The 288,358-nt window shown below is 44.6% G+C and overlaps 1 protein-coding gene, 1 long non-coding RNA gene and 1 pseudogene across 3 annotated transcripts; 2 read left to right on the top strand and 1 right to left on the bottom strand.

Annotated features, from left to right (window-relative positions):
* Positions 1-12,332: 12,332 nt before the first annotated feature.
* On the bottom strand, positions 12,333-12,744 carry LOC142848946 (small ribosomal subunit protein eS26 pseudogene; annotated as a pseudogene).
* Positions 12,745-75,651: 62,907 nt separating this feature from the next.
* Pip4k2a (phosphatidylinositol-5-phosphate 4-kinase type 2 alpha) lies at positions 75,652-236,492 on the top strand. 2 transcript variants are annotated; one of them, XM_075970594.1, is made up of 10 exons: positions 75,652-75,931; positions 168,383-168,480; positions 170,296-170,392; positions 189,355-189,507; positions 207,870-208,016; positions 213,030-213,068; positions 225,023-225,136; positions 230,955-231,198; positions 232,826-232,929; positions 234,303-236,492. In XM_075970594.1, the coding sequence occupies exons 1-10, from the start codon at positions 75,788-75,790 to the stop codon at positions 234,381-234,383; spliced, it is 1,221 nt and encodes a 406-aa protein (XP_075826709.1). In that variant the 5' UTR covers positions 75,652-75,787; the 3' UTR covers positions 234,384-236,492. The 2 variants fall into 2 exon arrangements, with proteins under 2 accessions (XP_075826709.1, XP_075826711.1); XM_075970596.1 differs by lacking the exon at positions 170,296-170,392 and having other exon boundaries at positions 75,673-75,931.
* A 14,464-nt stretch (positions 236,493-250,956) lies between these two features.
* LOC142848945 (uncharacterized) lies at positions 250,957-255,426 on the top strand. The gene is made up of 3 exons (XR_012910497.1): positions 250,957-251,123; positions 251,382-252,940; positions 255,179-255,426. It is a non-coding gene; the product is annotated as an uncharacterized LOC142848945 (long non-coding RNA).
* Positions 255,427-288,358: the final 32,932 nt, after the last annotated feature.

Raw genomic sequence — 288,358 nt, 5'->3', positions numbered from 1 at the left:
CATCATGGCCTGACAGGTCTAAGAAGCAATCAGACAGTTCATGTCCGTGTGGTAGAGTTTAAATTGGCATAACCACATTGGAAAACTGTTTGGCAGAATCTACTAAGGCTCTGTGTACAGCTACCCGGCCTCCTTTACACAAACATCAATAGCAAATATGTTTCCAAATGTGCTTAGCACCACAGATCATAATAGCCCCAGGCAGGAAACTACCCAGATGCCCATTAAGAGCAAAATGGATATATACTGTGGTATCTGTATGAAGCGTAGACTGTGTGCAAGAATAAGGACATACAAACCACAGCGCACAGAACACCACCAGGAAATCTCACAAGCTGAAACCACACTGAGGATGTCCAGAACATGTGGTTCTCTTCATGCAGAACACAAAGTTGTCCAAACTAATCTTGGTGGGATTGAACAGTTTGGAAGAGGGCATGTTTACATCTTGAAGTCTTTTTTAAAAGAGAAAGGAAACACTCAAGATCTAAGAAGATGTGAAACTTAGAATCAGTTCCCAATAAGGGCTTTGCATCTAGCACAAGAAAGGAGAATGCTAATATTAATATTAACTAATTAATACTAGTAGGTTCATTAATAGAACTAATGGCTTAATTAATGGACTTAGAATACAATTGGTACGTTAGAGTGCTGTCACAAACACCAAAGCCATAGATTCATCCTGGATGCACAGTGACAGGTGAGCATATGAAGAAGACACAGCATACAAAGAAGTTTTATTCAGCATTTCCTAAAGAAAAACAGAACTATGTCATTTGCAGGGAAGTGGACGGAATTGGAAGCCATCATGCTAAGTGAAACCATCCAGACTCAGAAAGGTGAGTGTCGTATGTTTTCTGTCACACGCAGGATCTATATTTTAAAATATGTAAGTCATGAAAGGGACTGGGAGTGGAGCAAAGAGGTCAGTGGGTGGAAACAGGCAAAGCACATGATCTGCATATCTGAAATATTATAGTGAAACCATTACTTCATATGCCAATAAGAAAATATAAAATACTGGTTCAATATATTTTCAGTAATTTAGAAGAAGCAGATAAATTTCTAAACATGTACAAACTGCCAAGACTAAATCACTAAGAAATACAAAATCTAAACAAATCAGCAATAAGCATGAAGTTGAGTTAATAAGAAAAATATCTTTCATAAAAAGTCCAGGGCCTGATGTCTCCAAGACTGACTTCTGCAAACATTTAAGGGAGAATTAACCCAAATCCTTCTAAAATTTTACCAAAAAAATTAGAGGACAGAAAACATCCAAACTGATTTTCAAAGTTGGCATTACACTGATACCAAACCCAGACAAGAAAATAAGATTATAAACTAATACCTCTGATCAATACAGATTTAAAAATCTTCAACAAAATATTGTTGAGCCAAATTCAATAGTATATTAAAATGAATCTTCACTTTGATCATGGGGGATTTTATTCTTGGACCCAGGATGGTTAAACATATACAAACCGATAAATGTTATATATCATACCAACAGAAACCATATGATCACATAAATAAATGTAGAAAAATGGCACTGGACAAAATTAAAACTCTTTCATGATAAAACATTTTTCTTCAAAAATCACTTGTAGAAAGGATTCACCTTAGCAGTGAAAGGGAAGCCACGTAAGCCATGCGTGATAAGCCCACCTAATACCACTTGAGTGAAGGGCTGGGCCACCTCCAACATAAACAGTAAGGCAAAATAACAGTCTCACCAAATCATGGACATCTTAGCCAGAAAATTATACAAGGAAAGAAGTAAAAAGCATCTAATTTGGAAAGAAAAAAAATCTAATTGATTCTGCAAATGGCATGGTCTTAAACAAACAAACAAAATACAAAACAAAACTTAGAGATTCCACCAAAAGCTGAATAAATGCAACAAAGTTACATGATTCAAAAAACAGTGTAAGAAGTTAATACTTTTTATTCATTGAAAATAAACTATCCAGAAACAAGATCAGTAAAAAAATTTACAATAGAAACAAAATCAACCAAGGAAGTTAAAGATTTATACATTAAAAATCATAACATATTGGTTAAAAAGAAGTTGAAGAAGACACAGACAAGTGGAAAATATTTTGTGTTCATAAACTGTCAGAATAAACACTGTCAACCTGTCTTTTTTTTTTTTAAGCAACGTTATTTATTGTTTTTGTTTGTTTCTTTGTTTCCCAGACAGGGTTTCTCTGTGTAGCTTTGGCTGTCCTGCAACTTGCTCTGTAGACCAGGCTGGCCTCGAACTCAAGGATCCACCTGCCTCTGCTTCCTGAGTACTGAAGTTGAAGATGTTCACACCCCCCACACACCCGGAACCTCCCAACAGTGGCTAGAAAACAAACTCTATTAAACAAATATCTACCATAAATGCTGAAGCAGCATAAGAATACTGCTTGATAGCGTTTATCATCTGGGTCAGTGACATAATTCCTTGTAACACTCTTAAAGACTTCTGTGAAGTGGCCTTCATTCCTTTCCTATGTGATGTTGTCTGTGCTGGCCAACAAAAGAGGGAGTAAAGCCCTTCATTAGCAACAAACACACATGGGCACACAGACACAAGGACAGACCCCTAAGGTAGCACATAGGTAAACACAGATTCATATTCACATGACAGATAAAGTGTTTTTGTTTCGGAGTGTTTTGTTTTATCTATCTATCTATCTATCTATCTATCTATCTATCTATCTATTTTTTTATTTATTCAAGACAGGGATTCTCTATGTAGCCTTGGCTGTTACAAAACTCGCTCTGTAGGCGAGGATGGCCTCAAACTCACACAGATCCGCCAGCCTCTGCAGGGATTAAAGGTGTACACCACCACTGCCGGCTGTCATAAGGTGTTTTGTCGTCATGGGTGTTCACTGTTGCATGGTAAACCTGGACCTTGTGTCTGCTCTGCCACCCTTGCTACCATGGGGAGCACATCAATGTGGGGAGGAGAGAAAAGGTGGAGGTAGAGAGAGGCTCACTAAGGCCTGGGGTCAGGGCCTGTGTGAGTCTGAGAGCCTGGTGCCCTGACTGCTGGGGACCACTGAGGTCTGGGGGAAAACAGGCTCTCCAAGGTCCCCCTGGGTGAGGGTGAGAGTTTGGGGTCCAGGTTGCTGGGGATCACTGAGGTCTTGGGGAGAAGAGGCTCTCCCTGGATCCTGCCATGTTTGAGTTCCTCTCTTGACATCTTTCAGTGATACACAGTGAAAGCCAAATAAACCCTTTCCTTCCCAACTTGTTTTTTGGTCATGGTGTTTTATCGAAGCAATATGAACCCAAAGCAATCTATGGATTTTATGCAATCCCTATCAAAAGTTCAGTAACATCTTTCATAGAAATAGGACAAATCTTAAATGCATACAGAACTGCAAAACACCAAATATTCAAAGTCATCTTAAGCAAAAAGAACAAAGCCAAAGGTACCATACTACCTGATTTCAAAATCTAGTGCAAAACAATGATACCGTGAGTCACACGGCACCAGAATAGCAAAACACATAAGCCAAAGAACCAAAACCAAGTCCAGAAACAAGCACCAGAATTACCCTCAATTGATCTTTAACAAAGACACTAGGAGCAGGCAGCAATGCAAGGATACTCTGTTCTGGAAAAACTAACCACATTTAGAACTAACTCAGATCTTCATTCCACACATAAAAGTCATCTCAAAATGAATTAAAGATTTAACTTTAAGTTCTGAAGCTATAAAACTACTGGAAGAAAATATAGCGGGGAGTTCCATGACCTTGTCCTAGACAATAATTTGGGAGGTTTTGACTCCAAAACACAGGTTACAAATGAAAAAAAATACTGTGTCAAACAAAAAAGCTTTGGCACAGCAAAGGGAATAAAGAGGGAGGAGCTACTTGCAAGCCATAAATCTGATAAATGAGAAGAATCCAGCACCAGGGAGACGAAGACAGGAGGATCTCAGTGAGGTCAAGGCCAGCCTGGTCTACAAAGCAAAAAGAGAAGAAAAGAAAAGACGAAAAAGAAAAGAAAAAAAGGATTTACATAGAACTAAAAAATGAGAAAATGTCATAATTAAAAACAAACAACACTTGAACAGATTTTTTTCAATAGGAGAAATGTAAGCAGACAACAGGAACAGGAAGAATGCTTAGCACCACTAATCTTCAGGGGCCATAGCTCAGTACTCCAATGAGATGTCATACGCACTGGGTTAGCATGGTCGCTATCGAAAAGATGGAGAGCAGGTGCTGGAAGGCGTGGCCATCACGGCAGCATGCCCAAGCGACAGCTGCACCACTGTGTTCATCTCAGACTCTTGGTAACCAAGATACAGAAACAATCTAAGTGCCTGCTGACAGGCCTATGTATAAAGCAAAGAGAGAGGGGGAGATAGGAGGACAGTGTTGTGAATTCCTGCCAGTGTTATGAACACGGATGAACCCAGAGAACATTACGTTAAGTGAAATAAGCCAGTAACCAGTCAAAAAACTCCAGACAAAATATAAACCTTACAATACAGACACAAAATTCTCTAACGAAATTTCAGCAAGCCCAATCAGGCTACCTATCTAAAAATTCATCATTACTAAATTTCAGTTATCCTAAAACTATAAAATTGATTCAGTATGCAAATAAATAAAGAAAATGTACGTGTTAACAGATTGAAAAGGGCGAGGTAAATGAATGATCCTCTTTATAGGTACAGAAAAACTCTGAATATTTCAGTATCCATTCATGTTCTTTAAGACAAACTCCTCCCAAACCAGGAAGAACAGAAACCCTTTTCAATCTGATAAAGAAAATCCACCAGAAACCTGGCTAACACTGTAACTTGCTCCTGACCTGTTTTCCTCTAAGACTGTGAGGGCGAAAAAAAGAAAAGAAAAGAAAGAAAAGGATGTCTTCTCTTGCTGTTTTCCATGGGAGCGCCCAGTTAATGTGATAAGACAAGAAGGCAAAATCCAAGCCATGACATTTGGAAAGGGCCATCTAAACTCTGCACCCTGGCAGTGCGCCCATCCCTGTGGAAAATCCGGTGGAGCCTTCCAAAATGCCACAGCTACAAATAAACTTAACAAGGCCGTCGAGCGTAATGTCGAGCAACAAAACCCAACTGTGTTTCTACATGCTAGCAGCAAACAGCTGGGGATGGAAGGGTTCATAACAAGTGTGTCATGAAATATGAATTATATGGGACTCCATTTAACACTGTGCTGAAGGAAGAAAAGCGTGGCTGACTCAGAAATTCAGAGATAGGCCCACACCTACATGGTCAATTGGGTTTCAACAAAAGTTACAGAAATTACTAGGGAAAAAAGTTGCTCTTTTGGAATCATGGGCAAATCACTTTGGAAAAAAACTTTTCCATAAATGGGAAAACGAAAAGAAGGATAAGGAAGAGAGAGCTACCTCTGCCACCTCAACACTCAGATCATCATCCAAATGCCCTCAAAACCCATTCTAGACCAAAATAGAAAAGCAAAGACTACAAAACTTCAGCAACCAAAAAGGAAGAACCATTCTGATTTGGGTGTGGCGAAGATGTCTTAGAACACAAAGTACACCGTAAACTTTTGAAGGGTAGATATCAGAATTTAGAAGTTTTGTTCCTGAGAAAACAGTTATGAAAGCAAAAAGGGAAGACACGGTTGGGATAAAAGATTTCCAATTGCCTCATGTATCTAAAAGAGAGCAGGTACGAGAGGGTGCCTCGTCAGAAATACATCAACGGCCACAGAGCACGTTTAAATATTCAGGATTGTCAGCGAATAGGCTAACATAAATAAAACCAGGAAGGGCTCCACTATCACCTCCCAGATGGCCAAAATATAACTAGCGGCCCCGGGTGTTGAAGAGACCCGTACACGACACACGCCTCTGGCAGGAAAGAGAACAACACACTCGTGTGGGGCACAGTTTACTGGTTTCTTAGTAGAGCTGAATGTGCACTTACCAGAGGACCAGAAACTCCATTTCTAGTTATCAATCCCAAATAAATAAAAAGGAATGCCTACCCAAATGCATAAATCCTCACTTTCCTGGTTAGTCTTTTTGTCACTTTGACACCAGCTAGAGCCACCAAGTAAGAGGGATGGACCATCAGCTGAGGAGTTGCTCCCCTCAGGTCAGTCTGTAGACAAGCCTGTGGAGCAGTTTTCCTATTGGTGATTGATGGTGGAAGCACCCAGACCTCCATGGGTGGTGCCCACTTGGGCAGGTGGATGTGGGGTGTGGATGAAAGCAGACTGAGTTAGCCACGACGAGCTGGCTAGGAAGCAGTGTTCCTCCGTGGTCTCTGTATCAGCTCCTGGTGTTTTATCACAGCAACAGAAACCTAACCTAGACACCCACCACAGGATTTGATTTAATTATTCTTGCATGTGATAAATGTTCATTCATAATAATAACCAGACACTGGATAGACATTCTCAAGATACTCTTAGCTTCATGTAGTATTACCATAGTGTATAATATGGTATGTTTTTTTCTGCCACAGAACGATATATTTCTACTCTCCAGCACTTCTCATGGGCTACCGGGAGCATTCAGCTATTATCTCTCTATCATCACAGCTTTCTTCACAATGTTCCCAAACTGTACACGCAATATATATGTGTCATCAGCAGGTTAGTGGAAAACGAATGTGTGCTTCTGCCTTGACAACACAGAACAAATTGGCACGTGCAACAACCTACGTACTGCAGTTATATCCTGCATGATTCTTCCTGAGCTCCCCACCTGTGACACCCACCTCTGCCATTGCTGAGGCCCCTTCCTCTCTTCTCTCCTAGTCCCTACTCTCTAGCCCAGGGTCTGACACAAAGTAGGTGGCCAATTAATAACATGATGAATCAGAGACTTGTGTTGTTTCCTGATGTTCATAAAGTTCTCATTTTTGCCTACCATATTCATCCCCCTGGTTCTTTCTCGTGAACTCTGTTTTGAACTCTTTCTCCAAAGAGGTCTTCACTCTGGCTCTGGTAGACTGCTTGGCTGAGTTACAAGAACGTTAAAGAAAGCTCCTGGATTTGGTTATACTCCTTTAGTCCTTCCTCTTGATCTCTGAGAGGTTTGAGCTGAGGCCTCTCACAGCCATCCTGTAGGTTCAGGCTCAGTGCCAGCCCCAGAATCCAGTTCACTTGCCAAGCCGTAGGCACCAACGTGCAATTTGGCTTTTGCAGTAAGTCCTGAATCTTTCATACAGTTTTGGCTCATTAATATTCAAAAGCCCATGAAGAGGAGGCTGTTGTCATTCCTGGGCAGCTGGCAGGCTTTTCTCCAGTCCCATGATATGTTAGCACTGATCAGACACTATTGCCACTGACACCAGGCCTAATGGTTGCTATACAGTCCAGCTTGGTCTCAAACTCACAAACCTCTTGCACCAACCAGCCCTGAGAGCTGGGATTAAGGTGTACACCACATTGCTGTGCTCTGAGGTTCTTGAGCTGTTCCTAGCTTTCGTCTGCATGAGCACACGTTTCATCCTTGGGTGTGGGCATTTGATCTCTGGAGGTGAACACCTAGAACCCATGCCACCTGGAAGGCAGGAAATTTTCAGTAGGACCATTATGTAACTTTCATTTGGTTAAAGGCTTGTTCCCAGTTTGAACAGCCCACAGCAGTTAGGAAGGAGGGCAAATCATAGAGTAATGTCCTTGTGGCAGAGGGTGTTGTGGTTCAGTGGGTCAGGAGCCAAGTGGATTGCTGCTTCTTGGGAAAGATTGCTATTTCTGCTTGCGTGCTTTTTGTTTTCTTTTTTTCCGTTTAAGTCAGAGACTCAAAATATAAACAAGCCTTTGTTCTTCCTAATTCAGTTCATCCATTTTTCAGGATAAGCACTCTAGCTTTTTGTTGATCTTCGAGATGACATTAACTGGTGCGTGTGCATGTATGCAGTATGTGTGTGTGTATGCACGTGTGTGCACATAAGCAAAGGATGGTGGGTAATCTCTATGGGACACACATTTAAGGGGTTCCAATATCAGAGGTTCTTAGGCTAGATACAGTGAAATTCTAAAACAAGAACGTTCTAAATTAATCCAAAATAGCTCACATTTTTAGTGTACCTTATATGACAGGTAATGTATTAAATATTTTCCAAGGTTTATCTCCCTGAATATTACAATACCCATGTGAGGCTGGCTAACATGAACCCCAAAACACAGAAGAATGAGCTGAGATTTACCAAGGTGGAGGGACTAGTTCTAAATCACACCTCTGGGAATGGCAGAGCTCTCTTCTGACCTCAGAAATCTGCTACCAGAAGCAGCTTTTTCTCCCTGTGTGCTGGGAGTAGTGGTGTAGTCCTCTGGTTGAGACTGTCAGATGGAGAGTGGCAATGGGGACCTCTGTTTCATACTGGTGACTATGGACCAAATCTACACTCTGACTTAAGGCGCCGGCTGTTTCTAGAAGCACCTGTTTTGTCTTTTTCCAAACATCCCCTAACATGGACTCACAAGAACTTGACTGAGGATCCTATAGGGTGAGAAGGATGTTGGTGACTCTTTAAGAGCCTATGAAGAATGGTAACTCTGGCGGGAACAGAGCCTGCTGCCATTTCTGATAAAGCAAGAGCCATTCCTTCAGAACACCGAAGCAGCTCTGAATTGCAGTTAGAGAGATAGCAACAGACTCTACCTCGTGAAAGAAAAGGGAGATTATTAAGTCAGCAACCACAGCAAGGCGTGGTGGGAGGGAGGCACCCGGGAATGCTGGGCACCACAGGAACAACGCTGCATCCCAGGCGGACACTATGGGCTAGATAAAGTGACATTGGGGTAGGAAGTCATAGAGAGAGGTCCAGAATCAAACACCAGGCTCAGTACCAACCACAAAAAGAGGCTGAGAAAGACTCAGCGTGCTGAGGAGGGCACCACCGTACCAAGACCACAGAAGCCCTCTGGACACTGCCAGAGGAAAACACAGGGTGGACAGCCAGGATTCTGCATTCCTCTGGTAGACAGGCAGAGCCAAAACATTTGCTATTCTCATTGCGGATGTCAACCATCCCCTCCTGCTAGCTGGTCTGTTGGAGTGAGTGCGTGCAACCACCCCATTATTTATAAAAAGGGAGCCCTTCCCTTCTCTTATATGGGCCCTGCTGTCTTGCTAGGGAGGGGAGTTCATTTCCAAAGTTGATTTTTCTAAGAAGTAAACACTTGCTTTGAAATGCTGCTGCACAGTGACTTGGCAAATCAGGAAAATACTGATAATTAAAACAAGCCACTCAGGGCTGTCCAACTTCTGCTCCAGCACTCCAACAACAGAACGGGGCAAACCCATGCCCTCACAGACTGAGAGATTAGTCCAAGTGCTCACAGATTGCTCTGTAATGTCTCTTTCCAAAGCACTGAATGAATTGGGCATTGAGGGTATAATCTTTCAGGGACTATTTTAATATGAAAACAGAACGCTGCATCCAACCTTAAAGCGATCACTGATTGAGGAAAGAGAGCAGGCTGTATACAGCAGAGTGAGAGTGTCCTTCCTCACCAACACACACTGCCTCTAAAAATAGACGTAAAACACCATGGTGGACTCGAAATTCACAGTAAAACCTGACAATATTCCACACAACACTTTACGAAAATCCCCCTCCTGCTTGGCATATTGATACCAAAACTAAACCAAAAACTTGGTATGCATCCTAGCTCTCTTTGGATCATTATCTTTGTTTTCTTGTTTCTTCTCATAATTCACTAATTAGAGGCAGTAAGATTCGTCACACGAGGATGTTATGAGAGCTGCAGTGAACGTAGGCGCTTTCTCGGGGGTGCATTGCGGGGCAGCTTAGATAAACGGCAAAGCAACATGGTCAGTCTCTGAATCCAGACAGAGGCTTCCATCGAGATTTCTGCAAGTAAGGTCTGAGGGTGTCGCTGATAAGGATATAGCTCAACAGTAGAGCACTGGCCTCGCATGCAGAAAGGGCTGGGCTCAAACCTCAGCACTTCAAAGGCAAAATCAAAACACTTACATTTAAAGTAAGGGATTAGAGGACGGGATTTCATCTTGTGTTTTCACCTCACAGTGATGTTCGGAAACCATTAATGGGGGATCGCAGTTCCCAGGTCTGTGTACGAGAGTGGGCATGTGTCATGGAGTGTGTGTGGAGGCCAGAGGACAACCTCAAGTATCAACCCTCATCCTGCACCTTGTTTGAGACACAGTCTCTTTGTTGTTTACCCACGCATACATCAATCATGCTGCAAGCTTTTCGATGCTCTCCTGTCTGGCCCCCATCTCACCTAAGAGTACTGGGATTACAGACATGAATTACCACACCTGGCTTTATGTGACTTCTGAGAATTTGAACTTACACCCTCACATTTGCGCAGCAAAAGGCTTTCCATACTGAACCATCTCCTCACTCCTTAGAAAATAATTAATTCTTGCTACTCTGTGTTCTTTTGAAATAAAAGTTGCAATAATGGCCCTGACTTGCATGGAAAGTGGGATTTAAAAAAAAATTAACAACAACCAAAACCTTTTAAACTACAATGTTGTGCAACCCTTGACCATGTTCTTCTAGGTCCATTTGAGAAAGCTGATGAATGCTGTTTCAATAGACAAGAACTCCTCATCTCTGGGAACATGTAAGAGACAAGATGACACAGAAGCCAGGGAGCTGATCAACTGGAGAACGCCTGGGTCTGCACAACTGCTCCTCGCTGAGTATGGCATGTCTGTAACTCTACCCAGCTAGCCCAGTGTCAGAACAACCACATTGGACATAGATAGAAGACTCCCTGAGCTGCTTCTTTTGATTTTTTTAACTTATTGAGCAGAATGACAGAAGGAAAGGAGAATATAGTGTTGTACCTCAACTCCATAGCTTTTCTTTTTATTACAATGTGGAATTCTATATCAACAAATAAAATATGAATGGAGGCTAGCTTTAATAGCTGCTATTAAAGTACATAAATATTTATTCTATTTTTAAAGCACAATAAGAGCTAAAAAAACTAGACAATACAAAAATTGAACACATTATGAATATAAATGAATAAAATTAAAAGTTAAATTTTGTATTATAAATCAAAACTTGCCAATTCTTTTCTTATAGAAGAAAAAAGGATTAAATATTTGGTTATAAGTTAAGAGTAGTATAACCATTATATGCTAACTTGAACTATTTTAAATAAAGAAACATCCCAGAGTGCTTATTAGGTAGTATTGATGAAAATAAAACTCTTATTAACAGCGAATGGTTCCCGTTTCAGGCCTTGATAAAGAGCATAGATTGCTGTAGTAGCCTGACGGGTTATTTCACTTCTTTGACAGCATTGCTAGATTTGAATGCTGCAGCAAACACTAGGCTGGATACACAGGGTGACGTTTCCTGGTGCTCACTGGATTCTCATCTGTTATGTGCTAGCTGTGTTTGTGCCGTACAAAAATCACCCATGTGTTCCCTAATGCAGTTTGTTCATTTGCTGCTTTTATAATGGCCCCTGAACCCTGCGAGTGGAGTCTCACAAATTGAATCTTTTAATATTAGATTGTATTTTCATATTTTTCATATATTTCATATATTCATGAACTATGTGGGGGAAAGACCAGAGGAAGACTTTGATTCCAGACTGTCACATGAAATTAAATCTGTGTCCTTAAAAATGAAACGGTGGGCTGTAGGCTTGCCTGTGTTCTTGTGAAATTAGATCTAACGGGGTCTCTGTTGTTGTTGTTTTTCATGTAGATAAGAACTACTTTTTGTTGCCCGGAAAATTCCTTTCTGAAATTTTCTCTGCACTGTTTGATTTAAATGGCAAGACAATCTTCCCCACCTTGCTAGCACGTCTAGAACTGCTCTGTAAATAGGCAGACTTAGGGGAGAAGACGAGTGTCTCTGTGCAGCAGCAGAGGCAGATGAGAAAGCACCAGGCGTCTGCTCAGCCCTCTACTCCGGGTGCCAATTCCAGATCTGCTTTTGCCCGATGAGAGCTCCTCACATCTGAAAATAGATTTCCTGAAATTGGCTCCTCATCATGAATATTAAGGTGTTTGAATTTCAAATAAGTCTGCAAAAAACAGCTATTAAACTCCATTGTCTTGTTTTTTGTTTGCTTTTTTTATTTGTTTTATCTTGCTTTGATTTACTTGGTTTTTATTTTTTGCTTTGGTTTCTTTTCAAGACAAGCTCTTACTATATACCCAGGCTGGCCTTGAGTTATCTATGTAAATCAGGCTGGCCTCACGCTTCCTGCCTATGCCTTCTGAGTGTTGAAAACAGTGTATAACACCATACCCATCGACTATTTTAATTTCATAAGAATTAAAATCAGGTTTCTTTCACAAATGTGTTTTTTTTTAAGTTTAAGTTCCATTTTATTTTTCCAAGGTGTTTTCTTCTTTTTATGAAGCCACTTTACATGGGCTTTGGTGGAGGTCGTGGTGCAGCACCAGCAGGTCTAAATCGTGGTGGGGGTGTTCGGTCCTTCCGAGCTTCCCGGGATCGATTTCTGACTACCTTGCTATGAATAGCACAGCTCACACAGTAATGCAGCTTGACATAGAGTTTGGGGAGCACATAGGAGTCGAAGACACTTGCTTCGGATATATCCCTGACGGCAGCCGCCTCTACGATGTTCCGAATGACGAACTTCTTAATGGCCTTGTCCTTGGGCACACAGCGGGCGCAGTTAATGCAGCGAATTGGCTGCACATGGCCGCGGCCCTTTTTGGCACGACCGTTATTTCTCCTTTTTTTGGTCATCTTGCAGCCAAGTCCCGAAAGAGGCCACAAATGTGTTTTATATTGTATTTCCTACTATGAAGATAAAAATATTGGTTTCCAAAGCGGCGTCTCCACCCGCTCTCTAAGTGCCAGACCACCGACTCGAGCTTTATTCCAGCTCATTCCTTTAATCCTTATAAAACTCTATGAGCCAGCATTTATCATAACCACTCTGCAAGTGAGAAAATCAAGGCTCAGCACTATTAAGAAGTTAGTCACCTTTCATTCCTGTAACAAATACCTAGACAAGCCAATGGATTTTGACTCATGGTTGCTTAGCCCTGTTGCCTTTAGCTCTGTGGCAAGGTGGCATGGCACAGCATGGCCGCCATGGCAGAGGAAGTCCATGGCATCCAGGAATCAAAGAAAGGGAGGAGAACACCAGTCTCCACACCCCCTTCAAGGTCACACCCTTGATGATGCAATAGTCTTCCTACCTTCTGGAGATTCTACTGCCTGCAACCCTATAAAGGCCTATCAAGCTCTTAGGACATGGGACATCGTGGGACTCTCCAGCTCCAAATTATCACACATAGGCACAGGTGTGCAAAGCCAGTCTGGAAGGAAACCCTGAGATCCCAGGTCTCCTGTCCCTGTGTTGTCTGTCTACAAACCCTGAGATCCCAGGTCTCCTGTCCCGGTGTTGTCTGTCTACAAACCCTGAGATCCCCGGTCTCCTGTCCCTGTGTTGTCTGTCCACAAACCCTGAGATCCCAGGTCTCCTGTCCCTGTGTTGTCTGTCCACAAACCCTGAGACCCCAGGTCTCCTGTCCCTGTGTTGTCTGTCCACAAACACTGAGATCCCAGGTCTCCTGTCCCTGTGTTGTCTGTCCACAAACCCTGAGACCCCAGGTCTCCTGTCCCTGTGTTCTCTGTCCACAAACCCTGAGATCCCAGGTCTCCTGTCCCTGTGTTGTCTGTCTACAAACCCTGAGATCCCAGGTCTCCTGTCCCTGTGTTGTCTGTCCACAAACCCTGAGATCCCAGGTCTCCTGTCCCTGTGTTGTCTGTCTACAAACCCTGAGATGCCAGGTCTCCTGTCCCTGTGTTGTCTGTCCACAAACCCTGAGATCCCAGGTCTCCTGTCCCTGTGTTGTCTGTCCACAAACACTGAGATCCCAGGTCTCCTGTCCATGTGTTGTCTGTCTACAAACCCTGAGATCCCAGGTCTCCTGTCCCTGTGTTGTCTGTCCACAAACCCTGAGATCCCAGGTCTCCTGTCCCTGTGTTGTCTGTCCACAAACCCTGAGATCCCAGGTCTCCTGTCCCTGTGTTGTCTGTCTACAAACCCTGAGATCCCAGGTCTCCTGTCCCTGTGTTTTCTGTCCACAAACCCTGAGATCCCAGGTCTCCTGTCCCTGTGTTGTCTGTCCACAAACCCTGAGATCCCAGGTCTCCTGTCCCTATGCCACCTGTGTACACCAAAATATATTAAGGGGCCATGAGATGTCTCAGTCAGGGAAAGTACTTTCCGTGCTAGTGTGACAACCTGAGTTTGAATCCTCAGAATCTACATAAAAGCTGGCATGGAGCATGGAGCATGTAACATGTAACATGTAGCAGTAACACCAGTGTCATAAGGCAAGTGAGAAGTGGAGAAGGAAGACTCCCAGATCAACTCTGGCCAGTGAGTCTGACGTGTTCAGTTACTAGCAACAAAGAGAACCTCCCTCAAACAGGATGGCAGGAGAGGACAGGCTGGTGGACTATGGTACATGTACACCTCTCTCTCTCTCTCTCTCTCTCTCTCTCTCTCTCTCTCTCTCTCTCTCACACACACACACACACACACACACACACACACCACATCCTACACACACATACACATAAACACATTTTTAAAAAAGGAATTGAAGGTGGCTTGGAAATGCATGTTATAAATTAGAGGAGCGTGAGTTACGGATGCATAAGAAAAGCTATAGGGAATGGGAGTTTAAATAGGGCCTGGAATTGCTCCTCTACCTGAAATGCATGTGCCTGCTTAGGTTGAGCTCTGAATTTATTCTAAGCTTTCCAGCAATCATTTCAAGGACCCAGCGAGAATACGGTGCCTATATTATAAAATAAAGCCATTTGGCCAGGCAAAGTGCAATATTCTTCATATAAATTAACACTATGAAGACAGCCTCATAAAGATCTTCATAAACAGAACATGGTGCCGTATAATGAAGGCCATTTCCCACAGCATCCTTACAGTAAATGGATGATGAATTACTCCAGGCCATTTCTTACTGATCCGCTGACATGGGCAAATGGTCCAATTTAGTTAAGTCACAATGTAGTTAAAGCAATTGTCCAGGAGGCCACAATGACATGCCAGATATACAAGGGCCATAAGGAAGAATGAAGGTGTTAGTGAAGCCCAGCAAATTGCTTAGGAAATAGGAAGCTAAGCCAAAAACACATCATAAATACACCATCATGTTTCCTCCCACTGAAGATAATAACTGACTTTTGTCTGCAGTTATGACCTAGGTCACAATATTTTTCAAGAAGCAAAAGTAATGAAGTGCAGACTTGCACCCAAAAAGTCTGGGTATTAGTGCAGTCTTTTCAAATGTCCAGCAGGCGTTAACCAAACTCACTCTCTGACTTCACATTTATTTCTCTTTGTGTGATTTGTGCTCACTTTTCAATAAGATTTTCTTTCTTTCTTTTTTCTCTCCTTCTCTTTACCTGTTTTGATCCAGTTCCACAAACCCTGCACCAAGTGCTAAGTCCTACTCACCACACAGAAAGGGTCAAGTCTTGTACTGTTTCCATGGCACTTGGAAACCGAGTGACACAGGTTAGTACACTTCGAACATATATGAAACGAGAGCACTTACGCTTTATTCTTTATGATTTCTAAGCAAAGAAGATACTTCTAGTAGTTTATAAATGAAGGGATTAGGATACTCAAGGTAAAATAATGTGTCCAAAATCACACACAGCAAGTGATAGACAGGCAACCTGGCTCCAGTGCCCCCAGAGGTGTGCTTGTGCTCGCAACAGTATACGCCACTGGTTGACATGTGGCACGGGGTACTTGGCTGTTTACATTATCTCTCCCCTTCTCCACAAGCAGAGTCACCTTCTGCTAGCCTTGCGGTGTCATCACCACCTACTCATTTATCGTGGTGGTTTGATTGAGAAATGTCACCCACAGGCTCATATATTTGAGCACTTAGTCCCCAGTTGGGGACAATATGGAACCTTTAGGGGGTGGAGCCTTGCTGGAGGAAGTACACTACAGGGGAGGGGGGTGAGCTGTGAGGGTTTATAGGCTTGCCTTACTTCCTGTTCTCTTCTCTGCTTCCTGTGTGTGATGAAAATGTGATCAGCCAACTTCCTGTGTCTGCTGCCGTGTGGTGTCTTTCCTGCCAAGGAAAACTCTAACTCTTTGGAACCTTAAGCCAAACTGAACTTTTCCTTAAGATGCTTTTGGCAATGGTATTTTATCACACTAACAGAAATGTAGCAAATACAGGTGTCTTCCCCCTAGAACCAGCTTCTGCGCCCATAGCAACCTCAGAAGCACTGTCATAATGATCACCATGACCTCAAAGTGGCCTGACTCCTCTCTCCCTGTGCCAATATCCCTGCCCTGGTTCTTGACAACTTCCAATTTCTGTTTCTCTTTCTCCACCACAGTCGATTGTTTCTCGGTTTCCTTGGTTCTTTTCTTTATGCCCAACTTAAATTGTGACTCTGTCCCTCTTCCTTTTGCAGTCCATGGGCCAGCAGGCTTTCTCTTCCCTCTGTGCGCTTTCCCTGGAACACTCCTGCAGCCCACGCCACTTCTCTTCAGCCCAGATCTTCTCCAGAGTACAGCACCTGTGTGTCAGGTGTCCCCTGGTTTCCCAGGATCACTTTCATCCTATATAACACATCTGTAGATGGAGGCTGCTCATTGGTTTCCCGGCCACCCAAACCCGAAATAATCACACAGAAACTATATTAATTACAATACCGCCTGGCAAATCACTAAGGTGTATTGTTAGCTAGCTCGTATATCTTAAATTAACCAGTTTCCATTTGTATTTTACCACAAGGCTCATGGTTTACCAGTAAGATTCCAGCATCTGTCTCCTTTGGAAGTTACATAGCATCTCTCTGATTCTGCCTACTCTCTCTCTCTACATCTCTGTTCAGATTTCCTGACTGGCTTTACTCTGTTAAGCCAAGACTGAAAGCAGCTTCTTTATTAACCAATAGCAATAAAACATATTCACAGCATACAGAGGGAATCTCACATCACACATCTCCATTTTTCTCCTTAGCACCTGGTGCAAAGGTAGACACAAAATAAATACTTCAAAAAAATGATTAAGAGTAAGCCAGTTGAGGATATTAGGGTCAGTCAGGACAAGCAGATACTGTGAGAGAGAAAAGTTTCCAAAGACTATGTTGGCATTGGGGACTAATTAAACACGTGACAGAGAATAAGTCAAATGTCATTCACAGGCATCTGGGTGCAATGTCTGGTCAAAGACCACTGAGTATTGAATAAAAAAAAATGAGGGCATTGTAGTAATAAGGGGCGGCGGCGGGGCTGCGTCCCCAAACACCCCAGCCGCCTGCCCTGCCCAGCTAGCTTATGCCCCGAAATAATTACACACAAACTGTATTCATTTAAACACTGCTGGGCCCTTAGCTCTAGCCCTTGCTGGCTAATTCTGATATCCCTATCAACCCATCTCTAACAATCTGTGAGCACCGGTCTTACCGGGAAGATTCTAGCCCAAGTCCATCCTGGGTCTGAGCTTCATAGCGTGCGTCTTCCCTGGAGCAGGTAGCATGGCGTCTCTCTTGCATCTGCTCCGGAGAGGAGAGCTGTCGAGTCTGACCTCACTTCCTCTTCCTCCCGGCATTCTGTTCTGTTTACTCCACCCACCTAAGGGTGGGCCTATCCAATGGGCCTAGCAGTTTCTTTATTGCTTAGCCAATGAAATCAACAGATTGATATATGACACTCCCACATCACTTCCCCTTTTTCTGTTTAAACAAAAAAAGGAAGGCTTTAACCTTAACATAGCAAAATTACATATCTGAGAACTCAAGAACAATGGCAATGGGTTTCTGATCCTACTGCACGCACTGGCTTTGTGGGAGCCTAGGCAGGTTGGATGCTCAACTTACTAGACCTGGATGGAGGTGGGGGTTCCTTGGACTTCCCACAGGGCAGGGAACCCTGATTGCTTTTCGGGCTGGGGGGAGACTTAATTGGGGGAGGGGGAGGGAAATGGGAGGCGGTGGCGGGGAAGAGACAGAAATCTTTAATAAATAAATAAGTTAAAAAAAAAAGATATCTAGAAAAAAAACAGTTATCAAGTAAAAATTACATCAGAAACATTTATACATGTAACAAAATTGACCGTAAATCTCTATCAATACAAATTATTCATACCTATATCATTTCCCCCTTTAAATGTAAAAGAACATTTATAAATAATATTTTGGGAACATGGGCGCAGTTTTTTCTCTCCAAACTGCTTCCTGCTGAATGGGGGCGTCGTTAATTAGGACTTTCATGGTATAACCTGTGTGCCAGGGTCATCTCAGTTGGCAGTTGAGCGAAGCAATTTTCTGAAGATGTTCACAGCAACCCTTCAGGAGGACGTGGTCCATCATACCAAATCGGAATTGAAGAAATGAACAGGGTCTCATCCTCTGTGAAAACAAAATAAGAAACTCCTTTCCAAAGCATCATATCCTTAGACCCAAATTCTGAAGTCATACCCTCATGATATCCGTTCTGGTTCCACTTCGCAGCCCATATAATGAAATGTCTCTCTGTACTTAGCTCCTTCACAGTCAAAAATTTTAAAGAAAACACAATGTACATAATCCAGACTCTCTGTGAATTTTCCATCTTTACGCGGCTTATTTTTATTTATATCTATAACTATCTGTACTCTGTCTCTTTAAAGACTTTACTTTTACTTTTTTCTTTTTAAACCATTAACTTTATTCTCTATATTCTTTTTCTTCTCTCTCCCAAGCCTACGTACATTCATCCAACAGTGTGACTCATTTAGTGGTCTGAATCTGTCCTATTGTGAATCTGCAATTTTTTACTATCCAGGAGCACTTTTGATTTGCGCCTTTAAATCACTAGGCACTTAAGAATCTAAGCTGTGACATTCCTACGTTAACTTTTTGCTTTTTGAGCAAATATCTGTAGACCAGGCTGTCTTTGAACTCTCAGAGATCCGCCTGTCTCTGCCTCCCAGGCATTGGGATTAAAGGCGTGTGCTACCACACCTTGAACTCACAGAGATCTGTTCGTCTCTGCCTTCTAAGCACTGGGATTAAAGGCGTGTGCTACCACACCTTGAAGTCACAGAGGTCTATCTCCCTCTGCCTCCCAAGTGTTGGGATTAAACACACACAACAACTCTCTTCCTTTTTTTTTGTTTTTTGCTTTAAGAACTTCAACTTTCAGCTTGCATATATTTTTAACACACTTTAAACCATTCAGAAATTTTCTGTCTTTGAATCTCTCTTTACTGTATATCTCTCTTTTTCTGACCACATGAGTCTTTAATTTACCAAGCAATCTCAGTAGGACTAAAGGCGTGGCTTTGCCAGCTAGATCCAGTCCATTCCTTAACTTTTCAGCCTCATGGCAGATATACAGGCTGCAGCCATGTTTATAGCATTTCAAGGTCCCTGCCAGCCAGCGAACTACAACAGACAACACTCAAGTCCTCTCTCTGTAGCCGGCCCTCCTGCCTCAAACAGTCAGAGTTTGCCCTGGCAGGATGGCCCAGAAAGCCGGCATTTTTAAATGGCGCAGCTTTTTTCCTGCTACTGCTGAAAACCGAAAAGCATGTGTTCAGCTTTTCATCAACACCGTTTAAATGTTTCGTGGCAGGACCTCTTAATGAGCTGCAGGCTTTGCAGCTGAAGCTGAGTCAGGAAGCCTCTCTTAGATGAGGCGCTTGCTTGCCTCTAGCAAGCAAAGTAGACCAGAGAAATTGTCACAATCAAGAAAACATGCTTTACTCTTTCCCAAGCTTTCTCAGGCTTTCAGTGGGTTCAGTTAGCCACACGTCTGGGCGTCATTTGTAGTAATATGGGGCAGCGGCAGTGGGGCTGCGTCCCCCAACACCCCAGCCGCCTGCCCGGCTCGGCTAGCTTATGCCCCGAAATAATTACACACAAACTGTATTCATTTAAACACTGCTGGGCCCTTAGCTCTAGCCCTTGCTGGCTAATTCTGATATCCCTATCAACCCATCTCTAACAATCTGTGAGCACCGGTCTTACCGGGAAGATTCTAGCCTAAGTCCATCCTGGGTCTGAGCTTCATAGCGTGCGTCTTCCCTGGAGCAGGTAGCATGGCGTCTCTCTTGCATCTGCTCCGGAGAGGAGAGCTGTCGAGTCTGACCTCACTTCCTCTTCCTCCCGGCATTCTGTTCTGTTTACTCCACCTACCTAAGGGTGGGCCTATCCAATGGGCCTAGCAGTTTCTTTATTGCTTAGCCAATGAAATCAACAGATTGATATATGACACTCCCACATCAGGGCATGACTGCCCCAAGGTATGGGTTGTGGAGAAAATTTATTGTAGATATGAGGGAGAAAACAGCCAGAGACATCTGGAAGCTCTACACTGAACCAAGCAGTGAAGGGGGCAGAGAGCAATAGAGGAAGAGGATGGGAGAGAGGGAAGGAGAGGGGACCAGGAGCCAAGAGATCTGGAGAGAGCCAGGAGATCAAAAGACCCCTGTAGCCAAAATGGCTGGGTTATATAGGAGTCAGGGGAGCAGAGGGAAGGGAAGGGAAGCAGGGGTAGGGTGGAGAGGGGCGGGTCAGGGTAGGGGGCAGGTGAAAAGTACTGAGATGATCATGATTGTAACAGGTTTGACAATGCTGAGTGAGACCAGTGGCCACTTTGAAATGTTAAATAGGCCCCTCAGTTAGCCATTTGTCCCATGTCTCCTTGAAACCTAGCAGGTATAATCTGTGCAAGAAAAGAGATGGTATTTTCTGTTGATCAATTTGTTAGGTATCTATAGTAGGTCAGTGTATCTGTTTTGTGTGCATATAGACAGTCCTCTGTGTCAGATGGACACCAAGGAAGAAAATATTCCTCCTAAGCCAAGTTAACTGTGACCATACCGTGAGCCTACATGCTCTAGACATTGCTTTGTTCCAGACAGATCCCGGAAAGGATGAGATTCTTCCTAAGCTGTAGGAGCCCACTCCAGATGGAAACTGAGTCACACATGGGCTCCCACACTCAGCCATGAGCCAACCATGCCACTCCCATTGTGAGTACCAAGGTCCTGCTTGCTGTAGCTAGGATATCCTAGGCACACAGTGGGACAGCATACACAGATTGCTATCATAGGCACACAGTGGGACAGCACACACAGACCGCTAACATAGACACACAGTGGGACAGCATACACAGACCACTAACATAGACACACAGTGGGACAGCATACACAGACTGCTAACACAGGCACACAGTGGGACAGCATACACAGACCACTATCATAGGCACACAGTGGGACAGCATACACAGATTGCCTTTCATTGAGTGCTGCCTACTGTACTGTGTATTTGGTACATACTTTTTTCACGTAACCTTTGTCCCCAAATGATACCTGTTCCAGAGCCACAAAAGTAGCTAAGGCAAAAACTTAAACCTAAATTAGTGTGCTCGCAAAGGCTACCCTTTAATAAGAAAGATGCTGTATGGATTTCTAACAAACACTTAGGTTTTTCCAGGAAAATAAGAGGATATTAGGTAAATGAGGTGGTGGAATGAGAAGACTTCAGTCTATTCCTTCAAGGAATCTAGCCTCAGGGTTTGAAGACTTATTTTTCTTTATGAAATCTTATATACGACCACTCAAAACAGTAAAGTTTTCGTGTCTGATTTCAGTGCTTGGACCAAGTTTTAGGATGCTGTTTGACATTGAAAACCCATGGACGGAGTCGATTCTTCACGATACTGCCTGTGTGGCTGCTTTCATTGCTGTTCTCCGTTTCCTCCTAGGGGAAAGCATTTGTCTGCTTTGACCAAAACCACCACTTTCGCCTTGGGGCAAGTCTCCAAGCCCTAATGCAGGAGCCTGGGCATGGGGAGGGCTTGGGGGGGGGGGCTTTCTGCAGACACAGGAGAGAGGAAGACAACAGGCAGGAGGAGATTCGGAAATGCCCCTCAAGAGACTGGGGAAATTAGAAGCAAGAGCAGTAATCAATCTGTGATCTGAATTCTGATGCAGTAAGAGATCGGAACACTGACGTCAAAAGCAGACGAGACAAGGTGGGGCTGCAAAGCTGAGCCGCATTCTTGTCAAACCCTAAACTGGAGAGCATCTGCCCAGCTGTGTGAAGCCCTGGGTTCAGCCCCCAGCACTAAAAAGCAAAAGCAGAAGGGTGTGAGGAGGCCTCTGAGGAGGAGGTGCCGTTGAGGCTGACTGTGTGAAGGGAGATGAGAAATTACATCCTGCCAGCACGTTCCTTCTCAGTCAAGAGCAGAGCCCGCTTCACGCCAACCAGCCAGTGCCCTACAGGACCCACAGACCCAACCACACCCTGCCTAGTGCGCTCCTGCGGGGAACCTCAACCCCCAGTCTCCTGTGGGCCCCAGACACCAGCCAAAAAGCGAATGGGAAGATACAGCGGCTTCCTGTTGCTGCCTGCTGTTTCTTACAGATCCCGGTGATAAAAGTGAAACGAGGCAGTTCGGTCTAAGAATGAAGAGCGACAGGAGAGAGTTTTAGCCTGGACAGATGAACTAGAGGGCAGCCCGAGCTGCTGCTTTGTTAAATGGCTTCCTTTCTTCGGAGAGAGGAGGAAGGGGGGGACAGAGGGAGACAGGGACAGTGAGACAGACAGACAGAGACAGAGAGACAGAGACGGAGAATGTTCAATGTCTCTGTAAGTGTCTTGAAATAAGCTGTTTGTTCCTTTGTCTAAGCATAAAGCCAAAAATAGGAATGGTTTGCCTTTCTCTTCCACAGCAAATCTGGGTAAGCCTTGCATGAGAAAATCCCCCTTGGTTATTCATTAAGAAAGCCTGAAAGGAGGAATTCTGGGATTGGGAGGTGCATGTATACAGTGTCTAAATGCGGAACAGAACTTGACCTGGGTTTTTTTGTTGTTGTTTGTTTGTTTCCCAGCACCAGACACACCCCCACACCTTTCAATAAAGCATTTCTCATACCGGTAATCCCAGCCCTTGTGGGGCTGAGACAGGAGGAGCAAGAGTCTGAGGCCAGTCTGTCCCAGAACAGATGACTGAGAGAAACCAGCTTGTGGGATTCACATTGTTCCCCGCTCCTAGGTGCTCTGGCAACTTGACTCACTGAAAAAGAGCATTCCGAGGTTTAGGACTGAAGTGATTACAGGTGTTCTGCCCTTGGTTAAAGTAAAAGCATCTTTCTTATCAAAAGTGCAACCGAAGTAACCCAGCTGATTTAGGCTGTAGCTCAGCGACAGAGCTAAGCACACACACGGCCTTGGCATTGATTCCCAGGACTGCAAATAATATGAAAAAAAAAGAGAGAGAGGTAGAGGAAGAGATGATGATGGAGATGGTGATGACGGAGATGCTAAATTGTGTTGTCTGCTCTCCCCGGGATTGGCATGCTTCCTGAATGCCCTGTATGTTCTCACTGAAACTTCACAGCGATTCTACAGGGAACTACTAGGAGGGCCCACATTCTACAGATGGTTAGGCAGAGCCTTGGAGACAGTGATGTTGTGGCTGTGTAGTTAGCAGAGGAAAGAAAGTTCAGTGTTAGCCTAGGTGCTGGGACGACAGTTAATGCTCCGAGTTCACACGCAGAGCAGGAGTCTACAGATGTACGACACAGGTGCAATCAGTGAAACAGCGGAGGGGACACGGCAGATGATACCAGAGAAGAGGGCCAGCATCCCGGGAGGACCACCAAGCAGACTAAGCCACAGCTCCCAAGCACTTTGAAGCCAGCTGTCTGAGCATGGGAATGATCCCTGAAGACCGGCACAGGAAAGCCCTGAGTCAGGTGGTTATAATCATAAATCCTTATTTGGTGTTCCCTGGAGCCATTATCCACCAAGGTCACTGGCTGTCTGGGCTGCCCATTTCTAATGAAGACATCCCAGAATAAACATGACTGTTCACATGCCCTAATCTTGAACAGGAAAGAAAAATAAGTCTTCCCCCACCCCCAATACACCTTCACTAAATATGACCAAACTCTGCAGGTTTTGGCAGACATTTCAGGAAGTACTAAGTTAGACTAAAAATTTAGATGTCCCAGTAACATTCTGGACTAATTTCAAACAGCCAGCCTACTACAGATACAACCAGAGCCTAATTTAAACATTGATGATTCTTATTTTAGAAGACAACAGCTGCTTAAAATATGGATTGAGAACAATAAATAACTAAGCAAACAGGCAAATTTTCACAGGAGCTTAAAGAAAAAATATCTTGTGACAGACATTGATATATGCATGCTGGTGTATATATATATGTTGCTACAAAGTACCTTGCCCCCCTCTATTCCTGATTTCAAAGGAGAATAAAAATCCTGAAATGTGTTGTGTCCTCTTCCTGACTTCCCACATTGAAGGAGAGACTCAAATCCAGCACCACTGGCCAGTGCAAAGGAAATGCTTACCATCAGCCGCATGAGGTACACTTAGCCTGCTTCAGAGGATAGATTTGGAACAAAAGAAAAGGAAGTGGACGGAGACAACTTTATCTTCAGATGTAGGCACAAAGAACACACCACTGAAATGGAACCTGAGGAGTTCTAGTACTGGACACAGAATAATACACTTTGGTTGACTGGGTTGTTGTTGTTTTTTGTTTAATCCCTCCTTACCTTTGTGCAAATATACTGTGACATCAGATGGTCAGATTGGCAGACATTTTAAAATAGGGAATTCTCTCATGCCTGCATTCATATCCATGCAAACCATTTATTTCTCTTGATCTCTCCACTGAGTACAGGTGGTGGTTTGAATGAAAATGACCCCCACAGGCTCATAGGGTGTGGCATTATTTGAAAGGATTAGGATGTGTGGCCTTGTTGGAGTGGGAGTGGCCTTGTTGGAAGAATCCTGTCATTGTGGGTGGGCTTTGAGGTTTCAGAAGTTCAAGCCAGGCTCAGTGACACACTCTCTCTGCCTGCTGCCTGCCAATCCGGATGCAGAACTCTCAGCTCCTCCAGCATCATATCTGCCTGAGGGCTGCCATGCTTCCTGCCACGACACTAATGGATGAAACTTCTGATCCTGCAAACCAGCCCCTACTAAATATTTTCCTTTACATGAGTTGCCATGGGCATGTGGTCTCTTCACAGCAACAGAAGCCCTAAGATGGTGAATTTTATAAGTCACTAGGTGGCAAACATGCTCACTAAAGCTACACGGAAGCACTTTTTAAAGGAACCCCAAATACACGCACATTATTTCCAGAAAGTATTTACAGCACGATTGGAAACTCATTACTCTTGTCATTGCTCCTGTGAGTTAGAAAGCAAGCACCATTATCTATACTATTGCTCTAGAGACACTAGGAATTTGGGTCTGGAAGAAGCTTATGTTTAAGACATTCTGTGTAACATCAGATATGACCTATTTTAGCATCATGCTTGTTTGGTTAACTTTTGATAGTGATCCTAATTCTGTTTCACTACTTAAACCGGGCTGGCCTCCAACTCATAATCCTCCTGCTTCAACCTCACAAGTGCTGGGACTATAGATATGTGCCACCAAGCCTGCTTTCTAGTTATTTCTTCTATAGAGTGCTGTAGAGGAAATGAATCATGTTCTTATTGATTGGTACTATCAAAGTATTTGGTGCTTTAAAGTGAGAGCAAGACAGTTTCTAGAAAAGGCTAAATGAGATTTCCCATCTGCACTAAAGTGAGCTAGCAGAAAAAGAGACCCCAGAAAAAAAGCTATCCTGGACATGTTCCCTTCTGGTAAAAAGTCTTAGACTTGCCCTTCTATGTAGAATAGAAGGAAAATATGTTAAAGTTGACACATACACACACATACCACAGAGACAAAGATTCTTGGGTATCAAAAAGCCCCCAGAAACATGTGTACCAGCTTCAAGCACCAACTGATACAGTTTTGTTTGTAGTAGTTAATTTCAAGTAGAGATATTCTTTCTCTGTGCAAGTGTATGTGTGCATGTGTGAGTGTGTGTGCATGTGTGAGTGTGTGTGCATGTGTGTGTAGTGGGAGACTGCCTGTTTGTTCCCAGATGCCAAGGTCCAAATAATAACACAGAAACTATATTAATTATAACACTGCTTGGCTTATTAGCTCAGGCTTCTTATTAACTAACTCATATCATAAAATAACCCATTTCTATTAATCTGTGTATTGGCACGAGGCTGTGGCTTACTGGTAAGGGTCTGGCATCTGTCTCCTTTGGTAGCTACATGGTGTCTATCTGACTCCATCTTCTTTTCTCCTCTAGCTCTGCTTGGAATTCCCACCTTGTTCTATTCTGCCCTGTCATAGGCCCAAGCAATTTCTTTATTCTTTAACTGATAAAAGCAACGCATACAGAAGGACTTCCCACATCATTTCCCCTTTCTGTCCAAATAAAAAGAAAGGTTTTAACTTTAACATAGTAAAATTACATATAACAGTTATCAAGCAAGAATTATAGTTACAATATTTAGTCCATTTATATTTGGCAAATCAAGGAAAACACTCTATCATCTATCCTATCTTTATGAGTCTAAAGTTTTATATCTAATTTGTCTTTTATAATTATAACTATCTTTCTTCAACTCCATAAAAGACTCCAGAGGATATAATATTACCTAAGTACATTGGAAGTGCATTGTAAGCAACTTCAAAACTCTAGATACATCTCACTGCCTGGACAGTCATCCAAAGTTATTTTGTAACTTTTGTTGGGCATCCATCTTCAGCCTACAGGCCCCTGCTATCTGGTAGACTTTTCCATAAAGCAGAAAATTTGAAAGGATGTTATGCCTATGTTGGCAGTTTGTCAATCACTTTCTTCTGTGTCTTGCTGAATATTTGGCAAACTCTTTCATGAAACAGGAACCCTGAAGGATTGTCTCACTTTCTTTAGGCAACTTTAGCAGTCATTTTTCTGTGGGTCCTTCATGTCCAGTTTATATAACATACCATCAAGCAGTCCAGGAAAGAGCAGTTTCTTGCCCAAATGGCTAGTAAACTCTATAAGGAGCCTCTTTGATGCCCATCATCTTCTTGAAGTAATTGGTTCTGCCAGAAGTAAATATGTCTCACTGTTGAGAACAGTCTAAGTACTTAAAACATTTTAAATGCTATATTCTGTACATCTTTGAAAGGTTTGAAGAATAACTATCCATCTGAAATATATCTCCGTACCTTTAGATAACATAATGAACATGAGTACAAGCTTGACTATTATAATTGACTATTAACCTGTATTTCTTAATTATACATTACATTTTTAAATAAGCTACACAAACACAATACCTTAATCAAGAACAGAAATATACAGATAACAAAATTAACCTTAAATTTGTATCAATAAGCCAAGATCCATAACAATGCAAAGTATTCATCTCTATAGCATATCCCCCTTTAAATGTAAACAAACATTTATAAACAATCATTTGGGGAATTTGGGTGTTGTTCTCTAGACTACTTCCTGTGATTGGGGATGCTGTTAGTCAGGTCTTTCATGGGATATCCTGTGTGGTAGGTCCATCTCAACCAGAAGTCCTGAAACTGTCATGAATGTTGGATCATCTGGGCCATTGCTTCAGGGGGTCTTTTTGATCAGACCATATTAGCCAGTAAGAAATCCATAGCTTTTTATCCTCTGTGGAAACAAAAGCAGAACCTCCTTTCCAAAGCAACATATTCTTAGACCTAAATTTTGAAGTCAAGAGTCCCTTAAAATATATATGTTGGTTTAGCTTAGCAGCCTGTACAATGAAATGTCTCTTTGTACTTAACTTATTCACAGTCAAAAAATTCAAAGAAAACACAATAGTATACATAATCCAGACTCTGTGTGTATATTCCATCTTTATGTGACTTATTTTTTTAGTCTATTACTCTTTAATGTTTATTTTATTATCTTTACTCTTTTTAATCTATGGCTGTCTGTACTCTGTCTCTTTAAAGACTTTGTTTTATTTTTAAAAACTATTTTTTATAACTGTTTATAGTCTTTTTCTTCACTCTCCCAACCCTATGTACATTTATCTAACACTATGATCCATTCAGAGGTCTTTTTCATGTGAATCTGTCTTTATTGTGTATCTGTAATCATTTTCTGACTAGTTGTACTTTTTTAAAAAATGATAATCAGGCATGGCTAGGACTAAGACTGCTTTCCTTTTGGCTCTGCCCAGTCCAATATGGCTGAGGTATGTTTACCTCCAGCTCTATGAGCCATGTTCTCTGTCCCAGCTCCAGGGATGCAGCAGGTCCACTTTGCCATCAATCAACCTGTTGCACTCTGCTCACAAACCCCATTCAAATACTTGGCCTCCTGAAAGAGCCAGAGCTGTTCCTGCAACTAGCATGAACCAAGAAACCTTCTTAAAGGAGCCATGCAGTTTTTGCTGCTACCACTGAGTCAGGAAGACTTCTCTTAAAGGAATCGTGCCTTTGCTTGCTTCTAGTGAGCAGAACCTACCCGAGAAAATGCTGCTACCAAAAAGCCATGCTTAACACTGTTCTTTTGTGTCTAGCATTTCTTCCCAAGCTCTCTCAGGTTTTATGTGGATGTAGTTGTCTCATGTTGGCATGACATTTTGTAGTGGGAGGTTGTTTGTTCGTTACCGGCCACCCAGACCCAAATAATAACACAGAAACTATATTAATTATAACACTGCTTGGCCTATTAGCTCAGGCTTCTTCTTAACTAACTCTTACATCTTAAATTAACTCATTTCTATTCATCTGTATATTGACAGGAGGCTGTGACTTAATGGTAAGGGTCTGGCATCTGTCTCCTTTGGCAGCTACATGGCATCTCTCTGACTCCACCAAAATCCTCTATCTGCTTTGGAATTCCTGCCTTCGTCTATTCTGTCCTATCATAGGCCCATGCAACTTCTTTATTCATTAACCAATAAAAGCAATATATATATATAGAAGGACTTTCCCCACCATGTGTGTTTGTGTGCATGCATATATATTATTTTATTTGATTCTTTCTTCACAGAACCAGATTCTTAGGTTACTGCCTGTCATAGTTTGCTTTCTATCTCTGATAAAGACCACAACTGAAAGAAACTTGGGGGAAGATTGGGATTTATTTGACTTACATGTCCCAATCACAGCCCATCGTGAAGGGTAGTCAACTCAAAGGCAGGAACTCAAAGTAGGAACCCCGAGGCAGAAATTAAAACAGAAAAATGCTGCTTGTTAGCTTGTTCTCTATGACTTGCTCAACCTACTTGTTTATACCACCCAGAACTACCTGCCCAGTGGCATCACTACCCACAGATGGCTTAGTCCTCCCACATCAATCATTAATCAAGAAAATGCCAAACAGACAATTTGTTGAAGGCATTTTCTCAGTTGGGGTTCCCTCTTCCCAGATGACCCTATCTTGTAACAAGCTGACAATAAATAAATATAAATAAAAAAAAATAAATCACTAATCAGTACAATGACTAAGCACATCTCCTTTTACTTCTTTAGAACAAAACTGCTTGTATTACTATTTTGGCTTACTAAGGTTTTGTTTTGCCTCCCACCCCATTGGACCTCCCTGACATACAGCCCCAGAGCAGCATATATATGGAGCAATGGAAAGTTGGTCACACTAACTCACAATAGTGCATAGGAGGTGTCACTGTGGAGACATGCCATCCCCACTCCAGATGAAGGCAAAGATTTCAAAGAACAGGGACTTTTGACTAAAATTCTAATGTCAAAAATACTCCTTCTACTCAAATAAATGATAAGCACGAGACTCACAGCATCTTTCCAGTATGTCCTGTCTGTCTTTTCGCTCCCCTGCTCCTCTCTCTTCCAAATGACCACAAAATAAGAATGTGTGGAAAAAGTTTTATTACCCCATCTTCAAACAAAAGCCCAGATTTATGTGTATGACCCAGCCACATTCACGGCTTTATATGGTCAAAATGAGTCTCCTCGCAGCCCCAAATAAACAAGCAGTTGACGTCCACAGCACCCATCAGACTGAAAGGCACCGGGGGAGCCGTGCTTGAAGTGAGGAGACACCATGAAGGAATGTGGATTTGGAGGAACAGCCGCTGTTATGTTCTTATCTTGCCCTCAAAGGACTTGGCTTCAGCTCATTCTCCTCCGGTTCTCATCTTCTCTCTCCATTTACACCAAAACAGTGAGGAGCTGGGAAGAGAAAATCGAGAGGTACAGTCAACTTGGGGTAGGCAGAAGGGTAGAGCAGCCCTCAGCTGTGCATTTCTGGCTCAGGGATGAAGGTGAATGGAAGGTCATGTGACTGCCCCTAGGTGTTGGGAAAGGCTTCTCTTTTCCTGATGTCACTCCATTCCAGTCCAGAGTCATTCTTTAAATGTGAGGGTTCCTCTTCTAGTATCTTTTCTAAAGAACCAATTTACCATTGTTAATGTGACGCTTAAGGAAAGAGAAAATGGTAGGCATATGAGACATACGAAAAAGATCTTACTTCTCATTTTTCTTTTTAAAAGTCTCAGATGAATCAGGCATAGGGGTCCATAGTCCCAGCCACTGAGGAAGTTAAGTAAGGTGGAAGTTTAGGACTGGCCTGAGTGATATAGTTAGATTCTCAAATTAAACAGCATAAAGATGAAGCACCCACCTCTACACCTGAGGTTCGGGGAACATCTCAAAAGTAGGGGTGGAAAGATTGAAAAAGACAGAGGACCAAGAAATCTGCCATGAAATAATGTTTCTAGATGTGACAGGGAGCTACACACATGAAATCTCAACGATATGGCTTGTGGAGACAAGGCCTGAATAATGGTAACAACAGTTAGCATGCCAGCATGAATGGGGGATTCTCACATGACCCCACTCCTAGATGAAGAGCATTATGAAGAATGTTGAAACAGGGAAAACTGTCTTCCCCAAGGATGAGCCCCCTACATGGTTACTTAATACCATGTGGTCAACCCGAAAAACATATGCCAGCAACAATAGTGGGCTCAGCACATAGCATTTATGTATCTATTCACAAATATGTACAACAATAATTAAAGAAAAAGAGGGCATAAATTTAAAAGGGAGGGGAGAATGGTAGAAGCTGTGGGGGAAAAGATAGAGAAGGGGAAGATGATGCAATAACATTTTAATTAAGTAAAACAACTATAGGCCAAAAAATGAGGTGCGAGAAAGACATGCAAATGATAAACACCTCTGTAATCACAGAAAAGCTAGCAATGCAGCACACATATACAGATACACACACTCATGCATACACACACACACACACACACACACACACACACACTGGAGCAAGCTGCCCAACATCGATCTTTGTACTTCCTTCACTCTTGGCAGTTTTGTGATTCTAGGAGTTTCTGTGCCTTGAGTTCCTCATCTTTAAAATGAAGGTAAAGTCAACCAATCTCTCAGAACTACTTCAAAGGGTCGTGTCATTTATGATCAACCATTCAGAAGATTAAATCTCAGTAATTTAGCTATTCCTGTGTTGTGCAAGTTACTTACTGCATGCCTTAATTTCTTAATCTATAGAAATGAGAAAGTCTGATTGTCTACATAGTTTTTAGAAAAGAGAAGTCATGACGGGAAAGTTTAGAAAATAAATTTGACAGGGCAGGATGAGAAAGTTGGTTTCGAAGAACTGTTTAGTAAAATACACCATGTAAGCATCAAACAAATATGACATCACCTTGTCCATACATCTTTCAAATGTACCTCTCTATAGGTATCATCAGCTCGAACTGCTCTTCACATTGGCAGGTTGAGAAAAGACAGAAAGATCATTTCCCCACAACCTTCCAAATTTCCATGAAAGCCAAGTTCAGGAAAGAGACTGGGTTTATTAGCGTTATTTTGATTAACTGTCTGGAAAAACTTAAAGTTAGCAATTAATTCAATAATTTTAAATGCTTACTCTATACCAAGTTATGTGCTGATATTTCCATACGCTTGACGGGATCATTGAGAACAGGGCTACTTTCCAGTTTCACAAAGGAAGCAAAAACCGGAAAGGGTAGAGGACGTGGCCAGGCCTATCTGACCCTAGATTTTGTTGGTTCAACAACTGCAATGTGCGCCTGTTTCCATTCTAGGAACACTGATGGTGTCTGTCACTATGCAGCCACAAAAACATTTAATGCAAATTTGAAAGGAGTTTTTGGTTGTTAAATATGTATTATAAGATGGTACTACCTAGCCTTTCCTGGGAAAAGTTACCATTGTAAAATGACAGTTTCTCAAGTTTGGGTAAGAAAATGGCCTAAAAAACAAAAGCACATAATACTAGTAGATGGTACCTATTTGTTCATTTCAAGCATAAAAAAATCTCTGATGGATCTTGCCAGCTTTCCTTTGAACCGATGGCTTCTAGAGTCCAAGCATGTGCGGACATCACTGTGCCTTCATCTCTGCTAGAGAACTGAAGTTCTCATCTACACCGTGGCTTCAGCTCCTGGTGTCGTAAGTTCATTTTATCAAATAAAAAGAAAAAATCTAAAGCATTGGAGTAAGAATTGAGTCCTATGATGTCAAGGAATTATCATTATCTTATTAAGCGTGAGAACAGCATTATTATTTAACGTAAGGTCCATCTGTTTCAGTGACGGATGCTAGCTTGAGTAGGATTTAAATGATATATCTCACATTTGATCTCAAGAGAAGTAAATGTCAAAAGCCGGAAGATGAAAATGGGATGTAAAGACTACTTGGATTTTTAAATCTGGGTGATGGAGAGAAATACATGTGCTTAGAGTTCATGGTAATGAAGGCATGCGAATGTAATATTAATTTCCTGCAACCACATTCTGGAGTGTTTCCTCCCTGCTCACTGTGGGAGTGCGAACATTTGCTCTCCTGTAAGATGAGACAAGAACATCTAATTTGTGGGATATTTTTTGTCTGGGGTTGGTTGTTTTGGGCTTGCTTAGCCCTAAAGAGGTCTCCAGTCAATGTCAGTGACTTTTTCCCTCCAGTTTTCCTCCTTTTTTATGTGTCATATGGTAAGATGACATTTAGGTGGTAGCTAGTCACTTTCTGCTAAATGCACCTTGATGGCACCTTAAAAGATACAAATTTCTGTAGTGCAATTGTATGACTCCATTTATAGTAATGAAACATACAGAAATGTGTTCAGAGACCTTAGTTTCATGGAGTAAGATGCAACTGGAATAGGAAGTGATGGTCATTTGAAAGTGGTTCTTAAAATGCTGAACAATTTTTACTGCATCTAATAATGTTTTATTAGACCATTTTGACTGTAAGTATAATTCATTAATTAATATATTTGTATCAACACAATACATGTTGTGCAACACTTGAAATACCTCAACCTTCATCATAGATAGGTTGCTGAAATTTCTGCTTAATACAATTTTATGGAAATCTTTTAAAATCAGAACTGATGCTGAAAAAAATAAAAACTTCAGCCACTTTGTAACCACACTGTATTTCCCCGTTACTATACAATATAATAACGATGTCCATAGGTAGACACACTTTTTTTACTTGTACAGCGCTGAGGGTTATTAATGAAATAGCAAAGAGTTATGTCTAAACGAGGCAGTCTTTGAAGTCTGATGAGTCTCAGCTGCGAGAGATACTTTAAGAAGAAAAATGGCCCAGAGGCATCGCTCTCCTCACTTGCCTCTCAGGTCACCCTGCTATCGCCTACGGATACTAAAAGTGCTGCTTTCAAAGGCGTTTATTGTTGAGACTTTTACAAAGGAACAAATTCTGCGCCACATGGACAGTTTAAATTTTCAATTAAGAACACACATTCATCATTTTCACTAGCACAAACCTGTGCCCAGACTCTTCTAAAGGGCAGTGGAACAATTTAATACATTAAATCCTGTCAAAAATAACCTGTCAAGGGATGGCAAAAGGAACTCCAACTTTGAAGCTTGTAGGAAAAAAGATGTATTTCTCTGTGAAAAATCATCCATCTTTAGGATCTGTTTCATGTTTCTTCAAACATCCCTTGTCAACCCTTCCCCCAAAGCAAGGTTTGAAATGGAGTTATGTAACTCATTGTCATGCCTTAAGCATATTATACTTCTCTTTGATAGTTTTGGACCGTTTTCTCTTCATAGGTCTCTGGGAACAGTGAGATGAGTCTGGACTGACTTTTGCTGTGGAGAATGGAAGAGTGCAGGATTTATAGAGACAAGAGGCTTCTGGGAATAATGGAGTGTGGGTGGGAACGTTGTAGAAAGAGCATTTGCTAGTCTGAAAGCTGCAACCTAAAGGATTTGTGTTCTGAGCACAGAAACAGGATGGGCACTCATGGCCAAGTACAGTACCAGTAGGGGCATGAACTGTGTGTCTCATACAGCTTCACTCAGTCCAACAGAGGCAAGCAAGAAGGAAAGTTGTTATCTATTGGGTATTTCCTTGGTGGCATGATTATGGCAGGCGGATCCTTTGCACTTGTCATCTTACGTCATATGATACATGAGACAGCTGCTCTTTCCCAATGCATAGGTCAGGAAGTAGGACCTCAAAGGAATTGAGGAATCCATCTTCAGTGGCCTCTCAGGTAGAGCCGAGCCCCGGTGTGTTCATTCAAAGCCTGGGATTTTTCTCACAGCAGAAGCTAATTCACTGCAACAGCAAGGTTCTATATTCTCCATGGCTCGCAGTTGATCAAAGGCAGATAGATAAAGGACTTGTGGGATGATCCTGTCAGTGCAAGACTTTTAAGCCATAAATTAATGAAAAGCAATGAGGAAATGTATCTAAATGACACAGACGCGGAAGCTAGGAACTGAGTGAGACAGCTTCAGCCATACATCTATCACCTGACTCCACTGTTCTTCATCTCTGTGTGGCTCATGGCTTCCTTTGAGACTTTGACAACAGCTAGGAAGTTGAATATTTACAAAAACCTACAGGGAGATAAAAGATCTCACACACATTGCTGGTTTGGGGGTTTTTAAGCCCTTCATCTTATTCAGTATAAAATTCATATAGACATGAAAATATCCGTGCGTGCTGGTGAAGAGCTCTTTGGATGCCCTTAGGAACTTGGTGAACACAAATTTCCTCAATCTTGACTACTGAGGCAGCACAACTTTTGAATGAATCCATCAATGGCAAAAATTACCTAGGGCCTTGGACAATGAAGTCACTTATCTCAAGCAAATCCATCAGAAGGGAACCATACAAGAAAAACATGTTGCCACGTAAAACCTGTGACATTATCCCGCCCCTTGGAGCTCTGAATAATGCATGAGAAGTTTGTTTTCACCCATCAGATGAAATTATGCCCTAATCATTGCATTAAATCGGTGCCAGACCATATCGATCAGGCTATGGGACTCAAAACATGACAGAACTGAACCCTTCATTCACAAGTCACCCTCCTACAAAAAGGAAGGAAGTTGTAAGAGGAATCATAACCTCACTGCCCACCACCAACTCTCTTTCCCTGAAAATGAGAAGCTTCAAGAAAAACCCAGGAGAAAAATGAAACAATAGATGATACAAGGTAGCCAGCACAAGAATTTAAAGGGGGGCCTTGTGTGTGGAAGGGGTGCCTCTGCTCAAGGAAGGCGCTTTAGCCAGCTAAGCAGGGATTATATAAATCGGAGGTTAGGAAGGAAGGAGGAAGGAGGGAGGGAGGGAGTGAGGGAGAGAGGGAGGGAGGAAGGGAGGGAGACATGGAGGGAGGTACGGAGAGAGGAATGGAGGGAGAGATGGAGGGAGAGAGAGGGAGGGAAGGAGAGAAAGAAAGAAAGAAAGAAAGAAAGGAAGGAAGGAAGGAAGGAAGGAAGGAAGGAAGGAAGGAAGGAAGGAAGGAAGGAAGAAGGAAGGAAGGAAAGAAGAAAGAGAGGAAAAGACAGAGAGAAGAAACTTGGCACAGACAGGACATTTTAGGACACTGGCATCATGATAAATTAGTTTACTCTGCCCATGGTTATTACTTCCTTTCTATATTTTGATATGTTTATTAGTTAATATTACAGACTCAGCAAGGTAATTTCTGGCTTGGGATCTGCCACCAATTAGCTCTGAAATTCAAGAATGTCTCTCTGGGACTTAATGAGACATCATCAGTTTTTCTAACCGTCTGGAAGACTGTAAGGCACAGCAGACATGCATGAAAAATCATTCAGCGGTACAACAGAATTAGGAAGAGGAAACTTTGGCACCAAATCCAGTGGGATCACGCTCTGCTTCTTCTAGGATAAAGGAGAGAGTTGAAAACCCGAATGGATCTAATTCGTTTTTTCCTTCTATACTAAGACTGAGAGCCGGAAGATACAGCCAGACAGGGACCAATCAACAAAGGGAGCCATTTATTCCCAGTACCACCCAGTCTGTTTCAGCCTTGCCGCCTCGGATGGGATGCCATGCCGTGTTCCTTCTCCCATCCTCTCCGCCACCTACAACAACTTGGCTGTTGTTCTGTAGGCCCATCTTCTGAATTGCACTCACCTCAGAATGAGTCAGTGACTGCCCTGGGGGGTGAAAGGAGGCTCAGTTACCTCATCAGAGAATTAGCAGGGGTAAGGGAAGCAGGAAAACAATACACATACATTGTTCCACAGCTACCTTAGACTTAGGCCTCCACTTCTAGGTACTTTTAAGGAAAGTAACCCTATTGAGCCAATTTACACTAAACTGTGAGTGACCCATAATTCTTTCACATCCTAAAGTCATTTGCATTTTAAATAGCATCTTGGGGGAGGGGGAGAAGGATATCATCACTTTTGATGACCAGGTAGAAAGGGAAAAGCAAGTGCACCAAAATCAGTTTCCTTAAGCAAGCTTTTGGCATGAGGGGTATCTGAGTACAGGCAGGTCAGATTGTGAAGTTAGAGATACGCACCTATCATGGGGAACCTCCTTACCCCCTTTTACGCGTTTAGCTACACACTTATTTTACACAATTCCTTCCATTCCTTCTGTTTTGAATCCAGAGAGAAACTTGGAACATTCTTGCTGGCCCTCCCCTCTGGCCAGCAGATTCCCAGGCTGAGATAGGCTGAGATTCTGGCAGTGGGGAGAGGGATAAACATTTGTAACTGTCTGTTATTTATAAGTCGGAAGCTGTTTATGTTAGTAAGATTTCTAAAATTCCACCACCACGTTTGTGGCAGTAACACAAACACCAAGTTAATGCCTAAAATCAAATCGAGAAATGGAACACATCCTTTCCTGAGGCATTTTATTCGCTGCTCGTTTGCACTGTTCAGAAGACACGAAGGAAGGGGTAGGATAGAAAGCTGTGTGGTTTTGGTGGTCCTGAGGAAGGCACTCGGCATTTGGGCAGGCTGGGTTAGCACTGTGTCACTGAGCTGCATCACCAGTTCTGAAAGGCGTTATTTCATTTACTTCCTTATTTTCATTTTCTTTGTTTAGACAGGACTCACCGCGTAGCCCTGTTGGCCTGCAGCTCCTTGTTGTAGACAAACTGTCAGACATCCGTCTGCTTCTGCCTCTTCCGTGCTACGGTTAAAAGCTTGTACCGCTATGCCCAGCCATGCCCGGCCTGGAAGAGATTCCTAGTGATTGCTCTCTTAAAGGTTTACAAACACATGGGTTTGGGAGGTCACAAATGCTGTAATATCTCTATATCTGTTGAGATTTATAAAAGTGAATTGGGAATAATTAAAGCAAGGTCCACAACCATTTAGTATCTCAGAAGTTTGTGCACACACATATGTGAACAAGCAGATGTATGAACATGTGACTGAAAACAAACTACATATGTATCTAGGCATGTACATAGATAAATATACACATATTTACATAGTTGGATTTTGTTCTAAATCTATATACTTTGCCATTCAGTTAGCACACTTGAGTTAAAATTTTAAAATTTGTATTACCTTTTAGTGTGTGTGTATGTGTGTGTGTGTGTGTGTGTGTGTATAAATGCCAGTGTTCAATGTAGAGGTCAGAGGACAACTTGTGGGAATCATTTCTTTCCTTCCACCACGTGGGTTCCAGGAGCCACACATCAAGTTATCAGGGTTGGCAGTAAGTGTCTTTTCCCACTGAGCCATCTCACTGGCCCAAGAAGATCATTTTTGACTTTCCCACATTAGAATATTAACAACTTGCCACTGGTCAGAGGTGATGAAATTAGCTAATAGAGTTAGCACCACAGAAACAGAAAGCGAGAGGATTCACTCTGGGGCCTGCAGCTCTAGGAACCTACTACCTTGACAGGTTTATGTTCCCAAAGAACACATTCAGTTACTACTTCTCATGGCCTCATTTCAGAGCTACGTCAACTCGTGGCTTGACAAAGCCTGTTTTGACTACAGGCATAAGAGCAATAACTAGATGGATAACTCACATTATTCCGAATATCTAAAAATCATCCTAATCTATACTGTGAAAGATCCCGGGGTAGGAAGAAGGTAACTTTCTAGACCAGAGGTAGAGCGATAGCATCACAAGTTTGAAAACTGTATAGTCTTTTTCCTGCTAGTATTTCTTTTCTCTTTCTTTCTTTCTTTCTTCCTTCCTTCCTTCCTTCCTTCCTTCCTTCCTTTCTTTTTTTTTTTTTTTTTGGTTTTTCAAGACAGGGTGTCTTTGTAGCTTTGGTGCCTGTCCTGGAACTAGCTCTTATAGACTAGGCTGGCCTCGAACTCAGAGATCTGCCTGCCTCTGCTTCCCAAATGCTGGGATAAAAGGCGTGTGCCACCACCACCCAGCTCCTGCTAGTATTTCTTTGGTGACAGAGTCTCATCATAAGTGATGGAAGCTACATTAAGGAGTTTTGGACAAGGCCTGGTAGAGAAAAATGTATACAAAAGAAAGGGGAAATGGAAGACATGCCCTGTAAGACCCAAGCACAGACTGAACCAATGGAAAAACAGTCTAGAGTAGTGTTTCTCAACATGTGGGTCATGACCTCAGAACAGTCACATATTAGATATTCACATTACGATTCATAAAAATAGCAAAATTACAGTTACAAAGTAGCAACGAAACATTTTTATAGTTGGGGGTCAGCAAAACATGAGGAACTGTATTAAAAGGTCACAGTGTTGGAAGGTTGAAGCCCTAGAGTCAATACTACTGAATCAGTTCTGTATTTGCCACCCACTAGCTGTATGACCAAGGGCTTGGTTCTGACCTTTTCTCATCTACATAATGAGTGTAGCAGAACCCACCCCTAGGTGGTCTGTGAACCATGTGTATGCCATGTCTCTGATACAGCAGCAACAGTAGCTGGAGATCTTACTAGATGGCCAAGGTATAAAAGAATAACTCTGATCCACCCTGACCTATCTTCTCTAGTTTATATGAACTTTGAACTCTTTATATTTGGGATTGTTCTGGGCAAACTGTCATAGGATGGAATCAGCACCATTCTCATCATAGATAGACAAGTACGATTCTGAATAGATATGGGTTCCTCTTGGGTTATAGTTCCAACCCCTGTGTACATGTGGCTTAGTCCTACCCAATACATACATATGTACATATTCCTGTGTGTATATGTATTAGTAGTATGTATTATTATCTATGTGTGTGTATGTATTAATTTGGTGATGGAGAATGAAGCTTGAATGTTTACCTAATATGTTAACATTTATAATGTGAGCAAAACAACTTGGCAAGGAAGATGGAATCTGGTTCCTCTTAATTGCCCCACTGGGAAGAAGCAAGTTTAAGTTTAGTTTAGTTCCTCCAGTGACTAGATCAGTGGCCAAAACCTGTGTTGAAGCTTGTCGTGACACAAGCAGCAGGGCCTTCAAGAGCTGAGTCACAGGGCTTCTTGAGTGGTTGATGTCGTCTTCATGATGGTGGACTGGTCATCACAGGACTGATTACACTGTGCACTGCCTTCTTGAGTGGTTGATGTCATCTTCATGATGGTGGACTGGTCATCACAGGACTGATTACACTGTGCTCATGCGCCCTCCTCCCTAGCCTTCCGTTCCTATTCTTTCTTCCTTCTCTTTCCCTCCTTCCCTCCTCAAAATGCCTTGCCACAGGGCACAAGGCCCCCACTAGATTCCAGCACCTTGATATTGGACTCCCATACTCTGATGCTGTCAGAAATAAACAACTTCTCTTCTCTTCGTAAATTCCCCAGCCTATGGCATTCTACAGCAATATAGAATAAACTAGACTTAAAAACAAATTCGCTTACATTTTGAAACCTCTATTCTATAGTCTATGGAATAAACTAGACTTAAAAACAAATTCGCTTACATTTTGAAACCTCCATTCTCTTTATACATTAATGTCATGCTCATCTTTCATAGCTATCTTGAACATCAACATAAGATAATGTATATAAAAGAGCTTTGCAAGTTGTACATTCTAGATAAATATGACTCTATCTGTTACAAAAATTAGAGTTGTTCAACAATGATGCTCAAACCTTGCTGTAAAATTGCTTCCCTGTCATCAAATTTAATGCAAAGCAGATCTTTCTCAGAGCTCATCGAGGCTCATTTACATAATGAAATATCTCTGTAATATCATTTTAGGGGATGTAGTATGTGGATCAGGCCCATTATCTGGGGGGAGGGGCGGGGTGGCTCCCATTCTCAGATTTGCCATGCCATACAGAAAGCTTTTTTATATTTACACTTTACTGAATCCAACAATCTCACCAAGGAACTCCCAGGATTGTTGAGATGGTTGCCCTTTAACAATGTGTTTCTTTTCTTATTTCAAAACACATACAGGTTGTATCAACTTTGCTGCTCAGTGGTAACCGCTATCACTAGTTTAGGTCACAAAGTCCTGCTTTTTAAAAGGATGACAGGTGAGGCTGAGGAGATGGCTCCGCAGACAAAGTGCCTGTCCTGGAAACACAGATGCCAGAACTGAACTCACCAACATAGTGGTGTGTGTCTCTGACCCTAACACTAGGCAGGCAGGGACAGGCAGTTCCCTGAACATGCTGGCCAAGCAGCCAAGTCAAGTGCTCTCCATTCAGTGAGAGACCCTGCCTCAAAAAGTCAGGTAGCAAGTGATGAAGGAAGGTGCCTAACATTGCCTCTGGCATCTACATGCACATATGAACACAAACCCACACTCACACATACAACACACATAGCAATAATAGCTAGAAGTAAAACCATGTCAATATGTACCTAGAAGCACAGAGACATAGATACGAACTATAGAATTAAAGACGCTCTCTGGACTATGGGTTCATTGTCCGTCTTTTTGCTCAATAACATATCTCAGATGCCTTCATGCCATTGCGACAGCAGTAATTTAATGACTGTAATATTACATTGAACACACCTCCTGCTATTTATTCATCCAGCCTGGGCTTTGACCTATGTTGTCTGTCCTCTTTCTTTCTACTGTGAACAACGTTAAGAGCATTCTTGTTGCTACATCACTGGCTCAGAACAAATTGCCCGTCACTCAAGGGCTATGGGAAGTAACAAAACTGGTGGTAATGATTGCTGAATTTCCTCTCAGACAACATGCCAGCTGGCGCATATTAGAGGGGCAATTTCCTGCTGTTGTTTATACTTATACTACATGCTTTTATTATCACATATTTGCTAAAGAACGCTTTAAGGGCTGGAAAAAAAGGCTCAACAGTTAAGAGCACTGGCTGCTCTTCCCAGGAGTCCCAGGTTTAATTCCCACACCGGGGCTCACAACCCCCTGATACTAGAGTTTCAGGGAATCTGATGCCCGTGCCTGGCTTCTGAGAGGGCACCAGGCATCCGTGCGGCACACAGACATACATGCAGAGTAAACACCCACACCCATAAAATCATTTTAGAAGAGTGCTTTAAAACATACACAGCCCCCAAAAGTCAAATTTGGTTACTCCTCTACCTGACTGATCAGTTTCATCATCGACACTCTGCCGTGCATCTCTGTGGCATTTGTAAGAATTTATATTGTGTTTTATTGCACATTTTCATGGACGTACTTTGGTGTATCTATCTTATCAATGTCTAAAAAGTTATTTTCTGAAATACACACTGAAAATATTTTCTTCTGTTTATTTCTGTGCTTTGGGTGCTGGGAACCAAACCCAACCCACCTACATGTTCATTCTCTGAATCTCATGCAGACTGAATTCTGAGGTGGGGCTCATTCTCATCTCCATTGCGCAGACTTCTGCTCCTCCCGCTTCTGTGTTGGTTGAGCAGGGCTCCCCACTCACTCTTTACCAGCTCTTCCTTCCAGCTGGAATCAACTTGGTGTCTAGTGCATGGCCGGCAATCTTATTTTTCCCCTTAAACAGCTAACCAATTTTCATAAGACATTGATATTTTTTGAAAAAAATATCAGCGTTTTATGCTTGATGGAAAAGCCTCTGTGCCCCTGGGCTTGTGCAGTTCTGTCTGCCTTGTTTAGCTCTCTGGCTCCCAGTGCTCTGTGCTACACTCAGCAATCACCTCCATTTCATTAGAAACGTTTTTCTACTCAAGATTGAGAAATTTTATTTGTTTTTTTAAAAAACTACTAAAATCACCAAAACAACAACTGTGTTGGCCGTTTGGTTTTGCTTTTTTAAAAGAAAAAAATATCATGACAATATACTTAAAGTTTGATTGGCCTCAATGTATACAAGTGTGAGCACACACACGCACACACACTCAAACATAGATAGAAACACACATACACACTCAAACACAGATAAAAACACAATACACACTCAAACATAGACAAAAACACACATACACACTCAAACTTAGAATTGGGTGTGTATGGGAACAGGGCACGAGACACTCCATCTTCCCTAAAGTAAAAATTCTGCACCAGTCAGATGCAAAAGGAATTTCCACTTGCAGACAAAACTGCTGTTTGTGGAAAATGCGGCAAGTTCCTAAAGTTTCTAGGCTTATCGACACCATTCATTTTCATACTGTTCCTCCATTGCAGCAGAACTGGGGATGGCATGGAGATCTTGTTCATCCTGCCCAGGGTTGTCTTATTGAAATGAAAGTTAACCCTGATGATTTGCGCTGTCGTGTAGGGCTTGGTGTTGACTGGTTTGCGGCCTTCTTAATATTCTCTGGTTATTTTGATTTCTAGTAACTTTAATTTTTAGTCAGCACTACATTGTCATTCTAGCCATTCCTAATAATTTATATTCTACATTTTTTTTCTGTTTCCTCGGCCCATTGCTTGTCATCCAGTTTTTAATTTTTTCTTTGCCATGATAAAACACCCTATCAAAAGCAACACAAGGGACAAAGACCATTCTGCCCCACAGTTCGAGGGTACAGTCGGCCACAACAGGAAAGTTTAAGCATCAGAAGCTTGAAGCAGCTGTCATATTGGATCTGAAATCAGGAAGCGGAGAGAGTTGAATACACGCGGCTGCTCAGTTCCCTTTCTCCATTTCTGCGACCCAGGGTCCCCTCCAGGAAATGCTGCCACTCCTCAATTCAATCAAGACAGTTCCCCACTGGCATGCCCAGAGGCCCATTTCTCAGGTGACTCTAGTCCCCGTCAAGGTGACAAGTAAGACTAACTATCACAAGTCCCCAAAAGAAACAGCAGAAAACAGCCAGCATTACATTAAGTGATTCTAATTATGCGATTTAAGTGTATGTCCTAGCCATGGTTTGAAATCCTCTTGAACAAGTGAAATCATATTGAACACAAATCACCTTCAGGTGCAAAGGGGTTTCAATGATTTAAAAAGTTTTATAAAGCCGGGTGGTGGTGGCGCACGCCTTTAATCCCAGCACTTGGGAGGCAGAGGCAGGCGGATCTCTGTGAGTTCGAGACCAGCCTGGTCTACAAGAGCTAGTTCCAGGACAGGCTCCAAAACCACAGAGAAACCCTGTCTCGAAAAACCAAAAAAAAAAAAAAAAGTTTTATAAAACTTCTGTATTTTGATTTCTATGTTTAAAACACAATATTATACACGAAGCCAATGTTAGATAGTCTTTGTCATGTGCCAGAACTCTTGTCAGGACTTCTCAAGCTTAATCTTCAAGGAGAATGCGAATGAACGAATCCTATGATATATTAGTATATTGTTTCTGGCTTGATAAATCAGAAAATGGAAGCACAGAGAAGCTAAGCCATCTGTCTGGAGGCACACAGCCATGAAGCACAGAGCTAGGCAATCAGAGTTTACCATCGAGGCAGGCACCATTACACTGAACACGGAAGGTGGTCTCAGTCTCAGAAACCACGAAAGTGAGCAATTTTGTTTCAGAGTATTGACACATAGGCTTCCAGGTCAGTCAGCAATGAAACATGACTGATACATTTGAAGCTGAAGTGCCTGAAGCTCAGAACTGGACACATTTACAACTGCTTTTAAGAGATATGAGTTGTCTATTCAGAGCTTCTACAGCAAAACACCAGAGGCGGGGGATTTACAAAGAGAAAACCTTCAGTAGCATGTTTGGTTGTCTGGTGAGGGCTACTCTTTGCTCCCAAGATAGTTGTAATGTTAGTAAACTTCACATCCCAATAACTATCTGAAATTAATCAGTTTATGAAGAGAAAATGCTTACTTTGTCCCCCGTCCCCATTTTGGAGGCTGAGGCAGCTCAGCATGGCAGAAGCATGGAGCTAGGCAGAGCTCAGCTGCTCAACACTAGAAAACAAAAAGAAAGAAGGCAGTGACAAGATCCCACAATCCCATTCGAGGGCACACACCCACTGATCGAAACACCTTTTATTAGGCCCAGACTCTTAACGTGCTCTGCCGGGAGGGCAGGTCTTTATCACAAGGGTTTCAGGTGTTATTCAACATCTTAACCATACCATGCACCTGTTTCCACACCTGCAGGAGGAGCCGACAGGCTAGAAGAAGGTAGAATAGTATTACCAAATACCATCAGAAGCTCCTTTATCATACAAAGAACTCATTGACATAGAGAGGGACCCTCACAACCTAAGCACTTCAAGGCCCCACCTCTTAATGCTGTCACTCTGGCCATTAAGTTTTAACAACTGAAGTTTGGAGGAGACACAGTTAAACCATAGAGCTATGGATAAAAGTACAGATTTATAAAAAACCAAGTAATGTCAGGGGTGAACTGATGCTCCTCAAGTTATGCTGGTGGCACAGCCTTAGTGTTAGCTTTGCTCTGAAGAGACACCACAAAGGTGGCTATTACAAGAGAAATAACTGAATCAGACAGCTGCTTACAGTCTCAGAGGGTCAGTCCACTTTCATCATAGTGGGGACATGGTGACATGTAGTAAGCACAGGAGCAGTAAATGAAGACCTTATCCTGATCTATAGGCAGAGAGAAAGACTCTGGGCTTGGCATGGGCTTTTAAAACCTCAATGCTTACCTCCAGTGACACACCTCCTCCAACAAGGCCACACCTCCCAATTCTTCTAATCCTTTCAAATAGAGCCACTCACTGGTTACTTGGTATTCAAATATATGAGCCTATGCATGCTATTCTTATTCAAACTACTACACCCATCATTGACTGAAAGTCTCATAAGGTGAAAATGCATTTAAACCACTTATTCTATAGAGTATTATAGCTTAACCTAGTTCATCTCCAGGCTGCTCAGGACATACTAACCTATAGTTGGGAATATTTATGAAGTAAAACTTAACTTTAAAAAACATTTTGTCTGTATGATCGTAAAACCTGTTCATGAAAGTGCTAGCGGCAAACTGTACCACAGAAAGAGTTGTTTCTGTGTAAAACTGCACAGCTCATGGGAGGCTGTGGCTCATACCACAGCCAACATCACAAAATAGGGTTATATGCCTAACCCTACCCTCAGCATTACAAAATAGCGTTATATGCCTAACCCTACCCTCAGCATTACAAAATAGCGTTATATGCCTATCCCTACCCTCAACATCACAAAATAGGGTTATATGCCTAACCCTACCCTCGACACCACAAAATAGGGTTATATGCCTATCCTCAAAGCTCAAAATTCACAGTATACACATCACTCTCACATCTGAAAGCTCAACAATCATAGGACAAAGCTTTAGAAGTCAAGGGCTGTCTGAGCCTACATGTGTGTGAAAACGGAGCAGGTGAAGACTCAGTAGATGCTTGCTGCCAAGCCTGATGAACTGAGATCAATCTCTGGACCCACATGGTAGCGGAAAAGACAAGTTATTCCTGCAAGATGTCCTCTGACCATCCACACTGGTGCTGTGGCATGTCCACACACTCATACAAACACACAAATATGAATAAAATATAATTTTTAAAGTACAAAGTTTTGAAATAATACATTATGATTAATAAAGACAGAAACATCACACGGCAATATCAATGAACTTGATGCCCCAGCCAAGCTTATCCAAAGACACAAGATGAGACAATGTTAGAAGAGTGGAGAAGCAGTTGTTGGTCAATATTGCACATGCCTAGAACATTCCAAGCTACTGATAATGAAGTGGAATTATTAGGCTCATCATAGTGCAGCTGGCTTACGAGGCTTTCAGCCTTCTGCAGCAAACGGGATGAGATGTGAATCACAGCAGATGGCTGCTAATGAATGTAACAGCAATGGAGGGAAGAGTCCAAGAGTTAAGTGTAAGGAAGAAGAGCCAAGGCTTTAAATAAACATTGTCAAGCACATACTTGGTATCTCATCATGCCAAGGGCTCGTAAGGGTATTTTAAAAACGTTCTTCATGCTACCAGTTCCATATAAACAATACTGACCCATCTGCAAAGACATGGCTGAGTTTTTAAAATAAATGTGAAATGCAGATATAAAAAATTGAGCACACTTCAGTGAAATCACATTGGGCACTATGCTGTTATGTCTTATCAGCGGTGGCTAACATTTCTGGAGATTATTGACAACCTGAGACCAGGAGCTGGGGAGATGTCTCGGTGTACAAAGTGACCATGTAAGCATTAAGACCTAAGTTCACATTCTTAGCACCCACTCACATAAAAAGCTGGGCATGGCTTAGTTTTTTTTTAAATAAGTAATTAATGATTTTTCATTTTACATTCCAACCACAGTTCTCCTTCCCATCCCTCGTCCTGCTCCTCCCCTCCGCTTCCCCCCAGCCCATTTTCCATTCACTCCTTCCAATGGGTAAGGGCTCTGATGGGGAGTCAAAGAAGTCTAGCATGTTAAGTTGGAACAGGGTTAAGCTCCTCCCCTCTGTGTTAAGTCTGAGCATGGCATCCCACTCTAGGGAATGACTCCATCCAATAAGCTAGCTCACGCATCGGGGATAGATCCTGGTCCTACTGCCAAAGACCCCTCAGATAGTCCAATACTCACAACTGTCTCTCACATAGTTCGGCCCCATGGAGGTTCCACAGCTGTCAGTCTAGAGTTCATGAATTTTTTTTTCCACAAGTTTGGTTCAGCTGTCTCTGTAGATTTCTCCAACACGATCTTGACCTCCCTTGCTCATACATTCCCTCCTCCCCTTCTTTAACTGGATTCCCGGATCTCTGCATCTGGTTCCATCAGTTACTGGTATTCACCAGTTCCATCAGTTGAGGTATTCACCAATCTGATTACAGAGCAAGGCCAGTTCAGGCACCCTCTCCACTCTTGCTAGGAGTCTTAGCTGGGGTCATCCTTGTGGATTCCTAGGAATTTCCCTAACCCCAGGTTTTTTCTTACTTGCACCTGTAATCTCAGAACTGTGAGGTAGACTGGAGGATCTCTGGGGCTAGGTGTAGGGCTAATCTAACCAATCGACTGAACCCCAGGTTTAGCAAAATACCCTGTTTCAAAAAAAAAGTCAGGGGAGAAACTGGGGGCAGGGGTAAGAGCACTTGATGTGCAAGCATGAGTTCAAGTCCCCAGAGCACAGTTTTAAATGTCAGTATCTGTAATACAAGCACTCTTACAGAGAGGAAGGTAGAGACGGGAGAATCCCTGGAAGCTTGAGCGACAGCTAGCCTGGCATATACAATCTGGAACACAGCAAAAAGACCTCGGCTCCAACAGAGTGGACAGACAGCAAGGACTGGCTCCCGTGGCTGTCCTCTGCTTTCTCATACTTGGAGCAAGCTCCACATTCACACACACGGCCTCTCTCTCTCTCTCTCTCTCTCTCTCTCTCTCTCTCTCTCTCTCTCTCTCTCTCTCTCTTACACACACACACACACAAATAAAAAAACAAATATTAAAAATAAAGCTCTGAGAACGGTATCAGATCATTTCCTGAGAACTCCTTTTAAAATATGGTATGATTCTTTGTTTCTAATTTTTTTTGTTTTTTGAATTTTCGAGACAGGGTTTCTCCATAGCCTTTGGTTCCTGTCCTGGAACTAGTTCTTGTAGACCAGGCTGGTCTCGAACTCACAGAGATCTGCCTGCCTCTACCTCCCGAGTGCTGGGATTAAAGGCGTGCGCCACCACCGCCCGGCTTGTTTCTAGATTTTTATTATGTGTTCAGTATTATAGAGATTCTTTCTAAAGATCTTCAAAGTAAATTAAAGATATTTCCTTATGTTTTAAAACTAAAGCAGTATTTTGTGATTTACTATGCAAAAAATAATTACTTTTAAACCTTAATAATAATAAATAATCTTGAAATTTTTCAAAGTAAAAATAAATGTTTTCTCCCAGAGAGAAATAACTATTGTTTATTTTAAAAATAGATAATGGCCATTCTTGTAAATATGTTCTCTACTTCCTGAGATGAATGGGATAATATTTCTGGTAACAACCAAGTACTGAGTGTCATAGTGTGGAAGCTAACATAGAGTACAATTAGAGCACCATGAAATAAATTCTAGGTTATGATTTCTTGTAGCCTAATATTTAAAAAAAAATTCTCCTAAGACTCTTGAATTGTAGGTTTGGCTTCCAACGCCTTGGTCTCCAGTGTTCAGAGGTGTTACTGGGGCATCACGAGGCCTCTAACATCATCAGTGGATTAGCGCATTGATTGACACATTTAGGTGGCTATCCAGAGGGAGCAGAAACCTGAGGAGGCAAGACTAATAAAGAGAAGCGGATCACTGAGGACTGAAGGGATCTCTCTCTCTCCCTCTCTCTCTCCCTCTCTCCCTCTCTCCCTCTCGCTCCCTCTCTCTCTCTCTCCCTCTCTCTCTCCATCTCCTCCTCCTCTCCCCCACAATCTCTCTTTCCCTCCACATACAAAGTGAGCTTCACCACAATGTTTTGCCTTACCTCAGGTCCCTGTGCCTGATGTCGTGATGCCAAGGAACAAGGCTGAAACCTTGCACCAAAGTATTTCCTTCATCAGGTTTTATCTCTTCATGTCTTTTGTTACAGTAACAGAAATGTGACTTCCACACTAAATGGGACAGGCCATTCAATGCAGCAGCAATTGAATGTACTAATTTTATAAGCACAAGGTAGAAGCGGTCATGGAACTAACTTTCCGGCTACAGAAAACAGTTCATCTACTATCGGTTTCATCCACTGCCGTGAGCCCCTGCGGCACTGGCCATTACTGAACAGGACCTTCCCAGCGAGGCTTTTATGCTTGCTCAAAGCCATGAGGAGTTGCTTTGATTTATCCCATCACGGAAGCAAGCACAGCTGTCGGGATAGTTTTCTGACTTAAAAACTTGTTTGAAGGCATCTTGGTGTCAAGGAACTAAAAACACCTCTCTAAGGTAGGAGTGGGTATAAAATACCTTTTGTATTTTGTACTCTACAGTCGTGGGTCAGAGAGTTTGGAAGCTGTCTCCAAGAGTTCCATTTCCTCACAAGACCTCTTCAGGTCAGCTGACGTTTTAGAAGAAATACTGCAGCGGTTGTCTAGTGACCTGATGGGGAGAAAATGAGGAGGCGAAGGAAGAAACTAGAATCAGACTATGGGAAACACAAGAGAAGGGGCTCTGTTTCTAAAAGCTTAGATGCTGGGCTGTGATTCGAGCTAAAAGCAAAAGATGATTCTTGACTGTTGCTGGTATCCTAGTAAGGCGAAGTACAAGAAGTGTGGTTTGAATGACCCTAAAATATTATGCCAATAGAACTCTGTCACGTAAAAAGAAAAAGATAAAACCATGTTTGTTCAGCTCAATGCCCCATTTTATAATTGGATTGATTAGCCTTTTACGGTCTAGTTTCTTGATTTCTTTATATATTTTGGAGATCAGACCCTTGTCAGTTGCGGGGTTGGTGAAAATCTTCTCCCAGTAAGTGGGTTGCCTTTTTGTCTTAGTGACAGTGTCCTTTGCTTTACAGAAGCTTCTCAGCCTCAGGAAGTCCCATTTATTCAATGATGCCCTTAGTGTCTGTGCTGCTGGGGTTATACGTAGGAAGTGGTCTCCTGTGCCCATGTGCTGTAGAGTACTTCCCACTTCCTCTTCTATCCGGTTCAGTGTGTTCGGAATGATATTGAGGTCTTTAATCCATTTGGACTTGAGTTTTGTGCATGGTGATAGATATGGATCTATTTTCATTCTTTTACAGATTGACATCCAGTTTTGCCAGCACAATTTGTTGAAAATGCTGTCTTTTTTTCCATTGTATACTTTTAGCTCCTTTATCAAAAATCAGGTGCTCATAGGTTTGTGGGTTAAAGTCAGGGTCTTCTATTCGATTCCATTGGTCGACTTCTCTGTTTTTATGCCAATACCAGGCTGTTTTCAATACTGTAGCTCTATAATAGAGTTTGAAGTCAGGGATGGTAATGCCTCCAGACAATCCTTTATTGTATAAGATTGTTCTGGCTATCCTGGTGTTTCTCAGGAAATTCGGAATCAACCTACCCCTGGATCCAGCAATACCACTCTTGGGAATATACCCAAGAGAGGCCCTATCATACAACAAAAGTATATGTTCAACTATGTTCATGGCAGCATTGTTTGTAATAGCCAGAACCTGGAAACAACCTAGATGCCCTTCAACGGAAGAATGGATGAAGAAAGTATGGAATATATACATATTAGAGTATTACTCAGCAGTAAAAAACAAGGACTTCTTGAATTTTGCATACAAATGGATGGAAATAGAAAACACTATCCTGAGTGAGGTAAGCCAGACCCAAAAAGAGGAACATGGGATGTACTCACTCATATTTGGTTTCTAGCCATAAATAAAGGACAATGAGTTTATAATGCATGTTCCTAGAGAAGCTAAGTAAGAAGGTGAACCCAAAGACAAACACATAGTCATCCTCATGAATATTAACCTTCATGAGGTGATGAAAGGAGACAGAGACAGAGGAGCACGGGACAGAAATCTCAAGGTCCAAATCAGGAGCAGAAGAAGACGGAGCACGAGCAAGGACCTCAGGACCGCGAGGGGTGCACCCACACACTGAGACAATGGGGATGTTCTATCGGGAACTCACCAAGGCCAGCTGGCCTGGGTCTGAAAAAGCATGGGAAAAATCCGGACTAGCTGAACATAGAGGACAATGAGGAATACTGAGAACTCAGGAACAATCGCAGTGGGTTTTTGATCCTACTGCACATACTGGCTTTGGGGGAGCCTAGGCAGTTTGGATGCTCACCTTTGGAGACCTGGATAGAGGTGGGCGGTCCTTGGGCTTCCCACAGGTCAGGGAACCCAGATTGCTCTTCGAGCAGATGAGGGAGGGTGACTTGATCGGGGGAGGGGGAGGGAAATGGGAGGCGGTGGCGGGGAGGAGGCAGAAATCCTTAATAAATAAATAAATAAATACGAAAGAAAAAAAACAAAAAACAAAAAAAACCACCATGTTTGTTTATGTGGTTCTGGGTTTGGGAGTTTTTGAGCTAGGGTCTCACCATGAAGCCCAGGCTGGCTTTACGTCAAGATTCCCGTCTCCCTCTCCCCAGGGCTGAGATTACAGACATAAGCCACCCATCCCACAGAACACCTTTATTTGTTATTTCGTCACACGAGAATGCTTTGCAAAGAGAAGGGAAACCTATATCCCCCTATTGTGGAAAGGAAGGGGTAGTATGTGAGCCTCACATTTGGAGAGAGTTGGTGGGAACCAGTCCCAGGAGCTCTCTAACCATCTCTGGAAGAGCCTGGAACTCAAAATGATCAACCTAAAGCCCAGTGAGACCTTCCTAGGGACACTGTTTCCCCATAGTCACAGATGACTAGCTTCTCCTCAGCCTTCCTCAAAACTCCACTGCACCCAACTGCTACAAGAACATCTTGAGAATATCAAAGACGACACAGAGGTAGCATACCTAAGTCCGAACTTTTGCTTTCTTCCCCCTCACCCCTCCCACCTCCATCCCCCTCAACTGCTAATTTGACTTTTCCCATTACTTTCCAGTTCAGAGATTGGTGTCATCCACCAAGACAGCAAACTAGCTAGCAACAACCTTCGCCATTATCCTTGATGATAGTCATTCCCAGTGTCCTATTAATCACTGATATCTGTCATCTTCCTCTCTTTCAAATCTACCAAATCTTTCAATTCCCAATATCTGACATCCGTACCGGGCAGCTCTGGGGTTTCCTCCATCGTTAGCCTCCTGGAGTTGTACAAGCTGTGATCTTCCTGTCACTGAGTCTACAGTCTTCCTGACTATGGAAACCTTTCCCCAACGGTTTCTTCTTCTCCTCTGGCCACACTGCTTTGTATCTCCAAAAATTCTAATAGTCTAAGTCTAATTCTGCATCCTTTCCTTGTGTGGACTCTCACTGTTCTTAAAATAAAGGCTCGAGTCTGGGCTAGTATTCATGGCTCAGGAATAGATACTTGTCTAGAATGGATGAGGTCCTAGCTTTAGTTCTCAGACCACAAGAGTAAAATGTAAGACTTGTCTTTAACATGTTCTAGGTCTGGGAATAGAGAGTATAAAACCTTAAGTGAAATTCTCAGCACCACACCTAGAAAGAAAAAAAATGCCCTGCACTGTCCGACACACTCTGCTTCCAGAGCCCTCCCCCCCCAAGGTGTTTCAGGACGCGTCCACATAGGTCTTCTGAGGACTCACCATGCCCTCCTCCTGACCCATGGCTCTGCACACGCCTAGTTAATCCCTTCTCATTTGTTATCAGCCAACCAACTGCAAAACTCTGTCTCTTACAATCAATAGACATTGATCACAGCTTAGAGACCTATGGTCAGCGAGGTGGCTCAGCTGTTCTTGTCCAGGCTGTGCTGCCGTGGTGCTGGGCTTGTTCATTTAGCAGAGCAGCTGTGGCCTGGCTGGTGTCCGGTGGTTCCATGGCTGTTAGCTAAGGTGTCGACATGGGGGCAAGCACCTGTGTGTCTCATCTTTCTTTGGCCCAGCCAAGCTCATTTATATAACAGAGTCAATTGTCAGGGAGTGACTCATCAAAGCTTATCAAAGCCTTCCTTCAGCATTGATTCAGTTGCTTCTTCTACAATCTATTGACTAAAGTAAGTCCTGGAGTCAGCTCAGAGGGAGAGGGGCATAAAATGGACACTTCCGAGGGGAGGAGCTGCCGCAAGACCTCATAAAAACGTGGAAATAACTGGAGCAATTTTTGCTGTCCGGCTACCACATCATCTTTCGGTTTTGGCTGGAGAGAAGATTTTTCAGGAGAGTCTTCACAAGTCTCCTACCTGGAGAAGATCATGCTGTGACAGGCTCACCCTGTGAACACATTCCTAGCATGTGTCACTGTTGGAATTGCCCATGTATTTGTGTGATCGTTTGCCTATGGTCTGTTTCTCCCCCACCATACACTGACTGCTCCAAGAATAGAACGGGAGGGAAACCCACCCTCTCTTTGTACTCACCGTGGTATTTCTAGCTTCTGGCACAAAGCAGCTCCTCGGTAAATATTTATTTGATGAGTGATGGCACTTCCCATTTTGTTATTTTCAGAAGACACTCTGTCTCCCTAATAAAATGGTTTTGTTTTAAAAAATCAAGATCTCCTGAGTAAATTGGAAATGTGGAGGGCAGGGGGGAGGCTGGAAGGGTAGTGGGGAGGAAGAAAGGGGAGTAGGGAAAAATGTAGAGCTCAATTAAAAACAGTAAGTAAAGTTTTAAAAAAAATCATCTTTGGGGACAGGGATATAGCTCCGTGGTCCAGCATTTTGCTGGTATGTACAAAGCCCAGGTTACGTTCATGCTGCCCTCCCCCAAGCGACTTAAAGGGGAAACTATAAGAGGATATTGCACCCCATGCAGAGCAGAGAACCCAGGTGATACAGTGACAGTTAATGCCTTTTGCCATCTGGAAGAGAGAAAGGACAGTAATTTGATATTTAAAATAGAGTCTCCAACGATTTTTAGCCAGGCATGGTGGTGCACACCTTTAATCCCAGAACTTGGGAGGCAGAGGCAGGTTGATCTCTGAGTTTGAGACTGGCCTACTCTACAGAGTGAGTTCCAGGACAGCCAGGGCTACACAGAGAAACCGTGTCTCAAAACAAGATAAAATAGTCTCATGTTGTGCTTATCAACTGAGACCAAGCGCAATGGATGAACTTGGTTTTCATGTTGACACAGCTAGGAAGAGCGAACCTCCCTTGAGGAACTGCACCTCCGTGGAGCCTTTTCTTCATTGCTATTTGGTGCAGAAGGGCCCCACTCTCTGTGAATGACAGCACCCTTAAGCAGGTGGGCCTGGGCTTCAGGAGAAAGGTAGCTGAAAGTGAGCCTAAAGGCAGCCAGCCAGCAGCGCTCCTCTGTGGTTTCTGCTTAGAGCACCTTCCTGAGTCCCTGCCTTAGCTTCCCTCAGGGACTGTAACCCATAAGCCAAATGAACCCTTTCCTCCTCAAGTTGCTTTTGGTCATGGTGTTATACCATAGCAACAGAAAAGCCAAAAGAAAAGTGATATTTAAGAATAAGTGAAGGTGAGACTCCAGAAAATGATCCAAGAAATGGGAACAGCAGTCAGAAAAAGCCAACGTTGGAAGCAAGAAGTAATTTCAAGAAGGAGGAAATGGCCAATGACACCCTGATCAGCTGGGGGTCAGGGAGATAGGGACAAAACTCAAAATGACCTGTGCTGTAGAGAGGGGAGGAGGCACTGAGGGAAGTCCTGAGAGAATGTGTGTGTGACGCGGGCACAGCCGTGTAAGGACCTCAGAGCCTCAGATCCACAGAAGGATGGCAAAGACTTTGCCCCGTGAGGCTCAGAAGCAAATGGCAAAGCCTTCCCTTCTGGTCCGCCTGTGGATGCTGACATGTGTGTAGAAAATGTCCAGCATAGCTTTCTCCCTCCAGATATTCATAGCCTGAAGACTGTTCCCCACAGATTGCACCTGTTGAGATCAGCTAGACTTGCCTTCTTATCCAACTGTGCACCATAAACCCTGCCTGCTAGTTTATCTCTTCCTATTCAACTCTATATAGTAGACACACAGAAAGGAAGTTGGGGGAGGTTGTGGTCTCTCCAGCAAAAAGGTCTGTCTACTGGACCTCAGCTTTCTGTCTGTCTGTCTATCTGTCTGTCTGTGTTTTCTTCTTTCCCAGGCCACTCAGTTATATCTGTCCCTGAAGCCATGCTGGATGAAGCACTATGCTATCTATATTATGAATTCTTTCTCTCAAAGTGTCAGTATGTAAGTTGAAAACTCCTTAGATGCAGATGGTAATGTGGAAGTACTGCCATCTATACCATGTTACTCTGGAGATGAACTTCCAGCTCAAATGATTAAGGAAGACCTAGTCAGAGTCCGGTTCCCCTCCCAACGTGCGGGTACGAGGCCAGCCTGGTGTACATAGTGAGTTTCAAGACAGCCAGGTCTGTGTCCAGAAACCCCATGAGAAGAGAGAGAGCGCTAGGTTGGCTTGGCAGTTGGTGTCTAATGGAAAGCCTTAAGTTTTAAACAGAACTGAATGGCATCAATGTAGGACCTGTCATGAAAGAGAAGCAGCTGACTTCTGCCCATGGCCAGTTACATAATGGGTTTTCCTAATAATTGAGATTCTATCTAAAAATTTGGTATTTCCATTCTTTATATTTGCATTTTTTGGTCATAGATGCATTCCTGTAAAAAGAATGCATAATTTTACTACTAAAATACAACACAAAGGGTTTTTTGCAACATTATCTATAGTACAAAAAAAACTCCGGAATATTCAAAATTTGCCTAAAATTTTTTGCCTAAAATTTTCCTAAAACTACTAAGCATACTCTTAAATTTCCCTATTTCCTTACCTCTCCATTTGCACATGTATAGTAATATAAAATGAAGTTTAAAGATTGAATGATTTTTAATCAACAATATCTTATCACTAAGAGAAGCACCATTTTTACAAAGAAAAGTCCGTACTAAAATTTAAACTTTTTTGTGATTTTGACTCTGTTAAGCTGTTTAAGTTAGCATAGCAATAGAAGGTCATGTTGAATTTATGTTCAGAGGGGCTTGCTGGAAGACAGCTCAGAATTTGTATTCAGCCAGAGACACTGCCAGCACAATTTTAAAACAAACAAACAACAAAAATAAAACCAACATGGCTGGGAGTTTGGTGGTGCCCTGTGGGAACAGTCCATTCATCTTGGTGCAAAGAAAATCTTACTAAAAACATCTAAATTACATATTGTTTATTTATTCTGTGTGCACGTGTTTATGTGTTTGTGTGTGTGTGCTTCTGGGTGTATGTGGAGGTCAGAGGACAACATGCAGGAAGGAGTTGGTTCTCTCCTTCTGTCATGTGGGTTTCAGAGATGGAACTCAGGTTGCTGGGCTTGTGGCAAATGCCCTTACCCTCTGAGTCATCTCACCGTGAGATGTTAATCTTTCAGGGAATTGATAGATGGCAAGGATGGTCATGAACTCTCCCCCCCCACCCCCACCCCCCGCATCTTGTAAAATGTCTTACAGCTTTATCCTAGGAAGATAGACTTGTGTCTTCACCCAGAGCCCTCTAACTTGACTTTGCAAAAAGGATGTTAACAAACATCACTCAAGTAGAGCCTTAGAAGCCATTTGTAAATAAATACTTGGGCTTTTGAGCTCCTGCAAACGCCCTCACCCAGTGGGAGAGTCTAGGATTGTCTCCTAGAAGTTGAAAGACTAGGAAGCTGAGGAATGAGCTATTCCAATGGAACCTCCAACACCTATAAACTTTCATTTTGTCTAAAAGTTAGCACAGACCCGTGCGTGGACCCAACCCCCACCGGTAGAACTACCCAGCTGAGATCAGCTCCAAGGGCTGTTCACAAGCTCATGCACTATAGAAATGCTTGGTGTTTGAGGACACTAAACTGGAAGATGGTTTGTTACACAGCAAAAGCTAACTGACACAGGAAGAAAGAACTAAAGCCTCTCAGAGATATAGTACTAGTGTTTGTTTTTTTAAAGGCTAAATTGAAAATGCAAGAATATTACTTGCGCTGGTCTAATATACGAAGCTAAAGCATGGCTAAAAGTCTCATAGTTTTGTTAAAAGTCACATGCTCAGTGAGGATCTTGAATAAAAACAATCTAAACAACTAAGGTAGAATCTATGTTGTGATTACTACCTTGCAATGGCCCTAGACAACCTGAAGTGCTGTTTGTCTAACAGGGTATTACAACCTAATTCGGACTGTAGTGCACTAATTCCTAGTATAACTACAGATTCTAACTAATCTAGGCTACAACTGGTTGGTCTGTGAGCCAGTTAAAAGGAGTGCTTCCTTAGCTGAGAAAGGGTATGTTTCTACATTTAGAACGTTAAGTGTTCATTTTTTTATTGTTCTAAATTGTGGGAAATATGGAAGTTTTTCCTTGCTGATGTTGAGTGGTCTAGAATCTTGATTTAGTTTTCCTGGACTTTCAACAGTTAGACTCTTGGGTTTTTTTATTTGTTTCTGTTTTACATTACAACATTACAAAGATGCTATACTTTCAATAGAAGTCATTATTCCAGGTGTGCATTTCGAGACGCTCGCGTCACTGGAGGTGGGGGCACTGCAGTCACTACCCATGCAAACCACTAGATGAAGCAAGCCGTCTCTTCTGTGTACTCTTCACTAAATTAGGATTCACTGAATGCATTTTCTTATATCAGTTTTCGACTGGTGATGGGGTTATCTTCTTAGAGGTTTGCCAGTCTAGAAGTCACTGATTCTCACTTGCTTCAAAAGAGTAAACATCAGCAAGACAACGAACAATGGGAACTGGCAAGACTGAATCTGTAGCAATCAGCCTTCTGTTTGGAATGATTTGCATATTTAACCCTCATCCTCTGCTTGTCACAGAGGGCCACAAGCCTGTTGTGAAATAAAGCCAGATCCCTGGCTATCTCTGCCATTTAGCTGGACAATTGTCTAACTCTTTTCCTTTCTTTCTTTGTTCCTTCTTTTCTTTCTTCTTCCTTTCTTCTTTTCTTTCTTTTCTTATTTTTAAAAGACTTCTCTGGGGTGGGAGGATTGCCACAGTGCATTTATGTAGATCAGAGGACAGCTTAGAGGAGTCAATTCTTTTCTTCTACCATGTGAGTCCCAAGAATCAAACTGAGCCTACCAGACCTGGTAGCAAATGTCTTCATTCCCTGAATCAGCCCCAATAGTCTAATTTTTTACCAAGAATCATCATTTAACTGAAGCAAGCAGTTTTCATGGTAATATAATCCTCAAGTTGATAAAAAATAATCCACATTTGTAATAATTTAAAGTGTGGCAATCTTACACAGTTTCTAAAATATCCAACTTGCCACATATAAAGCCTACCAACATCATTAATTGGACAAAATTTTAGACAAACACCAAGTGGTGAATGTGGCTTTGAGATTGGGTTGATTCTCCTCCACATGATCCCAGGTTACCAGGACAGGAACAATGTGGTGCCTACCAGATGAGAAGTCAGACCTAAGGACGTGAGGAGACACATTGTGTGTGCAGGGCTTGGTTCCAGAGTGCCACAAGCCTAGTGGGAGTGAATACGGAGTGTGTATGTAGCAGTGGACAGTGCTTGCTTAGTATATATGAAACCCTGGGTTCAAACCCCAGTACCAGCAATTAAAAAAAAATAATAAAAGCAATAAGTTCTCCTTCTAGACCAGTGATTCTCCACCTTCCTAATGCTGTGACCCTTAATTCAGTTCCTCATGTTGTGCTGACCCCCAATCATAAAATTATTTTCATTGCTACTTCATAACTGTAATGTTGCTACTGTTACGAATTGTTATGTAAACTTCTGTGTTTCCCAGTGATCTTAGGTGACCCCTGTGAAAGTGTCCTTGGACGCCCCCAAAGGAGTTGAGACCCACATGCTGATCTAGACCTTTCTACTCCCAACCAAAACCTTGCTATTGAATAAACTCAATTTGAAGAGATTATATCTGAATCAATTCTCTATTAAATGAAGGGAAATTCATTACATAGTCTTCTTGAGCTTCTTATATTATTTCCAGCATAAGTCTGGAGTATGATCTATAGCCTGTACCTGCCACTGAGAGCTGAAGGTTAACTGCTCTGCACTTGTGTTTAAATCATTTCCTTTTAAATGATGAAAGGCAACACCATATTAACCATTCTTATCTCATTTACTTGTGCCTTCTGGAGAGCACAGCCGTTCTTATTAAAACAGCAAATTAGGCTGGGGGTGTGGCCTAGTGGTAGAGCACCTACCTACCTACCATGGAGGGCCCTGGATTCAATCCTCAGCACTACACATACACATGTGCACACACACAGAAAACTTATACCCTGTTTTAACACCTTTATTGCATATGTTTGCTTCTATAAGCAATGGGTGTGTGTATATACATTAGATATACATTATAGGGGAGAAAATGCTTTCCCTCTGTTGACATGATCAACACATACCCAGAGGAGAAACTCAAAGACAGGTAATCCAAGGAACTGTTCCGGACTTGGGACTCACGTAGCCTCTTTGGTAAGATTCAATTTATGCAGAGGCAGCAGAAGAAGGGACTGGATGGGGTTTAGGATTTTTGAGGTGGCAAGCTAGTTACATAGTAAAGGGGAATCTAGGGTAAGTAAGACGAAGTACTAGTTTCTTTCCTTTTTCCTTTCCTTTTCTTTTTGTTTTGTTTGTTTGTTTTTCCAAGACAGAGTTTCTATGTGCAATAGCCCTGGAACTCACTCTGTAGACCAGGCTGTTCTCAAACTCACAGAGATCTACCTGCTTCTGCCTCCTGAGTGCTGGGACTTAAGGCATGTGCTACCAATGGCTGTAAATACTGATTTCTAAGGCTTGTTCTGCAGGCTCCTCTCTGGGCTAGGAAACACAGTACCTAATGAGAATTGACAGCCTATGTTTAGACAGAGGTAAGGAAAACAATCATTTACTGCCTTCGGCTCAAATTAGTCCTATCCCAACACACAGTATTTGGGGTTACATAATGTGATCCTCTATAACAGAAAAATATAAAATTGACACAAATCATCCTGCAAGGTTTTAATGCAAATTTTAAGAGCCACACCATGTCCATTTAAATATGTGAACTCAAACACACTCATTTTAGCAACTTCTGAGTGTTTGATTTAGTAATCCATTCTCCTACTGTTGACCGAAGTGACATTTAAATTTTTTGGCTATTGTGATAATTCTGCCTTTTTCATACTTTAATGAATGGATGTTAAGGTGTTTCCCAGGAAAGTAGGATGCAGGATAGGTCACACATATTTTCACTTGCACTAGATAGTGCCGCTGCAGGAAATTGTACTGAGTCCCGCTTCTCCATCAGGGGCAGAGAGTTTGTACTGTTAGATTTTGAAGATATGTGCCAGTTGCCTAGGAGTACCATGCATATTTACTCAGAGCATTATCCTAAGAGACAGTAGCCCCTCTCCAATAAACTGGCAATTTCGTTTTGCAAATAAGAAATCTACTATCAGTTTAACTGCTATCTTTTCTAGTGACATATCTTTTTTTTAAATTGTTTTTCTTGCCAGGCAGTTGTGGTGCATGCCTCTAATCCTAATACTCAGGGAGCAGAGGGTAGGTGAACCTCTGAGTTTGAGGCCAACTTGGTCTACAGAACAAGTTCCAGGACAGCCAGGCTACACAGAGAAATCCTGTCTTGAAAAAAAAACAAAAACAAAAAAAACCCCCACTCGCTATGGGTGTTGTAGGAGCTGTGGGCTGCTTTCTACAGCCTGGCTCCTGGCCGCCTGCTAGCTTATGCTCCGAAATAATTACACGGACACTGTATTCTTTTAAACACTGCTTGGCCCATTATATCTAGTTTCTTCTCAGCTAACTCTCTCACCTGGACTATCCCATTTCTAATAATGTGTGTAGCACCCCTAGGTGCACTTACTGGGAAGATTCTAGCCTACGTCCATCCTGGGTCGAAGCTTCATCGATGGCGTCTGCCCGGGAGAGGGGAGCATGGCCTCTGAGCTCACTTCCTCTTCCTCCCAGCATTCTGTTCTGTTTACTCCACCCACCTATGTTCTAACCAATAAAATGGGCCAAGGCAGTTTCTTTATTAGCCAATGACCTTCCTCCATCATTTCCCCTTTTTCTGTTTAAACAACAAAAAAAGGAAGGCTTTAACATAGCAAAATTACATATAACAAAATAGTTATCAAGTAAAAATTACAATATTTATATCTATTTTATCTTTATCATAACTAAGGAAAACTATAACTATCTATTTTTCAACTCCATCAAAGACTCCAGAAAGATACAATATTACCTAAGCAAACAAGAAATAAGCAACTTCCAAACTCTAGAAATGACAGAGACATTTTGCTGCCTGGACAGTCACCCAACGTTCCTCTGTACTGTTGGGGCATCCATCTTTGGCCTACAGGCCCATAGTTTCCAGCAGATATTTCCATGAAGCAGGAAATTTCAAAGGCAGTCACTATCTGCTTGTCCTGAAGAATGTCTTGTAGACTCTTTCATGAATCAGGAACCCCGAAAGATCATCTCACCTTTAGGCAAGTTCAGTAGTCCTCTCTCTGAGGGTTCTCTGTGTCAAGTTTATGCAATAGTCCAGGCAAGAGCAGTTTTTTTTTGCCCAAATATCTATCAAACTCCATAAGGATCCTCTTCGATGCCCATCTTCTTCTTGAAGTAGATTGGTGCTGCCAGGAGCAGAGTGTCTCATTGTCATGAAAAAACCCTAAGTTATTAAAACATTTAAAAATGCCATATTATGTAATCTTTGAAAAATATGAAGAATACCTATCTAAAATATACCTATGTACATCTAGAAAATCTAAAAGCTTGACTATTATTGATTATCCATTAACAACCTATATACATTACATTTTTAAGTGAACTACACAATCACGATACCTTAATCAAGATCAGAAACACATATACATATAACAAAATTGACCTTAAATCTCTATCAATAAAGAAAAATCTATACTAATGCAAATTATTTATACCTATATCATATGGGTAAGTAAGATACTAAGTTATACGCGATGTTGGCAGCTGTTGCCACTTTCATTTTCAAAGTTTCAATTCTCTCTGTTTAGAGATGGATAATGTGTTTCTTCTATTATTATTATTAAAGGGCATGTTTAATGCTTGGGAGTGAAGCTGTGTTCTTACTCTTGCCCAGGAAGAGGTCTACCATTGTGTTTTATCCCAGACTTCTTAAATGTGCTTATATACTAAAATTGGATGCATCCTTAGGCATAGTGACCTTTGCACAGGGGTCACCTAAGACAATTAGAAAACACGGATATTACATTATGATTCATAACAGTAGCAAAATTGCAGTTATGAGGTAGCAATGACAATAATTTTATGGTTGGTGGTCAACATGACCTGAGGCACTGTATTAAAGGGTCACAGTATTAGGAAGGTTGGGAACCAGTAATCTGGAGAGAAAACATCAATCAGTTGGTCTTGATAGCAATGCCTGTAATCCTTGTCCTCAGGAAGCTGAGGCAGGAGGATTGTGAGCTTGCAAGCAGCTTGGAATATACAGTTCCAGGCCAGTGTGGGATGGAGCAGGCAGGAATGAACCTCATTCCATCACTGACAACAGCCTGGATGAACCTGGTGGACATCTATGTGAAAACCAGGACAGGACAACAAACAGCTCACAACCTCGTTTACATTAGAAAACTAAGGAAGTCAGCTCCCAGAGAAGAGACTGACTGTTCCTGAAGGTCAGGAAAGGGGTGACACTGGTCAGCAGTGCAGAGTTCCTATTACACAGGATGGAGGCACACTGGAGAGCTGCTGCACAGCAGGGCAATGCAGGGCAGCCACGTTGAGTGCTGTGTGCCCAACACCGAAGCAGCAACAGTAGCACCCTATGGCAGACTTGGAATCTGCTGGGAGGATAGACCACTAATGCTCACACACAGTAGGTCCTCCGTGAGGTGAGGGTAAACCTCTAATGCTCACACACAGTAGGTCCTCCATGAGGTGAGGGTAAACCTCTAATGCTCACACACAGTAGGTCCTCCATGAGGTGAGGGTAGACCTCTAATGCTCACACACAGTAGGTCCTCCATGAGGTGAGGGTAGACCTCTAATACTCACACACAGTAGGTCCTCCATGAGGTGGGGGTAAACCTCTAAGGCTCACACACAGTAGGTCCTCCATGAGGTGAGGGTAGACCGTTAATACTCACACACAGTAGGTCCTCTGTGAGGTGAGGGTAGACCTCTAATGCTCACACACAGTAGGTCCTTCGTGAGGTGAGGGTAGACCTCTAAGGCTCATACAGTAGGTCCTCCATGAGCTAATAGATACGCTAATTAACTTATTGTAACCATTTCACAATGCATACATGTATCAAAACATCACATATAATTTAAAACAAGTACATATAAAATTTTTGTCAATTTTATTTCAATGAGAATGGAAAAAAATGAATAACAAAAGTAAAAACTAACAAAATTTAAAAGGCTAAGTTTGTCAAAGTGAATTCTTCTTAAAAGGTCATATTTTACCCTACCTATGGTTTAAATATAATGATATACATAATTTAAAAGCAAAGCAATACAGAAAGACATTTTGCTACTCTTAAGCAAAAGAATATTGAAATAGTTTCATTAATCTCAGACAACGCAGACTAGAACATGAAGAACCTGCCAGGTAAATTAAATAAATTCATATATTCTTGTTAGGTACTTAGTATTAAAGTAATCAGTAACAAATAGCCTATCATAAAAGAAAGCACCAGGCTAGTGTGGGTTCACTGATAAACTCCACCCACATTTAAGAAAGGAATGGTATTCGTTTTCAACAAATATTTTCCAGATTGACACAGATGAAGCAGCGCCTAACTCATTCTGTGAGGCCAGCATGACTCTGTCAGCAAGATTACACAGCAATATGACACATACAGAAAATACTAGACTAGTGCTCCTCATTAGAAAATCAAGTCTAACATGTAAGAGGAACCATATACCATATGAAAGTGAAGCTCCCCTCCCTCTCAAATAAAGGCTGGTTCTACATTCAAAAATAAGGCAACATCATCTTCCATGTTAACAGGCCTAAAATTGATGAAGAAAAAGCATCTGGCACAAATCAAACTTTTCTTTTCCTGATTAAAAAGTCTTAGCATACTAGGGAAAAAGGAGAAATTTTTTTCAATTTGCTGGAGGAAATTTACCAAAAAACTTGTCATCATGTAAAGCAAGGAAGTTTCCTCTTATTACACCAGTCCATCATTGTACCAGAAGTCCTGCTGGAACAATTTAAAATAAAAATAAGTAAAGAGTACATGCAGAAGAAGGAGGTGGAAATGACTTTGTTGATGGGGGTATCTGTCTATGTAGAAAATTCCACTGAATAAAAATGAAATAGCTGGGTTTGGTGGTGCACACCTTTAATCTCAGCATTTAGGAGACAAAGGTAGGTGGATCTCTGTGAGTTCAAGGGCAGCCTGATCTACATAGTGAGTTCTAGGACAGCCAGGACAATATAAAGAAACACTGTCTCAAAATAAACAAAAAAAAAAAGGAAACTAACACCTGGAATATAGGCTATGAGGATAAGATACAAGCTCATGAGATGCAAGATTAATATGCAATAGTAAGTACAATGCACAGCTGCTTTTCCATACAGGAGTGATGAATAACTAAGTTTGAAGCTAGAATACAATATGGTTCACAAACAGCTTATCCCCAAATGAAATACTTAAAAGTTAAGGGAATAGACTACATGCCTGATCTATGTTGAAAAAACTGCAAATTTTTGACAAAATATCTATTTAAATCTCCAAACAAACATATTTCATATGAAAATATGGATTGGAAAACTCCACATTAAGATATCAGTTCTTCCCTACTGAATTCATAGATTCTACAAAATTCCAACCCAAGCCCCAAAGCTATTTCACAGATATTGGCATAACTATTTCTAAAATTGATACAGCAAGGCGAAGGACCCAGAATAGCCACCAAAAATGCTGAAGAACAAAATTCAAGAATTAAAGCTATCACCTCAAAACTTACTATAAAATCTATAGTGACCGAGACAAGGCATTGTTGGCAATTTTATATGCATACAGATCAAGAAAATAAAATACTGAGTCCAGAAAAAGAATCCTGATCTTTGACAAAGGAGCAGTGGTGGTGCAATGGACAAAGGACAGTCTTCAATAAAAGGTGCTGTCACAACCTGTATACAGAAAAGAGTAGAGAACACAGACACAGCGGGGCAGTGGTGGTGCACACCTTTAATCTCAGCATTCAGGAGGCAGAGGCAGGCAGAGTTCGAGGCCAGCTTGCTCTACAGAGTGAGTTTCAGGACAACCAGGGTTACACAGAGAAACCCTATCATGAAGAAAGAAAAATAGAAAGATAGAAAGAAAGAAAGAAAGAAAGAAAGAAAGAAAGAAAGAAAGAAAGAAAGAGGACACTTTACACCTTTCACAGAAATGAACTCAACAATAGCACAGACCGCACACACAACAGAAAACTCTTAAGAGTTTTTCTAGGAGAAAGCATATAGCCCTTGGTTTGGGTGGTAAGGTTTTAGATATAAACACAAAACATAGATGCATAAGGCGTCATCAAAATGTAAAACATCCACTGGTAGAGACCCTGCTAAGAGGATAAAAGGATTCACCAAAGACAAGAAACAACAAGAAAAAACGGCAGAAGATATCTTTAGCAAGAGATTGTTCTAAAATAAACAAAGAACCTTAAAATTGAGATGTTCATTTTCTTATGAACATATTGGGATGGCCATTTTCTTTAAAATTGTCAAAAATCTGAGAAAGAGCTTTGCAGATATGACTAGTGTCAGGATTTTTTTTTTCTCTTGGATGTTTAGGATCCTGAGGTAAAGCCTATTTTGTCCATGTGACCCATTTTATCTCTGGTAACTTTATGAAGGAGGGAAGCCACCATCAGAGACGGTCCTGCGACAGCTGGGGCAGAAAGATAAGGCCCTGAAGATGAAACTACGATCAGAATCAGAGAGACTCCAAACCGCTGAGCTGCTGGCTGTGAACGTGAAGGGTGGAGTCAAGAAACAGCCTTTATTGGCTGGGGGAGACAAGGAAATGCGTTTCCTTCAGAGCCCCTGGAGTACGACCCTGCTAGACTTTGAATTTAACCCCTGAAAGCCATCTCAGACTGCCGACTTCCTGAGCTAGGAAAGAATCAACTTGGAATGATTTAAACTAAGTTAAAATAATTTGTTGCTCCCCTCAAATCCTATGCCAAGGTCTCTAGCAGGGCCCCGTCCCTTGGTCGGTTCGGAGAAAGTGGCATGCCACACTGCTAACTTTACTGCAGTTGAGATCAGTGGAGAGATGAAGGCCTTAGAGAGTCTGCGGAAAGCAGTCTACCTGTGTGGATGGCGAGTTCCTTGTACCAGGCAGCTGGGCACTGTTCTTTTCTATTGCCCTTCTGTGGGCAAGGCAGGGTTTAAGCTCACTCACTGCTCAGCTCCCGCTCTCAAGGCTGTGACTCCTGGGAAAGACATCCCAGAAGTTTTTCCTTAGCCAACCATCCCTCCAGCTCTGGTCCTGCCAGCTCTCCCCTTAGCCAAGCATGGTATCTTCTCCCCTCCTTTTTACCCCTTTGGCTTTTAGAAGTTCTTTTTTTATTTTAGCTGAATCATTTATTGACAATATTTTATATTTCTCCTTCATTTCCAAGCAATTGTTAGGGTAAATAGATTTACAATGACATGACAACCTTATTTGTAAAGGGCAAAAATGAAACACAAGATGAGATGCAGGCGAAGCTGAACTTTAGTAAACATTTATAGACTGAAAGGCATTTATTATAAAGGAATAAAGATTAAAAAGAATTAAATACACAAACACCAAATTATTCAAGAAAGTGGAAAAAGATTAAAGAAATCTAAAAAATGAAGAGACTTTAAAACTAAAATTGGAGCCAGATGTGGTGGTGTACACCTTTAACCTCAACTCTCAAAAGGCGAGGGCAGAAGCAGGCGGATCTCTGTGAGTTTGGGGCTAGCCTGGTATACATAGGGAGTTCCTGGCCAGCTGGGGTTATTCATCTCAAATAAAAAGCAGAAGGGAAGGAGGGAAAGGGGTTCAATGAAACCAATGAGAATGCCAGCAGCCAGCAATGACACTTACCAAACTGTTGAACATGTAATGTCTGATGTTGGCAGAAGAAAACAAAAAGATTCCCTTGACAAAATTGTCAGGAGAACAAAATACTTAGGGACAAGCCTAACAGGAAACATGTAAGATCTATGTGAAGGAAATTATCAGCTTTACCGAAGACAAAAAAGAAAGCTTTGTAGCAAATAAAGTGGACGTCCACAGTACATCCTTAGGTAAGAAGCCCCGATGCTATATGTCTAAGCTCAATTTTGTCGGAAAACTTAAAGCGATTCCAATAAGAGAAGTTCATTCTCAAGTTCATAAAAGAAACAAGCTTATATACAATCAAACTTTTTAGAAATAAGAATATGATAATGGAAGATTTGACCAACCAGCAAGTTGCCAAAATATGAAAATACTGTGGATTTTAAAATGAATGATTATGGGAAAATAGATGATAGACTATTGAAATAGTCATCACACATTTTCATCTAAATATAAACTTACTTAGAAAGTGGTATTTTACATCAATCTGCAGGGAAGACCCTAATAATAAACTATACTGGGATATTACCACATACCATGAGTGAAAAACTCCAGAGGAATTGAATAAAAAGGCATTATTAAAAGCATAAAAGTATTCAAAGAACACGTAAAATATTTGTGTGATATTAGAGAAGGGAGGTACATAAATTTGACTATCTTGAAATGTAAAATAACTTTAAAATAAATAATACTTTATTTATTTATTTTTTCAGAGACAAGGTTTCACTATAGCTTTGGAGCCTGGCCGGGAACTCACGCTGAAGACCAGGCTGGCCTCGAGCTCACAAAGATTCACCTGCCCCTGCCTCTCGAATACTGGGATTAAAGGCATGCACAACCCAACCACTGCCCTGTGATTTAGTTAATTTAATAACACTTCCAATATATATACCACACAGACAATTGGTGTCCAGGACAAAGCTCCTCTGCTAAAAAAAAAAAAATAAGGAAGTGGAAAGACTGAACAAACCACAAATTAACAAGCAGGGTGCAAGGCACGAGCTGTGATGCTAGACTGAGGTATTTACTTCTTCTGCTGATTTATTCCCATGTCAGCCCTCTTCAGGCATTTCCCTCTGTGGAAAAGACTCTTCACCAAGGGGGTATGCAGTCTCGGCTTGTCGTAAAACTGACGGAGGAACACGGAGCACAGAAGGTCAGAGCTGAGAGATCGGTAAGTCAGGGACACCCAGGGGCCATTGTCCCCGCACACAAAGAGAACATATCTGTAGACAAACCCAACACACACAAATACTGGGTTTGGGTGGGGCCACCCAGCTCTTTATATATTGAGCAAAGATTAAACATACATACCTGAACCCCCCCAAAAAAATAAATAATGGAAACAAAGTCTGCCAATTAACCAATGAGCAAGTGACCAAACAGTTCTCAAAAGAAGAAATAAAAAGAGCCAATAAATATATTTTAAAGTGTTCAACATTCCTAACCATTGGAGAAATGCAAACTAAGGTGACATTAAAATTCCATCTCAGCCCAGCCAGAATGGCTATCGTGAAGAGGATACACACTGGTGAGGACGGGCAAGGAAGAGAAGCAAGCCCTCATCTCTTGTGGGTGGGATGGTGAACTAGTGTGGCCACTATAGCAATCACTGTGGAAACTCCTCAGAAAAAGTAAAAAGAGAGCTGTCATGTGACTCCACGCTGTCACTCCTGGGCAGATAACTCAAGACCTCCACCTAGAGACACTCGCACAGCTGTGCTCATTGCTGCTCTTTTTACAACAGCCAGGAAATAGAACCGGCTTAGGTAACCATCCGTGGATAAATGAATAATGAAAAGGTGGTGGATTGTGTTTGGCTGTAATGAAAAACGAAATTATGAAACTTGCAGGAAAATGGATGGAACTAGGAGATGTTCTATTAAACAAGGTAACCCAGGCTGAGAATGACAAACAGTGTGTTTTCTCTAGACACAGAGCCTAGCTGCTAATTGCTGAGTATGTATTAGGGGGAAGGAAATGTGAGCAAAAGCCACAAAACTAGAAAAAGGCCCATGAGACAGAAAAAGTGACTTTCATAAAGGGAGGGAAGGAGGGAGGGAGGGAGGGAGGGAGGGAGGGAGGGAGGGAGGGAGAAAGGCAACAGAGCACATGGGATACAAAAGCAAAGGGGAATACTTCGGGCAGAGAGCACATCAGGAAAAGTGGAACCAGAGGGAGGAGTGGTTAGAAACTAATCCAAAGGTAATATGAATTAAAATACCACAAGGAAACCTGTTGTCTTGTAAGGTAATTTAAATGAATGAAGAGAAACAATTTTTTAAAGGAAAATTCATTTTTAAGTGCGGGCATGCTAATTTTTCCTCCAGGCAAAGATAAAATAAAAAAAAAATCAAAACTTTCTCTAGAAGAGAAGAGAAAAATTGACTTCTTGTGTCTTCTGTAAGTTTTGCTATTTGCTTTTTACTCTATTTAAGGAATTACACATTATAATGTTTTTCAATCCATTTTATTGCAGTACTAAGATTGAGACAACATTCCAGAATTAATCAAGATTTATGAAACTCAAAAGGAACAACAACCAAAAGCATGCTAAGTGTTCTTGTGTAGCTCAAGGTTAGAGTGTTGTTTCATGTGCAGGAGGACCTAGATTCTATCCCTAGCACTACAAAAACAACACCCACCCTCCCCCAAACGCCTACACTTTTCCACCGCAAGATTATTAGCGATGTGTTGAACACTAGAAGAGGGCCTAACTAAATACTAGTGCCCTGTGCACCAGAAGTCAGCAGACTTTTGAAGGGAAAGGCTGCACAGGTCACCTGCCCTGTGCCCCAGCTGTGTAGCTGGACTGCAGGGGTGGCCTCCCAACAGCTGTATACAAATCCTAAACAGATGGGTGTGGCTAGTTCTACTTAATTTACAAAATTGGGCATAGGCTGTTCCAGGGACCCAGGAAGCGGTTAAAAAGTGAAGTTCAGGGCTGGGGAAATAGTAAGGAGCAGGAGACCTGGCCTGAAGGCTAGAGGGCAGGAAGGTGCTTGCAGGACCAGATTTGCAACAATGCTCCCTGATAGGCTAAGGGAGTAGGGGTAGGGCGTGGCACAGCCCTGTTCACAGGATGCTCTTCTGTAGCCAGGGATGAGAGAAGGAAAAATTCTCTCTGAAGGGAGCTATAATCCAGATAAATTTCCAGAGCCCTGGGCCTGAGTGGCGGAGATGGAGGTCATTTAAGTAGATGGCAGAAGCTGAGCTAACAGCTGTCTGTGGTCTCCATTCCAAAGCCAGAGACATAAGCCTTTGTCCCCTTTGTCACTCCTAGCAGAAGGGAATTGAGTTTGCACTGAGCAGTCCCTAATGGAGACAGACAATGCCAATTTAATCTTAAAAAGCCCCCATCAAGTTCTCTGCTGCTGAGTAAACAGCTGCATGAACTTGAAGGTGAATAAAGGAAATTACAAGAACTTTGTATACATGACATTTGTGATAATGAGATCAGTCACTGTTCCTCCCATGTGCAAAATGCTCTAAGCATAGTGTTACGGAGAGAGGAAGCAGTATGTTCCGTGTGTGCAGTATGTTTCTGTCTACATAAAAGCAACGCATATGAGAGCCTGGTAATGGCTGTGCATAGAAATGAGGTCAGAGGCGTGTGCTGGGATGCTGAGCAAAGGGCAGGGGAGTAAAGGGGAAATGGGAGGGCAGAGGAGCGGGAAGCAGGGGAAAGGGTCTTCCCCTGTTTAGTCCATTCGCTTTCTGCCCCTTTCTCTCTTTATAGGAATGGATTTGATCAATTTAGTACAAAGGCAATGGCGGAAAAGCCAAATCTGGCACACCGCAAGTGCCATCACCTCAGGGCTCCCTCTGGACCCCATGGTCCTTCCTTCATCTGCCCACGGTGCTTCCTCCTTCCTTTCTCTGCATTCAGAGTGCCACCCCTAGAATTCCACTATGGCACGCCCCAAATAGCACAAAACCCAGTTAACTTTGGGTTTATCTTCTCCACCAAGAAGAGCCAGGAATGTGTCTTATTCATCTTTACTCTGAGGATCTTCTCAACTCTTAGTGCATAGGCAATGAACAATGACTAAAAGAGATAGCAAGCCTATTTCTGTCTTCAGATAAGTCTCTCTGAGTTCTATTTTACCAAGGTTCTAAAATACCAGTTCAATGACCTACTTAAATTTTGATTTTGAAAGCTAAAACAGAAAAAGCTTCAATGAAGAGAGGGGAAAAAAAAGCCTTCATTGAGGATTAATTTTGACAAACACCAACTCACCGAGGAAGAATCGTGCCATGATTAAGACGATGCAGGCAGGACAGAAATAATACCAATAGCCAACGATCCCTAGTCCTTAAAGTCCAAACCTAACGTTTATGTAACAGTGACGTGTTTGGCACCTTCTGTGCAATACAGGCTGCTAGCTGGCCCTGAAAATGTTTTAAAAATTAAAAGGTGTTTTTTCTGAGTATGTAAAACCTATGAAGCTTAACTTTGCCAAATTTTACAAGACTTGCAAAGCGACTAGGGCATGTCTGAGACACCAGGTTATTAACAGAAAGTCACTAGCCCGTGACACCTAAATCCCAAATGGAAAACGCTCAGAAGCAGAATTGTGAGGGCCTTGTACAGGGACAGAGAAATCTTGGCGAGTTCTTAGTCTATGATACGCTTATTGGGAACGAAGCTGCTCTGGGCTCAAGGTTTGGGAGCGTGGGAGGACCTGGGCTGCTGTGACAGCATGTGTCCCTTGACTGATGGCTCTGGAGCTACTTCTGCTTCTGCAGGAGGCCTCAACAGCTTTCAGGAACTGAGAATGGGTGAAGAGGAAGTGGAAACCACCAGGGGAGCAGTGGAGACCACTTTGGTACCCCTAGTTCCTCCTAGTGGCTGGGAACTGCCTGACATTAACTCAGACCCTTGGTCTGAACAGGACAGAAGGAAGACCACTGTTCTTTGCTTTTGCTCTTCCCTTCAGTTCCCAGAGGCATGCAGAGCATGGGGAGCTCTCTCTGATGCACCCAGCACCTTGAAGACAGCCTTGAGCTGTCCTGGTGACCTCATGTCTCATTGCATGAGGTTTATTCCAAATCTATGCACCAATTTCCTGCCTTCCTTGTCTTCTTTCCTGTCCCCTTTCCCATGTCCTTCCTTTCAATATAAGTCTATACTGGTTTCAAACTCAGAATCTTCTTGTCCCAATCTCCCAAGTGCTGGCTTGCAGGTGTGTGTCACTTTACTGGGGGCCTGGATTTTCTTCAGTGAAGAATCAATGTGACATATACTCCTCCTCAGAAATAAAGAATAAGAAAACAAACAAACAAAAACCCAACCCAGCCGGGCAATCCTAGCACTCAGGAGGCAGAGGCAGTCGGATCTCTATGAGTTTGAGGCCAGCCTGGTCTACAAGAGCTAGTAGTTTCAAGCCAGCTCCAAAAAAACTACAGAGAAACCCTGTCTCGAAAAACCAAACCAAACCAAACAAAAAAACCAAAAACAAAAACAACCCAACTCTATTAAGGAGACTTTTAACTGCTTTGTTAAACTACCTCCCAGCAGGGAGCTCAGGTTTGTAGCTGCACCCCGCCCCGCCCAACCCCCACTTTACAGCACTCTGCTCCCTCCCATTAGCATCACTGCCAAGCTTCCAGATTTCTGTAACAGTCTCCTCATTTGATTCCTTTATTTGACATTTAGGTCTCTTTCATCTCTTTGCCACCCTAGAGCCACTGGGATCGTTTAATAAACAAACCCTCTAATTCCCAAGCTCCGCTGCATTCATTCTTTGCTAGGTCTTGGTCACTGGCCTGGATAGCTCCCCTGGCTCTGTGCTCTGACTGCCTCCTTTCTGCTGTGCCATGGCAGAAGCCCTCTTGATGGCCGGCCTACTCTCCCTAGCTGACTCCTTTTCTTCCAGACTTGCATACTTTTTCCCTTGGAGAGGTTTTTCTGAGTCTCCCCTTCCCCCACTCGTATCTTGTTATATATTTCAAGCTGACTTTAAACTTGAGGTCCTCCTGCCCCCACCTCCTGATTGCAGGATTACAGCATGCACAACCCCTGGGCTGGGCTTATTTTCTGCCTGGTATCTGGTGAGGGCCTCACGCTATCCAATAGGATGAAGGGCATCAATGGTGATATAGGCAAACATGCTGGAGAAACGGCATTTTTATAAGCCGGTCCTCACTTACAAATGGACTGATGTGTTCTTGACGGTTCTTACAATCCAATCACCTTTCCAAAGTACTACCTTTCAGATTCGACACATATTTCATTTCTGGTTGAACGCCTTAGTCATCATGACACCTTTATCTTTGTTGCTTTGATAGAGGGATTCATTACTGTTTTATGTGTGTGAATCAAGTTGGTTACAGCAAAAGACAGAATAAACAAAGCAACTGCTGCAAGAAGCTGTAACAACTCAACACCAGGAACTTTCAATACCATACATTTCCCTGTCTTAGTACTTGGCTTCAGGAACATTCCTGGCAGAGAGGATGACCTTGACCTCAGAACAAACAGCAGGACAGTCCAAATGCAAATAGACGTGGCTCCCTTGACAGTGGAGGCAGCCTGCTCAGGTGCTGAATCAGGATTCAGCAGGATGTATCAAGGTTTCATGATTCTACCTGCACTTTCCTGTCCTTGTCTATGCTCCTCTCAGGAAAAATGACCTCTGCCCCATCTGTGTTCATTCTTCTCTCTGAAGGATCGCCTGACAATGTCCAAGGGTGTCCATTTCCTCTTCTTGTAGGCTCAACTAGCTCTTTGACCTCACTGAATTCGGTTTTTCAGCGAGCCCATTGTCTTGCATTATTAATATACAATTAAGTACATTACAGCCATTGTGAACAAATACAGAGCTTCAGAGGCACTGAAGTGGAAGGATTCATTTCAACTGGAGGCAAGAGGTCATTGTTTCCCAGGGCCAGGGCTGCTACAGGTTTATGTGGGGTGGCAATGAAGAGCAATAATCGATGATGAGAAGCTCTTGAGTCTGGGTCAATGAAAATTTGTTAAATAAATAAACTCCTAACTGGATTAACACCACTATGACTGTTACTTCCAATAGAGCATGAGAAACAACTTGTGAGCTGTGTAGGATGTTGGATTTGGCTGTGGATATGTGTGTAAGGGTGCTTGTGGACAGGATATGTACACTGGTTTAGACCAGCTCTTTTCTGAGGTCAGGGGAGAGTTTATGGGTTAGCAGCAAGCAGCAAGGTAAGGACTGTACACTTCTTTTTTGAGGCAAGGTCTCTCTCTTGTATATCAAGCTGGCCTCGACTGAACTATCTGAGGATAAACTTGAACTTCTGATCCTCTTGCCTCGTCTCCCGAGTGTCAGGAATACGGATCTGCAACGTTATGATCTACTGCTGATTTTTAGTCTAACAAACATTCTGTAGACTAGTCCGTAAAGTGGTATATGTCAGATTATACCTATTAACACGAATAACTCGTCTCTGTTTAAACAGTTTGACTAGCTAGAACTATAGGTCAAGCCCACGACTTCTAAGCACCAATTTGTATCGTTTTTGGTACCATCCTCTTCTTAGCTATTAAAAGAAGCAAGGTATCATTCAGAGTATGATCAAGCTAGAACGGCCAAGAGGATGTAGGGGGAGACCTCAGAGTCGGAAGGCCAAATGAAAAAGAGCAAAGGAAGGCCACCACAGGATCTGCCACCTCCCTTGGTTCTCTATCTCTTATTCTTTGTCTTCTTGAAAGACCAAAGTAGGACATTAGACTTACTTGGCATGGTAAATGTCGGGATGAGGGTTAAATTTCAGTGTGGGAGTGGTGGTGGCGGAAGATGAAAACATTTTCAAATTAGGTGAGTTCCTGATTAAGAGAAGGAAGGTGTAGCACGCAAAGTGGTTGATGGATTCCAAGCAAACTGTACAGTTTGGGACAGAGCGCTTCTATCCAAAGCATGACTTTCAGGGAGGAATCCTAGGGTTGGCTGGGACTGACAGTCTAGTGTTGCAGCAGCAAGGGAAGGCCCAACCAGAAACCAAAAGGCATAAGGTTAGAAGTTCAAAGCAGGGACTCTCTGGCAGACAGCTGACAAAGAGGAGTAGGCCAAGGTCCTTTCCCTCGAAGCTGGGAAAGCCCGGGTCCCAGTAAAATGCTCCCGGTCCCATGAACTCTCCTGGCCCTTGTCAAGGGAAGAGATGGTTCCAGGATACTCCTGCCTGCCCCTGGCCCACGCATCTGAGGGTTCCCTCCTCGGGGTTCCCTCCACTCCGTATCCTTTCCTCGCTCCTCCTAGGACCAAGGGAGGGATGCTTGCGTGAGTGCCCGCACTCCCTAGCAATCTCCGCTGAGGGTCAGTCGTGGCCGTCCAGGGAAACTCGCCTGGCGCCGGTGTGGTAGAGCAGAGAACAGCCTAACGGTCCGGCATCCGCATCCGCACCCGCCCCGCCCGTCGGCGCCGCTGCCCCGCCCGCCTCTGCGTCATGACGCCGGCGCCCAACGCGGAAGCCGCCGGCCCGCCTGGACCAGCCGCGGGCTGTGCGCGGAGCCGCGGCGGGCGGGAGCCGGGCGGGGGCGCGAGGCGAGCGCAGCTGCAGCTTAGGCGGCTGAGCGCGCGGAGCGGGCGGAGCGAGCGCCCAGGACCGAGCGCGGGCGGAGCGGGGCTGGAGCAGTGGCGCAGCGGCGGCTGCCCCGGGGGATGCGGCTGCCTCCCCGGGCCGGCGTGTAGGGAGGGCGGGTCCCCGGCCTTGGCGGCGAGGCAGTGGAGGGGACCGAGACTGCGGCCATGGCGACCCCCGGCAACCTGGGGTCCTCCGTCCTGGCGAGCAAGACCAAGACCAAGAAGAAGCACTTTGTGGCTCAGAAAGTGAAGCTGTTCCGGGCCAGCGACCCGCTGCTCAGTGTGCTCATGTGGGGGGTCAACCACTCGGTAAGTCTGCTCTGCGGCGCGCTCCTCTTGCTCCTCGGGCTCAGCCTTCCCAGCTCGGCTTCTCTTGCAGCTACAGTGGTGGCAGGGCGGGGACCTCTGGCCGGTTGGCTCGGCCGGTCCCGGGCCCTCTGGCTGCTCGCCTCTCCGGGTGCCCCTAACCCCACGACATGCGTCCACTCCCTGGGTTCCTCCGGTGCGGCTTGCGCCACCTTTGAAACCCAGGATGGGTGCGGGATGAGAAGCGTTCCATGTGCTTCCGAACCTCTCCGCGCCTGTGCTGCCCCGCATCCGTCCTCCCGCTGGTCGGTGCCCGCTGCCTGGGAAGTGGGAAGTTTGTGCGGGGACCGACTCCGCCTCAGCTGTCAGCCCCGGCGGGAGAATGCTCAGGGCCCAGTTCGAGCTATCGCTCCCCTCTCCGGACCGATAGGCCCGCGTGTCCTGGGCCAGCGGGCAGGTGTACCTGTCCCTCCCTGTCAGGGAGCGTCCGGAGCTGCCCGCGGGAGGACTGGAGTGAACCAGAAGATTTTGGGCGGCAGCTTGAGAGCGTAGCTTTCTTTTTTCATTTAATGGCAGTATTATCGGACTCAATGAGGAATTTTATTTTTTATTTTTTTGCAATGGAAAAAGGCAACGTAAATATGGCCCTGATGCTGAGCATCTTCGTCCTTTTCCCGCATCGCCCGGCCGCTGTGCCCGCTCCAAATCTCCTGGCGGGGAGTCCCTCCCCCCCCTCCGGGAGCCAGGCAGAAGTCACCGACTGCGGAAGGGCAGCCAGGGTGGTGACAGACGGAGGGGTACCCGGCGGGCGCGGGTTGGAGGGGGTCTAGAGTTAATTACATCCGTTTGAAGGGTTGTTTAAAAGGCTGGAGGGAAGCGCGTTGGGAAGGTTAGCCTAGCGCACAGCCAGGGGTGGAGGAAGGCGCGCGGCTGGCTGCGGACTCTGCAGACTGCGGTGTGAGGGGCTGAAATAGCCTCCTGCTGATCTGACAGCGACACTACTCCAGCAGCTTTAATCTACTTAGATGGGATCAAGAAACATGATAGGCGCTGTTGGCTGAGCCGTGAAGTTTCAATGAGCTTGTGAATTTTGACCGTGACCTTACCCACTGCAGTCAGCCAGCTTGGGAGGCAGAGCTTGAGCCTGCTGCCCTGCTTTTGATTTCGGTGGATGCCCAGGTGTCCTTTTCAGTGTAATGGAAATGACAGAAAGCCAGCGTGGGTTCTTACACTCTCAAATTAACGGAGTTGTTTAAAATGGCTCCATATCTTTTATTTGTACTTTCTTTCCCAAGCGGAGCTGGAGAGAGGTGAAACGGTATAAAGATGATTGTGTTTGCCTGGAATGATTTAAAAAGTTGAGAAATGGTTATTTCCTACCAGTTTACTGCCTGGTCTACTGAAGTTCTCTTTAACTTTCTGACTTCTTTAGCTGTTAGGAATGTCAACAGCAGACACCAATGCACCCCCCCCCCCCCCACACCACCCAGTTTTATTACAGATAATGAAGTTACAGTTTTCCGTTGTAATAAGCCTATAATTTACTTATGTTTGCTTTTGTAAAGTTATTTTTCTATTTCCTTTGCTATTTGCAGCTCCCAAATTACTGCAATGGGGCCCTATAAATACAAGTAGGTAGCTGGTTGTGGACCCATGTTTATGGGTTCGTTCCTTTCTTTCTTTCTTCCTTCCTTCCTTCCTTCCTTCCTTCCTTCCTTCCTTCCTTCCTTCCTTCCTTCCTTTCTTTCCTTTAGGAGTTCTGGTGTTTTGGTAAGGTGTGTGTGTGTGTGATCAAGTTTAATATAGTAAAGTAGTCTCAACATTATGCTGCTGGGGGAAAAGAGTAGCTATTTGGGAATTAGTCAGAATTCCAGTCCACTTAAAAAAAGTTGTCTTTGGGCATGCTTCACTGTAACAGTTGGGTTGCTACCTTGTGTTTATTTTGAGTTGCTACATTTGTTTTCCAGTTGTTCTACTTAGAAAATACTGAGGGAATGATGGCAGGACATGTAGACTTACTTTCTGCTGCTCTCAAGAACAGTTTCTAATTAATTCTAAGAATATGCACCAGCAGAATAGTGTATCATGTAAGCATGTTATTAATGCAACACATACCAGCGCATGCAGAGCCTGCCACAGTGGAGAGAGTTGCTAAAATGCCTCTCTCATCAATGCCCATGTGTCTTTTTTTTTTTTTTTGGAGCATGGGTTGACAAGAAAGTTTTGTTTCTTCATCTTCTAGCAATGTATTATTTAAAAAATAATAAAACTTGCATACTTGGAAGGCATGTATTTTTGGTTGGTTTTATTTTAGCAAATGATTATTGGTGCCAGAAAGATGTTTTATCATGCTTTGCTGTGCACCAAAGTTTATAGTATAATATTAGAATAAGTAAGTCCACATTATCAATAATGAACATGTATATAAATGGGGACATTTGAGAAAGCGTGGCAGAGAGGCTGGTAATTCAAATCAGAGCCTTTCCCTTGTGGTTCTAGGATTAGCGGGGGCAATTTTATAATGTAATTTGTTTTTAAAATTTCATCAGACTTTTAATTGGATATTTAAAGTAACCATAAATTTGGAGCACTGAAGGGAAACCATACATTTTTATCACATGAACATTTTGTGGTAGGATTGGGCCTCTTCTGTATGCTATAGCAAAAAGCTCGTTGAGTCTGTTTGAATTCTATTCATTTATTTGGCTTCTCAAGACAGGGTTTCTGAGTAGCCCACACTGTTCTGGAACTCGCACTGTTGACTAGGCTGGTCTTGAACTCCGAACTCAGAGATTTGCCTCGCTCTGCCTCTGAGTGCAGGGATTAAAGATGTGCCATCACTACCTGGCTGAATTCTGTCTTTAACTGTGACTATTCACCTTGGCATATTAGCCAGTTTTGGGGATCAATGTTTATACCTGGGAAATGGGATGCAAATTTTTGTTTTTGTTTTTTAAGTTGACAGTTTAACTGTTTTTCCAGGTAATGGTCGAATAGCATCATATTAGGAGTCCCAGAATGTGCAGCAGGCTTTTGGGGATGTTTCAAAGCCTGAATGGAGACAAGTCTGTGGTGGTTTTAGAAGGCTGCATGGAGTGTGCCAGGTTGATTGTAGCTGAGTTCATTGCCATCTCTTGAGTCAAAGTCTATTTGATTGAAATGTAGAAACTTGCAATTGAGGCCAAAACCTTCAAGTCCATTGTAGTGGAAATGAAAATCTTGATTTGGACGATGCGCAGTGTGGAGAATAAACCTGCCATTGTACGCTTAATTTAATATGTAAGTGCTTTCTAACCTAAAATCTCCATCAGGGAGTGGATCCGTGCCAACTTTTATTTTAAGCAGAGAATATAATTGAATACATAAAGAAAAAGATGACTTAGGAAGGCAGTTTTATCTTGTTATGTTTGAAATTAAACTAAAAATGATCAGGCAGTTAGCTTCTTAAAATGGGATTTTAATAGTGTAGGGAGTATGTTGAATGCTATGCGCCAAGACTTGTTTTAAATAGATATTCTAAAAGATTTTTATACACTGTGAAATGTGAGCTATTTGGATTAGTATTTCCAACCCTATTTAGATATAAGAAGGAAGACACAGTCTTATCTGTATAGAGAAACATGTAAAACAAATATTGTTTTTAGAAATAGCCACTTTGTTGATATTAAAGTTTTGTGGCTTCAAGCCATAGAAACGCCATAGGTTACAGGAGAAGGCTTAAGTGTGATGGTAACTTTGGAGATAGTCACAGTGGAGGGGAGGGTGGGAACCAGAACATGGGAAGAACCAGGTACTTTGCTACCGTCTGACTTTGCCATCTGACTTACTTACCTTTCCCTGTTCATAGCTGCTGAGGAACTCCATGGGTGTGGGAACTGAAGAGTTCCTAATTTCAGCTTGTCATTTCTGCTCCCCACAAGGGGGGGGGGGTCAGTGTGAGGCAGACATCTTCCCTGGTATTATAAAGTTAGCGTTGATCTTGATGGCTGTCGGAATCTATATGTGCCAATCTTAGGACAGCATGCCTTGTCATGTATGATTTGGAGAGTCTGAAACATGCACTGTCTTCGCAGTAAGGTAGGGCCTGGAGATAGATAATATTGTATTCCAGAAATGTAATTTCTTCTGGGTTTATGTTTGGATATAGACAAAAGAAGGAGGAGTCTAGGTGTAAAAGTGATTTGGATTACTTTTTTTTTAATGATAATGACTGAAAATAACATAATGAGGCAATTAAAATCTAAAGTAGCTAGATATCAAATGGACTCACCGAGTGGACCCCGGCTAGCCACGCATTCCGGAACTAGCCCCACACTGGTTCTTTTCCCCTTTATGTCATCCTGGAGTTTTCTACTGAGGCGGTGGTCTACTGCTCCATTCTCCATTAATCAAACACCTTAGCACCTCTTTAGTATGCAAAATGCTGCCCCAAGGCAGAATGAGCTGCTGTGCCTTAGAAAGACTGCCAGCAAGAACTGCAATAACCAACAAAATCTCTGTTAAGTTGACAGAGCATGCGGCAGTCGTGAGAAGTTAATTCTGCCAGCATGCACTTGAAAAACATAAATTCACATTGACATGAGTTGGTGCAGTTTGGCCATCATGATTTGTGGTCAAGTTGAGCAGGTTCAATTCCTGCTTCATTGTTTGTTCATGGGTCTTTGAGCAGTTAGTTTATCCACCTGAGCCTCAGTTTGTGCGTTCTTAACATGGAGATAATGATGACTGCCTCAAGGTGCTATTTTGAAGGTGAAATGAAACAATCTATTAGAGACCTAGTGGTGTGTAACAAGGAGTCAGTACCAAATTTGGATGCAGTCAAGTTGGTAACATATTACTAAGCACTAGATCAACTGTTTTCCAAATTTATTGTGCCTATAAATCCCAAGCTCACTTGTGGCTTTTCAGCTACTGATTCAGCAGGTCTGGTGAGGATGACAGCTGAGTCTTTCACCTTTGGTATGATCTGAGGTGATGCTAATGGTTTGAGTCTCTGGGCCGTACTTTGTGAAGCAAGGCAGCAGAAGGAAGGACATTAAACATAGAAATGTCTTCACAGCAATAGAAAAGTGACTAAGACAGCCGGCAAGGATTGTATTATTTACTGTTCTCATTGATGTGATAAAATTCGTGACAAAAGCGATTTAAGGGATTGCATGTTTGGCTCACAGTTTGAGGCAACACCATAGCATGGCAGGGCAGCCATGGTAGTGGGAACAAGAGGGAGAGATCAAATCTGCAGTCAAGGCTTAAGAGAAATTGATGTTGATGTTCAGCTAGCTCTTTCTCCATTTTGATTGAATCTGGGACCCCCAACTCATGGTATAGTGCTGTCTACATTCAGGGTAGATGTTCTCTGCTCAGTTAAACCTTCCTGGAAATACTCTCGTAGACACAACCCAAAATATGTTTCCATTGTGATTCAAAATCTTGTCTTGTTGACAATGAAGATTAACTACCAAAAGGTAAATTAGATCTCAAAAGGGGAAGGAGAATGGTGGGGCTTGGCTTTGAGAGCAGGATAGAGGAAGAAAAAAGAGGAAATAAGAAACAACTGAGGGAGGCTGTTCCAGATAATACAGGGTTGTGGATGTGCATTTTGAGGGTTATTGCTTCAGGGATGGAGGAAGAAAGAGAGATAGAAAGATTAAGTATCAAAGTTGTGGATGAGTAAAGAATTTTATTTTAGGAAGATTAGGAGTGGAAGGTGAGAAATGCTATCCAATTTAGAAATGTATTTTCTTTGGCTACATCTCGTTCTTTTTTTTTTTTTTTTGAGACAGGGTTTCGCTGTAGTTTTAGAATGAACCTGTCTTGGAACTAGCTCTTGTAGACCAGGCTGACCTCGAACTCACCTCAAACTCTGATCTGCCTGCCTCTGCCTCTGTTTCCCAAGTGCTGGGATTAAAGGCGTGTGCTACCACCACCCGGCTTTACATCTCATGCTTCTGTTTTTTATTTCTTGTTCATCTTTGTTGACTTTATTTTCCTTTTTCCTAGATTATTATTAAAGCCTATTAGCTAAGGTCTCTATGTGTGCTTTTATTACCATTTCTTTCCTTTATTGCTCCATGGGGTCCCATGGTAGTGAGATAGAAGAAGCCCAGCTCCTACTCTTAAAATAATACTCCTAAATGAATCCTGTCGGGTTCATAGTTCCTGCATTCTGTCCATGGACCATGCAGGGATTCAGGGAGCCTAGCGGAGAACATGGTGGTATAAGTGAAGCTGTGCAGTTAGCAGTGGGCCGGATGCTGAGCCAGAGAACTCAAATAGGTTGAATCCATGAACTGCATGGTTGAGTGCCTGGTATGTGTGGGATTTTGCCCTGTACCTTAACCACAAGCCCAGGAGTCTGTTATCATTTCTTCTAGATCTTTTCTATACAGTTCTTAGTGTTAAAAGCTGTTCTTGGGTAGACAAATCGTGAGCTATTGATACTGGGTAAAACTGTTTAAAATCATTTTTTTTCCACGACAGAGAAAGTCATTTTTGTGGAAAGCATGTAGGCAGAAAATAAATGTATAATCTATTCATGTAAGACATTGTTGAAGAGTTTTAGAATAGTAACTTACTGTGTTGGTCAGAATTCTTGTCACTTTGATAAGCAACACCCTAAACAGAGAGAAACAACTTACAAACAAGAAAAGTTTATTTTTGGGTCATGTTGCTTTGGGCCTGAGAGGAGGCAGTGCTGGGAGCAGGGGACTGATGCTGCTCAGCTTATGGCCTTCTGGAAGCAGAGTGGGAGGACGGGAATGTGTCGCAGGCAAAATTACTCCCTTCAATGGTGTGGCTCCAGTTCCCCACTTCTTAAAATGAGGCCCTACCTTCCACAGATACCATCTCCCAAGAGTCTTTTAAGACTTGAATCTCAGCCGGGCGGGCGATTGTGGCGCACGCCTTTAATCCCAGCACTCAGGAGGCAGAGGCAGGCGGATCTCTGGGAGTTCGAGACCAGCCTGGTCTACAAAGCTAGTTCCAGGACAGGCTCCAAAGCCACAGTGAAACCCTGTCTCAAAAAACCAAAAAAAAAAAAAAAAAAGACTTGAATCTCTCAAGGGTTAAACTGTTGGATATGTCAGAGCGTTTATGCTTTAATCCTCTCTAGAAATGTTTTCATAGTCTCACTCATCTGACAATCAAAATTAACCCCACACTTACCTAAAGATGAATTTGTCTGTCTCTTTCTTCTTTTAATTTTTAAAGGTTTGTCCTGCCTCACAGTTTCAGAGGGTTTTTGGGTAAATGTATGTATTTATTACTTGTGTTCTGTGGCTTGTGTGGAGAGCAGAGGATGAGCTTGGGGAGTTGTTGTTCTCTTTCCACCTTTACATGGCCTCAGGGGATTGATCTCAGGTGTCAGACTTGCTTGGCAAGTGATTTTTATTTGTTGAGCTATTATTCCAGCCCCATGTTAAGTGTTTCGAGTGTAAGTCTTAATAGTTTTTCAAATGGAAGTAGTTAGGAGCTAGGTTGTGGCCTGGAGCCTCTTGTGATAACACTTACTCTAGAGATTGTGATGTGGAATGTTAGGATAGGTATTCTTGACCTGGCAGTAGGATTATGTCCTGATAACCCTAGCATAATTGAAAATATCCTGGATGCTTTTACTACTCTAACTTTCAGGACATCTAGCTCAGCCTAACCTATTTGAAGTGTGTTCAGAACACTGGCACTGGCCTACATTTAGGCAAGGTTATTTTTCCTGTTGCTATGGTAAAATACCCTGGCAAATATTTATTTCGGCTCACTATTCCAGGTTGTAGTCCATCACAACAGGAAGTTGTGGAGGCAGATGCTTAAGGTTGTTCGTCACATGGTATCCATTGTTTCCATCCATTACATTGTATCCATTGTATCAATTCATCACATTGTATCCATTGAATCATCACATCATTGTATCCCTTTATCATATTGTATTCATTGTATCCATCAATCGTTGTATCCATCCATCACATTGTATGGGTTCAGAAACAGAAAGGGATGAATGCTTCTCTCTAGATCACTTCTTTATACAGTCTAAGATTGCAACCTAGGGAATGAGGCCACTCACAGTGGATATGTCTTCTTGCCTCAGTCTAATCAAGATAAATCCCATACAAGCATGCCCAGAGACCTTTCACAGAAGTGTTTCTGGATCTCATCAAGTTAATACCAAGATCAAACATCACATGATGTAAGACAAAGTCTATATTGTTGAAATAAAGTGTTGACTGTCAAGTAATTTATTTAATATTACCTGAAAGTGAGAACTGAAATGGGTATATGATTATGCCTTATACCATTGGAGGTTGAAAAATTGCATCATCACCAGTGTTTTGGACTGTACTTGTAAAATGCCTAAGTAGTTGCTGGCACATATTAAGTTCTTATTAAATTTCCATTATTATTTTAAAAATACCCTAAGTGTTAAGATATGGTAAGTTATTAGGTTATAAGTTAAATTAATTGTTACTTCATCCTGGCTCATAGTATCAGATTATTATTATATCTGGTATTATGTATCTGTGAGTTATGAATTATTATCTTAGAATTTTCCACTTGCCCTAACTTTGCTTTATCTCTTTGTTATCATGTTCATTTTTGTATCTTTAATGCCTTCGCTAGTGACTGGGTGGTTAAAGGTGTCAAAATTTAATTCACATTCATTATTATAAATTATATGAGCTTGAATTGATATCTCACCTTTTTCAAAAGAATATGAGATGCTTTAAGGCACTTTAGCTTCAAATTGAACACGTTATGGGCTTTACCTTCAAACTGCTCATAACCTCAGGGAAAATAGACACAGGACAGACACATGCACACACATCTGGAGTATTGGAGATTCTGGGGCATAGGCTGTTGAGCAGTGTGGGCAGGCATAAGCGTTGTTAAGAAGATCACACTGAGCACAATCGCAAAGAAGGTGAAGAGCTTGGGCATGAAAATGGAGGAAGACCACTCCAGCCAGAGGAATCAGCTGCTGCAAAGGCCTAGAAGCTCACAAGGAAGGCTGTATGGCAGTAGCAGAGCAAAGCGGGGTGGTAGGAAATGGGGGCTGAACAACCAAGAGCTGGATCATGACTGCTTCTGTTTGGGGACTTGAAGAAGTCTTCAGAAGAGGTGACATTGAGGGGGAAGTTACAAAAGATGAAACGTGGTCTGTGAGGCCAAGGGGCCAACAGCTGGCAAAGATAACAGGAATGAAGTAAGTAGTTGGCTCTGGCTGTAGGGCCCGAGGCCTTGCCTCCTACTCTGGGGCTCATGGAACGGTGATACTGGACATCACCCCAGAAACTGCTGGGTTGTGGGCCTCCTGGAGCACAATGGGCATTTTAACCAGCAGGCACTTTGTGAATAGTCTGGAAAAGCACCAGCTAGAGCACTCTGCTTTCAAGTCCTCAGGGCTCTTTGGTGTGCCCCAGAGGCCGACGGGAAGGACAGATTGCCTGTGGAAATTAGCCCCACCCTACCCTATCCTCACCCAGAGGTTGCTGGTTTCTTTCCTTCCTTTCTTTGAGGCACTGGATATAAAATATTCAGGCAATCTTCTGCCAAGAGAATTGAAAACCAAGGGGTGGGTTGTGGGAAGCCTCAGAAGGCTGGAAAAACAGTTTGGGCTCCAGTTTGAAGAGCTGAGAAGCTGATTTTAGAGAAAGTCACAGTACTGACAGGGTCACTTGCTAGTTTTTGTGAGTCTCCAGTGGCACCCACCCTCCATTGTGCATTTTGCACTGAGATAATTCCCCTATTTCCTCAGCATAGACTTAAAGTCGTGTCTCTTTTTTCTCTCGCAGTGGCTAATCCTTCACTGGACATACAAAAACCGCTAAGCATTGGTCTTTCCACTGTCCAGTCTAGTCTGCAAATATGCTCGCAGATATGCTGGGAGCTGCCTACTTTGGTAGGTACTGATCACACATTGCTGCTGATTTCAGTTAATAAACCTTAAATTCAATTTCTTGGTAGCCCTTTGTAGTTAGTGGCTACTGATTGGACATCGTAGCTGAGGCGTATCCCCGTCAGCCATTGGGTGATGCTTACTACTCTAGAAATTTTCATTTGAGGCAATAGCAGAAGCACACTTCTGCTGTGGTGTCTCCCACTTTAATCTGTACTCTGCATCTTGTCCATTTTCACATTCAAAATTGAAAAACCATGACTGAAGCTGTTGCCTTTGTCCCTTGTGGCTGCAGTGCCCCACCCGTTCACTAGCTTTGTCCTGAACTTGCTTCAGCCCATCCATCACAAGCCCCTTCTTTTCTACCATGATGGTTTATCTCAGTTGTTACCTGGTGAGATCCAGAATCACCTGGAGACACAGGTCCAGGCACACCTGGTTAGCCTTTGGGCGAGCCTGTGGTGCTTTATCTCTTCCAGGTTTATTGCTGGGAGAAGACCTGCCCGGTGTGTGTGTGTGTGTGTGTGTGTGTGTGTGTGTGTGTGTAGTGGCCAGGATACTGGACAGTACAAATGGAGAAAGGGAGCTGAGCAGCAGCCCTCTCTGTCTTGAACTCTCTGCTCAGTTCCTGACTGGTTGTCTTCATGTGAATCCCTGACAGGCATCCCCATCCTTCACTCCTCCACTCTAGTCTTTAGACTGTGTCTTCACCTCTGTAAACAGACCGCTACCCATTCAGGTGTTCAAGCCAATGCCTCAGCATTAAGCTCCAGGGTCCTTTTCTTCACGGTTCTGTGCTCAGGCTCCTCTGAGTGCAGAGCCTGCATGCTGCTCTTGTTAGTGCCGTCCTGCACAGCCTTCTGTATTCTCACATATGAATCCAGATTCTCTAGATATGTGGCAAAAACTCCTGACGTGTACGAGATCGCTTGTCACTTCCTCAGTCAAACCCTGCAGAGGTGTCCTGCAACACTCAGAACAAAACCTGGACTCTGTCTTTGGCTGCTTTATTACTTTTCTCATTGTTGTGACCAAAATAAACAAACAAACAAACTGATGACAAGCAATTTAAGGGAAGGATTGATGTTGGTTCAGAGTTTGCCAGAGAAGACACAGAAGACACACAGACATGGCTGTGGTGGCAGGGAGGCTACCTGCACACATCTTGGATAGATAATCACTCACAGGTGTACCTGGAGCTGTGTCTCCAGGTGATGAGAGGGAGGAGAGAGGGGAGGCAGGTTGGGGACACACACTTAGACCAGAAATGGGGCTTGGCCCCTGGCGATGCACTTTCTGCAATTGGGACCTATCTGCTAAAGGCTCCACAACTTCCCAACAGCAGGCACCACCAGCTGGGGATCGAATTTTCAAACACTTGAGCGTGTGGGGACATTTTGTATCGCAGCCATATCGTCTCTTAAGGCCTTGCTGGCCTGGCCCCACTTCCCTCCTTGTCACCATCGGTTCCCTCCCTTGGTTTTTTTTTTTTTTTTTTGCTCTGCAGTCACATGAGAACACCCACACTGGCGTTTTTCTGGTCCTTAGACAACTGCTCAGAGCAAGCATAGCACTTCTGTGTTCATTTCCTCTTGGTCCATTTACAGTGTTCTCCTCTCAGATTCTCGAATGGTTTCTGTGCAGCTGGCCTCTCTAATCTAATCTAAAGCAGCCCCTCCAATATCATATGCTCTTTCATTGTCTCTTTGACAGACACTGTTGTGTACGTTGGTTTCATTCTCCCCTCTTTAATAAAGTGCTAATTTGCGGAACAACTGATATCTTGTCATGTCTACTTAGCTATGCTCTCTGCACTGACAAGGCACTTGTACACAGAGTTGGCATTTGAAGAACACTGTTGTTGGCTGAGGGCACAGCAGGCCGTCCATGCCCTTCCACTCGGCCCTCGTCGCATGTGAAGATTGTTTGGTGTGACTGAGCACGGTATTAGAACATGCTGCCGAGCTGGTTGTGCAATGTCCTGAGAGTGGGGGAACTTGCTGCAGGGTGGAGATAAGAGGTGTGGGGAACCACAGGACTGTACCCAAACAAGACCTGTGTTCTCAGAGCAGGCAGGAACTTTGCCTCGTGCACAGAGCAGTGTTCAGAGAAGCAACTTCCTCAAAGGCTGATGAAGCGAAGGTTCACGCAGTGAATCCTGTGAAGACTGAGCTGTTTCTAAGTATGTGATGTTATTATGTAGCAGAGTCTCCCTGCAGTGCGGTCACAGCTTAGTCCATGTGGCTTACCTCTCTGGAGGCCTTCAGACACGCCTCTAAGATGTCCAGTCCCCAGAAGTGTGCCGTAAGCTAGAGTCCATCAGCGTGTTAGGCACGGTGGCAGCCCCACTGTCCCAGGTGCTGGTGGGTATTCTCTACCGTGTATTGTTTCTGCTGAGTCTTCCCGGGGCTCCTTATTGCCACGCCCACTTGATCGTCTTGACTGTGATCCGTCCATTTCCCTCGGACAGTGATTGAGGGAGGATTTCTTGAATCTTAGGATGGAAGATTGTTTTTGTCCAGTGCCTCTGGGAACTCTGGACTTTGGACACACCAACATAAACTCACAACTTGTCCTATTTAGACTTCTTGGTAATTTGAATTTGGGCTGCTTCCTATGGGGGAGGAGTGGATTTAGTCTCCTGACCTGGAGGCTGTCAGTCTTTAACATGTGGGAAGGGGGATCCTGATGGACTCCTTGTTCAGACTCTGTCCCCTGTGTCCATCCACACAGTCGGGGATAGTCACTAACTTGCTTGTACATTTGACCATGGCTTTGGCAGGCAGCTCCCCCTGTTGTTGTTTGTTTGTTTGTAATGCCTTTAGGAAGGTAATTTGAGAACATTTTATTCATGGTGCCTGCTTGTTTTTAGTAGCGGAGCTGATTGGAACAACTCTATTGGCAGAATTAAAAAAAATGAAGCCTTAACGACCTTCCTTTCCTTTCTTCCCCTCCCCTCTCTCCAGCTCTACTCTCTCCCCTCCCATTCCTTTCCCTGTAGTTGGAGTTTACAAGCTTGGACTACCATCCTGGTGTCTTGTTTGCTTTCTGTTTCTGTGATCAAGCAACTTGGAGAGGAAAGTGTTTATTTTAGCTTGTTGTTTACCGTCCATCAGTGAGGGGAGTCAGGCAGGAACCTGGAGACAGGAACGGAAGCAGAGGCCATGGAGGAAGGCCACTTACTGGCTTGTTCCTCACGGCTCACTCAGTTTGCATTCTTATGTAGGCACCTCATTGACTGGGCTCCAGCCCCTCCCCCATTGTTTAGTGACCTGTTAAGACATCCGTAGAGGCCCCTTCTTAACGTCAACATTCTGGGGCGAAAATTCATCTTGGTTTCTTTTTTTTTAATTGATATTTATTGAGTTCTACATTTTTCTCTGCTCCCCTCCCCGCTTCAACCCTTCCCCAAGGTCCGCATGCTCCCAATTTACTCAGGAGATCTCCATCTTGGTTTCTTTAAGTGTGCATGTATTTTAGTTTATTTCAGTGCAGAATACTTTCCTTGTTTTCAGTCCAAGCCAACTGACTGCCTTGTGAGTGGGTTACTAAACAGGGAACTCCAGGAGAGTGGTTGGTTAAGTCCAGGCCCAGAATTGGACAGGGAGACGAGGAGGCTCTTAGAACTAACCCAAGGATTCCTACTGATTATATGGAGAGAGGAATTTTTATTACCTTTTCAAGAAATAGCATTGGTTTTGGGATGCCTGAATCACATACTTACTGAAAACAACTGCATAAGAGTTCAGAGGATTCGATACAAAGTTGCTTGGCCTCTGTGCCTGAGCCAGACATCATAGTAGTGCAAGTGTGTAGCAGAGGGCAGCTGTTTGCCTCAAGCACACAGGAAGGAGAGCAGCAGGAAGTAGCTGGGAACAGCGCACCTTCTCTAGTTAGGCCCCATCTTTAGAGCCTGGGAAATCTCCTAAAATAGCCGCCAGCTGGAGACCAAGTGTTCAAAACATTGTCTATGGGGAAGTTTCAGATTCAAATCATAACAAATAGTCTCCCCCCCCCCCCCCAATAAAAGGGAGAAATTTTCAGTGGATTTTTTTTCACATAATATATACTGATAATGATTTTCCCTCCCTCTACTCCCAGGTCTTTCCTACCTCCCCTCCCATCCTGTCCCATCCCCTTTCTGTCTGTCATTAGAAAGCTAGCTGGCTTCTGAGAGATGGCAATAAAATATAATATGATAAAACACAAACTAACGACTCAGAAGGCAAAGAGCCCAGGAAAAGGCACAAGAAAGAGGTATGGGGCAGAGATCTACTCACTGCCTGTTCAGGAATTCTGTAAAAACACTGAACTGGAAGGCATAGACTATACACAAAGAACCTGTAGAAGAGAGAGGAAGTGAGAAAGCAGAGTGCTCATATGAGAGAGTGTATGGAAATAAAATAAAGTAAAAATAAAATATAACATTAGGAAAAAAACCCTGATACAGTATGAGACAGACACCCCCAAAGATGCTATTGAGTTTGTTTCCTGGTCACCGTCTACTCTGGACGTTAGCCTACCCTTAAGATCAGTTTGTTTCTCCGGTGAGAGTCTTTTGGAGAAAACAAAATTTTCATTTGCAAGTGGTTATCGATTGGAGATAGCTTCTGGATTAGGGGTGGGGCATGTGTACACCTCTGTCAGCTCTAGGACCTCCATCTCTTGCAAACCTGTGCAGGCGCTGTACATGCTGCCTCGGTCTCTGAGTTCATAGGCGCATTGATTTTTCACTGAGGGGGCAGGCTCTATGTGGACACTAGCTCCACTCTTTCCGTGTTCAATGAGTCATAACAAATATTCTCAACCAGATTCTTAAGAACAATGTCTTTTTATTTATTCCACACAAATTTATTAGCCATTTATTAAATATTAGATGCTGATCAAGGCCTTAAGAAAAGGTGAATGGCAAAGTCTTTGCTTTTAATGAACAAGCCCACATTCTGACTGGGAAAACAGACAGGGGATTGTAAGGCAGGAATTTGGTGGGGGTCACTGAAGTGTCTCTTTGTGTATTTGGTGACATGTAACAGTTACTAATCAGAGTAGCTAAAGGAAAGTGGGGGGTACAGTTAGTTGGTGAGTAACCCATGATGCTAAGGGCCAGGAGCCTGACCAGCACCCCGCCCCAAATCAGGACTCAAAGCATGTTACTTTCTCTTGGGGTGCTGCAATCTACAGTCTCTAATCTTTGCACACAGTTTTTACGGTGTGTGTGGGGGGTGGCATGTACGTGCCTAAGCATAGAGGCCAGAGGAGGAGGTTGAGAGTCTTCCTCTGTTGCTCTCCACTGTGTTGAGATGAGAAGGGGTCTCTCTTGAACATGAAACAGCATCCCGACTAGACTGCCTGGGATACCAGGAACGTGTGGCCGTGCCTGGTTATATGTGGGCATGGGGAAATGGTGGATTTGGCTCAAGTTCTCTGATCTTCCCAGCCAGCATTCCTCCCTAGCCAGAGCTCGAGCTTCTCTGAACCCTTTCTCCAAGTGTGTTCATTTTCCTGGTGTTTGTAGACGAGAACCCATACAGTGTCAGGTTTATCCTCCCGGGTTTGGGCACATTTAGATTATAATCAGTCACGCTGAATCCTAGTTTCATGTTTATTAAAAATGAGACTAAGCCTTGGTGCACACCCAGAGACAACCCGCTGTGGCTTTTAGAGCTGGGTAGCTGTGCACTACCCGAGTGGGTGTGGCCGTTCTCAAGTCTTAGAGTCATCCTGAGAGGGGCACTCCCAGTCACCCAGACACCTCAATGCACAGGTGTCCAGAGCAGCAGAGGGTTCATACACTGTCTGGGGAGACTTGTGGTATTTGAGTGGGATCTTGAAATTCCTCGGGAATTGGGTTGGAACTCACATGGTGAGGAAGCTAGAGAAAATGGGGCGTAGGCACGGCAATCAGCAAATGCAGAAGCGAGGAGAAGCATGACAGGCTCGGGGACTGCTGAGCCTTTCTTCAGGTGCAAATCAGCTTCTCTGTAATTTGAAGGTTTCTCTCCCACAAGCCAGTTCCCAAATAACCATTTAGAGACTTAATATTACTTATAAATGCTTGACCGATGGCTCGGGCTTATTATTAACTAGCTCTTACATTTAAATTAAAACCTTTTTTTAATCTATGTTTTGCCACGTGGTTCTTGACTTTTACCTTATTTTTTACATGTCTTGCTTCTTCATTGGCTGGCTGGGATCTCCCAGACTCCGCCCTTCTTCTCCTGTATCTCTGCTTGTATTTCTCACCTGGTTCTATCTTGCCTTGCCATAGGCCAAAGCAGTTGTATTTGTCAACTAGTGAGAGCAACACATATTCACAGTGTACAGAAAGACATCCCACAGCATTTCTTCTACTTAAGAAAACTGCTTTCTGTGTGTGATACAGTACTTTGCCTGCATGTATGTATGTGCGCTGCATGAAAGCCAGAGAGATTGCCAGTTTCCCTGGATACAGACTCTGAGCCACCACGTGAGTGCTGGAAAATCAAATCCCAGTCTCCTTCAAGAGCAGCAAGTCCACTCAACCACTAAGCTATCTCCCAGCCCCTCCTCTTCCGTGTTCATAGGTTTAGTCATTTCCATTTTTTAAGGACATACCACTGTTTAAATAGCTTTTGTTTGCATTTGTTTCCATAGGCTTGGTCATTTATGACTTGAATCCCGTCTGGAAATGGCCAAACGCTTCTACTTTCAGGTTGTTTGTAATTATTCAGAATATCATTTGTAATAAGCTTGCTTGAGGGTCGTTTGTTTTGAAGGTGCCCAGCCCAGTGAACTCTCCGGGTGAGTTCCCCAGGGTGCCACATAAAGGCCCTGGCTGTGGGAATCGGTGGGAGCTGGTTTGAGCATTGCTTCGTGCACAGTGTGTCCAGAGCTGCCTTAGCCAGCCAGGCCCTCTCTCTTACCTGCTTACAGGAACCCAGCAGGCTTTCTGCTGTGCCTAGAGGCACTGCCAGCACCCCACTTCACCCTGTCTTCCTTGAGTCCAGCATTCTTCAATCATATTCTCAGATGTAATCATTTTTGTTACTCTGACAAAATACCCAACCAAAGCACCTGAAGGACGGAGGGCTTTATTTTGGCTCATAGTTTTGGGGTACTTTCCGTCATGGCAGGGAAGTGGAAGTGATGTGAGGCTATGTAATGCTGATCATGTTACATCTGCTCTCAGGAGACAGAGAGAATGCCAGGGCTCAGCTCACTTCCTCCTTTTTATGCATCCAGGCCCCCAGCCCACGGACAGAGCTGTTGAACCAGGTGCCCTGCTGGCGCTTAGGGTGGGATGGGTCTTTCCACTCCACTTAGTCCAGAGACGTCTCTTTGGCAAGTCTAGATGTTGTCAAGCTGACACTACCAACCCTCACACCAGTATCTGTATCTCTGAGGAAGCTCTCAAGAGGCGCCTTTGCTGGAAAGAAGGGAAAAAGACGTGCAGTGTTCTCTTGGCAGATTTGATTCTGTTTCAGAAAATGCAGGAATATGCGATCTTCTCTGCCCCGTGCTTGTTAGACATTCAAATTCATGTATAGAGGATAGGGGAGCTGAGAATGGAGCCTGGGATGCAGGAATCCTTCCTTCCATGGTTTCCCTTGGGCCCATCACTGTTTAGTGCCCTCGAGTAGTTGTAGCTGGATGCAAAGCACATCAACAGAGAGGGAGCTTGGTAGACCAGATGGAGCACCTTGCTCAGCTGGCAGTGGCTTTCCCCTGCACATGGCCCAGACACTCCGTCTTGGACTATGTTTTTAGAGTTGTTTTTGTTTTGTATTTTTCATTCTAGTGATAGAGTTCTATAGATTTTAATAAAGGTCTCCCTAAAATCCCCCCCCCCCCCGTGTGTAGAATATAAAGCTTTTGGGGAACACACACATTACATCACAGCAGAAGGATTTGCATTTACAAGTTATTGTGGTCAGCTGTGTGCCCAGTCCAGCATCCTTCCAAACAAATAGTCATGGTTGGTTAGATGATTGGTTCCATGGACTGGAGGCCTTGCTGTCTAAATGATCCCTTGCCTAGAAAGTGTGGAGACACACTCTAAACATAAATCAGTAACAAGTGCAGAGACTTTCACATAGTAAACGTGAATTTTTTTTAAAGAGATTAACCCTGAGGCTGAGACCACAGCCGTGTGTGTGCTTCACAGGTGCTCTACAGCAAGCTTCACCTCTAGCCTGAGAACGATTTCATTGTGGTGGGCACCTTGGATTTCCCTAGGAATCTTCCCTTCTGCCCAGTCTGTTGTCCCAGCATCTCACACTGCAGAGACTATTCAGATCTCTCATGGACATGCTCTTACCCTTACATTCCTGTGCCCCAGAATGACCCTCTGTGCTGGTAAGCCACTGCCTTCTTCAAAATCCACCCTTGCAGCCAGCTTGCAAGTGTACACTTGGAACAGAACCCAGTTATAAATTAGGTCCTTCCTGCACCGAGGCAACAAGTCCAAGTGCTTTGGCATAGAAAGGTCTCTTCAGCAATGATTATGATAAATCAGCGAGGCACACCTCCCTGCCCCACCCTGAGCCAAAGCAGGAAGAGAGCCATAAACTTAAGTGACATTTTAAAAAGAAAAAAATAGATTAGAGGAGCTAATGCATCCCTTTGTCTTGTTTTTTTTTCTTTAGATTTAAAAGATGCTATGACTATTTGATCTAGTCCCTAGCCAATGGGAATGTTGTTTAGTGTTGCAGACGTATCCTTAAGTGTCTTTAAGTGGAGTGTTCACATAGTTTGAATAGACTCTAAGTTTGACAAGGTACTGCTATGTGGGATATTTTCTGAGAACTTGGAAGTTCATCTAGCTGTAACTACAGAGAACAGTAACTGTAACTATCCTACATGCAGCAGCCAGGATTGCTGTTCCGCTTTCTTCCCAGCATCTTTGTTCTTCAGTTTTTGAAATTATATGGTCTTTATTTTCCCATCTTTTGTATATTTTTCACAATGAAATTTTAACTGTTTTTCTTTTTAGATAAAATTTCATGATGTAGCTGTGGCGAGCCTAGAACTCGCTTTTTAGACAAGGTTGGCTCACAGAGATCCACCCCCCTCTCTTCCAAACTTGCATGCCACCACACCCTGCAAATTTTAACATTTAGTGCATAGCTTTATGCCAAAAAGTTTTCCTATTCTGTCCAGTGGTTCTAGTCTTTGCTGTTGCAGATCTTGCTGTTGTCTGGGTAACATTTATTCTTGTTTTCTCTGATTCCCTGGAACAGTCTCCTGGGGAATTACTTGGTTGAAGTGTGAGAATATCACAGGGTCTTGACATGTGCTGCCAAATTCTAAAAAAGTTTCTCCAGTTTTAATGAGAGTAAAATGGGGCTAACTCCTTCATCCTGTGTCTTGCTTTAAGTATTTCAAAGTTGAACAGCTATACTCTTATCTATTGTGACCTCTGACACCTAGTGTTACCAGCTATTGCCCTGTGTGGATGGTGCCTGGTATAAGGAAGTGTGGCCAATGGGAGACATGCCCTAGAAGGAGAGTTTGTGGCCCCGGATTCTTCTCTCTTAACTTCTCCTCTTTAGCTCCCTCTTTTCCCCATGCAGGAAATAGGTTTTCTCCACCAGATTCCAGGTAGAGATGATCCCTCACAATTGATGGTGCTGCTGTAGACCCAGAGTAGCAGGCCAAATAACCAGGAACCAGGAAACCTTTCTTCTTTTGAAGTTGATTATTTCGCATATTTTGTCACGGTGATGGAAGGCAGACTTGTATACACTGAGATGTCTATTTATAGGAATTTTCTCCAGCTCCACAAAATTGGAATATGTGTGTGCTATGGGAGTGTCAGGGCTGGAGGTGTGGGCTCTTCTTCCAGAAAACCGCCTGGCCTGGAGGCTTCCTGGAGGGTAGCTGTACAGTTTTCTTGGGCTCTCCTGTAGATGCTCAAGCTCTCTAAAACAGAAAGCACGTTCTTGTGGTTGTTGTGGCTGTTTACACCTCCACGTGTAAACAGCATGACTGAGCATAAGCCTTCCTGGAAGCCCAGGGCCTGGCAGTTGGCTGGAGGTGAAGCAGGATGGTGGTGCTGGTGGGACAGCATGAGTTGATAGCTTGCCGGGCAGATGGTGCCCAGACTCCAGAAGGATGTTGGCTTATGTCAAATGGTCTAAGCCTATGTGATGTTTATTGTACTCGGGCCAGAGCATTCGATGGCAGAAGTTTGTAGGTGGTAATTCAGCCCGACCATTCACCGTTACACCTGACCTTCAGATGATTCAGGTGAAAGTGTTGAGAAAATTTAACATGACATCCCTTTGGGTCCATAATTAGAGTGTGCATGTTTGCTTTCAGAGCTTGGATGCTGTCGCCGTCTGTGGTCCTGTCAGCCTTGGCTGTTTGATTTGGTGTGTGCCTGCTGTGTTGGCTGCATCATCCGGTGTTAACAAGTTAGTCACCTGACACCGCAACCCTTCCAAAGCCTGACATCCAGCTAGCGGAAGGAAGCAGTGAGAAAGTGATGCTTGTATTCTAAAGTTCCTCTGCCACTTACGCCTCCACTGTTAGGACGCCATGCTACGACCTGGTGACTGTCATTGCCACTTCAGGAACTGAATACAGGATGTAAATATAGCCCTTGGAAAACAATTTCTTTAAATCTGAACCTTAATTGATTCTGTTTTTTATTTTTATTTTTTTAATTTTTTTTTTGAGACAGGGTTTCTCCGTAGCTTTTTTGGTTCCTGTCCTGGAACTAGCTCTTGTAGACCAGGCTGGCCTCGAACTCACAGAGATCCGCCTGCCTCTGCCTTCCGAGTGCTGGGATTAAAGGCATGCGCCACCACCGCCCAGCCCTGTTTTTTATTTTTATGTCTGCGTGAGTGTCTATGTGTGCCAGGGGTCTGTGGAGGTCGGAATAGGACATATGATGTTCCGGAACTGGAGCAGTAGATGACTGTGAGCTGCCATGTGGGTCCTGGCAATCCAACCTGGGTCCTCTTAACTACTGAACCATCTCTTCAACCCCCTGATTCTTATTTTTAAAGTTTAAAATTAAATTAAAGGGCCTTTTGTAAAGATGATAGTATATATTTTACTTGGATGCTTCTAATGACAAATTATGCCTTATTCTATTATCACTTAAAACTATAAATGCTGGCGCAGAATGAACCATTCAGCATCGGCTTCGGGAAGCATGGGGCTTCCCAGTGGGAAACAGAATCTTTAAAATTTATGGGTATGAATCTCTTGTACCCTTTCTATTTTTAAGAAATAAACAAGAATGTAGCTTGTTTCCTCCTGCAAGAGCTTTATGGGTTTTCAGAGGAATGTTGTGAATGGATTATTTTCCCTTTAGCTGGAATTACCAAATACTACTTTAAAATAAATATAGTTCCATTTTTGGAACTTAAAAACAAGATGCCACTGAAGAACACACTTGGTTGGACCTTTTATATGAAGAAGAGACCCCTGTGGTGGTGTGTCGAGTTCATTAGAAAGCTTTGCTGAGACATTCAGGTGCACCGAATGAGAGGAGGTACATAAGGGCTGCCATGACCCTGCAAGGTGACACCAGCAGCTACTGACATGGAAGTGGGGACGCTCAGGAGACCTCAGCCCTAGGCAGAGAACTGCAGGCAACTAAGGGAGTTGTGAGCGGGACAAACAGTCTTCCCTGGAAAAAAGCACAGCGATTGGTTATTCCAGATCCATGGTCAGCCCTGTGGGGGAACAGATTGCAGTCAAACTGTAACAGATTCTTACCAAAGTGCACCAAAGAGGTGGCCGAGGGGCCACTGACCGTGCCCAGTTCTGCCACGTATAGCCTAAATGTGGGCTGCTGGCGTGTTGTAAATTCTGTTTCTTGCCCTTTTTAGTACATTTGTTTATTGAGTATGTGCATGGGGAGACACATGTGCAGCACCCTTACCAATTGAGCTGTCTCCCTGACTCATTTTTTATCTTTTAAGGTAAAATTAGCTACAAGTAGGTGTTCTGATACCTTCTTCTCATGTAACAAGTCTTTCTCTGTTCTGACAACCAGCTCCCAAATAATGACATGGAGGCTATTCTTATTAATGTCCAGCCTTAGCTTGAATTATTTTTAGCCAACTTTCTTAAATTTATCCCATCTACCTTTTGCCTCTGTGTATCTTTTCATTGCTTCTTGCTCCGTGTCTGGCCGTGTGACTGTGTGGCTGGTCCTTGGCATCCTCCTTTTCTCTCTCCCTGTTTCTTCTTCTCCTGTTGTTCTCTCTGTCTGCCAGACCCGCCTATTTCTCTCTCCTGCCTAACTAGTGGCCGACAGCTCTTTATTAAATTACTCAGGTGTTTTAGACCAGCAAAGTAACACAGCTTCTCAGAGTTAAACAAACGCAACATAAGTTAATGGAACACATCTTTGTATTATTAAACAAATATTCCACAGCATAAACAAATGTACCACACATCTTCAATTAATATTCCACAATACTTGACCTTAGCTTAGACTTGTTCTTAACTAACTTTTTCAACTTAAATTAATCCATTTATATTAATCTATGTTCTGCCACATGGTGTTACCTCTCTTCCGTCTTGCACCTCCTATTTCCTTTCCATGTCTGACTGGTGACTCTGCCTTTGTTCCTCCAGAAGGTCTGCCTATACTTCCTGCCTATCTTTTGGCCATTTAGCTTTTCATTAAGCCAAATCACAGTGGCATATCTTTACAAAGTATAATCAAATATCTTACAACATTCTTGCACCTAATAGATTGTCTTGCTTGCTCCTTTCCTTAAAACACCCCTTCAGAGACTTTTCCATTCAGTGTGTAAATGAAGAAGCTACTCCACATTGTGCGTCTTTCACCAGGTTCTGGATTTATTTCAAAAGTCTTAAAATGCTAGAACAAGATGGCGTTTGTGGACTACTTCTCCCATCCCTTATTTTCTACTTGAGAACAGACAGGAGCCCTGGAACAGCACCTCCCTGCTCTGGACCATGTGCACTGAGTGCATCTGCGAGTAGTGTGGCTGCCTGGTGGCTCTCCTGCTAACCCGTGGCTCTGCTGGAGTCAGACTTCGTGACAACTGGTTTCCTTCTCACGATTCCTGGCTCAGTATCTTTGCATCCAAGCATATGGCCTTGACATCATCTACTTGGTTCTCTTTTTGCTTCCTTCGTGTCAGAACATAATGCTTCATCTAGCGAGGACTGGAATGTGGAAGTGTTCTCATAGATTGGCCCTCATTTCCTGAGATGTAGGGACCAACATGCACTTGTGGAATCCGTAATCAGCCTTAGAAAGAGGTGATGGTGAAACCCTTATTCTTCAAAACCCTTTGCAGTATTTAACAATAAAAATGTAAGTTTATTTTTTTTAAAGGCACTGAGCATTCAGTAAAAATACCAAAGTAGACAGAGAGGGAAGAGGATACATTTCCTACATAGCAGTAGCAGAGCTCTGGAGAGAGAGGCTGACCTTTGTACTGCACACCTAGCAGTCAGCTTCTCAGCTGGATCAAAGTTGTAGACCAGCTTTCTGGAGACTGCCAGTTGTTTTATTTCCAGGTTTTGAGAGAAATTTGCTATAAGGGCATAAGCAACAAAATAAATGGCACCAGTAGATTAAAAAGGTTAGTCCTTTTAAGAGTATTGGGATTGCAGAACTATTACTAAGTTCTGTGAAAGCAGAGGCAAAATGCAACCTGGGTATTATGTGGCTGCTAGTGTGACTCTCTGCTAGTGTGGTCATCTGCTAGTGTGACTCTCTGCTAGTGTGACTCTCTGCTAGTGTGACTCTCTGCTAGTGTGGTCATCTGCTAGTGTGGCTCTCTGCTAGTGTGACTCTCTGCTAGTGTGACTCTCTGCTAGTGTGGTCATCTGCTAGTGTGGCTCTCTGCTAGTGTGGCTCTCTGCTAGTGTGACTCTCTGCTAGTGTGACTCTCTGCTAGTGTGGTCATCTGCTAGTGTGACTCTCTGCTAGTGTGGCTCTCTGCTAGTGTGACTCTCTGCTAGTGTGGTCATCTGCTAGTGTGACTCTCTGCTAGTGTGACTCTCTGCTAGTGTGGTCATCTGCTAGTGTGGCTCTCTGCTAGTGTGGCTCTCTGCTAGTGTGACTCTCTGCTAGTGTGGTCATCTGCTAGTGTGACTCTCTGCTAGTGTGACTCTCTGCTAGTGTGGTCATCTGCTAGTGTGGCTCTCTGCTAGTGTGACTCTCTGCTAGTGTGGTCATCTGCTAGTGTGGTCATCTGCTAGTGTGACTCTCTGCTAGTGTGGTCATCTGCTAGTGTGACTCTCTGCTAGTGTGGTCATCTGCTAGTGTGACTCTCTGCTAGTGTGGTCATCTGCTAGTGTGACTCTCTGTTAGTGTGACTCTGCTAGTGTGGTCATCTGCTAGTGTGACTCTCTGTTAGTGTGGCTCTGCTAGTGTGGTCATCTGCTAGTGTGACTCTCTGCTAGTGTGGTCATCTGCTAGTGTGGTCATCTGCTAGTGTGACTCTCTGCTAGTGTGGTCATCTGCTAGTGTGACTCTCTGCTAGTGTGGTCATCTGCTAGTGTGACTCTCTGCTAGTGTGGTCATCTGCTAGTGTGACTCTCTGCTAGTGTGGTCATCTGCTAGTGTGACTCTCTGTTAGTGTGACTCTGCTAGTGTGGTCATCTGCTAGTGTGACTCTCTGCTAGTGTGGTCATCTGCTGGCATGGCTCTCTGCTAGTGTGACTCTCTGCTAGTGTGGCTCTCTGCTAGTGTGACTCTCTGTTAGTGTGACTCTCTGCTAGTGTGGTCATCTGCTAGTGTGGTCATCTGCTAGTGTGACTCTCTGCTGGTGTGGTCATCTGCTAGTGTGGCTCTCTGCTAGTGTGACTCCTCTAGTGTGACTCTCTGCTGGTGTGGTCATCTGCTAGTGTGACTCTCTGCTAGTGTGACTCTCTGCTGGTGTGGTCATCTGCTAGTGTGACTCTCTGCTAGTGTGACTCTCTGCTAGTGTGGTCATCTGCTAGTGTGACTCTCTGCTAGTGTGGTCATCTGCTAGTGTGGTCATCTGCTAGTGTGACTCTCTGCTAGTGCGGCTCTCTGCTAGTGCGGCTCTCTGCTAGTGCGGCTCTCTGCTAGTGCGGCTCTCTGCTAGTGCGACTCTCTGCTAGTGTGACTCTCTGCTAGTATGGTCATCTGCTAGTGTGGTCATCTGCTAGTGTGACTCTCTGCTAGTGTGACTCTCTGCTAGTGTGGCTCTTTGCTAGTGTGACTCTCTGTTAGTGTGACTCTCTTCTAGTGTGGCTCTTTGCTAGTGTGACTCTTTGCTGGTGTGGCTGTCTGCTGGTGTGGCTCTCTGCTGGTGTGGCTGCCTGCTGGCGTGGCTCTCTGCTGGTGTGACTCTTTGTGACTGTTGTACTATGCTAGGGTAGCTCTCTATTAGTGTGGATTTCTTCCTGTATAGCTTTCTATACAGAACAAACATGAATAAATGATTCCTTCAAAAATCAGCCTTTCTATTCTGACTTGTTAGCAAATTGGGGTTATTATTAGGGGCTTGAGGAGCATGGCCTTGGTCTGCTGGCTGATAGACGCTGCCTGTGCTATGTTGGTAGGAAGTGCTTCCTTGTCTTGTCTTGGAGGCACAGCCTGGATTGTGGACAGGAGGGAGAGCCTGCTCTACCTCTCTAGAGGAAGATCCTGGGCATTTCTTCATTTTTATTAATTTGTTATTTATTCCTCGACAGTTTTGAACACGTATAATGTATTTCATTTTTCGCTTCCCATTGTTGTCATCCAGCTCCACTGAACCCATTCCTCACAAGTCCCACTTCTTATTTTCCTGACTTTTGTTGTTGTTCATGTCTTTTTCTTTTCTTGTGACCCACTGAGTTTAGAGTTGCTTGCATGAACATGGATGAGGGATTATTTACTAGAGCACGGGTAGTTTAACAGTGGCCACACTGCTGGAGAAAGTTGACTTCACCTTCCCCAGCAACATTAAGTGGCCCATCTGTGTGTAACCACAGCTGCCGTGAGTTCATGGGAGAAATGCCATGCCATAGGACCTACAGATTTCTAGAAAGCCCCCGCATTCACAGCTATAGGTCAGACAAGATAATGTGTGCAGAGAAGGATTAAGTGCTCAGTGTTGGAAGGCTCTTCATCAGTCGTATAATGTTTATTAAGATGCTGTCTCATCTCAGATAGTCTGTTGTGACTTGTAGACAACTTTCCAATGTCGGAGGAGCTGATGTGTGGCCCAGACTGCCAATGCCAAGGAACGGAGGAGACTCAACCATAGTTCCAAGATGCTTTGGGCAGCCCTTTCATCGATAGATGTACCTTCTCCACAGACCTTACTGTTGAGACTCTTTCTTTCTTTCTTTCTTTCTTTCTTTCTTTCTTTCTTTCTTTCTTTCTTTCTTTCTTTCTTTCTTTCTTTCGTCCTTCCTTCCTTCCTTCCTTCCTTCCTTCCTTCCTTCCTTCCTTCCTTTCTTTCTTTCTTCCTTATCTTTTTTCTTCTTTTTCTTTTCTTTTCTTTCCTTTTTTTTTCTTTTGAGTTTGTATGTTTGCTTGCTTGCTTGTTTTGAGATAGGGTCTCCCTATAGCCTAAACTGACCTCGAGTCTTCTTGATCTTCTTGCCTCAACTTCCAAAAGAAGTTGAAATGCCAGGGCTATCATGTGAGTTCTGAAGTATGACCTTGAGGGGTTTGACCTTTGATGGTGGAAGGTCATTGGTTAAATAAAAAGAAACTGCTTGGCCCTCATTGGTTAGAAGATAGGTGGGAGGAGTAAACAGAACAGAACGCTGGGAGGAAGAGGAAGTGAGCTCAGACTCCACAGCTCTTCTCTCGGGAGCAGACGCCTCAGAGGGACGCCATGCTCCCAGCTTCCAGGCAGATGCACACGATGAAGCTCCGACCCAGGATGGACATAGGCTAGAATCTTCCCGGTAAGCGCACCTAGGGGCGCTACACAGATGATTAGAAATGGGCTAAATTAATATGTGAGAATTAGCCTAGAAGAGGCTAGATAGAAATGGGCCAAGTAGTGATTAAATGAATACAGTTTGTGTGTTGTTATTTCGGGCATAAGCTAGCCAGGAGGCCGGGGTGCTGGGGACGCAGCCCCGCCACCCTTATTACTACAGACCTTGAGGTTTATATGACTTTGAGGTTTATAAAACAGGGCTGCCCTTTCCTCTTCTGCCTTCCTCAGGAGGACTCCATGGGAGACCACAGAGAAACCAAGTGTTTAAATCCTTGCTTGAGCTCTGAGCAAGTTGGGGTGGGGCAGGGAGATTTTTTTGCCCAGTGCCCCACAGCCCCTTTGTAATAGCATTTGACCTCTTTGTTGTTTTTCCATTTCCATTTCCATCCAGAGGAAATGTAAATTGTCGATTTCAAAAGTCAAGGCGGCAGAGCATTTAAAACGACAGCAGTGGCAAAAAGCTGGCTCTGGAGCCAGACTGTTAAAAGTCTAGCCTGCCGTTTGTCTTGAACAAATTGCTGATTGCCAGTCTTTCCAAGCCCGATTTTTCTCCTCCCTGAAATGGGTGTCTCGTACTGTGTTGCCGTAGCGCAGAATGAAGCAAAGTTACACGGTGTCAGCAGGGCTGATGGTGGCAGCTCTTAACTTCTCTCGTGGTGTGTATCCTTTGTAGGGAAACTCTCTTGGAAGGAGACACTTCAGCTTTCAGAAGGAGAGACCAAGAGGAGTGGGGGAAGGGAAGCCATTCCTCTTAGGAACCCTGATTTCAGATTTAGGAACTGAAGAACTGATGGACCGGCTGAGGTCCTGGCCGCAGCTCTTCCTGTGTGACCGTGAGCGAGCCAGCTATCCTCTCTGTGTCTCAGTTTTCTATGATGGTGGTAGAATTAGCACATAACTCATTGGGTTGTGTTCCCCACTTAACCAAGATAAGTTTTGACTTATAAGACACATAGAACTTTAGAACAGTGGCTGGTGTGCACCCACGCTTTTTGTTACTGTCTTACTGCTCCTGTGATACTATTACGGTCCAGATGGATGCAAGTTTAAAGAAAGGTCTCCTTAGAGTGAAGTCTTCTGGGATAAGCAGTCGCGGGGCATCTTTATTCTTTCTGTGGGACACCAGATTTGAAAACAGTGAGCACATTCTGGCCTTGTTTGGGGACGTTCTGATGGTGGCCATGCTCTTACATACTGATCTGCCCCAACACAGCGATACTTAGGCTTCTGCAGTGGGGAAGATGTCGTGGGATGTTTGCACCTCTGGGCAGCCTGCCGTCCTCAAGCTGTTAGGTTCCCTTTCATAGGTCTGCTCTTCAGGGAAATGCGTTCATGTGTGGCTTGCATTTCCAAGAGGAAGCCCATATTCCTTGTCTGTCCTACACACCGAGATGCATGCGTGCTATGACAGCATGGCAGAGCAATGTAGTTTTCTCAGAAAAATACTTTTAGATATGAAGGGCCTCCTAGTAGTCAGGAGTAAACTCAATACGTATCACCCAGTATGTACTAGGTGGTTTGATATAGGGCAAAGAAGGGGGCTCGGGGAGTGTAGCCTGGAGTGTGGGGAGATCAGGGGCTACCCTGGTCTCCCAGTCTCACCAAACCCTCCCTAGGGAGAACAAAATGACAGGTCGGTGCATTTGAACTTATAGACAGACAGGGACTGGAGAGATGGCTCAGCAATGACACTCACTGGCTGCTCTTCCAGAGGACCTGAGTTCTGTTCACAGCACCTACAAGGCAGCTCACAACCATCTGTAACTCCAGTTCCATGGGATCCAGTGTCTTCTTCTGGACTCTGCAAGTATCAGACACGCAGGCACATAAAATAAGTAAATACAATTAAAAAATGAAGTTAGAGGCAGGCAAATGAGTCTATATGTGGTTCTTTTTGCAGATCTACATTTGGTTTAGATAGCTGGTTATTTTGAAATGTTGACAGATTATGAAAAGCCCAGATACTTTGCTCATGCTTCAGGGTGTGGGTCCCTGTGAGGAGCTCCCTGGAGACAGGAACACCTCTTCATCTGCACTGGTGACTCTGTTACATTGATAGAGAGTATCAGCCACTGTTTAGGGTGAAGTGAACCAGAGACCTCGTGTGTGTGTGTGTGTGTGTGTGTGTGTGTGTGTGTGTGTGCGCGCGCGCGCGCTTGTGTAGGCATGTGTGTGCGTGTGCATGCGTGACTGTACAGGCATGTTGATGGACTCTCATGCCGAGTGTCTACAGTGCTGTCCTCCCTTGGCACTCGATGTTCACAGCTCAGTGTTCTGTCACCAACTTCAAGTTTTTATGTTTGTTTTATTTCCACCTTTTTGAAGAATTTTCTCTTCAAAGACTGTTGTGAATCATTTTCATGTTTGGGGGATATTTATTATTGGTAATAAAATGCTGTCTACATGTTGATATTTTTTTAAAGCTCATGTTGGGGGCTTCTCCTGTCTTTGTAAATAACCTGTAGATGGTTTCTTCTTCTCCTTTTTTTCTGTCCTGATTTTCTTTTTTAAAACTTTAGTGTTATATATTTGAGTTTTAAATCATGGTATCTGGGGGTATGTATAGATAGTGAAGTGGTTACTATAGTAAAGCAAATTAACATGTATTTGCTCCCATAATTACTTTTTGTGACAAGGGAAGCAAACATTTCTAGTTATTTGATAAACGTATTAAATACCATGAAGCTTATAATTTACATCATCTCTGTAGACTTGTCCTGTGCACCTGCTGTTCAGGCCTGTGCTCTTAGTCCTGTGTCATCTTATTTCCTATCATCTCTTGCTCTTTTGTAATTCTACAGATAAGTGAGATTTTGTAATACACTGGTTCTGTTTTATTTCACTTAGGAAAGTGTCCTCCAGGTTCCCTGTTGTGGCAAAGGTCAGGACCTCAGCATTAGTTTCTCTTCTGGCTGCATGAACTGTGAGTTGTTAGGCCCTGGGTACAGCACCCAGTTCAGCACTTCAGACTATAACAATTAGTTGACGAGACCTTAATGTAATAGGACGAACACTGCACCTGAACAAGTGTGATGAGCTGGGTGACGAACCTACAGCTTGAGAGACTGGCTGAGCGCCTGCCTCGGCTTCTGGGGTGCCCACCTTTATAACAGTGACACAATGGATATGTGCAAGTGGAGTTTTCTAACCTCTTAAAGACTGCTGCGGTTGGGGCTGGAGAGATGGCTCAGAGGTAAAGAGCACTGGCTGCTCTTTCAGAGGACCCGGGTTCAATTCCCAGCAACCATATGTCAGTCTGTATCTCCAGTTCCAGGGGATCTGACACCCTCTTATAGACATACATGCAGGCAAAACACCAATGCACATAAAATAAACATAAATAAATTATTTTTTAAAAAAGACTGCTATTGTTGAAGTTCTCCACATTAGGTAAGTGGAAAAATTAAACACTTTCTAGTTTTTCAGATAGGACCTTATGTAGCCTATGCTGGCCTCTTAACCAAATGCTGGGGATTACCATATCTGGGTTAATTTTTTTTTAAATCCCCAGGACTTTGATTCTGTCATGATCAAATTTCACAAGGAAAAACTTAATTTTAGTGATTCACCTTTCTTTTGAAATTTGTTACTATCAATATTGTGGTTCAAAGAAATAGAGACTTTAATTCTTAGGTCTTAACCTACTCTGCCTATTTCACAGTGAGTACTTGACTTGGTACTGGTTATCAATTACTGGCTTTAAAAAATGAGGATCATATAACACTGGTGTGCATGTCCTCTCATGCTGGGTAATTGCACATTTTAATTGCAGCCTCATAATTTACATTCTTTCAAAGGCCTGCTGAAAATGTAAACATCAGAATTCTTGAAGAAACACACGTGTATGTGGCAGCTGTGCAGTGGTCAAAATGAAGTGATTGTCATGGACTCTGAAGTTCTTTCATTACATCTGTTCCTTATGGGGGGCAGTAATCCTACAAACCCACAGGGTTGCTCAGCTGGACCCTTGCATAAGTTGCCAGCTATGCAAAGGTTAGACAGCTGCGTAGCTGCCTGTGGTATGCTTGGGTGGACAGCTGCAGTCAAGCTGGCCCCAGGGGAGCTGCCCACAGCAGAGCACCTCTGAGAACACAGGGCGACAGTAGAACAGGGCAGCCCCCCCACCCCCCCGTGTCCCCAAGGAAATTCAGCAAGTGGTCTCTGTGTGTGTCCCCAGGGCAGTTGGTGGGGTGATTCTTCTTCTTCTTCTTCTTCTTCTTCTTCTTCTTCTTCTTCTTCTTCTTCTTCTTCTTCTTCTTCTTCTTCTTCTTCTTCCTCCTCCTCCTCCTCCTCCTCCTCCTCCTCCTTCTCCTCCTCCTTCTCCTCCTCCTCCTCCTCCTTCTTCTCCTTTGTCTCTTTCTTCTTCTTCTCTTCCTCCTCTTCCTCTTCCTTCTTGCTCTACATTTTTCCCTGCTCCCCTCCCTGCCTCTCCCCTCACCCCTTCAACCCTCCCCTAAGTTCCCTATGCTCCCAATTTACTCAGGAGATCTTGTCTTTTTCTACTTTCTACTTCCCATGTAGATTAGATCTATGTAAGTCTCTCTTAGTGTCTGCATTGTTGTCTAAGTTCTCCGGGATTGTGGTTTGTAGGCTGGTTTTTTTTTTCTTGCTTTGTGTTTAAAAACCACCTATGAGTGAGTACATGTGATAATTGTCTTTCTGTGTCTGGGTTACCTCACTCAAAATAATGTTTTCTAGCTCTACCCATTTTCTTGCAAAATTCAAGATGTCATTAATTTTTTCTGCTGTGTAGTACTCCATTGTGTAAATGTACCACATTTTCCTTATCCATTCTTCTGTCAAGGGGCATTTAAGTTGTTTCCAGGTTCTGGCTATAACAAACAATGCTGCTATGAACATAGTTGAGCACATGTCCTTGTGGCATGATTGAGCATCCTGTGGACATATACCCAAAAGTGGTATTACTGGGTCTCGAGGAAGGTTGTTTCCTAATTTTCTGAGAAATCACCACACTGACATCCAAAGGGGTTGTACCAGTTTGCATTCCCACCAGCAATGCAGAAGTGTTCCCTTTTCAGGGGTGACTCTTCTTACAGGAAAGATTCTCAGGAGACTAGAGCATCTTACCCATAAGTGATCCCTTCAGTATAAGGAGTCTTCAGCCATTAGAACTTAGGGTCCTCTGATAGAAAAGTTTTTGTTTGTTAATTTGTAGCTAGAAATATTTTTAAGGGGGCAAGGAAAACCAGCTGAATATATTTTAATTTGAGTTTATTGCATTTATCTATCGTGTGTATATATGTATGTGTTTAGCATGTACACCATGAGGGTTACAGGAAGTAAACTCAGGTTTTTAGGCTTGGTGGCAAGTGCCACTACCTACTGTGCCACCTCACCAGCCCAAAACAGTTTTTGAATTATGAAAAAATATATACAGTAGAGTCAAATGAAGCAGTTACAAGTCAAAGAATAGCGACATCATATGGGAGCTGTGGGGCGGGTTGATGGATAAGCTGGAAGATTTATTAAGTGTTTTGCTCAGCAGAAGCAGGATGCTTCAAGGGAAAAACAAGGTGTTAGAGAGGACTGTTGGCCAGCTGCACTGTCAGTACCGTAGACATTCATGCTGGTGTCTGATAAAGAAGATTCAGCCAAGTATGGTAGTATATATCTGGGATCCCAGCACGCAGGTGGGTGAGGCAGGAGGATTGTGAGTTCCAGTTCAACCTGGCCTACATACTAAGATTCTGCCTCAAAATAAATGAGAGAGAAAATAAAGAAAATCTATCCTGTAATATCTCTGAGATTGTTTAAATTTACATTGCAATGATGGTAAATCTAAAAGTTGATCTGAAAATTTAGTGTATTAAATATGTACAAGTGAGGTCATGCACTCATGATGGCGTGGGAAAGACTACATTCTACACACAAACACAATGCTGCACTTCTGACTGGATAGATGTCACCCAGCTTCTGTCAGGTTTGGGTGCTGTGCCCCTTGTGGTCAATGTTAGGATGGTCCAGGCTGTTCTAGAACAAAATGAAGAAGATGCTGCAGGCATTTTTCTCAAGTTTGTGTGCCCTGTGCACAGTCACATGTGTTTTCCGTCACTGGTAGGAGCTAAGCTGCAAAGACTGCGGGGAAAGGGTAGGAGGAGGAGTTGGAAGAGACACCGTGGTTATGAGAAGAAATCACAGAAAGATGCTGCAGAACAGGGCTGAGGCTTATGGTGAGGTCTCCAGGGTAGGGACAGATCTTTCCAATGAAGCTGGTACTGGAAGGGACACATAGGCTGGTGCTGTCTGCAAACCAAACCCTGCAGAACTGAGCTCGGGAGCTGCTGGTACTCACGGGGGCTCGTGGGAAAGGGTAACGTGGTTTAAGAGTTGCTATGTTTCACTTTCTCAGCTCCTCTGTACACAGCAGTGCGCGGGAGAGAGTGGAGGCCTCAGAGTTCCCATTCAACAGAGTGGAAGTCAGCTTAGGGAGGTTGATCAGGACCACAGCCAGCTGACTTGGCCCTGCACCTGTCTCCTGAGCCACACTGTGGGTGGTGATGACACAGGATCCAGGGGACCCTGTGTCAGACTGTCTCTTCTGTCAGGTTCTTGGGATGAAGAAAAGCTAGAAAATGAGACTACTACTAAGGTCCTCACAGGGCCCTCGCTTCTTTCCTGTGCCGGCTGAGTCTGGGACAGCAAAGTGTCTTCTCAGAGCCCTTCTTAGACACAGTGATGATTGCCTAGAATAATGTGCTCTATTTTATACGGCGTGAAATCTCTTCATTTTTCTGTGTATGTACCCCACAACATACCTCTGCCAGGCCAAAAAACAAAAAAAGCCAAAATGATGCAAAGGATGATTCTCGTGTGGAAACAGAACTATGAGTGGGGTAGACGTGATGGTGCACAAAGTTCTCCTAACTGCTCAGCCTGTGGAAGATGGTTACACAGACGTCCCCTAAATTACTGCCCTCAGTCATGACTGGTGCCAGAATCTTCGTGCAGCTATACCTATGTAAGGGCTCCATCTGTCTCTTCAGGCCCTGATAGGGGTTCCAGGTGTCCTGCTGATGGTTCATGTGGTGCCCAGAGACAGGGGAGGATTTACTCTTTCATGTTTAATGGAAAGGCGGAGTCTCTATTTTTGAGACCCTGTCGTATTTTATGTGCTTACCAACTCCTCCCTGTTCCTGTGGCCTCCATTGTTCCTTTCGCATGCTGCTTGCCAAAGCAGGAACTACAGACCTCCAGCAAACATCTTTTGTTTTATCAGGAATGAAGTAGTCAGAACCAAGGAGTCTTCTTACCAAGTGACGGCAAGAATGCGCAGCTGTGTTTGAGAGCAGGCCTTTCAGCAGTGGCAAAACAGCTTTAGAATACTAGCAGGAGGGTTTCCGGGAAGGTAGCATCCACACTTCAGATGGACCAATAGAGGACAGGAAAATCACAGTGAAGGTCCTTCACTGTTGGGGTGGGAAATATCTCCACAGATTTGTGTGTTGGAACACATTGCCCCAGTTGGTAGTTCTGTTTGGGGAGGTTGGGGAACCTTTAGGGGATGGGCCTAGTTGGAGGAAGTGGCACTTGGGGGTGGTGTTTGTAGACCCACAGGGCTTCAGGCCCTACCCCCTCCATGGAACAGGAAGTCCTAGACTCAAACCACACCAGTTCCTCCCCTGCCATGAAGCTGTGTGCTAAAAGTTTTTCTTGCCCTAAATTGTTGCTGCTTTCTGTTATTGTTCATGTATGTATGTATGTGGGGTGAATGTACATGTGTGCATGGTGTGTGAGGGAGGGATATATATATCCGGGATTGTGGTTTGTAGGCTGGTTTTTTTTTTTCTTGCTTTGTGTTTAAAAACCACCTATGAGTGAGTACATGTGATAATTGTCTTTCTGTGTCTGGGTTACCGTCTTACCTCCAGATTTAGTGAGAGAATCTGTTTCAAGAGCAAAAGGCAGACGATGGTAGAACAACATGACTGGTGTTTTCCTCTGGCCTCTGCATACACCTGCATATACATGTGTGATCCCCTGACCCCACTAAATCTTAATAAATTAACCAAGAGACCTAAACCTTCCAGACACTTTAACTGATGTCCTGGCCATATAAAATCTATGACAATATAATCATGGTCAGCTGTTCATTTAGACAGAATCGAGTAGCCGCGAGTGTTTCATATTTTTAGCTTCTTTTAAGAGCCCTCAGTGGCCTCTCACACCGACTCTTCATTATATTCACTTCCCAGCCTTTTAATAAACCTGGAAACCGCTGCCGTTATGCAGGCATTGGTGAGAGGACCACGTTAGTGCGGCAGCACTGGATCGAGATGCTAAGTAATATTTTAGCTTTATTTTAAGGACATTTCCCAGTGCTTTGGGAGGCTGGTATTGCTTGCCATTAGCTAAACTCAGCCAAAGGATGTGTAGGAATCTTGATGGGGAAGGGGAAGGGGGATGAAAGTATTTTAGAAACTACATTTTTGTTAATGGAAACTCTGAAACCCTCCAACAGTAGAGAAAATGGTTTGCTCCCTCCCTCCGGTTTCTCAGGCCTGCTCTGCCAGTCAATCTGTAGAATCCCATAGGGTAGGTGCTCTCTGCTTCCTGTGTAGCAGCTGGTCTGGAACAGACTGTGCCGTGCTTCAATACCAGCTCAAGGCTGCTCACCTTGGAGATCCTGGGGAGCTCTTCCCGGGCCTTTTTGTCTAAACGCCTTGCCTTCCATGCCTATATCTGAGGCTTCCCTTGTAATGCTTTTACAGCTGTAGTAATTTGTTGCTTCTTGCGTTTCAGTCTGACCCCTTCTATTCACTGTGAGTAGGGAACCCTGCTAGAAGAACCCAGAAGAAATGAATCCCCAGCACATACATACGCTTCTTTCTCTTTCTGTTTGTGATGCTGAGAATTGAATCCATGGTCTGTGCGTAGCAGGTGAGCGTACTGTCCTAACTACTACATAGAAGAAATACAAGAAGAATATATTGTGATAAAGCAGTGTACCCATGTTTCTAGTCCTGGCAGGTAGACTTTATCAGACTAACCTGCAAGCTGTGCAGACACATGCAGCCATGCATGTGTGTGTGCACACGTGAGGAGTGTTGGCCCTGGGCCACTCAGGCCTCTTATAAGTTATCAGGCAGGCCTTTCCTGACTAGTCCATAAGTAGCTATCCACTTAGGTCTGGCTCCTCCCACCACTTCTGACCCAGGCTTTGCTGGGATACCCAATACTAGCTGCCTTCTCTCTCTCCACTAAGTCCATAAGCATGTTTTCATCTTCTGTTCTTGACTGTCCTCAACACCCAGAACACTGCCTAAAGCTGTAGGAGGTTATGTGGGATAAGCCAGGCCTTTCTTGCTCTCCGCTGTTTTGCTAGAAGGGCCTGTGAGTCGCTGGATCGCCGACAGCTGTCTCCCAGACTTTCCGGCTGAAGGATGTCTTACCCTCACTCCTTGTGTTGTGAAGTGAGACAATGCAGATGAACAAGCAATGCCTGTGATTTCACACTATCTCACACTTGGCAATGCATGCACTAAATGCTATTTTATTTAAGTACTGAAGCAGAGGCAGAGGCAATCAGCTTAAAGACCGAGGGAGAGGTTCTGCTGGAGACCTGACTGGTGTCTGAAGTCTCCTTGGAGTCACATGGCTAGCTGGGAAGATGTGTCATTACTGTAAACTTTCATCGATACTATTTCTTAAAAGAAGTAAATACATTTTTGCTTTATTTAGATATCACTATAACCTTCGTTACTGAAACTGCTACTTGGTGTAAAGTCTAAAAGAATAGGAATCTGTTACGATGTATCATAGTTTCTGGCTCTGAGACCCAGTTTTTTAAATCACTCAGGCTGGGCTCAGGCTATCCTCCTACCTCAGCCTCCCGAATCTTTGGGATTACAGGTGCCTACCGCGGTGCTCGCTGGACCACAGGGTTGGGACCCATGCTGCAATGCAGTAACACATTTTAAATGCTGAACACAGAAAAAGATGAAAACAGAAGCACTTTGGGGAAGAAAAGGAACCACTCACACTAAACACGGAAACAGAATAGAAGCCACGAGGGGTAGCAGTTTGCCCACTTCCCTGAGAATGGTGGTTGGAAAATTCTAGTCAGCACCTCTGTGCCACAGTATCTCAGGAACAGATAGCGTGTAGTACATTATTTTAGTAAAAGATAAGCCGTTTCCTTTTCCAAGTTAAGAAATTACAAAGAAATCGCGTCCAAGATTGACAACCAAAAGCCACTAAGGCACTGGTGGTGCTATGTTTGTCTCCCAGACTCCGAGTAGAGGGGACGATACATGTATCACACAATACATGTGTGTGATAAGCTTCTCATGTCCTAAGCAACATACCACACTGATCACCAGGGCCTTCTTGTTCACCATTTCATTAAAAAGGCCTGTTGCTTGACTTTATGCCTTTCCGTACCAGAGACCAAACCCAGAGCCTTGTGTTTGCCAGGCAGGCGCTCTGCCGCTGATCTACATTTCCAGCCCTCCATTTTCTGAGGCAAGATTTCACTGTGTAGCTCAGGCTACCTCAAACTCATGACTCTCTCGCGCTGGGGTTTCAGCCACACAGCACTGTGCCCAGCAGACACTTCTTCTCAACACTGTTCTAAGAAGGCGTTCAGAACGAAGGCGGCAGGAGCCGGTTGTGTGTTTCAGTTGCTCACTGCTGCCCCAGCTCTTGCTCCAGCCATGTTTCCGTGCTCCTCCGTGGTGTCAGTCAGCAGTGTACAGATAGTAAGCAGAGCTGGCCGTGGGAGCGGGGGGGCCAGGACGGTGTCGCGTCCCAGTCTGTCTGCTCATGGCCTCTAAGACAGTTAAATAAGGGTTGTTTGTTTTTGTCTGCATGGCATGCCTTCTACTTGGAAATCTTTTAACTTCTTAGTAAAACAAAACTGGTCAGTAGTCTAAATAGAATCTTTAATACTATAGTTATATTTTCGGAGAGTATTTCCATCTGCTGTGAGCAGAGGACAAGAGTGGAGAACTGTGCCCACTGCGGGGACTTGGCATAAAGTAGGTGCACTGTAGACACTGTGTGGCTGGACGGCTGACAGAACCTAACATAGTGATCTCATTTAGTCCCTCAAAACGTGCTCTCTCTCTTGGTTTTTTATGGTATGGTTCTTAGGAGAGGTGAGCACTAAGCATGGGAAGAGGTGTTGGAGGGGGAGGGTGAAAGGGAGAGAGGGAGAGAAGGAGGGAAGAAAGAAGGGGAGGGTGGGTTAATGTCAGGAGTGTTCCACTGTGGTTCTGTACCTCATTTTGACACAAGGTCTCTGACGAAACCCAGAGTTCCCTGAGTGGTGAGACGGGCTGGCCAGCCAGGTCTAGTGGTCCTCCTGCCGCCATCTTCCCAGTGGCAGGATTACAGACATTTGGGACCACACTTGGCTTTAATGCAGATGCCTGGGATTCAAACTCAGGTCCTCATGCTTCTGTAACAGGCGGTCTGCTCACTGCGCCCTTCTCAGCCCTGGAGCATGGTCTTTCTAAGGGAATACCTGCCCGAAGGCCGAAAAAGGTCGGTAGAGCAGTGTAGTGGTCAGCACAGGCAGTGGTGCTCACAGCAGCGTTTGCAGGCTGCAGGTCTGTCTCTGTGGCTGAGTGCTCCGCTGTTAGCGTGCACGCAGTAGATACGCCACCAAATTAGAAACAGGAAAAGCAGCAACAGAGAGACAAAGGCTCTGTTATAGCTCCGAGGGTGGGGTAAGATGTGTTCCTGCACAGCAGATCTTCTGAGGAAAATAAGTCAGTTTTCAGTGGGGAAACAACTTTTCATTTGGCTGTAATATTCCTCTGCGATGGCTTCATGAATTCAATAAAACAAAACTAAAGAGAAACCTATTCTGTTGGTGGGAATATATAATTAACCCATAGAAATTAGTGCCATCCAGTAATTACTGAGGAAAGAGGATTAAATGCTGGGATGAATAAAAATAGTCTCTGATATTGTTCTCCCCGCGATAAGATTGTAAGGCCTGTCAGTCATGCTGTGTAAGGGTCTGACTTGTTATTGGTTGGGTCGGGAACAGCACTTTCTCATTCCCTGTTACATAACAGCACAGCAGAACATGCTGGGGGGGGACTCTCCCCCTTTCCAGAGGGTGTGGTGTGAGGAGCTGCAAGAACAGTTATGTTGCTGGACATTCTATTTTGTATATGTTTAAATTGTATTGCCATAATTTTACACCTTTTAAGATCACTTTCTAGCTGAAGAGAATGCTTAGCTGTTTAGAGCACAAACCTCTCTTGCAGAGGGCCACGTCTGATTCCCAACTCTCACACAGGAGGCTCACAACCCCGGAGCTCCAGCTCCAGTGCATCCAAAGCCTCTGGGCTCTGTGGGCATCTGCTTTCACACGTCATCACCCTCTTCTCTGAGCTCTGCTCAAGGCTTGAAACAAGACCTCTAGCCGGGAGCTAGGACAGCTGACTTAACCCCTCCCCTGCCTTGGACAGCTGTGGTTATTTCCCTGCTTTAAGTTTTGAACATGTAAAAGTGAGTCAGCTCCAGTCCTGGCGTCAAGGAGCCTGCTTTGCTGGACAGCCATGGAGATGAGTATTCTGTGAGGCAATACACATGCATGCATGCCCCCTCCCCCCACAATAGTGGGGCAGGACTGTTTGCTTGGCAAAGGGAATAAAACTCAAGCCATCCCTGGTTTTGAACTATGGGGAAGACTCCCCAGAGGCAAGGCGTGAGCCACGCATGGGTTTAGGGGGTCATTCAGGCCAGAGGCACTTGGCAGCAGGAGGATGTTGAACTTGAGGCTGCTCCCAGAAAATGGCTGGACCCTGGTTCTATGCCTGAACATGAAGCTATGTTGACACTGCAGAACTCTGGGGGAACTTGGAGTTTCTCACAGCTTTCGTCCACTGTTCCAGGGAATGGGATAGCCTCTTTAGCTGTTACCCACGCGTTTAGAGTTCTGAGGGATGTACATTTTCTCTCTCCGGTTGGACAGAGTTTTAGAGAAAGACATCCAAATGAAAGTCGACATGACTCAGATTTGAGCTTATCAGACTCAAAAAAGTCCCCCCCCCCCCCCCAGTCTCTTGACTCTTATCTCCCTGTCTGCCTTGTCTAGACCTCTGTATCTTTCTGCCCCATCTTAATCAGCCCTCTGGAATTTATCTCTGCATCCACCTCCTCAGGGCTTAACATTTTATTTCTCACACCCTTCCCCATTTCCATCCCGTTTCCTAGAGATGTCCTACAGATACCGCTGGCTTGGGCCCCATCCTGATACCTCTTCTCAGGTACACCTTTGGCAGACACATTCTGTGTTTCCAAAAGCTAGCATTTACCAAAAAAATATGCACGTCTAAGATCTAGATTATCTTCTTAGAGTCAAAGCACTGGAGCTGAGGAGTCGCTCAGCATTTTTGTGACAATCTGGAGAGAGAGGTGAGGATGCTCAGGGCAGTTGCTCTATTGTCCATCTTCCCTCATTGCTGTCCTCCCTGTGAGCTGCTGTGCAGTCAGTAACTGTTCCCCGAGGTCTGGCCTCTTGTAGTACTCAGGGTTGAGTGGCCTTTGTGTGCTAAGTGATTAGGCTCTTAAGACAAACAAACATAAAACCCAAACAGAAGAGTTAGCTACATTGTATCAATTAGTCTTGATTTCCAGAAAGAAACACTGGGAGTCTTTTCTTTTTTCTTCTTCTTTTTTTAAAGAAAGAGATGTTGGTTTAGGCTCAGACATACCTTACATAGATTATGTTAGCAGGGTCTGAGTACAGGTAAAATGTTCCTCCTTATTTTTATAATGGTTTTGATGTTTGTCAAAAAATTGGCTGTCAGAAGAAATGATTACACATTAACAAATGTTACACTACTAATTATTTGATAACTACTCTTCTCTGTAGATGCTAATCTAATCATTAATTTTTTATTTTGTTTACTTTTGAAACTTTTACAATTTTTCATGGTCATGGGGCTGCCCACCTCACAAAAGAGGAGCCATTTCTTTATATTTGTAGAAAAATATTCTCAGAGATAAGACCCAGCTCACCAAATGGTATGCACCAAATGTGTGTGCTCACACTTGTCAGACTCCAACTAAACCTGGATACCCAGGCAGTTAAACTGGAGAACTGTCACTTTCCAGTAGCCTTTTTGTGAGAAGGCCTGTCCAGCCCCATAAGCTCTGACTTACCCCTGGACCCATTGCATCTCCTTTGTAACACCCCACTCATTGTAATTACAGCTCCATCGTGGACTGTCTTGCTGTTACCGTACTTAACAGCTCCCAGTGGGTCTGCCCTGCCCAGCCACATGCCCTGATGACACATGACCCTGGGACACTTAAATCCGTTAGTGCTGTGCCTGAACAGGACGAGTGCGTTCAATAGCCGCTCATTAAAAATGAATTGGAGATGCCTGTGTCTGCCATAGGCAATCAGTAGCTAAGGTTTCTTACTTTCCGCTTCCATCTTTGTAGTTAATAAAGTTCATATTTTCTTTTATATTTCTTTCTTGCCAAGAAAAAAAAAGTGGTCAGTAGTCTATTAGCTATTTGGTAACCTTTTAAACCAATGTTTTTATTTTATGTATATTCATGTGTGTAAGGATGTATGTGTGTGGTTTTCTTGGGTCTTCACAAAGAAGTGACTGCGTCCTCCAGTGTTCACGACTGACTGTGGAGTGCTTGGCAGAGGGCACACATCCCTTAGGACCCTTGGCTTCTGAAGGGCCAGTGTGAAGACACCAACAGCCGGCTTCTCCTCTGCCATCTCATGTTAGTCCAGCTTTCAGGAACTTGCTTCTCACTGCAGCTATGGCTGAAATTGTAAATGAATGTTTGTTTCTAGGGTCAAATACATACATTACCTTCTTTAAAATTAAAGGCTAGAATTCAACAACAGGTTTCCTTTGCATTTGCTTTTTTATGTATGAGTGGGGAGAGGGTGAAGCATATGCCATCCTCTTGTGAAGACATCAGAGAACCACTTGAGGGAGCTGGCTCTGTTTCTGCCATGTTGGCCCCAAGGTTTGAACTCAGGGTATCAGACCTGGCAGCAAGGGCCTTCATCTATTAGCCATCTTGCCAAACCCCTTAGCAACAAGTGTGTGTGTGTGTGTCTGTGTGCGCACGTGCTTGTGCACACACATGTGTATTCTAGGAATTGAACTTAGGGCCTTGCACATGCGAACTCTACCACTGAGATTTATCCTTGGTCTTTAACCACTTTTTGGTTGTTTGTTTGTTTTGGATAATGTGTTATTTATTTTATGGGTCCACACACATTAATGTCAGGCACTTCCCTAGAACACCATGAGAAATGCCTTCTAGAGATGCATGCATCCTGCTGGCAACACCAGAGAAACTTCCATTTTAGAAGCAATACCCAAGGGTAGATCCATGGAAAGATGAAATATTGCAGAATTAACCCAGTACACCAATTGTATTCTGTTATATCTCTTCTCAATTTGAAGCCATTTTAGGGTTAAACACAAGCACACACTCTTTAACCATCTGAAGCGCTGAAGTCTGCTTTCCTTCTTTACTCTGCTGTCGCAGTTTTGAACGCTTGTATCTGTTCCAAGGGACCACGGCACAGAAGCTCTATTAGGAGTGACATCCTGAAGTTTGTTTCAGTCACATCTGCTTCCACAGAGACAACCTGTAAGGGTTATTGTGGATGTCCCTCCTCCCCCTTCTCTCTGTGATAGGATCTTTTGCTATGTAATCTTGGTACCTGATACTATGTAGCTTAGGCTGACCTTGTACTCCCAGCAATTCTCCTGTCTCACCTTCCTTATTTATTTATTTTTACTTAAAATGACTTATGTAAAAGCTAGAGAAATAGAAAAATGCATTTTACTAATTTAGCTTTAAAACCATAAAAAATGATAATCCTCATGAGCCATTTTTGAGTTTCCTATGTAGCCCAGGAGTCGAGCCTGGCATACACCATCTGCAGCCCACTGAATAGGTGGATGGGCCTTGTAGCAGCCGCCATACAGAGGTAAGGACTCAACTTTGTATCTGGGAGCCTGTCTGTAGTCCAGAACTTGGAGACTGGACAGCAGGGTACTTTTTTAGTTGTTTTCTTACTGTATCTCGGTATTTAAATACATTTGCAGTTTAGAAATCAGGAAGCCATCAGTATTTACAAATATAGGTTTATTGGCCTGTGTGGAGGTGACTTGCTTAGTCTCAGCTTCCACGGCTGCACTGCCTATGCCCTCCACTTGGAAGCTGAAGCTACCAGCATTGTGTGGGCATGAGCTGATTCTGCTGTGAGTGCATGAGGAGTGGGCGGGGTCCCTAAGCTCCCACCGTTGTGCCTGCCCTCTTCGCTCTACACAGATGAATTCTCTCCACTCCTCTCTAAGTAGCTCACCTCACTGCTGAAAATTTACCCCCTTCCGTTCGTATGTGCGTACAGCCTTTCCGTCTTTGGTCTCTCTTTCCTTTTTACTCATTTTTTTCTGACTATAGTTGAAAACCATGACAGTTTCTGTGAGGGAGTTTCACAACCGTGAATCTTGTAGTTAAACACAAGTCTTACATGCGCTGTTCTTAAGTCTCCAGTGACATGCTCAAATGGTCGCCTCAATTTAGACTAAAAATGCGCTACATACGGATAATGATTTATTATCAAATAACAACAAAGTGTAAGGTGCTGAAGTCAGGGCCGCTGTGTTGAAAATGAAGCATATTAAAATGAGTAACGGCAAGTCATGAGGATTACAGCCTCAACTCTTACTATCAAATTATCTTATCTCTTTTTAGGCCAAACCCATCCATGTTTATCTGAAAGCTTCAACCTCCAAGTTGAAGAAAAGTTTTCTTTTATAATTTTAAGTATTTTGTGTAATGACTAAACATTGCAGATAGGATTAGTATGTAAAAGGAAATTAATGTTTGCATTTTCTTCATCGACACGCATGCATCAGACTTTACAGGTTATAATTTTATGGACTTGTTTAGTAAGTGACGTCTGTTTCTAACACTGGCTATTCTGGATCTGGCACTCTGAGTTTTGAATAATGAGCCCAGAAACTCACTTTAAAACATAGCCCAGCCGTTTCCACAGGACCTACTTCATAAGCCTACAGCATGCTTCCTGGGTGCCCTGCTCAGACATAGTCGAGAAGCATCTAGTTCATGTGGCACAGCTTTTGCTCACCAGCCCCGAGCGACTGGGGCTTTGCTTTGGAATCATCTCATTGTGTCTTAGCAGTGTCTGGAATGCGAAGGACCACTGCATGGCTTCCCTGCACACTTCAGTGTTCCAAGGCGGGGCTTTCAGAGACAGGTTACACACATGTGACTGAAATCCAGGAAACTCTCCAGCTTCTTGTATGTAGGAGCCATTATCGATTCTAAAGAGTACATCCTACTTTTTGGAAAATTGTTGACACTGAACAAGGTTTCTTGTGTGCCCTTTGTACATGTGTCAGTCTTTCCACACGCCAGAGAAAGGTGTGTCAAGTTACGAAGAAAGACCAGTATTAACTTGTCTAAGGGAAGTCCAGTTTTATAATTTTGATTAACTTGAGTGTGAAAATTTTGTATCCCGTGGATTCTGCCATGAGGAAAATTCCATTTGTTAGATGTCGATGACAATTTTTTTTATGACTGCTGATTTTCTAAATAATTCTCAATTTGTTGAAAAAAAAAACAAGTCAAACTCCACAAATATACTGTCCCGTTCCTGTTTTTATTTTTGGACTAGCACAACACATTTGGAGCCAAGGGGCCATTAGTAAAATCTTAAGGTATTTGTTGCCCTGATTAAGACCCGATGGTCCACAATCATCGCGGTCTATTTTGACAGTGTTGTATTGTGCGTATACACGTCTCACAACTTCCCGCTGACTTTCGCCGTGCGAGCTGTTAGAAGCTAGCTAACGGAATGCCACTGAAGCCACTTGCTTTCCTTTCGACCTTTGTTTACCTGGTTTATTGATGTGTTTGACAAGAGGGCGGAAAGTTTCATTCTGACTCCAGTGAGGGATTTTTGTGCTAGGCATTGCATTTTTATCTTTACAAAGTTATAGTGTGTTGGAAACATGCATTTTATCTAAAGCTAGTTTAGTCAATACATTATTATCTTTGTGCACTTATATTGTGTGGGTTAGAACAGACGTTTTACTTAGTTTTACTGTAATGAAGAGTGAGTGGATTCATCTGATCTCAGAGAAGGGGTGTGGGGGCAAGTAGGAGAGAACAAGAATGAATGGATGAACATCCCCCTCATGGGATAGAACCCGGGGTCAGGATGTGGTAGGCAAGCACTATACCTGAGCCGCACTCCCAGCCCCCCACCCCAGTCTGTCCTCTTCATGTATGCCCCATAGAAATACATCAGCCGTGGACGGAGTTTCCCAGAGAGGAGCAAATGCCATCTATTCTGACACTGTGCCGGCGTGTCATTCCTGCCAGCAGAGGATTATTGTCTTTCTTTTAAGTTAAAATGGAGATGTGTGTTGAGGGATCTTATCAAATGTGAGTGACTGTTTGAAGCTCTGTTTCCAGGGGGGCCAGTTTTAAAAGAGTAGATGTCCTGGAAACAGCGTGCTGAGAACTTTAGAACATTGCAGGTTGTGTGGCTGCATATAGCATTTGAAGACAAGCCAGCTGTGAAGTGGTGCAGAGTGGCTGAGTTCCTCGGTGTCTAGAATTGCCATCTGAGATGCTTTTAGAAGCATCTTTCTTCTTGGTTTTCTTTTAGCATTTGATTATGGCTTTTGGGTTGATAAGCTTCCTAAATTAATGCTGTCTGGTCCACCTGTGTAAAACGCCACCTTTTAGTTGGTGAGTTGGGGGAGGAAGCTTTGAAGGACTGTGGTTTCTCTTCGGATTTTTATCTCAGGTCCCCGTCCACATGGTTCTATGAGAAACTTGAAGAGTGTGGTTGGTAGTCAGGAAGTTTTCTGTTGACATCAGTGTAGCTCCACATTTTAGGTGTTCATTTTGAAATCCATCCTAACCGAGCGGATAAACTCCACTTCCGCACTTTTACATGCAAATTCATAATGATATAAATTGGGGTTGGGAAACAGATAATGATAAAAGAAACACAATTGGGATTGTGATTTGAAGAGAATAATTAAAATGTGTTCATTGGTTAATCTCTTTTTCATTAAGATACTTGACCAGTCTTTGCTTGGTGAGATTTCTTGGAATTCTGTCTCAAACATCATAGAGAGTTCTGTGTGTTTAGTCTTTCTGGAAAAAAAAATTGGAAAAAACTATCAATTTTTAAAAAATATGTAGCTTTTAATCCCACAGTCATACCTGAAAATCTGTTCCATAGAAATAGAAGAACTGGTTCACTGGTTAATAACAAAATTGTGTGTGTGTATGCGCGCATGTGCGCATGCATGTGTGTGAGTGATCATTGTGTGTGGTATTAGAATATTGAAAACAAAGTGAATGACCTTTTAGTGTTGAAATAGTCAGTTAGGCTGCAGTGCATCTATTCAATGGGAAAATTTAAGTTAGTTAATTGAGTTAGACCAGCAACATTAAAGGAAATCTATAAAATTCTATTTGGGGAAAAGGAAGGTTTGGAGAGTCATATGACATAAGATATTTTTAAATATCTTCTAATCATATTTTAAAAACACAAAATGTTCTCTTGTGTTATTAAAGATTCATTTAAAATTATTTTATTTAGGTGCATCTGTGTGTTTGGTATGAGTGTACATAAGTGCAGTGCCCACAGAGGCCAGATGAAGGCATCAGATACCCTAGGGCTGGAGTTATAGGCAGTTATGGACTGCCTGAAGTGGTTTCTGACACAGGACCTTCAGAAGAGCAATAGGTGTCCGTCATTGCTGGACGATCTCCCAGACACACCCCCATCCCATTGTTCCTTCATCACAGTATGGGTTGTGAAGTAAAGTGATAATGATAGGTATTTAAGAGACACTTATTTGTTTATGTAACTTTGTGTGTATTTGAGTTTGGGTATATTGAATGTATAAAGGAATGCATGTGTGTAAGAATTATCAGAATATTCATGGTGATTATCTTAAATATTGGTAATATAGAAAGTTGTTTATATTTTTCCTTATTTTTTTTTCTATTTGAATTGTTGAAGACCCCATAGTTACAGAATGTTAAAGAAAAATAAAGCTTTGTTGATCAGGGGACAAAAGAACCATTATGTCTAATGTTGATTCTGTGATACCTACAAGAACAAACAAAAAATCAGTGCTGTGTCTACAGAAAGTGTAAATAGACTCAGAAAATACCCATGGTAATACTATATTATATATAGTAATATATATTGAATTCATACAGCTAACTATTTCTTTTGTGATGAGTCTCTCAAACATCACCAGTTAGTGTCAGAAATCAAGGTAACTCTCAGATACCGACGTGGAAAGAGAAGGAAGACAGATTGACCCACATTAGAAAACATGTCAGTCAAAAGATGCGGGTAGATTGGTGGCACAAAGGCTTAGAGTGTGTCTGTAGAACATGGGCGAGAAAACACAAACGGAAAAACCACCAATAAAGAACTGTGAATGACCCTCAAGCTCAGTAATGTCAGTGCAAATGAAACGATGCTTAATGTAACTGGTGCTGATTGAACAGAAGCTGGGAGTACATCTTATACACAAGGATATATGCCCAGTTCCATAATTCCTTTCCTAAGGATGAATCATGCTGTCATGAATTAGAAACTTGTTTATGATGCAGCCTGTTTGTAATGACCAAAGTGAAGGGGAAATTACAAATGTGTAAAAATAAGGTGATATTGTGGGGGTTTTTTTTGTTTGTTTTTTTTTCTTTTTTGGTTGCTGCTGCTGCTGCTGGTGGTGGTGGTTTTTCTATTGTTGTTATTGTTTGGGAATTTTTTTTTTGTTTTAGGTTTCCCCCTTTTCCTTTTCTTCTTTTCTTTTCTTCCCTCCCTCCTTCTTTCTTTCTTTCTTTTTTTTTTTTGAGACAGGCTTTTTCTTTGTGTAGCTGGCTGGCCAGGAACTCAGTTTGTACACCAGGCTGGCTTCAAACTCATGTAGATCTGCTGCATCTGCCTCCTGAGCTGGGATTAAAGGTATGTGCCACCATGCCCACCAAGATGACATTATATTAAGAACTATCCAATTGAGATTTATGCCATTACAAATCACAATATAATTGTGCATTCAGATGAAAAATTTAGTGAAATTAATCTAATATTTGAAAAGGATTAAAATCAGTAATTAGTTAATAACATGCATATATGATTTTTGTAAAATTATTTATAGAACATTGTATATAAAAATGTCTAGTGACTACATATCAAAATATAATAAAGTGGCGTGGGAACCTGGAGAGATGGCTCAGTTAAGAGCACTTACTGTTCTTGGAGAGGACCCAAGTTTGATTCCCAACACACATATCAGACAGATTAAAACTGCCTGTGACTGCAGTTCCAGGAATCCAAGCCCACTGGCCTCCTCAGGCACCCGCACACATGTGGTGCACATAAACTCTCGGGAACGTCACCCGTAATAATTTGATCGATCTTTAACAAAAATGCAGTGACTCAGGCCATTGAGATGACTCAGGATAAAAGTGTGTGCTGCACAAACCTGATGACTTAAGTTTAATCCCTGGAACCACGTGGATGGAGAGAACCACTTCTGAAAATTGACCTCCAACTTTCACATGCTTGCTCATGAGCCTGTGTGTGCAAATGTGTAGCGGTGTAAACGAATGCAGACAGATTGTAACAATATATATATAGCTTTAATGTCGAAAGAGACTTACAGAACCACCGTTCCAGCGGAGACCAGGAAAGCAGAAGCAACGCTGGGAGCACGCTGGCCAAATTTATAGGCAGACATTAGCCCGAGGCGAACACGCCCCCTACTAAGGGGCGGGACTTATCCCTACACAAATGCACAATAGTACTATCATGATAATAAGAATAACAACAATAATAAACTCAGTGGGTATTCCTGGATAATCTCTTTTCTCTTTCTTGACATTGTGTCCCCATTCTGAGAAAACTCCAAACTCTTAATAACCATGCTGTTGATATTCAAATAAATATGATCCTGAGTATATAAATGTGCTTCTCATAATTAGATAAGATGACCAGTTGATACTTTAAGAAAAAAACAACTCCAAAACACTTAAAAATTATGAATTACAAGATTTCTTCACAACTAGGGGAGAAGATGAAGGTTAAGCTACTTTTAACATTTATTAGGCACTTACTGTGTGCCCTTTCTTCACATACATTATTCTAGCCAAGTGTTTGTTTATTTGCTAATTTAGCAACTTTATAATGGACATCCGTTGCTATGTTATGGTCCCAATAAACAGTCCTTTTTATAGGCAAGAAAAGAGTCTCATAAATCTACCCTTGGAAATCACATAGCTAGTGAAGTGGAAAGCCAAGGTTAAATCCAGCCAGAATTGTCAGGATTCTCCCAAGTTGCTGATGCGAGGCTACAGTGGTTGGTCTGCCAATGGTCACCCTACTGTCAGTAGGAAGAGTAGAAGCCAAAAGAATGTGTATCCAAGCTGATTCCAGAATTTGGGAGTTTCCCATCTGCCAGCATGACCTGGCTGCAGAGCTCCATGCTAAGCCAAGTGGACTGGTGCTCCCCAGTAGGCCCAGGCTGGGATTTGTCAGTGACATTTTCTGCATTTGCTGGCGCTGTCTGTGAGCTTTTAAATGATGCAAGTGGACATCAGGCTACAGGCGCCTTTTTCATATCCTCGACTTCACTGTCAAGTGAAATTTTAAGCTAGCTGGAAAGTATATATTTCTCCCAATTGAGCAATAGTGTACCCTGCATATTAAAGGGCAGAGCTGAGCACAGAATGCAGGAACCTGTAATTACGTGTAGAGTGTTTTCAGTTGGGTCTCTTGGCATGCATACAGATGGCAAATCGAGGCTGCCCTTTGGAGAGCTTACACATAACACCTCAGAAACCATCCCCAGGTTTCAGTGGAATTGCTCAGAAACGCTGAACCAGACCAGAGAGAAACTCCTCTGTATTAGGGAAGGCACTAGGTTCTTTGGATTGTTTAGGAAAGGGTTTCCCCAGAGGCCTGATGTACGGAGCTATAGGCAGAGCTGATACAGATTGCAGTGCAATAGAAGAATGTTGGTGCCTCTGTTAAGCCGGTGGGGTTGCAGGATGCAGTGCAGTAGAGGAATGTTGGTGCCTCTGTTAAGCCAGTGGGGTTTCAGGCGTGAGCAAGGGGCAGGCGAGACTGGTCGTGCGGGCCCAGTGGGGAGGGCAGCCAGCCTCTTCTCCCTGGGACATGAACTGTGGCATTCTTGGTGTCTTCTTCTTGTGATCTATTGCTCTCACCTTCCAAACCCTGGGTTTGTAATAAACTGCCAAGGTTATTGTGTCTTTTAGGTAAGGAATTTTAATTTATGATCCCTTTTGGTGTCTAGCCGAGTTCCTCAGTATTCTTTCACTTTGCCTGTCCCATCGCTCAGAACCACGCTGTTTTCTCAGCCCCTTTCTCTTTTCTCCACACTGGATCCCTCGTCCAGCACCTGAAACTTCCTACCCCCAACACTAAAAGGCATATGTTCACTTGCCAGTCACCCAGTCATCCACCATCAGTTGTGTCAGAGGAATGCAAAGCAGTAACAAGCAGGTCCCTTGTCCTCGGGCAGCACAGTTTTAAAAGTACACCTCGGGTGTGCACCTGCCTAGCCCACACTGTTAGCACGACGTATGAAGGCAGTGCCCCAGAGCTTTAGAGGCGGCAGGATCTCCATGAGCAGTGGCTGCCGTCCACTGACCCTAACATTATCCTGGAGGAAGGTCATCTCTTCTAGAATACTCCCCTCTGCTGGCTCTCACACACCACCTGTTTTTCCTGCCTTAGCAACCCATGGCCCGTGGCTTTGACTCTCCCTGCCATTGTTCTCTTTAGAAAATGCATCTGGCGGTCCTGAGGTCCTTGCTCGTGCTCCGTCTCCTTCTGCTCCTGATTTGAACCTTGAGATTTCTGTCCCGTGCTCCTCTGTCTCTGTCTCCTTTCATCACCTCATGAAGGTTAATATTCATGAGGATGACTATGTGTTTGTCTTTGGGTTCACCTTCTTACTTAGCTTCTTTAGGAACATGCATTATAAACTCATTGTCCTTTATTTATGGCTAGAAACCAAATATGAGTGAGTACATCCCATGTTCCTCTTTTTGGGTCTGGCTTACCTCACTCAGGATAGTGTTTTCTATTTCCATCCATTTGTATGCAAAATTCAAGAAGTCCTTGTTTTTTACTGCTGAGTAATACTCTAATATGTATATATTCCATACTTTCTTCATCCATTCTTCCGTTGAAGGGCATCTAGGTTGTTTCCAGGTTCTGGCTATTACAAACAATGCTGCCATGAACATAGTTGAACATATACTTTTGTTGTATGATAGGGCCTCTCTTGGGTATATTCCCAAGAGTGGTATTGCTGGATCCAGGGGTAGGTTGATTCCGAATTTCCTGAGAAACCGAAACACTGCTTTCCAGAGTGGTTGCACAAGTTTGCATTCCCACCAGCAATGGGTGAGTGTCCCCCTTTCTCCACAACCTCTCCAGCAAAGGCTATCATTGGTGTTTTTTATTTTAGCCATTCTGACAGGTGTAAGATGGGACCGCGAGGGGTGCACCCACACACTGAGACAATGGGGATGTTCTATCGGGAACTCACCAAGGCCAGCTGGCCTGGGTCTGAAAAAGCATGGGATAAATCCGGACTAGCTGAACATAGAGGGCAATGAGGAATACTGAGAACTCAGGAACAATCGCAGTGGGTTTTTGATCCTACTGCACGTACTGGCTTTGGGGGAGCCTAGACAGTTTGGATGCTCACCTTTGGAGACCTGGATAGAGGTGGGCGGTCCTTGGGCTTCCCACAGGTCAGGGAACCCAGATTGCTCTTCGAGCAGATGAGGGAGAGTGACTTGATCGGGGGAGGGGGAGGGAAATGGGAGGTGGATGAGGGGGGGAGGCAGAAATCCTTAATAAATAAATAAATAAATAAATAAATAAATAAATAAATAAATAAATAAATAAATAAAACAAACAAATAATGCCACTAGTGAACAACAACAACAACAAAAAAAAAAGAAAATGCATCTGGACAGATAGATGCCTCCTAATACCCATGTCTCAGACTAAGAAAAAGGTGAATTTTCAAGAATTTATCAGTCACAACAAAACTCTGTGTGATTAGTTTTCAGGTGTTTGCTGATAATCCTATCTTCATTGCATGTGGTTTGCAAGGGTGGCTAAGGTCTAAGGTCCAGCACTTAGCTCTCAGTAAGATCCACTATCTGAGATGATTCCTGTTCTGTGTCTCTTTAAAAATAAACTTTATTTCTGAGAGCCACTTCAGGTTCTCAGGGAAATTACTAAGAGGAGTGGGGAGTTTCTTTGGGCCTCCTATCCCCACACACTTACAACTTCCTCACTTTGATTTTCTGTACCACAGTGTTACATTTATTAAAAATCAATGTTCCTACATTGACACCTGCCATGCCAAGTTCAGAGTTCACATTAGAGTCCACTCTTGATGCTGGGGATTTGGACAAATACATAGAAATGCAAATAATGACAGCTCTCTACCTGTTGAATGTGTAAGTCAAGATAATCACTATCATAGTAGCATACATATTTTTTTTTTTACTTTCAGCTATCATGTACGTTTCTAGAATTAGAAGGTACAGTGTATTGATGTGAAAGGGAGCATGCACATAGATTATGAAAGAAAAGCCCGATAAAGTGCTGCGGTTGAGATAAAGGCGTGGCTAGTGAGGGCCAGCACAAGGCTGACCCAGCTTACAAATCTCGTTAGGTTTCAGGAGCACTTCTCTTGTGCAGACCAAGTGCTGGCATTGGTTTCCTAGGATCCTGACTCTCAGAGGACAGAGATCTGCCCTCTCATCTAGTTTCCTACCTGCGTTCAAAACAGAAAGTTCGGAATCCTCTAAACATTTCTGGGATCCTAATTATATACCAGGCATTATGGCAGGGAGTAGGTGCCACAGTCAGGGGTACAAGAAATAGGTTCATGCCTCCCTAGGAGCAAGTGTCCTGGAGACAGTCCTTAAAGGAGACCTTGCAGCCACAGGGCCGAGGGTTTTGCTGTGGATAGGAGGGGTGTAAGCTTCATCAGCCAACTCATGACCAACCCCTGCACCCTCTAGAGCAGAGCTTCTCAACCTTCCCGATGCTGCAACACCTTAATCTTCATGTTGTGGGGACCCCAACCATAAAATTATTTTAGTTGCTACTTCAGAACTGTTTTTGCTACTATTCTGAATCATAATATAAATATCTGTGTTTTCCAGGGGTCTTAGCCAACCCCTGTGAAATGATCATTTGACCCCCAAAGACTTACAGACTGAACAGGTTGAAAATTGCTGTTCCAGAACCAGATCTATCCTTTACGGCTGTTAAATAAAAGCCTTTTGTCCAGCTAATACTCATGGTGCTTGAATCGTCTTATAGCTTCAAAGGACATATATCATTGACAGTTAGAGAAAGTTGGGTTTCCAAATGGAAGTTTCATAGCAGGAAGGGGCAGGCCTTGTCCTTCTGCACATTGGAGGGAGAGAGCTGAGACTTGGCTCCAAACTTGTCAGACATGAGCTGTCCCCGGGAGTTTGGAAACACCTGGAAACTTACTTAGAGATATTATATAACCCTTATGGAGAGGATACAAAAAGCTCAGAGCTAGATTGTTCAATATTTAGAGGATTAAATCCAAATTTGGGTGAGTTATTAAATTTCTCCCAATTCAATTTTATCTTCTTTAAAATGGAGATAAAAATCCACCTGTAATGAGGTTGTTCCGCAGACTTTCGGGGGGTAATGTCTGTAAAACATGTGTGATATTGCTGGACTTACAGTAACTGCTGAGCTAAGAAGAGGGTGACTCATCCCCCTGGGGTCTGCAGCTGCAGACAGCTCTGTAGTGCTGCTGGATTGGCATAGCTCAGAGGCTAATCATTGTTTTTACATCAGAGAAGTGTGATTTTTATTCTGATTGCTGATCTTGAATTCACTATCGTTATATTTTGGTCTTTTTTTAGGTTACATCTTTCGTTCTTGCTGTTGTTTTGAATTTATTGACATTGGTTTTCAGACTCCTCTATTTTGTAGACCAGGCTGGCCTCAAACTGAGAGATCCGCCTGCCTCCACCTCTTATGTGCTGTATTATTTTGTTAAGTGAACTTGCTGGCCTAGTATCTTTTTTGCCCCAGCTTATGTCACTCTGTCAGCCTAGGTTTTCTAGTTGGTTGTATTCTTCCAGAGTGACTTGTCTTGGGCATGGCCCATGTCACCACATTTCCACCTTCCAGTGTGTAATTCTGAGATCAACAAAGAAAACTGAGGAAATAGTTCTGTTGAGGGGCGAGCAAAGCACTAGTGTGTTTTATTCATAGGTTGCGTAGGGAGAAATTAGTGTTTCTTTTTCTGCCTGCATTCCGGAGCCACATTTTTATAGCAGTGGCCTCGGTAGAGGTTGTCGCACCCCCAAGTAGGTAAGGCCAGCTGAAAAATTATTATTATTTTTTTTTCGAGACAGGGTTTCGCTGTGGCTTTGGAGCCTGTCCTGGAACTAGCTCTGTAGACCAGGCTGGTCTCGAACTCACAGAGATCCGCCTGCCTCTGCCTCCCAAGTGCTGGGATTAAAGGCGTGCGCCACCACTGCCCGGCGAAAAATTATTTTTTTAAATAGTGCTCATGTATGTATCTATGTCCACCCAAAATCCTGAGTGTTTAATGTAGGTGCACCCATTTTATTGATAATGCTAAGGGCATCCATTTGGAGATCTTGTGGACAAAGGGGAAAATCTAAAATTGCTTCTGGAGGAATTGTCACAAGTTTACAAAAGGAAAACTCCAAAATGTATGCAGTTCCCTCTAAAGTCTGGTATGAGCCCCTTAAGATATGAAGGCAAGGGAAAACTGGTGGCTGTGTTCCTAAAAAGCATCATTGCCATAAGTGTTTGAGAATGGTCCCCAGCCTTTCTGGGGACTTCTGAAGGTGATGCTTCCTGTCACCGAGGCAGGAAGTCCTGTACTGCCCGCAGGGTTGTCTCCACCAGTGGGTGTGGACTGTTGGTGCTTATGAGAGTGTTGTGTTCCTGTGGGAGGCCTGAACTCTGTGACGTGACAGTCACTGCGGGCCAAGTCAACACAGTATTGTGTGCTGGGGCAGCTGCAGCACAGAATAAAGCCTGACCCTGGACCTGCTGAGTGCATTGACAGTGAATGCTGAACACTTTTTGGATGCCCTTGGGAGCCAGGGCACACTTAATCAGGCTAAGGGACTCTAACATCCAATTGACTCTGTTTTCAAAATCGGGTTTGCAAGGGGAGAAAATGAACTGTTTTAATCAGAATGGGAAGCCCAGGTGTTGCTGCAGCCGGAGGCTCATGTGGGTAACTGCTGCTGGCTTCAAGCTGCCCCTCTGTGCTCCGTGCTCGGTGTTTCTTTACCCTTGAGGTAACAAGATAGTCCAAAAGCTCCAGCCTTTCTTTTCTCATGATCGAGTCCAGCCGGACAGAGTCACTTCCCCCAACTGAGAGTCCAGATCGTAGGCAAGGCAGTAGCTGGCCCAGTTGGGAGTTGGTCTGTCCCAGCAGGAGCTACCATATTCTCACTGGACAGGAGTGCCTATTTTCTGGGCGCAGGTCAAGTTCCAGCTCTGGAGTCAGAAAGGGCTGGCATACCAGGTGAGACTGGGGGAAGTTGTTACCAGAGAACTGAGGAGAGGCAGGGCACCTAGGGTCCAGCAGCTAGGAAGAAAGAGGAAACAACAACAACAAACAGAACGCTTAAGCCATAATCTATGTTCTATATATCAGTCATACATTATCTCCTTCAGTGTGCAGAGAGAACTGGAGTCATTGAGGCATTGATGTAGAGCAGAGGGATAGGAACTTGACCCTTGAGGATGGGTACAACTTTTGGGTTAACTTTCCCAAATTGCTCAAGTATGGGCGCTTCATAGCAGAGCTGATGGCGTCCATTGCACCCGCTGTGACTCTCCCATGGAACCTTCCGGGAGAATAGTGCAATACTACGTAAAAGATCCTGCCCTTAAGACAGGAACCAAGAAATGGGATTCTTGACTTAAAATATTGTACCATTTGAATGTCTGGGGAGTGGGCCATCAGTAGTCCCTAAGTAAGGGAGTTATGGTAGAGATGCATGCTGGGATATTTTCTACCCTGCCAGAGTGTTTACATTTCACTGACTAGTTGCTGAGCATCCACTCATGACCATATTTTGGAGAAGTTTTCAAGGAGATAAGCCCAGCTACAGAATTGCTTCTAACATGAGCTCAGCCACCTGCAGGCTACTTTAGAAGGAAATACATCAAAAGATCAGTGGTTGCTTCTGTTCTTTATGTTTTACCTGTAGTTTCAAAACAAAAGCCCACACAGCTGTGAGCTGGTGAAAAGAAGAGGCTGCACTGGAAGCATACACCATCAGGCTTCGGCAGGGACAGTTCTAGAAGGCATAGCAACTGTCACAAATGGGGCCTCCAGCTTCTCCAGAGGCCCCGTCCCAGAAAGCTGTCTGCTTCTGAACACACAGGAGCCGGGACTAGTGTACTGAAGTAAGAACTTACATGCCATTTAAGAGTCTCCAAAGGCAACATCGTCAGTGCTGATCCTGTCTTGACTTTCCACGTGCACCTCCCTCCCTCAGAGTCCCTCAGGGCATCCCATTCCTCCCCCCACCCCCACCCCCACGCCTGGCATTCTTTCCTTTCTCCTCGGAGAGCTGCCTCTCTTTTCTGTCCCTGGATTTTCCTCTGGCAACTTCCAACCCATTTTGCTCCAGATTTCTTTATTTGTAATCTATAAAGCCTTCTCTTTAGATCTTATGTAGTACCTTAACACAGTGTTATAATCCCCAGTTAAAGGCAGGAAGGCTGAACTGAGCATGGGCCAGCTCACACCCACCTTCCCAGATTTCACCCCAGTGCAGCAGGGGGTTTGCAAGTTAAAGGACAGTCTAGGCTACCTAGTGAGGTTCAGGACAGCGTAGCTACATAGTGGGATCATCTTACCAAAGAGGGGAAGGAAAGCCTTGGCCCACTGATTTTAATGTGCCTAAAATTAAAAAAAAAAAAAAAGAACCAGATCTGCCCTGGACTATGGCCCTCACTGCCTTGCTCCTGAGGGAAGGCTTGGCCAGGGCCAGCAAGAAGACCACATATTTGCTAGAAATTACATGTATAACCAACCTAAGGAAACTTGAAGACTTTGCTTCTTAATGACAACTAACTAGCTCTGTTCAGTCTAGTTAGCGACCTTCATTCCTGATGCCTTTTCAGATGGTGGTGCATTGGGAAGGCAGAGGTATGTAGGCAAACTTTTCTGTCTCACCTGCCAGAATTAATAATTCTTATTAATTACGAAAGCTCAGCCACTAGCTTAGGCTTGTTTCTAACTAGCTCTTATAATTTAAATCAACTCATTTCTATTAATTTACTTCCTGCCGTGTGGCCTTATTACCTTTGCTCTGCCCATGTTGCTTTCCTGCTTCCTCTGTGTCTGCCTGGCGATGGCTAGCAACTCTTCCCTTCTTCCTAGTGTTCTCTCTGCCCTGGAAATCCTGTCTAGCTATTGACCATTTAGCTTTGTATTAACCCAGTTGCAGTGAAATATCTTCACACCGTGTAAAGAAATATTCTACAACAGGGGCAGGCGGATCTCTGAGTGCCAGGCCAGCCTGGGCTACATAGTGAGATGTTGTCTCCAAAACAAATAATATAATAAAGTTCTTGGCCTACGCTAAGGAGTCTTTCTTGTTTTAGGTTCTTCATGCCTTGTAAGTTGGATTGTTTGTCCACTTCCAGTGTGTGTTGGCATCGTTTGTCTGCTTCCAGTGTGTGTTGGCATCAGTGTCTGCTTCCAGTGTGTGTTGGAATCGTTTGTCTGCTTCCAGTGTGTGTTAGCATCAGTGTCTGTTTCCAGTGTGTGTTGGAATCGTTTGTCTGCTTCCAGTGTGTGTTGGCATCAATTGTCTGTTTCCAGTGTGTGTTGGCATCAGTGTCTGCTTCCAGTGTGTGTTGGAATTGTTTGTCTGCTTCCAGTGTGTGTTGGAATCGTTTGTCTGCTTCCAGTGTGTGTTGGCATCAATTGTCTGTTTCCAGTGTGTGTTGGCATCGATTGTCTGTTTCCTGCATGTGTTCTTTTTCCCCAGTACATCCTTAGAAAGTAAGAACTGTATTTTCCATTTTCTTAAGAATGAATCTTCTCCCAGGAAGAAGTTCAGTAAGGGCTGAGTGACTAACTGACCGACTGACCCTGAGGAAATAAAGTCATTTATCCTCTAGGAACGTGTTCATAGCATTTCTGGAAATAATTATGTGATTCAGTTTTTTTTTTAAAATTTACTATAACATCTGTTTTTCACAATTAAATTGGAATTATTAATGGCCTTGGGCATCTGTGCCCAGCAAAACCATTTACCATTCCAGAACCCCTCGCTGTGGGGTTTCCCTTCCTGCTTATTACATCAGGGCTGGGCAGCAGGCGGGAGCACCATACTTACCCAGAATCCCATGACTGTTTACAGAGACACCCAGGCACCTCAGACACTACAACTGCTTCCTCTTCCTGTGAATTCTGACCCACAGATCTGCTGAAGGCCTCTCTAATGTTGAGACTGTAGGTGAGCCCGATGCTGTGGGGCCTTAGGAGGCTGATACAGGGAGAGCCACTAAAGCCGCAAATTCAAGCCCAGTCTTGGCACAGTGGTGAGATAGCGAGACCTCGCCTCACCTCAAAACCAAACACCCAGCATAACAAACCAACACAAAGTCAGTTCGGCTGACAATCCCAGCACACAGTCTTGGGACAGGATAACTCCAGCAGTGCTGTGACCCGCTGGCCTGTGGGAAGAAAGGCACCACTGTGTTCCTGTTTATTCCTCATGCTGGGCATGGACAGTTGTGTTTGTGACATTGAGTATCAGAGAAAAATGAAGAAGGTAGCGAGACAGCCTGCGGTAGCTAGGGTACTCAGGCTTGTACACATTCAAGAACAAATGTTCTCATCACTGTGGCCTGGGGATGGGAGCGTGGGAAGGAAATGGCTTCCCTTGGGCTAGAAAGTTTGACCTTTTGACCGCCTTCATTTCCTTATGTCCCCTCCCCCCCTCATATCTGAAGGTTTCCTCATTTTCCATACGTTCCTTATCTATCCTGGCAAACAGACTTGTCTGTGGATGTGGCCCTGAGCTTAATTTACCAGATGATTCATACCCCCGGGACGGCCGTTGCTGGAACGTGTTTTTCAGTTGGGATTTTATTCTGACATAGTGTTCACTGGATAAATATCATTTCCCGCTTCTCTGGCTGCACACACTGACTGACATCTGAGTGCTGCCTGAGTTTATTAGGCGGGGGATGGAGATTGACTTTCCATGTGTCATTTTAATACCCGTTGGCTGTTATGAAAGTAATTATTACCATCAACTCATGAAATAATATGGTTCGGGATTTTCTTTCTTAATCATAGATACTTAAACCTTCCAATTTTACTTATTTCTTAGGGTTACTATAGCCAGGGTGTCTATCACCACGTAGACATTACTTTGCAGAAATCGCTGCCAGAATGACGGTGACTGCAGGGAATAGATAAGAATGGTCACGTGTAGCTTATCAAGTCATGAATATTAATTACTGGTTGTTAAATACATATTGAGTCCTGTATCAGTCTGAGTTCAGTTATAGGTAACAGAGTCTTTGGGGAAAACTGATTTGAGCCTTAGGTTTCTGCGTGCTTGTGTTCACATACAAACGTGCTCATGCTCTTTAAACATCATGTGCTCACACACGTGAATAACACATGCACACGTGCACCACAGACACATACGAAACTAATTTTAAAGATTAGAGCTGTGCTGTGTTGATGTCCAAATGCTACTGAAATGAGAGAGTCTGAGGCCGGAAACGCTCCTTATTAGTGGTGAACCTGAGAAGAAACCTGTGCTCTTGACTTACATAGTGCTCCAGCGGTATTCTCTGGTGCTCCATGACAAGGTATGGAGTGCAGATATTACTAGTTCCATTTTATAATGAAGGAAATGGGGACCAAAAAAGAGTGGTCCCCAGACACCTACAAATTCCTGTGATGGGTTGTCTGGTCACCGGTGTCCAAGAAGTCCCTATAGACTTGGGAAATAGGGGTGCCATTTGTGCTGGAGGGCTGGTCTAGAAAGGTTTGGGACACAGTCTGGCCATGTGTGGTTTAGTATAGTGTTTAAGGAGCCAATCCTGCCCCCAAGGAGTTTAGAGGAGTAAGTAAAGTAGATACAGGAAAGTTCCACAGAGACTGAGCTGTCTTCTGTGTGCAGGGGGAGATCTCCTGTGAGGACTGAGGGCAAGGCAGGTGATATGAACGGCCTTAGGAAAATAGGAACAAAATGTACTGTGTGAACTACACCACTCACTGAGGGACCGCTGTAGCCATGGCCTGCCCCTCCTGCAGGGCTGGTTTTGTGTCTGCCGCTGCAGCTGTATCGCATACCTGTGGAAGTGAGCCAGCATGCATACTGTCCAGTTAACTGTTAGCAGCCTACATCCACCTCCTACCTCTCATACTATACATCACCTCTCCAGTCACTTCTCTAAGGGCCGACCCTCAGACTGCTGTCTGGCCACCCCGTCTGTGCCCACTACAGTAGCTCTTCCATGGGAAGCAGTGACAGCTGTGTATTACTCCACAGATTCAGAGTAGCGCCACTCACTGCCTGTCTGTGTAGAAGAGAATTCAAGCGACAGTCAAGTGAATAGCCTAAGAACGCGAGCTCTAAAGCCATGTGTGGTGGTACACCTGCAGGCCCAGCAGTGGCCACGCTGAGGTAGGAGGACCAGAAGCTTGAGGACTGCCTGCAGCACGCAGTGAGGCCTGGTCTCGGCAAAAACCAGAAAGTTAACTTTAAACAATAAAGAAACTTTTCTTTTTGAGTGGAAAAAATACAGTCCAAAGAGAAAGAATCTTTCAGACATTTGTGGACCCATCTGATAAAGGAATACCGGAAAATGTTAAATTATTCATAAGTTGCCTGATAACTGGTAAATAAATGCATGACGGAGCATTTAGAATTTGGCATGGCCTTCTAGAGAAGCCATTAAACAAATGTATTGTGCAACAGCAAAAGGTTTTAGTGAAATTTTTATTCTGTTAAATTGGACGACAGAAAACTGAACTCCAATTAGATCTACAAATGAACAGATTACCATGGTCTAGTTAGTTCATTATCTTATTCGTGCCATGTGACTTATAAAACTGGCATTTTGAGGGAAATCAGAAGACTGATTCTTGAAGGTGTGCGGCGTGTGCTTGCCGCGCGGGGCGTATAGTGCATCTCCAGCCACACTCTGATGAGCACAGATAACCCACTGAATTGCTTTCTTTCTGTTTGAAGAACGTGTGTAGTCTCCAGCCTTTATTGGCCAAATTGATCTCTCAAAGACATTGTGGTCTGGCAAGGCCACTTCTTGCTCATTAGCCCTGGAGTGTATCTTAAATAGCTACATTCAATTACACTTGTTGCCTGGGAGTGTGTGTAGGAAATGTGCCTCTTGTAGACCACAAGAGCCGGGAGGGGGTTGTATTTGATTGTGGTTAATCTGCTTTCTGTGCTTCCTGGAGAGAGAAACTGCTTAAGTAAAGATCACATGTGCTGGAGTTTCTTCCATAAAAATCAAAGCTATGTGTGAAATAACAGGGGAAAGTCATATAGTCATGACCGTTTTTCATTCTGAGTGAAAATGCTGGGAACAGATAAAATGCATATTATCTAGAACGTGTGGTTAAATGCTTTCAGAGGCACCTGCAAAAATCAGAGTAAGAGGAATAATAAAATGAAGCTGTCCTGTGGGGGGACCTCTTTTGTGAGGGCTCTTCTTTGGAAAGGTGATAGCCCAAGGCCCTGTGTAACGCCTGCTAACAGTATCAGCAGAGTTAAGGAATTACTGGTCTCTTCCTGCATTTCTAACTGTAAGGGGTTTTTGCTCTCTTTTCTTATCAGTTGGCACTCCTGCTATATCTACCTGTTTCTTCTTCACCTCCAAGTCATTTTTTATCTAAAGGCAGTGGTGGTGAGAATATGCACACATTTAAAAGGAGAAAGAAAAACCAGGCAGTGGTGGCACTTGGAAGGCAGAGGCAGGCAGATCTCTGTTGAGTTTCAGGGCATTCAGGGCTGCACAGAGAAAACCTGTCTCAAAAAACAAGCAAAAGAGATAAAGAGAGGGAGAGAAACCTCACACAACTCCTGAGAAATTAGGAGAAAAACATTTTTTGTGTGTCATTAAATTAATTCAAACATTTTAAAACTCCCTTCAAATGGCTTTTAGTGCAGCTCTCATTGTCTCTGATGTTTTGGGATGCACAGTTCACATTGTCTCTGATGTTTTGGGATGCACAGCTCGCATTGTCTCTGATGTTTTGGGATGCACAGCTCGCATTGTCTCTGATGTTTTGGGATGCACAGTTCACATTGTCTCTGATGTTTTGGGATGCACAGCTCGCATTGTCTCTGATTTGGGATGCGCAGTTCACATTGTCTCTGATGTTTTGGGATGCACAGCTCGCATTGTCTCTGATGTTTTGAGAAGCGCAACTCGTATCGTCTCTGCTCTTGGTGTTTGTTCCATGTGATGGCCAGCAGTTTCTTCTCCTCCATGTTTCTTCTTTTTGGTTTCCTTAGCTCCACCAGATCTATCCACCTAACTCATTTGCTTTCTCGTGTTGTGTTTGGAGAATACTTCATGAAGAGTTGTTGTTGTTGTTGTTGTTTTTACCCCCTTTTCCTCCTGACCATAGTTCTGACTGTAATTGGTTTTCCTTTAGGTATAAACAAACTAATTGGAAGGCGAGTTCCAGTGCTTCTGGCTGTAGCCTCCAGACTATACCTTTCAGCTAAGTGGCTTCTCAACCACTGTCCCTTCAGGGCGTAGCAATACAGAGAATACTTTTTAAAAGTTTTAAAAGTGTGCTGGAGAGTTCCCAATAGAACATCCCCATTGTCTCAGTGTGTGGGTGCACCCCTCGCGGTCCTGAGTTCCTTGCTCGTGCTCTCTCTCCTTCTGCTCCTGATTTGGACCTTGAGATCTGGATCTGAAAAAGCCTGGGATAAAACTGGACTCACTGAACATAGTGGACAATGAGGACTACTGAGAACTCAAGAACAATGGCAATGGGTTTTTGATCCTACTGCACGTACTGGCTTTGGGGGAGCCTAGGCAGTTTGGATGCTCACCTTACTGGACCTGGATGGAGGTGGGGGTTCCTTGGACTTCCCACAGGGCAGGGAACCCTGATTGCTCTTTGGGCTGACGAGGGAGGGGGACTTGATTGGAGAAGGGGGAGGGAAATGGGAAGCGGTGGCGGGGAAGAGACAGAAATCTTTAATAAATAAATAAATTAAAAAAAAATAAAAGTGTGCTGGAGACCTTTGGGAACCAAAAAATGTGGCTAATGACTCAAAATAGTGTAACACAGGAATGCTGCATTTAGTATTTGGGAATAGCAATATCACAGATGTTCTAGGACACCGTGTGTTTAAGACCTTCAGTAAACTTCAAAGTTAAACATACGCCTTGGAAAACAAGTTTGCCAGAAAATTTCTTTCAACTACATAGAGAGTAACAAAAGAAAGGTGCTTTCTCTCCCTATTACCCTCTCATGTCTGCTTCCTAGCAGGACTGAATACTTCCTTTGAAAAGTGTTAGATGGAATCGAGAGAAAGTGGGGGATCTGAGTTCTGTTAGATTCCCCATGCCTTCTGTTTTCATGCTCAAGTAGGAATACTTAAAGACATACTTTAAGAATAATTGCCTAAAAGTACTGAGAGAAGCTGTAACATTAGGTCAAATGAGCTGGGAGGTGGTGGCACACACCCTTAATCCCAGCACTCAAGAGGCAGAGGCAGGAGGATCTCTGTGAGTTCAAGGCCAGCCTGGTCTACTAGGATGGGCTCCAAAGCAACACAGAGAAATCCTGGGAAAGAAAAACCAAGGGAAAAGAAAGGATTATGTCCAATTAACCAAAGCATATGACCGTGTGTATAGAGAGCTTTAATAAGGAAACTTACATAAACAAGAGATTGTTAAAAATAAAGAGGCAGTATGAGAAAGACGACGGAGTTCATTTAGAATGATGCACTTTTAATGTCCCGAACTCCAACTTTATATGTTATAGGATGTTTTAAAATCAAAAGCAAATGCTTTTCTGCTTTAATTATATCCATTCTAAGCAAGTACAGCCAACCAGATGATGAAACCTGCTCCAGAGCTTACACTGTTCTCTACGATCCAGCCTCCTGGAGCTGCACCAGGCTCATTACTGCAGGTTATACCACAGTCCAGCTTCCGGGGGACTGCTCAGGAAATGGGTGATGGGAGTGGCTGATGAACTGTAAAACACAGGATCTCCAAAGGGGCAGACTTTGCAGAGATGATTTTCATTCATAGATCTGTTATAGGATAATTTTCAAATTATCCAATCAGGTTTGTTCTGTGGATTAGAAAACACGTGTTTAAAAGTACCGCCGTGGGTGACTGACCAGGTACACCAAGAGCTGTGCACCCCCAGCGGGGCCATCCCCTGAGTGCCCCTCTGAGCCAGGGCATCTTGGCAGTAGCAGGGCCAAGCATGAATGGTTCTGCGTCATTTGAGGCAGCTCTTTGTGCCCTGTGCTGCCTCACTGCCTGGCTAAGTGCACCGGACCATTGCACTCCCTTTCGTACCTTCAAAATGCCACACAGTTAACTGACAGTTCTTCTGGTCTCATCCAGCTTGTAGCCACCTGTGGACAATAGGGTGTAGATGAACTAGAACCTACACACACACACACATCTGGTGCTGACTTTGCTGAGGCTGCCACAAGAAGGCCAAGTCCAGGCAGAGTGTATCACACTTGTGTTTGGACGTCATCTGCCGATGTCTCGCTGGCTGGAGCAAACTTCACAGCAGAGAGCAGTGTCCATGCTGAGGTGGGAGGTGGGGGTACTGTTATTCCTTAGCAATTACTAGTTTGGAGTTGACTAAATTTGGCCTAAATTTGGACCCTTAATTTGGATTCTAGTAGTCTGCCCTTCAGACTTGAAGGCAAGTGTTTGTTGCCCTGTTCCACCTTGAAACTGTGCAGGAAGTAGCAGTCGGCCCTTGTGTAACAGTAGGTGTGTACCTGCAATGGAATAAGAGACACAGAGTAAACGGCTGGTGGTGGTAGGAGGTCCCTATAGTCCCTCGGCGTGGCTGGAAGGGAACCATCTCCCCCTCTTCTTTCCCAGAGAAACCCTTTCTTTGTTCCCACATCCTCTCCTGTTCCAGGCAAGCATGGCGCCTTATTGACTCTAAATCCCTTGTGACATTATCAGTTCCTCTAACGTGGTTCTTCCTGGAGTGAGCGAAGATCAGTTTGCAGATTCCTTCGAAGCACTTCTAGTTGCAGAATCATGTTTGTAACTGCACAGACATCCCAGGATGTGTCTGCACACACTCCAAAATAACGGGTCATGCATGTGTTCACATCAGTTCCTTTCCTGTGGTAGCAAAGCTTCCTGTCCAAACTAAAGCCCTGCTCTGGCCACTGCTCCCTCTTCCCCATTCTCTCTCTGCCCTCTCCCTCGCTGCCCTGTGCCAGCTGGTACTCAGGCCACCTCCATGATACCTGGCATCCAGCTTTTATCCTTCCTCGTCACTCTGTGGCATCCACCTGTTGACTTGGAGAGTTCCTCATCATATGACCACCTCTAAGCCCTGACTCCAGGCGCTTACAGCTCATCGTATGACCCATGAAGTCATTCCTTTCTTGTGCTCAGTAACGTGTTCCCTCATCCAAGCCCAAGACCTCTTCCTTCCATTATCTCCTCCGCCAGTCTCTGCTCAGACACAGTTGTAAGCAACTGTCTCTTCCCTTCTTGTGCTCATCTGACTGCTTCTGTCACTTAGATAACACCCCCTCCTCCATCTTAGTTTCTCCGTACTACATGCCTCTGTAAACACAGAGCTACAGAGATTATAGCTTTAAAAACCCAATCACAGAGCAGTTTTTAATCCCAGTGTGATGCGCCACATCTTTGGTCCCAGGACATAGGAGGCAGAAGTGGGAACATAGAGTGTGCTAGGCTAGCCTGGGCTACATGTTAATGCTCTATTTGAAACCAACACAAACTAAACAAGCAAATAAGGTATAGTTACCTGCTGGATGGGGAAGGGGCTGCGGTTGCCCAAATTTGGAGTTTTGGAGGAAGATACAAACCTGTCAGGTTTTCAGGTTGCAAACCTGACAGAGCAGGCTTTTTTGGTATTTTCCTGACAGATTAATATGTATTGAGTGAAATTAGAGGTAAATTTTGCTTTATGTGAATTTTATGTGCTCAGAATGATTTCTCTAAAAATTTAAAAGTTAAAAATTCTTAAGACAGTTTTCATTTCTGCTTGACAGAGGAAACACCTTGGGAAGAAGCACTTCAGTTAATTAACCCCCTTTAAACAGTCTCTTATAATTTAAACAATTATCCATGAACTAACTTTACAAATCTGGACTTTTAAAAGACGCTATTTCAGAAACTGGAGAGATGCTTCAGCAGTTAATATCATGCTCTGCTTGCCGAAGAGCTTAGTTTGGTTCCAGCAGGCCATCGGGCTCCCTAGTGCCTGTAATTCCAACTCCAGGGGATCTGGCAGCCCGTGTGGACGCTGTGGGCACCAGCATTTACCTGCACACCCACAGGCCTGTGAGTGCTTAAACACACACACATACAAATAAAACAAAAAATAAAATCTGTTAAAGATAAGCAAAGTAAATATGGGTGCAGTGACACGTGCAGGATATAGGGGCTATAACACGTGCAGGATATAGGGGTAGTGACACGTGCAGGATATAGGGGTAGTGACACGTGCAGGATATAGCGGGCTGTGACACGTGCAGGATATAGGGGTAGTGACACGTGCAGGATATAGCGGGCTGTGACACGTGCAGGATATAGCGGGCTGTGACGTGTGCAGGATATAGCGGGCTGTGACACGTGCAGGATATAGGGGTAGTGACACGTGCAGGATATAGGGGTAGTGACACGTGCGGATATAGGGGTAGTGACACGTGCAGGATATAGGGGTAGTGACACGTGCAGGATATAGCGGGCTGTGACGTGTGCAGGATATAGGGGTAGTGACACGTGCAGGATATAGGGGCTGTGACACGTGCAGGATATAGGGGCTGTGACACGTGCAGGATATAGGGGCTGTGACACGTGCAGGATATAGGGGTAGTGACACGTGCAGGATATAGGGGCTGTGACACGTGCAGGATATAGGGGTAGTGACACGTGCAGGATATAGGGGCTGTGACACGTGCAGGATATAGGGGTAGTGACACGTGCAGGATATAGGGGCAGTGACACGTGCAGGATATAGCGGGCTGTGACACGTGCAGGATATAGCGGGCTGTGACACGTGCAGGATATAGGGGCTGTGACACGTGCAGGATATAGGGGCTGTGACACGTGCAGGATATAGGGGCTGTGACACGTGCAGGATATAGGGGCAGTGACACGTGCAGGATATAGCGGGCTGTGACACGTGCAGGATATAGGGGCAGTGACACGTGCAGGATATAGGGGCTGTGACACGTGCAGGATATAGGGGTAGTGACACGTGCAGGATATAGGGGCAGTGACACGTGCAGGATATAGCGGGCTGTGACACGTGCAGGATATAGCGGTAGTGACACCTGCAGGATATAGGGGCAGTGACACGTGCAGGATATAGCGGGCTGTGACACGTGCAGGATATAGGGGCTGTGACACGTGCAGGATATAGGGGTAGTGACACATGCAGGATATAGGGGTAGTGACACGTGCAGGATATAGGGGCTGTGACGTGTGCAGGATATAGGGGCTGTGACTTGTGCAGGATATAGGGGCTGTGACACGTGCAGGATATAGGGGTAGTGACACGTGCAGGATATAGGGGTAGTGACACGTGCAGGATATAGGGCTGTGACACGTGCAGGATATAGGGCAGTGACACGTGCAGGATATAGGGGTAGTGACACGTGCAGGATATAGGGGCTGTGACGTGTGCAGGATATAGGGGCTGTGACACGTGCAGGATATAGGGGCAGTGACACGTGCAGGATATAGGGGCTGTGACACGTGCAGGATATAGGGGTAGTGACACGTGCAGGATATAGGGGCAGTGACACGTGCAGGATATAGCGGGCTGTGACACGTGCAGGATATAGCGGTAGTGACACCTGCAGGATATAGGGGCAGTGACACGTGCAGGATATAGCGGGCTGTGACACGTGCAGGATATAGGGGCTGTGACACGTGCAGGATATAGGGGTAGTGACACATGCAGGATATAGGGGTAGTGACACGTGCAGGATATAGGGGCTGTGACGTGTGCAGGATATAGGGGCTGTGACTTGTGCAGGATATAGGGGCTGTGACACGTGCAGGATATAGGGGTAGTGACACGTGCAGGATATAGGGCTGTGACACGTGCAGGATATAGGGCAGTGACACATGCAGGATATAGGGGCAGTGACACGTGCAGGATATAGGGCTGTGACACGTGCAGGATATAGGGGTAGTGACACGTGCAGGATATAGGGGCTGTGACGTGTGCAGGATATAGGGGCTGTGACACGTGCAGGATATAGGGGTAGTGACACGTGCAGGATATAGGGGTAGTGACACGTGCAGGATATAGGGCTGTGACACGTGCAGGATATAGGGCAGTGACACGTGCAGGATATAGGGGTAGTGACACGTGCAGGATATAGGGCTGTGACACGTGCAGGATATAGGGCAGTGACACGTGCAGGATATAGCGGTAGTGACACGTGCAGGATATAGCGGGATGTGACACGTGCAGGATATAGGGGTAGTGACACGTGCGGATATAGGGGCAGTGACACGTGCGGATATAGCGGGCTGTGACACGTGCAGGATATAGGGGCTGTGACACGTGCAGGATATAGCGGGATGTGACACGTGCAGGATATAGCGGGCTGTGACACGTGCAGGATATAGGGGCAGTGACACGTGCAGGATATAGCGGGCTGTGACACGTGCAGGATATAGGGGCAGTGACACGTGCAGGATATAGGGGCTGTGACACGTGCAGGATATAGGGGTAGTGACACGTGCAGGATATAGGGGCAGTGACACGTGCAGGATATAGCGGGCTGTGACACGTGCAGGATATAGCGGTAGTGACACCTGCAGGATATAGGGGCAGTGACACGTGCAGGATATAGCGGGCTGTGACACGTGCAGGATATAGGGGCTGTGACACGTGCAGGATATAGGGGTAGTGACACATGCAGGATATAGGGGTAGTGACACGTGCAGGATATAGGGGCTGTGACGTGTGCAGGATATAGGGGCTGTGACTTGTGCAGGATATAGGGGCTGTGACACGTGCAGGATATAGGGGTAGTGACACGTGCAGGATATAGGGCTGTGACACGTGCAGGATATAGGGCAGTGACACGTGCAGGATATAGGGGTAGTGACACGTGCAGGATATAGGGGCTGTGACGTGTGCAGGATATAGGGGCTGTGACACGTGCAGGATATAGGGGCAGTGACACGTGCAGGATATAGGGGCTGTGACACGTGCAGGATATAGGGGTAGTGACACGTGCAGGATATAGGGGCAGTGACACGTGCAGGATATAGCGGGCTGTGACACGTGCAGGATATAGCGGTAGTGACACCTGCAGGATATAGGGGCAGTGACACGTGCAGGATATAGCGGGCTGTGACACGTGCAGGATATAGGGGCTGTGACACGTGCAGGATATAGGGGTAGTGACACATGCAGGATATAGGGGTAGTGACACGTGCAGGATATAGGGGCTGTGACGTGTGCAGGATATAGGGGCTGTGACTTGTGCAGGATATAGGGGCTGTGACACGTGCAGGATATAGGGGTAGTGACACGTGCAGGATATAGGGGTAGTGACACGTGCAGGATATAGGGCTGTGACACGTGCAGGATATAGGGCAGTGACACATGCAGGATATAGGGGCAGTGACACGTGCAGGATATAGGGCTGTGACACGTGCAGGATATAGGGGTAGTGACACGTGCAGGATATAGGGGCTGTGACGTGTGCAGGATATAGGGGCTGTGACACGTGCAGGATATAGGGGTAGTGACACGTGCAGGATATAGGGGTAGTGACACGTGCAGGATATAGGGCTGTGACACGTGCAGGATATAGGGCAGTGACACGTGCAGGATATAGGGGTAGTGACACGTGCAGGATATAGGGCTGTGACACGTGCAGGATATAGGGCAGTGACACGTGCAGGATATAGCGGTAGTGACACGTGCAGGATATAGCGGGATGTGACACGTGCAGGATATAGGGGTAGTGACACGTGCGGATATAGGGGCAGTGACACGTGCGGATATAGCGGGCTGTGACACGTGCAGGATATAGGGGCTGTGACACGTGCAGGATATAGCGGGATGTGACACGTGCAGGATATAGCGGGCTGTGACACGTGCAGGATATAGGGGCAGTGACACGTGCAGGATATAGGGGTAGTGACACGTGCGGATATAGGGGCAGTGACACGTGCAGGATATAGGGGCTGTGACACGTGCAGGATATAGGGGCTGTGACACGTGCAGGATATAGGGGCAGTGACACGTGCAGGATATAGGGGCAGTGACACGTGCAGGATATAGGGGCAGTGACACGTGCGGATATAGGGGCAGTGACACGTGCGGATATAGCGGGCTGTGACAAGTGCAGGATATAGGGGTAGTGACACGTGCAGGATATAGCGGGCTGTGACGTGTGCAGGATATAGGGGTAGTGACACGTGCAGGATATAGGGGCTGTGACACGTGCAGGATATAGGGGCTGTGACACGTGCAGGATATAGGGGCTGTGACACGTGCAGGATATAGGGGTAGTGACACGTGCAGGATATAGGGGTAGTGACACGTGCAGGATATAGGGGCTGTGACACGTGCAGGATATAGGGGTAGTGACACGTGCAGGATATAGGGGCTGTGACACGTGCAGGATATAGGGGTAGTGACACGTGCAGGATATAGGGGCAGTGACACGTGCAGGATATAGGGGCTGTGACACATGCAGGATATAGGGGCAGTGACACGTGCAGGATATAGGGGTAGTGACACGTGCAGGATATAGGGGCTGTGACACGTGCAGTATATAGGGGCTGTGACACGTGCAGGATATAGGGGCAGTGACACGTGCAGGATATAGCGGGCTGTGACACGTGCAGGATATAGGGGTAGTGACACGTGCAGGATATAGGGGTAGTGACACGTGCAGGATATAGGGGTAGTGACACGTGCAGGATATAGGGGCAGTGACACGTGCGGATATAGGGGTAGTGACACGTGCGGATATAGCGGGCAGTGACACGTGCGGATATAGCGGGCAGTGACACGTGCAGATATAACAGAAACCACAAAGATGCAGAGCCCTAAGTTGCTGGAGCAGCACTCTGAGCAGATCCCTCGGTGTTGTCCCAGACCTGAGTCACTGAGGAAACAACTTCCAGGGAGTCGGAAGCACTGTAGGAAAGGCCAGCGGCGTGATGCCCTGCGGTACACTTTCCAGGTGCCGTACAGTTATGACAAAGCCAGTTCTAGAACAGGCGCCCAGTTTTTGTCATAGCTGCCTCCCCACACCCTTCAGCTGACCCCTCTGCCCCCCGCTGTCTTTTCTGGACAGCATCTTGCAGGAGGACTGTATCCATTTCAGCTGTCTCCAGCGGCCATGTTGGCGGCCAACTGCTTCCTTTCATCACCAATTCATGCCTGGAAGTCAAATGACTGTGATTTGAATTTGATTTACCAGCATTTTTCTTTCAATAAAAGTCAGTAAAGATATAGTCAGTGTCTCCTCAGGGAGTGTGGACAGCAGTGGCGGGCCCGCTCCTGTGCATGCAGAGCTGACAGCAGTGGCAGGCCCGCTCCTGTGCATGCAGAGCGGACAGCAGTGGCGGGCCCGCTCCTGTGCATGCAGAGCGGACAGCAGTGGCGTGCCCGCTCCTGTGCATGCAGAGCTGACAGCAGTGGCGGGCCCGCTCCTGTGCATGCAGAGCTGACAGCAGTGGCGGGCCCGCTCCTGTGCATGCAGAGCTGACAGCAGTGGCGGGCCCGCTCCTGTGCATGCAGAGCGGACAGCAGTGGCGGGCCCGCTCCTGTGCATGCAGAGCTGACAGCAGTGGCGGGCCCGCTCCTGTGCATGCAGAGCGGACAGCAGTGGCGGGCCTGCTCCTGTGCAGACTCTGTTGTAGGAGCAGTGTTGCACTGACGCTGGACGCCCTGTGCTCTGGAGACCCCACCTGAGATGCCTTGCGAAGACTTTGACTGACATGTGTGGGCCGACCCCTTGGTCCCCCACTTGTCAACTTGGCTGCCATACTGGGACAGAGATTTGAGGAAACAGTGCTACACTGTCGTAGTCACAATCTGTCTCATCGTGTGGTACTCACTTTAGGAACACTTTTAAGGGCATGCTGTGAACAACTTCTGAGTATAGCATTGAAGAATGACAATTCGCAGTAGGCATGGTGGCTTCTGCCTGTAATCCCAGCACTTAAGAGTCTGAGACAGGAGGATTGTGACAAATACAAAGCCAGCCTGAGCTACATTTTGAGTTCCAGCCCAGCCTGGGCTATAATCTGAGAACCTCTTTCAGAAAAGAGAGTGGCTGTGCAAAGTGGAGCCTAGCGGTGCACAGCTAGCATCTTAGCTCTCAGGAGACAAGCAAGAGGAGCTTGAGTTCAAGGCCTGCCTGGCTGCAGAGTCCGAGCCTGTGCCAGCAGAGCCCAGAGCTGGGGATTGGAGTTCAGTGGTAATGCAGCCTAGCGTGTGCGGGGTCCTGGGCCTGGAAATCAATGACAGCCCCCACCGTGTATCTCATCCACTCCCTGCTTGGGTTTGCTCCTCAGTTCCTGTGCCCCCACCATGTATCTGATCTGCTCCCTGCTAGGGTTTGCTCCCCAGGTTCCTCTGCCTTTTCTTTCTGCTGGTCCCTTCTCCCTGCTAAAGGCTGTACCCCCTCAACCACAACCACTGGGCCCCCTCTCTTTATCTGCATCTGGGGGAAAGCCTTGGTTCTCAACACGAGGAGGTACGGTGGGAAGAGCAGAGGATCGTGTAGACCTACAAACACTGAGAGTCTTCCGGGAAGCTTTGTGTGTGTCTTCCCTAGTTGCTGTCTACCTGTGAGCAGCTTTCTTCTGGCTCCTTTAATAGCCCACCCAGCAGGTTTTCTTTCTTTGTAAAATGTATGTCCTTTTCATTTATTTATGTGCATATAAACAAGAGGCCTCCCAGCACTATGGCTAAGAGATACGGTGTCTCCAGCCCTGACCCTTAATGTACCAACTTGTGCAGATGGCGTGCCAACATTTAAGGGGCATGCAGGGTTAAATGAAGAACATGTTCTAGTGGCACAGCAATGGGCTGCAGCACAAGCCCTGTTTGGGGGTGCAGTGATGAGCACCTCTGTAGCACAGAGGCTGTGATGCCCCTAAATCCTGGCTCTCCCCCTCCTTCCCCAGGGGTGCAGTGTGTGAGAGCTGAACCTGTGTCACAGGCTTGTTAATGACCCCGTCGGAGAGACTGTAGAGCAAGAGCGGATTCCTGGTGTGTAGTGAGCCCTGAATAAATGCTGGCCTTGGTGACGCTGGCTTCGGTTTTCGGAAAGGGTGGATGCTGATGATGAAAAGGGCTTCAGGGACAGAAAAGCAAAGATACATGGCACTGTGTGAAATGGAACTGTTTGCCCGATGGAAAACGTTTCTGCTTTCATCCCAGTTCCGATATAGCCCAGGCTGGGATTACTTACAGGCATGAGCCACCATACTTGGATGTCCCCTCCCCCCATAATTTTTATTTAAAAATAATCCGTAGGGGTTTAGTATTCATTCAACATTGAGCTGGACTTCAGAAATGTGGTTCCTACATGTGAATTCCACCGCTCCTGCGTATGGACTTGGAGAGATGTGGTTTACCCAATGGGACCTGAAATAGTGCCCTGAGACGCATTCTGTGGCACGGAAGCCCCTCAGACCAACTAAGTTGTGGACTGATAAGCATGCTGTAGACTAGGGAGAGAATCGAATGATGTACATTAAACTAAAAGACCGTCGGGATCTTCATTTTCAAAGAATTCCTGTCATATAAAATGTGACAAAGTGAAGGCCAAGAGTCCCCAGCCTCTCACACAGAGGTCGCGCCTTACATAACCAGCAGTGCTTGGTTAGGGTGGCATCAGCTGTCTCCATGGTGAAAAATTATTGTCCCCTTGGCTCTTGAGCATCTTCCTTTCACTATCCTGCTTCTCATCAGACATTTTAACCCCTGCTGTTCCTTCTTAGCCTGAAATAGTTAGATTTGCACATTGCTGCATTTCCGTGTTTCTGTCCCTCCCATGGTTAGCATTGGAATTCAACTGTAAGGAATTTATCTACTTCTCCAAAATTGTAAAAATAAGCATAAACTCAGGGATTCTTATTTTGCAGGTTACTGTGCTAGCCAGCACGGGCTGCCATAACTAGAGACTGTAGTCTGGATGCCTTAGACAACAGATACCCAGATACCGATTCCTTACAGCTCAGGGAGCTGGAAAGCCCAACATTCCTGGTAGGGTTGGTTTCTGGTGAAATAACCTGCACAGGCCACCTTCTGGTTCTGTTTATACAGTCCTTCGCCAGACCACATACTTAACATGAGTTATACAGGGTGTGGAGGAAACGAGTAAGCTTTCTCAATACCCCTTATTAGACACTAACCCTGTCAGATCCAGACCCCCAGCTCTATGACATCATTTAACCTTAATTGCCTCCTAAATGTTGGTACTTCATCTCCAAATGTTAGTACATTAAGGATTAGGGATTCAACGTACAACTCAGGGCTGGAGACGGCAAACAGATATTAAGCCTGTAGCTATAACCTGTTTCCGTTATTATTTATAGGAAGCTGTTTCTAAAAATGAAAAGCAAGGATTACTGTTCATTACCTCTATACAAAGCACCTGGAACATCGGGCATCGTTTCTTTATGGTGGTAGCATTGTGGTAACTTGTCATTTTAGCTCCTGCCCACCTCCCACAGCCTCCATTTCCACATCATTAGCCATTTGTTTTTGTTCCTTTGTGTGTATGGTGCTGTGACTCGAATCCAGGACTTTGCCCATGCTGTGCAAACACTCTCCCACAGAGCTCCAGCCTAGCGTCCGCTCTAATGTGTCCTACCCTATCTGACTGCTGGCTTAGATGGACCCAAGCTGACTGATGAACACTGAGCCATCCCTCAATCTGCATGTCCTTGCTGAGGCTTAGGGGCCATTGCAGTTCCAGAAACCAACACTTAGAACATAAGGTTTTTGTTGTCTTTGGGGGGGAGGCTTTTTCTTTATTCTTTGTGGCTTGTTCTAGTGTTTTATTGATAATCTTTTATCTGCTAATGTCTGAAAACTGAACGGTAGTGCCATTGATCTAAAGGGAGCAAGCACACCAGTTCCAGAAGCTGCTGAGTCAGTGGACTCTCACCCCCAGGGGAAAGCAGTTTCGTGGCCAGATCTCCATCTCATACAGAGTCGTTCTGTCCCTCATATTGTAACAGTTGTTTAGTGATTCTTACTAAGCAGCTACTTTGATATGGTCCAGATAACTACGGAATAGTGCACTTAACATGCTGTTTATAACCTTAAAGTATATAATAAGCACAGTGAGGACTCACAGTGTTCTGTGCCTTAGGGGTTAGAGGAAGCAGGCTCAACCACATAATGAATACTGTGATCACTGGGGCAGAATAAGTCATCATTGAAATTAGAAGTTGGGAAGAGGAAATGGCCCACAGTCTCTGACAGTTTCACATCACACAAGGGGGCTGCTGGAGCCTCGCTCCTGTGGGCATGCGCTGGCAGTCACATAGGGCTTGCTGACAACACAGCATTGCAAAGGTGGTCCCGTCAGCTAAGGGGGAAAGCCATCCAGACAGCTTTCTTCTCCCCGTCGTCTGTATTATTGCAAGGAGCTGCATGCTCTGGCTTGGTTTGCTTCCGTGTATACTCCACCTGCTGATTCAAATCGACAGAAGAGAATTAGAGGCCGGGATGGTGATATCTGCCAAAGCTGTGCTGGAGGGTTTGTCTTCTGGCAGAAGTGGTAACCCACTGGAAATTTAAGTTATAGGTTACGTTATTTGAATCTTCAGTTTATCCTCGGATATTATTTATGGACTGTTTCAAAGTCCCTCTCAGCTGGGAACATGTCTCAGCGAGTCAAGGGTTCCCTGTGCAAGCCTGAGGACCTGACGTTAAACCCCCATACCATGCAGAGCTGGGTGCAGTCATGCCCAGCGGTAACCCCAGTGCAGCAGTGGCGAGACGGGAAGCAGAGACAGAGAGCCCCAAACTTGAAGGCCAGCCAGCCTGTGCACACACGCTGCGAACCACAAAGAGACAAAGGGAGAAGGTGAGGATTGACCTCCATGTGTGCATGACACGTAGGCACGTGCATATACACTCACATACACACAGAAGTAAACACTTCGCAATTCACTCTCGGGTTTTAATATATAGAATTATGGGGTGTTTGAAAAAGGATAGCTTGTTTCTAATGAGCTCGCCTGGTCAATTGTTTTTTATAAAGTCATTGCCCACTTGAGCTCTCTGCAACTGGCAGAGAAGCCTCACGAGTCTAACCTGCACTTTATCCAAATTCATGAAAAATGCCGTGAAAACTAGTCGTGGGTAGCTGGGCAGTAGTGGCACACACCTTTAATCCCAGCATTCTGGAGGCAGAGGCAGGCAGATCGCTCAGTTCAAGGCCAGCTTCCTCTACAGGGTTCCAGAACAGCCAGGCTACACAGAGAAACCCTGTCTCTGAAAAACCAAAAAGGGAAAGAAAAGAAAACCCGCACTAGTCATGAATACATAAGATACTAAGTTAAACTTGCTGTTGGCAGCTGTTGCCACTTTCATTTTCAAAGTTTCAGTTCTCTGTGTTTAGAGATGGCAAATGTGTTTCTTCTTTTATTATTATTGAAAGGGATGTCTAATGCTTGGGAGTGAAGCTTTGCTCTTACTCTTCCCCAGGCAAGAGGTCTACCATTGTGCTCCATTCCCAGACCTTGAGATAATAGGCTCAAAGATGCTTATATATTAAAGCTGGATAAATCCGTAGGCATTGTTTGATTGGCTGTTAACAGATTGTATGGGAGTCACAAGGAAAGTTCCTTTTTTGTTGTTTGGAGTTAATAAGAAAAGCTACCATTTCCTTCTATACACTTTAAAGTATTTAGGATGCTACTTTCTTGTTATTTCCTGTGCCTGGGAAGGTGATAAAGGCTCACAAATGTACATAAAATTATAAAGCTTATTTTAACACTGGATGTGGACATTCTTCTTTAATTAAAACATAATGCAGACACACAGAAGGAAACATCTTTCTTAAGAATTCCTCGTCCAATGGAATGAGTGCTTGGTGAATATATTTACTTCATTTATAAGTTTTACTTGTTTGGAGTAAATATGCTTTTATTTTATCAGATCAAACTTTCTGCCTGGTAAATGGAGATTGATCCTGTGTCTTTCTGAAAGATCTACAAGAATATTAAAATTCACTCTTCTAGATATAATGATCAAGTCACATTTTCAGTTTCTAAGTAAAGAAATGAGTTAAAACTGTCCCTCAACTTTCTTGTACTGTGTCCCCAGGAATGGACAGTCATGTAGAAAGACAAATATATGTAGTCTCCACCCTTAACACACTTGTAATCTGGGAGAGAAGAAAGCTATCCGCAGGCCAACTTTGCTCTCATCATGGGGTGTGTGTTTCCTCTGCAGCTACAAGTGTTGATTCTGCTCTTCTCTTCTCCTCAGACTGTCTGTATAAGGAGTCATTAGCGTTCTCAAATAGTTGCTGTTATTGAACACCGTGGGTCTTCTTCAGCTCACACAGGCAGAACCCTTGCGTGGTTTGCTGGGAGCAATGAAAAGCTTAACTTCTTAGGCATCATAACAAATTTGCACACTGCCACAAGAAGTGGCTTCTTTTTCATAGTAGATTTTGGCTTAACACGTACAAGAAATTTCAAGTAATTTCTTAGATTTCCATCCTCGATGAGCAGGAGACAGTGCTGTCTCTTTAGGTTACCTGGAGGTGATGCAAAAGAGACAGGTGCTCATGACAAGTTAGAGAAAACAGACTGTTCAAACCGTGCATGGCTTCTCCAAAAATGTTTCGGGACAAGGGTAGCTTGTTCTAGGAGCACGTTGGGGGGGGGGGGGCAGAGGAAGGTTACCTTAAATGCCTGCAGTTTGCTCATTATCTTGACAAAAGAGATTAGCCCTGAATGCCTCAGGAAAAAGTCCATAAAGGTAGTTGATCTGTCATGACAAGAGAAAGTGTTGGATGTTTTGTAATAGCTAAGATTACAGTTTCCTGTTCAAACTTTTAGACATTTCCAAGTTTAAAATCCAGAGAACTGCCTGAACTGAATCTGGGTAGATTGTACCCTAAATTCATGTTCTCAGCAGGTGGATAAAGAAGCATTACTGTCAGCTGATCACCTAGGAATTAGGATTCTCTGTCATCTAATTCTGGTGAATTGGCCCCTCTATTTTTGTAGTGATAGAATATGTAGAATGATGTGTTGAGAAGAGGGACACAAATGTTTATGCCACACTTACGTGCAGGCAAGTACTCTTTTTCATAAAGTAATTAATAGAAACGGTAGCACTTTTGTTCTTTTGACAGTTTGCAAATGGAAGTATTTGTGACTAGAAGATATGTTAATTGCTGTGGCATGCTTTTAAAAATTAACGAATCATTAAACTGCAACACTTGTTTTTTTTTAAAAAAAGCTTGTTGCACGTTGTTATTTGTAAAGCACTCTATCACATTATTAGTGAGTATGCAAGCATCTGAGAAAAAGTTTTAAAGTATCCAATTTTAGCTGGGGTGTAGCTCAGGAGCAGAGCATTTGCTGAACTTGCAGAATCTTGGGTTTGATCCCCATACCACATACCCACACCCACACAAACAAATCCTGTCCTCAACCACATATCTACTCTTTGCATCAAAATAGAAAATGAGGGTTGGGATGTAGCTCAGCTGCTGCAGTGCTGCATAGCATGCATGAAGCTCAGGTCCAGCCCCAGCGCCACGGAAAACCCTGCATGGTGATGGGTCCCAGCTTGCTTTCTCCTGCGGTGATAGAACAACATGGCCAAAGGCATTGTGGGGAGCGGGTGGAGAGGGTTTATTTAGCTTACACTTCCATATCACAGTCCACCATTAAGAGGTGGACTCAAAGCAGGAACTCAAGCGGGAACCTGGAGGCAGGAACTAAAGCAGAGACCATGGAGGAATGACTTTCTTGAAGCTGCTTACTGTCTTGACCAACTACTTTTCTTATACAGCCACTTATTCAGACGTTGGTTGGGCCTCCTAAATCAATCATTAATCAAAAAAAAAAAAAACAACCATGTCCCCCAGACTCACGTAGAGGCCAATCTGATGGAAGCATATTCGCAAGTGAGGTGCTCTCTTCCAGATGACTCTAACTTGTGTCAAGTTGACAAAAACAAAACAAAACAAAAACCCTAACAAGCACAGTGGTGCAAGCCTCTAATCCCAGCTCTTATCAGGTGGAAGCAGGAGAAGCAGAGGTTTAAGGTCATCTTTGGCTGCCTATGTGGGATATGAGACCCTGCTGCAATTAAATTTTTATCTAAATAAGTGATTTTCTGTAGTCCATTGTGACTTGTGTGGGTGTGGTAAGATCCAAGCTGCGAGATTCTTAGAATAACTCTTCCGAGTAGAATATCCTCTGTTCAGAAATGCTTTCCTTCACAAAAGAGAACTATGCCAAACTCGTCCTCTGCATGCCTGCCTTAGACACAGCATTGTCTCGCTCAAATACAGCAGCTTGGGAATGTTGTTTGCTAAACAGTTACTTCTTTAGACAGAATTTGAGTTGCTTCTCAGTTTGCTTGCTTGCTTTTTCCTCGGTGCATTTACACATGGCTGAGATAATTTTAGGCCAAAGAATGTGACCAGCCAGAAAAATGTGACGAGTTCAGCGTATCATATAGGAAGGTTCATAGCTTAGTTAATTGTTTTCAGTAGAATATGTTCTAAAAATTGAGGGAGAAGAAACCATCATGGAACATAACATGATTTATGTACTAAAAACTCACCCATATAATCATTGGGTATCTGTTTTAAATTAATTCTCTCTCTCTCTCTCTCTCTCTCTCTCTCTCTCTCTCTCTCTCTCTGTGTGTGTGTGTGTGTGTGTGTGTGTGTGTGTGTGTGTTGCCAAGGATGGACCCCCAGGACATCATACATGCTAAGTGTATGCTAACACTGAGCTTCCCCTTGAAATAAATTTGTATCCCACCCTTAGGTTTTTGAAGCTCCTTGAATGGCTGCTCACACAAGCCCACAGGAGAGTGTACTAGACTCTTGCTTCATTTTAAAATGCCATGGGAATGCTGGGCCACAGTGGTGACACCTCGGTCTCTGTGGCCCCAACTTCAGAACTAGAAAGTCTTGGTGCAAAGGCCTTATCAGCCTGTGGAGTTGGGTGCAGGGCTAATCAGGAGGATCCTGACTCTGCCTTTTCTGCTCACTGCGTAAGAAGCACCATTTTCCCTCTGTGCGGTTTCTCAGCCATTACTCTTGGTGAGTACATCATACACATTAACAGGAAACAAACAGCCTTATGGGAAAAGTTCTGACACTACTTAAAGGGTGATGTTGCCCTGACCACAAGCCAGTGTGGAAAGATGGGCTCTCTGTCTCCAGAGTGCCAACTCCACACCCAGAAAACGGTTGTATTAAAAACATCTGAGAACCCTTTATTCCCTGAAGCCCAGCAGATTTTCTGTTTTCTGCCCAGGCGTAGATGAGTAAAGATGTGTAAAAGAACAGTGGGCTGCAGGAGTTTTTAATCCATGTAGCTCAGTGTGTGATCTGAGCGCACTAACAGGTAGGCTGAGTTGTATTTTTATGTAAATGCCAGTATACACTCTGTAGCCTATTCGCAAATTTCAGAAGTCCAATTAAATATTTAAATAATTTGAACACTACAAAGAACCTGTAGCTTTTGTTAAAGACTCTTTCTTTCTTAGTTCAAGTACTATAATTGTTTAGTTATTTTTCAAAATTGTGACCTAACCATGACTTTCTTGAAGCTTACCTCTGAGTTCTGTGCAGTTTGCTTCTTAGCTTTAATTGCTTCGTTGTTGAAAATTACACCTCACAAACATACATAAACCCAGATAATGACGGAACGCTGTCACTGCCTGTATTTGGCAAATTATCATGTTCCCTCTTATCATCCCACGCCAGCTGTACTGAGGTTTTATTTTGTTGTCTTTCAAGTGCTGCAGTTTTATTTTCCTGAAGACTTCGGAGCTGATCAGGAGGTTTGTGTGTCTTTAAACGTCCAGTCGCTGTGTTCTAGACCAGTTAATCAGTAATCAGAGTGCTCTGCCCACATTTCTCATGAACTAGATAGAACATTCTAGAGTTTTTGAATGTGGATATGAGTGTTCATAGGTGGCCCAAACACAGTTGTTTGTTTGGAGTCATTGCCAAGCTGGCAAACGTGGAAACTTACAAATACTTGCTTTTCATTTAACTCTCTTTACAAAACTTTGGTTTCTCTTGAAAAGGTGTTACTTTCTGACTTACTGTGGAGTCTCACCTTTCCCTAGAAAGGAAGTGTAAGGTGCGTTTATGGGGGTTTTGCTTATAGGTAGCCTTCTGCTGAGCAGCACCTTTGTCTACAGGAAGCGCGTGACTCATCCCCTAAATTCTACAGTGTGGAGGGCCTGTGCCCCGCTTTCCCCAGAACCACACATAGTCATTCTTCAAATGTAGCACTCGCTTAGCAATGCCAGGCAGGGACTTGCTACAATCAACTTACTTTGGTGCAGCTATGAAGCAAGCTTCCCTAGGCTGTGTAATTTATTCTATTTTTAAGTCCTGAACTTTGACCCTATCTTGAGGGCATCTGTCAACAGTAGATATTAGCTGGCAGAGGGATCCATGCCAGTTTGGTCTCACATTGGCTTTTGTGCCCCTTTAGCTGCTCCTACCCTAGTAGGAGTACGGAGTGTTTCTCTATTGCTGTACAGGGATTGTTCTGTTTGTTAGTTTGTTTGTTTGGGCTTTTGCTGTTAATGGCACCTTTTATGAAGCATATGTACATTAGCCACGAAATTTAATGAACTTTGGTGAAGCACTAAGCTTGGTAGCTGGGTGCCACATGGAATGATCATTGAAAATCCTCTAGTCACTGTCTGCAGACGCTCCTCGCCCATACCTTCAGCTAACCCTCGAGATCCAATGTGCGTTTAGGGGAGCGTTAGCACTGGCAAATGTAGTAGAAAACCCATGTTTTAAATGAAGTCTTTCTAGTCATCTGAGTTGCTCTGAATAACTCTCTCCTATATTCCATGCAGCGGGAATACCCAAGGTCAGCTCCACCCGTCTCCACATAGCTTGGGTCCAAGGTTTCTTTGCAGTCATCCTTTTAGGTGCTTGCTTGCTTTGTGGGTGCCTGTTTCGCTCAGCTAGGGATGGGTGACTCTGAGGACCTGGGCACGCAGAAACTCAGGTGTAAACAGCTGCACAGAACACAGGCTGAGACTTGGCACATGCACTGCATACACTCACGGGGAAAGAATCAGCGTGTTCATATTAGTTCATCTTCCATCCTGAGGCTTTGCTGGCCAGTGGGTGAGGTCTGGGTGCATGGAGCATAATGCCTATTGGCTGATGGGTGGGTGATAAGCAAGGCAGCCTTTGTAATATTGCCAATGGTGCCCCGCTCCCCGCAGGCCTTTTTTCCAGAGTGGAGCGCTCCAGTGTCCCCAAGGGAGTGGTCTGGACTGCGGGTGTGCCTGCAGCAAGGCAGGGGGTGGAAGAGTAGTCCTGGGGATTGGAGTACAAGTTCTGTTTACTCCTGGACCAAGCTGGTACCTGGCTCTTAAACCCAGAGCCTCTTGGGACCTGGTCTCGATAAATCAGCCCTTGTTTCTGCTTCTGAGATTCCAGCTATGGAGACTTGGTAACAGCCTAGTCGTCCAAGTCCTTGCGTGTTAGGATGGCATTTTTTTCCTTCTCTTTGGTCAGTTAAGGACTCTCTGCTTGTTTTTTTTTTCTTTTAAAAATTCTCTGTGATTTCTCCTCCCTGCTGTCTGATGGGCCATGTCTTTGTCATGGGTTTGTTTTCTGGGAGGGAGAGAAAATGCAAGCAGGAGTCCAGGAATCACAGCTGCCAGCAGAATGGTAGCCTTCCTCTTATTGTTCTGAGGGCAGATCTCGGGTGGTGGAGCCGGCTGCCCTTCTGCTCTGTGCTTGGAAAGGAAAACAGAAGTTTAGCCTTAAGAGACCAGGAATCCAGCACTTCCTCTCTGGAGTCTTAACACAGGTTCAATAGGGAAATCTCTTAAAAACTCCTGTCTGAAAGAAAACAAACAAACAAATCAACAGCAATGACAACAAAAAATGTGCAAACTGCGCAAAGCTAATCCTTTCCCCATCTTCTGCAAGTCTTACCAATGATGCATGTGTGATTGGCATGCTGAACGGCATAGCTGCCTCGCCTTGCGTATGTCTTCAGAAAATCTGTTTTGCTCTCTGGGATGCTAAGAGGACCACTCTTCTGCATGGCGATTTGCACCCCATTCCAAGAGGGCTGTGAGAGTTAGGACCCCCGTCAGAATGGCTGTCTGCACCCCATTATCCAATCCCGGATGGAATCCCACCTTCACGGGGTACACAGTTTGAGAGTACCCTCATTACAAGATGAATTTCCAGGAAGTGGTAAACTATTTGATCATATTAGATACTGACTAAAAAGAAACATACATTCATTTGAAGCTTTCCAGATTCGTCCCTTACAGTCTGGATAATTGTGGGCATCGTGTCACCCAGAGGGACAGCGTTTCTGTACATTGACACCACCGACTGTTTCACTGTTGTGTTTGAACATCGTCAGCTGCAAGCAGCAGCGAAGTCTCTTCTTAGCTGAAGGGCCTAGTCTGTGTCAGTCCCTTTTCTGGTCACTGGCTGCTGGCTCATGTCTTCAGAAGGTTGGTTTGTCTCTGCAAGAATAGGGTAGGGGACAGAGATGGCCATACCCTTCAAAGGCTTAGCCTAGTGTCCTACATCCTCCAGCTAGGTGTCACATCCCAGAGGAGCCCCACAGTGTCACCAGCTGGGAATAAGGAGGACAGACACCTGAGCCTGCAGTGGAGTTGCAGAGTCAGCTTCTCTGTCTAGAACAATGGTTCTCAACCTTCCTCATGCTGTGACCCTTTAGTACAGTTCCTCATGTTGTGGTGACCCCCAACCATAAAATTATTACATTGCTGCTTCATAACTATAATTTTTACAACTGCTATGACTCTTAATGTAAGTATCCGATATGCAGGATATCTGATAGTTGATTCCCCAAAGGGGTTGAGACTCGCAGTTTGAGAACTGCTGATCTAGTGGATGGTAGGGGATTTAAATGATTCTGAGTCATTGCCACATGGTTCTTGTTCTTTTCTGGGGTTCCACCCAGTGCCCTTCTGGAGGCAGCTTGCTGAACAATCAAAGCTGAAGACTGATATGGCAGCTTCAGGTGTGTGCCGTTGGCTTCCTCAGCTGACCTGAGGGATTAACCTGGATGAGCTCACATAGATCATTGAGGAATTGGGGGGGGAAATCTGTGAAAATCATTTTTTTTATTTGTGTGTATTTTGTGGACAGCTTCAGAAAGGTGAGGCAGAGGTCCTATGGCACCTGACAGGGTGAGCAGTAACCCACTCAGGAGACAGAGACGAATGGCGAATGTGCCCAACAAGGAACGAATCCCTGCGGCCACTCACATCAGAGCCAGGATGCAGGTCCATGCCGCGTTATCACTTCTATTGTCAAAGAGTCCAGAAATCTAGATTCGTGTGTAAAATTTCTGAAGTCTGATAAAGTAGGTACTTAATTTAAGCACTTTCTAAATCACTGAACCAAAAAGCACATCATTTGACTTCTCAAACTCGTTTTTAACAGCGTAATGTGAGATCAAGGCGTTGGGGCTGGACAAAGCAGTAGGACCAGTTCTCAGCCATGGGTCTCTAGTCTTCAGGCCTGAGATCCTTCTAAATGAATTGCTTTCTAATGCTTGTTTTCACTGCGAAGTCTTTTTTAGTTGTTGTTGTTGTTTTTTTTCTCCCGTGTTCCTCTGTAATAATTTATAGATTTCTGGCCTTCATACAGCAATTTAATGTTGGGTTCTGTGTTTTATGGATGGTAAATTTTAACATGAAACCATTCTTTGAGTGAAGTCGGTTGTGGGCCAGCCAGTGAACCAGACCATCAGAACTCTCCTTGGGATGGTGCTGGGAAGATGGTTCAGTTGGTAAAGTACTTGCCTCCCAAACATGGAGTCCTGAGTCCATTCCCCAGAACCCACAGTAAAAAACCAAGTGCAAATTTACAGTCCTTGTCCTGGAGGAGGTGGGGACAGGCAGAACCCTGGGGCTCACTCCCTGCTAGCCTAGCCTACTTGACAAGGTCCAGGTCCATGGAAGATCCTTTCCTAAACACACACACACACACAGACACACAGACACACACACACACACACACACACACACACACACGTGTGCAGGGGGGAGGCGGGGAGAGGACTATTGATGATAGAACTCTTGGCATTATGTTGTTAGATAGTAGAATTTATGTTGGCCTTATAAATTCAAGTCAGATTCCAAGCCAGAGTTTAAATATTGCTGCTGACATTTATTTTCATTTTAATCAGGTAGCCACTATTCAAAGGATTGACTTGGTCATTCCTGTTCAAGAGGAAATTACCCCCTAAGTGATTAATTTAGTCTTTGAGTTTGCAGGCGAAGGGACAGACTCTTTTGTCTTTGCATATATTGCAGCTTTGCTATCAGAACGGTTTCATTTGCCCTGTCAAAATGAAATATTATTTTCTAGATATTGGAAGGTAGCTCACACTTGGATCCTATCATCTGTCTGATCTACAAACACAGAAATGTTAGCTTTTCCAAAATGCCTTCAGAAAATGAATATTGATGGAGCAGCTGTAGAAAATTGACCCCTCGCCCTGTGACAAATAAAAATACACTTCACAAACATCTTCAGCTGCCTGGTTTTCCTACCTCTGTAATTGACTCTAATTTGCTCTGCCTGGCCCACAGAAACCTCAGAACTTTCAAATTGCTATTCAGTTTGCAGTGTCAGCTGCAATGAGAGCCGCCCTAGCCCACGTGTGGGCCACATGCCACGTTGGGGACTTTGTTTGGTTTTGTTTTTGTTGTTGTTGTTGTTTCTTTCTTTGTTTGTTTGTTTGTTTTGGAAGTCCTTAGTTGTTTCAACCTATATCCGTGACAAGATTGTTAAAAAGTATTTACAAATGATATGCAAATTATTATTGAAGGTTTGTTTTTCCTTTTCATGGACCTTATTAATTAATTATAAGTGGGTATACTTATAATTGATACTAAAAAAATCCTATTTAAAAAATTTAGGTAATTCTCCCCAAACTTAAGTTAGTAGGAAAAACATAAGAGAAAATAGAAAACATGATTTTTCTTTCTTCGTTTTGCTTTATTCTGCCGTGTTCTATTCTGCTTTGTTTTTTGTTGTTGAAACTCAAGTTAGTTACAAACTGCTGGTTCTGGCAACTGGAAACCATTGTAACTTGGAAAGCTGTGAGTCTGGTCTGTTCTCATCCAGTCCTGTCCTCTGACACCTAGTGACAGTGTAGGTGGCTCAGGGAACTTGGGGCAGAGAATCTGGCTCAGGGAGCTTGGGGAGAGAGTCCTGATGGTGTTTCTAAGTCACACGGGGGAAGATATTTTCTCAGAAATGCGGCTGGGGTCTTTTCGGGAGACTCAGTGAAAGTTCCCGTGTGTGTGTGTGTGTGTGTGTGTGTGTGTGTGCTCACGTGTGTGCGCGTGGGCCCTCTGGTATGGGGGTTGAGTAGAACCATCCAGAACTTCCAGTTCCTGCCCTACCATGTAAATACTCTTTTCATTCATTTTCTATGTGGAATGAACCTCAGGGCAGAAAAAGTGATTTGGCAGGAAAATCGTTGCATTCTTTATCAAAGAGCTGCAAAGGAATTTTTTAGGATGAGTCTGGTAAGGGGAAAATATTTATTTTCAAATAGTGATACTGGAAGGGCGCATGGTTTTCTTTTTTTGTTTGCTTGTTTTTTACACTAACTAACTCATGGCACTGTTTGTTGTGAAGTGAGGATCGAAAGCCTAGTGTAGGAAATCTGGTGTGGCACACTTGTGATCAGATCTCCCTAAAAAACATCAGTCAGCCGTAACCCGGCCTTCTGAACAACGATGTTGAGTTATGCATGGGAGTTTCTTTTCCGGCTGAGTCCTTGTTGCTCTTGACTCCCGGGTGCTTGTTCTTCCTAGTGATCTACCCCAGCTCTCTGCTTTCTGTTACTGACCTGTGTTTTAACGTGGGTGCTCAGTGTGCTTGGCTTGAGATTGGGAGGTGGGGTGAATGGACGGGCACCTCTGGGTCCTTCTCATTTCCCTGTCAGCACCTCACATCCTGCCCCAATCATAGGTACCCTTGGCTGCTCCAGGAAGCACTGGAGCCCTGGAGCCCACAGCTGCTCACCCTGGGCTTCCTGTTTTAACTCAGTGAGTCAAGAGCTCTAGAGTAGTTGGTTTTTTTTTTTTTTGGTTCTCGTGTGTGTGTGTGTGTGTGTGTGTGTGTGTGTGTGTGTGTGTGTGTGTGTTTAGGAAAGGATCTTCCATCATGGACCTGGCCCTTGTCAAGTAGGCTAGGCTAGCAGGGAGTGAGCCCCAGGGTTCTGCCTGTCCCCACCTCCTCCAGGACAAGGACTGTAAATTTGCACTTGGTTTTTTACTGTGGGTTCTGGGGAATGGACTCAGGACTCCATGTTTGGGAGGCAAGTACTTTACCAACTGAACCATCTTCCCAGCACCATCCCAAGGAGAGTTCTGATGGTCTGGTTCACTGGCTGGCCCACAATAATGCCTCACTGTTTATGAATGTATCCTTTGCTTGGCTTAAAGATATATTAAGTTTATTTTTTTTCTTAACGCCTCAGTATGAAGCAGCTTTGTAAGGATACTTTTATGTGCCTTAATTTTAGGACCATTACCAATTGAATTGGGACTTACTTGTCTATTTTTTGTCCAGAATCTGTTTGCTATACCCAACTTTTTCCAACGTAATTGCTTGCTTACAGCGTGAATTTCCTCCAGGAATGAGGCTCCCTTCCCTCCCCCAACTCTCGGAAAATCACAGGCCTGTGCTTTACGGTGTTGGTGCTAGCTTGTCCGTGGTAGAAATGAGAAACGTGAAGGCACCTCTCCCAAGTAGAGCTGTATATTAGGAAACATTCCCAAAATGCTACTGTGCTTCGTAGTTGTCTGTAATAAATAATTACTCTGGAAATAAATGTTGCTTCCTTCATTAATAACTGTTGGGAGCGTTCAGATTGAATGGAGCCTGAGTGACAAGCAGAGGGACGATGACAGTTGGGTGACAAATCCCAGTTTTGACTGTGCGGTTGAAACCACAGCTGGTCTAATTATAGACTGCAGTACATATTCAATTAAATGTGCATTTTCAATTGATTCGTTATTTGAAAAAGGGAATTCTTTAGAAGTTTGTAACACAGCAGAGGCATAAATTTTAGTCTCTTAATAGCTCCTGCTGTGAACTCTCAACGTTGAGGCTAGCAGGAATGTAAAAAGGTCCTGAGTTTGGGAAATCTAGCCAGACTGCTGGAGTCTTGACTACATGGTCTGGATTTCAGATACAGTCTGCCCAGTTAATCCCTAGCAGTAATCTCACGAGGCCTGGATTCCCTTATCTGGAAAATGGGAATAGTGATAGTACCTATACTACCAAGTTATAAATATCAGATAAGATGCTGTTTCTAGAAACCTCAGTGTGGCATTTGGCAGGTATCTGGTATTAGCTGTGGCATTAATGCCAAGTATTAAAGTGAGTTCAGACAAAGCTGAGCTGAGACAAGCCATCTCCCTGGCTCCCTTCCTCCGTCATCATCCTTTGCCAACTCCCCTCTGTCCTCCCCCTTCCTTAACTCTTGAATTCTAATACGCTCAGGTCGTTTGGGCCTTGGTACGAACTAGCATTTGTACCAGCCCTCCCCAGCCTGCCGTAGCCTTCCTTCCATTGATGTTGACAACAGAGCTCCTTTATTTCCTGTCATATGTTAGGCCTGGGTGCTGTCAGGCTCTGTCCCCAATGGCTCGGCAGAGAGGCGATGCTGAGCAACACCTGTGTTTTGGGGGTGACTGGCACGGCATAAACAGAACCATGAGATCCTTCTCGGGGTACAGAGAGACCCAGCCAGTGTCTGATGTGTACGTTCTGAAAGTGTAAGATGGTGAGAACAGCTTTTTGATTACCAGAAGGCACTCACAAGTACGAAAGTGGCTCTAAGAGTTGATTCAATATTTGCAACCCTATAAAATGTGCCCTGAATAATATAACCAGTGCTTTCAGTTTGTTTGACTCCATTCTTATCTCCAAAAATGAAAACTCTTTAGATTTTTATAACATATGCTTATTCCTAAGAGATTTGGAGTTTTAATATAGTAGTGGCTAACACAAATCTTTTTGTGTCCTTCCATGAACATTATATAACCTACACAAATACATATGTAGTCTCAATTTAAATATCTATAAAGACAGAAATTCTTTTTAAATACTGAAAAGGGCTCACCGTGTAGTCCAGTGGTAGAGCACTTGCCTAGCATACATAAGGCCTTGGACTCCATCCCAACACCATATAATAATGATGATGACGATGATAATAATAATAGAAGAACAATAACAAACCATTGTCAGTTTTCTTTCCAATTTTGGGATGGGCCACATGGAATGACTGGACTAAAGTAGAATGCTAAATCATCAAATTTTAAAACTTCAAAACCCACTGTTCAAGAAATCTGCAAGCTCAGTCAGATGAAGCCCCACATGAAGTTAGCAAAGAAGATTAGTTTATCCTCATCTGAGATGGGAGCTCATTATCATTGCCTGTATCCACTGTGATTTTGAACTAGAAGCAAGCATCTTTCAGAGTATATAATGGCGAGGTCACAGACTAAAGGGAGTAAAGTCACCTGGGAAGTTGGATGAGCTTTAGGTTATAATGCTGAAGCTAATACATTTCAGTAAAGCTGATGAAGGACCACTTACCTTATGTACCCAAATGAAGAATTCCTACAGAAGAAAATAGATGCTCAAGAGACACGGTTGGAAACACATTGACTACTAATTAAAAGCCACTCTGAGTGCCGGCTCCACCGGATCACTTTGTTCATGGGTGGCTAATTCACCTGCCCCAGGAGTTGGAATAACTTGACAGGGAAGGGAGATAGGAAATGTAAAGCCTCTGTAAATGAAAGACAGTGTAAAAGAAAGATAAAATGGCCCCCAAAATTTTACTTTAACTCAGTATCAACCTCAGTTATAAAGGAAGAGAGCGAGCTAAGGAGAGGCTCGGTCTGTGAAGTGACTGCTGCATGTCACAAGCACCAGGACCTGGGCTCTGATCACCAGGATCCCGGCACCCATGTAAGAAGCCAAGGGTGCTGTGTGTTCCTGTAAACCACAGCAATGGGACCGGTAGATCCAGACAGGTCCCTGAAGTTCATTGCAACCAGCCTACCCAATGAATGATCTGTTCAGAGAGGGATCCTGTCTACCCAAACACATGCACGCCACACATGCACACGCGCGCGCACACATGGAACTACTTGAGGAAGACATTGAATGTTAATCTTGGGCCTCCACGCCCACATATGTGTGCACATTCCTGCACTAGCAAGTACACATATCACACAAACCCAGCACATACCTAAATCAATATATATGCACCCAAATCACAGCTCACTGCCCCTGCAACATGACTTCAGCTTCACACCCTTCAAGAAGCCTTTCAGCTCACCCCTATTCTGAGTTCCCAGAACACTCACTGTTTAGACTCAAGCATTTTTTTTTCCTTGGTTTTTCGAGACAGGGTTTCTCTGTGGCTTTGGAGCCTGTCCTGGAACTAGCTCTTGTAGACCAGGCTGGTCTCGAACTCACAGAGATCCGCCTGCCTCTGCCTCCAGAGTGCTGGGATTAAAGGCGTGCCACCATCGCGCGGCAGGCGAAGCATTTCTTTTAGTTACCTTGGACTTGAGGCTTGGGTTCAGATGCCCCGCCCATCAACTCTAGTAGGAATTCCTCCCTGAGGAATTGAGTGACACGGATTTCTCATTTCTGCGTGATGGTCCTACAGGTTCCTTGCTCCTCTCTATACCACACTTGGTCAACAAAAGTCTCAAACCCCAAGAGCTCCAGCCACCCAACCATCAATCTCTATGCCTGTTCTCCGAACCATTCCCTGCCAGCATGCATGGCACCTACAACTTGGAATGCAAATGGACTCTGCCCCAAAGCCAAGCCCCGTTTCTTCAAACTTCATTTTCTACCTTTTACACTGGTCCTTCTGGGCCCCTTCTTTTCTCTTTAAGCCCCTGAGCCACCAGCTCCCATGAGCTGTGTCTAAGAAAGTGTTGGAACCATCATCAGCCTTCAGGCTCCCCTGCTGATCGCCTTCACTGAGTCCAGCGTGCTGGGTGCCCCTACAGGAAGGATGGTCTCTTGAAATCAGGGTTGCTTTCTAAGAAACCAGCAGTGCATTAAAATACATGCCCTAGCAAGAAACTTATGGTTTTGTTTTTGCTTTTTGGACCCAAGAACCCTTCAGAGTACCTTCCATTCTACAGGAAGTACAGACGTTTAAAGTATTTTTATTGATATCAGTGGGGGAGAAAATAGCATGGGGATCAAGGGTGAAAACAACCAAGAAAAAAAGTCAGGGTTTTCACAGTCGTATGTCAGAACCACCCGTCACTTCCTGAGCTGTGAAGGAAATGGATTCTATGCTTTGTCCTCTGGAGTCAAACCTCTGCTCTTTGTTCTGTCCTTGAGCTAGTTTGACTGTGTAGCCCAGGCTAGCCTCAAACCTTCCTTCCTCTTCTTCCAGACTCCCATGTGGAAGTGTCCACAGCTGACTCCGCTTTTGCTCCTGACCCCATGGGAGCTTCTCATTCTCACATCACCCCATGAAGCTGTCTTCCTCCTTCCTCAGTGAAAGTCCTTAACTGTTACGTTCAAGCCCCATCCCAGTGTTTACGTTTAAACCCAATTCCTATGAGAAAGAAAAGGCCATATGATGTCAGCATCATTCTTCGGGTGCCCCAGTATATAAATGATACCTGTTAATTCAGCAAATATTTACCTCAGGATTTAAAATTCTCTTTCTCAGATAACACTTTTTTCACAGAGGAAGTTGTCCCAGAAATGGGGTCAGGGGAGTTCTGAATTGAGTGTCTGGAAGGGACGAGGAAGATAAGGGAGGAGGATGTGTCCCTGAGGGACAAATAGCCTTCAGGTCTGGCCCCCATGCTCCCCCTGTGCCACCCAGGCCAAGGGTGGGAGCTGGAGGAGTGAGGACTGCAGGAGGACAGAGTTCACGGTGGGAGGCAGAGGGTGGGCAGAATGCCCGCGTTCACCAGTACGGTGACGAGTCCAGTTGTCCTCATCAGGATGGTGGTAACCGGTGCTGTTTATTTTGTGTTTTTCCAGATCAATGAACTGAGCCATGTTCAAATCCCTGTCATGTTGATGCCAGATGACTTCAAAGCCTACTCGAAGATAAAGGTGGATAATCACCTTTTTAACAAGTAAGTACAGTCAGCGTCTCTGGAGCCTGCTCTGGCTGTGCAGAATAGGACTTTCTGTAATCACATAAATTTTTCAATGGGTGGGAGTAAAGTTTTGCTGGTGAAGTTAATCCTTGGTAAACATGGCCATCTGTCATATTCAGAGAAGCAGCAGCAGGCCCCCTGGGATAATATCCCTTTGCCATATGGCATATTGTTCCCTATGAGTATCTTATGTATTAGAAGTGATATCCTCATTACTATTTAAATTTTTGGAGCTGCAAATTACTTGGATTGTTTGAGCAGTTATGGACTTCTGTTCTTGTACACAAAACTTTGGAAACAGTGGCTTTATTTATAAAAATGACTATGTTATAAAACAGTAAATAATATAGATGTATTGTAACATATAACTGGATGTCATGTTTGGGCATTGCTAATATCCATCATGTAAATGGGATGCCTTTGATATCATTATAGAAAGTCGATTACATATTAGGCATTTCATCCAAAAACTAGAGATGCAACATGGTCCTTTCCTCAAAGGTCTCACAGCCAGGACAGTACCTGGAAACTGACACATATACAAAAGTAAACTAGTAATAAAGGGGTGTGCACAGTTTCTATCCATTGCTCCGCGAGAGCACAATGGAGGGGCAATTCTGTATGAGTGGGGTGAGCCCAAGAGTAGCCTCCCATATCAGAGTTAGTATGAAATTTTCTCCTCGTTTTCTCTTTGTTGTAGTATGAGGAATTGAACCTGGGGACTCACACATGCTAGGCGAGTGCCCTACCACTGAGCTACACCCCAGCCCTTCATGCTAGGTCTTAAGCAGGCTGTTGTTCTGTTGCAAACGTATGGGTTTGTTTCTCCCCATAATACTGTTTAGAGGTTAAGTTCATGAGTGTATAAATGAGAACATATGACTGCTCAAAGGAATAGTTGAGGGGAAGGTTTTTATTGTAGCTGTGAGAGAGAGTGCAGCCAGAGACATCTGGCTGACCCCAGAGCAGGGAGAGACAGTGGTACAGTGAACATGGTCGGTGGACTGAACTGGGCCATGGTGGGGGCAGGGGGAAGAGTGAGAGAGGAAGGCGAGAGAGAGAGAGAGAGAGAAGAGAGAGAGAGAGAGAGAGAGAGAGAGAGAGAGAGAGAGAGGGAGGATGTGTGTGTGTGTGTGTGCGTGTGTGTGTGTATGTGCGTGCAAGGGCCAAGAGAGCTAGCTGGATCACGAGAGCACATGGCCAAAATAGCAGGGTTATATGGAAATGGAAAACTGGGGACAGGAAGCCATGATCTGGAGAAGTTTAAGGTAGGCTGGAGTGGAAGAGCTGAGGGGAGCCATAGGTACTGAGTGAGCCTAGAGGCAATGTGTGCTTCAGTGTGCTGTCAGGCAGCGCCGTTAGCCATTTGTCCTGAGTTTCTTTTGGACATGTGGATTTGGAATGTGGGTCTTGGGTGTCTGGCCAGCTTGTTTGATGGCTGCTTCCACAGTAAGGTTGACACTGCTTACCCTTTTCACTGCCATTTTGTCTGCTCTTCCTTCATACACCGTTCCATACTGTCCCTCCCCACCCCTCGCCTTAGAGAGTGGCTGGCATTGTCAGCCGGGATGAAGAGTAACACAGTCTCAGTGTGAGACAGACAGCATTGTCAGTCTGTCCCCTCTGTTCTGTCAGATTTGGTTGGGTTGTACCTGGTCCTGTGGAGTCCATCTGTGCTTGCTGTGGGCAGTGAATTCTCGCCTTCCCTACCACGCACAGATCCGAGGGGCATCGGGAAGTCTGCTAACCTCCTGTCTGTCTGAGCCTCATTCCACAATGTGACCGTTGCAGGGAAAACATGCCGAGCCATTTCAAATTTAAGGAATACTGCCCAATGGTCTTCCGGAATCTTCGGGAGAGGTTCGGAATCGATGACCAAGATTTCCAGGTGAGCTGCTTTTGTGATATGGGTTTGCTCTATCAAATAGAGCTTGTGTTTCAGTTCTCATGAGAGCGTTTACATGCACAGTTTCAGTGATCATTCTGAAGTTAGGCATAATGGAAGTTTTTAAGGATTCTGCATGGTTTGATTTCAGTGAGATGTCTATAGGAAAAGACATGGATTTTCTGTGCAAAGAGACAGAGCACTTAGCTCTGTGAACACTGTCACTTCTAGATGCAAGTTTCTGTCAGCCACACTCTAGGGTGGGGTGTGTCATCAGCCCATGCAAGCGTGTAGGCATGTGTTTAATTCGTGCTTCTCTATTTTGGCAGAGGCCACTTAGGAACCTTTGGGATTGTGTTCTTGCTAATTTGCAGGGTTGCAGGTTGGCAAACTCTGTCTCCTTCCACATGATTCTCATCGGGCTTTGCTTTGTACCTCGCATTGCTGCACTGTAGGGGCCAAGGCCCTCTTGTCACCTGCAGGAACCTGCCAGCCTGCCGACTGACCGTGTACTAACAGGCTCTCACTTCTCTCCCTGCATGCGCACAGTCTCAATTGTGACTTTGACATGTGATGTGGGTTTTCAGTAGTGGCTGCTCCGTGGTCAGGTTTGTAAAAGAAGGCCTGCTGCTCTCTTAGCCCTTCCATTGCTGTGATAAGACACCATGACCGCAGTAATTTTTGGGGGCTTACAGTTTCAGAGGTTGAGTCCATGACCATCATAGCAAGGAGCTTGGCAGCAGTCAGGCATGGTGCCGGAGCCGTAGCTAAGAATGAAGCCGAGGGAACTAACTGGAAAGGGCATGGCCTTTTGGAACCTCAAAGTCTGTCCCTCAAGACGCACCTCCTGCTAATCTTTCTCAAACAGTTTCACCAACTTCAACCAAATATTCAGATACGTGAGCCTGTGAGGGCCGTTCTCATTTCAAACTCTGCACCTCTCATTGAGTCCTGAGCCTCTTGTGGTCAGCAGAGCCGTAAGTGCTAAGGGTTTTGTTTGGTTGGTTGTTTTAAAGCAGAAATCTAAGTTCTAACTTGTTGTAAGCCTTCTCAAATAAATACTTTCTCTAACTTGCTCTAAACTTAAAGCCTGCATCAAGCGCCACGTTATCAGTCCAGGTGATCTAACAAGGACAGTATTGCCACAGCTTGCTCCACGGTTTCTCTTGAGTACACTCATTCAGGCAAACTCTTCTCAAAGATTCAGCTCCTGATCCCACCCATCTTTGTTAAACATTTCTAAGAATTTCTGCCATGCTTCATTGTAGCAGCCTTTTTTAAAAATTCATCTATATATTAGTTTTTGCTTTGATTTTTGTTTTTATTGATTTCTATTGAGCTCTACATTTTTCTTTGCTCCCCTCCCTGCTTCTCCCCTTCAACCTTCTCCCAAGGTCCTCATGCTCCCAATTTACTCAGGAGATCTTTTTTAAAACATTTTCCCATGTAGATTAGATCCATGTATATCTCTCTTAGAGTCCTCATTGTTGTCCAGGTTCACTGGGACTGTGATTTGTACGCTGGTTTTCTTTGCTATATATTTTTAAACGACTTATGAGTGAGTACATGTGATAATTGTCTTTCTGGGTCTGGGTTACCCCACTCAAGATGATATTTTCTAGCTCCACCCATTTTCCTGCAAAATTCAAGATGTCATTATTTTTTTCGGCTGTGTAGTACTCCATTGTGTAAATGTACCACTTTTTCCTTATCCATTCTTCTGTTGAGGGACATTTAGGTTGTTTCCAGGTTCTGGATATGGCAAACAATGCTGCTATGAACATAGTTGAGCACATGTCCTTGTGGCGTGGTTGAGCATCCTTTGGATATATACCCAAAAGTGGTATTACTGGGTCTTGAGGAAGATTGTTTCCTAATTTTCTGAGAAATCGCCACACTGACATCCAGAGGGGAATGCTCCCACCAGCAATGCAGGAGTGTTCCCTTTTCCTCACAACCTCTTCAGCATAAGTTGTCATCAGTGTTTTTGATCTTGGCCATTCTTACAGGTGTAAGATGGAATCTCAGAGTTGTTCTGATTTGCATTTCTCTGATGACTAAGGATGTTGAACATTTCCTTAAGTGTCTTTCAGCCATTTTAGATTTCTCTGTTGAGAGTTCTCTGTTTAGGTCTGTACTCCATTTTTTTTTATTGGATTATTTGTTCTTTTGATGACCAATTTCTTGAGTTCTTTGTATATTTTGGAGATCAGACCTCTGTCTGATGTTGGGTTGATGAAGATCTTTTCCCATTCTGTAGGCTGTCATTTTGTCTTGTTGACCATGACCTTTGCTTTACAGAAGGTTTTCAGTTTCAGGAGGTCCCATTTATTAATTGTTTCTCTCAGTGTCTGTGCTACTGGGTTATATTTAGGAAGTGGTTCCCTGTGCCAATGCGTTCAAGTGTACTTCCCAATTTCTCTTCTATGAGGTTCAGTGTGGCTGGCTTTATGCTGAGGTCTTTGATCCATTTGGACTTGAGTTTTGTGCATAGTGATAGATATGGGTCTATTTTCATTCTTCTACATGTTGATATCTGGTTATGCCAGTACCATTTGTTAAATATGCTTTCTTTTTTTCCATTTTCTATTGTTTGCTTCTTTGTCAAAAATCAGGTGTTCAAAGGTGTGTGGATTAATATCTCAGTCTCTGATTGGTTTCATTGGTCCTCCTGTCTGTTTTTATGCCATTATCAGACTGTTTTCAGTACTGAAGCTCTGTAATAGAGTTTGAAGTCAGGGATCGTGATGCCTCCAGAAGTCCTTTTATCATATAGGATTGTTTTGACTATCCTGGGCATTTTGCTTTTCCATATGAAGTTGAGTACTGTTCTTTCAAGGTCTGTGAAGAATTTTGCTGGGATTTTGATGGGCATTGCATTGAATCTGTAGATTGCTTTCAGTAAGATTGCCATTTTTACTATGTTAATTCTATCTACCCAAGAGCATGGGAGATCTTTCCACTTTCTGGTGTCTTTTTCAATTTCTTTCTTCAAAGATTTAAAGTTCTTGTCATACAAGTCTTCCACTTGTTTGGTTAGGGTTACTCCAAGATATTTTATGCTATTTGTAGCTATTGTGAGGATGATGTTTCTCTGATTTCTTTCTCAGCCCATTTATCATCTGTGTATAGGAGGGCTACTGATTTTTTTCTTGTATCCTTTTACATTACTGAAAGTGTTTATGAGTTGTAGAAGTTCCTTGGTAGATTTTTGGGGTTGCTTATGTAAACTATCATATCATCAGCAAATAGTGAGAGTTTGACTTCTTTTCCAATTTGTATACCCTTGAGCTCCTTTTGGTGTCTCATTGCTCTAGCTATGACCTCAAGAACTCTATTGAATAGATATGGAGAGAGTGGACAAACTTGTTCCTGATTTCAGTGGGATCACTGGGAGTTTCTTTCCATTTAATTTGGTGTTGGCTGTTGTCTTGCTGTATACTGCCTTTATGTTTAGGTATGTTCCTTGTATCCCTAATCTCTCCAAGACTGCGTCCCCGGCACCCGGCCGCCCCCACAGCTAGCTTTACCCGAAATAATTACACAGAAACTATATTCTTTTAAACACCGTTTGGCCCATTTCTATCTAGCCTCTTCTAGGCCAGTTCTCGCACCTGGATTAGCCCATTTCTTATAATCTTTGTAGCATGATGAGGTGCGCTTATCAGGAAAGATTTAGCATGTCTGACCTGGTGGCTGGCTGCATCGCGTCTGGCCGGGAGAGAGCTGCATGGCGTCTCCGACTCAGCTTCTTTCTCCCAGAATCCTGTTCTGTTCACTCCACCCACCCATGTTCTAACCAATAAAATGGGCCAAAGCAGTTTCTTTATTTTTTAACCAATGACCTTCCTCCATCAATATGGTGGATTACATTGACAGATTTTCATATGTTGAACCATCCCTGTATCTCTGGGATGAAGCTGACTTGATCATGGTGGATGATGGTTCTGATGTGTTATTAGATTTGCCAATATTTTGTTTAGTATTTTTGCATCAATGTTCATGAGGGAGACTGGTCTGTAATTCTCTTTCTTAGTAATGTCTTTATGTGGTTTGGGTATCAGGGCAATTGTAGCCTCATAAGAGTTTGGCAATGTTCCTTCTGTTTCTATTGTATGGAACAATTTGAGGAATATTGGTATTAGTTCTTCTTCGAAAGTCTTGTAGAATTCTGAGCTGAAACCATCTGATCCTGGGCTTTTATTGGTCGGGAGACTTTTGATGACTATTTCTATTTCTTCAGCAGTTATAGGTCTGTTTAATTTGCTTATCTGGTCTTGATTTAATTTTGATAAGTGGTATTTATCCAGAAAATTGTCCGTTTCCTTTAAGTTTTCCAATTTTGTGGAGTACAGGTTTTCAAAATATGACCTGATGATTCTCTGTATTTCCTGTGTGTCTGTTGTTATGTCCCCCTTTTCATTTCTGATTTTGTTAATTTGGATATTCTCTCTCTGCCTTTTTGGTTAACTTATGTAAATGTTTGTCTATTTCGTTGATTTTTCTCAAAGAGTCAACTCTTTGACTCATTGATTCTTTGTATTATTTACTTTGTTTCTATTTTGTTGATTTCAGTTCTTAATTTGATTATTTCCTGCTGTCTAGTTCTCTTAGGTGAGTTTGCTTATTTTTGTTCTAAAGTTTTCAAATGTTCTGTTAATTCACTAGTGTGGGATTTTTCCAGGTTCTTTATATAGGCACTTAGTGCTATGAACTTTCCTCTTAACACTGCTTACATTGTATTCCATAAATTTGGGTATGTTGTGTGGTCATTTTCATTGAATTTTAGGAAGTCTTTAATTTCTTCCTTTGTTTCTTCCTAGACCCATTGATGATTCAGGTGAGCATTGTTTAATTTCTATCTGTTTGTGGGCTTTCTGGAATTAATATTGCTGTTGAATTCTAGTTTGAAGCCATAGTGATCTGATAGGGTACATGGGGTTATTCCTTTTTTTTTTTTATCTTCTGATGTTTGTTTTGTTACTGTGTATGTGGTGAATTTTTGAGAAGGTTCCATGAGGTGCTGAGAAGAAGGTATATTCTTTTATGTTTTTATGGAATATTCTATAGAAGTCTCTTAAGTCCATTTGAGTCATAACATCTGTTAGTTCCCTTATTTCTCTAGTCATTATTTTTTGTCCGACTGACCTGTTCAGTGGGAGAGAGGGGTGTTGAAGTCTCCCACTATTAGTGTATAGGGTTTAATCTGTGATTTAAGCTTTAGAAGTATTTCTTTTACATATGAGGGTGTCCTTGTATTTGGGGCACAGATGTTCATTATTGAGATTTCCTCTGGATGAATTTTTCCTGTGACCAATATGAAATGTCCTTCTTTGTCTCTTTTGATTGATTTTAGTTTGAAGTCTATTTTGTTAGATATTAGGATAGCTACACCCACTCTGGCCTAGGGCTCTAGCTCAGTTCTGCTTCTGTAGAGTTCACTGCCTCAGGCCTGCTGTCTTCATCTGTATTTTATATCCCAGACACAGCCTCTCCTCATCCTCCCCTTTGAGTCCCCCTCCCCCATTACCTTCCTTCCACCCTTCAATTCCCTCCTCTTCTGCCTCCATCTAGGAAAGGGCAGGTCTCCTATGAGTATTGATAATACATGGCATATCAAGTTGCAATAATACTAAGCACTTCTCCATATATTAAGGCTGGACAAGGTGACCCAGTATTAAAGGCAGGGTCCCAGAAGCAAGTAAAAGAGTTGGAGACAGTCCTTGTTCCCACTGCTAGAAGTTTCATAAGAGGTCCAAACTACACAACTGTAACATATATTCAGAGTGCCTAGGTCAGTCCCATGCAGCCTCCCTGATTGTCCGTTCAGTCTCTGTGAGCCCCTATGAGCCCAGGTTAGTTGATTGTGTGAGCCTTCCCATGGTGTCCTTGACCCTTCTGGCTCCTATACTCTTTTCTTATCCTCCTTCACAGGAATCCCAAACTCTGCCTAATGTTTGGCTGTGGGTATTTGTAGCAGGGTTTCTTTTGGATCCAACCAGTTCCCAAATCTTGACAGAGACTTATTATTAGTTGTGAATGCTTGGCCTTAGCTTAGGCTCGTTTCTTGCTTGCTTTTATGTCTTAATTTAACCTGTTTCTCGTCATCTATATTTTGCATTGGGGTTGCTTATGTAAACTATCATATCATCAGCAAATAATGAGAGTTTGACTTCTTCTGATTTGTATCCCATTGATCTTCTTTTGGTGTCTTATTGCTTTAGTTAGGACCTCAAGAACTATATTGAATAGATATGGAACCTTGTCTTGTACCTGATTTCAGTGGGATTACTGGGAGTTTGTCTCCATTTAGTTTGATGTTGGCTGTTGGCTTAGAACTCACACAGTCTCATCAGCCCCCAGAAGCTCCACCAGCTGGGGATCAAGCCTTCCACACACGAGCCTTCCTGGGACATTTCACATCCAAAGCCCACAACCACCTAACATACATAGACAAATGTGTGTGTGTGTGTGTGTGTGTGTGTACGCATGCATGGTAATTTCAGATTCAATCTGACTACAGTACCTTAGTATGTGTTTAATTATATGATCGGTTTGTGATGTGCTCAGACTGAGTCACAGTTTTCTGATTATTATAGGTCCATGTGGTCCCCTGTGCCTGCTTGCTTTCTAGATTCTTTTAAAGATAACTACTTTTTCTGTATTTCTCATACCTCAAGCCATGGCCTCTGCCATTCTGATTTCACTCAAGCTATTTGATTCTACATGTATCTATTTGTGCTCCTGAACATCACATTCTATCTAAACATCCCAGACGTCTCCCCTAATCAGTAGTTCTGGGACTATAATCCTGTGCCATCCCGCCTGGCTTAATGCACTCAGGACAGAGCCATAACTTCATGCCTGTTAGGCAAGCACTCTACCAACTGAGCTACAGCCTTGGTTTTGAAGCCAGGGTCTAGACATTCTTGGGATACAGATGAAAGAATAAAGCAGTCGAAAGATGTTTAATTTGCTCTGAGAAAAATCTGCAGCCTCCTTGCTAGCCTTGCAGGATATTGGGACCTCTAAAACTGTCCTGTGAAGTCAGATGGAAGCTCCGGTCTGCTTGTGAGCTTCAGAGAGGACTGCCCACCAAAAACCAAGAAGTTGCCCAGGATGGAGCCTGCACTGTTCAACCTAAATACAGGGCACAGTTGAAACCAAGCCTCTTGTTCATTGTGTTGGATAATACCAGGTTTTGTTTTCCCCCACTGCGCCTCCTGAATTAGAATCCCTCATTATTCACGTTTGATGCCCTTTCTTCTTTGTGTCTGCAACAGAGAATTCTAATTTTAAAAATAATTCATTTTAAAGGCTAACATTTTCAACTTCTGATGTTCTTGTTTTAAGTGTCAAGCTCTAAGTTAGAGAACTCCCCAGTTCACTAAACTTAGGGAATGGGGGGATCCCACCAATACATCTGGGATGTCAACTCTTTTGAATGAAGATGTTTTCAGTATACATTCCTCAAGCCGACTTTAAACTGTATGAAGAAGAAACTGTAGTCTTGATTGCTACAAGATCAAGTAGTATTGATTTCCGGGGTACCCTTGAGAGTTCTGGAAGAAAGAGAGAGGGGCAGGGGCATTTATGCAGTGCAAACCAACTGGGTAGAGAGGGACCCGTGGGAGACACAGATGGGGAATGGCCACACACACGGAGAGTGTGGCAACAGCTCTGAATGCCTCACCCTTATTCTGCATCTAGCAAGCAGGTCTGTGGTTCTTGTGCAGGAGAGGAGAAATGTTACAAAGTCTGTTTTTGGTTTTAGTGTGTGTGTGTGTGTGTGTGTGTGTGTGTGTGTGTGTGTGTGTATGTATATATATATATATGATTTGAATGCATGTGTGTATGTGTGTATGCATGTGCACAAACATGCAGAAGGCAGAAACTGATATCTGATATCGTTCTTAATTGATAACTACTTTATGCAGGGTCTCTCACTGAATCTGGAGCTCATTGGCTGCCCCAGGAACCCCGTCTCCACCTTTTGAGTGCCGAGACTACAGTGGGCTACTGTACCCGTCTGGCTTTATGTGATTCTATAGATCCTAACTTGGATGACAAGTACTCTATCCACCAAGCCATCCCCCAGCCTCTGAAACCTGGGAGTGGGCTGGTAAATAATTTTTAAGAGATTTATTTTTGTTTATGTATATTTATGTATGCCATATGAGTGCAGGTATCCATGGAGGACAGAAGAGGGCATCAGGTATCTAAAAGCTGGAGCTCCGGCCCTTGTGATCCACCCTGCATGAGTGGAAAGAGCAGCCAAGGGCAGCTGGAACTCCAGACCATCTCTCCAGTCCTCCTCTTACCCCATACTACCTTTTAAAGTTAGTGCAATGGTTCGTGAGAGGTAAGAAAATGGGAGGCTAGGAGAATCCCAGTGTTTAGAGAGGAAAAGAGAACCAAGTCGTTTGTCACTGACAGAGAACAGCTTCACACAAAGAAAGTCAAACAGAAAAGTCAGGGCCAATGGCCAGTGAGAGAAAAGGAACAGCACCAAAGAGGAGCTGCTGCCCAGCAACTCAGAGAACAGGTCACGTGGGTCTCGGGGAAATTTGGAGCTTAGTGTAAGAGATGGGAAGTGAAATTGAGTTTCTGACCTGTGGCTTTGGAGAAGACCATGAAGTGTCCATAAGAGACTGTGAACCACTCAGCTGAGTGCCCTTGGTGGTGCTCATAGGAGTGAGCAGGAGGGGCGCAGCTCCAGGAAGCGTGAGCACGGAAGTCCTTGTGGGTTCAGTCTCTTGACAGCCACATTGACAGTGTCCCCACCTGAAGGTGTGTGCGTGCAGTTTTAACTCTTGCCTCTTCCCTCCTGGGTGATTGGCTTTGCCCAGCTGGCCCTTGCAGTTTCTTCTCGCAGGATAATCATCACATTCTGCATCACACGGGGCCCTGGATGGTGACTCTAACTGTGCATGGAGGCCCTTGGGCTAAATCACGCAGGACTTCAGTCTCAGGTGCTCAGCACTCTGAGAGTAGCACGCACCCCACAGCCAATCTGCACCTGATTTGGGGATTTTTTGCTTCCTCTTTGAGAGCCCAGAATATGGTTCTCCCTATCACAGCCCACCCCACCCCCACCCCCACGATCTAGCCCAGGCTTCCTGTTGGCCTGCTGTTCCTCACTGTGTATAGCCCAGGCTAATTATTAGTCAGAATTAGTCGTACCCTGGGTATGGGGTAAACACAGTGTTTGCTTTTCACGATCCTCGGGCACTGGTGTCTGGTATTTCTGTCTCCAAAGTCAAGTGCCACCCTGGGAGTTTACAATGCTGCTCTCATGACGCTCTGTGAAGCTCCTGCACTTCCGTTCTGCAGTCCGTTAGACTCCATTGCTGTCCTCCCCTTTCCTGAGAGTTGTTTCATTATTGATGAGCATTAAATGTGCTTTGCTCCCTTCTAAAGTGAAAGCTAATCTGTGCTTAGGAGCCCAGTTCAGACTTTCTTTGAAACTCCCCACGAGCTTAACACAGGGCTTTGAACACAGTATGCATTTAATGACTCCTTGATGCTCACGGCTAGCATGTTGGTCTTTAACTGTGTGATGATGTCAGAAGACCACCTGTGCTTGTTCATGTATGTCCAGGGTAATCCCAGAATATAGCCTTTCCGGGCCGTAATCACACTGTCCTCCTGGGCTGTGGAGTTTGAGGCCTGTAGTCATGACCCTGAGTCATCCACAGATTTGGGATTGGTTTCCAGGCTTCAGGTCCATGAAACAGGTCGCCCCCATTGGGGGAGAGCATTTCCTGGGAATTGGTAGGTCTGCATGAGCCTTGGGTCTTTCGTGACTGATGCTGTGACCCTCCACAGTGTGTCTCTGTGTTACCTATGAAATGAGAGAGGATGTGGTGCATGAGGTGGGGACTCAGGATCAGAGCTTGTCCCAGCTTCACTCTCCTTCCTGTTCATCATGCCCGCCCACCACTCTCTCCTGCTGCCTTCATGTCCTGCATGATGCCACAGGTGACCGTGCAGGCCTCATAAACCCTTCCTACTCGAGTTGTTCCCATAAGGTGTTTGTCACGGTGACCTAAACTGTAACTAATACATGTTCTTTAATATTGACAGACTCTCCTAGGGAGCTAATGACTTCCCACATCTGAGCTTGGCAGGATTGATTTTCCAAGTGTTCTTCCTTCTGACTAGCATTAAAAACGTTTCATATGTGATCTTAACATTTTTTATATTTTGTGTATATTATGAGAAAGAGTGGGTTGAGGTGCCACAGTACCCAAATGGAAGTCAGAGGACAACTTGCAGTTCTTCCTTCTACAGTGTGAACCTGGGCATCCCTCTCAGGTCATCTGTCAGGCTTGGTGACAAGCACCTTTACCCACTAAGCCATCCTGCTTCATATGGGACTTTTCCTAGAATATACAGGCTACCAACGAGGAGGAAAACTACAAAAATATATGCAAGTATGAGACTAGGTCAAGAGACTTAAGTGTGATAATACTTGGTATTTTTTTAAAAGGTACTGGAGAAAGTAACAGTTACTAAAACGGGATGTTTTATGAGAACTATAAAGGATTGGTGATTGGAATGAGCTCATTAAATTGACCTTTATGCTTTCTCCTCCTTCTGGAGGCCTCACTAATCCTGAGCCTCCCACTGTGGAGGTCAACATCTTCAGTGCCCACTGTTGGAAGAGGCAGCACTCTTAATCCTTTTCTGAAGGGAAAGGATAGTAGATTTCCAATTATAAATGCAGAAAAGCCATTGAAGGGGCACTTCTCTCATTATCTCGCTTTGTTTCCTGTTGAGGGCTGCTAGAGCCCCTGAGCTTCAAAGGCAGCTGTTGAGGTTGAGACAGGATATCAGATAGCACGAGACCAGAAGCGTGTCTATGGAAGAGTGAACTTACATACCAAATTGTGTGCTTGGTTTTAAAAGGGACAACATCATTAAGTAGTCTCAGAGCACAATCAGCTTTGTCTTAGAACTTCAGCTTAAGTCCAAACATCCATTTTACCCTTAGCTCCAGCCAGCCCAGGAGCAGCCCGAGAAGCAACATCTGCTACCTGTGATGTGTCCCCTGCAATTATGGCTAGGCACTAAAATGAGCCGAGATCCGCAATAGTGCCTCTTGCTCAGCCTGAGTCAGCATAGCGTCTGTAGCTTGCAGAACTGTGCGATCAATGGCCTCACGCAGGGATGCCTGTGTTTCCACGCATTGGAGACAGTGTGTGGGTCGCTTGCGGCACCTTTGTACTGTGTGAAATGTCTGGAACAGCAAATCTACCACCACACGAAGTTCTCAGGTGAGAGCCAGAGAAAGGAATCAAAGCGGAAACGGGTACAGACTGCTAAACCTGCTCTAAAAGGGTATGGCAGTAGCTGCACGGCTTTGTAAACACACTAAACCTTCTGAGTGTGTGCTTTTCGTTAGTAGTATGGTCTGTGAGTTGTTTCTAAATAAAACTACTGAAAAAGAATGTTTAGGGGCTATCAAGGTGACTCAGTGGATAAAGGCATCTGGTGTCAAGCCTGATGATCTGAGTTCAATTCCCAAAACCCATGTGATAAAAGAAAGAAATTACAAGTGATCATGTGACTCTCACAGGGTCTCACACACACACAAATAAATTATGTGTTTACATAAAAAACAAAAGGATGTTTAGGGGCACAGGAGATATGGCTCAGTAGGTGTAGTGTTTGGCATGAAAACATGAGGACCTGAGTTCAGGTCCCAAGCACCCACATAAAAACAACGTGCTTCAGTAATCCAAGCGCAGCAGAGGAAGACAGAGGAGCTGCTGGGGCGGGCTGGTCAGCCAGCCTAGCCGGACTGATGAGCTAGCTCCAGGTTCAGGGAAAGACTGACTCTCAAAAAAAGACGCGTAGACCAAGACGTCCAACATCAACCTCTGGCCTACATACATGTACACACGTATATACACAAACACATGCATACACACAGACACATGTAGGCATACACATACACGCAAGCAAAATTGATTTCTTTTTGAAAATAAACTCAGAGTTTGAAACTAGTGTATATTTGGTATGAGACTTTTCTCAATATTGATTTTTGTCTGCCTTTTTCTTGGGACAAGGTATATCTACTTATGACAACTTTTAAAGGATTATAGAATTTATGAAAATTCTTCTATAATTTTCAAATGTATAGAAGAAAAGCTATAGCCAATGAATATAGCATGTTTTGTATTTTGTTTACATTTATCCATTTTTTATTTCATAAGTTAATGGTAAATCACTGGCCATTTCCCAAATTTCTGGCAATTAACAGTACCAATTATTCCTGATGAATAATTACAAGAGGAAGTAGGAAGCTGGGAGTCCACTCAGTTGAGCTGTCACAGGAGTAGAGGCCATTGCTGTTGGGCTGTGATTGTCATTGCACTGGCTTTTGTTGCAGACCTCTTTTGTCCTGCTCCACGTCCCCCTGCCTCCATCTTTAGCCATTAGTTTGAGAAGATTCTGAACTGTAAGCAGAGGTCAAGGACAGAAGGAGAACCTTGTGGGGAGAGTTGTGTCAGCTTTCCTGGAGAGGTGGTAATAAATTATTTTCCCACAGCAAACGAAGAAGCAGTTACCGAGTCCAGCCTGGTGAAGCACTGAAGGTTTTAGTGCCCCTTCAGGAGCATGCCTTACCCAGAAACAGCTGCGTCCCTGACAACTGCCAAGAGCTGCGTGAATGGAGTCCCATCCCTTCCTCCACCCCTTCATCAACCCTCCACTCTAATAGATTCTAGCTGGCACTTCCCAAGTCCAGGCAGGGCAGGATTACTGACAGCTGCGAGAGGGTGCAGGCAGAAACAAGTGTCTGAGATCTCCGGTGAGGGTCTACGATCCCTCTCCACCCCCTTCCCTGCAGGAGCTCCAGTAGCCCACCTTGTCACCCTCTTGTTTGGGAGTCACAGCTGCTCCTACTAAAGTGGTAATGGCAATGCTGTGCCCACAGTGTCTCCCAACAGCTGGGGATTTTCAGCTTGAAGTTGTTCCCTGAAGTGGTTTGAATTCTCTGATAGAAACTCGTTGTAGGGAGGACTGTAGCAGATAATTCCGTCACTTCTGAACTGATCTGTGCAGAACCCTAGACTTAGAATTTAAATAATGTCAACCTTATCTCAGAGCGAATACCTGTCCACACTTGTCCACAGAGAGGAATTTGGGCTTTCGGAGCAGCAGATCTCTCCACACCTGGTCTGGGTCTGTGGGTGCTTTTGTCTGACCTTTTCCTGAAAACACATAAGTGGATAAAATTCCTGAAAAGTAAGTGACTTCGGGAAAGGAGATAATGAAGATTAGAAGAACCCCGAAGTGGCACTTTTCAGCCTTGATTGGATCTGATCTGAGACAGTCTTTCTTTTCTCATCTGTTAATTAAAATAAGTTTTTTTTAATGCCTCTGTTGGCCTTTCTTCTTTCAAACTTGCCCATTCCATCTTCTTCCTCCATGTCTGTTTCTAAACTTAATATTGTGGAGTGCAAGTTACAAGTCCTGGGTGCCTTCCCAGTGCAAAAAAAAAAAAAAAAAAAGATTCCTCTCTTGGTATTTTCTGCTAGGGAAGCCTATATTCTTTTCAGCAAAGGAAGACAGAGCGGGACAGATAGAAGCCAGTGATGGAAAGAGAATTAAAATTCCCCAACGGCCCTAGCCTATGTGAATTAATTAAGATAGGCATGATAAAGTAGGCCACATGACGAGAAACACATGAAAAAGTCGTAAGGTTGGCACTGCCACTATACCCACAGGACTCAGGAAATAAACCTATGCATCCTCCAGTCCCATCCTCTTGCTGCATAAACCAGCTCCTGGGTGCAACACCACAGGACTCTGCTCCTCCTCGAGTATGTCCCCCAGTCACACAAGTGCCTCAGCTCCTGTCTGCAGAGAAGACGGCTCCTGCTCCTGCCTCCTCCAGGTGCTGTTCAGCAAAGACCTACCTCTGAATGAACCAAGACTTTGTGCGCAGGTTTATAAAAACATAACGTGAAGTAGTCAGGGCGGCTTCAACACTATGACTGCTGCTGCTATTTTCCACACACTTGACTCGGCAAAATTGAAAACATGGGAACACGTTTGATCTTGTGCCAGCTGGTTCCCACTCTAAATTGGTATTAGAAGGAAGGTGTTTGTCACCATGGAAAAGTCAATATGAACTGTCCCATTCAAATGGCTGCACACGCTGGAGCCTGAGGCCTCGTACGTGCGGAGCATCTGGGTGTGTTCCTAAGAACTCAGATGAGCCTTTGCTGGCACCCTCTGGGTCTGTGTTCTTATCTCTAGGTTGAGGGTGTTGGAAGTCGCTAAAGCTGCTTCCGACTCTGATGTTTTTATAGTGAGAAAGAGCCCTCAGAGCACCTATAGGTCAGCGCTAGGTTCTGTTTCCCACAAGCCTTCCTGGCCTCCCTCCCGTCCAAGCCTCCTGTATCAGTGCTGGCGTTTTCATTTGCAACAGAACAAGGACCCCAAGCTGTTCCATATTCCATTTCATTAGATCACAGGCTTTGAATGGAGCCTTCCCTTAGTGCACATCTGGATCTGTAAAGTGTGCTTTATATGGCCTTGTGAGTTATTGTCATCTTCTCTTAAATGGTGGCCTAAATGTCCTAATCACACCGAGACTATGGTAGCCTTATAATCTCCTGACTAGAATCTCCTTGGGAAACATGCTCTGAGCTCTTCTATAATCTGTACCCCCAATCTTTGCTTAAGCCCAGAGCCATATCTTAGTGTATTTTGGTTTGGGTTGGTTTTGATTTGGTGTGCATGCCTGTGTGTAGGCATGTCTACAGGTGTGTGGGTGTATGTGTGTCGGGATTCATGTAGGGTAGAAGCTAGAACTTGATGTCTGCTGTCTTCCTCAGTCACTCCTGACACTTTCTAGCTGAAACCAGCTAGTTAGCTAGTCTAGCTAGCCAGCTTGCTGCAAAAACCCTGTGTCTCGCCTCTGAGAACCTGGATTACATGCACGTCAGTTCCCATACTCAGGCTTATGCGGAAAGTGTTTGAAACACTAAACCATCTCCTCAGCCCAGGAAATGTGGAGGTTTATCTGTTTGCTGAGTTATCAAAGATCTGAGGTTGAGCATTAGCTAACTTAGCTCCCTGTTTGTCTTATTGCCCTTCACTTTATAGACCAGAAATTGAGACCCGGAGAGGCTAATGACATACACAAAGGCTGAGGAATGGCAGGTGGGATGAAAGAGAGAACATTCTAGGTACCTGACCCTCATCTTCAGCATTACACTGCATTGCCCAGAAACTCAAACAAATTTACATTACTTTATTTTTACCTTTATTTGTATTCATGTATGTGTTTATCTGAATGTTTGTGTGTGCGCTACACGCGTGCAATGCCTGTGGAGCCAGAAGAGGGCGTTGGAGCCCTTGTGGCTGGAGTTAGACATAGTTGTGAGCCATCATGAGGAAGAGCAACCTTAATTGTTGAGTCATCTCTTCATCCCATGTCTACCTCAAACAAAGGCTGTAAAAAAAAAATTCCACAGTTATGTTTTGTAATGGCCAAAGTTTAGTTTTGACTATCAGTTAGTCCTTTTAGTTTCCCCAGGGGAGTTTTAGGACCTGAGACATGTCATGTGCCGTCATTGTGTGCCAGGTTTTACCTTCAAGATTATGAGCTGGCCTTCTGCAGAGCGTGCAGCTGCCCCAGGAGCAAGCACTTTAACTCTTGTAACTTTCTAGCTGTCTGTTAGATGGGGATTTCACTAAATTTGATTAATACATTTTATGTTAGTGTGATAGGCACAATCTAAATTTTGACAAAGTGTCCCTAGCTTCACCGACTGTTTGGAAACCAAGAGTCTTAAGGAACCGTGTTTTGAAAGTTGAGAACAAACCGTGTTTTCATAGTCTGAAAGTTGGGAACACTCGTGGCACTGCTAACGAAGTAAGTTGAGGCATAATCAAGATTAGAATTGATAAGATTTTATATGCCATGATGAAGTCATGGTCAGTATCCTAACACAAAGTATGAAGTAAAGGATGTTCATAATGTCTTTGAAGCTGAAGGGAAAGGGAGAGATTCTGGCGTGCAGCACAATCAGAGCCAAGTTCTTACACTATGTTGTTAATGCAGCTTTAACGTCAGTAAACACATGCAGCTGTGCCCATGCTCGGTCGTCAGTGAGGTAAGTGGATATAGCTTCCCGCTTTACTGAGCTTAGGTTGGAAGGAGTAGAATGACCAGGGTGTTAGAGCACGTGTGTGTTACTGCAAACTATACATGTTCGTCACACACTGCAGATGAAACACATTGCAGCCATCGCTCAGGAAACCCACAGTTATCACAGGTGGGCTTAAGTCACCTCCATTGTCTACATCCTGGAATGTCCTGACAGGAGTCAGGAGCTGCGGTCCCACATGGTCTCTAAGTTAGTTGTGCACCGAGCTTGCGCAGCACTGACTAACCAGCTTTCGATTTGTTCTCCTCCATGATTTCTGAGAAAATCGGTTACTTTCCTAGAGCTATGAAACTTGAGTGGCTTGTTTTGTCAGTGTACTGGATTGAAAGATGTCCAGGGCTAGTGAATGGCATCACTGGGTGAATATGAGGAGACATTTCCAGAAACGATGAATACGTGGGGCAGTAACTGACGGGGAAAGACATCTTGAGAGTGAGCAGCACCATCGAATGATCTGGTAGCCCAGGAAGAGTAAAATGTGGACAGAGCCAGAGGCATGCTCACATGTCCCGCCCACACCCTCCTGATCTGATACCCACCTGTTCCTGCCACTGTGTTCTGTAAAGCTCATGGGACCAGGTAGCCATGAGCCAAGTCTACTGAAATCATGACTCAAAATAAATATCTCCTTCATTCAACAAGTTGTATCTCTTTGGTGGTAATCCCTGGTTGAGAACAGTGTCCTCCACTGTTCCTGCCCCTCCCCCCAGAGTTATCCTTCTGTTTCTACTTCCTCTTCTTCCTGTCTAAGTCAGTTGTTCCTTGATTTTATGGCTGGAGGTAATTTACAGTCTTAACAATATCTACAGTCCTTATTTGCAGCAAATACCCTTTTGCATATGAATGTTTGGGAGGGGAAAAAATAAGACCATTAGCAACATATAATAATAACTTTTTTGATAGCATTTACCCATAAAAGGGGCATTCACTTTGATTTTCTTCCTTTTTATTCTAAGCAGGAAGTAGTATAAAGGTTTGTTTTTGTTGTTTTAACAACAAAAAAAAAATAATTAACTGAGAATTAAACGTTTGCCAATGTCCCTATTTCTTCCTGAAAGTCCTTTCATTATAGACTGTCTACCTGATGAATTTCGGTTATCTTAAGAATAATTTAACACTGCCAAATCTTGATGGTTAAAGTCCTGCTGGAATTCCATGGATTTATGTTTTTCATCTCGAGTTTTCTGATAAGCTAAGAGAAGCAGAGGTAGTTAATTGGCAGTCTTCCCTCTGCACTTGGCAGGTGTACTTGCTTACACCAGAGCCGAGAGCTGCCCTCTCAGGATGTACCTGGGAAATCAAGATAAGCTGATGGGCCGTTTCCCTCCTCGGCTTCTGTCCTGTGGTCTGGTTCTCCAAGATGGCCCAGGCCTGCTGTATTCCACCTGGAACTGTGAAAACTACAAAGTGGCCTGAATATGTGAGGGAGAGTCTCCCTTTAGCTGGGAATCTGTGGCTCCCTAATGCTGCCTGCCTCTCCAGAGTCCCCGTGTTCCCTGGAATTGTTTAGCCCTCTGGTTCCTATGGAAGCCTTGTTCAGAGAGCAAACTGAAGGGGGATGGGAGCTTTGCCTTTGAATCCCTGTCCACACAGCCCGCAAGCAAGGCCTGGAAGGGGATGATGTCATTGCTCAAGGGTGCAATTAGCAGTGCTGAAGCCCAGACTTCCTTAGATGCGGGAGTTCACTAACGCCGCCAGTTCCATGACCAGTGTAAAAAGAGTGGGCCAAGCCGGGGAACTTCCTTGGCCACTCAGAGACACTGATGGAGGACTCATGAGAGATAGGAGTCGGAGGGCCTTAGCTGTCGTGTGGACATCCTGAACCACATTCTGGGGTACATTGCTTTGCAAAGAGTCTCTACAGAGAGCCCTTTCCTACCCACCCCCAGTAATGCTCAAAAGTTACTGCAGAGGGGTGGAGGGTGAGCCAAACCAGAGTCTAATAAGGTCTTGTTGAAAACACACTTGTCCAAGCTCCTGTTTCCTCTAGAGGTCCCATTAGCCACTTAACTACTTTGCTAGTCTACTAGTTGAGAACCTCCATTCTAGGCCAGCCATACAAGCTGAGATTCTGGTTCTTCATTTACTGACTCTATGACTTTTACTCTGTTACTAAACCTCTCTGAATGCATCTTGCCATCTATGAAGTGATATGGTAGCAGGGCACCAATGCAGAGGCTCTTACCAGAGGTGCAGCATCCTGGTGGCCTGCACTATAAGGGCTGCTTCGTGTCTATGCAGTTTGCTTTGTGACTAAAACCTGGTCCTATTCAGAAGAAAATTTAGCCTGAAAGTTCTGTGTAGACCATGCTGGCCTGTGTAGGTCTCATCTACATACAGAGTTAGTTCTAGGCTAGCCTCAAACCAGGCATAAGGTTGTACATGCCTTTAATCCTAGCTGAGGCAGGTGGGTCTCTGTGGATTCAAGGCCAGTCTGGTCTACCTAGAGAGTTCCAGGACAGCTAGGGCTACAGAAAACCTTTCTCAAAACCAAAACCAGATAGCCTAGAACTTGCTGCTTTCCTCCTGACTGCTCTGTATCACCATGCCCAGCACTTTTTCCTTTAAAAACATTGAAATCATTGTTCTTACCCAGCTGTTTCCATTTCATGTAAGAGACTTGCAACTGAGTTATGAGAATTGTAAAATAATGTCAGCCACTTACCAGTTTACTGCAGATGCAAATGTTCTTGCTATGACGACAGATGATCCAGATCCAAAAAACCACACCTTAACCAGTTCTCTTCCCTCCTCTTCTCTCATCCCACCGGGAAGAACTCCTTGACCAGAAGTGCACCCCTTCCCAATGACTCCCAGGCACGAAGCGGGGCTCGGTTTCACACATCCTATGACAAAAGATACGTCATCAAGACCATTACCAGCGAGGACGTGGCCGAGATGCACAATATTCTCAAGAAGTACCATCAGGTAATGTCCCCTTGTTTTATTGAATCTTAGGAACAGGTTTACATTCATGCTGAAGTGTCGTCAAGGCCCAGCTTCTAAACTCAGCCAGTGTAAATGGGACCACATTTGACATGAGAGTCTTCTAGCCTGGTGTTCCAGAATGACTGGCCTGATTCCTGACCCTTAACATGAAAATGCTTATGCTCACATTTACATAATCGTAATCTAAATTATTTAAAATAAATTTAATCCAATGGTGCCTTCAGTGATCACTATGGTAAAAATCACTTCCCTAAAGATCTGACAGCTTTTGGAAAGAGCCCCTCTGTGTCAGAAGTCGGGTGCTTCCCTCTGAGTCTGTGTCTGTTCACACTACTGAGTGCCCTCTGTCCTACCAGTTAGCTGTTTCCTCCACGTCTGTCTGTTTACACCACTGAGTCCTTCCTACGCTGCTCTCACTCTGGTTCTTCCTGTCCAGGACCCACCGTTAGCCCAGTTGGACTATGTAGAAAATTCTCCAATTTTAGAGTTGTGCTGGTCACTTCCTGTGCCAGTTCATCCCCAACAATCCTCATTTTGTAGTCACCCTGGGGGTAGAAAGAGCTGCCTTGGGGCTGTGTTCTCTCCCTGCTGAAATAAACCCTAGTTCTGCACCCCAGAGCACAGATCCACAGGTCCAGCCTGATCCATAAGAGACGGACTATGAACTAGGAAGAGCTAGACAGCTCAGGGACCTCCTTATCATGTGACTTCTGGATTTTGGGGCTTGTCTTCTCCCGTATACAATGACAATATTAATACCTCCCAAGTCCTGAAAATTAAATAGGAAAACACATATCAAGTACAGAGCAGAGTGGCTGACACACTCCATGCTCAGCAGGTGAGAAAGTAGTGGCAGTGATGGCTGTCATGTGACCATGTTAATGCCTGTCATGTCACAATAACCAATAATAGTAAGTCATCCTGAGAAATTGTAGTCCCACTGCACAAATGTCCCTGCCATTGCAGTAATTGTCCTCAAAAGTGGTATTTAAAACACAAGTATGTGCTGGGTGGTGGTGAGACACACCTTTAATTCCAACATTCAACACTCAGGAGGCAGAGGCAGGTGGATCTCTGAGTTCAAGGCCCACCTGGTCTATAGAGCAAGTGGCAGGACAGCCAGGGCTACACAAAGAAACCCTGCCTCAAAAAAAAAAAACCAAACTAATCCACATGTATGCATGGACACACACACACGCAATTGCCTTCGAGTCTGTCTCAGTCTGCTTGGCTATATTAACACAAACTGGATGAATGACTTAGATGCGAAGATTTTTATCTTGTAGTTCTAGAGGCTGGGAATTTGAGATCAGGGAACCAACGTGATGGAGGTCAGGAGAGGACTCTGCTTCTGATGGTGTTGTCCCTGTCGCCTCACTTGGGGGAGGGGGAAACTCTGCTGCCTCCTAGTTAAGTACACGGATCACATGCCAAGGAGCCCATCCACAGACCCATTTACCAGACAATGGTGATTAGGGATTTCAGTGTTTTATGTGTGTGTGTGCGTTCACGCACCAGTGTGGATACATGTGTGAGCGAGTGAGTATGCATGTAAAGTATGCCAAGTGAGTGTAGGTGCCTGTGGAGGCAGAAAGGACATCAGGACCACCACCTCTAGAGCTGGAGTTACAAGTTATCGGGCTTCCTGACCCTAGATGCTAGGCACCAACTCTAGTCTTCTGGAAGAGCAGTAAGCACCCTTAACAGCTAAGCCATTGTTCTAGCTTGTGATTAGGATAGAAAACTATGAATGTTGAGGGAACACAAATATTTAGCTTTTACCTTGCTTTAATGTAAACACCTTTAAATTCCCCTCAGCAGTAAAGACTGGCTATCACAGAGACTGTTCCCAGAGCTTGTGAGCACCTGGCTGCATTAGACTAGGATTTACAGAGAGTTTAGGCACATTTGTCAAGCATCAGCCTCTGAGACTGTGTGTTTTTAAGGCAGCTCTCATGTGTTTGTGAGCTTTGACTTGTTTAAAGTGTTACCTTTGGTCGTGCTCCGTGCCCTAATGTGGTGGACCATGTCTTAGCAATTGTCAGTCTTCCAGGCTCTGCAGATGTAACCGATCGCATTTCACTTGCAGTGAAGTCTGAAAACCTTTGCCTTGCATTTTGTTTCTGGAAACCTGTGACTGCCTCTAATGTGTTTTCTGAAAGCACTAGTCTGCCTTTAAGTTCATTTAACATGTAATACATCTTTGATAACAGCAATTGCTTTTGAAATTTGTTCTGCCGTGCTTACACTACTGCCCCTTATTAAAGAACTTTTGAAGTGCCGGCTAATCCCTGTGAGGGTAAAGACTCTGAACTGCCTGAATTTCAGCTCATCGCCATTTCATGTGCTTCCTTCCCTTTCTGGGATTGGATGTCACAGCCGTGCATCCTTCTTACGCTTCACTTATCTTGGAACCACTCAAAGCAAAGTGGTGTCTTGTGACGGTAAGAATATATTCTGATAAATGGCAAAGATCCTTCTTGACAAGCCTGGGCTCGAAGTGAATCCTTCAACATTACAGAAATCACAGATCGAGCTGGGTTCTAGTCCCATGTCTGAAGCTGTGAGAAAACCCCTAATCAGCAGCAACTTACGGGAGGAAAGTGTTTGTCTTCTAGTTTCAGGTTACAGTCCGTTCCCAAGGAACAGTTAAGACAGGGTCTCAAATCAGCTAGTCACATAATATCCACAGTCAAGACCAGAGGGAAATATGCTTGCCGTTTCTTCCTCAGCCAGCCCCTTTCCTTCTTATGCAGCTCAGAGCCTCCTCCCTAGAGAATGGTTCTGCGCACAGTGAGCTAAGTCAATTAACAATCAAGACAATCCCCCGTAGAGATGCCCACAGACCAATCTCATTCCTTATTGAGATTCTCTCTTCCCGGATGACTTTAGGTTATGTTGAGTTGATAATAAAACTAACCAACATGAGGTGTTTTTCCTGATGTCACCCCAGTGTTCTATAGGCACGCTGGGAATCAAGACGTTGCCGACACACTCCGAATCACTCATAGTACTAAGATTTCTTTTTGTCCCACGACTACAAGACTGTTGTTTTTTTTGGTATGTCCTTTATTCAGGAAAGTCACACTTAGTCAACATCTGTGTTTTCTTCCCATCTTAGAAACTGTATGCTTTAGATAAAACTTAAAGCATCTCGTCACTGGGAACCGCCACTGTGGATACAGTGTACTTAAAGGACACTAAATCGCAGTCAGATAGCATAGACCTTTGCTGGTTATGAACTGGTTGCTTATGCAATCTGTGACCTCACATCGCTCATCAGTGCTCCATTTCATTAACTCACTCAGTTGGGCACTTACCCATGACCGTGTTCCAGAAAAGACTCAAAGTTGCCTTCAGAGAAATAAAGACAAATTTTTAAAAAAATCGGAAGGATGGATAAAAAGGAAAGAGTCTAATTGCAACCTGAAATCAGCCTAAAACTTATTGATCGGTCTTCAGAGCATTTTAGGAGAACACTTGCTACCTTGAGGGCCACCTCTTTGAGCTGAGCTGCCTGGTAGCCAGAGGGCATTGTACTGGCTGGTCTTGTGTGTCAACTTGGCCCAAGCCAAAGTCATCAAGGAGGAAGGAGCCTCGGTTGAGGAAATGCCTTCATGAGATCCAGCTGTAAGGCATTTTCTCAATTAGTGATCAGTGGGGAGGACCCGGCCCGTTCTGGGGTGGCCATCCCTGGGTTGGTGGTCCTGGAGCCTGTAAGAAAGCAGACTGAGCAAGCCGTGGGGAGCAGGGCAGTAAACAGCTCCCCTCCATGACCTCTGCATCAGCTCTTGCCTACGGGTTCCTGCCCTGCTTGAATTCTTGTCCTGATTTCCTTAGATGATGAACAGTAATCTGGAAGCCAAGGCCAAATAAACCCTTTCCTTCCCAACTTGCCTTTGGGTCATGGTGTTTTCTTCACAGCAGCAGAAACCCTAACTAAGACAAGGCATTCTCTCACTTGATTAGGGAAACAAAAAATCCCTCCTTTTATATAACTCTAGCTTGTGTCAACTTAGCATAAAACTAGCCGGGACAATTGTTAACTTGACTCACAAACACAACACTGTTAAGACATAGCCTTTCCTTTCTTGTTCTTCCCCAAGATTACACATTAATATCAACATTACAGCATAACGTTTTTACAAACTTTCAAAGTCCCACCGTTTTCACAAATTCAGTCTCTCAACTGTGGACTCCTGTAAAATAAAAAATAAATTGGATACTTTCTTACTTCAAGACGGAAGAACTGGCGCATAGTAACAATCAAATCAGAATGAAACCAAACCCCAAAGTGTGAATAATTCAGTACCCAATGTCTGGGGCTCACTCACAGTCTCTGGGCTCCTCTAGGGCTTGGATCCTTCTCAGTTTTGACATCCGCAGCACCCACAACTTATCTTTTCCCAGCAGGCTCCACTCCACTGCTGCTGCTGTTCTTGGTGGTCATCTCATGGCACTGGCATCTCCAAAATGCTGGTGTCTTTTGCTGCAGCTGGGCTGCATTTTCACCAGTGGTCTCTCATAGGTTCTCTTCATGGTGCAAAGTCAACTTCTTTGCAAGACCCCTTCAATCCTGGGCCTTCAACTGCCTGAGGCTGCACATCACTCATGGCCTCTTCTGGCCCCTCACAGTGCCAAGCCTCAGCTGCCCTCCATGACCCCTTCATGCCTCCAAAACCAGTACCACCTGGGTGACCTTTACACTGCCAAGTTTGGCTGCCAGGACAAGATACAACCTCGGCCATAGCTTGTGTGTGCTGACCCCGAGGAAACACTTTCCAGAAGATTCCTCCTCACTGATGCTGCTCTCTTCTCAATGACCACTGACTTCTCAGCTCCAGCTGACCAGCATCGATTGTTACAGGAATACAAAGGCTTCACTTCAGCGGTGCCAGTCTCTTGTTAACCACGGTTGCTGCTTCAGCGCCAGCTAACCTGAAGTGCAGCATCTTAATTCAGAATAACAAATGGCCCCATTAGAGTCTTTAACCTTCCCTCTGAAGCTTCACAAGCCAGGCCTTCATTGTCTGAACTGCTCTCAACATCCTTGGCTTCCAAGCTCCTATAGACCCGCTCACTGGGCTCTCAACATTTGATGTCTTTTTAGCCCAAAGTTCCAAAGTCCTCTACAATCCTCCCAAAACAATATGATCAGGTCTGTCTCAGCAATATCCCACTATCCTGGTGCCAACTTCTCTTAGGATTCTGTTGCCATGATGAAACACCATAACCAAAGAAACTTGGGGAAGAAAGAGTTTATCTGGCTTACACTTCCACAGCACCGTTCATCGTTGGGGGAAGTCAGGACAAGAACTCAAACAGGGCAGAAACCCGGAGGCAGGAGTTGATGCAGAGGCCATGGAGGCGTGCTGCTTACTGGCTTGTTCCCCATGGCTTGCTCAGCCTGCTTCCTTATAGCAGTCAAGACCACCAACCCAGGGATGGCCCCACCTACAGTGGGCTGGGCTTCTCCTGCATTGTTCACTACTTGGAGAAAATGCCTTACAGCTGGGTCTCATAAAGTCGTTTTTTGTCAGCTGAGGGTCCGTCCTTTCAGATGACACAAAGGGACGTCATTTTCATTCTGTTCTGGGATGCTCAGAATTCATACACCTTTATCTATACGAACGTTTTCTTAAGCTAGCAAACAGAATGACGGAGTTTGCTGCAGCATTTCCACACGTCATTGACTTTGTTCTTCCTCTTCCTGCTTCAAGTGGGCCCACAATACACGAGCGTTTGAGTGAGTCACAGTTTTCTGAGGTTGAAACTACCAAGAAGCCAGCCTCGGGAGACATCCTAACTAAATTCTTTCTGGCGTTATTTTATGCCCGCCACCCCTTGCCAGTATGTGGTGTGGGTGGGCGTTGCAGGACAGGAATCTGGACCAGCCAGTCTCCTCCACACACCTCCTTTGCCCTAGCTAATGGCGAGGCCTTGGGTTAGTAGTGCCTTTCGTTCATTAGGGCCGGTAAGATGACTCAGCAGGGAGAGGCCTCTGCTGCCCTGACAACCTGAGTTTGATTCCTAAGGGTCACATGATGGAAGGAGAGGACTGTCTCCCTAAGTTGTCTTCTGACCTACACATATATACCCACGCACATACACAAATAAATAAATGTAGTAAAACAATGTTAAAATCATAGTCGTAACATGCTCAGGACTGTGTCTGGTGAATAAGTACTATATAAAAGATAATTAGGTGCCGTTCTCATCTTTAACTTCTTATATCCCACCCTTGATATCATGTACTATTTGGTTATTGACTCATTTAGTCCACTAGGAGGCCTGGTTCCAGCAGGGTTCTGTTCTTATCTCCACAGGAAAACACTCATCTTTGAAAAATTCAAGGGACCCTGGATATACACAACTGACCTTGGGAGGTCCTCACAGTTCCAGTGATGTCCTTGTCTTCCCTAGTCCGCTCTGTGCTAAGGACAGCATTTTGCCTCAGACCAGTGGGGAAGTCATATTACACATAGCAAATCTGAGTCTTCTGTTTGATTTTCTCTTTTGTGTATTTGGGGAAATAATACTTTGTAAATATGCTTTTCTTCAGCTCACTGTTGGCTCTAACACTCCCAGGTCTTACAAATGATGGTTACTGATCGGCTAGTTTGCTAAGCAAGTCAGAAGGGCATGTAAAAATGAGGCCAGGGAGGTCGCTCAGCAGCGGAACGCATCAGCTTTTTGTTGCATGCTTATTCTTCATGTCTTGGATTTTGAAGACATAATCTCACTATGTAACTCAGGCTGGTTTTAACCACATGGCAATCCTGCTTTAGCTCCCAAAGTGCTGGGATTGGGGGTGTGAGCCAACACTCCTGGCCTCTTTGTTTCTTTAAAACATCTGATACTTAAGATGTTTATGCTGTACTGTTGATAGGTCCATGCTTGCGGTTCCTGAGACCTGAGTTTCCTGGTCTGGTGACTTATGCAGTTACTAATCAAAACCAATACCAGACTTGGGGATCACTAGGGATCAGTGCCATATGGGACAGAGGAAAGAGGCAAGATTGGACAGAGAGAAAAATCACACCACTGTCCGGCCGTGTGCTTCAGCAAGCTGGTGGGGCACCACTGAGATGATCCCTGAAGCCCCAGCACAGCTGGATGCCCTACTGGACGACTGTAGACCCAGAGGGAAGAACATCTGGCCAGAGCAGAGTGGCGGGGTCATCCCTGGGGGCATCTGTACATCGCTGCATCTCCTTCCATGACACCCCACTAGCTTCCCATGTGTCTGATGGACTCACAGAGCTTGCTTCGGCTTACTCTCTGGAAAGCCTGGGACTTGATTTAGGGAAACTGCTTCCAAAGTTTGTCACTGATGGAGGAGGAGACAGAGTCTCCACTACAGGGGTGCCAGCCCCCTCCAAGGATTGCAGCCGAGAATTGGGGTCCCGAGCTCCCTTCTCCATCATTGAATTCTCTGTATTGGGTTCTATCCAATGCCTTCACCCTACTTCATCCCCTCTTTTAGGGCACTAGCTCTGCAACTGCTTCTGGGCATATCTGCCCCAGTTCCTCCCACCCAGCCCAGTCCTCAGTTGTAGCCATTCAAAACCCAGAGGACCACCCACAAGCCAAGCTTCCCATTAGGGCCATCAGTTCTATTGCCACTTTCAGTAAACACCATTGATTATAGGAAGCACTTCATGGGGTCATTTACAAACTTTCTACTTCATTCTCTTGCTCCTTCTCTTCCTTCTTTGCTGTTCTGGAGGTAGAAAGTAGGATATCAGCCAAGCGCCTTGCCATGCACTACACCCAGAGCCGAGTTCTTTCTCTATGAATGGTGATACTATATGGATTCTCCTTGTCTTAGTATTACAGATGGAAGCAATGTAATACAGCATCTGCCTGTGCACATCCTCTGTATCATCCCAGCTCCTAGCAGTGCTATAAACCAGGGGGTCCAGCCTTTTGTCTTCAGCTGCATTGCATGAGGACAGATTGTCTTGAGCCACCCGCAACACTACAGAGGAATACTGATTCCTTTTTAAGCCTGATTTTCTGGAGTTTAAGAAGAGAGTTAGAACGCTGGGGCTGCAGCCTAGTGGTGGAGCACTGGCCGAGCATGCACAAGACTCTGGGCTGTAGCCAGCATCATAGAAAGGAGAGAGCTTCATTTGTTTATTAACGTAAATGTAGTCATCCTTTTGTTTTGTTTCTTTACCCCAAAAGCATTTAAAGCCAAAATAAACTATATTAAAGGACAAATTGTTTGTTATCCCAAGCCAAGAACTCAAGGAAACTGTTTATTTATTCATTCATTTATTTAGTTGATTTTTCTAAAAGTTTCTCCCCTCCCTCCCTTTCTTCCTTCCTACTTCCTGTCCCTCTGGTGTGGGGGTGGGTAGATGGTGGTGGTGGTGGTGATGGTGACAGCGGTGGCAGTGATTCATTGATTAAGAGGGCTTCCTGCTGTTCCTGGGGACCGAGTTTGGTTCCCAGAACCCATGGCAGCTCAGCACTGCCAGTAACTCCAGCTCCAGGGTATCTGACACCCTCTCCTGTCTTCTGTAGATCTCTCTTTCTATAGAGATGGCGTATGCTAAAACAGACAAATCCTCATACACCTAAACAAAAATAATCCTTTAAAAGAAACCATAGCCACAGGCACAGTAAGGATTACAAATAATTTAATCTTCCAAAACATTAAGAGCAATAAGACTTTACAATGCAGCGTTAATTTGATGTTATGTGAAACTCTGAGGTTCAAACCTCTTTTAAAAAAAAAAGTGAACCCATGTTAACAGCAATTTGAAATCCAGTTCACAATTCACAGCCCTCTCTGCTGGAATCTTCTAGAGGCTGTGGATCTTTGAATGCCATTCATTTTGCATGAGAAGAGCAGCAGATAAGAAATTCGTAAACCCTGTTTTCAGCCCAAGGCCAAGGTGAACTGATCTTCAAGGCTATGACAGCCACAAATTTTGCAAGTCCGCTTCCAACAGGTCATTTCTTCAATGCACTGCAGTTCTAAGAAGCCCACAGTCAGTTGTGAGAGACCCAAGAAGAGGAAATCTGTCTCTGTTGATGATGCTATGACGTCACATGTACATGAACGTCTGAGCAGAAGGAAGAACACAGCATCAGTTGCTTATATTAGAAACACCATTACAGGCTGGGTGATGGTGGCGCATGCCTTTAATCCCAGCACTCGGGAGGCAGAGGCAGGCGGATCTCTGGGAGTTCGAGACCAGCCTGGTCTACAAGAGCTAGTTCCAGGACAGGCACCAAAACTGCAGAGAAACCCTGTCTCGAAAAACCAAAAAAAAAAAAAAAAAAAAGAAACACCATTACAGCCAGACATACTGGCTGCATGTTAAAAGAAAACCCCAGTGACTGCTCAAATTAGCCATCAGGAATAGGTAACAAGTTCACTTGTTCAAATTTAGCATTTGTACAAATGAAAGCTCAGGTCATGGGTGCATTCAGGGGCCAGACAGGGCTTCTTTGATGTTCCAGAAGAGCTTGGTGACACTGGGAGCCCAGAAGTGTGGAAATTGCGTTATCATTGGGTCCCAGAAGCAGTGTCCAGGAGAATGCTACCTTTGAACAGCCCCTGAGAGCAGCATCAGGCTTTGTGTAGACAGCCCCTGTCCCGCCTGAGAGAGTAAACTGTGGCCTGCCACGTACTGTGAATATCTGAGTCGTGGGAGACAGCCAGCGGTGGAAAACAACTGACTCCCTTGGGAACTCAGAGGATCCCAGCACAGGAGTCCTGAGACTCTCGCCCTCTAGAAGGACATCTACGGGCTCTGAGCATGGTGATTTGGTAAGCCGGTACATCACTACAACACGTGGTAACACCCAGGGTAATTGTGCCCTTTGGCCAGTTAGGGAAGGTTGCTCATCCACACTGCAGTGCTCGAAAATGAAGTAAATATTTGTACCAGCAATTTAAAGACTAGCTCTGAGGATTAAATAGTGGCCGCTCCTGTTCGTTTTTCCTGAGGCAGGATCTCAGGATGTAGCCTCAAACTCAAGGTCACCATGGTTCCTCCTCCCCAAGGGTGGATTAATGGGACGCGCCACCGTGAGTGACTTTTCTATTCTTATAATCTGGAAATTAAGCATGGAAAAGGGAGAAAGCAAAGGTTGCTCAGATTGCCTTGTGCCTGTCGGCAGTGGTAAAGATGCTAAAGATGCTTTAGCTTTTTTTTAAGGGCACCAAACAGTAGATATTAAAGAAAAAACTGTAACATTGTGGTACCCTGGTCCACTTGCTTGTTGTTCTTGAAGTATTTGAACAAATCATTTTCCTGACTCACCTGTGATCTTTACGATCTTAAAAGGGAAATTCTCGGAGTTGTGAGCCAAGAGTCGCAGCATGCATGTTTAAATACTTTATATCTGTAAAGAAACTGCCTTACCTTGTACACATATGCAGCATTATTCATCTTTGGAAATTAATTTACAGAGATCCCTTGAAACAAGGAATCTCCCATCACACGTTTAAAAAATGTAACCGTTCCTGAGCTAGCAAAATGTCTCAGCGGGCAAAGGGCTTGCTGCGAAAGCTTGAGAGCCTGAGCTGGGGTCCCTGGAACCCACGAAATGCCAGGTGGGAAAGCCCTTGGCTGTAATCCTGGCAGGGTGGACGGTGGAGATGGGAGATTCCTCAGGGGCTCAAGGGCCAGCTAGCCTGGTGCCCAGGAGTGAACAAGAGATCCTGCCTCAAGGTGGAAGGCGGGATCTAGCACGCAAGGTTGTTCTCTGACCTCCACGCACGTGCAGAGGCATGCCTGTGCCCAGAACATGAGCACACACACAGGCATGCACTCAGGCACACATACACACACATGATAAAAATACTATGTCACTGCATAACAGTTTCTCTGAGAGTGTTTTAGGAAGACCCCCCGGAGGTCCTTCCCACCTTGCTCTTCCTCCCTATTCCTTCGCTCCTAAGCCTCCTCATCCTGTGTGTCTTCTTCCTTAGTTACCTGAGGCCCTCTTTCTGCTGTTTTCGTGAGGAGTGGTCTCACTGTGTAGCCCAAACTGACGTTGAATCTTCTCACCTCAGCCACCCACCACTCTAGTCCTGAGATTAAACCACCACACCCATATTGTTCAAGGCAGTTCAAAAGCACCAGGTTTCTTCCTAGTCCCTGTGGAGGACCCAAGATTTCTTCTTGGTCAGTGTGAAGATAGCAAGGGTGGGGAGGGAAGGAGGCCCCTGTGGATTTCTCCACATCGTGCTGTGGCTTGAAAGGTCACCATTTGCCGTCTCTGTAAGTCCATACATACTTGGGGACATTGGGAGAGTTTCTTCTGTGAATTCTGTGTAAGTCATCAAGTATCATTACTGACTCATGTTTGATGACACATTTGTGTCTGTGGGGCTGTGACTCAGCTGCCTTTTCCTTGCACTTGTAACTGTCACACAGTGCCTAATATGCACAGAATGAGAGACTAGCTCCATAGCTCTGTGTACAGCTTGTGAGCCATGGTTAACCATGGGATAGTAGTTTCCACAGTCTACAGGAACTTTGTCATGGCTCTGTGATGGGCAGTTTCCCTCAGTCAACTTGACCAGTCTAGAATCGCCTTCCGGTGGTCTCAATGAGGTGCTGTCTAGACTAGGTTGGCCTGGGGCAGGTCTGTGGGAGTTCCTAGTTAGTGGGAAGCCTCGCCCACTGTGGGCGGCACTATTCCCCAGGCAGGGGGAGAGTGAGCTCCTGGTTCAGAGCTCTGCTTTAGACCGGTGTGGTGTGAGCATGCACTGACTTCCCTGTGATGTTGGACTGCAACCTGGAGTTGCGAGCCACTCACAGTATTTATCCAGAAAGCAGAGGTGAAACTGAAACACTTTTATCTCTCTACGGCTGACATGTGTAGCAGACTTTCTCAGAGCGCCAGCCCCAAATCATGAGCCAGAGACTTACTGTTAGTTATGAATGCTTGGCCCTCCTTTAGGCTTGTCCCACCAGCTCCTGTAACTGAATTTAACCTATATCTCTTCATCTACGTTTTACCTCAGAGCTTCTTCCCTTGCTTTCATTGTATATGTCCTCCATGTCTGGCTGGCTGGCCAACCCCGGGGTTTCTCCTTCTCTCTCCCTCATTCTCTCTCCCTCCTCTGGAAGCTAGATTCCTCCTACTTATTCTTTCTGCCCACCAGCCCCGCCTGTCACTCTGCTGCTAGCTATTGGCCCCTCAACTTTTTATTAGACCAGTCAGGCGTCTTAAGCAGGCAAAGCAACACATCTTTACATAGTTAACCAAATACAGCAACCTTTACATAATAATATTCCACAACATAAGCAAATGTAACACATCTTTACATAGTTAAACAAATATCCCACAGCATAAACAAATGTAGCACACCTTTATATAAAGTAATATTCTGCAAAATAAACAAATTAACACATCTTTACATAGTTAAATAAATATTCCACCACAGACACACGCCTTCTTTTTCCTTGTGTGATGTGCTTCATTTAGTCTGACATCACGAGAGCCCCTGGGCCTTCCCCCTCATCATAAACCAAATTGTAGCTTTTCTTTCTGATTTCTAAATGCAAACATTCAATTTCTAATTTAAGAACTGAGAGTCCTGCTGTAATTGTGAACAAAGCAGTAAGCGTGAGAAGGTCCACACTGCAGAGCATCTGTAAGACATGCCTTGGGTCATTTCCTCCCCACACCCTTCCTAAGTGTATTTGTGTTTTGCCTGCATGTCTGTCTTTGCTGCTGTGTGTGCCTGGTACCCACAGAGCCAAAAGAGGGTGTCTGAACCCCTGAAACTGCAGTTACAGATAATCGTGAGATGCTTTGTGGGTGCTGCAAATCAAACGCGGTTCTTCTGAAAGAACAGCAAGCACTCTTAACCACTGAGCTGTCTCTCCAGCTCCTTGAGTTGTTTTCTGAATTTACTCAACATATTTACGTTTTAAATGCACTTTACATGCTAGGGACACGTGTTGGGGATTTTGTAGGAGGACAGAGCCACTTGTTGATTCCTGCTGCCCAGAACCAAAGTAATCACACAGAAACTGTATTAATTAAATCACTGTTTGGCCCATTAGCTCTATCTTCTTATTGGCTAACTCTTACATATTAATTTAACCCATTTCTAGTAATCTGTGTATGGCCACGTGGCTGTGGCTTACCGACTAATGTTTTGGCGTCTGTCTGTCTGTTGGTCTCCGGCGGGGCTACCAGACATATCCCCTACTCTGCCTTCTTCCTCCCAGCATTTCCCCACCAACCTCTATTCTTTGCACTAGCCCAAGACATTTTCTTTATTAACCAATGGTGTTCACAGCATACAGAGGGGAATCCCACATCAAGATTTGACTGTGAACAAAACAGCAACGGTGGTCCCTTCATGGGACTTATATTTTGCAAAGATGCTACACTGCCTGAGTTGAATCCTGTGTGAGTGAAGCTCAAAGGATGATTGTTGACTGGAAACAGAAACCCCGAGGCCTTGTTAGGATGCAGAGAGACGAGGCACCTGCAATGCAGAACGAGAGGATGAGAAGGCTTCGGGTAAACCCCACGTGTTCTGGGCACATGGTGAAGGAAGAATTGGCCAGCAAGTTAAGAAAGAGAACCAAGAGAGAGAACTAGACAGGTACTTCAGAAGCCAAGCTGAAATTAGACAGCAAAGACCTAGAAGAAGTCACATGCTCTATGGGAAGACTGAGAAGCATCTGCCACATTTACAACCCCTGAGCCATTGATGATCTTAGTGAGGGCAAGGTCCTGAAGAGGTAGAGGACAAATTTAGTGGGGACAAAAGTTCCAGAGTGAATGGAAGACAAGGAAAGCCATAAACCAAATGCAGTCAGTCAGGAAGCTGGTCAAAAGGTCATAGGTGAAGAAGGATATGAGCCAAATACAGGTGTGGGTTCAGTTCACCTTCTTCATTTGAACAAGAGAGAGAGGGAGGAGGGAGGGAGGGAGGGAGGGAGGGAGGGAGGGAGGGAGGGAGGGATATGTATGAACCACAGTGGAGGTCAGAAGACAGTCTTGGCTCTCAGTTTACCTTCCTCCCTATGGGAGGCAGCTTTTATAAGACCATCTGGTCCTTCTACCTCCAAGAATTTTCCTAGCTCTTCCTCTGGTTGAGAGGAACCTGTGCAGACTCATGCACCCCATTTTTGCATGGCTTCCTCTGCTCATGCATGTACAGCAAGGGTGTTTACTCACTAAGCCATCTCCTCAGACCCCGAGTTTTACTTTCTGATATAAAATTTTTCAAACATGAAGGAAATTTACATCATTTTAAGGTTTTGCTGGATTATTTGAAAGTAAATGACACCTATATAGTGTTTCTCTCTAAATACTTCTGTTTGCTTCTCTGAAACGTAGGTCTTTTAACCCTCAACAAAAATCGTGGATGATTAATCAGTCCCTCATGACCACTGAAGGCATCTGCACAGGTCCCCAGTTGGCCTCAGCTGGTGCCTGTGGGGGAGGGAGTGTTTGGGTCTTTGTTCAGTTTCATGAAGGAATCTGTAGCCCACTTAGACATTGTCTAGGTACTTCCAGGGGCCGTGGTACCTGGGAACTTGAGGTAGATCCTGGGATAAAATGGAGGGAGGTGTTGGAAGGAGCCTGACCCTCGCCCTGTGCTGCAGTTTGAAGCAGGCAGTGGAACCAAACTGGAGACTACTTGAAGAGCTGACAACAGGAAGTAGAGGCCATTCCCTGCCAGTGGCTCCTTTTGTAGAATGAATTGTATAAGGGGAGAGTCCAGGTCTCTCTATTACATGTTATGCTGGCACACACAGTGCTTGGCATGCAACAGATACTCAGTAAACATGTTTTATAAATTCATGTTGAGAATCCAGGCAAGGTAAGATTTCAGGGAAACCAAAATACCCAGATTATAAACACTACTTCCGCACTACCTGATGCTCATCAAAACCCTGTGGTCAGTCATTCTGTTCCCTTGAAAATGGTTTTGTTTTCCAAATGCAGGAGTCAGAAAAGAGGGGCATTTCATCTGAGATCTTGCAGCTCTTGAATGGGTCCTGGCAGCATGTGATTGGGTCATGTAGTATTCTGGTGGTCTGTAGGCATTGGCTTAGAATCGCTGGTGTGCAGGTTGCCTCTAGAACACTGGTTCTCAGTCTGAGGGTCATGACCCCTCGGGGTTGAATGACCCTTTCACGGGGTTACGTGTCAGATATTTACAATATGATTCATAACAGTAGAAAAAATCCAGTTATGAAGTCATAGCAAAATAATTTTATGGTGGGGGGTCACAATCTGAGGAACTATGTTAAAGGGTCACCGTATGAGGAAGGTTGAGAACCAGTGCTCTAGAAGTTTCTGTCCTTGGTGTTAGGAGTTTGTGAGCAGAAGGATGGAAAGATGTCTCATCGGTTAAGGGCACCTGCTCTCGCAGAGGCCTCCATTCTGTTCCCAGACCCACACCGGCAGACAACCATCATTAACCCCAGTTCCAGGAGCTGCAACACCCTCTTCTGATACCCCGGGGCACTAGGCAACATATAAATAAAAACCTGAGAGAGAGAGAGAGAGAGAGAGAGAGAGAGAGAGAGAGAGAGAGAGAGAGAGAGAGAGAGAGAGTTTGTGTGCAGAGCTGCCTGAGTCTACTAGGTCAGCTCCAGCACTCAGTACCTGGAACACTTTCCCGGGCTCCCATCCAGAACTCCAGCCAATGGGTACATCTTTCTCTCCTGCAGAATTGCTGATCCTTGAGTTCTTCCTTCGTTCTTAGTTTCAAATGCCGTTTGGCAGCACTGACATGGAAAAGGTGGGCTTTGATGTGATTTGTGGCTTTGCGCGTGTTTATACACTCAGGAGTTTGAGGTTCATTTAATCTGTGTTTTTCAAAGTATTCATCAAAGAGCCCCATGGGGGAACGGAACCTTTGAGAACACGTGACGCTTGTTGACAGAATGCATCAGAGTTGGTTATTTTTGCCGTGTTATCTATCTGACTTGGAGACAAGGAAGCTGTAGTGTGTAGTGGGCGTATTTTCAGAAACAAAAGCTTGGCGATTTCATGTACCACTCAATTTCTTTAGCATGGGTCAGTGGGACTATGGGTAGAGCCTCTGGGAGCCAGGCTCTCTGTGGCTCTACAAAGACTTCCATCTTGGCATGCCTTGGTTTTTGTAGTACTGGGATTGAACCTCTGTCCTTACGCCTGTGCTCTATCATTCCTGACACCTTCTTAAGGATGAAAAATGGGAGTGGAAGAGGTGATGAGCCACTGCCCTGCCTTGGGGGCCTCTAATAGCCTTCCATGTCTGCAAAAATAATCCCTGTCCTAGAGCGACCCCCAGAACAGACGCTAGGACGTGGGTGTGAGAAGTTTGAAATAGGGGACAGATAGATGTAATGTTACAGTTTCTTTCCCGGGTTTTGAGTGACAGTTTGCATTCCCATCATTGGTAACTGAGAAAAAGTGGGGTTCAGTACAGATGGTGGCATGGGGTCTTTTGAATGCTTTTCCTTGCCATCCTCACAGCTTTATTCTAGGTGGGCCTTTGGGTACTCTGTTTTCTGGGAAGTGAAACTCAAATATAAAGTGGGCTAGTTAACTTACCCCAAACCCCACAGCATGTAAATGGCTACCCAAGGATTTGTGCTTCATCTCCCTGGCTCCCAAGCCTGTTCCCTCCCTAGCGCAGTATGGATACCCCCAGACTGAGTTAAGACCCGCTCATCCACCTTCCCTACCGGCAAACAACACACTTTTTAATCCCTTAAATCGCTGTGGGAAATTTCATTTTCAGCCAAGAACTATTAACCACTCTTGTGCACTAGCAAACCTCAAGTCGATTTATTGGCTTCAAATTAGGCTCCGCTCGTCTATTTAAAGTAACAAGCTGAGATGAAACTCGTTGGAAGAAATTAGACTGAGCTCAAGTAGACAGCTCAGTTGTTGTCTGTAAGGAAAGGGGCCGAAGCATCTCTGAGATTTGTCATAACTCTAAATAGCAAAAACCAGATAGACACTGTTCAGTTCTAATGAGAAGAGCCAAGGACTTTTTGTTCTTTAGCAAGTTAAATATCCCCAGACTTATTAATGTTTACCACTAAAAAGTCCAATTAGAACATTTTTGCTAATGTTTCAAAGACTCAAAATAGGGGTTGGGGAGATGGGTCCATGGGCAAGAGCACTTGTTTGGTGATGTGAAGACCTGGGTTTGAAACCCCCTTGCCCATGTAAACCACCAAGCAAGGCTGCGTATGCCTACAACCCCAGCACTGAGGGGAACAGAGACAGGCAGATCCTGAGAGCTTCCTGGCCCACAAGCGTAACCAAGATAGTGAGCTTGTAGATGGTTAGTGAGAAACCCTGCCTCGAGGTGATGACACCCAAAGCCCTGGATGGTCTCTGTACACTGACACACAGGCACATGCCACTGTGTGTGCAACACAGACACATACCAGAATAACCCAAACTACAACCTTGACTGTTGGTGAGCACAGTGGGTAGGGCACCCACAACACTGGAACTGTGGTGTTGATGCTATCCTGGAGCTTTCATCCCTGTGTCATAGACGTTAAAAGGCTCATTTAGAATCTTCCCCCATTGTAAAGGCCCCTGTGGTGGTACCCATAGTTTATCAATAACTGCTTCCAAGAGGAAGTAGCTCCCTCTTGTGGCTCGTTGGCATATGACCCAAGTCATGTTGTGTCTGCAACCCTGAGACTTGATGGCAGGCAGCGCCTGGCCAGAGAACTCCAGCTTCTTTGTAGCTCAGGCCCCTTCATGCCCACTGAAGTCTAGACGAGAAACAGAATAGTTAGGCCCCTAGCTCCAGGCTTTCAGCAGTCTCTTCGTTACCCTCCACCATACCAGCTTCAAGATCAAGGAATGAGGTCGTCCTCAGGCCTTCTGGGGAATAAGAAGGACCTAGGATTTCCTTTCATGCCTTGTGCTTCTGTATCCAATTTTGACATTATGGATTAGTTGAGCTACTGAAAAAAAGTATCTCTTTAGTGATAAGATTGAGTGTTTTACCTGCAGCTTCCAAGGTGAGGTTTTGTTTTGTTTTTGTTTGTTTGTTTGTTTTCTTTTGCTGGGGAAGTTACAAGGGCTGAGGGTGAATTGGAGGAGGGATGGGGAGGTGAGTGGGATGGGGAACATGATGTGAAATTCACAAAGAATTAATAAAAAAGGTTTTTTAAAAGATTGAATGTTCTAATTTTTATATAGATGGAGAACACAGACCTGAGGGGTGAGCAACACCAAGTGATTGTTTTCTGAAAATAAAGCCTCAAGAATTAGAAATTCTCCTTTAAATAAGCCCCACAGTTAGAAAGGCCAAGTTTCGCAGTGATCCGCCATGTTTTGACGGCTGTTTTTCCTCTCTCTCTCTCTTTCCTGTCTAGTACATAGTGGAATGTCACGGGGTCACCCTTCTTCCTCAGTTCTTGGGAATGTACCGGCTTAATGTCGATGGAGTGGAAATATACGTGATTGTTACCAGGAATGTGTTCAGCCACCGTTTATCTGTGTATAGGAAATACGACTTAAAGGTGAGATTGGCTTCGGTCATTTGCATTAAGTGGCTCAAGCGTACCATCCATATTGTATATGTTATAGTTAATTGTGTGACTGAAATAATTCAGATGCACCTAAAGTTTGTATCTCAGTCCATGCTGCTGCAGTCGTGGCAGCCAATGCCATGTAGTGGTCTGTGTGCTGGGAATAGTTGATAAGTGGACCAGACCGGGGCAGCAAGATAGCCCAGCAGGCAACAGCACTTGCCCCACAAACCTGATGACCTGAGTTCACGCCTCAGACTCCATGGTAGAAGGAAAGAATTGGTTCCCAAAAGTTGGCCTCTGACCTCCACCTGCACATGCCCAGAACACACACACACTACAGTAAATAAATAAATAAAAACAAAACCAGAACAAATCTTTAAGGATTTTATATATTTCATTATATATATATTGTGTATATATATATACATATATACATATTACTATTATTATTACTTTAGGGAAATAATGAGCGGTGTGGGTAGAAATGAACAGGGAAGGCCACACTATTTTGTTAACAGTAAACAAGTATTCTATTGCTGAGCTATAGCCTCAGCCCTTTTTCTTCTTATTTTGAGAGAGGGTCTCACTCAGTTGCCCAAGCCAGCATTAAATTCACCGTGAAGTCAAAATAGGCCTTGACTAGTAATCCCGGCCTCGGCTTGTTGAGTGGCTGAATCGCAGGCCTGTTCCCCCAGCTGTCAAGGCCTGCATTGCTAAGCAGGGTGTAAAGAAAGATGTGCCCATGAGGGCACCAGTGGAGAGCGTGCAAGAAACGGGGGAAGATTCACGACAAAGGAGACAGGAGATCCCAGAGACTGGACATCTCAAAGACGGCAGAAAGACGGGAACCACTGGAAAAATGTTGCTGCAGCGGCATGATCTGAGTTTTACAAGTTCAGACTCAGCCAACTGTAGTGTGATTGCATGGTGAAACAAAGAGAGGGTTGTGTTTCTAGTTTTTTTTAAAAATGTTTCATTGATGTATCGTGTGTACAGTCTGTCTTACCTGTGCATTTGCAGTATAGTGACCAGGTTCAGCAGGAACCAGAAAGACTTTATGGACCACGGAGCTAAATACCCTATGACCCCTGAAAAGGGTTGTTTTTTTTTTCTTGCTCTATGGTACTTGAGTATCTGGATTTTAATCTTTTTAATCTTAGAACTCATTCACATGCACAAAGAGGACCCTAAAAGGTTTGCCTTGTATAGGGTCTGTCTGTGGATGTCTATAGTATTAGAATGGATGCAGGGGCTGGAGAGGTGGCTCTGTGTACTTGCTGCTCTTCCAGGGGGCTAGTTCCCAGCTTCCAGCAACTCATGACCACCTGTGACTTCACCTCCAGGGGAATCTAACACCCTCTTCTGGTCGCTGCAGGCTCTCCCACGTACCCTTACACATAAATTAAAAAAGAAAATCTTTGCTTAAAAGAAATTTATGAGAATACTAAACATAAAATTATAAAATATTGAAATTTATATTAATATTTATTAATACCTTTTCATTCTTTAAGGTAGCTATTATGTATTAATGGATTTTTATGAAAATAGCTATTTTTTAAAAATGAAATATTAGTCAGACAAACATCATGATTTTTCTTTTCTTTTTTTGGGGGGGGGGTTATTCAAGACAGGTTTTCTCTGTGTACCCCTGGCTGTCCTGTAACTCACCCTGTAAACTAGGCTGGCCTCAAACCCAGAGACCCACCTGCCTCTGCCTCTGTGGGGCTAGGATTAAAGGCATGGGCCACTACCACCCAGCATATTTTATTTTAGTTAAATCTATTCTTTGAGTTTCATGTGTGTACATGGTGCCTTCCGTTCTCACTCAGCCTTCCCTCCCACCCCTTACTTCATACCTCTGCAGTGTCTGCACCACTGTGAGAGCGTGGGGATGCCATAGCTGGTCCTGCTGTGTGTGTACATGGTGCCTTCCATTCTCACTCAGCCTTCCCTTCCACCCCTTACTTCATATCTCTGCAGTGTCTGCACCACTGTGAGAGCGTGGGGATGCCATAGCTGGTCCTGCTGTGTGTGTACATGGTGCCTTCCGTTCTCACTCAGCCTTCCCTCCCACCCCTTACTTCATACCTCTGCAGTGTCTGCACCACTGTGAGAGCGTGGGGATGCCATAGCTGGTCCTGCTGTGTGTGTACATGGTGCCTTCCGTTCTCACTCAGCCTTCCCTCCCACCCCTTACTTCATACCTCTGCAGTGTCTGCACCACTGTGAGAGCGTGGGGATGTCATCGCTGGTCCTGCTGTGTGTGTACATGGTGCCTTCCATTCTCACTCAGCCTTCCCTTCCACCCCTTACTTCATATCTCTGCAGTGTCTGCACCACTGTGAGAGCGTGGGGATGCCATAGCTGGTCCTGCTGTGTGTGTACATGGTGCCTTCCGTTCTCACTCAGCCTTCCCTCCCACCCCTTACTTCATACCTCTGCAGTGTCTGCACCACTGTGAGAGCGTGGGGATGCCATAGCTGGTCCTGCTGTGTGTGTACATGGTGCCTTCCATTCTCACTCAGCCTTCCCTTCCACCCCTTACTTCATATCTCTGCAGTGTCTGCACCACTGTGAGAGCGTGGGGATGCCATAGCTGGTCCTGCTGTGTGTGTACATGGTGCCTTCCGTTCTCACTCAGCCTTCCCTCCCACCCCTTACTTCATACCTCTGCAGTGTCTGCACCACTGTGAGAGCGTGGGGATGCCATAGCTGGTCCTGCTGTGTGTGTACATGGTGCCTTCCGTTCTCACTCAGCCTTCCCTCCCACCCCTTACTTCATACCTCTGCAGTGTCTGCACCACTGTGAGAGCGTGGGGATGTCATCGCTGGTCCTGCTGTGTGTGTACATGGTGCCTTCCATTCTCACTCAGCCTTCCCTTCCACCCCTTACTTCATATCTCTGCAGTGTCTGCACCACTGTGAGAGCGTGGGGATGCCATAGCTGGTCCTGCTGTGTGTGTACATGGTGCCTTCCGTTCTCACTCAGCCTTCCCTCCCACCCCTTACTTCATACCTCTGCAGTGTCTGCACCACTGTGAGAGCGTGGGGATGCCATAGCTGGTCCTGCTGTCAGCATAGTGGGCTGCTGTTTGGTTGAGGATTGTTTGGTGGGAAAGAGTCTGAACTCACACAAATATATAGTTGGAAAAGAGAGATGAGGAGTTTTAGGGATAATTGTAGACATCGTTTGATAAAATACCAAAACTTAACAGTTAGTAATATCTCCAATCTTGTTACACTGAGGAATTTGTACCCTGTTAAGATCTGTTGTTAGCTGCATGCACTGGTCCACGTGTGTGGTTTTTTAGTCATACATGTCTCACTGAAGACATATTTGTTTCTTTTTTTAATTTATTTTATGTGCATTGGTGTGAAGGTGTCAGATCCTCTGGAACTGGAGTTATAGATATTTGTGAGCTGCCGTGTGGGTGCTGGAAATTGAACTCAGGTCCTCTGAAAAAGCAGCCAGGGCTCTTAACTGCTGAGCCATCTCTCCTGCCTTGACATAGTTGTTTCTTAATTAACATAGTATCCCAATGTCAGCATATCGAATGATGCAGTATCAAAAGTCATGTGACCATCTGCACCAAGCCACATTGAAAGTCTTTCACATGGGGAAACTGAGGACAAATACAGTTTCTCAGAAGTCTGGTTTTCATTTGATAGCATTTTAATCGCTGACCTCAAATGCTGTCAGTCATGTGGAATGACAGAACACAGCTCATCCTGACCCTTGCGGCCCCATCCACTGTCGAGCAGGTTTTTTTCCAGTTCATTTGTGGTTTTCTCAAATAGAAATGTGTGCTGGAAAAGAAGGTAACTGATTCATAATTGCTCCTTTCAGAAGAATGGCTCTGGGCAGCACCCATTGCTGAAACAGACATGCTGTATGCATTTAGAATCTGTTTTTCTTTCCGAAGCTAACCAACTTCTTTGCTCAAGTCAAATATGGGTTCCCTTCATGATTGGCCACTTTAATGGTCCAGGATGATAGCTGTGAATTTGACAGTGATCAAGTTAACGAATATCATAGCAGTTCAGGCATCTGGTGCTGGGGAAAAGGAATCTATAACTCTGTGATCCTTCTCCAGCCACTTCAGTAAACACAGACTCTGTCATGGGCGAAACACAAAGAATTGAGTAAGGATTGCTGAATTCACATATTTAGGACTCTAATGTAAGAATCAACTTGTCTGTGTTCCTTGACTTTTCTTTTGAATTGAAACCTTCCACAAAAAGGCAAGTTTCTCTGCTTGAACTCTGCCTGCCCCCCAAACCTCCTGTGGACCTCAGAGGTAACGTCCCATCTCCCATCAGACATTTTGGCTAACACAGCTCTGAGAGGCTACTTTTGAAACCTGGTGCAGCCGACTAGGTGCCCGGAGATCAAGGGCTGTGTTTTCTTCCACTTTTTACCCCTGTGCTCAGCATAGGGCCTAGAACAAAAGAGACATCAGGAAGCCTGTGGCTTTGAAGGAGTCTCCAAAGTGAAGGGAGCCAGAGCGCTCTCACAGAGGGTGTGCTGGGAGCTCAGTGGACCTGTCCTTCAGTCACTGCCTGGGGAGAGAACAGCACCGTGGCGCAGGGAAGGCGTCAGAGGCAGGGATGCTCCACATCTGGAGGTCATGACACGGGCAAAGGGGCATTCCGTGCTTTTGTTGCCAACATCTTCCTTTTGAAGATAGTGAAACCAGCCGTGTCTAGCCACTGGTACGGTTCTGATCAGTGTTTAACCAGTGACTGCTCAAGTGGTGCCAGATCCTCTGGTTTCCAAGCAGGAAGGTCAGGACCAGAGAGAATGATGGGTCAGACAAAAATGACAGGAGTGGGGTTGGAAAAGAGTGAACAGTGGGCAAGAACACTTGTAGGGGAGCAACAGACCAGGTGAGGGCTGCTGGGACAAGGGGGACACACTGAGGGTGGACAGAGCTGGGTTTGTCTCATACTGGGTACTCCTCATGCAAGTCCATCCATTCTGACCATTTATTTGTGTTTCAGGGCTCCACAGTGGCTAGAGAAGCTAGTGACAAAGAAAAGGTAAGCGCCATCACACCTCCTCCCTGTCCGGGGAGCACTGGGTGTGGTCCTCCCCTTTCCCCTGCTGCTGCTGCCGGCACAGCCAGCACCCCTGCAGCCTGGGGATGCATGCCTTCATCACCTTCCTCGGTGACTATATGATGCTGTACCTACTAGTTAAGTGTGCAGTTGACACAGACGGGTCACAGACAACCTGTACTGCTGCCTGTACTGTCAACTGAAATGGAAATTCCAACTCAGAATGTGGGTCCTAGGGGTTTGAGGAACTTGGGTCCCAAGGCCTTTTTACCCCAGCTCGCCATATGTGACCTTGACTGTGGTCTTTGCCTCTGTTCATTTTCTCGGCCATTACATATTGATTTCAAATTTCTTTTTGAATATACAGTGGTAAGATGAGGTCGGAGTTGGTTTTGATTTTTAAAGTGAAGTATGAAAAGATTATAAAGGACTGTATCTTCATATCTTCTGACTGATTATAAATCAAGTAACACTTGAATCTCATTTGCTTTCTTTTATAGAATTACAGACTTGAAGGGTCAATCTCTAGGGACATTATAAAGTAACTTTTCAGTTTTAAAAGTTAAAAATGTAATATTTCAGTATTGGTAAATAAGATCCGGGCTGCGATAGGATTGATAAAGCAGAAAGAAAGTTTGTTAGATGCTAGTGAAACATTCCAAGTGACAGCCGTAAACGACCGTGTGTGTTTATGCTTTGTGAGATACATTAGATGTTAACAGGAAACAGCTCGTCATGAACAACTAAGTTCATAGTTGCGATTATTTGCAGAGGTCTTTCTGAGAGATCTAAGTTTTAAGTCAGTTTGAAGATTGTAATTAGTTCAGATTGGTAGATGGAGACATAAAGAATTGGACCCAATTTTGTTAAAAGTCATTACTTGGAAGAGATGTGGATATTTAGGATTAAGTGGTTACATGTTGAAAAGATTTTTGAACAACTATAACAGATCGGAGCACAAATAAACAGAGAGGGATAGATAATTTAAACCTGTTGGGTTATGGCAGAAGTACAGGTCATTAGAGACATTTATTTAATGAAAGACTAGAAATAAGCTTTGGGCTGTTAAATTTAAAAAAAAAAAAAACTGCCATTCTAAGCAAAATAAGAAAAAATGGTTTCATATGTGATTCCTTTTCAAAATTAAATACTTTTAAGTAAAGAAAAAAAAAGAATTTGGAAATGGCTTCCTGCATGTAAGTCTAAACTAGCCCAGATTGACGCATTGATTGACAGACTAGGGGAAAGACTTGCCTGGATTCTTGAATATTCCTACAAACCAGCCTCAGAAGGGTCTTCTCTTTACTATCTCTTTAAAGTTAGACTCAAGGATTTTAATTTTTTTCTTAATTTCTTTTAGAATATTATTTTGTTTCAATTTGAATGTTATGAATTTGCACATCTCTGTGCTGTGTTCATTCAGAAGTGTGTGCATGTGTGCACACAAGTGTGTGTGTGCACGAACATGTGTTTTCATGGTTACTGTCACAGCCTCAGGGACTGAAATAATGGGTCACTCAGTCACATCCTGCATGAAGGCTAAATATGGTGCTAAAACAATTTACCCAGGGTCTTTTTTTTTTAAGTAATTACGTAAATGGTCTGGTTTCAGACTAATTTTAGCAAAACAACCCATTTATATATTTATATTTCCTCCACCTCATGCATGAGTTCAAGTGTTTGATTTGGTACACAGACTGTCCTGGGCCCTGGGCCTCCTGCTGTGCAAACACTCTTGTCGCAGAGGCTGACACTCTTGCCTTAAGGAAGAACCCAGGGCTTTGCACTGTGTTGGAGGTTTGGGGATCTGACAGCTCCTCCCCGAAAGGTCAGAGGCTTCCTAGGGCTACCTTACCTATCCATGTATGTTTCAGATTCTAACTGGGAAGGGGAGGAGAAATCGCCTGCACATATGGATGCAAAGGCCATCAAAATTGACAGCCAGCCCGGAGAATGTGGTCCACTAGCTGGGAGCGTACTGATGATACAGAAACACTCAGTTGCAACCATTTAGTGGAGTGCATCGCCATAGCTGAACTCGGACACACTGGGCTTTTAGGGTTTTTTTTAATGTTTTCCTTTCCTCTCCTCCCCCTGACCCCCTCCCCAGCTATTGGTTTTCCTTCTTTCCAGGATCAGGTAATAGTTTCGACTCTTCTCTAAAAGCATAGCCCTTTGGGGGGTTCCTGAGTAAAACCTTAAGCGCCTTCAGAACAATCTCTGGTACCTGTGGTTTGAAGTACGTGGGGAAGGCCGAGAATGCTTTATTTCCTATCTTTCAGCCTCCTAGACAGGAAAGCTCGTCACTGCCGCTGTAATTGCCGCGTGTCGCTGTCTTGTTCAGAGTGATTGCCGTTCTGCAGAGCGCCCTTACCCGACTCTCCACTGACACAGCTTCATTAGGGATTGCAGTTCTTCCCCTACTCTGGGACCCATTCACTGCAGCCATTATTTCATTTCCCATACTGTTAACTTGTTGATGACAAGTTTTGAAACTGTCATTTTCAGTGTTTAGTGATATAGGTGCAGACAAATCCCATCCCTTGAATTTCTTCTTGACACACAATTAGTGTGATTCGCATTAACATAATAATGGAGATGGAACTGGAGGAGATAAAGTCCCCATATTCTAACAATAATGGGATGACTTTGTGGCAACAAGTATCAGAACATGCATGTACAGATGTCTAGAGGGTTTTTTTTTATGGGAATAGTTCTTAAAAAAAAAACTTGTCAAATTCTGACAGCTGCTATGACTTGTTTCATTCCCTAATTCTTTTCTTTATAGTGGAAGGGCATCTTCCATTCATGACTCCAGCAGTTTCACCCGCTCTAAATGAGACAGAGAAATGCGAATCTCCCCGGTGGTCGATCTTTTCACAGCTGCACTCCAATTCCAGTGTGACATCAAATTCCTAATTATAGCTGGGCGGACTGCTTTTTACAAATGACAGTCTTAGCACGCTGCCAGCTAGCCGGCTCCGCAGCAGGGACTCATTTCATCTCCAGGGGATTTGACCTGACTCTTTAAAAAGCCGCTGTTCTCCAGAGAGAGAGTCCCGGGGATTTACACAAATATGCATTTTACTCCTCATTCCACACAGGTCTCCAAACTCGGGTGAAGTGAATCCCGTGTGGTGGGAGTCAGAGGGTCAGAACAAGAAGATTCCTTTTAACATGCCACTTTTTCCCCTGGACCCATTGGAAAGAAAGCAGCTGCCCCACAATTGGCATTTACAGAGCTGTATTGGCAATAATCGTCGTTGATAATGGGCCTCAGAAAGCCTCCTTGTTGATTCTTACGTATCACGAATTGCACTGGCGATTAAGAGGCTGCCGCTGGCTCTGACATTTTACCTACTACAATTAATCGTAGAATTAATCATCCATACCCTCCCACCTAAAACTGCTCCTCCCAACCAGTTTTCAGCATTTCTTCTGAAGTCTTTAAATGGTCCCCCAGTTACAACTAATACCTATCCTTATCTAGACCTTGCACTAATAGGCAAGGATCGGAGGGCACCAGGCCACTGAGCAAGGTTCAAAAAGTGCAGCAGTGAGCCCTTCGGGAAATCTTTCTCCAACATGCCTTTCCACTCTGGGCACCCTGCCAGCTGCTCTGCTTTAAACACACTCTGTATTTTCCTCTTCTTCCGGATGGAAGGGAATTGCCTTCCTTCTTAGGCGGCATGAAGAACACCCAAAGGACAGAGCACACTTTCCCTTCAAAACAGAAGCACAAATTATTGTGTTTAATTTTTTTTCTGCAATACTGGCAGTCAAACCCACGGCCTTCTGTATGCAAAGCAAGCACTGTGTCATTGAGTTCCTTCCGCTGCTACAGAACTTAAAAGATAACAGCAGGAACTTCAGTCCTGTGGACCAAAGATGTTTTATAAAATAAAAGGGAGTTTGGGACCAGCTGCATTGGAGAGTCAGGGATCTGAGACCAGCTTTAAGACCAAGCAAGGAAATGCCAGTAATGGAATCTTCTGGAGATTCCTCTAGGAATGCTGGCCAACAGTAGACCACAATTAAGTGTCATCAAAATTACACTTGTTCTATGAAAAGCTTAAAGTGACTGATAACACTGATGAAAACACATTCCGAGACATATCAGCAAATGTGTAAGCAATGCCCCTTGGGAGACTTTGAGGAAACCTCGAGAGTATTCTGGGAAGTGGAGTTGTTTTGCTTGTGTTGCTGGAGATACTGGAGATGGAACCCAGGAGTCTTTTGTGTGCTAGGCAAGTACCATATGACTAAGGTGCATCCCTTGCTTACAAGTAGGGGTTTCCAACTTTTAATTTACTTGTAATTTTTCCTGACTGGTAAGCCTGGCATATGAAAAACTGATGAGCTCATGCATTGAGTCTCATGAGCATCTTCCAGATTTGGCACACACGGCAGCATTGAAATTGCTCAGCAGTTTTGACATGAAGTGCTGGGTACTCGGCCAAGCATCGGAAACGCACAGAGCTCTGCTATTAGAGGTGGGAAGCCCTGTAAGCCAGCTTACTTCCAGCAAAGTTAGGGAAGAGAGAACATGTCTAACATGTAGTATGTGCTCTGAATTTAAGCCAGCCTGCTACAGATGTGCAGATCTTACAATAGATGTAAAGTTTACTATGTTCATGTTAAGGCAGAATCAAGCGGACTTAAGAAACTTCCTTTTGGGTTTTGAGTCTATGAGAGTTCTCACATTGTCACCAATACTAAATATTCATGACACAGAATTGGAACAAACCTATTTTTTAATAAATATTATTCTTGGCCGGGTGGTGGTGGCGCACGTCTTTAATCCCAGCACTCAGGAGGCAGAGGCAGGCAGATCTTTGTGAGTTCGAGGCCAGCCTGGTCTACAAGAGCTAGTTCCAGGACAGGCTCCAAAACTACAGAGAAACCCTGTATCGATAAGCCAAGATAAATAAATAAAATAATTAATTATTAATATTTTAATTTTATTTTTAATTATGTGTGTGTGTGTGGTTCTGTGCACATGAACCTGCAGAGGTCAAAGGTCTTGAGTTTCCCTAGAACTGGAATTGCAGGCAGCAATGAGCCACCTGAGTGAAGGCTGGGATTTGAACTCAGGTCCTCTGGAAGAATGAAACATGCTCTTTACCACTGAGTCAACTTTTCAACCCCTGGAACAAACCTATTTTGAGGTCCTATTTTGTAGATCTTAGAGACCACTGTTTAACAGCCACATTGTTATTTATGGAAGAAGATCAAACCATCACCTTTTACATAGCTGCTTAATATTCATTAAAATGTGAATTCTTTTTTCTTGGTTGGTTGGTTGTGGGTTTTTTTTGGGGGGGGGGTTGTTTTGTTTTTGGTGGTTTGTTTTATTTCGATTTGATCTTTTCTTGGATGCTGGAGGTTCAAGACAGGGTTTCTCTGTGTAGCTCTGGCTGTCCTGAAACTCACTTTGTAGACCAGGCTGGCCTCAAACTGCATCTGCCTCCCAAGTGGGGGAATTAAAGGTGTGCACCCACTACACGTGGCTATAAAAGTATTCTTAAGTAATAACTTCTTTTTACATTATCTTAAGATACTTAGAGAAAATAGCCCCTCGCTAGAGTTTAACAGTTCTAAATAGCAATATGACACTTAAACTTACCAATGGTTTGCTTTTAATTACAACACAGTTTCATGGGTGTGCTGAGTATATTTCTTTCCACAGTCTACATATAAACAGATTCCAATCTGAACTGTCCTATCCAGATGCTGCTGACAGAGTGGCCATTCTCCTTTTCCCCACTGTGGATGTTAAAAGTTAATAAGGTTCTTGTAGGCTGCTTCCCTACCTAGGTGCTTAGGTCAACATCTGCCTCTGTGGATGAGGGAGGTCATTACGTGTCATGTTGTGGGAAAGCACCTGTTACCTTGGCCTCTTCTCAGTGAGCTTCACCCATATTCACTAATTTGCCTTTTCATGTATCAAATTTGTGGCTTAGCTGTTTGGGGAGGCGGAACTGATTTTATTATAAATCCCTAGCATCTCTTGTTACCCAAAATTGATACCATACATGTGATGTTATTTCATCAACTGTTTTTATCCTGCCTCCAGTGCGAGGGTAGCCTACATTCTCTCCCAGGAACATTCTGGGGAATTTTCTACCTTGTAGACTGATTTTTTTTTTCTTTTTATGATGAGCATAGAATTTTATTCTGTTGCATGAGTTATTTTCATTTAGGTGAGCTTGGAATAACAAGTAAATTAGGAACATAAGCAGTCGCAAGTACAACAGTGACTACATGTTTTTTTTTTTAATTGTTTGACTTAAAGTGTCCCGGGAATAGCCATCAAAGACACACCAAGTAGCCATCTTTGACATTGAGGCTTACAGTGAAAAACATATTTAAGTAGGTTACTAAGTAAGCACATCAAACAAAAATTCATTTCATTCTAAATACAAGTGCTTTAATCGCAACATACAATGATACATCTAATCCTCTGCATTAAAACCTTCTGGTACCAAATCCTGTTTGCATTAAACACTCAAGTGTGACCAAGGTCCTCGTCTTCCGAGTAAGGTTTGTGTGCAGACTGAAACAAAAGCGGGCTCCGTGTTATATGATTGTAGGCTCTGTGCATTTAAATCTTAAGAAACATGTATTTCTCACTTTCCTATTGCTAACACCATTTATAATACAGTTGGAAAATACAGAATGAAAATAAAACCCAATGTTGTTTTAGTTTGAATTCTGTATGTTTTAGAGTTATAGTTGTGACTGTAGATACAAATTTAATTTCTTGTAGTATTTTTAAACTATCATCTGAAAGATAACGTAATTTTTTAATTGAATACAAAAGCCTATACAACTTCTCATCTTGTAAGCCTTAAAATGGACTGCACTAAACTCTGTACAAGTAGCAGTAGTTGTGCATATACATGCATGTGTATATGTGTTAGTTAATCCTCGTTAGAAAAAATTACTTTCCCTAAATTATTTATGCTGGTTAAAAAAATTGGTGAAAATATTATATTGGTAAAAAAAGATTTTCTTTACATTTTTGGCTTTACATTCCGAGATTCTGTGAAAAGTCATAATTTTACATTTTAAGAATAAAGGGTAAGTAATACGAAACAGATTTTCGGGGCCTTGCTCTTTGCCTCGTATCTACCTGGCTCCCCGGGAAGCGTCTGGAGCCTCCCACCTCCTTCCCCTGAGGTTGCCACCTCCCCAGGTGTCTGTCTCACTTCCATCTTTGTCTCCTAAGCCATCCACAGAGGCTTGTGGTCACATCTAAAATTGAGTGTGCTGTTCTGAACATTTTAAAGTCTCAAATGTCAGGCTGAATCTGCTCCTAAAGGATCCTTTATCTCCCTTATTAAGCCAGGGAGGATAAGAATTAATTAAAAACTTACCTACATGCTGAATGTGGTGCGGACTCTCCTGCCGTCTTCGTTTGTCTCTCAGATCAGTGTTGTAGCATAGTTTGCTCCTCGCTGGAGGACAGTACTGACTGCTGAGAGAGTTTAGTGTAGGCTGTAGAAGAAGCCAAAAGCTTTCAGTTTCTGCAGATGTCGTCCTCCCGTGGCTCATCGCAAGGTCAGTGTTCCCAGGGAGTTCACTATCTCCTACGAATCAATTTATAACTCCCTTCTACTTCGGTCATATTTTCTGGCCACTACACATGGACTTTTGCTTTAGGTCAGCAAAATAGCAATCACTAAGTCACACACTATGACATTCACCAAGAAAATCCAAACCATAGAAGAGTAACATGAAGGGGAAAAACTTCTTGTCTTTGGCCGTATGTATAAAAGCATTACATTTTAGTCCATAGGTTTAATAAATATTACATAAATTTAAATAAGTATTCCAAGAAGTAACTTAGCTAATTTTTATTATACGGCCACATTCTGTTCTTGAGTTTCTAGTTTTTGTTTTTTTGCTTCTTTAAGATTACTAGTCAGGGTTTTCTGCTGGGTAACCTGCTGCAGAGCTCCGGTTTTCGAGCCGGGGAGACAAGCATGTGTGTGACTGGAGCCGCTGAGGCAGGGCGGTCAGAGCCACTGCCGGTGTCACCGTGTGCCCTGGCATACACTGAGTTTGCCAGCCCTGCTGACAATTCTTCAGCATAAAGGGCTGCATTGCAAACCCATGTGCGATATGTGACTAGCGAGTAAAAACTGAAATCAAAGGAAATCTTAAACACGGTCTATATTATTGACAGCCTAAGTTTTACCTTATCTTTTACGATCCTGGAAGGAAAGAAAGGGGCCGAGAGAAAACACACTCTGAGTTCCTGTGGGCAAGCGCCGTATGTTGCCTTCCAGTTCACACACCAACCCTATCACATAGCTATGATTGACTTCCTTACTCAGCCGAGGAAGCAGTTTGGGGCTGACCAAGCAGCTGGTCCGGGTCATGGCTAGTGAGGCAATGCTTGATGTGACGTCGTATAGAAAAGAAAGGATAGCTTTGCTCGGGACTTCTCAGTCACAGCTTTGTCTAAAGAAGCCATGCCCGCAGATATGACAAGCCAGTCACAGGAGCCATGTGTGGCACACACTGCTCCGCCCCTTCAAAGTGTGTGACGCGTGAAATCCTCATGGACAACCCTCTACTTGCTGCTACTTAAAGATGAGAACCAAGCTTGTTCTTAGGCTGCCTTCGTAGCCGCAGGGTCTTGGGACGCCGAAAGGTGGGCGATGTGCGGATCTTCTTCTTTTTGTGGCTGTGGACGCCTTTCAGCACCGCCTTCTTGGCTTTCAAGGCCTTCGCTTTAGCTTCGGCTTTGGGAGGGGCAGGAGCTTCCTTCTTCGCTTTCGGCGCCATCTTGACCACTATGCCATCATCAAATTCCCCCTGACCACCGAGTCAGCCATGAAGAAGATAGAAGACAACAACACACTTGTGTTCATTGTGGACGTCAAGGCCAACAAGCACCAGATCAAACAGGCTGTGAAGAAACTCTATGACATTGATGTGGCCAAAGTCAACACCCTCATAAGGCCCGACGGAGAGAAGAAGGCGTATGTTCGGTTGGCTCCTGATTATGATGCTCTGGATGTTGCCAACAAGATTGGAATCATCTAAACTGAGCCCAGCCGGCTAATTCTAAATATACACCTTTTCACCATAAAAAAAAAAAAAGATGAGAACCAAGTCACAGAAGGAGTGACCTGCTGAAAGACACACAGCTAATATTTAGACAGCTGAGATCAACATAACAGCCAGCCTGGGTCCAGCTGTATCTAGAACCACAGGCTTTGGTCTGTATCCCCTAGATAGAAGTGGGGGTGCAGAGTAAGCCCATAGCTGGGCATTTTCCAATTCTAGCACACAAGTGAAGGACTGGTCACGTGCTCACTTATTTTATCCAGATGCCAGATACAGACACTGGAGTGGTTGATGGTGGGGAGAAGGGTCCCTCTGGGTATGTCATTAGCTGTGCTGATGTGTTTTTCCATCACACCGGTGATGATCCCACATCTTGAATCCAGCCCTTATCTTGCCTGCGCTGAATGGGTTTGGATTTGGGTGTGTTACTAAGCACTGTTCTAGGGAGAGCATCTAGGAAAGGGGCATTTGCTCACCAGTATTGGACTCCTCTCCCCCGGCTGCCCTGCTGAGGCCCTGCCTTTGCCTCTTGATCCTTTCAGTAAGCCCTTAAGTTGTTTAACCAATCTGGTCGCCCTTTGCTGAACTTGATCCAGTCTAAATAATTCACATCCTTAGTGCCTGTGAAATTCACAAGCAAGCTTAGTAATATAGTACAGGGTACCCAGAGTTTTATGAGGTAGGATTAGACTTTCCCCTATCACATAGGGGAATTCTACTGGGGTGAGCCTGAAGTGGCATTCATCTTCATAAATGTGACTTGTCTTCCAAACACACCTCCAGTGTGTAATCTACTCCGTCATCTGTGGCATATCATCTCAGTCCTCAAACGTCTTGAATTCCCCAAAAAAACAACAACAACAACAACAAAAACAACCAAAAAAACCATCTTTATCCAGTAATTTCTTACATGTATAAATGGGTTATAGAATCAAAGTGGATGCCTAAATCCCTAACACCCTATAACCCCAAAGCATAACTGCACAAAGACATTCAAAATGTCTACCTGGAGATTCTCAGTCCTGGACTCCTGGGCTTTATGGGGAGGTCTGACTGCTTCTTGGGGGCCCTGATTTTTTTTTAAACATCAGAACCGGGTGTTTCCTCTTACTGCTTTTAGGGTGAAGTTTGCTAAAACATTAGGGTTTATGTTTCATTCACCTCAAAACACTGGGGAGCTGGGATGATATCGCAGTGGGTAAAGTGCCATGCAAGCATGGGAACCTGAGTTCAAATCCCTCATGCCCATGTAGAAGCCAGGCATAGGGGTGTGCTTCTGTAGCCTCCGCACTGTGGGAGAGGTGGGGGGGGCGTGGAGACAGGAGAGCCTGTACAGTCATGCATATGTATACAATACATGCTCTCTTCTCTTCTATTCTCTCTCTCTCTCTCTCTCTCTCTCCTCTCCTCTCCTCTCCTCTCTCTCCCTCTCTCTTTTCTTCTCTCCTCTCCTCTCTCTTCTCTCTCTTTCTCTCTCTCCCTCTCTCTCCCTCTCTCTTCTCTTCTCTCCTCTCCTCTCTCTTCTCTCTCTTTCTCTCTCTCCCTCTCTCTCCCTCTCTCTTCTCTTCTCTCCTCTCCTCTCTCTTCTCTCTCTTTCTCTCTCTCCTCTTCTCTCTCTCTTCCCTCTCTCTCTTCTCTCTCTCTTCCCTCTCTTCTCTCTCTTCTCTCTCTCTCTCTCTCCCCCCCACCTTATGTTTACAGTTCTAAATCCAGTACAAGTAACATCCCTGACTGTGACAGTAACTCGGGAACTGCCTATGGAATAGAACCCTTGAATTTCTAAAACTTGCCAAACCTTTTTTGTAAAGAGAATGATGATGATTTCAGTCACAATATACCCCAAATGCTCTTTTCTCAAAGTGAAGCAAAATAAGCAAAGCCAGTAATTTAGAAATGTGTGGTACAGTATACGTATGCATCCATACTGGACGATGTATGTCTGCATACCTTTGTGCTCTTTATAAAATGAGAGGGAGATGTGTACCATTCAGACATTTGAAGGGCAAGAAATGTCTGAAAAAGGACCATTTGGGGATCAGTATTAGACCAAAGGGGGCAGTGTATTATATTGGATTCCTTGCAGCTGAAAGAAATAAGCTATGGTTAACAGAAAGGAATCAGGGTGGAGGAGGTGTTTTGACCTTTGAACTTTCCCAGAGTGCAGATTGCACCAAGTACAAGCCACATAATCTTAAAACTAGATGCCTGAGTTCTGTGTGCCTGGGCACAGGCTAATGCTTTTTCTCCGCTGTAACCTACACTTTGAGTTTCTCCAGCCCTCTTGCATTGGGGAACAGAAGTACAATTACCCGCCTGCTCGTTCTCTTGGTTACTTGTAAAGGGTAAAATTTCCCAGCTTAATCCACTGTCTGGTACAAGATTATTTCTTTGGAGTTGCCCAGTGGAAATTTCCCTCCTGGCTGTGGTGGAGAGCAACTGCCGAGCCTCAGGTTGCATGCACACAGCTCATGGTTGGGACTCTGAGACAAGAGGGCACTCTGTAGTCAGCATTCCGTTTAGGCTGCCCAAGAGTGTTCGGCCGGTAGTGTTGGGTTGTACAATAGATATGTTAACTACTTGGGGAGTTTCTTGTAAGAAAGTGAGCCAAAGGAAGCCATCAGGTTCATTCCTATGGATCATGAAGTGTCACTGATGGGGAGCGTGCCAGCCCCTGACCCCCAGTAGGAATTTTCCAGTGGTTCACAGCACACTGGCTCCCCTGATGCTGTCAAGCAACCTTACACTTCATTGCCCCTGCCTCGGTGGGTGAAACAAACTTCAGTGTCCAGGTCAGAGACAACACATGGCTTCTAGGCTTTAGTCAAGCTCTTCCCTCTTCTTCTCATTTGTTCTAGGCCAAAGAGCTTCCAACTTTAAAGGATAATGACTTCATCAATGAGGGCCAAAAGATTTATATTGATGACAACAACAAAAAGATATTCCTGGAAAAACTGAAAAAGGATGTCGAGGTAAGAAAAACTGGTAAGAAAGATATGCCACTGGGTCACGCTCGACTCTCCTGGCTTTTTAGTTCATCTTTTCAAATCTATAGTGAAGGCAGAAATGTATATATTCTACATTATCTGTGACTCACATATAAATAGATAGACCCCATGTTACAGGATCTGGTTTTATGATAAAGTGTGTCAAGTCAGGATGACAAAAACCAGAGAGCCCTGCTGTCCCCGGCCTTTGGTAGTGAAGATGTCCTACCCACAGCAGCCAGTATGGGAAGGGCAGGAATGCTGGCTTTGCTCCAAAACCAGAGCATGTCAGACAGAACACTGGTGACTCAGAGTCGGTCACACTTCCCTCTGAATCATATCTCCATGTTGGTATATACAACCTCACCTCTCTTCACTGTTTCCACCATGAGGCCAAAGAACCAGCCTTGCCATGCCAAGGGCCCAGCTATTTAAATCCATGGTCCTCAGTGAGGGTGGTAAGAAATAGTAGGACTCATTGTTCCAGTGAGGTTTTAGCCTATTATAAAAGAGATTTGTTCTTAATACTGTTTTTTTTTAAAGAATTAAAACCTCTTTTTATCATTTTGTTTATCTTTCCTGTTTGGCTTCCTTATTTCATTCTTCTAGAAGTAAATTCAGGGAGGGGGAGTTACTGTCTTGTAATTTGTCGAGACAGTACAATGATAATTTTAAAGCAGACAGTTACTCACTAGGTTTCTCTTGCCTGTTACTTCTGTTCACGCATGTGCCCCTTTTTTCTTTTTACTTTGAAATACTGTTCCCTACATACTGAGATCTGCTACTTAGACAATACTTGGAGAAAGGCTTTGTGGAAAGATATTCTTTCTCATGTCTTTAAGCAAAAATAATTTGAATGACTAAAGCCAAAGAATGAACTTGATTCCCTGTGAAGGCTGAGCAGTGGCTGAGTTTGCCTCTTAATCTTCTGTTTTCACATGATTCCCCATGAAGGCTGAGCAGGGCTGTTCTCGGTTACCTGTAGGCCATTAACTGCATCTTTTTCTGTTGTTTAACCTCCATGGTATATGTATGGAGATGACTCCATGGTGTATGTACGGAGATGACTCCATGGTATATGTATGGAGATGACTCCATGGTATATGTACGGAGATGACTCCATGGTGTATGTACGGAGATGACTCCATGGTGTATGTACGGAGATGACTCCATGGTATATGTACGGAGATGACTCCATGGTATATGTATGGAGATGACTCCATGGTGTATGTACGGAGATGACTCCATGGTATATGTATGGAGATGACTCCATGGTGTATGTACGGAGATGACTCCATGGTGTATGTATGGAGATGACTCCATGGTATATGTATGGAGATGACTCCATGGTATATGTATGGAGATGACTCCATGGTATATGTACGGAGATGACTCCATGGTATATGTACGGAGATGACTCTATGGTGTATGTACGGAGATGACTCCATGGTGTATGTATGGAGATGACTCCATGGTATATGTACGGAGATGACTCCATGGTATATGTACGGAGATGACTCCATGGTATATGTACGGAGATGACTCCATGGTGTATGTACGGAGATGACTCCATGGTATATGTACGGAGATGACTCCATGGTGTATGTACGGAGATGACTCCATGGTGTATGTACGGAGATGACTCCATGGTGTATGTACGGAGATGACTCCATGGTGTATGTACGGAGATGACTCCATGGTGTATGTACGGAGATGACTCCATGGTGTATGTACGGAGATGACTCCATGGTGTATGTACGGAGATGACTCCATGGTGTATGTACGGAGATGACTCCATGGTGTATGTACGGAGATGACTCCATGGTGTATGTACGGAGATGACTCCATGGTGTATGTACGGAGATGACTCCATGGTGTATGTACGGAGATGACTCCATGGTGTATGTACGGAGATGACTCCATGGTATATGTACGGAGATGACTCCATGGTATATGTATGGAGATGACTCCATGGTATATGTATGGAGATGACTCCATGGTATATGTATGGAGATGACTCCATGGTATATGTATGGAGATGACTCCATGGTGTATGTACGGAGATGACTTGCTTGCACAATGAGTCGTTTGGTTTTATGTTTTTTTGTGTGTGTTTTTTTGGAGGGGTTGTTTTGTTTTGTTTTTGTAAGGTGTTTGCTTTTCTCACGTACCATTCTTTCTCTCACCTTTTATAATAAACAGTTTGCTTGGTTGTCAAAGCTTCCTTTCAAAACATCTGTTAGTTAAGTATTTCCTCTTTACTTGGCAATCAACTTGATCTATCTGATAATTAAGAACTGCATCATAGAGGAGATATTTCTTTTAGATTTTCACTTCCTAATTAAGAAATCTCTGATCCTGAAAATAATATCATTTTAACAGTTGTAAGTAGCTCTTAGGGTGCTCTGTGACCTACCAAAAAATGTCGGGGGTTTTTCTTTCACCTGGCCACACACCACTGAGGTAGTAAGCCTCCAGCAAAGGTAACCTGGGCAGTTCAGACCCACAGTCAAATTCTGTGGCAATGCTCCATGCTTCTGTTGTCTCTAGTAACTGGTGACTGAAGGGTTAGATAGGTTAACCCTGTGTCTGGCTCTCACACACAAATAGTGTTAGAGGCAGTAGAGGCAGAGCATAAAGTGTTCATTCATTTCAAACGTTCCTCAGTGGCTGGTAACAGTGTCTTTACTTTGGAAACCATGCAGAAGCATCATTAAATTTTTCAGCAGGCAATTAGGCTGAAGCAACCTGACATCTGGTTGTGATAATGAGACTAGCATTTAATCCAGTTTTCTTTTTCCATGAGTTCCATGCTTTCTAATTTTGACAACAGTAGTCATGCCTGCATGTGTGTTTGTGTGTTTGCATGTCATGTGTGCACAGGTGCCACTGTGTGCGTCTGTGTGTATATTATTTTCATTTTTAATTTTCCTTCCATAAACTATTTATGAGTTTAAGCCAGACATGAGATGCTCCTCAGAGTGCAGAGACAGGTGGATCGCTGTGAGTTCAAGGCCAGCCTGGTCTACAGAGGGAGTTCTAGGTCAGCTAAGTCCACACGGCAACACCTTGCCTCAAAAGAGGAAAAAAGTAAAGAAGAAGCAAAGAAGGTCAGAGTTTATTATAACTCAGTAGATGGCTTGTGTTTTTCTTTGGGGAAAAAAAAAGGCATAATAGTCATTTGAAAATTTATTCTAATTATTTTTAATTTATTCCTTGCAACAAAAATCCTCTTTTGTTCCTATATGCCAGGCAGGATCCAGTAGTCTAGTCATACTTACATTGTGTGTGTGTGTGTATGTATATATATGCAAACCCCTTTCCTGCAAAATACTCATTTCTCTCCTGTTTCTTGTCAACTCTGATTCTGACAGAAAGGAAAGTCAATGACACCAAGGCCCCCTACATCACAGTTTAAATCTGTGCTCTCCCCAGTGTCCAGAGTACACTCTCAGCCTCTCGTGTTACAGACCACAACTGTGGCAATGCATAAAGACTTGGGAGACAGAGTGGACAGCATCTATGGAGCGTGGCGTCCTTCCCATTAAAGTTACTTTTTTTCAGCCTCAAAATGCCTACTTCTGTTTGGCTGCTTTACTCTCCTTTATCCAGTGGGAAGTTGGTCCAGGGATGCTGGCAGACAGACAGCTACCGAATCAGAGTCTACACTCCTAACTACACTGACAAGAAATGTAGACCGGGAACTATGGGAGAACAGACGAGACCTGGTGTTCTGATATGGCTTTAAAGGAGGATGACTACGGTTTTTATTTTAATATAATTTTTTATTCATTTTTTGAGAATTTTATGGGGAGTGCAGTTTTTAACAATGTGGTCAAATGCTGAACAGTCTGGTTAGAGTTTTAATTCGCATCTCATATAGTTGGGAGGTGGGTTTGGGGAAGTAAGGAAGTTCATTTAAGGCTGCTGAGAATAGTTTGACCTGCTTCTTGACCACATGACCTGGTAGAAGAGTTGGCTTCAGTCCTTATAAAAATCATGAGGAGAAGGTACCAGCTCCAGGAATTAATACAGACCAGGAGGTTGGGGGTGGGTCCGTAATGGACTATGTGTTTGGCATGTACAAGGCCCTGAGTTCAAAATCCAACACTAAAAAGAAAATTTAGAAGACATGTATTTGGCATAATGAGGAATTTATTCTAAAGAGATCAGATTAGATTGGATGTTATGAGAGGAAAGAAGAGACAACCAGAGGCCTAGCAGCACAAGGCTTATTTTAAAAGGCAGGCGGGGCCTAAGCAGTTCTGAGTCTGCACTTTGAAATATTATACATTTTTAAGATAAATACATGAGTTAAGACAGGCATGGTGACTTACAACCTTAATCCCCACACTCAAGAGGCAAAGACAGGTAGACGGCTATGAGTTTGAGACCAGCCTGGTCTACATTCTGAGCTCCAGGCTAGCCAAGACTACATAATGAGACACCCACCTCAAATACATACATACATACATACGTACATACATACATACAAACATATGTACATACATATGAAGCTTAAAGGGGCAAGTAAGGGGGAGAAGTAGATATGTCTTGTGTTTCCTACCTTCGCAGGCACCAGTCCCAAAACGGAGCCCTGGTCCCTAGCCTGCCTTCTCCTTCTGCCTGTGGGCTCGTACTGTGGTTTCTTGTTGGGACTCTCCTCTACCCACAAGTTTTGGTTTTGCTGCCCCCCTCGTTCTACTGAACCACCAAATTGATTTGCTATAGTGAGAGACGAGAGCCAGCGAGTCAGGAGCCTTTCCCACATGTGTCTCCTCTTGACTCATACCTGTCTTCCCACTTAAACTATATAGACAAGTTCGTTTCATTTTGATCCGGAACCTCCTGACCTGCCATGTCACAGGCGTGCCCTTTGTGTATGGAAGCACACTTCCTCCACCCCAGCCAGTGGCCTCCGTCACGCAGGAGTGATGGTGGCACGTTCTCAAGGAGCTGTGGCCCTCCGCCTCTTGCCGCTGCACTCTGCAGAGCCAGCCAGCAGATGGACTGCTCGGGCTGCTCTCAGGGCAGCCGTCCACACTTCAGTGGATCAATTGGAACGTTGCACATCATGTATCTGTGTGCATCCAATTAATTAGGAAAATGAAAGGGAGAAGAAAGAACGTGGAAAGTCAGGGAGTTTGACAGGCGGGAGGGGCCAGACCTACAGCTGGGCCTTGCCTCACCAGACACCATAGCCTTGTCTTGAAAAGGGGGGCAGTACCCCTAGGATCGCATGGGAAGCAGAGCACCTTAGCATTGTCATCAGCCAGACCTGGAGTGGGCACAGAGGGAGCATGGTGCTTTCCTGAGCGCTCACTGGTTGATAGGGACATACGGGCTTTTCCTTACTGGTGACAGACAGCATGATAATTACCCTCTAGGAGTATGCTCAATTCCAAATGCTTTCCAGAAGGCTCCTGGGAGCTCTGCTGGAAGCTACCTGGGGACTGCCTGGTTCTCCCCATTAGCCAGTCTTCATTGTTGAGATGAGCCTCCCTACCACCACTCCCAGGGCTCTTCCCTGACATCTACTTATGCTCTTAGGAGCACCTCCACTTCTACATAATAGCTGCCCGCCTCAGAAGCCAGCTTGGCATTTGGGGGTGAGGTACAATAACCCTAGGTGCCTAAGGTGTTGAAACCACATGAAGGAGGCTCCCGGGTCCCCATTAGCATTCTTTCTGCACGCTCCCTGAAAGCCTCCTCCAATATGTGTTCTTCTGATCCTAAATTCTCCTAAATTCTTTGAATTTTAGCAGTTGTTAAGTTGGAACTGACCTCTCCCCTTCCCCTCCAGTTCCTTGCACAGTTAAAACTCATGGACTACAGCCTCCTGGTGGGAATCCACGACGTGGAGCGAGCAGAGCAAGAAGAAGTGGAGGATGAGGAGAACGAAGGTGAAGAGGAGGGAGAGAGCGATGGCACCCACCCAATCGGCACTCCGCCCGACAGCCCTGGGAATACACTCAACAGCTCACCACCTTTGGCTCCTGGCGAGTTTGATCCGAACATTGATGTTTATGCGATTAAATGCCATGAAAGTAAGCTCGGTGCTGTTGGCTCTTCTGCCTAGAAAGTGGTCTGTCAGTAATTCTGACCCTAGTTACAAGGGTGCTGGTGCAGGGCTCTGTCTACTGAGTCAAATGTGTTGATAGCAGACAGTCCTAAGTGTTTAAAGGGAGCATTGGTTCCTCATGTTAAAGGATGAAAGAAAACTACAAACCATTTTTGTTGTTGTTTTGTTTTTGTTTTGTTCTTCAGACAGGGTTTCTCTGTGTAGCCCTGGCTGTCCTGGATCTCATTCTGCAAACCAATCTGGCTCAAACTTGCAGAGATCCTCCTGCCTCCTGAGTATTGAGATCATGTGTCATCACCACCACCACCTGACCTACCATTTTTTATACACATACATACACGTGTGTAAATAATGGATATGACAGATCCGTCTAATGTATTCTGACAGGTGTATACAGCAATGCAGTCCAGTGTGTTTGCAGATCCCAACCTCAATGTTGTATATCAACGTCAAAAGGCTAGATACCCCAGATTACATAAGCAATTTTTTAAATTTTTTTTCTTTGCCAGGCTCAGTGGCAAAGGCCCATAACTTCATCTGTCCTGGAGGCTGAGACAGGAAGATCACAAGTTTAAAACCTGCCTGAGCAATTTAACAAGAGCCTGTCTCAAAATGAAAGCTGGTCTGTGGCTGTAGCTCACCGGTAAAGCCCTTGTCTGGCATGTGTGAGGTCCTGGGTTCATCCCAGGACAGAGGCTGGAAAATCCAACTTGGCGCTCTTTTAAATAGATCCAGTATGTCACACATCTGTCCTGAGTGAGGCAAGTGTGTGCAGCCCACTGTGCCCCTCAGGTGACCTCATGGGAGAGCTGAATTAGCATTGCATAGCCTGCATTTTCAGGGAGGTAGAGGCGGGCCCTGACGGTACAACCCAAGGAGAGTCCCTGCCCCTTCTGCTGACCCTCCTCACAGCCACACTTGTCTCAGTCCTCAGGGTCTATCTAGGTGTTTGCTTGTTTGCTTCCTGCCTTAGCTGCACGGGCATCGCAAAAACTATTTTACTGATATAGTTTTAAAAAAACTGCTTATTTAAATAATAAAATAGTCAATTTGTTCCGCCACACATCCCTTTTTTTTTTTAACTTGGCATATCAGCCAAGCAAGTTTAGGTTGTATTTTGCTATGTTTTTAATTTTACCCACCAAAATCATTCCTTAAACATAAGGAAATTAGATATAATTGAATATACATTTCTTACTCTTTATAATTGAAACAATATATTTTTAAAACTATGTAGAAAGTAGATAATAGAAGCATAAAATCCTTTATTCCGTTCTGATAGTCTATCCAAGGGGAAGTATGTACAGTGTTGGTGGTAGACAGGGATTAATAAGCATAATTAATCCTACTTGTTTTCCAGAAAGCTCTAACAATGCATTTTTCTGTACACAAACTACACTGTCATTAAAGAAATGCAGATTAGGAAACAAAATCACAGCCCAGATAGCAGCCTTCGTGCGCTGTTCTGACTTCCAGGTGCTCTTGTTTTGGTGCGGGGAGCCAAGCGGGATGTGGTTTCCCCTCCCTGAGCAGCTTGTGCTTGTTCACCTGTCCTCACATGTCCCACAGCCTCTGCTCCCCTCCCTTTCCAGACTCGCCCAGGAAAGAGGTCTACTTCATGGCCATTATTGACATTCTTACTCATTACGATGCGAAAAAGAAAGCTGCCCACGCTGCAAAAACTGTTAAACATGGCGTAAGTACTGGCTCCCTCCCCCACCCTGCGCCCCACAAGTCCCTGGTACTGTCCCTGGTACTGTCTGTAGCCTGTAAACACGTCTCTGTCATTCTGCCTAGCTGTTCTCGGTTCTGGAATGATGATTGTCTGGGGTAAGGCCAGCCTCAGTACGAGCGCTCACCCTGGCTTAGACTCAGCTTTCCACACAGAGTTCATAGCCCTGTGCATCTGTAGGTCCTTCCATGTTTGAACAACACCCCAAAGATGAGCATACTTAAGATAGTTCAGTGTTTTCCTAGGAAATGTTCCGGCCTGAAGCAGGTGCTCCAAAATGTACAGGATTGACTTTCTTTTCTCACAATAATCTATTTTTCTGCCACAGAGATCTTTGCGTATAAGATCAGCGTCTTATATCCACCCTCATCACTTACCATGCATGGACCATGCAAGACTATTGCTGAATCTCCATTAAAAGCCTTTGGGGGAAATTCCCTTGTGTTTCTCCCCTTCCTCCTTTTTTGAGGAAAAAGGGGGCTTCGGTGTACTTTTACACCAAACCTTTTTTTCCTACATAGGGCTGTATAAGGCCGTTAGTGTGAGAGCATTTAATGTAATTTTAGTATATTCCCGCTCACTCCCCTACCCCTTCCTCAGTGGATTTTTTTAAATAATGGAGTCACTGAGGGTGACAGCCCCAGGAATAACTCCCAGAAGTTTGATATAGTAGTTCATGCCTGTAACCCCAGCACTTGGATGGCTGAGGCAGGAAGTTGAGGGTTTAAGGGTACCCAAGGCTACATAGGGAGACGCTATTTCAATCTAAAATAAGTGCAGTACATTGGAAGGTTTCGAGGAGAAAGGTAATGTCTCCGATGTGACTGCTTTGGGGGGAAAGGTGTTTTAGGGTTTATTTCTTCTTATTTGGTGTATATCCATGTATAGCATATGCATGCATGGTCCCGGCAGGCACCAGAAGAGTGCTGGATCCCATGGAACTGGAGCTATAGACAGTTGTGAGCTGCCATTTGGGTACTGGGAGTAAAACCTGGGTCCCCTGGGAGAGCAGCCAGTGCTCTAACTGCCGAGCCATCTCTCCCGCCCATTTCTGGTGCCCTTGTCCTTCCATTTTAACGTTGCAGCCCTCACAGATCTGTGTTAGTCGCCTCATTTTCACACAGATTCCAAATGGCAGCAATACAAGTGAGTAGCCGTCTAAGGACACAGGCTGCTCAGCTGTGTCCTTAACTGTTGGGTTGGAGTGTGGCTCGTGGTAAGGTGATTGTCAAGCGTGTTCGCCTGTATTTGGAAATCACTGTAGATGCTGAGTGGTAATTTGAAGAAGGAGATTAATGAGTGTCTCATCAATGTCCGTTTTCTTCACGACCCCCTAGGCTGGAGCTGAGATCTCAACCGTGAATCCAGAACAGTATTCAAAGCGCTTTTTGGACTTTATTGGGCACATCTTGACGTAACCTCCTGCGTGGCCCCCATGGACATGAACACGGGAAGGCTGGTGGTGGCTTCGGCGTGGGAAAGTTACAACCAAACCCGATGAAGCACCCACCTTGCAGGAAGCAAACCTCCTTGTTTACATCTTCAAGCCGAGATGACTGACGTGGGGGGCTACTCGCTTTAACAGCTACCTGATATTCCCCAGCACCGTTCTAGCTATTTCTGACTCTGTGTGTGCGCACAGGTGTGTGTACACACGCTCTCGCACACATTTTAAAATAATTAATTAATATTAATTAATTAAAACCAGTCAGCTTGAATCAGAGCTTGTAACAACCAGCCCCGTCTGATTCCAGCTGTGGCTGAATGGGTAGATGAAGGGACAGCATATGGGGAGGGAAAGAGGAAATGCATGTCAGCGCAGCCGTGGCAGTACCGCAAGATAAACTGCAGCTCCGTTTGCTGAGGTAAGATGTGAGAGTGTTCATGATGATGATGGTGATGATAGCAATGATGATGATTAAAGGATCGATTTACTTCAAATGTTACACTCCTGGCCCTCATAGAGACTACTCCTGATGATGGTTGCCTAAGTGCACAGCCCCAGGCAGAAGGATGCTAGCATTTCCCTGTGTACTGGCTCAGGGCTCTGTCCTAACCGTGTCACCCCTCCCCAGTGTCCCAGGCTGAGCTCTTCATCTTCCAAGAGTCCGATGCCAAGACTGTCTACAATTTCACCTACCTAAATGCTTCCAGGAAAACCGCTTGCTTCTCTTTTCTCACCTGGAGACTCTCATCGTTAGACCCTGGTGTTGAGCCGCAGAAATGCATTCTGCAAAACAGATGCAGAACTGCCCTGAAAGGTGCATAGTTTGGGGCAATAGGAGCTACACCTCCCACTGCAGAAAGATGAGCAAGGGGTTAAAATCCTCCTGTAACCCAAGGCAAATCCCAATTAATGAGGTTTATGTTCAACCATTGTTTAAAGAGTGGAATTTTGTTATGTATTATCCCCTTTAACTGAAACCCTCAGTTTTACTGTTTACATGGTTAGAAAAACAGGGATATTTTTGAATCTAAAAATTTAATATACAGCATGTGATTTTTGAAGTTTACATGTAAAGCCATTTTGCAGTGTAAGGAACATGTCGTGTTTGGAGATACGTCTTGCAGTTGTGTTTTTGAGTGAGTGTTTTGTTCGGAGTACCTAGTAGACAGGCTTTCACATAAAAGCAAAAGGATTTTGTTCCTCGAGATGTGTATTTATCAACCTAATGTTTATTAAACCCCAAATCTGGTTCTGTAAGTTCCTTGCCCTAAACTGTGCTGGTTGTGTTTAACCAGGTTAAAAACCTCCCGGCACCAATCATGTTCCCACCGCCTCCCCTGTGTTCCTAAGAGGCCTCAAGTTACAGAACACTTCACTTGCTTGGAGCATTATCAGCTTACATGCTGTGCTGAAGCTGTGCCTTTAAAACCCCTGTTTAATATGTGAGATGGTCTTTGTGGGCAGTTTGGAAAGGAAAAAAAAATAAAAGTCCACCTTTCAATAACTACTTAGAAGTCAACAAGCCCCCTGGCAGGCTGCCTTCCCAGTCACGTCAGTTCGGGCCTCTCCAGGTACAGCTGTGCCCGACACGCGCGGGCCGCCTTCACAGCGTCTGGAAGCCTGCATCAGCACCATCGGACTCCGACGGACTGACCTGCCACGATCCTTAGCTGATGGCGTTAACTCCACTGTAACATAGGTGTGCAAATCTGTATTTTGATGCATTTAAAATAATCAGTGCTGTGTGATTCGGTTTCCGGGCACTATTAATTGCAGCGTTTGAAGCTCTACTGTAGCTTTTGATCTCAAAACTTACAAACTCAAGAGCCCAAAACTTTACAAAACCGAAAGTACTCATACATGATCTGAGTAACCATTTCCTCGGCGGCCAATCTGTACTCTCTTAGACGTTTACAAAAAAAACAAAAAAAAAAAAAAAAACGCTTTGGTTTTTGTCTGTAATCATCTCTGTCATGCAGATAGTGTTTGGACGAAAGCGAGGACGTGTGTGGTGTCCCAGTGCCAGCACTGCACTCAAGGCAAGAGCCAGGCTTTATGAATAAAGCACTTTGACGCCTCACACAGTTGTGCTTCTCTGTGCGGGCGACTACTCGTGAGAAGGACTGGGGGTTCCTCAGCCAAGGGACGTGACAGCTTCTAACACTCCAGGGCCTGCCCTTCAATCTGCAGTGACTAATAAGACACGGAAATGACAGAAGAACTCCTTACACAAGAGATAAGTAAAACAAAACCACAGGGCTGGAGGATGGCTCGCCACACACAACACTCGCCACACAAGAACCCATGTAAGTGCTAGGTAGGCATAGCAGCCCACCGCTAATCCCAGCACTCCGAAAGCAGGAGAGAGACAACTAGACCAGCCATATGGGCAAGCTTTGAGTTCAAGTGAGAGACCTGACTCAATGGAGACCTGGCTTGAGGAAGACTCCTGACGTCAAATCTCAGGTCTACACACACACACACACACACACACACACACACACAGAGGCATGTACACCACACAGACATATACACACACCTCAGTGAATACTGTGTAAAGGTGTGTGATTATTTACAAATAACCAATGCTAGTTTGGTCATAACATGTTTTGAACCTTGGTTGTACCATGAGGAGAGAGGGCTGTTTGCGTGTTCTGCTGTCATGAGTGTCCAGCTGGCAAACACAATGCTTGCTGTGGTAACAGGTGTTCTGAAACTATAATTTTCATGTGATTGATGCAGCAGGGTGTAATTTAAACATAATGCACACTTTATGTTGTTAGCGTGAGTATTGGTCCACATGGAAAATTAGGCCAACACAGAAAACCGCATCCTGCTGACCCGAGCCATGGAAGACACACAGCTTTCCGTCGCCCCCTTTACCGTACATCTGACATCACACATCAGTCATCCTTGCCCTCTTCCGCTTTGTAGTGTCCAAGGGCTACAAGGTTTTCCATAGCCTTGCCACGGGTAACATCTTTGATGTGCATGTTTTTAATCCTTTAGCATGTTTGAAACTGGACCGCCATTTTTATAGAGTACCCTTTCTTATTCTTCCCTGAGTGTGTATAACTGGTAAGGTTTGAGGCTTTGTACCCCTACTTCTAATTTTCCCAGAAATTCAATGGTTGCTATGGTCTTCTGTTTTAGCCAGTGGTAACTTGGATCTGCGTTTGTCTGAGTATGGAAGTACTGAGTGCCTGCTGGTCATTGGAGCAGCTTAGTTCAGGTTCCTTTGTTTGTGTGTTTGTTTTGTGTGTGTGTGTGTGTGTGTGTGTGTGTGTGTGTGAGAGAGAGAGAGAGAGAGAGAGAGAGAGAGAGAGAGAGAGAGAGAGAGAGAGAGAGAGAGAGAATGCACTGGGGATTTGAATTCAGGTCCTCATACTTGGACAGCAAGTGTTCTTATCCAGTGAGCCATCTTCCCAACGTACATCTCATTTTCTTAAGTAACAATGTATTCAGCCTTAGTCACATAATGTGGAGATTGTTTTATTTCAATCATGAAGTATATTTTTCGATGGGGAAGAAGCTCTGCTGAACGTGTTGAATTCCTGTGCCTGAGTCGCGTGCTGTTCTTACTTGGATCTTGACCCTCCCACAGAGGCCTGTGTGGAACACTTGGTCCCTGGCCTGTGACACTATTGGAATTGGTAGAAACTAGAAGGTGGGAATTTTCTGAGAAATGCAAATGAAAGCTATATTGAAATTGCATCTCACCCCAGTCAGAACGGCTCTCATCACGAACAAACACAAGTGAGAGCAAACACTGGGGAAGATGGAATGAGCCCTTGTCTGCTGCCAGTGCGGCAGCTGTGAGAGTCAGTACGAACCACCCATGGCCCAGGTTATCCCTCAAGGTGTGGACTCAGAGAATGCTAGATCCCAGTACCTGAACTTCCTCTTTGTATGTGTGTGCACATACATGTGTGTTTACATGTGTGTAAGCACACTTGCATGTTTGTCTGTGTGTGGAGACTCAGAGTTGGCTTTCTCCATCAATCTTCATTTTATTTATTGGTTCAGGGTTTCTTACTGAACCTGGAGCTCACGGATTCTGGCTAGTCCCTCCAGCCAGCTTGCTCCGGGATCTCTGAACTCTGCCTCCTGGATGCTGGGTGTGTACACCTACACACATAATACGCCCCAAATATCATTTCTCTGATTGTGTTACAGGTGAGGCCTAGGAGACAGAAGTTAGGTTGTGAAGGGGTGCCCTTAAAATAGGTGTGAACTCAACCTCTTCTGGTCCCCGTCTGCTTCCCAGCCATCAGGGGGTGAGCAGGCTCCCTTTGTACCATGGAGCTTCTGTGACACGAGGTCCGAAGTGTCAGGGCCCAGTAGCCATGAAGCCGTTAACTAAAATCCACCTTTTCTAATTTGAAAGTGATGGTCTCTGGTGTTCCGTCACAGAAATGGGAAAGAAGCAGCTAACGCACCAACACACTTGGCTCAGCCTCTCCCCAGCCGTCCACTGGACTGGACCCCTTTGTACTTTTCTGAGTTAGAATCCAAAATCAGGTGAGCACAGAAGTGTACCAGGAAGAAACACATCCGTTACTTAACCTAGAATGATGTTCAAAGTAAATTTCTAAAAGAAAGCCCCGATGGGCACAATGGGTACCTTTCTATCAGCCTGAATGTCCTCTAAAACTTGTTCTGTTTGTTTTGTAATTACACGGAAATCCTGCTAAGGCGCAGTTAAATCCCATCCTCTGTAATTTTCCGTCCTCAACACTATCCAGTTTAACATCATGAGAAAGGGGACAGAAGATTATAATTTCATAGTGTGGGCTGCAATAAACCTGTCCTAAATCCCACACCTGTTGCTGGAAGAGGCGCTACGGATGAAGGACATAGGTGGCGGCTGTGACTTAACGTAGCTGCATCGTGCATGAAGCTCCTTGGTGGTCTCAGCCTCGCTTTGCTAAGGTCTGACCTAAGTGTCTCCATCTGCATACTCTCTTCTTTCACAAACCTTGAGGTCACAACAGAGGCATAACCAAGGTGAAAACTCAGCTCCATTCCCATTTCATGTCTGGGCTACCTGGGATCTCCCCCTCAGATTTTTCTAGCATTTCCCTTCAGTCCAACTGTCTTCTTCTTGTCATTAATTTAGTTTTGGTTTCTAATCAGGGAGTCTCACTATATTTTTCTTTTGTTGTGATGAAATACTTCGACAAAGCAGCTTAGGGGGAAAGGGGACCCTCCACTCTGGCTTCAGCTCAAGGGTACAGTCCGTCTTGGTGGCAGGAGCTTGAAGCAGCTGTCACCGCACACTCTCTCAGGAGGCAGAGAGTGGTGAATGCAGGCAGCTAGCAACCCCCTTTCTCCACTCCCACAATCCAAGATCCCAGCCAGGGGACAGTGCCACACACAGTAGGCAGATCTTCAACCAAGATACTGTCCCCTGCTTCATCTCCCAGACGGCTCTGGACCCTGTCAAGCTGACAACACTAACTAAACATCTCTCTGAAGGATATAAAAGTGTTCCTCAGCCTACTGAGCGGCCATCTCCGGAAGCAGGACTTAGGTGATCAAAGGTGATTGGCGTTGGAAGCTACTGATTTAAATGGCTACCTGATTCCCACTGATCGTGTGTGTGTGTGTGTGTGTGTGTGTGTGTATGTGGGTTCACATGCATGCATGGGGGGCAGAGGTCAACCTTGGCTGTCATTCCACAGGAGCAGAGTTAATCTTCATTTTTGAGGCAGGGTCTGCTAATGGGACCTCAGGCTCACCGCTTAGGCTGCACTGCCTAGGTCAGAAAGCCCCAGAACCTTCTCCCCAGTACTGACTGCTAGCCTACCTACCTCTCCTGGCAAGAACTTTACCAAGCGAGCCATCTACCCAGGCCACTCGTCTTCATTTAAAGACTTTCCAACCTGCATCTTTTCCCTCCCTTTTTTCTCTACTTTCTCCTAACCTATAAACAAGGCAGCTTTTTGTTGACTGTAACAGAAGCCAGCAAAACCCTGGCAGAGAGCCACACCAACCTGCTGCTGCTGCTTTTTAAATCATAAAGTTTTATCAAAACACAGTCCTGCCCATTCATGCAGTGATTCCTATAGCCTCTCTCAGACTGCAACATCAAAGTTCGTTGTGGAGCAGAGACCTCACAGCCCGCAGAGCCTAAACTAAAGCCTTCCACCCTTTACAGAAGGTGCAGCTCCAAAGCAGAACGGGCTCCCAGTCTTCCAGCGTCAACCCCTTCGGAACAAGGGACATCCACTCGCTCTCCTTCAGTGACCTCTCACCCAGATAAGACATAAACAAAGTTTGAAAATAACTCCAAAACTTGCCAGCAAAATTCAATATTAAAATCTGTTATGTTTTCGGATTAAATAAAGTATGCTTGTTACTACCCTGTCGGTAATACGCCCATAGTGGTTATCTCTGGCGAACGGCTGTTCTGAGATCCACTAGTTTTCACACTGGGATAATAAAGGGGAACTATTCTTTGTTTTAAAGACATCGAAGGAAATGAAAAGAACTCCGAATGTTTGGAAAGTCTACAGGTGTTCGCACCTTGTCCCATCGCTTCCTGTAGTCCCTTTCTCTCGGACTTGACTAACTCGATATTCGCTTCAGCCCATTCACAGTAGATAATAATAAAACTCCACACCGAACCATTATCACATGTGTGTATGTCAAATCCCAAGATTCCCTGGTCATGTAATTACACATTTCCCTGCATTGCCACAGCCGTCCCTGGAGACCTGCATGGTCCACGGAGAACGTGGACTTTCTGTCTGGAGGTGATGTTTCTCATGCTTGCGCTGAAGCTGATACACCTCCATGCTTTTCACTGAAAGTGTGGGGTCTTTGACTGTGCCACCATCATCTGAAATCACCACAATTAGTAATGGAGTTTCCTATCCCAAAACCTACTTAGCAAGGATCTTAACTATAAATTATTCAGTCCGTTTGCTTTCTTGTGGATGGCTCCACCTACTGCGTGGGTCCTTCTATAGCAAGAGCATGAAGTACCAGTAGATGGTATAGTAAAGTCCCGTGAGCTCCTCCCGGAATCCCCATGTGCCACCATCAGTGCCACTGCCACCATCCTGTCTCTAGTGACCTGGGAAAGTCCACTGGGTTCTGTTTGTATCCACACCAACATGTAATGGCCTTTGTCGTTAGCAACACAGAGCCGCAATGCCCTTGTGCTTTGTTAAGGAAAGTGGACATCTACCTCTGAGAGACGGGAGAGGCCCCTGAGAGGAGTCACCGGTACAGAGATATGATTCTCAGGACAGGAGGGTTGAAAATACAGTTGGGGCCCAGGGGTACAGCTCGCTAGGGTAAAGCCCTTGCTGTGAATGCCTAAAGGCCTGAGTTGGACTCCTGGAATCCACATAGAAAAGACAATTACAGTGGTGTTTGTCTGAGTCCTAGCACTCTTATGGGGAGATGGGAAGTAAAGACAGAATTGCGTGAAAACTCACAGGCCAGCTAACTGAGAGCACACAGCTCAAAGGCAGAAACAATAAGGGAAACGCTGCCTCAAAACAACTCCCAGAAGTTGTCTTCTGACCATTGTACACATTTGGCAAGATGCACCCAACACTCGACACACGCAATTAATTAATCGATTAAAAATAAAACAAGAACACAGCCAGATCTTAGCCAATAGTCTAGACTCGCTCTGTAAAGAGTTGAAAATGTGGGCCCCCACATGGGCCTGTATCACTCCGGGCCATGTCCAGGGCCGGCCTGCCAATGGGCCATGAGGGCTGCACTGCAGGTAGTAGGTTCAAGAAGTAAGTCTCCAGGGCTTGCCTATGCAAGACAGTTTATACACCAAAACCAAGCAGATTCTCTGCAAACCCACGTTCCTACGGAAGGAATCGAAACACGAAGGACACTTGTCATAACGCACATTGGCAGAGCTCTGGACATCAACCGGAAGCTTGCAGCAATCGGAAAGATCTGTTCAAGAAACCTAGAAAACACACAGAACTTTCTGTGTTTCAATTTACTTCCCCCTCATTCACCTCCATACAGCTTCACAAGACCGCTGCTCCACACACCACCGCTACTCGACACTACAGCTGCTCCATACGACAGCTGCTCCACACACCGCCGCTACTCCACACTACAGCTGCTCCACACGACAGCTGCTCCACACTACAGCTGCTCCACACACCGCCGCTACTCCACACTACAGCTGCTACACATGACAGCTGCTCCACACTACAGCTGCTCCACACGACAGCTGCTCCACACTACAGCTGCTCCACACACCGCCGCTACTCCACACTACAGCTGCTACACATGACAGCTGCTCCACACTACAGCTGCTCCACACTACAGCTGCTCCACACTACAGCTGCTCCACACACTGCTGCTGCTCCATATACCGCTGCTGCTCCACACTACAGCTGCTCCACACTACAGCTGCTCCACACTACAGCTGCTACACACTACAGCTGCTCCACATGACAGCTGCTCCACACTACGGCTGCTCCACACACTGCTGCTGCTCTACACTACAGATGCTCCACACTACAGCTGCTCCACACTACGGCTGCTCCACACACTGCTGCTGCTCCATATACCGCTGCTGCTCCACACTACAGCTGCTCCACACTACAGATGCTCCACACACCGCTGCTCCACACTACAGTTGCTCCACACTACAGCTGCTCCACACACTGCCGCTGCTCCACACACTGCCGCTGCTCCACACTACAGCTGCTCTACACTACAGATGCTCCACACTACAGCTGTTCCACACTACAGATGCTCCACACTACAGCTGCTCCACACGACAGCTGCTCCACACGACAGCTGCTCCACACGACAGCTGCTCCACACGACAGCTGCTCCACACGACAGCTGCTCCACACAACAGCTGCTCCACACTACAGATGCTCCACACACTGCTGCTGCTCCATATACCGCTGCTGCTCCACACTACAGCTGCTCCACATGACAGCTGCTCCACACTACAGCTGCTCCACACTACAGCTGCTCCACATGACAGCTGCTCCACACTACAGCTGCTCCACACTACAGATGCTCCACACTACAGCTGCTCCACACTACAGCTGCTCCACACTACAGATGCTCCACACTACAGCTGCTCCACACGACAGCTGTTCCACACTACAGATGCTCCACACTACAGCTGCTCCACACTACAGCTGCTCCACACTACAGATGCTCCACACTACAGCTGCTCCACACAACAGATGCTCCACACACTGCTGCTGCTCCATATACCGCTGCTGCTCCACACTACAGCTGCTCCACACTACAGCTGCTCCACATGACAGCTGCTCCACACTACAGCTGCTCCACACTACAGATGCTCCACACTACAGCTGCTCCACACTACAGCTGCTCCACACTACAGATGCTCCACACTACAGCTGCTCCACACGACAGCTGTTCCACACTACAGATGCTCCACACTACAGCTGCTCCACACTACAGCTGCTCCACACTACAGCTGCTCCACACTACAGATGCTCCACACTACAGCTGCTCCACACTACAGCTGCTCCACACTACAGATGCTCCACACTACAGCTGCTCCACACGACAGCTGTTCCACACTACAGATGCTCCACACTACAGCTGCTCCACACTACAGCTGCTCCACACTACAGATGCTCCACACTACAGCTGCTCCACACGACAGCTGCTCCACACTACAGATGCTCCACACTACAGCTGCTCCACACTACAGCTGCTCCACACTACAGCTGCTCCACACTATAGCTGCTCCACACGACAGATGCTCCACACTACAGCTGCTCCACACGACAGCTGCTCCACACGACAGCTGCTCCACACGACAGCTGCTCCACACACCGCCGCTACTCCACACTACAGCTGCTCCACACTATAGCTGCTCCACACGACAGATGCTCCACACTACAGCTGCTCCACACGACAGCTGCTCCACACACTGCCGCTGCTCCACACTACAGCTGCTGCACAAGACTGCTGCTCTACAAGACCGCTGAATAAAACATTCTCGCAGTACCTATAACTGAAAACTGGTACCCACTGGAGAGGACAAGAGAGATTTGCAGCTGTCCTAAGGCCAGCCCCAGAGAAAGTCCGTTGTTTGACCTGCCCAGCAGCTGCAGAAATCACCCGTTTTTCTGTGAGTTCTTCAAAAAGCTGAAAAGGTTCTCTCCCTGAAGCCTTGGCTGCAAACCACCCGTGATGACCAGTGACTACCGAGCGCCTAAAGTGGTGAGCTCAGTTTGTCAAACAAAGGAATTTAAAATATATAAAAGGAGGCAGGGCTTAGCTGGCACACACCTGTAATTGCAGCACTGGGGAGGCAGAGGCAAAAGGGTCACCGAAAGTTCAAGGCCAAAACAAAACACACAAGCAAACAGAACTAAAGGGAGTCACTGGAGAGGTGTCTCAGTGGACACAACATGCCGCATGCCTGTGTGACCAGAATCTGGATCCCTGGCACGCATATAAAAGCTGAGGGGGTGGGGTCCTCTGCACACGATATGGGAGGCAGACACAGGTGATCCCTGAGGCAGGCTGGCCAGCGCTGAGAACTCTGGATTCAGCAAATGAAGTAGAGAGCAATTGAGAAGGACACCCAAGATCAGCTGCTGTCCCCCTACACACACACACAAGGCCACACATGCCAGCAGGCATATACACATGTGTATGATACATGCAGAAACCCTCATACATAAACAACAAGGAATCAGTGTGGTGGGATGTCATTGAGGGCTATGGACAGTTCCACCCTCATCTGAAGCGCTAGAAGGCCACTTACTGTTCACGCGCAGGTCTGTTCTCACACTCAGCGAGGTCTGGAGACGGCTTCAATCTCTCACTTCTGGCCTTGAGGATCTGCATTCTGGCCAGGAGGATTGTGAGTCCGAGCCAGTCTACACAGTGAGATCCCGTCTTAGGAATAAAACCAGGTGTTCTTAGAAACAGTGAAAGTTCCGTTTCTCAGAGCCTGCTCTGGAGTGGGGAAAGAGGCTCATGGCCGACAACTCAAAGGACATGCAGAGGACACGGAGGGCATGAGGTTGTCCACCCCAGGTCCAAGTTCAAGTTCAAGTCTCCTTTTCACACATAAGCAACCGCAGGTGTGTGAAGAAGCACGAGGGGCAGCGAGTCCGCTTTTCAAGTCTCGGCATTTATAGAGGATGTGGTAGTTTCATCAAGAGTTAAAATCCCACCTTCTCAGCACCCCGGGCAGATTTCATAAATCTGGCAACACCCAGGCTCTGGCTGGTTGGGCAGTCTCAGAGCTGCTCTGAATCACAGGAGGCAGAAGTGGGACCAGATGTCAACCTACCTCCTCATTAGTCTTGGATTGAATGTCCCCTTCAGCGCTTAACCCGTGAAAACAGGGCGGCAAAGCCACCCACCCCACCCCCGCCATCCTCTCCTTCCTCATTTCTATTTCTCACTTATTTTTATTTATTTGTTATTCTCCAACCATAATTCTCACAGGGACAAGAATAAGCCAGACGTGTGAATCAGATGTCAGCAGCAGCCATAACAATCAGCAGAAGGACGGGGCTGTGTGGGAGGCTATGTCCAGACTGTCAGTCAGGTGTCCCAGACACTTGTAAAACCAGAGCTAACACAGTACACGCTTCCAAGACACGAGACCTCTAGATAAATAGAAAAGGCAGACCGCGGGACTTGATTTACAGAATATACATCATAACCTCATTTAGCAAACTTTTATTAGGTTTCTATTATGTGTTAAGCCTTGTGTGAGCCAGTGACAACACGAAAGTCAGCATGCCAAAGAAACTTCCAGGCCAGCATGTCTGCTTACTCCAGTGCCGTGCCGTAAGGCTCGGGCTCCTGTTCTCGTCTGTTTGCATGCTTTACCTTCCAAGTGGAAAGCCTTGGGGCTCTTGTGCTTTTATCTACCATAAGAGGACATACTTGGATTCTTTTAAAGCTGAGCTCGAATCCCAGCTCTGTGCCTGTGGGTGGTCTTAGAGCTAGACTTTCACATTCTAGAAAGGGACCAGTATGTAGCTCGCAGGGTTTTGTTGGGGATGAAATAGATTGTTGAGTGCCAAGCATTAGCACGTGGTAGGTGCTCATGTCCCCCAAACTTTCCAGGACTCGTTACTAACGATTAGAGGATTCAATGACTCCCACCTTCACAGCGTCATCTGACATGGAGGATTCGTGGGGTTCTGTAGCTGCTCTGACAGACCCGCCAATGTTCTTAGTTTCCGTTCCTTCTTATAAGCTATAGCATCAGAAAATTGTTCTCCCCTCTCGTCCATTCTTTCTGCCTTATATGTTCTTTCTTTACTTTGTGGAAACAAAGTCTCATCATGTAGTTGAGACTAGAATGGAGCTATGCAAACCAGGCTCACCTTGAACTCAGTGCTGGCGTTACAGACAAGCTCACTGCGTTGACTCTCTATCCGCACAGGGTGTCTCTGAGTAAGATTCGTTGTATCTGCCATAAAATATCGGTTCAGAGTCAATGTCTTCCAAATTGCTGACAAGTGGGACACAAGAGGAGCCAAGGTGAGTCCCCAAGCAGACATGGTTTGTGCTCCAGAAGAAGAGAGGCTCTTTTCAGACATGCGTAGTAAACAGCGACAAATAGTCTCTGACATTTAACAACTGGTGAGACAGAGGAAGAGGAGCTCTGGAGGAAGGTGGGGCAGCAAGGACAGATGTTGGCGCCACATCTGCCTTCCAATTGGATGTTTCCCAAAGACGGATGACATAGAAACTTCCAACTGCTGTGACAGACTGCCAGCCTCGGGTATGCAGTTACTCATCACCAAGACTCTTTCCTGAGGAGTTCACACCACCACCTTACATACCTTTCTCTTATCTCCAAGTTCCTCATCCGTCTGACATCTTTCTGCAGTCCTGTCCTCATTAGTGGTCTCAGGGGTGGCTTTTCTGTGAACTTAGGACGCCTGCAGACTCTGCCGGAGTCTTCCTCAGTGGCTCTACAAAATAAATGATTAAAACAAGCTGCATTTGATAGGAATCCAGGAAAGCTCATGACTACCGCGCCCTGTCCTGGGGAGATTCAGGGCTGAGGGGGAGTTCTTGGATGAATTTCCAGCTTCCTGGATGCTGTGACTAAGTCATCTTTAGATGTATCATCAAGAGATAAATAAAATATTTTTAAAGAGAAAAGAAGAAACAGCATATGAGGGGGAAAGTGTCAGTCTGGTTGGATTAAAAGTAGAGTCAAAGTCACAAAGAGAAAATTCTGTGTCAGAATTTCCAAAACTTAGGGGTTTTGGTTATGGCTTAAATCAGCCAATCCTTCTCACCTGCCAAGGGTTCTGGTCACAGAACCCAGTGTACACACTGTGGGGAATTCCACTTAACAAAACAAAGATCAAGCCAATCAACCAAGGTCAACTGTCTGGCCCCACTGAAAGATTCTCTTCATCAAAATTTAAGTGCAAATTAGATAAGAGAAAGTTTCATAACCTAAAACTAAGAGTTCAGATACAAATTAAAGCAACTCGGACACCAAAAAGGGGAAGTTATCCGGAAACAAGTCTATGGATCTTCTCCTGCCCTGTGCAGTGAGGAATGCCTGTTCGCTGCCATGTCCTAAAGGGCTCTGTGGCTCACCAAAGAGTCACACAAATCAGGCTGGCTTGCTCTGTGTGGTGTTAATGCCGTTAAGGCCTTTGAAGGTTTTTTTTTTAATTAAGTGGGTCTTTTAGGACATATTCATCAACTTAACCAGAAGTTCCCACATAGAAATCATTTGGGAAGGAGACTTCCTACAAGAAAAAACAGCAATGCCTTTTATTTTTCTGTGATGGCAAAACCTTTTCCTCATTCTGTCCACACAGCCTTCCAAACCAGGTACATTCCTCCGTGCCTGCCTGGGTGCTCCTTCAAGGCACTTGTAATTTCTCTGTCATCCAACACCTCCTTTAACTCACGTGTCATTTTTGTAGCTGACATTTCTGCACGCACGCACGTGTGTGTGTGTGTGTGTGTGTGTGTGTGTGTGTGTGTTGTACATACTTCTTAGTGTGTATGAGTACACTTGCTACTGCAAGTGGTACCTGTCTGGTGGAGGCTAAAGGGTAACATCAATGTCTTTTTTCAATCATGCTCCACCGTTAGTTTCTGAGACAGTCTCTTACTGAGGCTGAAGCTGTGTGGCCTGTGAGCTCCAGGGATCCCTGTCTCCATTGCTGCAGCACTGGGTTACAGCACAGGCCACCATATGTAAGCCAGCCCTTTCTGTGGATGCTGGGTATCCAAACTTGGGTCTTCATGTTCACCCGGTAGTCATCAGGCTGACCAAGTCATCTTCCCAACCTCTGCCCCCTTAATACCCATCCATTCCTAAACACCTGATTGTGTCTCTTAAGTGTACAAATTTACTATTAAGTGCTTCAGACTGAGGTAGTTGCTCAGTGAGCAGATTCCTATGAAAAATATTGGAGGCTTCAATGAGGCAACATGGTCGTTTATAGTTTACGGAAGTATCTAGAATGTTTTTACAATTATTTCACGCTCAGAACTGAAGGCTGACACCACCTCACTTGACTCTTGACTGCCTGGTGAGTTTCTCCTGTTCACCTCCTAGACCATGATTCTCTGAGGAAAAGCTCTGCTAGGCCATCTCCCAGCACCATCACATGCCCTTTCAAAAATGTACTTAGCAGAAGAATCTCACTTTCCTTTCCTAACTCCTCAAATTAGGAGGGGGAACTCACTATGCATGAAATCTGCAATAATAGGATTACTTCTTAAGCAATTAAACATTTTCCCTGGGATGGGAATCCCAGCCAAATGCTGCTTACAAACAGAATGGTATTTTTTAATAAAATGATGTCTTAACTTCTCTGGGAAGGTTTGGTTTCATTGAGTTTAAAAATGGCTCTTTCGGAACCAAAAGCTAAGGAGAAACCCTGTCTCGAAAAATCAAAAAAAAAAATGGCTCTTTATTTGCAAATACTAAAGCAGCCTTCAAAAAGAAGCAGCTGCAAACCTTGTCTTCAAGTTTATTTTGATTAAGTTTTTTTAGTAAATAATTAATTTGGTTTTGGCCTTTTAAAATTTTGCATTTATTTGGTGTGTGTGCATACTCCCATGGGCACAGGAGTGACAGGGTGTGTGAGGTCGGACCACGCCACAATTTTCAGGAGATGGTTATCTCCTCCCACCTTAAGGCAGGGCCTTGTGTTGCTTCTGTGCTGTGTGTAGCCCTGCTAAATGGCCCTCAGCGTCAGGGGGATCCTTCTGTCCCCACCTTGCCTCCCACTGTAGGAATACTGGGCTTCTGCGTTGCTCCGCCACGCTTACTTTATGTAAGTTCCAGGGCTCAAACCCTGGTCCTCAGGCTCGCTAAGCGAGCACTTTGCTCACCGTAGGTAAGACTGACCTCAGATCTGCGGTGCTCCTCCGGCCCAGCCTCACAACTGTTGGCATAACGGGCACGAGCCTCCATGCTTGGTGCTCTTTGTTTTCTTCTCTCTTTCTCCCTTCCTTTCCTTTTAGTTGGAAATCACTAGGGTGTTGTCCTAGCTGTAGGAGCGAGAACTCTCTCCCATTTCTCCCGTTAAAGGGTATGTCCACTTTTAATTGTCTTAGCCCTGATGGTTCCAGCCTCCCTGAAAACCATTCCTCCACACTGCTCTCCACTCCTCGCCAGTGATTTCAGGTGACATGTCAGTGTGTGCTAGCTTCCCTTAACCCTTAGACTCTTCCTTTCCCTACTGACTGCTCAAGTTGTATTTTCGGGCGTTTTGGAAACACAAAGCTGTATAACCAGTCAAATAAATAACCATGATGAGTATGGAGAGAGAAATTAATCACAGGGAAACTCACTGCCTTTGACCTCGTGGTGGTGGCTTGCAATACCCACACGCGCATGAGCATTTTGTCGGTATTCATTTTCTCTTGAACAAGGATGGCCTTGATAGTGAACAGTAACTAGTAACTGTGTGCAATGCTGATTTTTATCAACACGCATGTCTCTGGCCTCTAGCTTAAACTAATCTGTGCCTTGTGTGGTACTCCCATATCCTAGGTTGTTATTTTAACAAGCTGACTTTCATGTGAAACTTTTTTTGTTTTTGTTTTTTAAGACAGGTTTTCTCTGTGTAGCCCTGACTGTACCCCCAAAACTCACTGTAGACCAGACTGGCCTTGAACTCAGAGACCTACCTGCCTCTACTTGCCTCCTCCACTGGGATTAAAGGCATGCACCATCAGACCCAGTTCTATGCAAAACTCTTAATAAAAGTTCATCGTAGCTCTCTTGAACAGGTGAATTCCCTGATTTATCAGCAGAGCAAATGGAGCAGACAAAAGTAAAGGGTTTCCTGGCACCCCATAAAAATCCTGAAACACCCCGGGGACAGGGTCCAATGCCTCCTTCCCTGTTTCTACTTGCTAGGAGACCAGCAGCCCTCCCTTCTAGGCCGGCAAGTCTTATTAACCCGGGAATTGATGTTGCTATTTCAATCTACTCATAAAGGTCACATTCTGTAATGGGAAAAGGACACATTTGCATAGATCCTCTAAGTCTCTTGTCCTATGAACAGGACCAGGAACTAAACAAAAGCTTTTGTGAGCAGAATGATCTTGTGGGACTTCTGAATCTTTATCTTTCTTGCCTATCTTATCTCTCCTGACTGTACAGGCCAAGTCACAGGACTTCAACGCAGCTGTCAGCTTGGGACAGGTCGGTTTAATTCCAAATGCCATGGGAAGAGTGTGTACAGGGAGCAAGGTAAGGAGGCAAAGACACTGTTTACTATAAATAATTGCTTGCATCCCCAACCCCGTAATTCCTATTTTTAAAGGTGGAAGGGAAGCAGAATGGCTTGTGTCGGCATAACTCTGTGTAAAAAGGAGCAAGCATCCATACCGATCATCCCGAATTGCAAGGTTGGGTTTTGGGCTCGGACTCTTAGCAGCGTGTCCCTGCTGGCAGAAAGCAGCTCCTACCGGATTCGAAGATAAACACCACAAACGTGTCTCTTTCCAGCTGTAGCTGCCGTGAATGGAAGTGTTGTCAGCCGTCCCGAGAAGCCTGGGAACAGGAGAAGCTGAAAGCACCCGTCTCCGCTCAAGCTGTCCTCGCTCAGCTGCTCTCCCCCCACCTATTCCCCACCAGTCTCTGGGACAGGGCTGGATGGGCTCCCAGCACTGGAAACTGTTCCCCGTGATGGCTCTTTTATGGTCTTGGCAAGCACGTACAATGCCAGCAGAGAGCGAAATCCTGCCTGCAAGGGAAAATGAAACCCCAACGTAACTGCACTGGCCCTGAGTGGTGTTTTACATGTTAAGATTGCTCAAGATGTTTATGTTAAAAAGCGAACCTTGCAAAGGAGGCTGGAAGGAAAAGGACCATCAAGCAGCCCAAATGCACACAGCTCCTTCTTTACTGCCCAGCGGCAGCAGGTCTGAACGGCTTAAATACCTGATACAAACTGGCATTTCCTTCCCAGTACTCGAAGGTCTTTCAAACCTGTGTCGGCTCCCTGTAATTCTGTTCTGCTTTACCGATGCCTGCGTCCAGTAGTCCATCTCCTCTCTCGCCCCCTCTTCTCCTTTCACCCTTATTCTAGATTCTTTCTGCCCCGTGGTTTAAGGGAAGTGTTATTTGTTAATCCAAAGTCATTGAAATTATTTTTTTTTTAAACTCACAGATTACATTTGGAAATGTTCTTTCCTCGTTCCACACTTTCTCCAGGCCAACATCGTCACTGATCCCACCTGGACCTCTGACTGCCTGGGTTAGCGGTTGTCACGTTCCCTGCCACCTGCTTCATCAGTCAGGCTTCCCTGCCGGGTCAGGGCTCTTCCCAGGAGCTCCGTCCATGCTGCTCTCTGTCCCTGCTTTGGCCCAGAGTTAAGTCCCCAGACCTGGAACTTCCTCCAGGCTTCAAAGAGTGACGCCCTCTTCCCATGCATGAAAATACTGTTTAAATTTCCCCGAGTGACTAATGAACTGGCCAGGGTCCTTTCTCAGTCACTTCTTGTCAGAACAATAATCAGATTTGCTCAAAAAAAATTGTTTTCATATAATCTCTCCTTCCCTCCTTCCTCGCTATTCTTTTTTTTTTAAACTGTGTTCATCAACCACAGCCCAGAGGCCACCTGCCTCCAGGAAGGCTGAGGCAGCAGACTCGGCGGCAGTAATGAGTTTTCCCACTGACATGGGACCTCAGATGCCCAGTAAGTGACAAAGCATGGTGCGTGTAGAAGGAAATGAAAACGGGCAGAGCTCAATAACCACCTTCAAGGAAGAAGGAAGTTGGCCAGCTGTTTTCCATTCAGGGTGAAGACAGGAGAGAAAGACACGGGGTAAGGAAGTCAAGAGAAAAGCAAGACTTCCCAATAGACACCACACGGCGGTTGAGGCCACAGGGGCCAGGAAAGCTTCGCCAAGGATGACCAGTCTGAGAAGAACCAGACCCAGGTGGCTGCAAGGGCACGGTTCTGGAGAGGGTTCTGGCAGACCCCTTTCAAGGTTGTCTGAGTTCACGCCATCTGTTTGTTCTAACAATTTATAATCAAAGAGCAATGGAGACCACCGCCAAGGTAAGAGAGCTTTCATTTCCTGGCCCCCAGCAGCTGCTTGCTGTGTCCTGCTGTGGGAGCGAACAGCAGCCTTGCCCTTGAGGAGGTTTCTCAGATGCTTTGTGCAGAGGACTCGAGGTTGGGGTGTCCTCCTGCACTGTGTGAAGGAGATTAGTCCCTGAGGCTACGGCAGGTCTGGGGAGGAAGGCAGTGTGTGCCTTGTGAGGGTGAACCAAAATGCATTGACCAACAAGGCATCATTTGTGTTCTCGGTTGCAAGGACTTCATGCCATGCAGTCTCGGAACCCAGTCCCAGGGGCTTCCGCCACTTCTTTGGAGGAATCTATAAGCCTCTCGGCGAAGGTAGCTTTGGATGGGCAGAGCTATCTTGTTCTAAGATGCCTACTAAGCCCTCCCTAGGAACCCCCTGAACCACTGTACTTATTGACACTGGTTGTTTCCCCCCTCAATTTTCATGTGTGTGTGTGCGTGCGCGCACATGCATGTGTGTTATATGTGTGAGGTGTAGATATATGTATTCCGCATGTGTAAGGGCTAACCTGTGTGGGTGAATGTTACGTATGTCCACATGGTAGAGGTCCGAGCTTGATGTCTGGAATCGCCCTCAACTGCTTTTCTGCTTATTCCACTGAGGCAGGATCTCTCAGTCAAACCTAGAGCTCTTGGACACAGCTAGTCTTGTTAGTTTGCTCTGGGGATGCCGCCTGTTTCACCCTTAGGAGGCAAAAATGGCAGATGGGCTGCCAAACATACTCCACATTTCCCAGAGTTCTGAGGGGCTGAACGCTGATCGTCATGCATGCACGCCAAGTATTTTAGCCACCGAGCCACTCCCCAGCCTTGTGCTGCTGTTCCTTACCTGTTGGACAACTAGTGTGGTGTAAAAAACTGGAATTTCTATACAACAGCTGTGCTCAGTCCCCTGATTGGAGTCGAGGAGGAAAGAGAGACACAGAACATCAGGAGTAGAATCAAGGTGTTGATAGGCAAACACCCCGAGCATGTGTTCTTAGTGAGCAGAAATCAGTCAGCTGCTAAAACTGGGGGGCTTGTTGGGAGTGTAGGAGCATGGGAAGCCTTCTCAGCTGGTGCAGGGGACTGTGGTAGCTTCAGAGGTGCCCTGGTTCCCTGTCTTCGCCCCCATTTGTTGATCAGAATCTTTTCTTAAAATACTGACCTCATCACTTTTACTGTCTCATTAAACAGACATAAGTAAAAACTCGGCCCCAACCCCTGGACTCCAAGAGGCAGAATTCAGTTTCTTTCACTGATGTGGCTTGAATGTGTCCTGTGTAAGAAATATAATTGCAGAGTCCTGCAATAATGAAGGCTCCACCCTCAGGAAAGGATTAATGCCACTCCCACGGGGGTGGATTCATTAGCATAAGAGTGGGTTTGTTATAAAAGCTGAGCCCCTCTCTTTGGCTCTCCCATTGTCTAATGCCCTATTGCCATGTGAGGACCCAGCAAGCAGGCCCTCTCGCCATGCTTCTGGACTTCCCAACCTCTGAACTGTAAGAAATAAGCCTCTTTATTTAATTTTCCAAACTTCGAGTTCTGGAAGCTGGATGAAGGCCTCTCAGGCTCATCTGGCCCCCATTGCTCACGGTCCTCTGAGGGCTGTGTTGGAGAGTCCCAGCTCTCCTGAGAGCTCCAGCCAGGGTTGAGCCCCCAGACCACACTCCTGTCCTCTCCTCAGGTCTGCGACTGTCAACTCCCCATCTCTCCATCTTTCAAGCCCTGTCATTTCTTTACCTCAGATTACTCCTGCTTCCTAAGACACCAACATCACCCCTGTCCTGGGCTCTGCCAGTGACCTCAGAGTCTGGCCAGAGCCCCTGCATGTGGTAAGGCTTCGGAGTGCTTTTGAATGAATGAATGAATGAATGAATGAATGGCCTTAAGACACAGAGAGGTAAAGTCAGAACTTCAGTCCTGCCTAAGGCTCATGTGGTTCTGCCATTCAAATGTCTGCAACAATACGGGCCACTGTCTGCAGCAATATGGGCCACTGTCTGTCTGCAGCAATATGGGCCACTGTCTGCAGCAATATGGGCCACTGTCTGCAGCAATATGGGCCACTGTCTGCAGCAATATGGGCCACTGTCTGTCTGCAGCAATATGGGCCACTGTCTGCAGCAATATGGGCCACTGTCTGTCTGCAGCAATATGGGCCACTGTCTGCAGCAATATGGGCCACTGTCTGCAGCAATATGGGCCACTGTTCTTCGACTGCAGGGAGAGCACCCATCCATCATCCATTCCTTGAAGAAAGCCTGAAGACATATTACAGAAGACAGCGAGCCTCATCAACTAGAAATCACAGTCAAGTCTAAAGATTCATCCTTTGGGGGCTGGAGAGATGGCTCAGTGGTTAAGAGAACCGGCTGTTCTCCTAGAAGACCTGAGTTCAATTCCCAGCACCCACATGGCAGCTAACAACTATCTGTAGCTCTAAGATCTGACACCCCCACAAGATATATATGTACACCAATGCACATAAAAGTAAAAATAAATAAGTTATTTTTAAAAAAAGATTCATGCCTTCATTCCGCCAATAAGCAATTCCATCTCTGTGCTAGGGTTGGAATTTCAAAGAGGTGAATACTTCTTCCTCTCCCTACCAAACTTGAAGTTGAAAGAAGTCAGAGAAAGAAGAGAGAGTGGAGAGAAGGGAAGAGAATTGACCACACAAAATGATAGGATAGAAAGGGACGATAGGTACCAGTTTGGTCTTGAGAAGGGCAGTGACCTCCCATTAGAAGGTTGGTCCCTTGAGGAAGGAACACGAATGAATCCACACAGCCAAGGCAAGGGCCATCTGGAGAAAAGGCCAGCATGTTTTTTGAAGGATTCCAAAAATGTTATACAACACACAGAGTGGCTAAAATTAAAGCTGTGGAAATACCGAATGTGAACGCAGAGACTGAGCAGGTAGAGTCGCCCTGGGAAACCACTCGCAAGAGTCTCATGAAGTCAAACGTGTATTTGCCCATGGTGCAGAAATCCTAGTGGTAGGTATTAGCAGAGAATTTCAAACACATGCTCACAGAGAGACATGCACAGACACATCCTTAGCAGCCTTAGACAAATAGCAAAGACATAATCTAAAGAATGGGAATTGCATTATAGCCACACAATGGAATACTACCCAGTCGAAAAAGAAAAAGAACAAACTTCTCACTAGACACAGCATGCATAAATATCAAAGGATGTGAGGCAAAGCAAAAGAAGCCTGGCTGCATAGTCTGTGATTCCATCTGTATGACATTCTTGGACAAAATAATGACGAGATTACAATGATACAAAGCAGGTCAGTAGTCAGCCAGACTGGAGACAAGAGAAGGGAGGAGAAATCAAAGGAACAGGAGCAAACTTCCCTAATCCCGATTGTGGGGTGAAAGTTCGTGGATGATTGAACTAGACATGGGACAGAGCAGAGTTTGTGTAGAAATTAGACTCCACGCAATCAGATTTCTGAAGGAAGTCTTGTGTGCCTGCAAAGAGGATGGAGTGTATTCAGGGGCTCAGGGAATCAGGAAAACATCACAAATGAGTGACAAGAGTCTTCGCTTTAGAAGGGTAAGATGGCAAGCTGGGAGTGGCAACATTGCCCTCTGTACAGGACACAGCAAGAAGATTGAGAGTTCGAGGCCAGTCTGGGCTACACAGGGAGATCATCAAATAATAATAATAAGTACATACACACACAGAGAGGGAGATATAGATCAGTGGTACGGGGCCCACACAGCATGAACAGGACTCTGGCTTCACCTTGTATACAAGAGAGTACAGTTTTGAGGACCCCGCCTCTGCCTTGACTTTTCAGAGCATAAAGGAACCATAAAGGGACAGATCATACCCAGACCACTGTACAAACTCTTCCTCCCTGGAATACAGTACATCCTGAACCCAGAGCCGCCCTAACTCCTGGTCTCTGAACTCCCAATAACTGACAGGCCCTTCACTGTGTGCTGGGAAAGCCGTCATGTCGGGCCTACAGGTGGTGGTGGTGAGGGGAGAAAATTATTTTAAAACTAAACGGTCCCTTTGGATAGCAATTCTAACAGGGAGACGGAAGCACGGGGCGGAGCGAAAGACCTTGTGGCAGTGTTTAGCGTAGCTCCAAGGACAGATCTGACTGGGGTGGGGCCAGCAAGGGAAGGAAGAAAAGACAAACACAGAGAGGCACAGAAAAGCTGGCTTGAGCTAAACTGGGCTCTCTGATGGGGAAGTCGCAGCACCCTGGAAGCTCAGAGTGTTTATTACACGGAGATGAGCAGAGAGGCGGGGTTATTGCATACCACTGAACAGGGGGGTGGGTCATCGTATACAGATAAACAAGGAGGCAGGTTTATGGTTTAAAGTTGAAGGCGGGTTTAGTCAATCTGGGCAGGAGTAGTCTCTGCAGAGCTTCAGGCCATAAATATCCAGGGGGGTAATGCGTAGTGTTCATCTATTTTCTGTACACACATGGACCAGAGGAAGACTTTGCCTTGCCTCAGAGCCGCACCCTGGTGGGGGAAGCTGGGGTGGGGGGACTTTACCATTTTCCCATAGGTCTAAGTCTGAAGTCTGTGGCATGGCTGTCAACAACACACCTTCACTCAGGATCTCTCTAACTGAGGACTTTCTCTGCTCCCTGTTCCTTGTGGCTAGAGTCCCTTCCTCATCATCTTACAACCCCCAGGAAGGGTTGTGTGGGTCCAGTTACACAATGACCCTTGCTTTTAGCCATGGAACCCAATGCAACCTCTCATAAATCAACCCAAGCTATGACTGAGATACAGTTGAAATTTCTGAATCCTTAAGGGGGTGAGGGAGGGCATAAGCATGGCCCTGCTTGTGTTTCTCTGGGTGATTCTTCCTAAGAACTATCCAGTCTAATTGTCTGCTAGAGGCAAAAGCAGTGGCTGAGTGGCAGAGCCCAAGTTCCTGGGTTCTAGTCTCAGCATAGCACACACGGATCAAAAGTCTGCTCCGTTTGTTTTGGTGACGACTGAAATACTGAATGGGAATCTCGGGACCTTTGGGTGGGTGACAATAAACGCCTGCTGCTGGAGGTCTTAGCTCGGAGGAGACCTGGTGCACGCCGTGTTCAGCTGAGGGCAGTTATGATCCTAGCAGACCAGACGCCACCGGCAAGGTGAGTGCCTCAGGTGGAGATCAGCAAATCCTGAACTTACTGCAGAAACCCGTGGATCGCCCACTGGTGCAGAAACCCGTGGATCGCTCCCTGGTGCAGAAACCCGTGGATCGCCCACTGGTGCAGAAACTCTTGGATCGCTCCCTGCTTCTCCTGTATCTGAAGGCGTTGTTAACTGCGCTCTGAAAGTGGACAGCACACCAAGGTTCCTACACTAATTTGTCACCACAGTTTTACAAGCAAACAGGTTTCTCAGAGTTTGCAACCAAGGCTAGCAAGCGCACTTTTCAGAATCGCTTACGCAAACCAACTAAACTTTGCAGAACTTAAGCCTACAGCTCAGTGAAAGGGACTTTGCTCAGAGGGTATTGTATAAGGGGAAGTACTGGATGTACTCATTTCTGGAATGTTCCTTATTTGAGAAGACTGAGCAATCTCCAGTCCTTGGGGACGCTACCTGTCTGCATGGTTCACGAAGGTTCTCTAACTTTGTCAGTGACATTTTTGTGTGTCCGAGTGACCCTGTTGTTTGTTATTGTTGTCTTGAGGGGGATGACTCTCACCTGCTTGCCCTTCAAGCCACACCCTGGCACCCCTAATGCTGTTTGTGATTTGTATAGTTCCTTTTTCAAGAACAAGTTTGCCAGCCTAGAAAGATGGCTCACTGTCTGCTCTTGCAGAGGACCTGAGTTTGAGTCCCAGCAACCATGTGGTAACTAGTTCCAGGGAATCTGATGTCCTTTTCTGGCCTGTGTAAACACCAGACATGGTCATACATGCAGGCAAAAGAACCATGTGCATAAAATAATCAAATAATTTTTAAAGAATCAATTTGCATGATTCTTTTTTCATGGTTTGACTATGCCTCCCAGTTCATGTGCAAGAGACTTACTCAGCACTGGATGAGGCCTGATGCAGGGTCCTCCAGGCAGGCTGACTGATATCATCGTAAGGGGAAGAGAAAGTGAGCTGGCAGGCTTGCTCTCTCAGCACGCAGGACCTTCTGTTGTGCTGGAACAGCTCAGGAAGGTCCTCACCAAATGCCAAAGTCATGCTCTTAAACTTCTCAGTCTCCAGAGCAGGAGAAAAAATAAAACAAAGCAACCAAAATTCCATTCATTATAAATTACCAGGCCTCAGGTATTTTGTGATAGCAACAGAAAGTAGACCAAGATACCTTTAAGGTATGAACTGTCACTTTATGAATGGAGGATTAAAGTCAGTTGATGTCCAAGTACCGAGCTCAAAAAACATTTTAAAAAACCCCAGGCTGAGCACCTACCGTGGCTATTCTCATGGGCTGTGAGGGTCAGGAAATCAGTGAGCAGAACAATGAGCCACGAAGTAGAAAATCTCTGCAAACTGCCATGCAAATCCAAGAAACAAAGTGGGTCTCGAGATGAACAAGGTCAGAGGTGATGATTGACAGTTGTTAAGCCAAAGCTGGGCAACAGCTCTCTCCGCAGCAAGGCAGACCCAGAGGTCACTGCCCAACTGAAAGAAAGCCAAGCAGGAGCTAGTAAGAGTCCAGAGCCAGATAAAGGCAGACATGGCCAATCCAAGCTGTGGAAGCTGCTGTGCCGGGCCCCTGACTGGAAACGGGTTTGCCATGGTTTAGTTACCCTGTGTAGGAGGTGGATCTGACAGCCAGCCAATTGTTCAGAATCTAGATTTAATCACTCAATTAATAATATTTCATGAGCACCCACCACATCATGGGTCCATGCCAGGTACCACAGATGCAGAATCAGACAGGGGACCTCTGCCTTCATGCATCTTGAATTACGTTGATTTTGCCTTCTGTCTCTGGCACTTCGATTGTGCTATCTTTTATATCAGGAATGCTTTATTTTTTACATTGGATTTTTCTCATTTAATTTGGTAATAATTTGGGGGCACATTTAGTGACTAGGGCCATTCAGAGATACTGAGAGATACTGGGTGACATTGCATGGGTAGCAGAAGGATGGATAGCCCCCTGGTGTTTGAATTGTATGGGTCTTGAGTTGGGGTGAGTCCAGTTGAATTGATGACCTCGTACACACTGTTCAAAGATCTGCAGGATCCACGGCAGTCTCCTTGGGACAGCAACTATGTGTATTGCTTCTGCAGCACCGCACACTGTCCTTGCGAACAGTGCATGCCTAAGAAGCGTTTGTAGTCGTATGGACAGGCTGCGAGTTAGCCACGCATCCCATTCAGAATGTTTCACAAACACGCAACTTTCTTTACCTCCTCGTTCCTCTCCCGGCCCTACTGCTTATTTAGCGTGGTCATTTCTACTTCCTTCCCCATCGCCGCAATCACACAACAGGAGCCAACACCAGATTTAGGGCGTCTTTATAAGAATGAAAGAACCTGGGTCTTCCATAGCTGACTCGCAAGCAGAACCCTTCATTACGTGAATGACGTAATGGTGCATTTCCAAGTGCCTCATGCTTCCCATGAAAGATTCCCATAGCCCCTGCTCCTCTTCACAGGTGTGAGCCCACACCAATTCAAAACACCCTCCCTCAAAGGGAGGTTAAGTGCAGTCAAATGACACGTGGCTTTCTGAGATTTCACGGGGCTGCCCCTCCTCTACCCTCGGGGGACTGGCCTGGGTCTGAATTCTGTGTTCAAGGTACTGTTTCCGACTTGTTCACGACTTCGTTAATGGGCTTCGTCATCTGGCTGCTGGTGTCGGGTTTGTGACGGGGAAGTACGCTGACTTTCCACGCGTCCCTGGAATTTGGAACTTGACAGCGAATTTGCTCATGTGTTTTCCCCTCCAAACATTCACCTGGAGTTTCGGGGCTGTCAGCCTCTGTTCTCTCAGGCTGGACTCTTCGGGGATTAACAAGATGACAGTGATCTTTGGCAGAGCCTTTTCATCTGCCACAGCCTTCCCATTCTAAGAGAATTTAACACGTCCGGAAACTGCTGGGTCCTTTCCACCTCTGTGGTTGTTCCAAAGCAGTAACTAGTAGCCCCACACTTAGCAAATATTAACTAGAAACACACCAGGAGAAAAGTGTGAGGCAGAATGCAGAGGTACGTGAGGGATGTCCTGCCTCTGACATGGCACTGGCAAACTGGGTAACCAAAGAGAGCTGCCTGGAAGAGGGGTCAGACAGAGCTGAACCATGGGCAGCTAAAGGTTATACAGGCCAATAAAGGCTGGCCATTAGAGACTGTGCTGGTCAGTTCACCATCGTTTTAAAGAGCAGTGGCTTTATAAATAAACATATAAGAACAAGTGAGCAATATACTAATCTGGTACAGGACTTGCCTAGCATGTGCAAGGCTCAGAGCTCAATTCCCAGCACCAGGACAGGGGGAGATATTAATAATAAAATCTATGTAATTGATCAGGAGTCACAATCAAGATGACAATAAAGACTAGATTTTATTTTTTTTTTAAATATTTATTTATTATGTATACAGTATTGTACCTGTGTGTATGCCTGCAGACCAGAAGAGGGCACCAGACCTCATTACAGATGGTTGTGAGCCACCATGTGGTTGCTGGGAATTGAACTCAGGACCTTTGGAAGAGCAGGCAATGCTCTTAACCACTGAGCCATCTCTCCAGCTCCCTAAAGACTAGATTTTAGTTCGAACCCATACTGTTTTATTTTTACTTGTTTTTTTCCCAACCCTCTCATCTCTACTCCAATTTTTGGATTATTTTCATGTAGAACTTCTGAGGCATCCAATACGAACAAATTTGGATCTGGGCCAGCTAGGGACTTGTCTCAGTTCCATTATCACCAACAGAAAAGAGACAAGACCATGAGGCTGGTTTCCTGAAAGTTAAAATGGAGCTAACGAGGCTTACGCAATGCCGGAGTGAGGAACAGGCTTGTTGTGCCAGCATGAGGTCCTGAGTTCTGATCTATTGCACCCACTTGAAAATACTGCATGGGGGAAGTGCCTGCACCCCAGCACTGCTGGGAAGAGATTCGTGGACCCCGGGGGCTCAGCCTGTTGGGAACAGGGAGCTTCAGGGTCAAGGAGAGGCCTTGTCTCCAGAGAATAAGGCAGAGAGTGATGTCCTCCATCCTCCTCTACTGTCCTCTACTCTCTCTCTCTCTCTCTCTCTCTCTCTCTCTCTCTCTCTCTCTCTCTCACACACACACACACACACACACACAACTAAACTAACAAAGAGTGGGTTAATAAGCCCGACCGGAACATATTATTCAGAAGATGAAGTACAATGATGGGCTGGAGTCCCTGACACGGAGCTGACGTGCAGGGTGCGCTCCACTAGACGACAGCCATTCCTATTTGGACGGCTGACTATTCTGATTTAGCAAGCACGAAGTGACAGACAGATGTCTCGTATGGTGGAGGCATATGACAGGCGTGTGATAAATGGTCACTGAGTGAATGGTTGGGTTAATTAAACAAGGTCTTTTCACTCCATTTAAAGCTACCATCTATGAAATCTGTAAGGCATAGTTTTACAGCCTGGAGACATTGGAGCTACATTATTTGGGTGGGGGATCCACGACACAGGATGCTCTCATTTACTTGACCTCCAAAGGATGAGCAAAAGGGTCTGGCATTATATAGCAAAGACCGGCCGGTGAGCTCTTGTATGTGAGAAACTCAGCTCTACTCAAGACACGACAAGCTCTATTTAAATACAGCTGATTGAGGCTGCTGGGTTCCAACTTGAAGTATTAAGAGTTTGGCTCTTTTTCTCCTCCAATAAGGACTTTTTTGAGCCCTTGCCACAAGTAACAGCCTCCCACCTCACCCCTTCCAATCCTTCTGCTGGAAGGTGGCCAGGTGAAGCTTTAAAAATGTAAACCACAGGTTTGTTTAAAATAAATCTGCTTTCTTAGAAAGGAAGATCTTTACCCCAAAACAAACTACTTCCCAGGCTCTTCTCCCAAAAAGGGAATTTGGAAACTGTTTTAATATATGAATGTTGAGATTTAAAAAAAGACATTTTGAGTTTTGGGCATAATGTCAACTTGTTTGCACATTTTAAGGGGTGTCTTAGGGGAGACATCAATATTGAAAGGCCAAAGGGAAAAGGGAATGTTGAGTAACATGCATGTGCGCGCGCACTTCTTGGGATTCTGGGCACCATGTTGGTTACATTAACTTCACAGTTCAAGGATTTGCTGTTTTCTGAAGCCACCACACTTTGAACAACCCCATGATATCCACTGAGAATAAAATACAACCTGTACTAACTCACTTGTATTTTTATTTTTAAAGATTTATTTTCATTTTATGCATTTGAGTATTTTGCCTGCATATATGTATGAATACCACATGTGCATGCCCTTGGGGGCTAGAATTGAGCATCAGATCCCCTGAAACTGGCGTTACAGGTGGGTGTGGGTCACCCTGTAGGTGCTGGGGACCAAAACCAGGTCCTCTGCTAAAGCAGCGATGCTCTTAATCACTGAGCCATCTTTCCATTGCCCTCACTCACTTGGAATTTGAGATGCTCCTCCTATATGCATCGAGTACACAATCACTTTAGGGGCAATTGGAAAAGAATAATGATCTCTGGGAGAAGTAAAAGACCTCCACTGGCCATCTCCCTGCTGGGCTGGAAGAGAATGAATACAAGGAAGAAGATGCCCATTATTTCTGGGCCCCTCACAACAAGCAGGCACTACTCTGCAAAAACCTGATTTTCCTCAACTTCTTCATATATGTTGAAACTTTCAAGATGGTCAAAGACACATTTCTCCAGAATTGGTAAAGAAAAGGTAAGGGATTACTTCCTGTGCAGAATGCTGACAAATACTGCCTGCTCATACCCTGCCTAACAACCAGTTAAAACCAGGAGTTGAACTCCCAGGAGTTCTGCAAAACTAAAAAAAACTTCGAAAGGGTTGTGAGTGCATAGTAGGAAGGGAGTAGGAATTCTAGATGAGAAATCCTTCTCCCCAGGCCACTTCCCTAGCTCCTGGGCCTTGGGAAGTACCCAGGGATAGTGAGCTGGATAATTTTATGTCAACCTGACAGGCTAGAATCATCTCAGAGGAGGAAACTCCAACTGAGAAAATGCCGTAATATGGAGACTGCTTGTTTGTTTCCCAGCCGCCCAGACTCAAATAATCACACAAACACTATAGTAATGGCAGCACTGTTTGGCTGATGGCTCAGGTGTGTTTCTAGCTAGCTCTTTCGTCTCTGTTTCTGTTAATCTGTGTATCTTACCAGTAAGGTTCTGGCATCTGTCTCCTTCAGCAGCTACATGGTGTCTGCCTAACTCCGCCTTCTTCCTCCCAGCATTTAGTTTAGTTTTCCCATCTAGCTCTATTCTGCCATGCCATGGGTCAAAGAAACTTCCTTATTAACCAATGGTAATAAAACATATTCATAGCATGTAGAGGGGAATCCCACGTCAAAGATTGGGCTGTAGACAAGCCTGTGGAGCATTGTCTTAATTGGTAATTGATGCAGAGGGTCTAGTCTGCCATGGGTAGAGTCACAATTGGCCTGGTGGCATTGGGTTCTATAGGAAAGCAGGTTGAGCAAGCCATGGAGAGTAAGCAAGCCAGTTAGCAGCAACCCTCCATGGTCTCTGCATCAGCTCCTACCTCCAGGTCTCTGCCTTGTTTGGGTTCCCATCCTAACCTCCTTCAATGATAAACTATGGATGTGCAGGTATAAGTCGAATAAACCCTCTCTTCCCCAACTTCTTCTTGGTCATGGTCGTTCATCACAGCAATGGTAACCCAAACCAAGACAGATTGAGACAAAACATCTTAACCCCCTCTGGGAATGTGTTTTAAAAGATTGAATAAGGGGACTGAGGAGACAGCCAGATGGTAAACTGTATGCCCTCCAGGCTTATGGACCTGAGTTCCATCCCTAGACCATGCCAAGCAGGGTGCAGTATTTCCCACTTGTAAACCCAGCACGGGAACACAAAGGCAGGAGGATCCCCGAGGCCTGCTAGTGAGCACCGACACCCAGTGAGAGACTGTCTCAGAAAAATCAAGATGTTTGGCTTTTGAGGAAGGGTACTCAAGGTTGAACTCTGGCCAACACACACACACACACACCCCACAGGAGGATCACATAGGAAGACTGTCTCCACAAAAGAGTTCAGTGTGTGTGTGTGTGTGTGTGTGTGTGTGTGTGTGTACTAAAATGCACAACTGGAAGGCATATAGTCAGAAACTTGCACTTTAAATTTTAAAAGAAGTGACTGACACAAATGGGTTTTTTTCACCCTAAAAACCACAATAAGTAGGGCAGAACAGATCATATAAAGTCCCCAGGAGGCTGCCTAGGAAAGTATCCTACATATTACTTAATTTTTTTCTTTCCATTTTGGAAAAGTATAGGCATGAAAATTACATCTGGGTTGACAACAAAATGTATCCTTTTATCCAGGACCCATGCGACACATCATTTCTGTGCTTTGCTTTAAAACGCTTTTACAATTACACAGACATTGGGAAAAAAAGTAGACCTGTCTATGCTGGCTTCTATTAAATGAAATATAAACTGTTGTTTTTACGGTAAAAAAATGTTAACACTCACGGTTACTTTAGCTTCATGATTCTATTTATTCATGGCTTCAATGATAGAAAATGGCAAAATTCTATGGCTGGCTTCAATCAAGCTCAAGCCTGACTTGTTAAAATTGGGGTAGATTCCTTCCTAATTAATTTCATAGTTATCAGTTCTAATTAGCGTTGGAAAATAATGCCACATAATCGAATAAGCACTGAGTTAGCAACCTGTGCTGCAAACCTGATCCCTTAGATCCTGAATCTACATTTTGAAGAGTCACATACAGGACTAGAGCGCTCAGCAGGTAAGAGCACTTGCTGCTCTTCCACGGAACCTAAGTCTAGTTCCCGGCACCTACATCAGGCAGCTTACAACCACCTGAAACTCCAGCTCCAGGGAATCCTGCGCCTCTGCCCTCCATCCATGCCTACATTCCCCACCTGCCGAAACCCACACCTACACATAGTAACAAGTATTAAAAATAAATCTTTAAAAACTGAAACCTACAAAATATCAGAAAGCAACCACAGAGTAAGACACTTTGTAATAAGGATAAAGGAGAAATGTTATTATATATAAAATATAATGGAATCATTCAGATTCACTTGGAAAACACTGACAACACATAAAGACCAAAGTCTATTCACCACTATTTATATACAAAACAAATTGACAAACATCTGGGAAAATCCCATTGGTCTTCATTCTATCAAGAAACGTTCCTGTAGAACAAGCCCCAAATGCAATTTTGTGCTTACCACGTAGCATCTTTTTAAAGTAACAACAGTACCCAGTGTTGCAAGGAGAAAGTAAAACCAGATTTTCTTCTTATTTCAAGAAAAACTATTCTCTATGACTATGCCAGCATAGAGCAATGTGGTGGGCACAGGGAGAATCGTAGAGTGAGTTTCTACCCTGGAAATGAATCAGTAAGAACTAGGGCAGACAAGGTTGGTGGCCGCAGGGTCCAGTGCTGGGAAGTAGGGACGAGAGGTCAGCCTGAGCTTCCTGATGCTCAGCCACTTTCCCGAGTCTCTCACCACCAATCGGGGCCTCAGTTTTAGAATTTGCAAAATGAGATTAATAAAACTACCTCCTGTGGCTTTTGTTTGATTTGGTGAAATCAAATGTGCTCTGTAAGTGCCGTTGCAGAGGCTCCGACACGGTTAGCGCTCAGAGCCCGGGCAGCCTTCATTATCGCTCTCCATTAAAGACCCAAAACCAGCATCTGAAGCCACTGAATTTTTCATTTACAGAGGCATAGTTTATTTAATATATTATGGCAAATCATCAAAAGGGTTTGATAAGCCATTTTCTTAATAATCTATAGAAATAATGAGATGTTTATATAGTAGGGTATTAAATAAAATAGCAAACAATATACTTATTCTTATAAAAATGATTCACGTTAAGTACATTGTTTGAAAACAAAAGCAGTCGTACGAGAGTAAATGGATTGTGGCTGATTGAACATTATTTTAATAATGACATATTTCCATTTAATGAAGTGGTATACTAAAATTGAGCCCGGCAAAAATGAGTGAACACTTAACCACATCTTCGGCATATTAAATAAGCTAAATGCATTTTGTGGAGCAGGAACAGAAAACTCAATCATTTTCTTATTCATTTCCATCGACTTAATTAAGAATGTTTTTCCCTTAAAAAGCCCTCCACGCTTATCAAACTAGCACTTTAGAAACGGGCTCATTCTGGAACACAGCATAACGCTCCACACAGAAGCAAAGGTGAAAGTCCTGGTGTTGCTTTGGAGGTGTGGAAACATCAGACGCTGAGGTCTGATGGACTTAGCAAAAACCGGTCCTTTCCTAGGCTTCCTAATGCTTGAGAACAGTGAACAAGAAAACAGACATACTTTTTCAGAAATATTATGGAGGAAATGTTACACATAACCAATCAATCCCCCTACCTCCCCGGGATTTAAGTTTCTGAATGTGTCAAAAAGGACCGATTAGCCGGGTGATGGTGGCGCATGCCTTTAATCCCAGCACTTGGGAGGCAGAGACAGGTGGATTTCTGTGAGTTCGAGACCAGCCTGGTCTACAGAGCTAGTTCCAGGACAGGCTCCAAAGCCACAGAGAAACCCTGTCCCGAAAAACCAAAAAAAAAAAAAAAAAAAAAAAAGGAACCGATTAAATCCATTCAAGGATATTTGGGGAAGAGATAAGGAAATGTGCCCAGAGCTCCACACTTGGTGCCTTGCATGCAAAAGATAACTTTTCATTTGCTTCCTACATCATCTTTCTGAGAAAAGATGAAAAGACAAAAAAAGATAAAATAATATGCACTATTGAACTTGTTAGGTATGAGAAGAATAAATGAAGTAATATGTAAAAAAAAAAGGTTTAGGAAAATAAAGCACTCTAAGCTTATAGGATAGCTTACTAAAACTGATGTATGGGAAAACGCCTCCTCCAAACCGGCCCACAGACAAGTCTGTGGCGCGCTTTCTTGATTAATAGCTGATGTGAGGGCCAGCACGCTGTGGGTGCTGTCATCCCTAGGCAGGTGGTCTTCCTGAGTTGTAGCAAGAAGAAGACTGAGCAGCCCTCCTCCGTGCCCTCTACTGAGTTCCTGGCTCCAGGTTCACGCCTTGAGTTCCTGCCCGACTTCTTGTCATGAAATCAACTTGTCTTCCCCAGGTTGCTTTCGGCCATGGTGCTTTCCACAGTGCTAGAAAGCAAGCTTGAATGAATGGGTTCAGAGAAATAAAAGAGACGCGTGCTTTACAAAGCCTTTGAACTATTGCAAATTTTGATTGCTGAAAACAAGATAAATGTTTGAGCACAGGTCACCACTCTCAATCTCTCTATCACCAATGTTTTTGTCTTTTGGTTTCAGGTTTCTCCTATCTACTTCCTCCTTATTAAGATAACCTTATCCCTGATCCTTTCTTCTGGTTTAACTTACTCACCTGATGCTAGGTATCAAAGGCTAAATGACTAGGAGTAGGTAAGTCCTCCAGTGGTGTCACCTAGGCAGATTATGCCTGGAAATTCTTCCTTGAACTCTGTGTGACACATTTGCATGACCTGCCACTTAGGCACTACCTAAGAACCCCAGTTCTATATTCTAGGAAGAGACTGGAAGAAAAAAGTAGCCTGAAACATGTTCTCATGTTCAGATAGTAAAAACATCCATTCCTAGAGACCTCCTCAGCCTCATTGGCTACAGCTTTACTGGAATTGGTTTCCCCTATTTGATGGCTTGTGCTAATTCACAAGTGATAAAACAGTCAAATCCTGATTCTGTCACTTACCAAGATTAAAGAGTATCTCACTGCCTTAGTTTCCCACCGTAAACAAAGATTGTCAGGACCGAAGAGATAACTCAGTAGTTAAGGACAGCCAGTTCTCTTGCAGAGGATTCCTGTTTGGTACCCAGCATTCATATGGGGTCTCTCAGAACTGCCCATAACTCCAGCTCCAGGGGATCTGATCTCTGGCCTCCACGAACACCTGTACTCACGTGCACATACAGGTGATCAAAAATAATAAAAGCAAACCTAAATGTGTTTTTTAGAAGATTGTCTATTATAGTCACTGCTTAGTTGGAAGAGTCACCCCAGCCCACTGGCATCCATATATACAAGGAGTCAGTCTGGAGTGTTTGGCAGGGGGAGTCAAAGCCCCCTCTTCTGGGAGTTGCCTCAGTTCAAACTCCACCTCTGAGAAAGCACGCCAAACAGTGACCCCTCCCCAGGGAAGGTCAAGCCCACTTCCACAGGCTATGTAAACTGCCCCCCGAGAACAAACACATGGTCTTCCCCGTTCTCCTCTTCCCTCTCTCGTTTCCCCTTAAGGGCCACCCTGGAGTACAGGTGTCCATTAAACCTGGGCCTTTTCTAATTTAGTCTGATTTGGTTTGATTTGGATTATTGTATTGGCGGAGAGGGTTACCGGACCAAAGAAAACGTTAAGTCCCTTGTAGGGTTGAGCTGAGCAGCTGTGGAAGAGCTGTTTGGAACAGTGCCTTGTGGACAGCAGGGCTCCTATCTACTTCCATTACCGTGTAAACTCGCTCTGGTAAGCGAAGGTTGAAGATTAGCTGTCATGTGTATCTAAGTAGTTTTCAAAAGTGGTCAAATTTCCAGTTATTTGTTGGGCCCAGTTCTAGCTATCAAAGGATATCCTCTTCCTTCTGATACCTTATTTTGCATGACAGCAGGCAGAGGACCTGAGACACTATAAGCAGCATACAGGAAACCCTAGGCGAAAGAGAGACGACGTGGAATTCTTCCAGATTATCCCCACACCAGGTGCGGGGTGCAGCTGAGTGTTAGTTGCTCAAGTGTGACTGGAAGGTGTGTCTGGTTATCTGTACTCTATAACACGCAGGAGGCATGACAAGTCCAACACAGTTACATGTGAATGCTTGCCACACCCTCAAGTTTCTCAGTGAAGCAAGGCCAATTGCCAAGGCCGAGAATTCAGTCAACCACCTTGGAGAGGTGCCCTGTAAAACCATCAGTCCCCAAACTGACAGTGCTTTCACGGGACGGCTCTAGGGCCAGAGCTCCTGTTCCACTTCTGCCTGAAGCCCAATCTCTCATTTCCTCTGGGCTCTGCTTCCTCTGCCTGTGTGTGTGTGTGGGGGGGGGCACGGGAGTAATAAACAGTAGTTGCAGGGTACTAGCAGCAGTTGGCTCCACCTGAAGCCCTACAACAAGGGTGGACTTTGTTAGGCAGAGGCTGGGGAGGCAGCAGGAGGTGTTTGGTCCAGTTCCCCGTGGTACCGCAAAGCCAAGCTCAGCCAGCTTGTGACAGACACAACAGCTTTCTGGGCCCTGTTCTAGTATTGCATCATCCTGGGAGGGCCTGGGGTCAGGTTAGGCTAGCAGAATTCAAAAACGGTTTTCAGAGACGTTTACTGTCAGGGAAGATGGAGTTGTGGGTTAGGGTTTCTGAGAGACAAGTACAAGTTGATACATGACTGATTTTTATCAAGTTAAAAAGTGCAATACAAAATGCAACGGCAGCAGGTAGATTTGTGAGTATGTATGCAGCTGAGAATAAGGGAGAGAAAAGTGGGGAGGGGGGAGATTGATCTCAGGACTAAGATTAGCAAAGAAATATCGTGCAACTATTCTTGGTTAAATAAAAGACTGATAAAGACGACCCTAGAAAACTCCCACTAGGATTCCAGCTCCTGAGCTGTGATTTAAAGAGCAAGAGACCTTTGTACTTGCCAATTCTCACTATGCCTGCCTCTACTTACCCCAGCAGGAAGCATGGGGTGCAGCAGGAGTTACTCCATGAAGGCTCTGTGCTGACTCTGAAAGAGGCAACACAAACTCCATGTCCCTTCAGAGAAGGCTAGCTTCACCTTGTCATACGGCTGCTCTGGATCACTTGACATTACTGAGCTTCCCCGAGGTGCACGAATAGTAATTTTGTAAATGCCTGCCTGGCCTGCCCAAATGACCATCACATGCTCTCAGTCCCCACTCCTGCTCATCCTGCTGGCTTGGGTTGGGACATAGCTGGAATGTGGCAAAACCGAAGGTGTTCTGTTGCAGTTTTCAGACCTCTGGTCTGACCACCAAGACAGAGCTCCCAGCTCTGAGCCTAGGAGCTTCTGCTGCTAGCCTAGAATCTCTGTCAGCAGTTCTCAGCCTGTGTGGGTGGCAACCTCTCTGGCAAATCTCTATCTCCACAAATGTTTATATCAAGACCCATACCAGTAGCAAAATTACAGTTCTGAATATCAATGAAAACAATTTTATGGTTGGGGGTTAGCACCACATGAAACTGTATTGAAAGGTTGCAGCATTAGGAAGGCTCAGAACCGCTGATCCCTGTGATCTACACAGGAACCATCAGTTTGGTCAGGAAATAAAACTAATCTTACCTCTAAACCCCGCAGCAGAAACTACCTACATACTGCAGCTAGTTTTGAACATCTGAAGTGGATTTCTTTTGGGTGATTTCTGGAGATGATTTAGACTTTAGGAAACTCCAGTAACCACCACTTTGACCACTGATCTGAAAGGTCCCACTCCCCCGTTGGATCTGTGACAGATCTGCATTTAAAACTGATCCAATGCTAATTTACCTACTTTGGCAATAATACCTAAATTCTTCGTTTCCTTTTGATGCACCTTAAATGGGTACCATGTAAATAGGGAATTTAAATTTATTTTGTTTGGTTTTTTGGAGCAGGGTCTACATAGCCAGACTGGCCTCTAATTTACAATTCTCTTGCCTCACTCTGCCTCCGCAGTGCTGGGATTACATGAATACGTCATTGTGCCCCTCTGTCACATTCCTATCATAATAATCCCAAGAACGTCAACAGAATCTATCTGCCTTAGGCAACTGTTTGTGGGTACCCAGAACCTTGGGCTAAAATCAGCTGAATTCAGATGTTTCTCATCGACTTTGACCTCACCTTAGAAGTCTAAGCGTCGTCTGCACGGAAAGAAACACCTCAAGGTAACGTTCCCGACGGGTTGCTGGCCTCCTCTGAATTAGCTAGCCTAGCTTTCTCTGTCCCTGGGGTATCCCAGGCCTCGACTGGACTGCCCTGGTGATGAGGGTGCCTCCTGGGCTCTCTCCTAGTCCCTGGGATACAGAGTTGCAGAGCCAGGCACCGGAGGGAGCGTGACCTGCTCTGCAGAAGCCCAGCGTACTCCAGAACGGATGGCCTGGACAAGAGAAGGTCTGGACAGTGCCCCCAGTGCTGAGCTGCACGCCTCAATTGTTATGCTTAAGCTTCGGCCTCGCATGGATCCTGTGTGCCCAGAGGACTGTGAACTGTAGGCTTGCCAAGACCTCCTCCAACAAACAACCCAGAGCTCAGATCCCTTGAGTGCCAGCGTTTTCCTTTCTTTCCACTGAGTGGTCCTAGGAGCACTGGGCAAAGCGCTGGCAGGAGTGAAATGCCCGGGAGGCGGACAGGGTGGTGTCACAGCGCGACGGGATCAACCGCAGGAAGCGTCCCAGTCACAGTGGAGCGGAGCTGCCAGGGCTACTTTCCCTCATGCCGGGATGAAGAGTCTCTTTCGTGAATCAGGTGCCCTCGAGTCATTTGCTGGGCGAATTCAGCGCTCTACAAGGGCCGCCCATACCTGGCAACTCCCATAGGCTGCTGCTACCTTAGGATTCTGGGAACTTAGGAAAGAGAGATAGGAGGATCTTTTGGTAGCAGGATCTTTTGGTAGCAGAGTGGTACCAGGTTCGGGGGGAGGGAGCGCAAGACTGCCCGGAAGGCAGGCAATCTAGTGCGAGGAGAGGTGATTTTTTACCCGCGCAGGGGCGCTGCACATGGTTTCCAGGTCGGGCGGCGCTACACAAAGAACTTTGAGCCGAGGGGGCCTCCAGACACCGAAACCAAATGATCCCGATTTAGGGAGGCCTGAGTGGCAGGAGGCTGGATTTTTGGTTGAGCTACAATTAAGGGAAGATAATTAAGCCTGAAGCCGTGCATCTTATTAATATTTATAGCCCGGAGCGACAGAGCCTTCCCCGTCCAGGAGAGGGACCCTAGTCTCTCCGACTAGGGCCTTCGCAATGCCTGGGGCGGAGAAAGGTTGATGAGCAAAATGGGGTGAATCCCGCTTCTGAGCTTCTCTTAATTACAGGGCGGGGGTTGGGGGGGGAGGATGGCTGTCGGTGTGTTCCTAGGGCCGCAAGCCAAGCCGGGTACCCCTAGTCTGGACGCGGTCTCTTCCTTCAGGATCCCAACCGAGCTTTTCTGCGCCTGGATGACCAGTTAAAGGAACCGATCTTGAAACAAGGATTCCCCGTAGAATTTTCTTTTTCTCCCAGCCTCAAGCGCAGGGACACAGTGATTAAGTGCAATCTTCGCTTAAAGATGACCCTGCAAACCCGCCCTCTGGCCTCGAACTTTCTCACGTGCGGTGTGCGGGGCGCAGGGCTGCAGACCACCGCACACTCCCCCAGGATCCCAGGGATCCATCGCACGACAGACAGGCCTTCGATTACTGCACTGCACAGCAAAGGCAAGCTGTCCGAGGGGACCGAGGGTCTTCCTGACGCGGGTTCTCCGGCCTTCCCAGCAGTCCGCTCCCTGCTAGCCTCCGTGCCCACCACTGAGAACCGAGTATGGACCTTCAGCAATTTGTACTTCACGAGATTCTCCTGATTTCTGCTGTTCTTGAACCATGATGGGGGAAGGGAATGAAGCGGGTGGAGGAAGGGCGGGAGCCCCGCGTCCCTGCTTCCTCCTCCCCGCTCCCTTCTTTCCTCCCCCCACTTTCACTCGGAGCGCCATAGCAGCCTCCACGCCTAGTACAGATCGATCAGTAATAAACGCGGGTTCCGCGGGGGGCGCCGCTGCGGTTCCCATGGCAACCCCGTGCTTCACTGCAGTCCAGGAGTCTTGGTCGCACGCGCTGAGCTGAGGATGGAAATGTTCACGATGACCACGGTGGAAGTCAGCCTCTTATTACTCCTGGTCTTCCTGGCCATCGCGGACTACATCAGCTCTAATCCTCGCCCACAACCTCTGTCCCAGAACTGTTAAATGAAGGGGAAAAGAAAGGGGGTGGCGATTTGTCGTTGTCGCAAGGCGTGGTCCGGATGGAGCCGCACACCACAAAAGATCCTGCCGAGAAAGACCCAGCCTCCACCCAGACCAGATGTGGCGGCACCAGACACACTCCACGAGTTGTGCCCGGCTTGTCCATGCAGCTGTGAGGGTTGATTAGCCCTGACACCAGTGAATGATGAGGAAGAATGACCGTGTGTCAAAAAGATCAACAGGATTTAATTATGATGGTTGAGAGTTATAGCATAAAAGGCTTGCTTAACAAAGAGCTGTAGACGGCATTATAAGCGAGTTATTTTTGCACATCTGTATACACACACCTGAAAAGGAAATGTTTTGGTAGGCACGAATGCATTTTCTCTATATAAAAATGTGTGCAGTTCATGGGTGGTGGATTTAAGCAGAGGAGATGAGATGGTGATGTTAATTTACAATAATGATTATCGTGTGCTGAAAATAAAAACAATACCATCTATTAGATATCCCGGTTTGCACGTGCACACCTCTTAATGCTAGCGTCGATACAAAATCAAGGTAGCTATGCGGAGCATCTAAGCTGTTTTATGAAATGAGAGTGAACCTGGTGGAGGAGTTATCTATTCTAATGCCAACTAGATTTTTAAAACAAAAACGTCTGCTCTGACGGCTTCATGCTCCCTGAAATAGTGTACACTGGTATTTAATGTTCATTTTCTTGACTTCAATTTCTCTGATATCCACACATTGTCATTTTCCTTCTTATTCCTTGTGTTTCTATTTTTAAAAATAAATCTTGAAAAATTATAAAATAGTTGCAGGCTTAGAGAAAAGTTGCTAAGAGTTCTCCAGCACCCTGCCCTCAACGTTTTCCGTCATTGGCATTTGTCGTGATTAACTGCATTAGTGTGGGACGTTTGTCACCGCTAATGAACTAATGTTAGCACATCATTATTAACTGAGCTTCATATTTCATTTGGATTTCATTAACTTTTCACTTCCCTTTTCTGTCCCTGGATCCCATCCAGGCTACATCATATTATGGTTGGTCCTTTCTCCTCAGCCAGGCTGAGAGAGCTCAACTGATTATGACCTTGAAAGCCAGAATTATTTTTGGTTTTGATTGCAGTATGATTTATATAGTGACTTGCAGCGCTCAAGATAACGTCTCATGAGCGTGAACAGTTGCATCCACCTAATCAACTCTTGTACAGAGAACATTAAGTCTAATGTTTAAAATATTCCCACATCTCTCTCTCTTATCTCTCTCGTCTCCTCCATTCTGTGTGTGTGTGCATGTGTGTGTGTGTATGTGGTGTGTGTGTACATGCATGTGTGTGTTGTTAGGGATAAAAGTATGTTCTGAGCAAGCGCTCTACACTCCCAGCCTCAAATGCATTTATGCGCTCTAAGCATTTGATGCCATTAACATAGCCAAGTCTCTTTGTCCTTATCTAGAAAATGATATTAGGGCTGTTGTAAGAATTAAATAAGTTTTGTAAACTTAAATGCTATTATCATATTCATGGATATTAGGCCAAAATATAAAGTATCTGAAGTCAGAACATTAATAAAAATGAATAGATGCAGTTTAATTTATGTGGGAAGATAAAATTGGTGTTGTGGAATTTTTCTTTTAATCTTTCATAGATGTTTCATGTAAATCATTTAATAGAAGTCTGACCTTTTAGAAATTTATATTGAAGGGCGAAAAAATATGCTACCCAGAATCAGTTTAAAATAATGTAGTTGAGGTAGGATACGGTTCTGTGGTAGATTACTTGTCTAGCAGACACAAGGCCCTGGGTTCAGTTCCTATCACCACAACACAAACAAAAATAAACAAGACAGTGCATTGCTGCAGCTCAGAGGCAGCATGCCCAAAGCCCTGAGTTCAGGCTCTTGCATCACCATAATAATACTAGGCAATGATATGATGCAGACAGGGCTGTGAGTGGGAAGTGGAGAAGGGAGCCCGTATAAAAGCCTTCATGCTAAGTAAGCTAGGGTGAAGCTAGGCTACAGGTGGATGAAGACTCATTCCACTGTGCCGTCTACCTTTGCACAGGCTTGGACTTGTATTAAAAAGTTAAAACACGACAATAATAAACTCAAAATCTGTAGCCGTATTTATATGTCTCCTCTGTGGAGTGTGAATGCCCAATTTTCTTATCAGAGCAGGCAGGCATGAATATCTGTCAACCTGGGACAGAATCACGTTGCTATGGCAACTCTTCACTACACTAAATGGTTGTGGAGTCAAAATGGCGGCGGTGTCTTATGACGAAGATGATCCGTATATGAGAGAGAGATTTAACCCAAAGAAGCCTGCTGGGCACTCCCCCTTTCTAGGAGAGCCTCCTTCCCTTGCTTGCCATAAAGTACAGAGGTGTAGACAACCCAGAGGATCCTTAGAGACAAACACCTGGAAGAAATCTCCTTGATGCTGAGTCCTTGCTGTTTGCTGGACCTCAGGGCCCAGGTAGGAAGCAGTTGGTGGATAGGCAACAAGACCCTCTTGTCAGGATGACAGGCCCTCAGCAAACATCTGTTTCTTTCCTTTATGCCACTTCCCAACATGTGCGACTGATCAGTGGCAGGGAACCTGGCCCGAGCCCCATTCCCTACCCGTGGACTATGTTCCCATAGAGGCCCACCAGCAATTGTAGACACACAAGAAAAGCATCATGTGGCTGAGGGATCTCTGGGCATCATTAAGTCCATCCCCTGCCTTCAGAGAGATTTTGGCTAAATCATTCCATACAGTGACTTATGTGACAAATGAAGGTCTCTGCAAATGACCTAAGAGTTTAACGCCACAGAACACCAGGCCATTCCTGTTCCACAGCTGGCTTGGCTGTGGTCCCCACTCCTTGATCTGGTTGCTGGATTATTCTAGGCTTGTTATCTCACCTCTGTGTGTTCATTCTCCAAAACAAAACAAAACAAAACTCTTCCCTCAAGATTCATTCATTCATTCATTTATTTTTATGTCTAGCATGTTCTGCCGTGTTTGCTTATATGCTGGAAAAGAACACTAAATCTATTTATAGATGGCTATAAGCCACCATATAGGTGCTGGGAACTGAACTCAGAACCTCTGGAAGAGCAGCTAGTGCTCTTAAGCTCTGAACCATCTCTCCAGCCTTTCCCTGCAGATTTGGAAAGCAGGATGAGACCTGCGGACATGCACCAAGGAATGCGGAGGTGACTGAAGCACCTGTGGACAAGGGCACTTTACAGGGCTGCTTCAGTTCTTGCTCTGCCACCTGGTCCTCTCCCCTTTTGTTAGCCTTCTTTTTAGAGAGTGTCACCAGCCAGCCCAGGATTTGGCTTCCAAGAGCCCATGAAAACTGGCTATTTGAATTCCCAATAATGCCCCAATTTTTCAGTTTGTGGACATTAAGTGAGCACCTAACACAAGTACCCTAGAACACGGACTCTACCTCCGTCACACGCCTTCTACACTGCTCTCTGAGCTGTCTCTTTCAACCTCTCCCCACCCAATCAAATTCAGTTAATTCTGATGGAAAGTACCAGTGACCTGTTAAAAGATACCTACACAGCTCAGCCCAGAGAGCCACTTCCCAGGGTCCTGTGGGAATAATTAAATGTTTATTTTGATTGCATCCAAATGTGGGGTTTGGTTTTATGTTTTTCTGACATGAAGTGTTGGCTACAAGAAACTCCAGCATCCTGCCTGGCATCAGGGCTTCCAAACACCTCCGGTGTGGCAGAAAGTCAGCTGCCATGGACTTTAGTATCTTTCCAAGGCTGGAAACAGACTTGTCATGTGGTCACTTCTGTTCTATGCTTTTGACTTCAAATAGAAATGTTGACAAGTGGAAACAGCCCTTATTTAATGATTTTTTTTAAAAAATATAACGCTTGAAAATAGTAATGTAAAGTCTTGCTTTTGTTTTTCAGGATGTTTGAGACTTGTCAGGCTGAATGGAATAGTAATTGGTGGAACATGTCTTCTCTGGCACCCATAACAGTGTGCTGGCTCTGGAAGGTGACATGCATTTTTCTTCCTAAGCTTTCCAAAAAACAGAGGCCACTAAGCACACTGGGGCTGAGGCAAGAGCACATATGAGAACCCGTGTGAACATGAAGAATAAGGGCATGGGTGGAAGCTCCTTTGATTCCAGCTGGCAATAGGAGCTATGGTAAGTTCTACAAAAGTGAGAGCATGTTCAAATCTTCCTTTCTAGCCCGTGGTGTATGTCTAGTTACTTTGTTGGTCTATAGAAGGAACACCTGAGCCAGTGAGATGGCTCTAGCTCACCACCTGAGTTCAGTCCCTGAAACTGAGTTTGATTTCCTTCAGGGGGGAAGAACCAGATTCAACCACGTCATCCTCTGCTCCCCACATGACATTGCACCATCCACCCAGATAATAAATAAAAATGTAAAGGCCACATCAGAGTGTGAAGCAATATCCTTGACGTCTGTGCAGGCAAATGACCCTGCTGAAGCCTAGAGAGCTAGGCCAGCATTAACCAAAGGAACAAACGAACCTTGAGTGTGACCTACCCAGTGAACACTAGAAACCCAACTAGGGATGGCTGATGGCTCGTTCCTGTCTTAGGCTACAGAGTGACATCAGTTCCGCCAGAGCAACTTAGTAAGACCCTGTCTGTCTCAAAATAGAGAATACAAAAAAAGGAGGATGCAACTCAGTAGTAAAACACCTGCTTAGAACCCATGAGGCCCTAGGTTCAATTCCAAGTACCAAGAAAAACTAAAATTAAAAAACAATGATTTAGTTAGGGGTGTGGCTCAGTGGTGGAGTGCTTGCTTAGCAAGTGTAATACCCTGGGTTCATTACTAACTACACAACACACACACACACACACACACGAACATCTTTCTCTTTTCCTAAAAGCATAGCAAAGATGGGTCATGGAGAGGTGACTAGAAGTTCAAGAAATCTGTGAAGCAGTCTATTTCTTGGTAATATTTGCCATGATTTTAAAATGATTAAAAGTCAAAATTCCAATGCAAAAAAACAGTAAATAAACAAATAAACACCAAAATTCCAACAACACTTTGTAAAATCCCATAGGAAGATGCAGATGAGAGATTTTCATAAAAAATGTTTGAACCCCAGTCTGAGAATACTTGTGTCTATGTGGAAAAGAAATGAGTCCCACCAAGCCCACACATAGGAGTAAAAATATTACCGGTTAGTGGTCACAACTTTCATCTTGCTCCCTCAGCATGAGCTGGAAACCCCTACCCCTGGCATCCCAGAGTCTTTGGCCACTGACATTGCTTGCTTCAAATCTCACACCCAGGACACTCTGTTGGAATGGTCCTTGGTTTTAGCCCTTCCTATTTAATGAAAAGCTGCTGACTCTAAATACTGTAGTCAAAGGCTCTGAAGTCAGACAGACTTGGTATCTGAGTTCCAGATACTCTTTCTCTATCTGTGCCTCAGGACTAATCACAGAGTCTCAGTTTTTCCAGCTATACAATGGGTGCTCATAATAAAGTAACCTCTGTGACAGAAATGTCTGCAGGACCAAACTGTTTATCACAGCTCCTGCTCTTGGGCCTCAGCTAACTTTCACTGGTCCTCTTGGAGTCATATTGCTGTTTCAGTTAATGTTGTTTCTGCTATGGGCCACGTCATGCTGGAATTTAGTGGTAAGTTTTGGGGACAAGACTAGAGAACAATGTGGGGTACTCAACCTTAAAAAGCACCTAACCTGACTTCTGGCAATAGTCCATGGTTGGTAACTCTAATTTCCCCTTTTACGTGGCCTTCCCCTTCTTTAAATAACCTGTCCCCTGTGGCCTGAAAGGAACAGGACTGTCTGTTTCTTGTGTTTCTCTTTCTTACCACATTAGCATTTGGGGAAATGTTTGAATATGTATTGTCTGTATCAGTGTCTGTAGGGGGGTCTATATCAGTGTCTGTAGCGGGGTCTATATCAGTGTCTGTAGGGGGGTCTGTATCAGTGTCTGTAGGGGGGTCTGTATCAGTGTCTGTAGGGGGGTCTGTATCAGTGTCTGTAGGGGGGTCTGTATCAGTGTCTGTAGGGGGGTCTGTATCAGTGTCTGTAGGGGGGTCTGTATCAGTGTCTGTAGGGGGGTCTGTATCAGTGTCTGTAGGGGGGTCTGTATCAGTGTCTGTAGGGGGGTCTGTATCAGTGTCTGTAGGGGGGTCTGCCCTAAGGGCTATGAGGTCTGATATACTGCAACCTTCTGCACTTGGCTAGAAATATGTCAACACTTGGGGCTGGACAGTTCCTCCTGCTGGTCAGATGTTCTGAGTGGAAAGCTAATTAATTATGGCTTTTCCATGATGGGAATTGAAGATAATAGTTCTTGGTAGTTGCCACTGCTCTCATCAATTCCTTTACTAATGTGTGTGTTCATAATTATCAGACTAAAGGGGAACTTGAGCATGTAAAATTAGGATGCACCTTCAAATAAATCCAGTGCCTGCTTTGCCTGAAGCCCCAACGTCTGGTTCCTGTGAGGCTGTAGACATTCTGCAGGGGGCATTTCCTGTTGAAATGTACTTTCTGAAAGAAGCATCCCCAGAATCTTTGGGGAGGAGGTGTGTGTTACTCCTATGTTGGCAGAAAGCAGCATCGCTGAGAAGAATGGTCATAGGTTCTTCTCTGCTCCTCTTCTAGCCCATATCTACCAGCCTAATTACATCAATAAGTTCAGCTTTCCTGTGCTTGATGAGTTACAGCAAACAAATGGAATCCTACCCAGGCCTCTCTCCTCCCTGAAACAGGGAACATACTCTTTTACACTTGGAACTATGTGCTGTACTAGAGATGGAACCAAAACCCTGACGGTACTTATCTTAGTCCATGTTCAGTTGCTGTGAAGAGACACCATGATTACAGCAATTCTTATAAAGGAAAACATTTAATTGGGACTGGCTTACAGTTTCAAAGGTTTAGTTCATTATCATCATGGTAGGAAGCATGGTGGCACACAGACAGACATGGTGCTGGAGACGTTGAAGTTTCTATACCCAGATTGTCAGAAAGTTAGAACAGAGAAAGACATTGGTCCTGGCTTGAGCATTTGAAGCCCTACAGTCCACCTGCAGTGATGCATTTCCTCCAATAATGCCACACCTCCTAATCCCTGTCAAGTAGTGGCACTCCCTAATGACCAAGCATTCAAATCTATGAGCCTAGGGGCCATTCTTATTCAAACACCACAGTACTAGGGGCATGAAAACAAACCCCTCAATTATATACACATATTTTCCCAGTTCTGGGATTCAAACTCACGACACTGAACATGCTAGGCAAAGCATCTGTCTCTGGGATACATCCTGATTGGGTCTTTTTATGTTTTTTTAATTTTTTTCATGCTCATCATTGTTTGATAAGTAGTAGGAATTAATGGCACTTTAAACCCACAGAAAGAGTGGCCATCTAGAAAGTCAGCTCCACACTGGGTAAATTTTAGTCTCTGAGGGTCCTTGGTCCTCGTACTGCCTTACCCTCTCCTGGACTGAGCATACTCATGAATAAAGCATCTGGGGGAGGAACCACCCTCAATTGGAGCTCACTGATCCTTAGAAATGTAAAGGAATTCTTTAAGCATCTACCTTTGAAAAACTCTGTGGTAGTACTAGTAGATAATAGCATTTTAATTATGAATCTAATATATTTGTATCACAAGACCTGGCAATTTCAATGATCCAGTACAGTTATTATATCAAGCATTATTAGAAATAATAAAGCTCCATTATTTGAACATGCCCATAAACCACATTAAGATTCTATTTTAGCTCTCCTTAGTAATATCAAATAATATGGGTGGGTTGGCTACTTTTGAATGTGTTAAATTGATTTTGTATTGTCAGAAATAACACTGAGAGACCCTCTGTTGTTTCTGTCATGAACCTTGTCTGGCTCTCGTGTTTCAGGTCACAGAAGCACAGTACAGCAGCTTTTACTTCCATTGTGTTCTCTCTTGAGGGCCTAATAGGCACTTGTTCTGTGTCTCATTCTGCCTACTTGGATGTGTGTGTTTAGTATGAGCTGGGGCCCACTCTGGGGATAGATACTGAGTGCCAAGGCTGGGCTGAGCCTGGGGAGACTGGGCAGTGATCCTAACAGAGGCTCAGGACGCAGTTTCAAACCTTCCAAGGTTTTTCTCTTACGGGTTTTTGGCTTTCCTGCTAACGGGGCCTGACAACTCTCCTTTAAAGGACACAATCATTAGTTTGTCATGCAACACAAGTTGACACTGGCCAAACAACTGCATTCCTCTCTTGGTGGGAACACTGATTTGGAGATTCCCCAGGAGCTGTAATGAAGAATCCCAGGAGCAGCAGCTCCAATTGTTCACATATTACATGACAGAAACATGATCAAATAATCATGTCTCTTAGGAACGTCTATATTGCTGAGTATGTGGAGTCTACAACAGATGAGTGGAATGAAAAATTAGGAAAAATTAAAGGCGGATCCTCCTTTAGTAACAACATAAGACCTCAAATGAGAACAATGTGGGGCAGAAAAACATCTGCCAGGGACACCTGGGAGGTGCACACAGAAGAAAAACCAGAAGGATTATCCTGGCAAGAGAGAGCATGTGCAAAGGTGAAGGGCAGAATGCAGCCGCAAGTAGGCTGCTCTGACCGCAGCCGTGGGACGGCAGCCGTGGGACCGCAACTGTGCATGAGCAGAGGGGGGCTGGGTTCCACCTGAAACTGCTTCATACTGCAGGGTTCTGTCTTAAGATACTGAACAGCGACGAAAGGAGGAATCCAGGTTGCTGCTAGACAGTGTTAATCCCTTCCCCCTTTCCCCCTACTCCCCACTCTCTTTTCTCCCTCTTTCCCCTCTCCCTCCTTACATTTTGTTAGTGCTGGGGCTCAAACCCAGAACCTTGCACGTGCTGGGGGAAGCGCTCTCATTGAATTACATCCCAGCTCTATGCGTAAGATTTCTTTCCAGCTTTATGCTGCTGTTGTGATTGACGTTTGCGTCATAGCTCACTGATCTGCTGACCACGCATCCCCGACATCTTCTGCTCCTCATGAGAGCCGTTTTCACTGCAGGGGAGTGTCACTCGACCACTTCCTGATAATCAGATAGTTGGGTTTGTTTTTTCTGCAGCTTTTATTATAACAAATTAGAGTGGGGTCATTTTGTATAAACATTTCCCTCTCCTATGTAAAAGTAAGTTTGTTCCGGGACATGTGTCTAGCTGTCACCCCAGCTTTATGGGACAATACGGGTTTCCTGACAACCTGATAATGGGTGAAAAGCCTCTATCTTCTATTTCTACTTTATGTCCTTCCGGAGACTTGTGAAATGTAATGTCATCATATTTCCCAACAAATATTCTTAGGGCAACAAATAAAGTTACAAAGTAATTTAGTGAACAGATTAAAAAAAAACCAAAATATCAATTGGTATTTTATACTCTAGTAAATCTGTGGCCTATGGAGACCAGCAGAACAATTATAGACACAGCAGGAGTTCTGTAAAGCTATCTTATTATTTAAAAATCAATGTGTTTTCTAAGGGCTAAATAAATTGTTCTTTGGAAGGAAGGCATTAAGAAAAGCCAATAATCTTTAGAGACGTGTACTGAGAGTGACCAAGTACCTATGTGATTTAGACGCCACCATCCCGTTTATGTGGTTCAGGCACAAATCTCCATGCAGGCCACTGTCCTTATATCTCAGATCTTCCCATTCTAATAACACAGCCATGTTCTTTTTATTGACCACAGGAAAGTGTAATATGCCCCTGGAGAGTGGCTCAGGGCAGAGATCTAGTGGTTTTAAAACAGTGACTTCACTGAGCAGCTTCACGCAGGAAAAGCCATGTTTTCCAGTCCATTAGGATGAACCCCCAAATCAATTTACAAGTGTATTCATGAAAAGAGAGATTGCTGTCAGGCTCCACTTCAAAGGCCGGCTTCTAAGGGGGGATTTCGCTCCCTCCAGCTGCCTCCAGGATAGGACCCTACTCTTAAAAGATTTGTTTGAAATTTGCGTAAAATCCATCTGCTTCCCAGGGAAATAGCTGTTACCTGTTGAAATAGGAGCAGCGGGGCTGTGTCCCGCCACCCAACTGCCCGCACGGCTAGCTTTATACCCGAAATAATTACATGGAAACTGTATTCTATTAAACACTGCCTGGCCCATTAGTTCCAGCCTCTTATTGGCTAGGTCTTACATGTCGATCTAACCCATTTCTAATATCCCTGTAACACCATGAGGTGTCTTACCAGGGAAGATCTTAACCTGCGTCTGTGTCCGGTAAGAGAATCATGGCGACTCCTTGACTCAGCTTCTTTCTCCCAGCATTCTGTTCTGTTTACTCCACCTACCTAATTTTATGTCCTATTAAAGGGCCAAGGCAGTCTCTTTATTTAACCAATTAAATTAACACAAAACAGAAGACTCTCCCCCATCAGTTACCCCTGAGTAAAAGCCAGGCCCTAGGTGGAGCAGCAGCCTGTGTTATGATTGACATTGCTGGCTGGCTGGCTGGATGATGGATGGATGGATGATAGATGGATGGATGATGGATGGATAAAAAGGAACCACTGTGAAGCAATCCAGCCTTCTTTCTGGAGCCTATTTCCAGAGGGGCCTTTGGAGGGATAACACTGGAAAACCCTATGGACAGTTATAGTATTGGTTGTGGTGGGCACCTGTATTAAAGCCAGGATGCCCTGACACAGAGACCCCATAGGAACTGCTAACTGAGCTCTGTACAGAGAGGACTACAAGAACCCACAATCTGCCAAGGCCAGAGAGACCCCTGGACCTGTGTTGTTTATTCCCTGTGGTGTGTGTCCTTCCTTCCGAAGCTGTGTGGTCTGGATGAGCACACCCACAGTATCTATGTCACTCCCCTCTAAGTCCTAAGAGACTGGTACTACCAGTTCAGTGACTGTTTAATACCCTTGTATAATCTGATCATTTGGTAATTGGATTTCAGAAGGTTATCAGTGTTCTAGATGACATTCCAAGCTAAAATTCCAAGCACAGTTATTACTTTAAGTCAGTCAGCCCCAAGTCACCAGGAGCCTCTGGAATAATATTTTGAGCATCCTCTAAATGCATCAATAGAGGGAAAAAAGAACATTTTACTGGACTCCTCCATGTGAAAACACAGTGTGACCAGACAGACCCACTTTGAATTCATGATTGTTTTTCAACAAGTAGGTCATGGAGCAGAGTGCCTGGAGAGGCCGAGAAAGTCTTTCTGACATGTTTTCTGCCACGGGACACAGGGATTGTTCATTTAGGGGACTTACTGTTCTATTCTGAGATCCTGGAGCTGGACACCGCTCTAAGGAGGGAGATGGCGGAGCAGGAACAGCACAAAGGGAGGGATAATTAATCAGGTCGTTACTTGGCACATGGCCAGAGGTTCCTTGGCAACACGAATCCTTCAGCTGTCAGCAATCAGAACGCAGGCAGCTTTCAATTACCACAGCTATTGGTGGGGGCAGTGATGTGGGGAATCCAAAACAGCTGATAATCCCTCCAAATCAGTTAGCTTCCCTTTTGAATGATCTGTGTATGCATACACACAGTCTCTTCCTCTCACGTTCCACCTAGAGCAAAAATAAAACTCATCTGATTCCTTAGGCACACACCAGTTGGTAAGAGAGTTGGCCAGAGGAAAGCGGCTCCCAAATTAAATGCTTGTGATGGGCCATCCACTCATGGATTACCAAGAATTTGATAGAGGTGATTCCAGAGATTTACATGACTAGAAAGGACCAGAAGAACATTTACTTTAAAGTCTTCATTTAGCAGAGGGAGAAACAGCCAGTTGTCCAAGAGCCTGTGGACAGCTCACCGTCCATCCAGCTGTTACCATATTATTCCCAAGAATTCTCCTTCTGTTGCTTGTTCCTTTATAGTTTGCTCCCAAGGGGAGAAGCCAGAGAAGCCAGAGGAACCCAGGTGAGGCATTAGTGCCTGTAAGCATAAAAGCTAAGATGTCACACTCCAGAACAATGGTCCTGATCCTGGCCACTCACTCTACTCACCCAAGGGGCATTAATGACATTTTTGGTGTGGCAATGGTGGCATACACCAAGACAGAGACAAGAGAATCATGGAATTGAGACTAGCCTGAACTACATAATGATAATTTGTCAAAAAAAAAGTTTCTGAAAAATTAGAATCTGGAATGGATATAGGGGTCAGATGCACTATTGGTGAAGCCTGGGCACCAGAGTTGAAAGGGAATTTAATTCAAAGGAAGCAAAGTGGAGAATCGCTGCCCAGAATGTTCACCTTTTCTTCTACTGGCTACACAGTCTCAGACAAATGCTCTCAACGCTGTCCTTCAGTTTCCTCCATAATAAGATGAGGGTGACAGTTTAGTACTTGACTTGAGGAGTTGTGGAAAGGATTAAAAGGTTTAACACATAGATAAACCTAGAGAGTTCTCAATATCTAAAAAATATTATATACATATCACCCGTTGCTATTAGTGCCATGCCCGCTAATGAGAGCCCTGAGAGGAAGGGCACGTGATAGCTGTGTCCGAAGACATTCTACTAAATAAGGGTCCCTTCTGAAATGTTGGCTTGAGACTGAAATTTAAGTGGAGTTCTCACTTACAAAATATCCAAAATGTAGAAAGGAAGCGGAAGAGAAAATCAGCTGTTAAAAACTGGCTCACTACTAACTTGATGAAGGAGAATGGGAACCTTTAGTAGGTTAAACTCAGGTGGTATCTACAGTTTCTAAAGTTACCATAGCATCTGGCCGTCATTCCCTCAATACTTCACATCATGCAACAGTACTGCCTGCCTGGATTAGAGCATGGCTGAGTTACAGCCATGTTTCTGCTACATTACAGTCAGAGCTCTCTTTAGGCAGCTTTGATACCCCTCACAAGGGATGAATCTCTAAATAGACCCTAAGTGACAGGAAACCCTTCAGATCTGTTCTTTTGTGCTTTTAAGAAATTCTGAGTAATTTTTCTGTGCTGCCAGGAATATTTTGGTTTTTCACTGTTAATGGACTATACCCAAAAATTTATTGAAAGACTGACCCCTCAACGTAATGATTTTTAAGAGAAAATAGTTAGATGTCAAAGGTGGAGCCCTCAGGAATGAGATTAGTGACCTCACGACAGGTAAGAGAGAATGCGCTCTGCTTCTGCAAGTCTGGATGCTAGCCAGAACCCAATGCCAACGTCATAACCTTGGACTTGCAGATTCCAGAACCATGAGGTAAATTTATATTATTCACAGGACATCTAACACGGCATTCTGTAATAGCAGCCTCAATTAAGACACCCGTTTTTATTAACAAATGGGTACATTAATCAACAGTCAATCGGCCTTCAGAAATTAACTTTACTCTTCCTTAACAAAGTAGAGAACAGGTTTGTTTTAGGAAGAAAGGCACGCTATTAAAAAAAAAAAAGGTGAAATCAAACTCCAAGGATCCTTAACAAGCACTTCTTACAAAATGTCAGCAGGTAGGTGTCTTTTAAAGAAAACCTATAGAAAAAAAATTATATTCATCATTGGTAAGAACACAAAGGTGTATGTTTGCATTTGTAAATTATATATGCTTTAAGATTCCAGATTTAGTTCACTTCTACTAGTAAAAAAATAATTTCGAGGTGATTTGCAATTTTTAAATCTTTTCCTTCTTCACTAGAAAGTAGCTATGTAGTCCAGGTGCCCTAGGAGCCCACTACCCTGGCCAGCCTCCTGAGTGCTAGGACAGTTGTGTGCAACATGGCACGCTCTCGGTGAGACTGTGGCTCACGGACCCTGCAACACGTTTGTGCTTGGCAGATCCCACACTGGAATCCTGTCAGGAGGACAACCCCTTGCAAGCCCGTGGAGTTTACAGGAACCGCAATGTTCCAGAAAAGTCACTCTGGCAGCCAGGGCAGGCGTATAAACCAGAACCTGGATAAATGAACCTGCACGTCCTACACAGTCCAGACATGGAGAAGTGGATGCTGGACAAGGAGGCAATCCCCATGGTTCTCTCTAGACACTACTAGAGCTGGCTCCCGTGTCATACAACGCTGGGCGGCCAGACAACATGACTGGCCGTCTGCACCTAGCGTAACCCCACCAAGACTACCTTAGACTTTAGAATCTAACACGTCAACCTTTCAGCTGCAAAGCCACAACTTCTCTGCATCTCAGTGCCTTCATTTGTGAGTATGAGAAATAAATTAGATAACATGTAAAATACTTTGTGCCGTCGCTGGCCCACGGTGGAAATGTAATAGCCATAAGCTATTATTAATGCTGTGCTTGTCAAATTATATGACAGC

The sequence above is a fragment of the Microtus pennsylvanicus genome, chromosome 4 (genome assembly GCF_037038515.1).
Source record: "Microtus pennsylvanicus isolate mMicPen1 chromosome 4, mMicPen1.hap1, whole genome shotgun sequence".
In the NCBI taxonomy this organism is placed as follows: domain Eukaryota; kingdom Metazoa; phylum Chordata; class Mammalia; order Rodentia; family Cricetidae; genus Microtus; species Microtus pennsylvanicus.
This window is presented reverse-complemented; position numbering and strand designations above follow the sequence as displayed.

Excerpts from the sequence above, each read along its gene's own strand:
- Pip4k2a (XM_075970594.1), top strand. The coding sequence starts at position 75,788 with ATGGCGACCCCCGGCAACCTGGGGTCCTCCGTCCTGGCGAGCAAGACC. Across the intron at positions 225,137-230,954 it reads AACTGAAAAAGGATGTCGAG|TTCCTTGCACAGTTAAAACT; the intron begins GTAAGAAAAACT and ends CTTCCCCTCCAG. Across the intron at positions 232,930-234,302 it reads CAAAAACTGTTAAACATGGC|GCTGGAGCTGAGATCTCAAC; the intron begins GTAAGTACTGGC and ends ACGACCCCCTAG.